The sequence below is a fragment of the Xyrauchen texanus genome, chromosome 15 (genome assembly GCF_025860055.1).
Source record: "Xyrauchen texanus isolate HMW12.3.18 chromosome 15, RBS_HiC_50CHRs, whole genome shotgun sequence".
NCBI lineage: Eukaryota > Metazoa > Chordata > Actinopteri > Cypriniformes > Catostomidae > Xyrauchen > Xyrauchen texanus.
The window spans coordinates 10,738,822-11,027,179 of record NC_068290.1 but is presented as its reverse complement, the minus strand read 5'-3'; the positions used below and the strand labels follow the sequence as shown (position 1 = coordinate 11,027,179).

The 288,358-nt window shown below is 38.1% G+C and overlaps 9 protein-coding genes and 1 long non-coding RNA gene across 14 annotated transcripts; 4 read left to right on the top strand and 6 right to left on the bottom strand.

Moving 5' to 3' along the window:
- Positions 1-47,201: 47,201 nt before the first annotated feature.
- LOC127655476 (growth/differentiation factor 6-A-like) lies at positions 47,202-52,684 on the bottom strand. The gene is made up of 2 exons (XM_052143316.1): positions 52,216-52,684; positions 47,202-48,434 (listed from the first exon to the last, which is right to left on the bottom strand). Exons 1-2 carry the CDS (start codon positions 52,553-52,555, stop codon positions 47,542-47,544), a joined length of 1,233 nt encoding a protein of 410 aa, XP_051999276.1. The 5' UTR covers positions 52,556-52,684; the 3' UTR covers positions 47,202-47,541.
- A 4,956-nt stretch (positions 52,685-57,640) lies between these two features.
- Positions 57,641-73,890, top strand: LOC127655475 (syntabulin-like). 3 transcript variants are annotated; one of them, XM_052143313.1, is made up of 9 exons: positions 57,641-57,849; positions 58,161-58,234; positions 65,971-66,025; positions 66,285-66,468; positions 67,480-67,683; positions 69,561-69,660; positions 70,404-70,553; positions 71,841-71,996; positions 72,075-73,890. In XM_052143313.1, exons 3-9 carry the CDS (start codon positions 66,002-66,004, stop codon positions 73,234-73,236), a joined length of 1,980 nt encoding a protein of 659 aa, XP_051999273.1. In that variant the 5' UTR covers positions 57,641-57,849; positions 58,161-58,234; positions 65,971-66,001; the 3' UTR covers positions 73,237-73,890. The 3 variants fall into 3 exon arrangements, with proteins under 3 accessions (XP_051999273.1, XP_051999274.1, XP_051999275.1); XM_052143314.1 differs by lacking the exon at positions 65,971-66,025; XM_052143315.1 differs by lacking the exons at positions 57,641-57,849; positions 65,971-66,025; positions 66,285-66,468 and having other exon boundaries at positions 58,184-58,234.
- A 2,879-nt stretch (positions 73,891-76,769) lies between these two features.
- Positions 76,770-89,510, bottom strand: ebag9 (estrogen receptor binding site associated antigen 9). The gene is made up of 7 exons (XM_052144057.1): positions 89,274-89,510; positions 88,737-88,833; positions 87,531-87,609; positions 85,467-85,625; positions 81,861-81,968; positions 80,135-80,226; positions 76,770-79,269 (listed from the first exon to the last, which is right to left on the bottom strand). The coding sequence occupies exons 2-7, from the start codon at positions 88,817-88,819 to the stop codon at positions 79,152-79,154; spliced, it is 639 nt and encodes a 212-aa protein (XP_052000017.1). The 5' UTR covers positions 88,820-88,833; positions 89,274-89,510; the 3' UTR covers positions 76,770-79,151.
- A 1,779-nt stretch (positions 89,511-91,289) lies between these two features.
- On the top strand, positions 91,290-102,902 carry zdhhc3a (zinc finger DHHC-type palmitoyltransferase 3a). Of its 2 annotated transcripts, none has more exons than XM_052144590.1 (7): positions 91,290-91,513; positions 93,413-93,732; positions 94,010-94,134; positions 94,375-94,471; positions 94,825-94,906; positions 95,791-95,921; positions 98,870-101,824. In XM_052144590.1, the coding sequence occupies exons 2-7, from the start codon at positions 93,433-93,435 to the stop codon at positions 99,026-99,028; spliced, it is 894 nt and encodes a 297-aa protein (XP_052000550.1). In that variant the 5' UTR covers positions 91,290-91,513; positions 93,413-93,432; the 3' UTR covers positions 99,029-101,824. The 2 variants fall into 2 exon arrangements, with proteins under 2 accessions (XP_052000550.1, XP_052000549.1); XM_052144589.1 differs by having other exon boundaries at positions 91,293-91,513; positions 101,682-102,902.
- A 1,140-nt stretch (positions 102,903-104,042) lies between these two features.
- Positions 104,043-110,139, bottom strand: tmem42a (transmembrane protein 42a). The gene is made up of 3 exons (XM_052144711.1): positions 109,809-110,139; positions 106,272-106,418; positions 104,043-106,170 (listed from the first exon to the last, which is right to left on the bottom strand). Exons 1-3 carry the CDS (start codon positions 109,989-109,991, stop codon positions 106,030-106,032), a joined length of 471 nt encoding a protein of 156 aa, XP_052000671.1. The 5' UTR covers positions 109,992-110,139; the 3' UTR covers positions 104,043-106,029.
- A 384-nt stretch (positions 110,140-110,523) lies between these two features.
- On the top strand, positions 110,524-113,437 carry kiaa1143 (KIAA1143 ortholog). The gene is made up of 3 exons (XM_052144712.1): positions 110,524-111,751; positions 111,961-112,105; positions 112,682-113,437. The coding sequence occupies exons 1-3, from the start codon at positions 111,644-111,646 to the stop codon at positions 112,879-112,881; spliced, it is 453 nt and encodes a 150-aa protein (XP_052000672.1). The 5' UTR covers positions 110,524-111,643; the 3' UTR covers positions 112,882-113,437.
- Positions 113,438-116,951: 3,514 nt separating this feature from the next.
- Positions 116,952-124,022, bottom strand: gpd1l (glycerol-3-phosphate dehydrogenase 1 like). The gene is given in 10 exon segments (XM_052144324.1): positions 116,952-117,048; positions 117,271-117,374; positions 117,539-117,591; positions 117,594-117,699; positions 117,702-117,773; positions 120,990-121,102; positions 121,794-121,932; positions 123,023-123,163; positions 123,566-123,743; positions 124,015-124,022. Coding segments are annotated over 10 exon segments (1,011 nt in total).
- An 8,019-nt stretch (positions 124,023-132,041) lies between these two features.
- Positions 132,042-216,040, top strand: osbpl10b (oxysterol binding protein-like 10b). 2 transcript variants are annotated; one of them, XM_052144705.1, is made up of 12 exons: positions 132,042-132,398; positions 141,677-141,852; positions 146,292-146,371; positions 153,757-153,993; positions 167,136-167,358; positions 168,552-168,694; positions 191,931-192,077; positions 196,569-197,058; positions 203,186-203,372; positions 207,288-207,470; positions 210,644-210,797; positions 213,815-216,040. In XM_052144705.1, exons 1-12 carry the CDS (start codon positions 132,196-132,198, stop codon positions 213,857-213,859), a joined length of 2,268 nt encoding a protein of 755 aa, XP_052000665.1. In that variant the 5' UTR covers positions 132,042-132,195; the 3' UTR covers positions 213,860-216,040. The 2 variants fall into 2 exon arrangements, with proteins under 2 accessions (XP_052000665.1, XP_052000666.1); XM_052144706.1 differs by lacking the exon at positions 153,757-153,993.
- On the bottom strand, positions 202,289-207,360 carry LOC127656396 (uncharacterized). Its single transcript, XR_007972157.1, has 3 exons — positions 207,229-207,360; positions 203,528-203,813; positions 202,289-203,351 (listed from the first exon to the last, which is right to left on the bottom strand). It is a non-coding gene; the product is annotated as an uncharacterized LOC127656396 (long non-coding RNA).
- Positions 216,041-216,222: 182 nt separating the features above from the next.
- On the bottom strand, positions 216,223-288,069 carry stt3b (STT3 oligosaccharyltransferase complex catalytic subunit B). The gene is made up of 16 exons (XM_052144704.1): positions 287,583-288,069; positions 253,060-253,168; positions 247,424-247,711; positions 245,981-246,046; positions 241,837-241,936; positions 234,977-235,075; positions 233,644-233,790; positions 232,082-232,130; positions 224,734-224,888; positions 224,345-224,556; positions 223,392-223,579; positions 222,205-222,376; positions 221,817-221,990; positions 221,572-221,685; positions 221,266-221,472; positions 216,223-217,906 (listed from the first exon to the last, which is right to left on the bottom strand). Exons 1-16 carry the CDS (start codon positions 287,834-287,836, stop codon positions 217,826-217,828), a joined length of 2,415 nt encoding a protein of 804 aa, XP_052000664.1. The 5' UTR covers positions 287,837-288,069; the 3' UTR covers positions 216,223-217,825.
- Between the last annotated feature and the right edge of the window lie 289 nt (positions 288,070-288,358).

Genomic DNA, 288,358 nt, shown 5'->3' with positions numbered 1-288,358 from the left:
TTATAACATTGCTTTGTTGTTTGAGCATCCCAACGAGTTCAACTAATTATATAAATCTGGGGGTGGACTTATCTGAGTGTTTGACCAATGGCAGATGTGGAAAGTGTTCAGGAAACCTATTTGAAATCAGTCATTATATTTCCATTTCTTTTTGGTGATGCTAGTGGAACAATAATGGTACAGAAATGACACACTCCAACTTCAATTTTATTTATTTATACATAATGGTTTTTGTAACTTAATTGTTTAAAGGGTACATTTAGGAAATTTAGGAAATCGTGTTCAGCTGATTTTGTATTTTTTTTTCCAATTAGGCTTGGATGACAATTTTGTTTATATATTCACACTCACTGAGTGCTGAGTGACTTCAGCTAGGATTCCAAAGCAACCAATTGGAACTTTGCTAGGATGGGTAGAGTCACGTGAGATACCTTTCTCATGGTAGCTATAAGGTAGTTCTCGCTCTCGGTGGGTGCATGGTGAGTTGAGCGAATATCATTAAATATTTAAAAAGAATAACGTTAATATTTAAATATGGTTGGGTTTTTCTGTTACAGATGAATGGTGTGCGTCAATGAATGAAGAGAAAATATAGACATTGTTTTGAAATAATTGAAATGAAATGCAAAAATAGTTTTTTTTAAGTAACTTAAAGGTGCAATATGTAACATGTATATTCATGTAATATTCTCCTTTTTTTGCCAATGTGTGAACAGCTTGTTACGCAACTTAAATAATTAGCCCTTCCCCGACTTCCAAGGTTGCCTATTAAAGCCTGTAGACTGATTTTCATGTGAAGGGAGCGGGTCACTTTTGCCTGGAAAATCCAAGGATGTGACGTTTAAGCACGCTCCCGAGAGCCTTGCCTAACTAATAGCTTCTCTTCCGCTATTCAACAGCGGCAACAAACTGCAACACTAGGTAACGTTATCCTAGAGATGGAATCCAGCAAACGTCCAGCAACCTGAAGAAACTCAGAGTAAACCAATAAAACTAAACAAAAACTTGTATCTACTGAATCCTGTCTGGCTAAGCGGGAACGTGATCCTGCTCGAGCAAAAACTAGAGTGAACATCGGCAGGGCATTTGATTTGATTTGATTGAGTCTCTTTGTACATTACATCATTGTTTTGTCCCTATGGATTGTGTGCACGAGCACTTGCAACAGGCAGCTGGTTGCAGTTCACTTAACGGCCACAGGTGTCATTAATAACAAGGGTTTCTGAATCTTAAATACTGCACTTTTAAACTTAATTAGTTATGTTATTACATTTTTGATAAAGTAATCAGTAAAGTCAGTAGTCTAATTACAATTTTACAGTAGTCAAGTCAAAGGAGGCATATTGCATCAACTACCCATCTACATAAACACATACATTAGTCAAGAAATACAACTAGACAAACATCCAAACAAGCTGAAACACATAGAATGTTATTTATAATATAAAACAAGTAGGTTAGTCGAGGAAGGAAAAAGCTTCTTTTTTTTCATCCTGTGCTCACACAAAAAAACCTTTCCATGAAAAACAGCCACCCTTAAAAAAGCCTTTCAACATCTCAGTAAATTTAACAGGTGTAAAAACACTGAGCTGGCTGATCATGTGGTGAGCTGAGCACTGGGAAATTTAGAATAACTTTCAACATGAAAGTTAGTGAGAGAGAGAGGAGCATAGCATTGCAGCTTAAAGCTCATTAACTTCTTTCGCCGGCACCTTGCTGGGTTTAAAAGGGCCGGCTGCCTGGCGAAGACACGTCCACTGGCCGATAATCAGGTCAACAGCAGCATTAGGAAATCTTTTAGATTTGGTCACTGATGCTTGCAGGTTGTAAAAATACTTGCTTTTGAGTGTCACTGTTGCTTAATGTGATAAAGTAGCCATCTGTCATTTAGAACAATGGAGGATCTTTTAGAGAAGTAGAGGGACATGGCCGGACCAACAAAGAAGATGTAGTGGCTAGACGTGGCTTTATTTAGACAAGTGAGCAAGCATTTGTTATGAATGTAGTGCAAAATACTTTTTTTAAAAGTCAAATGCCAAAGTCTATAGCAAAGCAATATTATTAAAAGTTAGACGGTATAGAAAACAGGCTCAAATGAGGTAACTCGCCGAGAGACAGAAATCTTTCTCTGCACGTTGTTATGTCAACAGAATGTTGGTGACATTTTAGTGAGCAGCCTTTTTGATTAATGCCCGAAATAAAGCCATCTCTCACTGATTCAAGAAACAGTTTCAGCATATAGCAGCGATAAAGCGTTTACTGGAAGCCCACTGCAACTATACACAATGAACATAAAGCAAACTCAGTCCGGGCCAATTTTCAGCAAACAAAAACAAACACATCCAGACAAAATTATTTTAACTAAAATTGGATTTGTCAGGTTAGGGAGGGTATGGAAAGAGGGAAAGTATGAATTTACCACATGTGTCATAATACATCCACACTCACACACACATTTAGAGGGCCAGTGGCAGGTTCTCTTTACAGAGAGGTACATTAATCTGTCACAGTTAACTCAGTGCCAAAGGTCTACCATAAACTGATCAAACACAGAGTGGGATGCCTATGAGTGTGTGTGTGTGTGTGTGTGTGTGTGTGTGTGTGTGTGTGTGTGTGTGTGTGTGTGTGTGTGTGTGTGTGTGTGTGTGTGTGTGTGTGTGTGTGTGTGTGTGTGCTTTTGTGGATGTGAAGGAATTTTTACTGAGCTTTACATCTGGGTGCACCCCCAATGCAAATACACATCCACACATATGGACATAAACATTTCTTTGACTTATAAAACTGTCAGTTCACACCTGCATGCATGAGCTCTTACTTTGGCTGTCGATTGAATCGCTTCCTCTTCCCATCATTCTTTGGAGCTGGACAGGAGGCTGTGAATTTATGACATGCATTATTTAATTTATTTGTAAATTTGTTGATGAATTAATTAGACCATGTATAAATAAAAAAATATGTCTAATAATTAAGACATGATAAACGCACAACATTTGGGTTGTCAGAATGCACAATGATGCGGTGCTTGGTGTAATTTTTAGAGTGTGTTTGCAGTGTGGCGTGATGAAAGGGTAAGTGTGTGTGTGTGTGTGTGTGTGTGTGTGTGTGTGTGTGTGTGTGTGTGTGTGTGTGTGTGTGTGTGTGTGTGTGTACACAGGCACTAACTTCCTAACTGTGTGCCACACACTTGAGCTCCAGTTTCATGGGCTGAATACCAGTGGCCATTTACCAACAGTGATACTGATATACATCATATCCATGACAAGGGGGCTGCTTCAAGTTATAAGAACACACACACACACATATACATACACATACACTCTTATTTCTTCTCTCTTTCTTTCTATCTCAGACATGGGGCCTGTTTTTTCTTCTTGCAGTCATACACTTATTAGAATAGCAGATACTCTGGAAATATGGTTGTGTGTGTGTGTGTGTGTGTGTGTGTGTGTGTGTGTGTGTGTGTGTGTGTGTGTGTGTGTGTGTGTGTGTGTGTGTGTGTGTGTGTGTGTGAGCGTGTATTTATCACTTTGTGGGGACCAAATGTCCCCATAAGGATAGTAAAACCCGAAATGTTTGACCTTGTGGGGACATTTTGTCGGTCCCCATGAGGAAAACAGCTTATAAATCATACTAAATTATGTTTTTTGAAAATGTAAAAATGCAGAAAGTTTTCTGTGAGGGTTAGGTTTAGGGGTAGGGTTAGGTTTAGGGGATAGAATATAAAGTTTGTACAGTTTAAAAACCATTATGTCTATGGAAAGTCCCCATAAAACATGGAAACACAACATGTGTGTGTGTGTGTGTGTGTGTGTGTGTGTGTGTGTGTGTGTGTGTGTGTGTGTGTGTGTGTGTGTGTGTGTGTGTGTGTCTAGGTTTGGCAATTTGTATACTGCAAAACGTTTTCCCTAATATAATGCAACATGATGAAAATCGAATACTGAGCAGTAAGACGCAATCAAGCGCAACCAAATGTGATTGTGAAAGTTTTCACAAATTTCCCAACCTGCGGACTTAACAAGGGTTGACAGACAAAAGAATTGCTATGAACAAATTCAAAATCATACTGGTAAAGATTAGAGTGGTTTTACTTTTCCAGGTATTCAACTTTTGGAGCTATTTGCATTATAAAATAAAGAGTTGCAATGGCAATTGCAGAGCAGCGTATTATGTCACCTGAATTCAAAAATCATGAATAATGTGATGCAACATTATCGTCTAGGTTACGGATGTAACCTCCGTTCCCTGATGGAGGGAACGAGACGTTGTGTCGGAGAAGAGAGACCCCTAGTGTCGCTTCTCCGACACAACGTGGAGAGAGCGACAGACGGGGAAATACATGTATACAACAATGCACGGCATACTTATAGCCAAACAAAGTCCAGGGTTGGGGGGTAACAGAATACATGTAGCAGGAATGCGTATTTAAAATGCTAAATATTAGAAACTGTATTCCACTACAGATACAGATTTGAATAATTGGTAATCAGATTAGTTACATTCAAAAAGTTTTTTGATTAGTGAAAAGATTACTTTGCATTTTATTGTTTATTGTCATTTTGTATTGTTTATTGTCATTTGTTCAATGTAATATTTAGTCCATTCAATGGAGGGGGGCACTTTCTTAAGATGCGTAAAATTTTGTACAAGCAGACAGAGAAGTTTGACGTAAGATTGGAGCAGCAAAAATGGAAAATTAACCTTATGTAAATTGTCATGTTAACCATTTAGCATTTTGCTAAGCTAAAATGCTATTTCTACGCATTTTACAAGCACCTGTAACCAGGTAGGATCATATTTTTTATCAAGAAAATCCACGTTAGATCATGATTTTTTTTCTCTATTAAGACCTTTGATATTAGGGCATAAATCTTATACTTAATGAGATTTTGTTTATTGTTTTTCTGTATAAATATCTTAAAATCCTTAAAACAAGATCGATTTGCTTTATCTTGTTTTAAAAGCAACACTGCATAAGATATTTAGACTTTTTTTTATAGCGAATGTATTTTAAATGTGTATTTTGTCTTTATGACAGATTTTTTTATAGTCAAAACAAGTGAAAAAAAAATCTACTACTGCTGTAGAAGTAATCCTAAGCATTTAGATTATGTAACTGACCTTGCGTAATCTAACGGAATAAGTTACAAATAACATTTAACAGCAAGTTAAATCTGTAGTGGAATACATTTCAAAAGTAACTCCCAAACCTGACGAAGTCTGAATTTCAAACTGTACTGCGTTATCATTATAATTTTCAGGTACCATGGTGTTTACTTGGTGCTCCATACCATAGTACTTCTTGCAACTTTAGTGTTTTCGTGTACTGTTCGCATTTGATTCAAGTATCGTAACCTGCAGCACAGAGTATTTCACAGGCTGCACAATGGCATTGAACTTAATTAAAACCCATCTTCATTGCTGGTAAATGATAGGATGCATAAACAGGTTTAGTTTCAATTGACTGTCCTGTATGTAAATATCCAAGGTTCTGAAGTATCACATTTCTGTTTGACGAAATGAGAACACGGCCCAAACGATTGTTTCAAACTGATGGCATGGATAACCCGTTTGAGTGGTTCTTTGAAAACAACCGACTCAAAAGAGTGATTCATTTAAGGTTCGGACCTCGCTAGTTGTGATTCTAAATAGCAGACAGAAAAAAATAGATAAATTAGGTTACGTTAGGAAAGATTATACTCTTTTCTCACTTTATCAAGAAAACAGATTTGATGTACTGAAAAAGTACATGGTTAAAAAATATAATTTATGTACGATTAATATTATATATATATATATATATATATATATATATATATATATATATAACTGTTCAGACGGTCGCTAGTTCGAGCCCCACGCCTGCCACCATTGTGTCCTTGAGCAAGGCACTTTACTCCAGGTTGCTCCGGGGATTGTCCCTGTAATAAGTGCACTGTAAGTCACTTTGGATAAAAGCATCTGCCAGATGCATAAATGTAAATGTAAATATATATATATATATATATATATATATATATATATATATATATATATATATATATATATATAAAACCTGTATAAATATATATAATATTAATAGTACATAAATTATATTTTTTAACCATATACTTTTTCAGTATATCAAATCTGTTTTCTTGATAATATATATATATATATATATATATATATATATATATATATATATATATATATATATATATATATATATTTTTTTTTTTTTTTTATTTCAACAAAATTTACATAAACAGTACATAACAGAGGATCCATGCACCAAATCCAAAAGGATGGGTTCATAACAGGAGATACATATATTCAATATACAAATCAATAGAATACATTATATCATGTAAATGTATATATACATGCATATTTTTTATAAAATATTTTTAAATCATCTGGCTTAACAATAGCAAATCAATGTAGCTCTTCAGTGTAGCTGGGTGTGCATGGTGCATTGTTATTTGCTAAAGTTATGTTAACCAACATTTCCTGTATATAATTACATCTCTCTCTGGTTCTTAAAACTAAAAATGAATGACACAGAAATGTACATTGCACCACATTTGAATGATCAAACAGTGAGCAAGATTTTGATTATCTGCAGAGAAGACATCAGCATCAGATGATGATTTAGTCTCACCCTATAATGGATGGAGTGTGCAGGGTGTTGAGTGAGCTGGTTTGGGTGAGACAATAACCTACTGCTGCTGTCAGTCACACAGCTGCCAGACAGCACTCATCTACTGGGTCTATTTGCAACCGAAGCCAATAATCACACACAAACCATGCACAGAAAAAAGAGCAATCCAGCATAACAGAAAGGAGAAGGAGGGAGAAACTTGAAAATGGTATTTACATCAAATTTGTATTTTACCCTTTGTGTATGTTTTTATTGCTGCTTTGACAATATTGTATGTTCTGTATATTATATTGTCTTTGAAAAAAGAAAGAAAGAAAACTGTAGAAGGACTGATGATATACTGATAAGGATGGAGGAAAAGAGGAAAGGTATAAAAAGGAAAGACAGAAACAGAATGTACAAGGAAAGCGAGACAGCGGTTCCCCCAAATGAACACACACCTAGTGAGCTCATTCCAGACATTCCAGTTCGAGGCAGGCACAAGTCTCACCACCGGGTCATTTGGCATGATTGACATTATTTGCTACTATTAGCCACCACTATGTGGTTGCCCTCTGACCTCTGGCAAGCGTGTTGTTTGACACAACTTTAAACAGTACGGTTTAATCTCCATGGGAAAAAAGCCCCTGAATCCAGACGCAGCCTCTCAGATCAATCAACAATTAGGGATGAGATAATAGGGCTCTAATCTCCAAGGTCAATTATTCATCTTCCTCTTTTTCTCTCTTTCTATGTCTTTCTGCTCCCACAAGATCTTTCTGCAACACACCCACAGCATTAATTGCTACAAATGATGAGTGTGTATTTCAACTTGTGTGTTTCACAGTCTGTGATGTTGTCTGTCTTTTGACTAAGTCTGACATTCCGGGAAAAACTTTTTCAAAAACAGATTTTTACAGACTGGTGCGAGAATAAATCTAAAGGGGAAATGATAAGATGAAAACTTTGCAGCACAGAGCACAAACAGTTTTTTCAACAGTCATTTCTGCTCTTAGTTTAGAGATATTGAGGAGATATTGAGGAGCTCAAAAACATTTGCTGATTTAAAGGACAGGCTGCTTACATTGGAATGAAATGTAAATATGACAAGATGACTCATTCAATTTATAATCCTTCACTGAAAATATAGACACAGCTGTTTTCTACAAAATAAGAAACTGTTTCAAACAAAAAAGGGAATCCTCTCATAATCCCATGGAGAAATTAAGTCAAGTAATGAGGAAAATAGAGAGCAGGAATATGTCATTTAAAAAACTTTTTTGACATGTTGTGAGCTGAGACTCAAAATCTATAGCTAAATGTCACAAAAGTAGTTGTAAATGATTATGTGAATTATGTCGCAATGTAATATTCTGTCCTAATTTACCCCACTCAGAAATGCATTCATCTTCTAAATCCACATTAGTAAGACAAACACTTGCATTAGGACCATAGCACACCATTTCCCACAATCCCATTGCTCTGTCTGAAGTGTTTTTTTATTTGGCCTTTTTTAAATCTGAGGTGTGAAATTTGTTTGACATTAGCATCACCAAATAGAATTGCAAAAATTCAATTTGTCACACAAATACAACACCTCTGGTTACAATTTTCAAAAATGTATTTATTTTCTTTACATTGAAAAAAGCCCATTTTGAAACCCATCTTAGCACATTTAGCAAGTCCCACTGGACTCCCAACTTGATTGCAAATGTGCACATATTTAGTGCAGACTTCTTGAAAACTAGGCAAGACTCACTTGTGTAGTCAACTACACATCAATCAATTCTTAATCCTGAGCTAAACTTGGGAGGCCTTTTGTTGACGTTTTGCATATGTGGCCAATTTTTGGGAGTACAAACATTTCATAAAGTTACATTTCAAGTTGATTTCACCCCAGTATCAATCTTAATTAGACAGTTTTTGCCTGGTAGCAAGCTCACTTGCAGTAAATGAGTGAAAAAAAGACTAAGACATAATTATTAGTCTCTTCTGTAGCACACTTCTCTTCCCTACTGAAAAGACCAGTTGGTCACAAGAACTAGTGTTATGGATACTGGTCCCCAGGATGGAATGCTGTTGTGCTGGTGTCCCTACCAGGCCTCTTTACTAGCTTAACCAGCAAGACCATGCTGGTCGACCGGCTATGTTTTGGCAGGTATATGCTAGTAAACCAGTTAGACCAGATCTAAATAAAATAAACCAGCCTGGACCAGTTTACATGATGGTCTAAGATTATCTTTTCAACAGCGTTTACTGTAAACTTCAGTTGCCAAGCAGCCAAAAAGTGGCTTTTGACAGCCGCCCAGTGGACCAAACCTAAGATACAATTGCTAATTATTTGTATTATTACCAAATAATTTAAAACTGCTCAATATAAAAGCTTTAATAATGTGTGAGGCATCAGTATTGGAGCCAAGCTGTCCTGGCTGGGACCCAGGGGCAGCAAAGGCATGGTACCGGCCTTGAAACACCTGAAGTAAATGAAATCCAGTACAGCATCAACTTCCCCAACACACACACACACAATGAACAGCAGGTGTGAAACACAGGTTAACAACAGCAACCCCCCGGCTGAAGAATTAGGGGGTAAGAGACTGGGGGCCGGAGGGCCCAAAGAAGTTGCCGTGAGTGGGCCTCGGACTCAGCGATAGGGTGACAATGGCTTTATGGCACGCAGGCAGGCCCCGCACAAGGATATGATTGGAAGTGACTTCTTACAATAAGCAAGTGCTTGGGTTCAGACACAGCCATACATCTTTAAAATAAATACCTTTAATAGAAAGTCTTCCTCTCCCACATGCAATCAATTTGCTCTTGTCCGTCAGTGCAGCCTCTGTCCCCTTTAACCCGCTAACCTCTCCAAACCTCCAAGTACAAACCCTGAGAACGGCCCCCCAAAGAACGCGACTTATAATACATGTCTAGGTGCAACTCATCTGGTAAAATTTCACAATCTTCCTGTTTTGCTCTTGTAGTTGGTGCCAAGAGTTTTCAGCATGAGTTGCCTCGTCTACTTTCATAAACACAGGTGCCGTACTGAATAAAAACATCTTAAACCAACCTAAGAATGTTTGTGATCTCCAAGTTGGGTACTTGTCAGCTTGGCAGGCTGGGAGACCAGCTAGACCAGCTTAAACAAGCCAAAGATGGTTTGCTGGTCTTAGTTGTTCTTCGAGCCTGCTCAGCTGGTTCAGATGGTTGGCCGGCTGGTATTTCTGTCTGACCAGCCGACAAGTCCCAAAAAAGAAGACCAGCCTGACCAGGCTGGAAGACCAGCTAAGACCAGCAAACCATCTAATGCTGGTGTAAGATGGTCTAGATTGTTTCCCAGCCTGCCAAACTGGTGCCCAGCTGGTTTAGCTGGTCAGCCAGCTGATCTCCCAGCCTGACCAGCTGACAAGTCCCAACCCTTTAAACCAGCAAACAGACCAGCCTAACTAGACTGAAAGACCAGCTAAGACCAGCAAACCATCTTATGCTGGTTTAAGATGGTCTAAATTGTCTAGCCAGCCAAACTGATGCTCAGCTGGTTTTGCTGGAAAGCCAGCTGGTCTTCCTGCCTGACTTGCTGACAAGTTCCAAAAACTCTCTAAAACCAGCAAAAAGACCAGGCTGATAAAACAGCTAAGACCAGCAAACCATCTTAGGCTGGTTTAAGCAAATCTAGCTGGTTTCCCAGCCTGGCCAACCTATTGCTTAGCTGGTTTAGATGGTTGGTCTTCCTGTCTGACCAACTGACCAGTCCCAAGAAACTCTCTTGGGACTTTTACTAAAAATGTAACAGAGAAAGAAAGATAAAAGTAGAACAATGCTGTCAGTGCAGGACTGATATCAATGATTTATGCTTAACTTGTTCTTTTTTGAGGTAACACAGCATATCTTTGGACAGTTTAAGGACTGTAATTTAGAACTGTTCTAAAGAAGCACTATTATGCTTTTGGGGATTTTACCTTTCCTTTAGTGTGTAATATAGCTGTTTGTGCATGTAAACGGTCTGCAAAGTTAAAAAGCACAAAGTCCATGCAAAAGGGAGTTATTCTCTCCCACAGACAACACCGCTCAAGAAATACAACAAACAGCTGTATTGTAGACCAGCTATTTTCTTCTGTAACATATCTACATCACTATGTTAAACATTTGCATAATGCCCGCCTAAGGGCTACTTTGGCCTGCCCTCAAACATAGTTAAAGCCAAGGCCAGGATGAGTTGGGTTAGTGTTGTCGCCATGTCAAGAAGATGCTGTTTTCTTCACTGCAAAACCTCTTTGTTTGGACTTCCAAAGGCAGACGAATTGAAGAACCAGTGGTTAACATGTATTTTAATTATTTAGCAGTACAACCACAACCAATGTCAAGACGGTTACTCCTGAAAGATGGTGCAGTTCCCATATTGTTGGAACAATCTGGCACTTCAGAATCACAACCTGCAAGTATGCTTGATTATTGGTGGATTTATCTGATATCGAGAGTTCAAATGAGGAGTTTTGTGTTGTAGCTACGGTGTACACCCAGTGCACAGCTGTAGGCCTCTGCTAACCTGCTAATCTGTTTTCCCCAAGAGAGTTCTATGTGGAGTGGCAAGAGGTTATCAAAAGACCTTTTTCATCCTGCAGGGAACGTTCCCCCAGTCTAGGGAAGTGTTAATAAGGACTCTCTCATGATGGATCAGACATTCCCCATTGCTGAACAGGGCGACTGCCAGGCCTGGTGCAGACCATAAACCCTTTCCACTCGAAAACCCTGTGCAGCCACAGTGGAAACTGAAATGAGAGAGTTGTGCTTGTGGGAGACACAACAACATAGAAGAAGGCAGGTGCAGATCTTTTGGGGATGTTCCATGAAAGTGAAGAGGCCTGTAAAGGCGTTCTAACATGGCTGATCTCCTGCTCTCTCAACCAGATGTCTCTGTGGGCCATGCATATGGAAGCACTCCTCAAAGCAAACACAAGAAGCCCCAGTACTAGCAGGAATCGTCCACTGAGCAATAACAAAGAGACTTTACCCCAAACTGGCCTCCAATCCAACTCTCTCTCTGTCTTAAACACATGCAAGCTCATAGACACACAAACACACACAGATGTGCATGTTCTAAATGAAAAAGTGCCCTCCTCCCCACTTCGGTTTGCACACTTCAACTAACCTGCCATGACGCTACACACTCACTCGCACACATGTTGATTCAAATACACCTCCATACCCCAGATGAAAAATTGATCCCCTTCGAAAGTATGGCCGGATAAACCAGTCTTGTAGCCAGCTGTTCTTTGATCAGCATGTTTTACTTCTAACCAATGTCTGAGGGCAGCTTTTTTTATTTGAACTAAGACCTGAGGACCGGGCTGGCTCTCTCCTGAGGGAGGAAACTGAGAAGGGTCCTATCTGTGCTAACATGCCCCTATATTACACCGCTGATTTATCGGTTCTGAACACAACCGCTAAAGCACCTTAATGAGTAGACAAGCTTATGAAGAAGGACGTGTGATCAAGAGCAGACCCTCACCTGCCCAGGGTCGCCCAGAAGAGAACACAGATGACCTAACTGGGCTGCTGGGCTCCATATGCACTCGGGTCTATAAGGTATGCACATTACTCCCTTTGTAGCAAAGAGGAGAATCCGGAGATTACTTCAGACTGTGTATGTACATGGATCCAAATGATAAATGCTTTATGTCAGTGTTTAATTGTTTTCTTTTGTCATTCCAAACCTGTATGACTTTAATTCTTCTGTAGAAAACGAATGGAGATTTTTGGCAAAATGTTAACCTCTGTAACCTTTCATCTTTTTTCTATACAGTGAAAGTAAATGGTGAATGAGGAATATTTTGCCTGACATCTCTTTAGCATTCCATGGAGGAAAGAAAGTCATATAGGTTTGGCTCAAGATAGGGTGAATAAATAATGACAACATTTAAATTTTTATTAAATTATCCCTTTGAAACTGAAGTATGTAATTTCTGCGATTTCTTCTGAACGGAATTGCAAAAATAAACAATGATTTCAAAACAGATTTCAGAATACGCCCATCATCTGCTGTTTTTCAAACAGTCAGATAGTCCCGCCCCAACTCACGCCATTGATTGAGTAATGATATTGGGGCTGCCCGAAGTGGGTCACTCAAACAAACACAGGAATTTATATAGTGCCACAAAGACACAGTGTTTACTGTTCTCGAGAAAATTTGTCTAATTCACCATGGGTTCCCTCTGGATTTTCCTATGGGTTTTTATAATGGGGTTTTTGAACTTAGGTGTAAAATAAGGTCTGTGGTAAGCATTACTTGACGATATATGGACATTTTGATCTACAGCATAAATTACACACTTTCATACCTCAAACGTGAATTCTGAAGCCGCCGTGTGTTTTTAAAAAAGAAAGTATGTAATTCAATACGGCTTCAAAATTCACGTTTGAGGTATGACTGTGTGTAATTTATGTTGTAGACAAAACCTCCAAGTATCATTGAATAATGTTTATCACAGATCTTAACTCATAAGTTAAAAGAAATCCTTATAAAAACCCCAAGGAAAATCCAGAGGGAGCCCATGGTGAATTCTCTTCCGGGTTTTTGGACTACAAGATGAACAGCTCTATTAAGCTTAGATAGAAGAAAGTATTTTAACACCAAAAAAGTTACATACTTCAGCTTTAAACTAAAAAAGGAATGTACATTCTCAGACAGAATAGATCAATCGGCCGAAAAGAGGTCGTGTGGCAAACAGCCTGGCCAGTTGGATTGTTGTCAGATCCTCAAACGAGGTAAATCACTAGTGGTGTAATTATTTAAACTGAAAGTCTGAGGTCTTTGTCTCCAAGTTTATTAACCAGTCACAACTCAGTGTTCTCTTTCTGAAGTTAAAAGAAGTAGGAGGGTAGACTAGTTTCTCTCGGACAACCCTTTAAGTCATGCCCCATTTCTATTCGCTCATCAGATTCTCTGTTTGTTCATATGCTCAAAATGCACTGAACATCTGTTCGATCTGCCCTCTCTTGCTCTGAAATCATATTACTTTCAGTACAAAAAGTAGTGTGGTGTTTTACATTTCAAAATTTTTGGAATCAGATAACAGGTATTTACTTTCAATTAATTACTTTTAATTACTTACTTGGGTTACACATATTCCTAAAATAATATGAAATAAATGGAATACATTTCAAACATGAATTACGTTAATATGTATTTCTGTTTACGTTTCTGTGACAGCTGAAGGATATGCACCCCCTAACAAGTCAATGAACAAGGAATCAAATAAACATTTGGAATTTGTTGAGCAGAAAAAACTAAAACTTTTCTGTGAAAAGTGTTTTAAAAAGTAATGTAAAAGCAATAAGTAATGTGATTATTTTTTGGATGACATAATCAGTAAATTCAGTAATCTGACTACAATAATAGAGTAGTAATCAGTAATTTGTATTGAATTACTTTTGTTTTGTAACTTACCCAATACTGATAATGACAGAATATTCATTTTTTGTGAACTATCGCTTTAACAAAAGTCATCTCAAGGTTACTTGGGCTGGTGCAGATTGTTCACTTTAAAATGGTGCTCATGTGGGTGAAACAGGTCGAGTCTGGCCTGCAACATTTCCAGATCCCATTCCTTCCCTCTTTCTATAATAATTCTGTCACTGTCTACTATATAGCATGTCTAATAAGGAAAATAAAATAAAAAACATAAATTTTTCCTAAAAGTTGCATGCCCCTAGTTCCCCCAAACATCATAATCAGGACCATCCGCAACACACTGTTCATTCCCAGGAAAATGAAATACTACAATTATATGCAAAATAGTGGAAATCCCTGAATAGATTGCACATCACTGTTTAATTAAACACATTTTTACTTGCAGCCTTAGTTACAGACAACCCTGTCCCAATATGACAGTCAGATGACAAGTATAACAGTCATTTCCATTTACAACCAAAACTGGTTATGCAAGAGAGAGACCCATGTGACCTCACAATGACCCCCAAACCGGTGTCCATTACCCATCAAAATATTTCCCAAAACCCACATTTAAAAAACACGCAATAAAATACAGGGTACCATTCTAATTATTGTGAGTAAATCAATAAATCATTGTACAGCAACTTTAGTGAGAATAAACCAGACTGTATTTGTTTGCGATGATCGCTGAGCCAAAAAAAAGGAATGAATCACAGGTCCCTGTTCGAACAGATAGACAGTGTGTGTATGCCTGTAAGAAATGAGACAATGGGTTTGAAGTCTCATTACGCAAACAGTAGCGTGTAAGAGACTTACTCTCCAAGCATGTTATTTAGCTACGCTGCACACCATACCCATAAATTCACACCAACCCACAATCAGGTTGGAACCGAGATGAAAGGAAAGAAACAGCGACAGCTCTGAAAGAATTGAGAAAGAGAAGAGGAGAAAAAATACGGCCTCTGTGAAATTGTCAAAGCATAATTAAAGGGAGACATCTCTCATGGCAGGCCATTACTGTATTACTGTGATATCCAAGAAATGCTGAGGTGCTCTATAATCTAGGCCTGCTAAAACACGGTGTAAAGTACAAATGGAGTAAAGGGGAAGGGCAAAGTCTGAACATGCAAATAAGTCTTAAGAACAAACAAACAAATAATTTCAGTGAGAGTAAATTCAAACGATTTCAGTGAGAGTGGTTGATGATGAACGAGAGTTTGTCTATCGATCAACAGACTTTTTGATGCAAATCAAGAGTGTTAATGATTGGACGAAATTCATGTGCAACAGTCAGATTCTATCAGCCTCCTACTCATCAAACACATCAGTGGCTTTTAAAGACATGAGTCATATTACCTAAGGCGGCATAAAAGCTAATTACAGGCTGTAAGGCCCAAACGTCCAAAATTACACCTTCAAATAATAATTATCACTTGAGAAACCGCTAGTTACCTTTAGCTTCATCAGAACGAGGAGGATGGAATGAGTAAGAAGTTTGGTAGAAGAGACCATTAGATTGGGGAGTGGAGGTCGGGGGTGGGGGGTGGTGTGGGGGTAAAGGGTCACGCTTTAAACTCGTACATGTCTACCCATCCACACCATTCACTTTCTCAGTTATTTTTTTTTAAAACAAACGTGACACTGAGGCCAAGATATACTCCAGCGTTGCATTCAGGCAAAGGAAATCAGCACCGGATGTAACCAAAGCATTTCTCTTCCTCATTTCTTCTTTCTTTGCTTTTTCTTTCACACATTAATAACATTTCTGACTATCTGAGTGTGTTTGTGGGGGGGACACACATAAACAATGATCAGTGTTGGGGAGTAACGGAATACTTGTAACAGGATTACTTATTTAAAATACAAAATATAAGAAACTGTATTCCACTACAGTTATAATTTAAATAATTGGTCATTGAAATACAGTTACATTCAAAAAGTATTTTGATTACTGAAGAGATTACTTTGCATTTTATTGTCATTTGTTTCAATATTTAGTCCTTTCAGATGGAAACATTTATACATATAAATGATGAGATCCAAAGTGCATTTGAACAGCGGTGAAACATTTTCTTATAATGTGTTATATTTATATGAGCAGACAAAGTACGTTTGAAGTAAGTTTGGAGCAGAAGAAATAGAAATAAACCTTGTGTAAATTATCAGCTTTACGCTAAGCTAAAATGCTATTTCAAGCCATTTTACATGCACATGTTACCAGGCACGATAAAAAAAAAATTATCAAGAAAATTCACGTTGGATCATAATTCCCTTTTGATATTGATATTCAGAGAATGTATTTTTAACATGTGTATTTTGTTTTACTGTACGGGCAGAGTATTTTTAGTCAGAACAAGTGAAAATAATTTAACAGTGGAGAAGAAGTTAGTAAGAAAAGAATTTAGAATACTTTACTGACCTTGAGTAATCCAATTGAATACGTTACAAATTACATTTTACAGCATGTATTCTGTAATGGAATACATTTCAAAAGTAACCCTCCCAACTCAGGCACACAGAAAACTGAAAAACACATACTCAAAGCCATGGGTTTAAACTGCATTTTTTTTTCTTCATAATTTGTATTTTTGTCTTGTTTTCCAGTAGATCATTTTTTTAAAGATAGATAAAAAAATATCTAAAATATACTGTGTTTTATATGGCAAGATAGATTTACTTGATAAGCAAAATTGCAAGTTCTCTCAAAAATCATAGTCATTATTTCATCACCCTTATGTCGATGCTGTAACGTCGGTTAGTGGAGTGGAAGGGAGGAGACACAGGAATAGATAAAAGGCCTTTTAATTGAGGACGTAGGAGTGGAACAAATCTTATACAAGGAATCAGTCTAGGAAACACACTGGAGTGGAATAACTTTTTTAACAAGGAATCACATTAAAAGATACTCTGGAGTGGAAGACTAAGTAACAACTCAAAATAACAAAACATAACTGTGAAAGGGACCACAGCAGAATGAAGGAGGTCAAAGGGAAACAGGCTTCTCCTGGCACAGGTAAGATCTTTAATTGGCAACTTCAACGCTTACAGCTTCACAAAACTAATTAGCTTCACAGGTGAGTGGTTTCACAAACTCATTAGCTTCACAGATACTAACACTCGTAAACTCATCAACTTCACAGACAATATGGACTTCCTTGTGCCAGGCTTTCTCTCCCCTTCTGCTGGTGGCGTGGCTGCTTGTATTCTGCTCTCCCCATGCTCACTGTAATTAGAAACATGTGTTAGACATAATCTAGTTCAGGTGCAAGCGCCCTTGCCGCTTTCTCTCTCTCCGGACGGACGCTTGACCAAGCTGCCACAATTACCAACCTAGCAACACTTTAAGAACTGACAAACGATGGAACAAAACTAGAGGATATATATACATATATGCAGGTGCTAATGACGGAATGGAGGAGAGGTGAGGAAGATAAGGAACAGGTGTTAATGATGATGGCAGTGAATTATGGGAAGTGTAGTCCTGGGTAAACTAAGGAGGGATGACAAAACATATTCAAAATAAGAGTCCATAGAACAAAATGGTGAATAACTGTGAACCCCTGAGGAGAGGAGGGTAGGGTGATGCAGAATGTGAGGAAGGATCCAAGGAAGACAATCAGGAAGCCTGGGGGCCGGCTTCAGGACAGGGACAGGATCAGAAGGCGGCCACAGAGTAGGGACTCGAAGGCTCGATGGTGAAGCCGGAGATGGGTCCGGAGACAGAGCCATAGGAGGATGGAGGATTTGGCTCTCAAGAGGAGGAACCGGAGAAGGAGCTGGCGGAGCCACAGGAAGATCTGGGTTTTGAGACAAAGGTAGTGGAGATCATGGTTGAGTGGGCAGAGCAGTAGGAGATGGAGATCCAGGGATTGAGGGCGGGGCCAAGGAATGCTCGACAAAGGCAGGCGGAGCCTGGAGAGGCTCGACAAAGGCAGGCGGAGCCGTGAGTTGCTGGAGGGGTGGAGTCGTGGAAGGCGTAGCCATGAGGGGCTCGAGGGGTGGAGCCATGGAAGGCGGAGCCATGACGGGCTCGAGGGCCATGGTCGTGAACACGGGCAGAGAATGGGGAACGACCTCCGTGGTTGTGAACAAGGGCAGAGACTGGGGAAGACCTCCGTGGTCGTGAACACAGGCAGAGACTGGAGAGAAGGTGTCCATCTCCTCCTCTTCCAGTCAGTAGGTAGTGTGGTTACGGGGACGGTCAAGGGGCCTTGGAAGGCTTGGAGACAGGGGAGATGGAGAAACTCACGCACGTGATCCTCAACTGGATGGTCTCCTACATTTATGTAGTCAGTTCTTCTGTAATGTTGGTTCAAGGAGTGGAAGAGAGGAGACACAGGAGTATATAATAGGCCTTTTAATTGAGGACGTAGGAGTGGAACAAATCTTATACAAGGAGTCAGTCTAGGAAACACACTAGAGTGGAAAAACATTCCAACAAGGAATCACACTAGAAGATACGCTGGAGTGGAAGACTAAGTAGCAATGCAAAATAACAAAACATAACCAACCTAGCAACACTTTAAGAACTGACAAACGAAGGAACAAAACTAGACTAGGTGCAGGGCATAGGGAAGTATAGCCCGGGGGAAACTAAGGAGGAATGACTAAACCAATTCAAAATAAGATTCCATAGAACAAATAACTGTAACTGTGAATAACTGTGACAGATGCAATCCTATATGGATTTCTTTCTTCCATGAAACACAAAAGAATATGTTAGGCAGAATGTTAGTCTAAGTCATGTTCACTTTCATTGCATCTATTTTCTATGTAATGAAAGTGAATGGTGACTCAGAATAACATTCTACACTGTAAAAAGTGCTATTGTTAAGGTAAGGATCAATTTCTACCTGGATCTACCCCTCAAAATATGTTTCGATGGTGTAATCTACTGTATTCAGGTTGATTAAGTTCTGTTAAATACAGTGTTTGAAAACCTTTTTGATCAATTAATTTATTTCCATGACTTTTACATGACCTCACCAGGCATTTCTGATTATTTAAAATTTTATTTTTAAAATCATTTGAACTACCGAATGTGTATTCACTATAGAAATTTCCTTTTTCTAGACCATTTTAAAATTCCTTGATATTTCAAGGTTTTATATGACTGTGGAAACCCTGTAAATAAACTATTTGACTCTAGTTAAAACTAGTTAATTTATATCTTACAAAATTAAGAACTTGAAGAACACCACCTTTTTTGTTCCACGGAAGAATCTCATAGAGGTTTGTCACAGCATGAGAATTAAAATTCTTCAGCGAATTATCCCATTTAGCCTTAAAACCAGATAAAAAACTTGTCAATGGGATAAGTAAAACATGTAATTAAACATGTATTTTTATTGGCCCATTGGTCTTTTCTTGTTTAAAGCATAAACCTCACAAAGTTTTGAGGAGGTTGCCAGCTGTAAACGATGCTGGCGGGCTGGTAAAGAATGGGCCAGCAACAGGATTCCAGGACCATAGTGCTCCGTTTACACTTTCAACTCCTCCGAACTTATCTCGGAGATTCGTCAGGATAAGAGAATTATGAAACCGGTCCTGGCATCTAAAGCTTCCTGGGGGGTCAATGGCGTGATGAGAGACAGCTATGTGGGGCTGGCTACTCAAGCCTACAGGCCCCGCGCTCTCTCACTCTGGGCTCTCTCCGGACCCTCAAGGGCCTTATCAGACTGTAATCATCACCTTGGATGCTGGGCGGCAGGCTGGCCGGGTGGGAACAGGCAGTGGAGGGGCTCGTGAGCTGATAGCCTCGCTTCCGTGAGCTTCTTCCGGAACATTCTGCCTTCTTATGACCCGAGTTAAAGGACAAAGAGCTGGACTTTCCTCCGAACTGACGAGAAAAGGGCCTCTCTCAAGACAAAGTGGTATTAAAGCCACAAAACTGGTTATGCAACAGTGAGGCATTAATCATACAGCCATGTAAAGTTACATAAATATTGCGTCTGTCAGTGTTGTGTGATGGTTATTCCCATTCCAATTCTATTTCCGATTATTTCTTTGTTTGTCTTTGAAAGAAAGCAAGAGAACATTGCAACACTACAAGCAGGAGAGGGCTTTGGGTTTTGCTGTCATGACTAAAGTTGCACCCCAGATTGCAGACTTCTGTACTATTCTACACCATTTTTAGTGTTCTGTATGGTGTGTGAGTAGTGTTTTCACACTGGAAATGCAACAAAAATACAAGTACTACTGGTACCCGGATGATGTACCTTTCAACCGATAAAATGGAGTATGGAATATTGGGCACTTCATGCATTCAGCGGTCACGCTTGTCCTACATTGAAACGTCACTTCTGTCAGCTAAAACTTGGCGAAAGCTTTCTTTAAGTAAAAACTCTTAGTGTTCGATTGGAGATGATTCTACACACTAATAAATTCGATGGCTATGTGCACAGTGTATAGTGTGCCACTTGGGACACCTCTAAGAGAAGAAATAAAAGCAGACAGAAGCTTGAGATATTTTGATTATATTGTAAATATATTTCATTCTATACTCAAAAGTATTGGTAAAAATAATTAAATCTAATTTAAATAGACAATTTTGAACAATATTTGAGTGTGATGTGTATTTTTTCATGCTCTTTAGAGTGTTCTGTCACTAGCTTAGCGACATGCTAAGGTCAAACACAATTGGAATTAATTGTGAGTCAACACCCATTTTTATGTGACACGCTGCCAATGAAGAGTATTTTCAATCAGTCACTTATGAGGTTCCATTTCAGGAAGGATGCTGATTAGGAAGGTAACTGCCTATGTAGGGAGTAGACAGCAACACAGCTTGCTAGGTTTTGGAACAGAGCTAATATGTTGTGATACATCCATAAAAGATGCACAAAGATGTGTACATATATGCAGGGGCATCGCTTTGTTTTAAAAAGTGGTGGGGACATTTATTTGTTTTTATTTAAAAAAAAATTGTGGGGGTCACAAAGTGGCAAACTTATGAATATTAATTTGGTTATGTGTACGAGAGAAAATTGCCGTCCTCTGTCACTCAACAAGCACTTGTCATTAAAAATAAAAAACTTTAGTGCTGAATCACCACATTATAACACACACAAACTAAATGGAAACTCCTGCTCAAGAACTGGAGATGTTTATTCCCCATTAAATACTTACCTGACAAAAGCTATTTCAGAAAGTGGTGGGGACAAAATTGGCAAAGGAAAAAATTGGTAGGGACATGTCCCACCCGACCCTTAAATTACAACTATGCATATATATAAATTTAACAACAATTTTAACATATGTGGTCTCTAAATAATAAATAATGTTTAGTATTTAAGGTGCGTACACACTGCCAGCGACTTTGTCGCTGCAGGTCGCCAGTGTCTGGCGGTGAAGTCGCTAGTGGGTGTTCCCACTACTGGTTGCCTAGTAACGTTTATAAATGAAATTCACGGATGTCATTCCATTGCTGTTGACAGCGAATCTCTTTTCTTGCCACTAAAAACAAACATTTTGGAGGGAAAAGACTAAATATAAATGGAATCAGTACATAAAATGCTTTATATCAAAGATGAATGAGAAACCAGGCATGCTGTTTGCCAGAACGGCTGTTTATCTGCGGCGAAAATGCAAATGCCGGTCTGTCTGGGTCCATAAAATCCCCGCGATCTCAGATACACCTTTCCACGCAGTATTTTTCTTAAAAATGTCCTTGTACGTGGGAAGAGACATATTATAGAGCACTGGAAAATTTCTAACAGCAAGAATTAGCCTTTCATCCATCTTTCCGTTACTGCAGGAGCTGAGAGAGAGAGAAGGATCACGTGAGCTCTCCCGTCATCTCTCCTATTGGCTGTCGCTTCTGTTAGTCGCTCCAAAGTTGAACTTTTCTCAACTTTGTTGCGTCGCTGGACACGCCCACATCTAGCACCAACGGTCGCGACAGCTCGTGTCGCCGGAAGTCGCTGTGCTCGCATTGAAAATGAATGGTATTGAGTCGCTGTCGCGCGCGATGTCGCTGGCAGTGTGTACGCACCTTTAGTGTTTTATAGCCTAATCTGCAATCTTTAGAACTTGATAGGCCTTTGTTAAATCCATTCCATACCTGCTGTCTAACCTTCAATAACCAACCAAAATACATCTGCCCTGAGACAAGCAAAGAACTATCCAAAGGAAATGGCTGGAACACAGCTGGCGCACAGTTGGTAACTTGGGTGAAGATGATTTTGTAGAATGCTGTCAATAGTGGCACTGGAAAATGGCTCATGGTGTAATGTTTTCTAGAATACAGAACTGAGGTGTCTGGATTTTGGGAACCCAGGGGAATCATCTCCCCCCATGTTCAAGCCAAATCTATGCTCTCAAATCTACCTCATCCTTAAATGGTGACTGAGGCTGACATTCTGTCTATAATCTCCTTTAGAGTTCCATGAAAGAAAGAAAGAAAGAAAAATAGTCACTCGGCACAAAGCCATCTGTGATTCACCCTTGCGCTCTGTCGTCTGAGCTTGATGACACGCCCTGTGCCTGGGGCATAATTTCACTGCAAAGATGAACAGGAACAGGGCAACACCTATGAGTCACCTCTCGCTCACAGAGACTCTCATGGTCAGGGACTCCAAATGTGCATCTGCATCATTAACACCCTAGCCAAAATTCACCAATATTGAACCTTTGCCCCAGCCTCCAAGGTTTCCCAACCCCCACCTTTCCAGCCGGCCGCCAGCACTACATTGGTTTAATCCAACAACACTTCCTATAGCAGCCTGTTAATGTCATGGTGGATTTCCTCAATGTTCTCGCTGACCCATAAAGGAGCACCACTTCGCCAGGACCCTTCCTTGGTTTAGTGTTCCTAACAAATATCAAATACGCTTCAGAACCAATAAACATAGTCCTGATATTTATTGGACTGTTATACAAGTATTCCCTCCTTGCCCAGCAAGATCCTTCTCCGTGTGCAACCTTAACTACACGCTAGTCTTTGCGATGCTAATGAGGATAAAAGATGAAAGGGATGCAGCGTTACAGTTCAGGGCTAGACTTACAGAACGCAGCTGCTAGGTGAGAGGAAAAGGTGGATGGGGAGGAAATGGAGTACATGGCTTGATTAGTGCCCTCTGAAACATCTAACCTTTGACTGCATTAAGAGTTGCTTAAATCTCCAGTGACTGTGTGTCAGTGTGTGTCTGTGTGTGAGGGGCTTATACAGCACACCTAAGAGGGAGGTTTTCCCATGGCCATCTTGCCCGCATAAGTGGTCAAACTCTGCCTGCTTAAACAACAGTGTAAATATTGGGTGTTTCTTGAGAATGTAAATGTGTTTGTTAGATATGGAAGAATGTATAAAATGTCATCATTTGTTGGCACTGCTGTAGTTGTGACAGCACAAATGTTTAGGAAATTCTATGAATTGTCATGGCAATTATTTGTCAAAGACAAATAAAAGATATATAACTGTCAGTTAGAAATTAACTATTTTATTTATTTAAAGTCAAGTGAAGTTGCGCTTTTCACAACAGAAATTTATGCTGTAACGGAAAACGTTGAAATATCTTAAAGTCGTCATTATGCAGTTTAAATGTATAAAGTGATTGAAACTCATGCCTTAAAAAATTATTTTCTTTAGGGCCCCAGTGAGCAAGCCGAAGTTGAAAGTGTTAGTTAATGTAGTAAAATAAGCTTTAGAGAAACCAGGCTTAGCTGGGAAATCCAGTTCCTCTCTGGCTATACAGCATGAATATAATTCCAATATTAGATATCTATGTGTAATACAAGTCTTGTTTTATGTGAGTAACTGAGTAGAAGTTGGTGGGCAATGTTTAAAACTAAAGGATTTTGTATGAATTGTAAGATTAATGATAAAGCATCCATCCTGAGTTGACAGTGGGAGTGTACATAGATGAAGTGTTCTTTTTATTTGGCCGGTGAAGTGTTTAGTTGGTGTAAATTTATTGTTTATTGTTAATTTATTATTATACAATTTTTCTGCTGCATTTAATGACTGATAATGCCCAAACACTGGCATCTTAGACGTCCAGTCGAATTCTTTTTTCCTGTTTTATTTTACTTAAATGTATTTATTTTCATTTCTCTTATTTTCTATTATTTGATTTTTTTATTATTTTTTTTTGTCTGCATTTTATGATTGATGATGCCCAAAATGCACTGGCATCTTAGATATCCACCATCTCATTCTTTTATCCTCTTATATTTTTTCATTTGTTTCCTATTTTTATTTTTTTAATTTATATTTATTTATTCCTTCAGCATTTAATGAGTATTGCCCAAACAATGCCATATTAAAGATTAAATGGTATTTCAGGTACCAGCAGTTTCTGCATTTCATATTAAAGAAACATTACACATTAATAAATGGTTAACATAGAGGTACTGTGCAAGTAGGCTAGTGATAAACCTTAATAAACATTTATCAATTATGACATTTGGCATGGAGAAACCTTTTTATTTGAGGCCCATTTGTAATTAGATTTTCTTTTCTTTTTTTTTTGGAATGGTATGTAAACTGAAAATTTTCAGAATTGTAACACCTTGGGAAAAGCCTTCTTTTTGCAATCTCCTATTAGCACACCCAGCAGAAGTAGCAGAAATGTGAGTATACAATGTTCTTTTTCCAAGGAGTAATTTTATGACTGCACATCTCAATTTCCTCTCTTTGACCACTGCTGCGGCCTAAACTGTTGCTTATCAATAGACTTTCACCTCCATCATCCATCAGTCAGCAAAAAGTTCTTGCCTTTACCCAGCGACAGGCATTTCCATGAATCTATAGTCTGTTGCTAAGGCCTGGCCAAGGGTTCTTCTTTTCCTGCTTGTTTGTCTGAAGCCAGTAACAACCTTCTAGCTACTTAGATAAAGTTCTTCACTGAATAAAGGCTAACAATTTAAAAACGCAAAGAAAACATGTACTCAAATCAATTAATTAGTTTGTAGTCTGGCCATGATGGATTGGCTGCCAGTCTCCTCCGAGGAATAGAGTAGATAAGGGGCAACAGCGGCTGATGCTAGTTCACAACCAGCTTAAAATGTGCACACACACACACACACACACACACACACATTCTTGGGAATGGGATCTGGACTGCGTCACAGGCTGTAAGGCAGAGGAAGGGAAGTGTTTCTTGTTTTAGCAGCATTTAGGCCACCTTCATATATAACCATTGCACCTTTACTCAATCACATATAAAGCATAACAAAACATTCAAGAACTACTGTAAAGCCAGTTGAAATTATGAGGGTATTTCTACATATTTTCCAGAAGAATAATGCAGTGAGTCATTGTGTCACTGTGAGTCACTGTTTTTACCTTAGCTGGAGTGTGTAAGTTTTGCACCTCTGCCGTCATCAAAAAGAATAGCAAACAATAATTGTTTTCAAACTGGTTTCTCGAGCAATTTCGCCATCGTCTTCTGATTTCCGAAACAGATAGTCCTGCCCTAAATTCTTGCCATTGGTCGAGCCAAAGTTGCTTTGCCTGGCTGGTTGAGATTCAATTTTTTTACTTGAATTAACTATAAAAAAAAAAACATTTGACCACATGAAGCACATTTCTAGGTTACCTTACACATTTTCTATGGTATGAGAATATATCTAGTTTGTTTTAAAATAGGTCCATCTGATTACATCACCAATACTTCTAGGAAATTGTATTTTTTATTTTTATGTTTTATTTTATCGTCAAGATTTGGGAAGCTCTTGGTTTTGTTGGTTTGGAGTGTATGATGGGGTTTTGAAATCATGACACACAACTCTAGCATGTGCAGTGCGGCTCTGCTGTGTTTCACACAAACATTTTGTTCACTGGCTTTGTCGTTTTGTCTGGAGGTGGAGCACTTACAGAAATCAGTGAATGTTTCTTTACATGTCAGACTGTGACTGTTTTAGGCCTTGTGTAACTCAATATATGCTCACACGCAAACACATACTATACACATACACACACACACACACCATACAATCGCTCATTTTCTCAAACATACATACATTAAAACAGACATTCAACCCACTTCTTTGTCATCTATAACCATATCATACATAAAACAGCAAGCAAGCACAACCTTGGATGAGCCCTATGCTTGTAATCTTCATTTTTGGGAGTTTTTCGTGCAAAGGGGACTGAACAATTCACGATCATGTTACAGTATAACACTTTAATTTCACCAAGGGTAAACATTACTTTAGAAAAACAAGTAAATAAATACATAAAAGATTAAACGAGAATGGGCATAAATCTTTATAGGGTCACTGAAAAGGAAACTTATAGTCAAGAACAAGAAGCACATGTAGGGCACAAGCTACCAGGAAATTGGTATAGTCTCATATGATTTTATAGGGATCTTGGGCATGCCCTTCAGATTAATTAGGACGTGGAGTAGGGAGGTATTTTTTACAGGAAGCTAAGAATGGAACCCCCGCTGTCTGCCTCGGGGTGCAAATCATGACTCAAGAACACGAAAGACTGTAACCAGGGTTTTGGGGGGTGGATAATGCAGGTCATATGCACACACACACACACACACACAAACAGGCATACACATGCACCCTCACAAATATGTAAGGACATGTTCGGCATCTACTTTTAATGATGTGGTCAGTGCACACACAGGTAGAGTTTCTAATTCGCGAGGTCTTTAAACTTCAAGTTCGAGAACATGAGAGCTTTCCATCCACTAATGCCGTTCTCTGGTTTGGTTTTATAAACCATGGCAATGTTGCTAAGGTGATTGAGGGGAGCTAATGACTCGTGGAAAGCAAATACAACCAAATGTGTTGAGTTAATTAAAGACAAATAACAATAAGAGGAATAGATCACCCAAAACTGACATTTTTTGTAATTTACTCACTCTCATGTTGACATCCTCTCTTCTCTGAAACATCTGTGAGTTTCAATGGAATTCAGTTAAAGTGATTGGTGACTGAGGCAATCAGTCCCTAACATTATGGCTAACATCACCTTTTGTGTTCCACAGAAGAAAGAATGAGAGGGGTTTGAAATGACATGAGGGTGAGTAAACAATGACAGAATTGTTACTTTGGGGTTATCCATCCCCTTAAAAGAGCAAAGAGTGGTTTGTTAAGACTACAGGAAAAGATCATCACCAAACTCCTGAGCCCAGTGTCAGTACTAACAGTGCATGAATGTATGTTTGCACAATCTAATGCAGCGGTGTAGAGGTGAATGGGCCAGGCTTTTAATGTTCCAATGTTTATTTACTTAAGAGTTGTGCTTGGCAGAGAAACACACACCACACTGCAGTACTCCCCCACTGAACGACCACTGATCCTAGGGCAGTTTGTGAGATCGTAGTGTCCCTTGTAAAATATCCCCGCTGAGCAAGGGTGGGAGACCCCATCCCCGGCAACATGACATCACTTAAAACAGATTGCCACCATACTGTTCCATGTATATAGCCAGAGTTGTTTCAGTTAGAAAATGCTGTATACAGCTATGTTGTGTTTAATGCTTTTTATACAGGCCAGTTTGCTTTTTTTCCTGGTAAGAGAAAAAGCATATCACCAGGGTAAGCATAAAGTGGACCAGACGGTACAGAAGTCGCATGTTTGCCTTCCCAGGGGAACATTTTATTGCTTAGAGGTTACTATTTCATAACTCAGGAGACTTAATGGGGTTTTCAGTTAAGTATCAACTTTGTTTTAAAGTCAACTTGAAATCTAAATTTATCATGTTTACTTGCTTAATGCACACGATCTTAGTGTGTATCTTTGGTTCATTTGTGTACTTATTCAAAGGTAAATCTTTAATCAAAATGTAATAACTTGAAACAACTTTCCTGTTCAGCCGATGGATGGATGTTAAAATGATCCAAGATTATAATTTTTCTCAATCGCTTTGGCTCAATTCTCGAATGACATTTTTATGACATTTTTTTTTTTTCAAAACAATAAGTTCAAATCTCTGAACAATTCGTTTCTTTTTCTCACCAGTTTTTCTTTTTCTTGTTCATTTAAGCAAATTACACTTGTTTTGGCACTTGTGTGCAAAAAAGTACAATTATCTACAATTTGCTCAATAACTAAATGAGCATGTCTTGCTGATCAAAACTGATGAGTTGATTCCAAGTGAAATTGTCATACTCTTCACAACTTCTAAACATTCTTTCATCCTGTGAGCCATCACATGCAAAATGATCCTTTCAATTATCAAAATATGTCAGACATTCATGTATATTCCATGAATATCTATGACATGGAATATTTTGTTCATCTCTGGCCAGGCCAACAAGAGCGACAGGATGCCCACCAAGAAGACAGGTTTACAAAATGTGTCAAAACGATTGAGAAAAACTGTAATAAATGTTGTAAATGCTGTAATCATTGTTCATTGTTAGTTCACAATACCTAATGCATTAATTAATGATTACAACCTTAGTGTAAAGTGGTACCAACAATTGAGATATTTAAGAAATCACATTTGTAAAAATGTAAATCCTATGGGATCCAAACATACACATTGTGTCTGTTTAAAATTTGCTAAATTGTTATCCTACAAATAACTTCATCCGGAAAAATGTACTGCCGGTACTGATGTAACCAATAGCAGAGCTATGCCACAGGCTACATAAACACTGAGCAATTTTATGTGACCAGTGCACAGTAAGAGAAGAGTGTTGGTTCTGTGACTGCCAACTCATAAAATTGACATGTCTGTAAATCCAAGCTTTTACTGACACAGTTCTGTGTGCTGAGAGCTTACGTTTATCTGTTTCAGGGGGGTTATGCATTTTAAATGTGAACTCTCTGTTCCGATATTGTCTCTTTGGACACACAATGGACTTTATAAAATAGAAGTTTTAAACCTGGTAACCTGAAAAACACAGATAACAATTGATATTTTGCTAATGGTTGAAATAGTGATTAGAAGTAAATTACTGTATTTGTGGACCAACGTGTGGAGTTTGAGTAAATATCCATGTCTATGTCTACTGTTACTTTTTATCTAATATTTACTTTTGACATTACTTAATGTTTGTCTTTTACGAGCAAGTAAATGTATGGATAAATTAATATGGGCTTCATATTTGACAAAAGATCCACAATCATGAAATTAAGTACCCAACTAAGACATAACACCCTGCCATATGTTCATAAGATGTGTCCCAGCTTGTGGTAAGCAATGTAATTGGCACGAGGGCCGTCATTAAGAAAAGAAGCCTGTTGATGGAGCCAGTGAGCTGCCTTTCAATCACTACTCACTCAGAGATGCTCATATCTGTTTATCTATCAAACCTGTAAAAATGACCTGTAATTAATAACTTGCTAGCACCTCTGCATTCAGTTTGGTTCCCTAAAGTTTGGTCTGTTCCACACTCAAAGCTATCAGAAAAATTGGAACAGGTCATATGGACCACTTGTTTGGTGCTTTGTGGTTCTTTATGGCACTTGACAGCTGTGGTAACTATATGGTTTCCTCACAAAAAATAAAAAACATATATATATATATATATATATATATATATATATATATATATATATATATATATATATTCTGTCATCTTTACTCACTCTCATATTGTTCCAAAAATTCTATGGAACACAATTGATGTTGTGCAGTATGTCTAGTTTCATTCACTTTAATTTAATCTCTTTTTTCATTTAGGATATTCTGCATAACATCTTTTGTAATCCATGGAAGAAAGAAATTCACAGGTTTGGGACAACATGAGGGTAAGTAAATGAATGAACTATCCCTTTAAGACTATAGGGATTGGTTAGGTTCCAGCATGGAACATCGTTTAGGAAATTCAGTATGCAATCTGTTACAACGTGCCTCTTTACATCCTTTAGTGGAATTGTTGTAAAGTGCCTTCCTTGGGACCCCTTGAGTTTCTCTCTCTTTTTCTCGCCACTAACTCCAGCACTTCTCTCCTGTGTGACCCCTCTGTTAATGAGACATGCCAGTCAGGGGGGCATCCTGCTGCTTGGGGCCAGTGCAATGCCTTGGAGCAGAGAGAGGAGGAGTAGCAATCACCGATCAGCCTGGCTGGAACTCTGGAATGCACCCTCCTCATACCAAACCCACCAGGAGCCCCCCAGTCTTTGCCAAAAACCCCGGGATGGGCTACACCACCAGCCTGTGGGAACTTGCTCACCTCTGCCAGCATCCAGACCTACCTCACTCCCCTCAAACTTAAGATATCAGAGGGCTGCTCTCTCTCTGCTCTTCTGAAAAGATCCTATATATGGTTTGGAAAGGCCTTGGAGACTTTGGGAGGGTGTTTTGTAGGTCGTCACCACACCACTAGGCAACATGCTTTACATTTACCTTTAGACAAACAGATGGATGAAGATGCAGACAGACAGACAGACAGACAGACAGATAGACAGATAGACAGATAGATAGAGAGATAGATCTCTCTCGATCTCTCTCTATGCCTGGGCTAATATTCCTTTTACTGGTTCTCTTCCGGAGTTTAGCTGGAAATGCTCTGTTTCCCCACAGACTTTTATTGCCCCCTAACACTGTGTTGGGACACAGCATACTCCACAGACCTCAGAAAGAGGGGGTAGGTTTGAGATGTCAAAGGGATGTGGTTAAACTCACCACATGATTTTCTCTTCATCATATTCACCCTTAAACTTAAGCACAATGCCATGTGAAACATTCCTCATAAGACTCTGTCCTTTAGTAGTTTAATTCCAATCCTTGAAAAACCTCTCCTCAGGATCTAATGGTGCTGCCAATAAATACATACTGTAATATGCAAATGTTTTAGGCACTGAAAAATGTTGCATAGTGAGGATGTCTTAAAAAAATAATGCCATAAATAGTTTTCATTTATCAATTAACATCATACAAAGTCCAGTAAATATAAAAAAGCAAAATCAATATTTGTTGTGACCACCTTTGCCTTTAAAACAGCCCCAATTATCGTAGGTACACCTGGACACCGTTTTTCTTGGTTGTTGGCAGATAGGATGTACCAAGCTTATTGGAGAATTCACCACCGTTCTTCTACCTATTTAAGTTGTCTTAATTGCTTCTGTCTCGTCATGTAATCCCAGACTGACTCAGTCATGTTCAGTGGGGGGGCTCTGTGGGGTCGCCCTGTTCTTCAATTCTAATCTTTTCAATTTGCAAAAGTAATGTTTGGAAGTCTATATATACATATAAAATATGGACTACCAATATATTAATTATCACAGCCTATTTCACATCTCTAGAATACTTTATTCTGTTTGGTCAGTTTTGGAATTCTGCAATCAAATAATTTTGCATAATTATTGTTGTCCCTTACCAATTTCCTACACTACTAGTTTCACATCCCTCGCAGAAATACAATGCCAGTTTCTTCTCGCATAATCAAATAATTTCAACTGAAATCAATATGTCACGTTGTTTTAATTATTATGTAATCATGTGATAAGTGGGATAATGTACGTGAGATAAAACATCTAAATGAACAGTTTTTATTAAGTTAAAAATTTTACAAAATATTATTTATTAATACTAAATCAACCTGACAAGTTAGGTTACACCAACAAAAGTAATTTTTCTGGGTTAGAACAGTCAGAAATAGATCCTTGAGGTAACAATTGAAGATTACCTCTTTGCATTGCACGTTTTTGTAAGGGTCACCTTTTTCAATAACCAGAAACAATACGTTTGTATTTGTCCTGTTCTTGTGATCATACTGGATTTCAAATCCCTGCAGTATTAGCAGCATCTGTGTAGTATTGTTGATTCTGACCACTGTACATTTGAACAGGTGGCTTGGTTGCTTGAAAATCTAAATTAATCTGATTCAGTGCACTATCCTTGCAATCTTAGAAGGCTGAAGGCAAATTCCAGATCTTAATTTGGACTTGGACTTCCAAACCCTTATAAAACAGACAAAGAGCCAATTTGCAAAGGCATCTGGTTCCCCTGACAGCATAGACTCACCCTCCTTCCTGTCGCCCTCTGTCTCTCTGTCTCTCTCTCCACTCCTGCCCCCAGCCCATCCTCGTCTGTTTATCATAGAATCTTGAAAACAGAATCAAACATGAAAGGAAGAGAGCAGGCTCAAGCTCTTTAAGATTGGCTGGAAATGTGACATCTCTGGAAGCGTTTAGCCTGTCATTGCTGCCTGTGCTCTTCAAAGTGGAGCTGGAGGAATGAATTAATGTTGCTCCTGTAACTAACATCCTTCCTCTTCCTCTCATCCCCCACACCCATATTACAGATTGTGTTAGTGTGTGTGTATACAGTAAGCGTGTGGGTCGGAAATAAGGGATTGGTATGGAGGGGCTTAAAGAGGGCACACATGGGGTCAAGTTTACAATTTTAGACTAATTTAAGTGTAATTAGAACCATAATATAAAGTTATGATAATAATCATTAAAATAATAACTTACAGAGAGCTTGAGAAGTCTGAGTCTACATTGAAAATCTAGGATTCAAAATCTAAGTTAAACCTGGAAATAAACTGAATGTTTTAGGATTTTGCAAAATCAACATATATATATATATATTGGGAAAATTTAAGAAAATTGGTGACATGTTCATGTTCACTCCTTTTGACCAAAGATCATATTTTGTTGTTTCTATTGAAGAACACTTAAGTTATTATTATTTCAAATCAACTTAAATTGTTATTCAAATAGTGTAATTTGCAAAGCCGAGTGCACAATAGAAAAACTGTTAAACCACATTGTGTTTATGTACAGTGGTGGCCAAAATGATTGGCACCCTTGGTAAATATGAGCAAAGACTTTGAAAATAAATCTTCTTCTTTATCCTTTTGATCTTTCATTCAAAAAATTCACACAAAATTTAAGTAAAACAAATGAAAGGGGTGAAATATCTCATTATTAAATAAATATCTATCACAGGGGGTTAGACTAAAGAATATAGTTCTGATGTGAGGCAACAGGTTGTTGAGCTTCACAAAATGGGAAGTGGCAAAAATAAAATAGCTGAAGCATTGAAAATACCCATTTCCACCATCGGGGCAATAGTTAAAAATTTCCAATCATCTGGAGATCTTAAATATCAGCCTGTAAAGGAATCTCAAAGTATCACTGCTGGAGAATTGCAGAAATGAGTTGGGTCTTGGGGTCAGAAAGTCTCAAAAAATATATCAGACATCACCTACATCACCACAAGTTGTTTGGGAGGGTTTCAAGATAAAAAGCCTCTGCACTCATCCAACAACAAACTCAAACATCTTCAGTTTGCCAGACACTACTGAAACTTCAAATTCAACCGGGATCTATGGTCAAATGAAACCAGATATGTGTTTGGCGCACACAGAGATGAAGAAGTACCCAATGCCCTCGGTTAAATGTGGTGCTGGATCTTTAATGTTGTGGGGCTGTTTTTTTCTGCCAGAGGTCCTGGACATCTTGTTCGGATACATGGCATCATGGACTCTATCAGATACCAACATATAAAAAATCAAATCCTAGCTGCTTCTTTCAGAAAGCTTACAATGGGCCGTGGTTGGAACTTCCAGCAGGACAATGATCCAAAACAAACATCAAAATCAACACACAAATGGTTCACTGACCACAAAATCAAAGTTCTGTCATGGCTATCCCAGTCCCCTGACCTGAACCCCATAGAAAATTTGTTGGGTGAACTGAAGAGGAGAGTCCACCAACATAGACATCTAAATTTGATGGATCTGTAGAGATTCTGTATGAAGGAATGGTCTCAGATCACTTGCCATGTGTTCTCCACCCACATTAGGCATTATAGTAGAAGACTCGGAGCTGATATCTTGGCAAAGGGAGGTTGCAAAAAGTATTGAATAAAAGGGTGCCAATAATTATGGCCAATGCATTTTGGAGAAAAATATTCCCCGGTTTTAATTGTTTTACTTCAATTAAAGGTTAGATTTTTGTGATTTGTTTTAATGAAAGTTCAAAAGGTAAACAATACAGATTTTTTGCTCATTTTTGCTCATGTTTACCAAGGCTGCAAATATTTTTGGCCACAACTGTATATGTCGAGTATAAAGTAGAACTGCCAGAATTAACACAATAACTCATGCGATTAATTAAAAAAGTTTAACGCATTCATTTTTCTTAATCGCGATTAACACATTTACCATTAATACAGCATAAACACTTGTGTGAAGAGTGGAAACTTTGTAGTGTGTCCACCCAGAGCCATTTCACAAACGCACACTTCACAAACTCAGAGCTCTTCTACCAAGACAAGCCTACAAGCTTAACATAACATGGCAGTCCCATTGACATTCTATGGGCAGTAGTGTCGTAATACGAGACACAGAGGATGTTATTTCGATAAATAAAAGAATCTCTGTCAATGCTTTACTGTGAGTGATAAAATGAAGGAGAAAAGAGCTCTTAACGATGTATGCATAGGCGGAAATTGCGGGGGGTTGTCCCGTGATATACCTGAGGGTTGTCCCCCCCAAAATATCATTAAAATATGTGTATTGTAAATAGTATGATGATATATTCTTAAAATAATTGTTTAAGAAATAAAATAATACAAATGCAAACGGGGCAACAACAAAAAAAACCCTTCAAAAATTGCTCTTGAGAATTGTTATGTTTATTGTCCCCCCCAACATTTTGATGAAATTTTCGCCCCTGGATGTATGATGTACAAAACAAGCCCAGATTGGACTTGTATGGTGCATTTTAATTATCATAGAACCTAGTCTAGTCTTAACTATCACCAAAACTCAGAATGAGACGTTTTTGTCTGGAAGTGCTTTTCATGGCGAGTTTAAAGCAGCACTAATGCCCTGATGCAAATCATGAACACATCTTTGCAATTGCTGTAACAAAGCAGATAGCCACAGTCTACAGGCAGATTAATATTGTGGAGGATGAGAGTTTAAGAGATTTAATGCCCATTGCAATGAATATGTAACCTATGGGGAGACTAGTTCTTTCAATTAGTCAAACTCCCATTTAGATTTTGGGAAATGTTTAATGTTACTTGAACTGGTGCTATTTTAGTGCATTTCTTGTGGAAGGCTTTGTTTGGAAAATGTTAATAAAGCATTATATTGTTACATATTGTTTTGTTTTATATACTAAGATGGAAATAAGTATATATAGTGTCAAATTTCAGCACTTTCTAAATCTGAGATTAATATATATATATTCAGTGCATTCAGAACGTATTCAGACCCTTTGCTATGACACTTGAAATTTTTCAGCGGCAGGAACTGGGGGACTGTACAGGGCTGAAGGAAAGCTGAACGCAGCAAAATACATAGATATCCTTAATGAAAACCTGGCCCAGAGTGCTCAGGACCTCAGACTGTTCTGAAGGTTCACCTTCCAATGGGACAATGACTCTAAGCTCACAGCCAACTCTGTGAATGTCCTCGAGTGGCCCAGCCAGAGCCCGGACTTGAACCCAATCGAACATCTCCGGAGAGACCTGAAAATGGCTCTCCACCGACCGTTTGTCATCCATCCTGACAGAGCTGGAGAGGATCTGCAGAGGAGACTGGCAGAAAATCCCCAAATCCAGGTGTGCAAAGCTTGTTGCATCCTAACTCAAAAGACTTGAGGCTGTAATTGCTGCTAAAGGTGCTTCAACTATGTACTGAGTTAAGGGTCTGAATATTTATGTCAATGTGATTTTTCAGTTTTTTCTTTTTAATAAGTTATCAAAAATCTGTTTTTTGCTTTGTCATTATGGGTTATGGAATGTAGATTGATGTGAAAAAAATTAAGCATTTTAGCATAAGGCTGCAACTTAACAAAATGTTAAATAAATTAAGGGATCTGGATCCTTTCTGAATGCAATTTATGATATGTATAACAGTTAGTTCAGGTCCTCGAATCTGATTGGCCGAGATACGTTCCATGAGCACTGATGGTGTGACAGCATCAGCACTCAGAGGCTTCACTGTGTGTGTATCACTCTGCGTTCATGCTGTTCTAAACTAAAGTGTATCTGTTAAGAGTTATTGGCTTTATTTTTTAAATTACATATGTTAGCCAGCAGATGGTGGCAAAATATATATTTTGTGTGTAATACGAGCCAGTTGGTGACGTAAAGTGAATCAGTTAGTCATTGTTTACATAGAACTGCTCTCAGTGATCACTGTATTACTAATACATTACCAAAGCTGCTTTGGACAACTTCAGGATTAAGGCTCATGCTGAGAGACACATCAGACTGATTTATTACAGAACTCAAGTGCTTACCTTTTATCGGAGTTTCCACATTGGATACATACTGTTTAAAATGGCAGAGGACATAGCTGTTTCTATAGTGAACGACTCTTGCGCACCAGCTACTGCGAAATAGAGAGGAATACCCCAGTTGGGCGTCCATTTTCATCTGAAAAAGCTGACAGCATCTCTGACTGGGTGTGGCAACAGGTGATTGCACTTGCTCCATCTCTCTCTCTCTCTCTCTCTCTCTCTCTCTCTCTCTCTCTCTCTCTCTCTCTCACACACACACACACACACACACACATCCAGCCGGCTATCCTTGTTTATCCAATAACTTGTTAGAAACAGCACAAGCCGTGATACTATTTCTGAAGTGAACTTTTTGAATTACTAATGGATGCAACAGCAGATTCTATTTCCTCGTGTAAGAAAGTAGTTCCAGGCACAAATGCGTTTTTATGACCGTACTCGGTTATTCCTAATTTCTTTAAATGTACTTGTTCATTGAACTGTTGTATATAAGGAATATCACATTCGCAATCATGCTATACTCTATGGCCCTACATCAGCACTGCTGTAATTACCTGCGGCCGCGTGCCTGTGGCTGAATCACAGCAGTGCTGATGTAGGGCCATATCGCACTCTTGCTCGTGTGATATTGCTTATATATATATATATATATATATTATACACACACCGTATTTACTATAAAAATTACCAGATACTACTAATAATTAATAATTACTATTATGATTTCATAATATCTCATCCTCCCATAAATAAATAGAGAATTCCCCAAACCAATACTGCCAGCAATCATAAGCTATTTTCCAAGCAAATCTATGAGGAGTTTGAGCATATAAAGTCCCTTTTGCTGAAGGCTTAATGTGATTTACACAAGAACAACATGTTCCTGTATTGACATCCTTTGCTGGTTCTGGAAAACATTACTATCTACCAACCACTGGCAATAACATCAAATCGTGTATGATGCATTTGAAAATACGCAAGTTTAAAATACAGATTTAAGAACTAAAGCAAAGGGAAAGATAATAAGTGAAGAAAGTGTAACATTTTGGCTGTTTCTCACACAAATAGATCATATGTCTTCAGAAGACTTGGAATATAGTGCACAATTTAAATGGACTCTTTAAATTGTGATTTTGTTGTCTGTTTTGGATATTGATAGCCCCTGGGGAAAGCACCATAGGCCTATGCTTTCATTAAATAGAAAAGAGCTGCTCAATTATTCTTCAGAATTTCTCCTTTTGTGCTCCACAGAAGAATGAAGAATGTTTTCTCTGTTACAGTCAATCAAAAGGGCCGCCCCCCTTGCCAGTGGCCTGAGAGGATGTGCCCAGAGAGGAACAGGATCAAGAATAGGATGAGTCTGTCTCCCAACTCATTGAACCCAGAGGTCAAAAGGAGTTTATTACAACCTGACCAGCAGATTCAAGGTGCCTCATCTGTAGGCAAACGCCCCTCACATGCACTATTAAACACTCTCGCGAACACAGACAGACACCCACACAAACACTCTTATACAAAGTGGTCCACCAAGACAAGAATGCTGTTTGCTCACGCCACTCATCCATGTAAAAGCACCATCTCAACAGCACAGTAGACGGTCTCTCTGTTTTTAGCACGTCCAGCCAACACCAAACACTAACACACACACACAAACACACACACACACATGCGTGTACGAACACACCACTCACCACCACAAAGAGAAGTGGCATGATAATTTCCTTTTCACCACAGCATGCAGACTCTCTAAACTTTTCTCTCTCGCCACCTTTGTATCAGTTAACCAGCATATGGTTACTGTCTGATACATCTGATTCCATAGCTGAAAGTGTCTTTCACTTAACAACAGTTCAAAAAGAGGTCAAAGTTCTGCAAACAGAAATATTAGGCTGGAGAGAACCTCGCTCACTCACTTACATTCATAGATGATGGGAGACTGAAAAAGAAGACAAAAGCAAGAGGAAGATGATGTTACCTCTGCTTAGACATGGATGGGATCGTGGCACAGTAAGAATTTTATTGGGAGATAAACTTTTCAGTAAAAAATATAATTACATTTTTGCATTGGTTACTCACCCTTAACTCGTTTCAAATCCGTACAACATACTTTCTTCTGTGAAACACAAAAAGAGATGTGAGGCACTGTGTTAGTCTCCATCACCATTCATATCTCTGTCACAGAGATGTCACATCTCCTTTAGTGGTCCATGAAGACAAACGTTGTATGGGTTTGGAGAAACATGAAAGTGAGTAAATGATTATAGAACTTTCATTTTTGGGGATCTATCCTTTTTAGTGAGTCATTATACTGTACTATACTACAAGTCAGATGCACCAATTTCTGAATAATACAACAAAGAAACATGATAGTTATTAATCCCTCCTTAATGTGTGAGGAAATGGATTCAGTGTCACTGAATTACTAGTTTCAATAGGAATTATGTTTCTATAACTCATCTCAAATGACTTTAATAATGTTTGACCCAATAAGCACCTGTTGTGATTGATTTGAGCCGAGCTGCTGTGTTGTCAGTCTGTGTTTTATCTAGGACTTGATGACTGTGTGTTTGGCTCACAGAGTTCTGGCAGCACAGGACTATCTAGTCATTCACGTCCCCATTGTGTCATGCTGGTAAATGAGTAATGCCTCCGCTGACCTTGTTGGTTAAAAGACTTGTACCTGACAACACCCCAAACCTGAGCTGGAAGAGAAATCTCACTTTTTGCTCTAAATTCATAGGCGTTCAATTTGCACAAAACTCTAATGTTTATAAGATATCAAATGAAAGTTAACTATCAGTGCATTAAGTAATTATGCAATATTAATATTAAGTTTGTATTATAAATTATATAATTTTATATTAATATCAGATGACAACATAAACGAGTGGTGATATATGGTGTGTTAATCTCACATAACCTTTTAACAATATGTCCAAGTCATATTCCACCCTTCCAAAACCAAAAGAAAAAAGCAAGAAATTGTATTTTAATTAGAATTAAACATAAACCCCCCTCCACTCCATTGATGCTCTGCACAAAAAAATCTACTTCTCATTTCTGTAATAATAATATATTATTTAAAAATATTTATACATCATGGTAGTTTTTATTACTGCTTTTAATTTATGATAATATATGAATAAATATTATTGTTTTAAATATTTAATTTTATGGATAACTATGACCTGGACATATATTTATAAGATTCACCCTGGTAAATTAGTGGTATTCAAAGCGATTTACACTGTGTCCCAATCACCCATTCACACAAACATTCACACACCAATGACAGCAGAGCTGCCATGCAAGGCACTAGCCTACCATTGGGAGCAACTTGGGGTTCAGTGTCTTACCCAAGGACACCTCTGCATGTGGAGTGATGTGGGCTGGGAATCAAACCACCAATCCTGCGATTAGTGGACAACCTGCTCTACCACCTGAGCCACAGCCACCCTGATAGACTTTTTGTTCATTTACTTGATGGCCGTGTCCGTTGCGTTTTGTTTTATTTTGAGTACAATTTATAAAGTCTGGTATGCACAATTGCAGTCTATCTGAAATATTTAATTGCATATCAACATTCCAAGTCTTGAGTCATTCAGCACAACTTCCCATCAAATATATATACAGTATATTTTATGTACATATGAGCAAGCAAAGAAGCAAAGCAAAGAAGCCAGCCACAAGGAGCCAGAGTGAGACCGAATCATCCATTGCTTTTGAAGCCTGAAGGAACTAACTGTTGGAAATCTTTTTTTTTGTTGTTGGTCTAAAGGCAAGAGAAGTCCAGAGCCAATGAAAAACATTCGCACACATACACACAGATAGGTTTCTGATGAAAAACTGCTTTCTGGAATCATTGGTATGTTCTTCCAAGTAAAAATGAAGTACATGTGGCAAACTCACTGTCGAGAGTGTCGGGCCACATCATGAATGCACGCAGGCTGACTGTCTCCCAGACAGGAGCCTACAAAAACGAAACACATCCGGAACAACTCATCTGTTTGTTGTTTGTGTGCATGTGTGTCTGTGTGAGGGGGAGGATGTGTGTGTGCTTTCAGAATTGCACTCTTGAATGGAATCGTCGAGTTACACCATAAATCTGCCCCTCATCAAAATGAATGGGCTCCCCACCATAAAACATCTGTAATAGTTCCATCCGCCACTAACATGTAATGATGTAATTTCCGAGTGGGGGGGGGGAATGCTAAAGCGTCAATGCTAAAGCCTCCATACCCATTCTTCTTTTGTACAGTTCACACTGTAACTCACAGGCATCCCAAAAGCTTACTGAAACCATCAGGACCTCAGAATACAGCCCACCTAGTCCTTCCAATGCCACCCTACAAAGTTGATGACACCCGCTCTCCATCACAAAGGTACATAATTGATGTCTGATCTTTTAGGGGAGGCTGCGGTCCCAGTCGGGTGTTCTCCACACCTCCTAATCAAGCGTAATTGAGGTTAACTGTATTGTGCTGAGCTGAAATGCTAGACAGGTAAGCTGCAAAGCCTCATGACTAATGGATGGTGCAAGCCAGCGGGGGCTGTGAACTTTTGAGACACCCCAGGCACCATCTCTGAGTGAAAGCCACTACAGAGCCTGGAGGTGTCCATCAGTCCGACTTACCAATCAGTGCCTGAGATCATGGACGGTCTTTTCTCGCTAGTTCGCTGCTCATGCCCCGTGTTTATTTTTCTCAGTGGATCACTTTACAGTACAACTCCAAATGCACCATTGTTCCCTGCGTCGCAAGCTTGTTTTTATGAAATCAAGCAGGCTCGCAGGTCTCTGACTCTCCCTGTGAAACTCTACTACATCTCTTCAAACAGTGCACTGGGGTACAACTAGTTTTAAGAGTAGCATTCAAGGCACATGGCCAGCAGTACAACCAAATGGAGGGTGGCAAAGAGGTCGTGTCCCTGCCCTGCCACTAAACACTGCTGTTGTCTGATCTGCTGTGCAAATTTACCCTGCTCTTAGCACACACTCTAACCAAGCCCCGAGACAAGACACATGCACACTTGACGACAGTAACCAATACCAGACCATTGTCTCTAAACACTCAATTGAGCTGGGTTAGACCAAATGTAAAAACGCCTCAAGAGTATCTACAAGAAAATAGTGTTTTGTCAAACAAGTGTGGCAGACGGTCATAATTATCATTGTGGGGCATCCAGCACAAATGTGTGTATTCTCCCTTTTCTCAAACAAAATACAACAAATCCCAAATCTTCTTCCAATTCTATTCGATTTGAAACATTTTGCCAGCACAAACAAGGTAAAAGTGCTTGGATTTCAAATATGTGATTTGCAGGTCAGCTAAAGGAAAATTCTGGGATCAACACAAGTTAAGCACAACTGACAGCATTTGTGGCATAATGTTGATTACCACAAAAAATCCCTAATTTTCCTTAAAAAAAGAATTGAGGTTACAGTGAGGCACTTAAAATTGGTCCAGTTTTTGGAGGGTTTAAAGGCAGAAATGTGAAGTGTATGATTTTAGAAAAGCACTAACATTAATTCTGTTAAAACTTGTGTATTATTGGAGCAATTTAAAGTTTTATAAAATTTCATTTTTACAGTCATTTTAGGGTTTGATGACTACATTGTCATTGCAACAATGTTGTAAAATTGGCTATAACTTTACACAGAAAAGGTTAGTGATTTTATCACACTAAAATCATGTTATCACACATATTGTTTAACTCTTGTGGCAATATTTTTTAAACAGTGAGTATTTTAACATTTACAATTGTCCCCCATTCACTTCCATTGTAAGTGCTTCACTATAACCCAGATTTGTGCTTATTTTTTTTTTTTACGTTGTCGATTGATCTTAACTTGTATTGAGCCTGGAATATTTCTTTATCCATTTATTTTCAATGCATCTTTTGTCTATGCAATAAAAGTGGATGGTGACTGAGGCATCTCATATCTGCTTCATTTTGGGTTCAACAGAAAAAAGAAAGTAATTTTTGAAATGATATAGGGGGGAGATAATGATAACAGAAATTCATTTTTGGGTGAGCCATCCCTTAAAGATACCTTTAAGTAACCGTGATGAGATAGGAAACCCGGCAGATGCCCCATTAGAAGAAACACCACAGTCTTTTGTTATGTCCCTCCTGCTCCATCACAAGGTTTCCTGCAAATGAACAGCTGCGAATTGTTTGGCCACTTTTTTATTAAATAGTTTCAGAGAGAACTAGTTTTAGAGAGAGAAAAATGGATGAAAGATAATCTGACCTTTGACCTTAAGGCACATGCAAGTTTATGTACTGTTTGGGTCAGCCTTTTGTCTTTGTGTTGTGTCCAGTGGATGAATACTTAGCTGCATTGGGGGTCAGTCAAGGCATCTGCCACCCTTCATACATGCTCTCATCCACCCTCCATCCTCCCATCTGAGTGTGCTGATGTCCTTCTGTTTCCTTAAATGCACACTGTCTTTTGATCCGTCTCTCTCTTTGCACATTCAGTTTTATGGACAGTCACCCAACAGGCTCTGGCCACATGTGCCCTGCCACTATATTAAACCTTATTTACTACACAAATAAATTACATTGTCAAGTAAATAAATATAATAATAATGAATGGTGCATTTTATGCATGTCAGAATTATAATTCAAACTATGTATTTTATTTGTCCCACTTAGGCTCAAAGACTTATAAAAATTCACAGTTTAATAAAGTCTATTAATTGATCATTTTTGGTTACCTGAGCACACTTTCTGAGCACGTTCTTTCCAAAATCTCCTTTTTTAAAAGTCAAGACTGTGTATCTTTGCTGTGTGGGGCAGAGAGATTAAGCATTACCAGAGCCCTTGCACAGTCGAAATCCTGTCTGATAGCACCATGCACAGATGTGATGTGTCAAGGCTATTTATGAAGAACATTCCCCAAAACTCAACTGAAATGTATCTGTTCATCTGCCAGGCATTTCAATGTACAATTTTATGAAAGACAAAAACACATTAGACACACATTAGACATAACATTCAAATAAACAGTGATGTCTCAAGAGGCATTCCTGCCAGAAGAAGATAGCTCTCCTATGACCAGGAAAAGCCATTTACTCATTGCAGTGCTGAGCCCAGGAATGCGAGAGGAACCCAGAATTGTAAACTCTGCATTCCATTTAGCTAAACACCCTCTGCATCTTCTGCATTCCGATCTTCATCCACTCTTTCTATGAACCCGGCCACTATTACATAAATCATAATCAAATAGGAGACTGAAAACGTCTTGGGTCTGTTGCAATCGGTCTCTCTTTGTTTCTTTAACAAATTCACTGACATTCTTTTGGTATTTAGAAAAGAATTCCTCAATACAGTCAAGCTGCCATGAACCTGATTGTACAGTCACTTAACACTTTATTAGGAACACCAGTGCACCTACTTATTCATACAAGTATCTAATCAGCCAATTATGTGGCAGCAGTGCAATGCATAAAATCATGCAGATATGGGTCAGGAGCTTCAGTTAAATGTTCACAGCCATCAGAATATGGAAAAATGTGATCTCAGTGATTTTGACCATGGCATGATTGTTGGTGCCAGATGGGCTGGTTTGAGTATTTCTGTAACTGCTGATCTCCTGTGATTTTCGTAGGAACAGTCTTTAGAGTTTACTCAGAATGGTGTCAAAAAGAAAAACATCCAGTGAGAGGCAGTTCGGCGGATGGAAACGCCTTTTTGATGAGAGAGATCAACGGAGAATGTCCAGACTGGTTCAAGCTGACGGAATGGATACGTTAACTCGAATAACTACTCTGTACAATTAAAGTGAGCAGAATAGAATTTCATGTCGAACCTTGAGGCGGATTGGTTACAACAGCAGAAGACCATGTTGGGTACTCTAATTGGACCATAGTGTTCCTAATAAAGTGCCAAGTGATTATATCTAGATAGGCAGCAATGATACTGAAAGAAATTCCTATTGATTAACATAAATGGCATCTTCACTTTATTATCATCTAAAGTAACATTCACAAAAATCTTTCAATAAGTGCCCATCATAAGCTTTTAGTGAGCACAAATCTTACAGGACGATGATTGTAAACCTAGCTGAATTAGTCCTTGGTGTATCTATCTGTTTCAACAATTCTAAAAGGGATAGATTTGCAATGGGTGATGAACTGCATTTTAAGCAGATCCCACCTGACAGAGCGCATGCTGTCTCCATCCCCATTCTGAAAGACATTATCATTGTAACTGTCATTCATTGGGACAGCTAAATGGCACATTAGCATCTTTTTTCTCCTCCTTCAACAAACATGTGTAGAGTGACATGATACTGTAAAAGAGTCTGGACAACATATACCATTTCAAAGCAATTTCCTAATTGCTTCCAGACCAAGGCCAATTCCTATATGGAAACAATCCCTGCTTTCAGCCTTTTCATCTGAAGATTGGGAAACATTACAGTGTTAAGAAAACTTGACCCACGGATGGCTATTTCATTGGAAAACAGCCCGTTGCTCACACTCAGACCAATGTTGGAGATGCATTTCCTTAAATCTCTGTGGTCCACATGTTTCGATACTATTTAAAAAGTAAGAGGTGACTGTGCAAGGGACAATTACCCTGTGACATATTAGCACCATTATGCTGCAGCAGAAATGTATTTGATTATCTACATATATTGCACTGTGAAAAAGTAGATTTTTCAAACAGAAGCCTTGTGGGGTTTTTAAATCATTTGAGAGCTAATAAAATGTGAAAGTGATCAGGTGACAAGCTGGATTAATTCAGAAGAGGATCTGTCAGACTACTGGAAACAAAAGATAGACACATGATAAAAGCTGCTGAGTAAAAGTGAAAAATGTAATTGTTAGATTTAACCCAGGATAAACTGAAATTAGACTATAAGAAAACTTCACTAAACTTAAAGGAATATTCCGGGTTCAATGTAAGTTAAGCTTAATCGACAGTATTTGTGGCATAATATTGAATATCACACAAATTAATTTTGACTTGCCCCTCATTTTCATTAAAAAAAAAAATAAAAAAAAAAAAATCTGGGTTAAAGTGAGGTACTTACAATGGAAGAAAATGGGGGCCAATTTTTTATGTTAAAATACTCACTTTTTCAAAAGTATAGCCACAAGGCATAAACAATATGTGTGTTAACATGATTTTAGTGTGATAAAATCACTTACTAACCTTTTCTGTGTATAGCTATAGAAAATTTTGCAACTTCATTCAAAAAGATCTTAATAACAACTATTTAAATAACTTCCAAGTTAAAACAGTACATGAGATTTAACAGAATGAATGTGAGTGATTTTATAAAATTATAAGCTTCACATTCATGCCTTTAAACACTCTAAAAATTGGCCCAATTCCTTTCCATTTTATGTGCCTCACTGTGATCTAGATGTTTGCTTTTTTTAAAGAAAAGGAGGGCTGATTCTTGGTGGAAATCAACATTATGCCATAAAATGCTGTCGATTGAGCTTAACTTGTATTGAACCCAGAATATCCCTTTAATGGAAAATGTGTCCTCACACTTAAGGACTTAAAAAAATAAATAAATCAAACATACATTGTCCAGTTGTTTTCCTTGATCTCTGTTCTGAATTTGGAATTTTACAGATTGGATAAAATTAATTTTGAAGCTAGTTAAAGGAAACCTGATTTTCTGCATTTCATTAGCATAACATTTAATTTACAGGCAACCAAGATTTTAATTTAATTGAAAATGGCTTAAAAATACATTTTATTCACTTGATGTTGTATATTCTTTTTATACATTTGCAGCTGTATGGGCTTGTCAGTTGTAAAGGGGTCAGATGAGTCACTTGCACAACACAAATACTGTATTTATTCATTTTATTAGTACAGTAATAGTGTGGATTATTATCCATTGATATACTGTATATATATATATATAACTGAGGAAAAACCTTAAACTCTAATTGAATGCACCTCAGAACAGATTCTATGCAATTATGAGGTAGACATCGATAATGGTATTTACACCCTCAGCAATAACGAATACATTTTAAATTAATTTTGTTTCATCAGCGTAAGAAATACACGATTATCATGGAACTCTGTACATCACAAATAATAAAATAATTATAGAATAGAAATTATAGCGATTTGAGTGCATTTTAATGTACATTAACAAAGAAATGTGTTCGTTTCATTTCTTCATACGTTGCACTTTAGGTTTTACTTACAAAATATTTACAGATCAAATAATGAACAACAGTGCATTCAAAGCTAATGTGCATTTAAATATAGTAATCTCGCATGTGAGTCTCTCTCTCTCTCTCCCTCTCTCTTTCCTAGTCAGTCAATAGGTCGGGGGGGAAAACGCTCCTTAAGACAGTTAGCTGTTGTGGAAGTGCATTTTGTAAAGATGCAAACGTTGATGGATTTCCATTTTTGTCATCTCAGGTGAGTGGCTTTGCTCGTCGATTCCAACCTGAAAGTACAAAATGACATTTTTTGTGGATTTATGCAGGCTTCGTGACCAATGCTCAAATGTCCAGGCAGTTCCCTCAAGAACACTGTCCGATGCTTCTCATTTACCTTTAAAGCGACCATCAAATCTTTTTCTCTCCCTAGTAAGCGCGCGCGCCACAAGATTCACTCACGTGCAGTCAAACAGAAGAAGCAGAAATTGCTTTTCATTGTGTTTGGTACCTTCACCTTTGCCCAAAAAGCAGAATATGATTTGATAACGCATGCGATGGTCGTAAGGGCATTGCCAAAGGTGTAGTCGAGCGACACGGCGTCTTACCCATGTACGATTATCCATTAAACATTCAGTATAACGAGACCTTATAACAGAGTGACTGAGAACCTTCCCGTTTGAACAGGTGCCCGTCTCCCCATTCTTCTGAGTCCACGCTGATAATGGTGTAACATTATCCTCCTTGAATCCTATCCGTGCGGTTGCGCACTAAATCTGGCCTTTTTATTTTTTAAATAAGACAGGCTACCTGTCTAACAGACGATATTTATTTTATTATAATATATATATATATATATATATATATATATATATATATATATATATATATATATATATATACATACACACACACACACACACACATTTATATTTATATGTGTAACGAAATATTATTTTTCCCCCAATGATTAAAGAAACTATGCATGCCCGGTTGCAACAAATATGAATGGTGGCCTATTTGTAACTGATAATTTGGAGATAATTTAAATAGTCAGAAATGTCTGGAAGAATGGACAATCCCCTTTGCATAGGTAAGAATGTGGCAAAACGCGTCTTTTTGTTTTGATTCTTCCTGGTCAGTTTCATTAAGCCTCACTTCAAGTTTTTCTTGCCTTTGTGCCAAAGTCTTGTTTGTGTGATTCGCTACCTACATCCACACTGTTCGACCACCATGTCCTCGTACTGTTTGTACACGACATTGTTACCAGAGTCTATATACAGTATACTGATGGGGCTGAGTTTTGTGGGAACGCAACAGCTCGGCGGTGTGCTGTTCGGGTCCATGGAGTTCATGAGCGTTTGTATGATGGCATGGTTGGTCGGCTCCAGGTGCGACCTCAACGGGAAATCGCACACGCCCTCGCAGTGGTAGGCTTCGTAATCCAGGGGCGCGATGATCCAGTCGTCCCAGCCCAGCTCTTTGAAATTGACATGCAAAGCCTTTTTGCTGCATCTCGATTTGGACTTTTTGCCATGTCTTTTCCCGTGACGATTCGCATTGAGCGCAGTTCTCCGTCTGCGCCGCGCTTTAAACTGCAGGCCGCTCTCCTCCTCCTGTTGCTCTCCCCGAGACTTGATCTGCTCTTTCATCTCATTGAACAAGTTCTCCCTCTTCCTAGACCGCGTGTAAACCACCAATATCGCCTTTTCCTGCATCGTTCGGCCGTGTCTGTGGAAACCCAGTTGCTTAAGGTCGATTTCCGTGTCGGATTTTCCATGCGTCACCTTGAGCTGGAGACAAAGCTGATTCCCCTGGGCTGCGTGAAGATGCCTGTTTTTAAAAATCCCCCATACGTCCAGAACCTCCCATTCTTGTTTTCGGGAATCCTGGAGATCAAGGGACCTGGAGCCCAGTGGCCTCTCTGATCGACATGAGAGCAAATGAAGGTGGTAGACGCCTGATGGCAACGGTAGGAAATCCCCAGGCGCTTTTCGGAAAATCCTTAACTCAGCACCGACCAGCTCCTCTTTGTCGGAGAGAGTTGAGACATCAAACAGAAACGTTTGTCTTCGCAAAGGAGAAAGCATGAGATCGTCTGCAAGATAATAAAAGAAATAATTGCAGTCAGATTCACTTAGGGCGCACTGTGTTCAAGGAGAGGTGTGGTGGCTCACATTCTCACTAAAGGCCTTATTTGAGACTGTGTCAAACATAAAAGAGTAGCTAACAGTAATAACAACAAGGAGATGATGATTACTGATGAGGATGCACCAGCAGCTTACAGTTTTATGTTAACAATATGTGATAATAAATATTTTTGGAGTTATTACTTTTTGCTTTTGAAATAGGCCCTATTCAAATTAGGAGCAAGCACTGTAAACCCTAATGCTCAAAATAATGAACTGTTGTAGGGAAAATTAAATCATACAAATTAGTTCAAATAAATGAACCTTGATGAGTATTTAGAACACTCTCTTTTTAGTTCACTAGAAGGGGGAGAGTAAATGTTGAAATGAAGTGTTGTTGTTTTTAGGGGTTATCATTATTGGAGCTTGAGTTTAGGCTGAGGACAGGTTAGGTCAGAATGTTCTATATTGCTTTTCTCTTCCAATCAGCATGCATTCAGCATTCACTTCCAGCATGTACTAGGTTTCCTCTACTTTAAGTATTTAAATTGATATTACTTGTTCATTCTAAGTTCAGCCAAAGAGTTCAATTTAAAGTGCCAACAAAATGTATACCTTTACTCAACATTTGTAGTTGTGTAGTAAAAAATGAAAATGTGAAAGTTCTATTAACTTAAACTTGTGAGTTTATTCAAATTGATGTAACTGATTGCCTCAATTTTTTGAGTTCTGCTAACATATTAGGGTTTACAGTGGGGCCTTTCCTGAGAAATCACAATAAACGGGTATTTAGCTATATATATTTTTCATGATGTGGTTACTAATTCCTGAAATAAACACAAACCTAGTAGAGTAAAATAAGTTGCCATAAATATGTTCAGGTGATAACACAAAGTAGAGAGATTTGGTAGCCAGAGAGAGAGAGAGAGTGAGAGAGAGAGAGAGAGAGAGGCGAAATAGAGTGCGCCAGACACAAAGCGTCATACTGTACGTGTTGAACAATGCACAATTAATGCATTCTTTCCCCTTCAGGAATCCAGAGGCCTAGTCGCACTTTATCACCGCCTTTTATCTCTCTGACGGACCAAACGAGAAGCATTTATCTGAATTCAAGCGGGCTTGTGTGTAAGAAATTGAGTTGGACTGTTAGACTACTTTTAGTTCCAACTATACGCCATGGGCACAGCTATCATTTAGCCTGAAAACGTGCCAGATAACTGCACGCATAAGTCTGTTCAATGGAGTCTAATGTTTTCGAAACAAAGATCATTTCAGAAATGAGTAGATTTTTTTTGTCAAGCCTAAAAGCACAAAATCCAATTCGTTGCTTAACTACACTAATATTTAAGACAAATAATTATAAAATTAAATAACCATAAAATGACCCCAAAACGCCAGCGGTAGGCTATAGTCCCTTTTTTGTTTTCCTCTCATATTGTTTTTCTTGACGCGCGAACTTAATTGTCAAGTAGATTGAAACCGTGTGTTAGTTTTAGTTGATATGCACGTATGGTCCACATTAGCTTTTTTTATAAGACCTCAAACAAATCGAATACTAGGTCACCAAATAATTAACGGTTCGAAATTCGCTCCCCCCGCCCCCCATTAAAATACACCCCGCTTATATTTCATTCCTTCTGCCAATAACTACATCCCCTATTCAAAAGTGATGATTCCGCATAAGTTATTTCAAATACAACTAGGCCTACATGCAGCAAGAGGCCTAAACAGATAACAATGACAACTAATTACCGCTTAAATAAATGTATATATAATTCCAGCCACACAATTGTTCCACTGTTGCTCCCTTTTAATCAATACACATTATTGTCCAATAAGTCGATCTTGTCGTTGAGTAGTAGCTAGGCCTGCAACGAGAGAGAGAGAGAGCGAGAGAGCGAGAGAGAGACTTCTTTTGGTGTGGCTACCGGGGCCAGCGAGCACCATCTGCGTTTTAATGAGTTACTTCAAGTGCCAAAAGTAATTTTCATACATTCCGTTTGATCTTGTCTGATCTTGCAACCATAACGATCTGAAAATTTGGGGAAATGTCTTATCTGTTTGGAGGAAATTCTTTCCCGTTACACAAAAAAAGATTACTGCCTTATCATAATTGAACGGCGCTTGAGTGGAAATGATTATTGTTGACATTTAACAGCAAATGACGCGCATGGCACATATAGCCAAGACACTTTAGCGCAGCCAGACAACTGGAGTAGTTTCAGAATGTCGCCGGTTTTTCATTAATTTTGCATGAAGTATTGATGGTAATGTTTTAAGCTACTTGAGAATGTTAGATCTGGAGGATAAACTGGAGGAAGAATAAACTATTTTGACCTGCATCACTGATTAATGTAGTACAAATGCACTTTCGGGGGCCTATCAGCCACAAAAATGTTCCTAAAGCATGAATACTCCCGGTTTAAACAGGCGACCACGCACAGAGGTATAAGCACGAAAGTCCTCTACGGTTTTTCCCTCCTCTCTTTTGGTGATGTGCCACTGGCTGAACTAGTTCATTACGGGAGAATAGACAGTGTTTGATATGTTATGACATGAACACTCAATTAGATCACCGAGTTCAAATACTCCAATCAGCGGTTTGATGCAAAGCAACCCTCAGAGGGTCCAGTGAAGGGTCATATCTAATGACACATCAAATCAAAATCAGTGAGGAAAGTGAAGCTTTTTTCATCAATTCAGTGTGATCTTCTCTTCTTCTACTAACGCGTTTAAATGCAAAAAGGAAATGTGCCATTTATACTAGTCGAAATTTTGTTTGCCCCTTCCTCTTTTTGTTGCGCGTTTGATTGATTTATTTTTTTTCCTGCAGGTTAGTCAAAAACTATATTTCTAGTAAATCCAATTTCATTACAACACATAAGCGTAAAGTTATTTCACAGAAAAAAACAACTGCAAACAAAACAAAAAATAAATACATGAAATTCAGTGTAAACGTGCAAATGATATGGTTATCAAAATAAATAAATAGTGTATAGGCCTAAAATGTTTTTTTTTTTTTCATCACGAAAAAAAGCTATTTTAATTATTGCTATTTTATTTGTGTGGGTGTGTGTGTGTGTGTGTAATTATAAACGTCCAGTGCGTTTTTACTGTAAGTTTATCCTCGAATGACGTTTGTGAGAACAGCTCAGACTGCTTGCACGCGTAAATGTTAAGGGGATGATTTATTGCCTCATTTAGAAAACGCACCAATTAGTGTTTTATTGTCGTGTTACCTTGAGGTCAATGTACAACTAATGTAACCTTACACTACCCGAAATCTGAGGTCGAGATGACCATTACATTTTGGCCCAAAACAGGACAAGTGATGACCCTCAGTATAGGCTACACTAAATAAATTTACATTAAGTCATTATTGGGTTAACTCCAAATATATTCATCCCATTTCAGCAGAAGACATCCTATTTTCCCTCGAACAACAATAATCCAGGTCTATCCATCATCTTTCAAAGCAAAACTTATTTTTCCCCAAACTACCACAAATTGAACGCATGCCATCAATTCACAAGCATTGCGTGTTTAAAGCATATAACACATATGGAGATGATATTTCCTCGTATTAGAATGCATCTTGGCACGCAATTAAAAGCAACTGGGTTGATTAATAAATAATTCCCACACTTATCAAGACGAGTCATTATAAAGATTGCATGGCAAAATATTATCTAGCATGATCTTGCATAATTCAAACAGATGATGAATTTTAGCAAATAAAACAAAACAAACCTTTTCCCCTGTCTACAAAACTCGTTATGGTGTTTGCAGACTTTGAAGAGCGGAAAAAACTTGCATTGAGCCCAAGTTTTTCAGCGGCGGAATAAGTCCTGTATATAGATATCATGTAATCGTGGGGCACAACCGGGTCCTTTAAATAATCATCCCGCCGACTCGCAACCGGGGAGGATGCGAAAATCTCTTTAAGAATTTTGGGTGACCTTTGTCCATCATATGGGCTCCGTGCACCCTTGCTCCTTCTGGACGATTTAAGCGCAGCTGACTGGCAACACGGTAAACTCCACAGGAAAATGAAGAGCGTGGAAAAGGCGACTGCTCGCAAGGCATCCATGGTGGTACTGTCCTCAAAAAGTGAAGCAGAGCCGTGTCCCCCACTAAGGCCGTTGTTTTCTTTTTTTTTTTTTTTTTTTTTTTTTGGTTTGTTTGTTTCACGAGCGCGATCAGCGCAAGATCTGTGTTGCGTCTCTCTAGTGAAGTGCGCTCTACGCTGCCGAACGCGCGGAGGCTGCAGACACACACTCAGAGACACGCCCACTCAAGAAACGCTTCTGTGGAAAACTTCTCAAGACTACTTGTAAACCTCATGAGTCCAAGCAAAAAGGCTTTGGCATTTAGATGTTTTCACATTATGGCGTTTGCAGTATGATTATTAAACAAAGAAATAAAACAAATTATATACTGTGTGTGTGTGTGTGTGTGTGTGTGTGTGTGTGTGTGTGTGTGTGTGTGTGTAATATATATATGTGTGTGTGTGTGTGTGTGTGTGTGTGTGTGTGTGTGTGTGTGTGTGTGTACCCTCGGTCTCTGCACCAGGCAACGCAACAGGATGCCAAGCCTTACAAATCTAACATGTTGACAGAGGTTAAAAGGTCGACAAAAATATTCACTGATCTATTGCACTCGCTACAAGTTAGCCTGGTGCGAAAAGCACCTCACTGCAGGGCAGATTGTCTCGCAGAGAATCCATCAGACAAAGTAAAACAAAGTAAAACTATTTGCTCACTCAGTTAAGATTATTATGAAGAAAAGTCGAACAAGTATACTACTTATTTTTCTTTCTTTTGCAAGAGAAAGAGTCTATATATATATAGATCAACCTCTCCTATATATATATATATATATTATTTTGTATTCCATTACCTGCGACATCTCCAGAAATCAGAATATATAAGCCTATAAACCCACTATAGCCTAAATAAAAACTTCAATAAAATGGAAAAGCTGTAATCTTCAACAGAACAAAAAATATGCTGCAAGTCAAACTGAATGGTCAAATGTATTTCCAGACAGTTTTGCGTCAGAAGACGCAATATCTATTCTTTCAAATCTATAGTCAGTAAATTGCCGCAAACTCTCAGTTCTCATTTCTGTGCGTCAACTGTCCCCGTTGTCTTGGGCTGCACTGCCCCCTTGCGGTTAACAATTTACAAGGTTATCAAGACATATCTATTCATATCAAATTTCCAAGTCAATCGGTGGCATATACAAATTATCTCAGTGATAAACCTCTAAAGAGCTTTATCAAATAGTGCTAGAGGCCTTGATCTATGTAGATCAACCTCTCCTTTCCTTCTGTGAACATAAATTATTGAAAAATAGGTCACCTCAACCAGAGACAGTAAAACTTTTAACTGATTCTAGAAATTCTATTTAAATTGCATATATTAATTTTATACTTTCCAACATGCCACAACAAACTTCAATGTGAACAACTATTAAATAGCTAGATTTGGTCAAACACACAATATATACCAATCAAAATCTCCAGTTCAGCCTAACAGAGCTAGATGAAGGTTTCATTACATCACCACAATACAATACAAAACCCTTTTAAAATTATGAAAGAAACTACAAAGTTTTCTTTTTCCTGTAATCTTTAATATAAAAGGAAAAAAGCAGTAAAACAAGCCCCATGCATTCCTCTATATTCTGACCCATCTCACACCCCTTTTTTAATTTTAGTATAATAATATTTTAGCATTTGTGGTTTAGTTTAATTTATTTTGGACTATATTCATTCATTAAGCATTTGAAATATTTGCCGGCAAAGAGGAGCAAATTATGTTTATTAAAAAAATATATATATATATATATATATATATATATATATATATATTGCCACATAAAAGCTACCATAATGGAAATTGCCAAACCATATTTTTTTTTTCTTAAAAAGTATCAATTTTTCCTCAATTCAAATATACATTAAACTCAGATAAAGAGAATTATCCTTTGATATTGTTATTTTTATTATAGTCCTCAATGTTAGAGCAAACTGGGCTCTTTTTTCTTGTCTGTTCTATAGAAACTTTATTGTGCTCACTTCTTTAGAAAACATGAAACATAAATCATAATTTTATTATGCATTAATACAATAATATTATTATAAACACTTCCAAATAAATAACTTTAATAACATAACTGATAAAACCATCTATAAAAAACTATATTAAAAAATGATTTATCAAACAACTATGCTACACAAAGTTGATCTGTAAACATCTATTGAACTAATCAATGATGCTTCAGAAATCCAGATGTAGAATAAATTAACAGAAATGTGTATAAAAGCCCAATTTAAGAACTTCGGCATGTGTTCAGCACCTGAATCAAATGTCATGAGGCAAAATACTAGTATATTACTAGTGACAGAAAATGTGTTGCCACTTTCCAAATAGTTTAATTAATGCCAAGCATACAAACATACTACTGACTACTGTTTGTCTTACTAGATATGGCAGAAATATCAAAAGAACACAAATGAAGATATTTAATGAACATATGTCTGTTTGTCCATGCAATGCAAGTGAATGGTGACCAAACTATTTTTGGTTTTGGGTGGCAACGGTACAAATTATAACTCCTTTTTCACTGTACATCTTGCAATTGCAGTCTCTAAGCAAGATCATGATTTCAAGCTCATTACACTTCCTAGCAGTGCACTAGATGGCACCAGGAAGTGTAATTTTTAGATTTTTAGAGAACAATGTGTTATATTTTGGTCAGTTCTCACCCAAAACTGATTAGATCACTTCAGAAAGTATGGATTAATTCACTGGAGTCTATGGATTAGCCTACCATAATACTGCCTCTATGTCATTTTTGGAGCTTGAAAGTTTGGTCACCATTCACTATGCATTGTATGGACAAACAGACATCATATCTCTATTAAAATATCTTTGTGTTCCGCAGAAGAAATAATGTAATGGGAGTTTGACACGACATGCGGGTAAATTATGTGAGAATGATAATTTTTGGGTGGAACTATTCCTTTAATAGTATGCTAACACCATGTAACAATTATAAAGTATATATATATTTATTTATTTTTTATTTTTTGGGGTTCTTGGGTAGTAAGTGTTGTTTCCTAATTGCTTGTGCCTCAAAAAGTATAGAAAATGTATATTATTCCCCACAAACGTTGCTTTTGTGATCAGGACAGTAATATTTTGAAATTTACCCATTTTCCAGAACATTCCAGATAGATTCATTGCAGAGTAAACTTCTAGAACTTTCCAGTCATATAAATAGTAGTATAAACAGGGGCCTTATAAGCCCACCAATTCAGTTTAGTTCCAGCTGCCTAAATGGCATCAAGAGGCTGCAAGCATCCAGCAGAGGCATTTGCTGTCTGCGGCCAATTTATTATGACAAGAGCGAAAAAGTACTCCATGGAAGCATCTGATAAGATGTGTGAGGCCTACAAGGCATATTTCGGCATGCCTGTCGGGGATCAAGACAAACACTGGGCACCTCATTTCACCTGCGAGCACTGCAAAAAAAAAGATGGACAATTGTTGCTTGGAATTTTATGTTATAAAACTTGTTAATTTTTAAACTGGTAAAAGTTCAATTTAATTTTAAAATGTTTTTCTTTGGGACAGCAGGGACACCAAGGCACACTACCACAGATGGGACTGCCCACAGCGGACCGAGTTCTCTATGGGGAGGAACATGTCAAGTGGGTGCCACTGGTTGACCCCCGGAAGGTGTTGATGCCACCACTGCACATCGAATTGGGTCTTATAAAACTATTTGTCAGAGCTCTAGATAAGGAGTCGGCAGCCTTCAAGTACCTCCAAGACTAATTCCCTAAGCTGTCAGAGGCAAAGGTCAAAGCCGCTGTCTTCGTCGGACCACAGATGAAGATCATCCTGCAGTGCAGTGAATGCCCCAAGAAGCTTACTAGTAAGGAAGAAGTAGCTTGGAACAGATTTGGTCGCAGTGGTTCGGGGCTTCCTGGGCAATCACAAAACTATGTGGAGCTGGTTGAGAATCTGGTGAAGAACTACAGCACAATGGGCTGTAGGATGTCCCTCAAAGTCCATATCCTTGATGCTCATCTTGATAGATTCAAGGAGAACATGGGAGCGTACTCGGGGGAGCAAGGCAAGCAGTTCCATCAGGATATACTGGACTTTGAATGCTGCTACCAAGGACAGTATAACGAGAACATGATGGGAGACTACATTTGGGGGCTGATTCGTGAAAATGATTTAAAATATAAATCGTAAAGCTCGTAAAACTACTCACTTCTAAATATTTTGTAGTCATTTTTTTATTACTTTAGTATAAATACATGATAATTTGGATTCATATGTTGTTTATGTTTGTGGGTAATAATAGCTTTTTTCTATACTTTTAAGGCATAAGCAATTAGGAACACTTACAACCCAGGAACACAAATTGTGTTACATGACCATTCCAACTGTTAACGCATTTTGTCGTTCTGTTTTCTACCAGCAGAGGGCAGAGCAACCCATATACTGCGCGAGAACCATATGACAAAAAGCGAAAGAGAATGCAGGCTGTCCATGAAGTCACGTGCCAATCAGCCACACGTGTTTGTTAGAAATTGTTTGCTAAATAAACGATGCGAAAGAAAGTAAACTAAATGGGCCTGGCTAAAATCATCCCCATCGTTAAACTACTCATGACAAATCTTCTAAAATATTATAATTCAGTTAACCCGCCGAAATTTATCTTGAGAATCACTTTCAATTGCCCACATTCCATGCTTGTTTCGTGTGTTGACTTCAGCACCATGGAGAGCTGACGCCACCACTCCATTGAAATCAGTCTAACCATCGTCAGCGGTGGTGCTCAAATAAGAATCTTGATGCTGTAGCCTAGCGGTAAAAGATCTTTGCTGGTAACTAAAAGGTTTAGGTAGGTTAAACCGCTTCCATTAATCATCCCCACTTTGCAAGACACTAAGTCCTAGGGTGATCCAGAGGTATTATCCCTCCCTATGGATATGGTTGCCTGGTAAAGGATCAGTCGGTGACATTATTAAATAGTATGGCCGTGCACGTCAATAGAAATTAATTGTTCAAACTTTATCGGCCATGTAAGGGTTAATCCTTGCTGCATTACATAACACACTTAGACAATTTGTCAGATTGACTCGCGAAGTCAGATATCCCAGCCTCTTCTCCTTGAGCAGATACGCTGAAACAGATGCAGCACGAGATGTATTGAGTGGAATAATCTGGCTTCTCTCGCAGACAGGGGGTGAGAGTCAATCATATCAGACCAAAACAAGGGCTGTGGATTGAGCGCGCACATTGTGTTGTTTTGATACAGAGCATCCTTCCACTCTCAGGAATCCACCCGCATCACAAGGCAAGTGCATTTACTTGCTGCGTCACACTGTTGTTTTAGATTGTTGTTTTTATTAACGGAAATTATAGTTGGATATCATGCCAAAAAATGATAAGATATAATTAAATTAAAATAGCCTAAATGACAACATTATCTTTTTATTATTCAACGTGTTTGCTCGAAACTTGATGCAATTACGCAGTGTTTGCTACGGTTTTGTTCTCGCTTCCATAGCCTAATGTTAGCTATTTTATTTGAAAACACAAATTTGAAAATTTGGAGATGTCCCATTTTAATTTACTATTTTAATGCGTTCATGCTTTTTGTTAAAGCTTCTTTTTAGGTGGAGCAGACTCAAGAGGCGTCCTTAGAGAGAACAGGTTTCTGGGACACTTGTCAGCTAAAGGTTTGTCACTCAATTAGCCTAATTGTGAATTATGTCATGTTTTTAAAAATGAGGTTGAAATATCTATTTTTACATTCGACTATTGGACACTATATCATCAAAACATCTGTTCTTTCCTCTGAATGTTTTTTGTTTGTTTGGTTTTATGAGTTGTCACATTTTTTTTTTTATTTATTTTTTTTTTTTGGACAGAATATTCAGTTCATATAACATTATTAAAGAGTGTTACAAAAGTGCACCTTGCCAACAAATATGTTTTAGTTGCTTTCGCTCAAAACGACTGAGGGGAAAACTTTCCAGAACATGTCCGGGTCATAATTTACCCAAAAATCAAAAGAAAAACAAAACATGAAGAAAATGAAAATGAAGCCTTTTTTTTGTACCACTAAGATCTTTTGCATTATGACATTATCTTGACAAGGTGTTATTAAAGTTAAAGGTTTAAAGTCCAGGCACTTTACTGTAATTAGAATTGGAGGTACTTGAAGGAATATTATATTTATTTATTTTTATTTTTTGCAAATATATATAGTATAAGCCTCAACCCTAATACAGTAAATTGACTCTACTCATTTGATTGAGTAAACTCATTCCCTCACTTGAATTGAGTAGTGGCATATCCAAAAGTTATGTAATTAAGTGTTAATTAACTTGGTGTTGCTATAAAAGTAACATAACTATTTTGGTTAACTAGATGAATGTTTAGTTAACTCAAACTCTAGATTTAAATATTGTTGTTTCTACTGTTGTTAATTGAATTGATTACATTTTAGATCAAACAACAGCACAGCTCAAATAAAGATCATAATTGATTCTAGTTCAGTCATTAAATAAACTTAATTTATTTAAAAGACATGCATATGCTGTATACATTCCCTTTAACGGCACATGCACAGTTAAGTGAATTAGTCAACAGGGTCCAACTTGACCAAATGGGACACAGATCACCCCAGTGGTGACATCACATGAAACAACCATTCACAACAAATTAACATAAATAATATTTCAAAAGAGCTAAAACCTCTATCAATTTAAATAACGTCCTCTAACCCATAACTTCCCTTTGACTAAGGAAACATAATGAAACATTTCAAGTGCAAAGCATTGTGTATTCCCCATAAGGTATAGTCCAGCCTAAAATGAAATTTCCCATCATTTACACACCCTCATGCCACCTGGGGTGTGTATGACTTTCTTTCTTCAGCAGAACACACATGAACATTATTTTAAATAATTTTTGTCCAGACAATGCAAGTGAATGTGTGCCAAAAGTTTGACGCTGTAAAAATCACAAAGGTCAGCATAAAAGTAATCCATATGACTACAGGTTAAAACAATGTCTTCAGAAGCAATTTGATAGGTGTGGGTGAGAAACAGATTAATATTTTAGTCCATTTATACTTTCAATTGTCCTCCTGCTCAGTCAAAATCCACTTTAACTTTCACTTTCTTCTTCTTGTGTTTTTGGTGATTCACACTCTTTATGCATATGCCCCCTACTGGGCAGGAAGGAGTATTGCTCAAATATTTGAGTTATGAGCCCAAAACATGACATTTTTGAAGTAATACTTAAGACAACTTGATATGTCCCGTAATGACAACTTTAGGGTTTACAGTGCTGATTTAATCATCACCTGCTGTACTCTTGCACAAATATTGACTTACTGTACAGTAAGTGTTCCAAATGTGTTGCCAACACATAAACAAGCAAGCAGAGACAGTACTTAAAGCCAGTAGCAAATGGATTTGTGCAAATTACTCTGTCTTCACTAACATTGTGAGTCATCATTGCTTTAGTGGAGTAATGACAGAATGAGGAGTCACTGGTGCTGAGGCAACTGATATGGATGCTGATGAGATCAATTCAATGAAATGATTTGTGTTGGTTAAATATCTAGTTAGTAAAAGAAGACACAACCAAGGCAGTCTGTCTAGTTTCATGACTATAGGTGCAATGAAACACAAGACTAGAATTCAAATGGCAAAGGGCCTTATGAAACACAAACAGAACTAATTTCTGTGTAAATTATTTATGAATCCATTCATACAGTTGAGTTCATAAGTTTGCACCCCTTATTTTTCATTTAAAAAAAAAATAAAAAATTAAGAGCAATCATAAAAATAGCATTTTGTATTTTATTAAGTACTGCCCCTTTAAAGATATAAAGGATAATAAAAAAAATAGCCTGTTCAAAAGTTTTCTTCAACTTGATTTTTAATATGGTGTGTTGCGTCATCAACGTTCATTGACTGTTCGTATATTTTGTAATTGATGTGCATGAGTCCCTGGAACAAGGGTATGATGAAGATGATTTTTACTGTCATATGTTTTATGCATGAAAGAGTTCCACTTGATTAATATGGGCTGGATGTTACATAAGCTGTTGTGAATAATAGAATATATCACCTCTGACTCTGTGACTGCACTTCTTTTTTATCACCTCAAGCCAGTTTTGCCATTTCCATAAAGGATGGAAGGTGTTAATTAAGAGAGACTGTGTATGTTTTAACTCTGTCAGGCTGAAACTAGCCACAGATTTTCTACTGTGTGTAAAACCGCACAGCCATTAGCTGTTTTTTTTTTTTTTAAAGGCTCTGTTCCTTTTTGTTGCCAGGCCTTTGTTGACATTTTGTTAAGGCTCTGAGATCTGGGTTTTGAGATAGAATAGTCAGGTTTTCATAAGTGGGCAATTTGACAATCAAACAGTCAAGAATTTTAAAGCTCATTGACTAAGGGAGAAAATAAAATCTACATATTCTTTTTCAGCATGGTTCATTTCGCCTGCTCACCTCTCTCTGCGTCAGTGTCACTGAACAGAGTAGACGCAGAGAGAGGTGGGCAGGAAAGCAAGACCACACACTCACGAGGAAGTATTGGCCACTTTTTTCTACGGAAGTAGCTAAGGTTTGTCGCTAGTCCCTTTCTTTAATAAAAGTCGCTAAAACGGTATGAAAAGTTGCTAAATCTAGCGACAAAGTCGCTAAGTTGGCAACACTGGACACACCGCCCCAGTCCATGACGGACCCTCCTTCACGAGTCCGAACATCATCCCTGGCAAGACAAAACCACGACTGTACAGCGAAGGTGGGTTTGTGCCCACAGGCTACGTAGTTGCTGGTGATGTCTGTTAAGGACCTGCCTTACAACAGGCCTACAAGCCCTCAGTCCAGCCTCTCTCAGACTATTGAGGACAGTCTGAGCACTGATGGAGGGATTATGCATTACTGGTGTAACTCGGGCAGTTGTTGCCATTCTGTACCTGTCACGAAGGTGTGATATTCGGATGTACCGAACCTGTACAGGTGTTGTTAAATGTGGTCTGCCACTGCGAGGATTATCAGCTGTCCTTCCTGTCTCTCTGTAGCACTGTCTTAGGTGTCTCACAGTACGGACATTGCAATTTATTGCCCTGGCCACATCTGCAGTCCTCATGCCTCCATGCAGCATGCCTAAGGCACATTCACACAGATGAGCAGGGACCCCATCTTTGGTGTTTTTCAGAGTCTGTAGAAAGGTCTCTTTAGTGTCCTTAAGTTTTTATAACTGTGACCTTACTTGTTTTGTTTGTTTTGTTTTGACTTTATTGTCTGTTCAGATTTCCTGGACAGAAATTCATTTTTGACACTGGCATAAAAAATACATCTTATCAGACTATACTGTCCACATAATAAAACACATGGAACACACATTTGTCCCCATTAAAAACACACATAAAACTAGTGAATAGTAGTTATGTATATATATATATATATATATATATATATATATATATATATATATATATATATATATACACACATACACTCACCTAAAGGATTATTAGGAACACCATACTAATACTGTGTTTGACCTCCTTTCGCCTTCAGAACTGCCTTAATTCTACGTGGCATTGATTCAACAAGGTGCTGAAAGCATTCTTTAGAAATGTTGGCCCATATTGATAGGATAGCATCTTGCAGTTGATGGAGATTTGTGGGATGCACATCCATGGCACGAAGCTCCCGTTCCACCACATCCCAAAGATGCTCTATTGGGTTGAGATCTGGTGACTGTGGGGGCCATTTTAGTACAGTGAACTCATTGTCATGTTCAAGAAACCAATTTGAAATGATTCGAGCTTTGTGACATGATGCATTATCCTGCTGGAAGTAGCCATCAGAGGATGGGTACATGGTGGCCATAAAGGGATGGACATGGTCAGAAACAATGCTCAGGTAGGCCGTGGCATTTAAACGATGCCCAATTGGCACTAAGGGGCCTAAAGTGTGCCAAGAAAACATCCCCCACACCATTACACCACACAACTACACCAGCCTGCACAGTGGTAACAAGGCATGATGGATCCATGTTCTCATTCTGTTTAAGCCAAATTCTGACTCTACCATCTGAATGTCTCAACAGAAATCGAGACTCATCAGACCAGGCAACATTTTTCCAGTCTTCAACTGTCCAATTTTGGTGAGCTCTTGCAAATTGTAGCCTCTTTTTCCTATTTGTAGTGGAGATGAGTGGTGCTCGGTGGGGTCTTCTGCTGTTGTAGCCCATTCGCCTCAAGGTTGTGCGTGTTGTGGCTACACAAATGCTTTGCTGCATACCTCGGTTGTAACAAGTGGTTATTTCAGGCAAAGTTGCTCTTCTATCAGCTTGAATCAGTCGGCCCATTCTCCTCTGACCTCTAGCATCAACAAGGCATTTTCGCCCACGGGACTGCCGCATACTGGATGTTTTACCCTTTTCACACCATTCTTTGTAAACCCTAGAAATGGTTGTGCGTGAAAATCCCAGTAACTGAGCAGATTGTGAAATACTCAGACCGGCCCGTCTGGCACCAACAACCATGCCATGCTCAAAATTGCTTAAATCACCTTTCTTTCCCCATTCTGACATTCAGTTTGGAGTTCAGGAGATTGTCTTGACCAGGACCACACCCCTAAATGCATTGAAGCAACTGCCATGTGATTGGTTGATTAGATAATTGTATTAATGAGAAATTGAACAGGTGTTCCTAATAATCCTTTAGGTGAGTGTATATTAATATATATATATACACACAAATATGCACACCTTCCCATATAAATATATAGTACCTCAATTAATAATATGGTTTAAAACATTTACCGCCAATGGAACAAATTATCTTTTATATATGTTCTTTTTAGCCAGCTGTATACGCAGACTAAGCCCTGACGGGAGGGTCTCAAAGCAGGAATGGAGGGGATGGGTCTGATCTGAATATACTGCAATTGCCTTTTTTTCCATAAAATGTTAATGTAGCTTTTGTAATGTGCTCCGTTTCTGGCCGGTGATCTTATTTTCTTCGTTAATTAATCATATTAATTTATATATCAAAGTCTCATTGTCAAATTACCTATCGTTTAGGACCCTCCTATCAATACTAAAATGTCTTAATTTCATAAGTAGGCTTAAACGCTTTCTTGTTTTCTTATGTATATGATCCACATTTTCCTGGAATGAGAATTTGTCACCAATGATTGTACCTAAATATTTAAAATTTGAAACTTGCTCTACCTTTACGCCTTTTATAATAACTTGTTCAAATTAAATGTCAGCTGTACCGGTCCCATTTCGATTCCAACAGCACAATTCCTTTGTTTTCTCAGTGTTTAATTGTAGATTACTGTTATCAAACCACTGTACAAGACTTTTAACATACTCAAAATCAGTTGAACTATTCGTATCCGTTTGGCAAGAAATTAAAACCAAGTCATCAGGGTATTTGATTAAAGTGAGATCGTCCCTGTTACACTGAAGTTCATTAATATAAACAGAAAAAAGCAGAGGTGATAATACACAACCCTGTGGTAAGCCTGAATTTAAGACTATACAATCAGATGAGATTCCGTTAGCAAGGACGCGTTGGGGCCTATTTCTTAAAAAGGTCTCAATCCATAAAATTAACCAACTACATACACCTAAATCTTGCAATCATTCTTTAAAAATGTTTTGCCTACTGTCTGTAAGCTGTTAGTTCCACAGGTGCATGTTCATTAATTGTTTATGGTTCACTGAACAAGCAAGGAAAACATGGTTTAATCCCTTTACATTAAAGATCTGTAAAGTTATTTGGATTTTTACAAAATTATCTTTACAATACAGAGTCCTGAAAAAGGGACGTTTCTTTTTTTTTTTGTAGAGTTTAGAATCAAGCAACGCGTTTTCACCATATCTGAAAGCAATGGGGGATTTACACATGGATTGTTTTCAGTGCCTTCTGTAATGAAACATGGCATCTGGACCCAACCGGAAAGAGACAAGTACTCAGTGATGCAATGAGTGTGAACCTGAAGGGGTCAATTACGTCATTCACGTTGAAAGCTACCCTGATGCTTATATAACCAACTAAAAAGTGATGCTAAATAACAACAGCAATTGCATATACTACTAAACAACAGTAAAATGGAACAATGACATCATAGTCAATCAAGCGTTATACATTATGTTTATTATTAATTATTTAACGGTTGAGCTTTTGGTGGTTTCCTTCCTTTGGTTGGGTGGACAGTACACACGCAGCAGTTAAAAACGTCATACTATGTGAAAAATGCTGTGGGTGTCTTAGTTGCAGACCAGATGGTAAGGGTTTCATCATCTCACAGCCTACACATGGATTAACTTGGCTGTTTTCATTCTCAAAGTGCAAAGCTTTTTACATAATACTTGGTCAATTCTGGCCATCAATGGAATCATGTTAAATACCATTTTTAATTAAGAGCAAAAACTCTGCCTGTTTAATAGTATTAGTGGATTAAAATTGCATTTAGTGGCTACAAATAAAGTATGATAAGGCAAAAAATTATTTGTACATAAAAGACAAATGACCCTGGGCACTAAACAGAATATACTGTATATTTTTCCCTCTTCTTTGCTTGTACCTTCCACCATTGGTTTTGGTGCAAACAAACAAAATGGTTTGGAACTATTTAAACAAACAGCCCTGTTCATTTCACCTCACAAACATCTTATTTTAGTCTGGCTGTATTTACATGTCATGGCGTGACATGATTTAATTAATGGAATGGTTTACCCAAAAATGTAATTCTCTCATCATTTATTCAACATCATGCCATCACAGATGCTTTCTTACTTCTGTAGAAGACAAACAAAGATTTATAGAAGAATATCTCGGCTCTGTAGGGCCATATAATGCAAGTGAATGGTGACCAAAATGTTGACGCTCCAAAAACACATAAAGGCAGCATAAAAGTAAGCCATAAGTAGTTTAATCCATGTCTTCAAAAGTGATCTATTCGGTTTTGGGTGGGAACCGACCAAAAAAATACCTAATTTTCACTGTGCATCTTACAATTGCAGTCTCTATGCACGATCATTATTCAAGCTTGTTTACACTTCCTAAGTGCTAGATGGTGCTAGGAGGTGTAATCAAGCTTGAAATCATGACTGCCAAGGAGTCAAGATTTAGAGGGAAAATTTGTTATATTTTGGTCTGTTCTCACCCAAAAGCAATTAGATTTCTTCTGAAGACATGGATTATACCACTGGAGTCTTATTGACTACTTTTATGCTGCGTTTATGTGCTTTTTGGAGCTTCAAAGTTTTGTACACCATTCACTTGCGTTGTGTGAACCTACAAAGAATTTTCATTTTTGGGTGAACTATTCCTTTTATTATTTGTATACCATTGTCCTTGTTCATACAGGTTTGTTTGTTTTGTGTTAAAATGTCATGCTTAGGTAACCTGTTTTTCCTTTCACAGTTTTACTTGAGGCATTCCCCATTTAAGAAGAATGGGACCTTTTCAGGCACTCAAGGTGCTTGTCTTTAACCTTAATTATTACAAATCAATATTCTTAACAGTGAGACTTTTATTAGATGTTGAATGTACATTTTTTTAGTGATTTTTTCTTCTAAATAAGGATCTAAATATAATTCAGGACATTATTCAGGACTTAAAAAAAGGGTAAAATAACTAACCTCAGGGTTTGAGGGTGCATCAGGTGACATTCCTCATCTGTGGGTAGTCGCAGAACTATTGCATGTTCCCAGTTATCGATTTAGCGTTTCCTGCAGGTGAAGTCAGCAGAGAAGGGAAGCATGCGCAGCCGTATCCCCCGTCTTATCCTCAACCCCTTGCGTCCTAAAGGCAAGGAATCCTCTGTGTCCAACATGCCATTGTCAGAGGAGGAGAGCAAGGATTTCGACATTAGTTCCCAGCACTCAAAAAGAACCATCAGTCCCAACAGCTTGTCCTCAGGTAGGACATATTAGGTTGTCATGACATGTAACAGCATATTGATAAGATAGTGGTTTATACCTTTCAATTATAACACTGCTGGAAAATCCAGCTAAAGCTGGTACAGTAGCTGTGTTTTGTTTTAGCTGGTCCAAGTTGGTAAACCTTCTTGGACTAGCAACAAACCCACTACAAGCTGGTCATAACAGAATAAAAGGTTTTTGGAACATGGTTGTTAAAGTATTAGTTCACCCCAAAATTAAAATTAGGTCATAAATGAATCCCCCTCCTGTCATTTCCTAACCATATGTATGTCTTTCTCAAAAGGAAAGTAACCGCAAAATGAAAATTCTCTTGTCATTTACTCACTGCCATGCCATCCCAGATGTGTATGACTTACTTTCTTCTGCTGAATGCAAACGAAGATCTTAAGAATATTTCAGCACCGTAGGTCCTAACAATGCAAGTGAATGGTCACCAGACCTTTCAAGCTCCAAAAATCACATGAAGGCAGCATAAAAGTAATCCATATGATTCCAGAGGTTTTATAAAATTCTTCTGAAGCGATCAATATTTCAATCATTTTTACTATAAATCTCAACTTTCACTTCCACATTCTGAAAGTGAAAGTGGAGATTTATAGTTAAAAAGGATTGAAATATTGATTGCTTCAGAAGAATTTTATAAAACCTCTGTAGGCATATGGATGTTTCATTAATTCCCACGGCCTGCAAAGGCAGAACAAAAAAAAAATTACAATATTGCAGTAGTGTTTTTGCTTGATGAATATTTAAAGCTGAACGAGTACTCTATTACTTGTACACATCTTTAATAATTCTGCACTGAAATGGCAGGCTTTTTGATTGGAGTCAATATTTACTCTGTGAGAAGTAACTAAAAAAGCTTTTTTGTTGATTCCTTGTCAATTTGACACATGTGACCCCTAAAATAAGGAAAAGCACTCTACTATAATCTTTAAACATGTGTTACATCGTTTGTTGACAAGTGTTTCATTGGGTTCTATCTTCCCAGATGACACTGGATGCCCAAGCAGTCAGTGTGCATCTCCAGCCAAGACCCCCTCAGGTTCCAACTACATCCCACTGGGTACACCTTCTCTGGGAGAGCGCAAGGTCAAGGTGAAGAGAGTGAGAATGAATGTAGTGGCCGAGTGGAGCACACCCACACCAAAGCACAAGCAGGGGAAGCAACAGCATACAACCATAATGCATAAAAGTGAGTGTGTTCTGCATTGATTTTCATTCAACACTCTCTCGAGACTGTTTACTTCAAGAGTTAATCATTAAAGGTACACGCAGTATTTTTTTCCTCATTAAAGATGTTGAACTCCTAAATATAATAATAGTAATTTTGCAATACATGTAGGAAATCATGATCACTCACATTAAAATGAAGACTCTCATATTAGAAACCTCATGAAAGCTGTTTTATTCTACATGGAGAGGGTCCACACATGGAGGCTGCCATGTTATTCGGCTGGTCACCTGACCAGCCGAATACTACTAGCTTAATCTCAGTAACCATCCTGTTATTTGACACGTATACTCATTGATTAAGGTCTTCATGGCTGACTGTGAATACTAAGTTTCAACAATGGCATCTGAAACTGAAAACTATTGATTATAAATTATGCTGCATCCAAGCCACTAGGTGTCAGTGTAAGTTCAAGATGACACAAAGACAAACATTACTGAGTGCACCTTTAATCTTATGTGATCACTGGTCAAATAGTCATGCTTTGACTATTTGACATTTAGAGAACTTTACATATTTTATGCATATACATAAAAATATGTTTAAAGACAGATTAATTCAAATGACAGATGACAGAATTTTCATTTTTCAGTGAACTCATTATTGATTCATTTCTAAATCTGACTGGGTTTAGGAATCTAAATTTGGTTAGCTATATAATCATCCAAGGCTAATTTGCATGCAAAGGAAATTATCTTTAATCAACATGTGTGATTTAAGTGCAAACATGATTATAGAGAAGGCAACAATACATGGCTTAACACAAATCTTTGTTCTGGAACAAGATCATAAGTAATTTGTTTAATGTGAAGCAGACCCTATTCATACCTGTTTAGTCCATTTAAAGTCTCTCAGGATTCTGCTTCATTGGCTTTCTCTAAAGTTCTCTGTTTTCTTTAGACTTGAGAAAAACTGGAGTCAAACCAACCAGGAAGTAACAGATGCCATGTGCCTGAGTAATCTTCAGCAGAAAGGCCACTGATTGGCTGGCTTGATCAGCCACAGATGACCAATCAGTGCAATTAAAAGTAGCTAACTCCTACCATTGGCAGTGAGAATTCACAGCATTTTGAACTTGACTTCTATTGAGCAACTGCACAGTAGTTGTTTGTAGTGATTGAGTTAGTTATATATTTTGTTGGATAGTTACATAGGTAGTTGCACGTTTGAAGAAGTCCACATTGTAACATGGTTTTGTCAAAAGGAAAGAGTTGCTTCTCAGGTTTGTTTGGTTTGGAAGAAGTTGAAATATGCTACTCTTGTTCTTCAGTCTGTAAGCTTTGTCTTTATATATATATATATATATATATATATATATATATATATATATATATGGTCTGATCTGCTTTGTCTTAGCCAAGTCAGTGTCTTATTAAGTTTTTATTTTGCTGTAGTGCACAGTATCAAGTTTTACCAGCCTCTGTGTTTTGTCAGAGTTAATGATATCAGGTAAGATGATACACTTAGAGAAGCTTACAGCTAAGTTCCAACAGGTAAGTTTCAAGAGAAACATAATGTGAAATTCCTCTGTCATTGAGGGATTAAGTCCCAGCCTTCCTCAGCCTTAGCTTTCCAAAATGGAAGCACACAAGTGTTCATCACAGAGTGACTGTAACTCTATATCCTCTGACAAGCCTCTTTGATCTGGCTACTGAAAATATGCTAATTGAATATGTGCTTGGATTATGCAGTTGGAGGATTTGCAGTTTCTCCTTAAACACTGTTCCCATGTGTTTGGGTGTGTCTTTATGGATGACCTTGCATGGAGAATTTTGCTGACATTTTAGTTTTTTCAAGAGGAAACTTTAGACTTTTTATCTCCATTTTATGCATTGTAGGCAGTGAGACTGATTTCAGCTCATCTAGCAGCACTGAAAGCTGTAAGACACATGAAGCTCGGCCTAGCATCTCCGCCGGAAAGGGCTCATCTTCTCGTAGGTATGAAGCCATTTGCAGTGGTATCTGTTTAGAGTTATTTTCTGTATGCATTCTGGGTTAATACTGTATGGTTGTGTTGCAAATGTCATTCGGATGTGATTTAGTGTAGAATGAGTGCGTTAGATTGTTTAATATATTGAGTTTTCAAGCTAAATGTATACAAAAATAACCTACGTGCCACTAAAGTTTTACTAGGCCTGTGTTCAGAATGGAATACTTGCATTCTGCTTACTACATAGTGCACAGTATTCACTGAATACAGCTGACCAGCCTTGGAAATTGTGAATCATTATACGTTATGAAATGATAAACATTTATAGTGTGTGTGTGTGTGTGTGTATATGTGTATATGTGTATATATATATATATATATATATATATATATATATATATAATTACACTACTATGTTGTTGTCACATGACCTCATTATTAAGTGCATGTTTAATTTAGTTAGTGACTGGCATCCAGTTATCCTCTTGGAAATAATAACATGTTTTTGCATTTGCAGTTATTTTTCTGCTTTTTTAAAAAATCCAGTTTTATGTAAAATTATCCTCTCTGTCTGACAGGTAATACAGAAAATGTGTACACTGCAGATATATTGCATTTGTATACTGCAGAGTAGTGTGCTATTTCAAACATGACCTACTGTATCCGAAGCTAAATGGTTGTTTGGGTGATTGTTGAGGCTGTCTTTTTATTAAACTGTCTTTGTTCTTTGAATTATTCCTATCTGCCACAGCCATGCGCCCCACATCAGAAGCCTGCCTGTGTTCAAGCCTGCAGGAAGCCCCACTGCCCAGCGCAATGCAGAGCTTTATGCTCCTTACAGGACACCACCTAAACCTCACTCCATCAGCAACAGCAGTAGCAACTCCAGTTCCACAAGGAGGTATGGACCAGACACAAGCTGACAGGCAGTTGAGGACATGGTAGCAGCTATTCTGTGCAGGGCATAGGCAACATGCAGATGTAGGGTTTTATCAAGTCATCCACCACTTCACAGAAAAAGGGATTACATTGGTCATGGTTTGGCTCTGCCAGTCGTTCAGTGGATTTTGGTGGTGGTGGTGGGGGGGTGGGGTGTCTGCTCTCATTTTGCCCACAGAGACAGATTTTGTTTTTGGAGACAGTAACATTTTTGTATGAAGGGGCATTAATATTTTATGCGCTCCCATTCATTTTGTAGCAAAGCAGTTTTTTTTCTTTTTTGTGGTGTGATGTTTTGGTTCTGAGTTTTATGAAAAGCCAGCTTCTTGATTTGGTCAAGAGGTGTGATTCTGGTTCATGTGATATATATATATATATATATATATATATATATATTTGCATTTGACTTGTTCTTTCCATTTTACTCTGACTATTTGTTTTATCCAACCACAGAATGTGTACTCCGTATGTCTGCCTGAGCTTCACCAGTGCCTATATTTGTTCTGCTTTTGTGCTATATCTGGCACAGATGCGAAACTGACTTCAAAGCAAAATGGCAGGTTGCTAGGATATTATGCCGCAAGTCTTACTGCGTGCTAACGGGGTCGTTGCTCTGACTCTAATTTGGCCCTTTTTTCTTCTTTTCAACAAACACTATGTTAAAGCTCAATTTCCACTGATTTTGCACAGTTTTCTAAGGCTTGGTGCACTGATGAATACTTAGATGAATGTACCTGGAATAATACAAGTTAAGCTCAACTGACAGCATTTGTAGCATAATGTTGATAAGCACAGAAAATGATTTCCACTCATTCATCAATTATTTAAAAATAATAATTAGCAGTTACAGTAAGGCACTTATTGGAAGTGAATGGGGCCAGTCAAGATGTAACAAGATGTAAACATTATACATGTTAACATGATTTTAATTTGATAAAATCGATTACAGGGTTTGCCTGCATTAGGTTGTCATAGAAACAAAGTTGAAATATTGGATATACTGTAATTGTACACTGATTTGTTGGCAGTTTATCACACTAAAATCACGTTAATGTTAACGCCATATGGCTAAACTTTTGAAACGATGTGTTTTTTAATATTGTACATTAAATTATTAGAAATCTAATTTTATTCATATTAGAAAAGATTAAGGATTTTGGCTTCTGTAGACAAATTCGGCCATTACTTAAATTGCCATTTATGCTTTTATATTGGCATAGTAAATAATCAACATGCTCTTTATTTACAGAAGGACCAATCTTGTGCAATACCATTCATGCAGAGACAATCATGGCATTAGGCCGCCAAACCCAGAGCAGTACCTGACCCCTCTACAGCAGAAAGAGGTCACCATACGCCACATCAATTCCAAGCTCAGAGAATCAGAGAACACAGTTTGTGACCGGTAAGAACCTTGATCTGCTTGTTGAGATGTATAACTTTCAGAGTGTATAGAGTTAATTTTTAATATTAACTCTAACAGGGAGGCTGAGATTGAGGAGCTGAAAGCTCAATTGGGTCGTATGCGAGAAGATTGGATTGAGGAGGAATGTCACCGTGTGGAAGCCCAGCTAGCTCTCAAAGAAGCCCGCAAGGAGATCAAGCAGCTGCGCCAAGTGGTGGAAACCATGAAAGACAGCCTGATTGAGAAGGACAAGGGTATCCAGAAGTACTTCATTGACATAAATATCCAAAACAGGAAGCTGGAGTCCTTGCTCCACAGCATGGAGTTGGCCCAAAGTGGCTGCAACTTGCAAGATGAGCCCACGCTAGACTTTATCAGCGAGACTCCAGAGAGGTCCACCACAGGCAAGCTGGAAATAGGGCAGCAGGTTGAGGAACAAGGGATGGAGCAGATGGCTGATTGCGAGCTGCTGACAAATGATGAAATGGCAAACAGAGCAGATCTTCTGGAGCAAGTTCTCATGTCCACAGCTGTGGATTCCAGCCAGGACTGTGGCACAAAGATCATTCACCAGCCTGGACTGTCGACCTTGGAGAGTGTCTCGGAGGTGAAGAGCACAGAAGAACACGTTTTAAGTGGCCTCTTTGGTGCAGAGGAGAAAGGTGTCCAGACTGATGAGATGGTCTACACTGCTGATCTCCATGCCCTTCTTCTCCAGCTTCTGAAGCTCCATGGGGGTGGGCTTGCTGGCCTGCTTATTCCTTCTCCCAAACAATCCCAGGAATTATCTTCAGCACAGGTTCCAAAGAAGGTAGAGGACTTGTCTGGAGCCCAAGACCCCAAAAAGGAGAAGGTACCTAAAGAACAAGCCGAAGACCAAGAAATGAAAGAGGTTGGCCAAATTAGCACAGTCTTAACATCTCAAAATCCCAGTGATTCCGGTCTGTGCTTTTCTGAGCCTGAATTGAACCCCCAGTTCAGGGAGGAGTTGGATTTTGACCCGGAGTGTTCCAGGAACACCAATAGCATGGCAGTGATTGGGAAAAGACAATGGAGCAACAACTTTCTGGTTGATCTGGTTGCCGTGGCAGCACCTGTGCTTCCCACTGTGGCGTGGCTCTACTCTCAGCATGGTTTGGTTGGAGGGGCTCCTGTGTACAACATCGCAGCTTTGATTCGTGGCTGTTGCATTATGGGATTGCACTCACTCCGCCATGTCTCACACGGGCCAGACACTTAGTGGTCCTCACCCACACGAAAAGTTTCAACGAGCACTTTTACTTCATCTAAATGTAGAGATTGTGTTGTCGTACACCTGTGATTAATAGGTACTCACGTCTTTTGACTTTCAGTTGCTACATTCCTACTTTGCTCTGCGTATACTTGCCAAGGGTTGATTTACTGAGGATTAATTTAATTATAAAAGGGTTAAAAGTGACCCGTGTTTTGTCATTTTTGTTATTTATTGCTCTTATGTTTGTGTATAAATGTAATATTATTTTTTTTATTTATTTTTTTGGCATAACATTGGTTATCTGGGTTGGTGGTTTATGCTGCTCAAGTCTTGTTCTTTGCTGACTGCCCTAATCTCTGCTTTTTATAGAGTAATTTGGAGAAAAGAATAGGGGTTGACTGTCATTTGGCTGTTTTGTTGTAGTTAAAACATCACACTGTGTTCCAAAAGAACTAAAATCTTCTGCCAAAGCTTAAATGTGTTTTGTGTTTAAGTGAAAATTTATTTTTCTCCTTTGAGTTAGAGCCTTTACATGTCGATCTGTTAACTGACATTTTCCTCAAAGGCAGCAGTTACTACAGCGAACAATTGTTATGTGCCTGAGCTATGTGCAATATTGCAATTAGGATGTATCAATATATTTATTATTAAAGCATGGAAAACCCCTTCAGGTTTTGACTTTTATTGTTTGGTAAGGAATGGGAAAATGTATTGCCTACTCCTAAAATCGAATTCTTTCAGCTACAAATTAGTGTGTAGAAATCACAGCTCTGTTTAACATATTTGACCATGTTTAACCTCAACTGGGGCATTTTTTGGCAGCTGTCTGCAATTTTTCACACTGAAAATAAGTCATTTTGTATATGTTTACAATCTTATGAATGGAATATATATGTATGCATACTGTTGTGTATGCATATATATTATATATATTCCATAAGATTGTAAACATATAATAGTTAGTTCCGGTTCTATGAGTACTGCTGGTCTGACACTTCACTGTGTGTGTGTATCACTCCGCTTGTGTTCATTCTGTTCTACATTAAAGTGTAGGAGTAGTGCATATGTGTTAAGAGTTACTGTATAAGTATATTTTTTTTACATTCCATATGTTAGCCAGCAGATGGTGGCAAAAGATCATTTTTGTGTGTAATATGAGCAGTTGAAGTGAATCTGTCAGTCATTGTTACATACAACAGTGCTCCGTGATCGCTTTTATTACTGCTACACAACTACAGCTAGAAAATAGCTATAAACTAACAACTTCAGCATCACTGCTCATCACAGCTGAGAGACACAACAGACAGATTAATTACACAACTCATGGTGCTTACCTCTTACTGGAGTTTACACATTGGAGGAAAAGTACTGTTCAAAATTGCAGAGTACATTGCGGTTTCTATAGTGAAAGACTCTTGCACACGTGCAATAGGGAAAATTACCCCCGCTTGGATGACTATTTTTCCACTGAGAAGGCTGATCTCCATAAAGCTGACTGCATCTCTTCTTGGGTGTGGCAACAGGTGATCACACACTCTCTCTCTCTCTCTCTCTCTCTCTCTCTCACACACACACACACACACACACACAAGAGAAAAGAGGATGCAAGAGAATGGCGGATAGAAATCTGAAGGTTCAAAAAGCAGATAAAAGCAGCATAAAAGTTTAAGAGTCCAGTGGTTAAATGTATATCTTTTGAAGTGATAAGATAGGGTGAGAAACAGATCAATATTTAAATACTTTTTTTTATTATAAATCTCAACTGTCACATCTGAAAGTCACAAGTGTTTAGTTTCACTTTCACATCTGAAAAATTGGAAAAAAGTGGAGATTTAAAGTAAAAAGGACTTAAATATTGACCTGTTTCTCACCCACACTTATCATACCGCTTCACTGGAGTCTTATGGATTACGTTGATGCTGCTTTTATCTGTTTGTTTTATTGTACTTCAGATTTCTGGCCACCATTCACTTTCATTGTATGCACCTACAGAGCTGAGATATTCTGCAGAATGTTTACACATATGGGATGGCATGAGGGTGAGTGAATTATAGGAACATTTTTCATTTTTGGGCGAACTATCCCTTTAAATCCAGTCTGCAGTTCTGTGTAGTATCATACAGAACTAAAAATCTCAAAGCATATAATAAAAGCTCCATGAAACAAGATGGAAATTGGGGGGTTTACTCTAGAGGATAATAGGTTGATGCTTTGACGTACCCAGCAAGTTCGCTTTGTTCAAGAGAAAGTTGAGGATGAGCCTTAATATAGATTACCTTTAATCCTAAATTAAAATGTAATTTAATGCTTTTATCTTTCCTGAACTGTTCAAAAGAGGAATTCTTTATTTACAGGGCAATATTTTATAAAACCAGTAAATGGTTTTGATACCATATAGTCCGTAACACTTATGTTTGTCAAAGCATGTTTTCTTTTTACACCCATGTTTAAGAATCTTGCATAAAGAGCATTAAACTTTAAACGTGTTAAGATGTTGTCCTGTAAGGCAATTTATAGCAGAAGTGCATTATTGCTTCCTTAATGGTCCCACTATGGCCCCAAAACACACAAAAACCTTTTTGGGTTTGGGTAAGAAAACAAAAACAATTTATGTAATCAAATATATATGGAGTATATGGATCTATGCAGCACTTTGCTACTTGAAGGAGCTGAGACTCAAATAACTTACAAGTGTGGACCCCCAAATAGCTTTGAACACACTCTACATTTGTTAACAAATGGGACTTTGGGTCTATTGCATAACATGCATGGCCCTGCACGCATTGCACATTAGCAAGACTGAGCAAATGCATGCTGTTTCATCTACTGTTAGCCCAGCTAGACAGAACATGAATATGAGATATGGCTTTGAACTAAGGGTTTGGGTGATGAGGAAAAGTCTATGTTGTATTGTAAAAGATGTGTTGTAATGGTTATATGTCTCATTTAGAGATAACAGGTAATTTGATCCATTTGTATGATGCTTTACTGATTAATATGATTCCTACATTAGCTGCGTTGATATTCATTTTATTTAACATACAAGTTCCAGAAATCTTGAATACAGAGCCAAGCTCAAAGAGCAACTCATAAGAAAGCCAATCAAATGCACTGTCAGGAGTAATAAAAGAAGCAGGGCTGCAGAAGACAGCTTGTAATGTATAATTCAGTCAGTTTATTTTCCTCTCCATCATTTCTGCATTTAAGTGGGTCAGGCTGTGAGATGATCGGTGGACCGGGGGCGTTACTGAGGCAGATGGGGATTATGACATCACATATCTCAGAGCTGGAACGTTCTATCATTCTGGACAATGAGTCTGATCTTGAAAATCAAAGCTTTTACGATGCACACATTTCAAATAAGTCAGTAACATAACATAACATAATTCAAAGCAAGGTTTATGATTTTGTGTTTGAGCATCTAAACAGACCAAGTACAGATATTCAACATATATCAGCAGATCAAAGTTTCTTGTATTGCAGATTGCTTATGTGTTTCAAGCGACCCAAAGACATAATTGAGTATACTTTGGCACTAAAGTTATCGTACACTTCAGCTAGTATAGTTCACCCAAAAAATTAATTTCTAGCATGATTTACTTTCTTTTGTGGATCACAAAAGGAGATGTTAGGCAGAATGTTAGTCTCAGTCACCATTCACTTCCATTATATGTAAAAAAAAATATGCAATGAAATTGAATGGTGACAGAGTCTAACATGCTGACAAACAACTTCTTTTGTGATCCACGGAAGAAAGAGAGTAAATCATGATAGAAATGAGGAAAGAACGTCATGTGGTTTTTGGAATAATAAGAGGGTGGCTAAATGATGGCAGAATTTTCATTATTGGGTGAACTAGCCCTTTTCATTCTCCACGTGATAAAACGAAGAACAGAAATGTAAATGTTTATTACAGCTAAGGCTGGACTGTGCAATTAAAATAACAATTTGGAGAAAAAGCATGAGCATGCATGAGTGGAAAACATAAATGAGAAACAAAGATAACAAAAGGTATGATTTTATTATTTTTCATAGTTATCGCACCTCTGTCTCTCATGGCTTCATTTTCCATATTTATCATAGCATGCAGAGGTTAATATCAGCACTATCATCATCATCATCATCATCATCATCAACATTTTAATAGTATAGGCCCTTATTATAGTACTCATAAATGTAATACTTATAGATTTGTTAAAGGAGGGACATTTTTCTATAATTTAAGGAATAGTTCACAAAAAAAGGAGAAAAAAACAAATCATAATTTACTCACCCCCATTTTGTTTAAACCCGTATGACTTTCTTCCATGGAATATAAAAGGAGATATTAGACCATGTTAGCCTCATTCATCATTCACTTTGATTGCATCTTTTTTTCCATACAATGAAAGTGAATGGTGACTAAGGTTGTCATTCTGCCCAACATATTTTCTTCCATGAAACAAAAAACATAAAGTGATACAAGTTTGTGTTAATGATGCCAGAATTGTAATTTTGGGGAAATTCCCTTAAAAACAGTAAGACTGTGTAAATGCATCTAAACAATCAAAATAAACCAAATTCTTAATTGCTCATCATATTGGCAATACAGTGAACAGTTTCTATCTAAAATTGTCTATGCCCCCAATTGTGATCAAAGTGAATGTATTACACTTAATGAATGCACCAGGTAACAGAAAGTGAGTCTAACCAAAGATAAAAGATGCTTTGGTTGCCAATCTGGATTTAAATATATCCCAGCATTTCCATAACAACCAACCCACTTCTCATCCAAACGTTCTCTGCAAGCCTTACATCCCACACCCACTGGCATTTACCAGAGCGAGATCTCTGTGCATTGTTCAGGTTCAAACCAAATCATGTTTGTCTTCAGAGAAATCAAGACCAGAATATAAGGCCTTTAACAGTTATTCACAATTAAAGGAACAGTTCACCCAAAAATACAAATTCGTTCATTATTTACTCACCCTCATGCCATCCCAGATATGTATGACTTTCGTTCTTCTACAGTACACAAAGTTTTTTAGAAGAATATCTCAGCTCTGTTAATACAAGTGAATGGGGTCCAAAACTTTGAAGCTCCAAAAAGCATATAAAGGCAGCATATAAAAGCCTGTTCTCACGAAAATCGTTTGGATCGCTTCAGAAGACATGGAATAAACCACTGGAATCATATGAATTAGTTTTATGCTGCATTTGTGCATTATGGAGATTCAAAGTTTTGGTCACCATTCACTTGCATTAACAGAACGGAGATATTCTTCTAAAAACTGTTTGTGTACTGTAGAAGAACGAAAGTCATACATATCTGGGATGGCATGAGGGTGAGTAAATAATGAAAGAATTTTAATTTGAGTGAACTATTCCTTTAAGTCCTTGATTATCAGGAAATTGAGATAAACTGAATGGCAAGGGAACTAGGAACAATCTATCGCTAATTTGTGTGTTAGAAGCCAGAGCACATAAATTGCATAAATCTGTTGATTATTTTAAGTCCAGTGTTTAATGCAAAGTTATACTAGACTTGGATAATGAAAAATAAAAACAGACAGGAAAAGACGCATAAATGCAAAAAAAAGAAAAGAAACAGAATTCCTGATCTAAAATTATTTTCGACACAATGGTATCCAAAAAGTTTATAAATACTGACACAAAAAACCACCTAGTTAATTTCTTTCATTGATCGCACTTACAGAACAGAACATTCACAACAACTTACAGATGAAAGGAAAAGTTCTTTGAGCTGTGCTCTCTAATCATTATTACAAAAATCATAATAATTCCCCAAGAAGACTGATGGCCTCAAAAAATATTCCAAAGACATGAAGACAGCACTGTGGTGGTCAGGACGAAACAAGGTAAAAATGAATATGAACAGTTGTTTGGCTGTTGTTTTGAGTGTCCGGTGCTTTGTATAAATGTTATGAAAGTTTGACAGCGATCTTCTGCTCTTTTTTCATCATTCGCTGTACCTCTTTCTCCATTTTCTTCCTCTGTTGTTCAATGGCACGTTTCTCTCTCTCGGCCAGCTTCTGCTGTCTGTGTTCAGGAGAGACAGAGAGAATGTTCTATTCCACTGTATATATACTAAGTTGAGAGAGATGCTTGTATGACAAATCATTCATCTGCCTTAACTTTGATTTTAGGGGGAAAGAAGATATCAACACAATTTTGAATGTTAAAATAAGGACACTAAATTAAGCAGACGTGTTAATCTGAATATATAAAAAACACTCAACATTAATGAGCTCTTAAATGCAGTGCAGGTTGTGCTTGTACACTGCCATCAAGTGGACACAGACAGCAACCCACCAGATTCTTACAGAGTGAATATCTGTATAATAACCTTTAACAAATGACTATGGCTTGTGTCACTTAATTCTCCCTTGAGATAAAAAAAGGACTCCAAGCAAGATACAAGATGACTTCCCAACTTGTGATAAACTATCCATATCAGAAATATTCTAAAGCAAGTGAATGCTGTTGATTTTGACTTTGCCCTCAATATGTTGATGGAAAAGATGACGGAAATAGAGAGCATAACATATAGAGTAAAATCTGTACAAAAAAAAAAATAATAATAAATAAGTAATAAATGAGTGTGTGTGTGTAATAGATAGATAGATAGATAGATAGATAGATAGATAGATAGATAGATAGATAGATAGATAGATAGATAGATAGATAGATAGATAGATAGATAGATAGATAGATAGATAGATAGATAGATAGATAGATAGACATACAAACACACACTGTATATGATGACTGCCCTTCATTATCATTTGTTTTAATGAAAGTAAGAGCCTGAGGGCAAGTTATCAAAAAGTACTTGTTAACTTTTTGGGAAAACAGACTTTGAACTGTACAGATCACCCCACAATCTGTTAGTAAGGCAGCCTACCTCAGCACTTCCTCTGCCTCCCAGGATGCATCTCCCTCATCCTCCCAGGCATTGGTGTTCTCCTGCCATGTCTCCATGTCCCCCAGCTCCGCCTACAGATCACACAGAGAGAGAGAGAGAGAGAGAGAGAGAGAGAAACAAATAATTTGCTCCAACAGTTTAACAGTGACATACTTTGGTGGAGCTGGATCATTTAGAAAACAATCATCATAATTGGTCAAAAATCTTCCTCCGCAAACTACTACATAAAACAACTGTTAATCTGTTAGAGTGGTAACATGGTGTTACAATAGCTGTGTGATTAATATTGAATTTAGGGCTGGGTATTGATATAGATTTTCCAATTTGCTTCAATTCACAAGCTCTCTTATTTGATTCAATTCTGATTTGTTTGGGAATATTTCAATTACAATTTCCATTTTGCTTACATATGCACTCTCGTGTAATGCTGTTAATTATTCAGGGGACATTCTAACATGGTAAATAACAAAATCTTTCGTTTTTCATAATTGTGGTCACATTTTAACTTTTTAAAAATGTACACATTCCAAATGTATTTTTCCATAAACATTTATATTTTGTTACATGCACAATTTCTACTATTTACAAGCATTTACACTGAGAAGTGCTTTGGTTGACCGCAAATAATAAGAGTGGAGTTGCATGGCTTCTTTACCTTCTCAATATCTGGATCATTCAATAAAGTTTGTGATTAATCAGAAAATAATAAAAGTGTTTTGTTTTTTGTTTAGTTTTTTTATCAGAGGAACCATCATTTCATCTAATCAGCCATTGCTGCCATGTAGAATTCATATTTCAAAGGCAATAAATAAATAAAAAAGTTTTTTAATAAATTAACACAAGGGAGAGTAAAGTGTACAAGTGCACAGATCAGTGCATCGCCGGTTCATTCTGAAGCGCACGGACCATTTTTAACGGTATTTAATTGGATCCTTTGGCAGTTAAATAATCAAATGTGATCATTTCTCAATTTTTTATGTTATTTTGATAAATTATACAGCCTTGAAGGATCACAAAATTAATCTACTGATGCACTCTATTAAACTTAATGGCCAAATAAAAGGCTCATTAAAATCACACGATATTCACGATATTGTTGAATTTTACAATTAATTTTTACATTTTAAATCATCGCAATTATATCTTGGGTATTCTATGTATCACCCAGCCCTAAGCCCATTGCAGCCCAAGTAAGACATGGATGAGAGTCACAGCATACTAGTCTCAGTCTCAGAAGACACGCCCACAGTCCAGACAAATATTTTAAAGATATTTTGAGTTTCGTTTGAGGCACGTAGCAGAAAGTAAAGCGAATATCCATGAGCAGAGCTGCATATTCTGTTTTGTTTACTTAGTTATGTCTGTGAAATTCTCTATAATGTTTTTTTATTTTTTGCTGTTCTTAGATTCTCTACACATGTCTATACGTCTCTCGTGTGTGTTGTCTGTGCAATTGCTTGCGGAGACTCGCATGTCATTATATGAATAGTTTTTCCCCCATGTCGGTCTTTTAGTATGGTATGATACATCTCCGTTAACCCTGTCCCTAAACACCCCATAATGAATAATATGACTGTGATTGGCCCCTTTATATGTCAGTTAGATGGCTTTTCCTGTCTAAATAGGTGGATCTTGGCCAACTGAAGTGGCTATAGACCCCAGACCTATTCAGCAGTCATTGGTCTGTCTACGCAAGACTACTCACAGAGGGTTGGATAAAGGACATGTCCTGAGTGACGGCTAGTCTGCTAGAGAAACCTAAGGAACTGTCTGGCATAGAGAAGTTCAAAGGTTCCCTTTTCTTCAAAACAATCTGGGAAAAGAGAACAAAATTGAAATGAAAATATTATTTTGGCAAACCTTTGTCTTCTACATTATTATTAATCATACAACATACAGTGCTGATAGAAAATCATTCTATCCCTTTGGAATAGTAAAAAAAAAAAATCTTTATCTTTAAATTTTGCCTAACAACATTTAATGAACAAATCGTTTTACAAAAAGATGAAAAACTAGAATAACGATTTGAAAAGTGATCATACTCTTGGGATTTAATACTTAATAGAGCTACCTTTTTGCTTTAAATGACAGCCATCAGTCTGTTTGTATATGTCTCTACTAGCTTTGTGCACCTAGATGGGGGAATATTTGCCCATGAAGAATTGTTCGAGTTCAGTCAATTTGTGGGGCAAGTGGTGATGGACTGTTTCCTTTAAGTCCTTTCATGGGTTTTCTATTGCATTTAGGTCAGGGCTCTGACTTGGTCACTCAAGGCCTTTGAGCTTCCGATCCTTAAGCCAATGCGTTGTTTTTTTGGCAGTGTGTTTAGGGTCATTGTCATGCTGAAAGATGTTCCATGGATTCTCAAGGTTCAGTCTCAAAAGTGACATTTTTGTCTCATCTGACCATGGAGTACTCTGATGCCATGTGGCAAAAAAAAATTATGGTCAGATGAGACAAAATTTTACTCCATGTGCAATATTTGGAGAAAACCAAACACAGTGCACCACCCAGAATATACAATACCAACATTATGTTGTTGGGGTGTTTCTCTTCAATTGGTCAGTAGAGTGGAAAATGGATGCTGCCATGTACACCCAAATTCTTGAGGAAAATCTGTGGCCCTCTGCTCGACAACTGAAAATGGGCTGATGGTTCACCTTTTAGCACAATGACCCTAAAGACACTGCCAAAAAACAATGCAGTGGCTTAAGGATTGGAAGGTCAAAGTGCTTGAGCGGCCAAGTCAGAGCCCTGAACTAAATACAACAGAAAACCTGTGGGTGGACTTGAAGAGGCCAGTCCATTGCAACACACTCCACAATTGATCAGAATCAGAATGAGCTTTATTGCCAAGTGTTCTCACATACAAAAGGATTTTTTGTGGTGATAGGAGAAACAAGTGCACACAGAACATTACAGTGAGACAGAATATAAAACAAGATAAGAGTATAAACAGACATACAAATAATAGGACATATAACATAGAATGGCTAAGTGTAAGTGTACATGTGCAAGTGGTATTATATGTGCCAGGCAGGGGTATGTACAATTATTGAATTAAATATGAGTGAATTTACATGTGTACATGACATATTTATACATTATTGCACTATGGGGAGTCCTGAAGGCAGTTTAATTGTTCATGTGGTAACTGGCCTGAGAGTAAAAACTGTTCTTGAGCCTGGATGTTCTGGCGCTCAGTGCTCTGTAGCACCAGCCAGAGGGCAACAATTCAAAGAGGGAGTGGGCAGGGTGTGTGGGGTCCAGAGTAATTCTGCCTGCACATTTCCTCACTCTGGAGACGTACAGGTCTTGGAGTGTGGACAGGGGGTGCACCAATAATCCTCTCAGCAGTCCTGACTGTCCGTTGTAGTTTCCTTCTGTCTGATTTGGTGGCTGAACCAAACAGTTATAGATTTACACAGGACAGACTCAATGATGGCCGAGTAGAACTGTGTCAGCAGCTCCAGTGGCAGGTTGGACTTCCTCAGTTGGCGAAGGATGTACAACCTCTCCTGAGCCTTCTTCAGTCTATGTGTGTGTGTGAGGGGTGGTAATTGTACCCTGTCCACTATCTCATTTAGTCCACTATCATCTCCAATGTTTTGAGCCTGTTCAACTCAAGGTTGCTGTGAACGCACCAGACAGCCATCTGTTCAACCTCCCGTCAGCAGGCAGATTCGCCACCTTCACGGATGAGGCAGATGACCGTGGTGTCATCTGCAAACTTCAGGAGCATGACAGAGGGGTCCTTTGCAGTGCAGTCATTATCCGGATTTGAGTTTCACCAGTCTCACTAGCTGCTGCCCGTCAGAAAGCTGATGATCCAATCACAGATTGGGGATGGGCACGGACAGCTTGGTCAGTTTGGTTGAGAGGAGATCAGGCATGATGGTCAAAGTCAATTAGACAAAACTCTAACAATTCTGCAAGGAAGAATGGGCAAACATTCCTAGGTGCATGAAGCTAATAAAGACATTAGAAGTCTTTAGTCATTAGAGCAAAAGGTAGCTCAATAGTGTATTAAATCCAGGGGTGTGATCACTTTCAAACCCTGTTATTTTAGTTTTTCATACTCTTTTAGACCTTTTTGGAACTGTTGCCTTTTTTTGAAGTTACTTGAATGTCTTAAGGCAAAATTAGTAAATAATTTTTTTTTACATTTCAGGCTGGAAAACAAAACAAATTTTATATATATATATATATATATATTCACTGATCAGCCACAACATTAAAACCACCTGCCTAATATTGTGTAGGTCCCCTTTATGCTGCCAAAACAGCACGAACCCACATCTCAGAACAGCATTCAGAGATGCTATTCTTCTTACCATAATTGTACAGAGTGGTTATCTGAGTTACCGTAGACTTTGTCAGTTCGAACCATTCTGGCCATTCTCTGCTGATCTCTATAATCAACAAGGTATTTCCATCCACAGAACTGCCGCTCACTGGATGTTTTTTTTTTCCCCTATTCGGAGTAAATTCTAGAGATTGTGTGCGTGAAAATCCCAGGAGATCAGCAGTTACGGAAATACTCAAACCAGCCAATCTGGCACCAACAATCATGCCACGCTCCAAATCACTGAGATAAAATGTTCCCCACTCTGATGGTTGATGTGAATATTAACTGAAGCTCCTGACCCATATCTGTATTATTTTATGCACTGCATTGCTGCCACACGATTGGCTGATTAGATAATCGCATGGATGACTGTTGGTGCCAGATGGGCTGGTTTGAGTATTTCTGTAACTGCTGATCTCCTGGGACATGCAACACTCTCTAGAATTTACTAAGAATGGTGCCAAAAACATCCAATGAGGGGCAGTTCTGCAGATGGAAAAGGCTTGTTGATGAGAGAGTTCAACAGAGAATGGCCAGACTGGTTGAACAGACAAAGTCTACAGTAACTCTGATAAACGCTCTGTACAATTGTGGTGAGAAGAATAGCATTCGCACTGTTTTGGCGGCACGAGGGGGACCTACACAATATTAGGCAGGTGGTTTTAATGTTATGGCTGATGAGTGTATATATAGACCATTGAATTAATGGATAAAAAACCCTATTTGCCATTCTTTCTTCACAAAGCGCAAAGAAAATAATTTTGTTAAATTTTTTCATTAGACTATAATAGTCTTGTTTCATATCCATTTCATTTCCACTTTCCCCAACCAAAAAATACTGCTGTCTATTAATCTTTGTCTTTATTTGTAATACAAAATGAGAGTGAACAATAGAGAGAGTAAATAAATAAAAAATGACAATGAAAGGGCAACGGATGCTGAAGCCCCTAATAGTGAACCTACTTTTTGTGTTTTCCTGATGGTGGGAGCCATGTCTTTGAAGTAGTCTGGCTCCTCCTCCTCAGCTTCAGTCTGTGGTGGCAGAACTGCCCCATTACCACCTTCAATTTTGATACTTGTAGGACCTTCTTCATCCCATGAGCTCCAGTCCTCAATTTCTGGCTGCAATGAATTATACAACAAACATTCACTCATAACTGCAGTCTAAAAACATCAAAAGGTCAGTACTAATAATAGTCTCTCCATTAGCTTCTTTTCCATCATCGGCCAAATGGTACCATACTGAACCGTACTCAAGGGGAAATACACACTGTGCTCAGAAGATTGAATTCATATGTTGTTGTTTTATTTGTAGCTGGCTGATAGTTGTGATTTGTGTGAAGTAGGGCAGGGCGATTTTTTTCAAATGTATGTTTTGACATGATTTGTATTTTTATTTTTTTAAATCAATGAATCGAGGTTTCACATAAAAATATTAGCTATAGTTATATGTAGTGTCAATAAAACAAAGGCTGAATAATGAAGAAAAAAAAATCATAGCTCCTGGATTGATGCTGCCTCCAATCGGATCATCTGCACATATGTGCATGCTCCAAATGAATGTAACAGGTTACCAACATTAAGACTGATACAAAAGCTGAGTGATCAGGGACTTCATCCATTATGCATGTGTACAACGGCTTAATCAGACCATATCTGGCCTGGTTCTGTACATGTTGATGAACTTTAAATACCCATAATAAAGCGTAAGTTATGGGCGCTTCATATCAAATCATATGGAAAAGCTATAAATGGGAGAATCAAACATCTACCGGTCCTCCTTTTACCATGTTGATTTGGATAGATCGCTAATTATTGCTTTGTTCTGTGTCGTGTTTCAAGTGTACTGCATCTTTTCATATTGCAGCGCTGCTAAATATTAATAGCTACATTGGATTATATTTTGCACTTTTCTTATTTTATACTATTTCTCAACATCTGGGTTTATTAGAATTTAATTTATTGTACATTTACCCTGTTGAAATTTCCTGTGGTGCAGTTTTTTGTGATTTTATTCTTTCACGCCTATGTCTCATATAATGAAAAAAACTTTAAAGGTGCTGTAAGTGATTTGTTCATGGAAAGCTATGCAAACAAATGCCTTTCTCACTGAAAGATATTAATGGGATAAGTGTGTTGAGATATCTCAACGGTTTCTGTGATAGCTCTAGACTCTGTAAACAGCAAACAAAAATGTGTCGACGAACAATGACGCTTTATGCCTGTCAATAATTTTGCGTGCTCTCATAGTATTGTAGTTGCAGTGAATTCTTGAAGCATAATTCGTTTTTATGCCATGTTGTTCAAAACAGTTGTCAGTTGAGGGTGTTATTTTGCTGCTGATGTTTTTAACAAACGTTTCTTATCTCAATAAAGCTTGTTTGGTATCTTTGGAGTTCGGGGTTTTGGAAAGGGGGCGTGGCTAATCCAATGGCTCAGTCTCCTGGAAGTAGCTGAAACAGCTGAAATCTCTTACAGCACCTTTAATTTCCCTGTATTCTAATAAAGAATGTGTTATAATTACTTTTTAGTTGAGTACATTTAAAAGTTGAAAAATAGATTCCTGAATTGTCCTTAAATTTGCCAAAAATTTTCATTCATTCATTCATTCATTCATTTTTTCCCCATGTTGTCCCGCCCTAGTGTGAAGTCCCATTAGAGTGATTAGTGTTACCTCTGGTGTACTTGGGAGCCTGTTAATTTTAGGTCATTCCTCTCTACTCAATTGTACTTTACAAAATAGCAGATTTATGCTTACTAAGAAGTATTGAGGAGAATCCAATATGCCAAATGAGTAACATAGAGTCCAGTCATAATTTGCCTTATAAAGGGTGCTTTAAATAATTAAATAAAAACAATGATACTTTAATCACAGATGAGTGATTGTAACTAGTTAACTGTACTTAAATAATTAAGTTCACATTACTTGAGCTGAATGAGTATACTTGCTTAGAAAAAGCATGCAAACCAACTGCTTTAAATCTAAGTGATGCATGATGCCAGCTAGGAGATGATGCACTCTCTAACCTGTTTTGTTGCAGAAGAAAAATCAACAGTGGTAGGAAGGGTGATCTGATCCCCACTCAGCTTGCGTGACCTTCCAGTCCTACATTAACAAACAAACAAACAAACAAAGGAATCTGTTTTCATATACCATCAGTGTTCCCAAAGCCTTCAGAGTGTCAAAGCAGGGCTCAACATTAACTCTTGTCCAGGACAAGTGGATTTTTGAAGGGGCAAGTGAAAGAGAACTTTACTTGCCCAACCAGACAAGCCAACTGATTTATAAAAGAAAATAACCAGATATATTTGTTATAGCCTAGGCCTCGGTCACTTATTAGAAAGTTCATATTCTTATTCTGCTTTTGAAAATAATCCAGAGTGAGTCATTTTAGAATTCACAAGCGATCTAGTAACAGCTGAACCCTGGCTGTTTGATTGACTGGCGGCATATGTGCGTGTGCTAGTCTCTTCAAAAACCTGAAACCATTCACTAACATATTAGTTAGTGTTATTATTTGTTGTGGTATTGAAGTTGCTATTGAGAATCATCAAATTTCACAACCGACTACTGAAATGTTGGTATTGTGATAACGTATAGCCTTTATTGTACAAGGTAGATCTTGCTGCGATAACATGATGAAAAAGTAGATCTCATTCCATAGAAGAGTGAGCACCCCTGCTGTAAATGATGGCAATGGAGGCTTTCCTTTATTTGACTACCACATGTAACATAAAATAATGATCATATGACAATAGCCTCCTCCCCTACCCAGTGCAGTTTACATTTCTGTCACAGAGAATTGAGATGATTGCATAAGTACACTATTAAGTTGGGCATCGGTCATAATTTTAGAAAAATATACAACATAAACTTTGACATGTAACTTGAGCATGTAAATGTGCTTTTTCCTCTCCGGACAAGTGCATGACAAATGTACTTGTCCAGAAAACAAGCACATGACAATGCTTAATGTCGTGCCCTTGATAAAGGGATAGTTCGCTCAAAAATGATGTGTAATACAAAAGGAGAAGTTAAGCTGAATATAAGCCTCAGTCAGCATACACTTTTCATTACATCTTTTTTTCCATTCATAGGTTAGTGAATGGTGACTGTGGCAAATATTCTGCCTAACATCTTTTGTACATTTTTTGATGAACTATACCTTTAGATAACAAAATGTAATGTGCCAGTCAAGATTTTTAGAAGCTAAACTGATCTTCCATACTCACCTGCAAATCAGTCTTTTCAAGAATGAAAGGATAGATGCTAAGCAGGTGCATATTTTAAAGAGGCGAAACTGGGTGATTGCCATGTTAGGAGTAATATCTATAAAAGAGTAACAAGAGGAAAATGGGTGCTTTAATTATAAATACAAAGTAGGAACACAACAAAACCTTTATCAGAAGGTAACAGCAACATCAGCTATCCAGACATGGATTAATCTAAGGCAAGATGCAAAGTCCTTGATCACTAATAGTATGTGCAGGACAATGATCTGTTTGGGGGTTTAAATATTTAGAGAATATGATTGATGCATTTACATAATGCAGTATACAGTATTTCCACCCAAAATTGGCATTCTGACCTTAAACAGAAACAATCAAGGAAGCAAGTTAACTGCATATAGCAATTGCTAATGTTAGCTACAGAGTTAGCAAGCTAACTTAACATCTCTGCTTCTTAATCAGGATATTTTGCTTTAGTTTTCATTCACAGAGTTTGTATGGATGGATTATGAAATTGTGCAGATACATGCAGTTACTCACCGGTCAGATCAATTCAAGAACGTTTATGTGGGTAAAGACATAGCACGGGGCTAACAGAACGACATATACAACACTAGATACTACAGATAGGTCGAAACAAGGGGACTAAAGTGTTTAAGTAAAGAAAGAGTTCAGAAGAGAAGAACTATCATCAATACAGGCTGTCAAGGTGGTCAATCTCATCCAAATTACTCTGATGCAGGCTGTCATCGTGTCCCTTCATTGTACCACCTCACACCATCAGAGAACTGGAATCACTGGGTTGCCAGGTTGACAGCTAAAATCAGCCCCTTGGTTTGCAGTGTGCACATAATCTTTGCTTTTCAAAGTAGACTCAAATATACCAGCTGTACAGGAAACAATATTTTCTTTACGAAACAGAAATACACAGCAGTTAATAGAACTGTTCAGGTTGTAGACAATAAGCATTTTCGAATCATATGAGTTACCTCAGTAATTTCCTATAGGTTTTTATAATAATCATTTTAGACATAAGTAAAATAAGGCCTGTGGTTAAAATTACATAAATTACACAGTCATACCTCAAACGTTAATTCTGAAACTAGTAGTTGCGTCCCAAACCGCACCATTCTACGCTATTCTACGTCATTTTGAAGTATGTTTACACTGAAAATGCAACAGAAAGGAGTGTACTATAAGTACTCAGATGATGCACTTCTTCAACCATCAATATGGGATGTGGAATGGCAGACGCTTCATGCATTCAGCATATACGGCTTGCCAAACTTGGCAGAAGGGTCGGGCAACTAGCGAAACTTAGGTGAACTCAACACCTTACAAATGTGAGTTGAATGTTTTACAATAACCCACGCTTGATGAATATGTTAATTATTTTAAATATGTGTTAAATTAAGTGGCAACACATCACGTGTGTTTGAAAGGTAATTTCCAAAAGCTGTTAAATGGCAAATGCTTAAGTAAAAAAATGGTTACGCCATGGGGGCGGAGCTTCCAAAGAAGCACTAAAAGCATTTTGAAAATGTATACACTATATGGCTGAGTGCACAGTGTATTCTGTAAGTGCATAGTGTATAGTGCGTCATTTGGGACACAGTGTTCTTTAATGTATGTTGCTATCATGATACTAATTAAAGACTACAACTACCATGAGCATGGGAGCTGCATGCTTTATGTTGTTAGCTTTGTATTTAGCGACAGGTTGGCAACATGCATTTTTAAAAGACACACTTGTGGTATGGCTGTGTGGTATTTATGCGTCTTATAAATATCTTGTAATTTTTAATATCCCTATTCTAAAAACCCATAGGAAATACCTGAGGGAACCCAAGACGAAATAGCCTTTGGGGTTTGCCTAAAAATGTACATCACGGCTGAACAGCTCTATACTGGTGATGTATTTGTGTACCATGGGCCAGTGATATGACTTGGCAAATGTTAAGTGGCAAGAATCACTACCCAAGGCTGTTTTCTTTGACATTTTACCTTGTGTGTACTATATTCACGTTGTATATTTCTATAATAAAATTGTTTTCATTATTATAATTATCTGAAATTGTCTTACAATGTAATTTTGTCAAAAAGGATGGCTTAGTTTAAATGAATGTGGGTCTTGCTGCAACTTGGCAACCCATTTTAGGAGCTTTTGCGCACATTTTAAGGGACGCTTTTGCCATTTGTAGCCATACGACAAAATAAAAGTGTATGCTTCAAAATTACATTTTTAAACATTATTTGACACAAAACGGTAGAGTGGGTTTCCATTTTTATATTAGATACATATTCACATAATTATTATATATTTAAATGATAATACGTTTTAAAGCGAACTAATACCTCCAATAAGAGGAAAACATCCTGAAATTGTAATGCGACTGAATTGGAGATTCTGCTTTCTAAGGCGGCTGAGCGCTCCCCTTGGTAAAATCCATATGTACCATTAAATACAATAATTAGCTGGTAAAATAAGCCGCCCAATAATTGATAAATTTTTTAACTGGTTTCCATTTCGGATCGTGATCCAGTTGCGCCTCCAGCGTAAAGGAGGTGTGGCTATCAGTTTCTCCAGTGTCACTCAGTGAAGGGAGGAGCGGACAACGTACAAAAATGCTGAATTTTCAACAGCCTTAAAACATGTATCGGGTAAATCGTGATCTATATTAAAATACCAACCTCCCCTGTAAGTGTTATCAATGTATTATACGATCATATCGGCCTTGTTTGTGCGAACAAACGTGAGGAGCACCAATGCCGCCAAATATGTGAGTATATCGCCATGGCCAGGTAGTGCAGCTTCCTATACACAGACTTATCTAATTCGGTGGTCTTTTATAAATAAGCATTATTATCGCATCTAAATTAAGTTTCTGATATTATAAATAGCGCATTAGACTGTTGGATGGGTTATTGGCGATGTCTTGACACGGACACTGCGTAATTTGCGCTATTGTGTGTGTTGCTTCAGTGCTGCTTTGACCTGTTAAACCAGATCCTGAGCTGTTTGGTGAGGTGGATCATTTTGAAACACAAAAGGAGACCATGGTTATTTGCTAAATAATGCTTACCACTCTTGCCTGTCTGTGTGGAAACAGTTCATTATGGACCAGATTGCAGAGGAAATTCATCAGTAGGCATCAAAGTTGGAATTAGTATTGACTTTGTGGGCCAGAAAGAGAAAAGGGACTATAACTAAAGTGGGTGTCCTCTACTGACATCGTTGGTTCTGATTTAAAGGGATAGTTCACCCAAAAATGTAAATTCTCTGATCAGTTACTCAGCTTCATGTCATCCCAGATGTGTATGACTTTCTGTCTTCTGCAGAACACAAATGAAGATTTTTTTGAAGAATATTTTAGCTCTTTAAAGGTGCACACACTGATTCTAATCCAATACACTTTTGGTCAAATTCTTCTAGTATCTCCTCACAGTCTGCTTGCTGTCCGTTCTGTGGGTGGGCTGAAGAAGAATCTAGTATTTGTACACAGCCCTGGCTCTGTAAATGGGACAAAAACAAAGTGGAAAAGACTGATCCATACAACACTACTCCAGCCAATCAGCAACAGAGGGGTGGTTCTTGTGCACAGGATGGGGGTGGGGGCAGAGCAAGAGCGAAATTCATTAGAAGAGCGATGGCAAATTTGGCTGATGCGAACTTTCTAAACTTCAAGGAGGACAAATGACTGAGAAACAGACCAAGAGAAAAAGGTCAGAGGAATGTAAACTAAAAACTAAGGATTATGATAATTCGGGGCTAGGAGCCCCGTCAACATCGGCAAGGCTTTTTAAGCGGTGGAGAGAAGGAATGAATTTGCGTCCATGAATTTGGGGGCAGGGCTTCCAAAGGAGCACTGAAGGGAGGGGTGTTTGTTTTGGAAGTTGTGTTCGAATATCAACAGTGTTTCTCAGGAATCAATGAGTGCACCTTTAAGGCCTCACAATGCTAGTGAATGGGTACGAAAAATTTGAAGCTTCAAAAAGCACATAAAGGCAGCATATATGTAATCCACAAGACTCCAGTGGTTAAATCTATATCTTCTGAAGCAAAATGATAGGTGTGGGTGAGAAACAGATAATTATCTAAGTCCTTTTTTTACTATAAATGATCCTCCCTGCCCAGTAGGTGGCTACCTGCACAAAGAATGTGAATCACCAAAAACCAAAGAATGTAAAAAGGTGTTAGTGGAGATTGATGGTAAAAAGGACTTAAGTATTGATCCGATTCTCACCCACACTTCTCATACCACTTCAGAAGACATGGATATAACCACTGGATTGCTTTTATTGATTATTTGTATGCTGCCTTTATGTGCTTTTGGAGCTTCAAAGTTTTGGCACCCATTCACTTGCATTGTAAGGGACTACAGAGCTGGGAAATTCTTCTAAAAATCTTTGTGTTCAGCAGAAGAAAGAAAGTCATACATATTAGGGATGGCATGAGAGTAAGTAAATGATGAGAGAATTTTCATTTTTTGTTGAACTATTACTTTAAGTGACTGTATCAGTAGGCTGCTGCCCACATAGTGCTGTGTCCACTAAATATGACCTTTTGTGTCTCCTAAACACACATATTGCTGATCACCATCTGGTTTGTTTGTTTTTTTGCTTCTGAAAATGTGCAGTTTTATACATTTATATCTCTTTTTTTATTTTTACTCTGACAGAATGGGATCTTTGTGTTAGAATGAGAAGTCCAGTGCCACGCTTCAGGGACGTCGAAAGGCAGGCCAGTGGCTTGCAGTCCACGCAGTGTCTTCCTCCCTGTCATGAGCGACCGAAAAACATGTGGTTCATCCGAGATGCCTGTGGTATCATTTGTGCGATCATCACCTGGCTTCTCGTCTTCTTTGCAGAGTTTGTTGTACTGTTTGTCATGCTGATCCCATCAAAGAACTTGACCTACAGCCTGGTGAATGGAACCCTATTTAATAGCCTGGCCTTCCTCGCCTTGGCATCTCATTTCAGGGCCATGTGCACCGACCCAGTAGGTTTTACCCACACTGGTTAATCTTATGCACATTTAAAGGGATAGTTCACCCCAAAAATGATAACTGTCATCAGTCACTTTCATTGTGTGGCGAAAAGGTGCAATGAAAGTGAATGGTGACTGAGGATAACATTCTGCCTAACATTTCACTTTGTGTTCCAAAGAAAGTCAGGATTTGGAATGACTTTTGGAACAACAGTCTCTTTTTTTATAGTTAGTAATTAATGTCTTCCATAGCACTACTTAAAGGTTGCTGAGTTTGGTTCTTTCTTAGGGAGCTGTGCCAAAGGGAAACGCCACTAAGGAGTACATCGAGAGCTTGCAGCTGAAGCCAGGCCAGGTGGTTTACAAATGTCCCAAGTGCTGCAGTATTAAGCCAGATAGAGCTCACCACTGCAGGTAAGATGGGAGCATATGGACACTAAACACATAACGGCAGAAGTTCTGTTCATCTTGGTCACCTTTTAGCTGCATCGAGTGAGTTGAGATAATTTTAGATGTTTCAGACTGCACATTTTAGACAGAATACTCTTGCATCTGAGCTCAGCTATTGTTCTGTATATTAGTGTTATTTGGCAATGTTTATGTGACTTATCTCATCATCTCTTTCCTTTCCCCACCCTTCTATTCAAACTACAGTGTCTGTAAGCGCTGTATACGGAAGATGGACCATCATTGCCCTTGGGTAAACAACTGTGTAGGGGAAAATAACCAGAAGTACTTTGTGCTTTTCACAGTAAGTACTACGAGGGTCACTTTACACATGCTGTTAAAATACCATAAACATACGTGTTAACCACAAGTTGTAGACCCAAGTGTTTTACAGCATTGCAAATATTGCATTTTAGTCCAACTTATCCTTGACTGTGCAAGATGTGCTAATAAGAGATAAGACATTTAATACTTGTTTTATTTTATTATGTATAATTATTTATTACATTTTCAATACAATATCAATAAATTATTCATAATTAATTAAATATGAATTAATGTAATTAATTATTATATATAATGCATGCATTCTGGTTATTTTAAACCTAAACTAGCTAATAAACATCTAATGCGGGTTCTGATTTAATTGATTTTCAGATGTACATTTGTCTGATCTCTCTGCATTCCTTGGTCATGGTGGTCTTTCATTTTCTAAACTGCTTTGAAGATGACTGGGCAAGTAAGTGAGATAGCATTTGTTATTGTTTGTACGATAGGTAACTTAACCCCTGTGATCTCTAGATGATGAGGTCAGATGGCAAGCATGCAATTTAGAAAGTTGTCTCCTGGGGCAACAAGTGCGATCTTAATACCTATCGGGCAAGGGAGTGACTTTACTTTTTTCATGATTAAATAGAAAAATGTAAAACATTTTACATATTGACTTCCATGAGCAGTTTTTATTTTCTACCACAAGTGTAAATCGGCTGATAAATATGCTTATACTGCTGGGAGGTGATTTTATTTTTATATATATATATACACACATATACACAGAATATGTTTTGTATAGTAAGGATGTTTTCAAAAATAATGGCATGAATCATCATCTGTTGCAGCACTCCTTGTTCTACTTCTATTTGCAAAAGGATTGACAAATGACAAATTTGTGAAACATCTAATGTGCCAAAGACTTTTGAAAATGTGGAAGCCCTATCTTCTACGTATATACATTATGACATTCAAATAAGCCAGTCAAATTTGCATGTGTGCCGTGTGTTTTCAAACAGGTCACTGGCGTATCACTAACCAAGCTTAGTTAAAAGATCAAACCTCTTGCAGTTCATGTGCTGATGTGCAGAACGTAGATGCTTTCCAAATATGTAGTGTGCCTATTTGCATGTACAAACACAAATAAAGCATTGCCAGATATTCATCCCTCCAGTCAAAAGTAATCAAACATTGACAAAATGAACCTGCTTCCAGTGAATTCATACCTGTGTCAGTAGATTATAGGAACCATGTTGTGTTCTGCAGGACCCTGTGCATATTTTTATGGCTGTGTGTGTGTGTGTGTGTGTGTGTGTGTGTGTGTGTGTGCTCCCTCTCCCTTCCTGACCCCAGAGTGCAGTTCCTTTTCCCCTCCAGCCACTGTCATCCTCCTCATCCTCCTGTGCTTTGAGGCCCTCCTCTTCCTCATCTTCACCTCTGTGATGTTTGGAACCCAAGTCCACTCTATATGCACAGATGAAACGGTAAGACCACTTCCTTTCTGCAGTGAATGGACATGGCGGTGGTAGCTGTTGCAGCCGGCATCTGATCTGCATTGTTTTTTATGTTAGTGTGGTTTTAGAATAGTTTTACCCAAAAAAGCCACAATCATGCTGAAACTGTGATGCAAAAAGTAAACTAGGTTGCTGCATATCTAATAACAATGCACTAGCATACATCCACACTGGTTATTGGGCACTTACCTTGGTATCTAGTTATCATTAAGCCATGTCCTAACCAGATGCATCGCAATAAAGCGGCACGCAGTAAATTATTTTCCATGAGAGAGATTTTGTCCTAACCTAGCATTGCAACGATACAAAGTCCCGCTCCTTAAACATCAAATATATTGTTATTGACTGTAATTGCACTGCTTCACGCAACGCTGTTAGGGATGTCCCAGTACCGGTATTGGAATCGTGTCCAATACTGCGCTCATGTGCTTGTACTCATACACCTCCTGTCTGTCGTGAATTAAACAGACAGATAGGCCCCGCCCAAACTCACACCATTGGTTGAGTAACACTGTTTGGCCATTTCTAAGCAGGTCGCTCAAAATAAACAGAGCAATTTTCATAGCGCATCATGAACGCAGTGTTTACAGTTTTCAAGAAAATTAACCTATGAATGGCTTACTAATAGTTGTCTCTGCATATTAAGCTGGGATATAAGAAAGTATTTTAACACAGAAAGTTACATACTTCAGCTATAAAGGAATAGTTCGCCCAAAAATTCAACTAATCTCATCATTTACTCACCCTTATGCCATCCCAGATGTGTATGACTTTTCTTTCTTCTGCTGAAAACACATGAAGATTTTTAGAAGAATATCTCAGCTTTGTTGGTCCTTTTAAATGCAAGTGAATGTTAGCCAAAATTTTGAAGATCCAAATATCAATGACTCCAGTGGTTAAATCTATATTTTCAGAAGTGATATGATAGGTGTGAGTGAAAAACAGATCAATATTTAAGTCCTTTTTTAGTATAAATTATCCTACCTGCCCAGTAGTTGACGATGTGCACAAAGAATGTATATCGCCAAAAACAAAAGAAGAATGTGAAAGTGAACGTGGTGATTTATAGTTAAAAAACAAAGTATTGATCTGTTTCTCACACTCACCTATCATATCACTTCTTAAGATATAGATTTATCCACTGGAGTCTTATGCATTACTTTTATGCTGACTTTATGTGCTTTTGGAGCTTCAAAGTTTTGGTACCCATTCAGTTGCATTGTATGGACCAAAAGAGTCGAAAAATTCTTCTAAAATCTTCGTTTGTGTTGAGCGAAGTTCACCAAAAAATTTAAATATCTCTTTAAGACACCGTTTTGATTAAACAATTGAAGTAAACTGTTGATATGGAATTCAGGGAACAAAAAAAATAAGTAACGTATCAGTGAATACTGAAAAGGAAGTATCGGTACTCCTTCTCAAAAATAAAACAAAATGGTATCAGAACATCCCTAATTATTGTGGTCAGTGTGGATGGGCAAATGTTTTGTCGCTGGTATCGTATTGCATGTTGTCTGGATAGGACATGGTGCCTGCACAGAATCTGCACACTTTTTTCATACTTTCAGCATTTATTATGTCTTATTCATGAAACACAAGGATGAAAATTTTTAATGTAAACTGCTCATAAATCCATTATTATGTAAATTGGCGCATAATGTATGTCAATGGGAAGTAATAATGGATTTATGATCGGTTTACGCAAGTTTCTTCTGCTCATGTTTCGTAAATAATTATGCGCAATAGATTTAATTTGGGTAAAGTTTGTTAAATTAAGCTTTTTAAAAACATTTATTGAAAACTCTTTCAAAATGCTATTTTAGTAGGGGAAAATAAATGTATTATCACACAAAAGGTGGGGATGTGTCCTTTTTTTTTAATGACATTTAAATTCTGTATAAATCTACGGATGTAGAGTGTAGTTATTATTTAAATGTACTGTACATAGTGACATCTGATATTGAGTGGAACCTCTTAAATGAGTCAACCCAATCCATTGCTTTGGGCCAAATACTAACACGAGGTCTTAGCTGGAAAACGCGTTCTATAGATCCTTTTAGACTTATCCTGAGTAGTTAGTTATTTGACACTGCCCTTAGGTTCTCTCTGGATCTGTGCAATGTCCACCAGATGGCCTTGAGGATTGCAGTCATTTTCACTATGGAAATGATTATAATAATAAGATAGTGTACGCTACCTGTCAAAAGTTTGGACACACTCATTCTTTTTAATACTATTTTCTATATTTTAGAATTTAGAAAAGTCATCAAAAGAAGAAATTTTGTAGTGACCAAAATGTCAAACCATTCAAAATGACATTATATTTTAGCTTCTTCAAAGTAGCCACCCTTCAACTTGATCACACTCTAGTCATCCTCTCAACCAACTTCATGAGGTCAGGTGCCACCTGGGATCCTTTTTAAACGGTATTGAAGGAGATCCTATGATGTGAACTTGTTTGTTACTTTTCCTTATTCTTCAGTTCAACTCATCATTAAAAAAATAAACTGAAATGAAAATTTGTCAGTTTTGTAAAGAAATGTACACCATTTATAGACCTCTTTGTTTTAAAAAATAATAATAATTTCAAGCATTTAAGCTTTTACATAAAAAAAAGTGTACCCAAACTTTTGACCTGTACTGCATTTATTATATAGGAATCGGGGGGTTTATTGAGTATAATGTTGGAACATATTGCATTAGAATTGCGTACAAAATGGTACTGCCTTACCTTCCAGAAAAAAAAAACATTTTTGAAGGACTCAAAAAGGCTCATAATCAGATATGTAATGCTATTAAACCCTTTTGAGTTGAAATGTGGTTACAATCCATTGTTTTATGGAATGGGTCAGTTGTTCTTATCCTCTTATTTGATAATATTCTCACACTCTGAAGTGTCGGTTATCTCTTGTTTTTAGGGCATAGAGCAGTTGAAAAAGGAAGAGAGAAGATGGGCAAAAAAAACAAAATGGATGAACATGAAGGCGGTATTCGGACACCCCTTCTCAATAGCATGGTTTAGCCCGTTTTCCACACCCGACCATGGGAAAGCTGACCTCTACCAGTATGTGGTCTGAGCTCAGGAAGCTTTAAACTAGAGACTGCACACTTGGACTGCCCTTATAAACTTGCGCATCAGCGTCTTTTAATTTGTGTATTATAAACCTTGAGACTCTTCTCACCAGTGAGGCTAAATCATCTTTATCTTTATCGTTTTTTAGGAGGAACAAATCATTGCTCATTCAATTACCCTTGCCTCCATTTATTTTCATTAAACCGAAAGTAGAAGCTGTACATTTATCATGTCTTAATCAGAAGAATCTCTGCCCAGCTATACTAAAATGAAGATGAATGATGCAGAGATATTAGAAGCCAATGTATGCTAATATAATCACTACTGTAACCTCTTTAGACTGTTGCCAGACTTTTCAGTTATAACCTTCATGCTGAAAGTCATTTTAAACTTTCTTTTCATTCTTCTGATCTATCTATAACATCTTTTCCTGGTTAAAAAGAGCACTGACAACCATTCACTAAAATGGTATATAACGCTTACAGTTACTAGAGATGTTTAACATGAATCTATCTATGCAGAATAGTAAAGAATAAACAATAGATTTTAATTAGGGGTGTAAATATTTGCTCTGACAACAGTTGGAATTAATTACAATTCATTATACTAACTGATGTGATGCATCATGAAATCTGAAATTTGTTGACAATGAAGGTTCAATTTGATTAAATTAAGTTTCTACAATTCATTACTACTATCAAAAATATAATGAAGACATGAATGTAACTGGAGGGATTTACATCGTAGTTGCATATTGAAAAAAACATACAGTTGATACATTCATTTTGACACTAATTGTATTTTGGAATAGAAATAAATAATTTGAAATAAATGCATGTATCCGGTATTATTAAAGTCTGCAGTCGATACATTAACATTATCAGATCAATTTCACACCCCTAAAACTAAACTGTGACAATAATGCCATTGAAACAATAATTGTCTTCGGAATTAAAAAAAATGTGCTTTGAGGAATTATGGGTAACTATACATATAATTTTATGGGTAACACTTTACAGTAAGGTTGCATTTGTTAACATTAGTTAAAAACATTAACTAGCAATGAAAAATACATTTCCAGCATTTAATAATATTGGTTAATGTTAATTTCATCATATACAACTTTTGATATAAAAAATGTAATACTATATGTTAACGTTAGTTAATGCACTATGAACTAACAAGTGCATTTTTATTCACTGACATTAACAAAGATTAATAAATGCTGTAAAAATATGTTGTTCATTGTTAGTTCATGATACTTAATGCATTAACTAATGTTAATCAATGGAACCTTATTGTAAAGTGTTACTATTTTAAGTGAAAATAAATAATAATATTACCAATTAAAAGCTATTACGTAATTTTTATTTACCGATCTAATTGGTAACATCTGTTACCTATTCCAGAAAAAAAGTGGTCATTAAGGTGTTTATGATCTTTTTTTTTTTTTTACAAGTTGGTTTACTTGTTTAATTTACCTATGTTTAGTGCACTTGGTTTGAAGAAATGCTGGAGAAGAAAAAGGTTTAGAATTTTTTTATTTACATTTTGACCTCTATTTACTACATCTATGAACAGTATATGAACATCATTTTAATTGTCGTTTCTGGGTTTGTATATGACAGATGATTCACCAGTGTTGCCATTGTTTTGGTTAAGTGCATAAATTTGTTAATTTGAAAAATCGTGTAAATTAATAATACACGATTTTGTTATGATGAATGAAATATGCTTGAATTTTAATTGTGTATGAAAAAGGCAATCATTTTGTTCTTCTTGGGGAAAAAAAGCGAATTAAAAACCTAAAAAACCTGGGATGTTGAAACAGTCATTAGTCCTTTAGGTTTCACAATATCACGAGTGTTCAACGTTTTTGATGCGAAACCACTTGCGAAACTGTCTTTGCTTTTAAAATGGAATTACAGGAAAAACAAGCTAAAAAATACCATTTACATTGCAAAATAACTGTGTCGTAATCTCTCAAGATGTCTAAATATTGTAAAAATGTGTGTGCTTGGTTTTTATCTTCCTCCTTACTTTACATTCATCTGTCACTAACCAATTTTTTCCTGAATATTTTTTTCTTGTTTTATAAATTGTTCTTTTGCTTTGTCATTTCCAAGGATTCTCTCTATCTACATCATCTATCTATTTGAGACTTAAAATGGATGACAAAAGCCTGATAATTTTTAATTCATATTTAATTCATGAAGCATATTTAGGCCTGATGTCATTGTTTGATTGGTGTGATGTACAGGTAAGCTTTGATCACTGTCAATGTAAAGAAAGTTCCAACACGGCTGATGTGCCAATTGCCTGAACGCATGCTATTTGAAATTGTCTTTTTTTTTTTTTTTTAGGAATGAAAAAGCATGCTGCATGCATTGTTTTTAAAATGCCATAAAGTGACCGTGAGCATTTCCTTCCAGTTGGTTTATCTTTCTCATACATGATTAAACAGTGACCGCACTCAGGTGCATGAGTTAAACTAAATCATTTCCCATTCTCCTCTCTACTGCTGTAACCATTTGCAGTCTTTTTCAGTTCAGAGGAATTTAAGTTGGTAATGTGCCATTGTGGATGTTCCCCATCAATTTATGGATTATATCATTATTTATTTCTTGCGAGAGTTACAAAGGTTTCTTTTTTTGCAGGGCATCGAAAGGTTGAAGCGTGAAGACCCTACTTGGCAGAAGACTACATCCTGTGAGGCTATGAAGTCAGCATTTGGGGGTGGCTTCTCTCTGGCCTGGTTGAGCCCTTTCACAGACTGTACATGCCAGAAAGATGCTTCAACCCATGTTCCTGTGTTCCAGGGGGAAATCATTGAGGAAGACGTGATTGAAATTCCTTTGGAATCGCATTAGAGCAAAATGGTTTTGCTGCTTAAAGGGATAGTGCACGCATAAAATAAAACTTCTTGCCATTATTAACTCACCCTCATGGTGTTCCAAACCCCTATGACTTACCTTCTTCTGTGGAACACATGTAATACGGAAGCACCCATTGGAACACCCTGAGGGTGAATAAACGATGACAGAATTTTCATTTTTGCGTGAACCGTCCCTTTATTATTAAACCAAGACTGAAATGGCACATCTCCTACCTTGAACTTGCAATATGTCTACTGTAGACATTTTAAATTAGACTTGATTTGGATACATTTCTAACTATTGAAACTGGAGCTTTTATATACCGTAAGTGCCTTAAAGCATAATGAACTACCAAAAATACATTTCATTCTTTTTAAAAAGAGCAGCAAATGTCGTATATTTGTTTTAGAGTGTAGAACTTTATCTTCTGGTCTTTGTGCCACAGAGATTGAGCTCCAACACATCTATACTGTTCCTGGAGCAGTGATGTCTTAGTTGTTGTTTGGTTTTTTTAATAACATGTTTTATCTTACCTTAGTATTGAAGAAACATTGACTGGCTGTTAATTGTCTTGTATTAAATAATTATCTGATTCTCTGAAACACGGCACTGATGCACCAAAGGACTTTTTAAAGTTGACTGGCAAGGGGAGATGGGAAAAAGCCAGCTGCCAACTTCAGGTGCAGAATTAGTCATGTAATGTGAACAGATTGTGCTCATTTGTTGACCTGTTTTGTGTTTTCTGTAACTAGAGGAAACTTTGGAATATGATATTTACCATCCAAAGATTTGAAGTGTTACTCTTATTGTTTACGTGTATGTCTTATCTTACCATGGCATGTCATGTATATAATTTTTATATTAATGGACTTCTAAAACATTATCTTTTGTGCATCTTTCCATTTCAGTTTTCACCTTTACGATGTTTTGGAGTTTTTCATTGTTTCCTTGTTATGGCTACACAACTTTAATTACAAGCTTTCTACAAATAAATTAGCTGTTTTCCAACCATGTTTTCAATAGTTATTTGAAAAGAAAAGGAAAATGATGACAGGTAGACTGTTATACGTGCTAATCTGAACCCATAAAGTAATAGGTTTTATGTGGTTTAATAACTTGTCAAACTGTCTCTGTGGTAAAGTTTCCCTTTTCAAGGTAAAATTGTATCGCACATTGAACCTCTTAAAATGTTCAGTCCAGGTCAGTGGTTTACTCAAAATGACATAATAGACCAACATTTAATAAAGAAAAGCACACATCTTCTGCAGCACTAATTAAAATACTGTTTTATATATATATATATATATATATATATATATATATATATAAAAAAAAAAAGGTCTAACATTTGCACATAAGGTGCTACTTCACAAAGGCCTTCAAGATATGTGCAAGACAATTGCTTTCAAACTAATGTAAATGATCCTTTCAAATAAATTAATACTAAGAAAATTATCTTTACAAATCACAGTAATGTTACTGAACTATGAATTAACATTCATGTATAAAATAATTACACACCAGAGTAGTGCTTTAAAAAAAACATGATTAGGCATAAACATTGGTTCAGTGAGAGTGAAAGTAGATTGTACTTTGGAAGACCTGAGATTAAAAAGACGAATAGAGAGAGACTATCTAGAAATTCAATCTAAAGGTGAACAAAAATGTTCACCTCTCATCCAAGATTCATACTGTAGCTGACTGTTAAACATGGACCAGGACTAGAAGATTTATCTATCGGTATACTTCACCATATTTTATAAACCATCCAACTCTTAATGATTACAGCCCTTAAGGGGATAGTTCTCATTATTTAATCTCGTTAGTAATCCATATGATTCCAGTGGTTAAATCCATCTTTAGAAGCAAATGTTGGGTAAGAAAAAAATCTATATTTAAGTCCCTTTTTACTATAAATCTCCACTTTCATTTTCAAAATAGAATAAAAGTGAAAGTGGAGATTTATAGTAAAAAAAAAAGGACTTAAATAATGATCTGTCTCTCACCACCACCTATAATATTTCTTCAGAAGACATGGAATTAACCACTGGACTCGAATGGATTACTTTTATACTGCCTTTGTGAGCGTTTTGGAATTTTAAATGTCTGGTCACTGTTGGGCTAGAGTCCACCTTATTTGAGTCCAAGTCAAAAAGGGATGGAGTCAGACTCAAGACACAGTCCATAACTAACCCTAACCCTCCAAATGAATCTGCTCAAGAATCGGAATTGAAACCATAAACTCAATTTTATTTTAGTTTTTATTTCTACTTCAATTTAGTTTTATCTCAAATTATGGGTGAAATACATTTAAATGTAATTAATTACATACATTTAATTGGTTAAATTCCATCTAATAAATGGTAATATAAAAACATTGAATAATGCCCATAAAATTAAATACAACACAAAATAAAAACAGAAAAGATCAGATCCAATTACAAAAAATATTTATATACTACAGCAGGACACTTCACACTATTCAGTCCTCCTGCAGTGTCCAGGTGTAGCCTACTTCCCTAAAGTAAAGATAACATTTTTGACAAACTCAACAGACGTTTTGTTCTTTTCACATTAGATTTAGTATGGATAATAGGTGAATAGAGTCTTCTCCCCTCACGTGTGAACACTATAGTATTTTCTGACTTTTTTTGCCATTGAAATGCAAGTGCCAGCTTTACAGGCAACACACAGAGGTTGCGTGACAAGTATGTGACGGACTGAGTTGTACAATTTCCCTCATGGTCTATTTCATCTGTCAAATTAGCTTAAATGTCCCTAAAACAAAGTAAATTTGTTATAACTAATATTTTCAGTTAGAAATGACATTGTGTAGTAAGCAGGAGTCTGATAAAAACATGTGCTCCATTTAATAATTTGCAGGAACGTACTTTTTAAAGTGGACTTACATTATTGATGTTTCTGAATGAGAGCAGCAGAGCATGTCTGGCGAATGGCAATCTCTTTTCCGCACACGCATACAGCACGGGCGAGAGAGTTAAAAAAAAAAAAAAAAAAAAAAAGTACATTGAAAGAGTGAGCGCTGCTCTCAGCCAGAATAATCACATGTAAGGACATACATGTGAAAACAGATGCGCAGTATCAAATACACAGATTGTATGATAGTACTAAATGTAGAGAGCACATCAATATAAAGTCAAAGGCAAATCCTTGACATTTAGAGACAATTTTTAAATCCCAGCCAGATGCTTTTTTTCAGGTCTGAGGGGGAGAGAGGGAAAAAAAAAAAAAAAAGGGGGAGGACGACATATGGCCACCCTATGTTACGTTATTTGTTTTCATTGCATCACAAATGCCATGGACTCAGTCGGACTCTGAAAAAAAAATCCCAAGTCTAAAAGGCTCGAGACTGAGTCTAGTCAAGTCCATTAAAATGGGACTTGTGACTCGGACTTGATTCAGAGTACGAACTTGAGTACCCCAACTCTACAGGTCACCATTAATTTGCATTATATGGACCTACAGAGCATTCTTTTAAAAATCTTTTTTTGTGCTTTCTAGGACAAAGTAAATCATGCTCATCTGGGATGGCATGAGGGAGAGTATGAGAGAATTTTCATTTTTGGGTGAACTTACCCTTTAATTGCTGAAGTATAAAGTAACTGAAGTGGAATAAATCTATATGATCAAGGCAGGGTAAAGAGCCAGTACCTTGCATGACTATTGCTCACAAAAAATTAAATAAATACTTGTCTCACCACATATGAAAATTGACATGCGTGGGGAGACAACATTTTTTAAAATATTTTGCAAGCAAAAGAATACTGATGTTTTTGTGATTTTTCATTCTAGTAGAGCACCTGAATTAACTGTATTTTGGCTGTGCATGCTGTAAAGTGAACTTGCAAGACTGTAGGCACAAAGTGAGTCATAATTCTAGGCTTTGCATTAAAATTTGTGTTACATCATTATTTACCTAATCATGACACTATTTAAAAGCAATCCCAGAACGAAAATAAATAAATTAATATTTAGCATAGATCATTTCATCATGGAGTTCTGCATAATTATTTTCAAATGAATAAATCCATTTGAAGTCCTTTTTTCACACTTTTTTGCCTTGATCACAGGCAAGACATTGTTGCATTGTTCAATATTTGTTCTGTTATTAATCTTTCTTAGCCACATTTTCCTTTAGTGCCTGAGGAGTTGATCCATGCAAGACAAGAAGCCCTGTCAGGGTCAAAATGATACCAATCCACCACATTGTGACATGTGTTTCCCCAAAGATCGCATATCCAAGGAATGCCTAGAAAAAGAATTGCACAAAAATACATAATATGATAACTTTTTATAACTAAAATAATTTTAATGGAGTAATCATTTATATGAATTTGATACAAAACTCACAGAGGAGATAAAGTTTGAGGCAGTAGTGGTCACAGTGGCTCGGGCAGAGGAGGGCGAGTGTCGGAGGGCTTTAGCGAAGAACATCCACATCACAGCATTACAGGTAAACAGTAGACCACCACAGAGCAGCCGCAGGGGTATATGTAACTAATGAACAACATATTAGATCATATTTTGAATATCTGTATAAATACTAAATATACAGTATGTAACACATAAGGACACACACACACACACACACACACACACACACGATTATTAGGAACACCATACTAATACTGTGTTTGACCCCCTTTCGCCATCAGAACTGCCTTAATTCTACGTGGCATTGATTCAACAAGGTGCTGAAAGCATTCTTTAGAAATGTTGGCCCATATTGATAGGATAGCATCTTGCAGTTGACGGAGATTTGTGGGATGCACATCCAGGGCACGAAGCTCCCGTTCCACCACATCCCAAAGATGCTCTATTGGGTTGAGATCTGGTGACTGTGGGGGCCATTTTAGTACAGTGAACTCATTGTCATGTTCAAGAAACCAATTTGAAGTGATTCAAGCTTTGTGACATGGTGCATTATCCTGCTGGAAGTAGCAAACAGAGGATGGGTACATGGTGGCCATAAAGGGATGGACATGGTCAGAAACAATGCTCAGGTAGGCCGTGGCATTTAAACGATGCCCAATTGGCACTAAGGGGCCTAAAGTGTGCCAAGAAAACATCCCCCACACCAAACATCCCCCACACAATTACACCACCTGCACAGTGGTAACAAGGCATGATGGATCCATGTTCTCATTCTGTTTACGCCAAATTCTGACTCTACCATCTGAATGTCTCAACAGAAATCGAGACTCATCAGACCAGGCAACATTTTTCCAGTCTTCAACTGTCCAATTTTGGTGAGCTCTTGCAAATTGTAGCCTCTTTTTCCTATTTGTAGTGGAGATGAGTGGTACCCGGTGGGGTCTTCTGCTGTTGTAGCCCATCCGCCTCAAGGTTGTGCATGTTGTGGCTTCACAAATGCTTTGCTGCATACCTCGGTTGTGGTTATTTCAGGCAAAGTTGCTCTTCTATCAGCTTGAATCAGTCGGCCCATTCTCCTCTGACCTCTAGCATCAACAAGGCATTTTCAGCCCACTGGACTGCAGCATACTGGATGTTTTTCCCTTTTCACACCATTCTTTGTAAACCCTAGAAATGGTTGTGCGTGAAAATCCCAGTAACTGAGCAGATTGTGAAATACTCAGACCGGCCCGTCTGGCACCAACAACCATACCACGCTCAAAATTGCTTAAATCACCTTTCTTTCCCATTCTGACATTCAGTTTGGAGTTCAGGAGATTGTCTTGACCAGGACCACACCCCTAAATGCATTGAAGCAACTGCCATGTGATTGGTTGATTAGATAATTGCATTAATGAGAAATTTAACAGGTGTTCCTAATAATCCTTTAGGTGAGTGTATAATATATATATATGGTGCATTCAGAATGCATTCTGTATTTTTTTTTTCCACATTTTGTTATGTTGCAGCCTTATGCTAAAATGCTTTAAATATATATACATTTTCACATCAAGCTACACAACACACACCATAATGACATAGCAAAAACAGATTATTAATAACTTGGTGATTTTTTTACAGTTTTTTTCTTAATAAATTTGCATTGACATAAGAATTCAGACCCTTAACTCAGTACTTAGTTGAAAAACATTTGGCAGCAATTACAGCCTCAAGTCTTTTGGGTTATGGTGCGACAAACTTTGCACACCTGGATTTGGGGATTTTCTGCCATTCTTCGCTGTGGATCCTCAAGCTCGGTCAGGTTGGATGGGGACCGTTGGTGGACAGCCATTTTCAGGTCTCTCCAGAGAGGTTCGATTGGGTTCAAGTCTGGACTCTGGCTGGACCACTTAAGGACATTCACAGAGTTGTCCCTAAGCCACACTTGCATTGCCTTGGGTGTTTAGGTTCATTGTCTTGTTGGAAGGTGAACCTTTGGCCTAGTCTGAGGTTCTGAGTGCTCTGGACCAGGTTTTCATTAAGGATACCTCTGTATTTTGCTGCATTCAGCTTTCCTTCAACTCTGACCAGTCACCCAGTCTGAAAAACACCCCCACAGCATGATGCCACCACCACCATGCTTCACCATTGGGATGGTATTGCGTAGATGTTTGGTGCCTGGTTTATCTTCAGACATGGAGCTTGGATTTGAAGTAAAATCTTTGTTTCATCATACCAGAGAATCTTGTTTCTTAAAGTCTGATAGTCCTTTATGTGCATTTTCATGTGTCTCGCACCGAGGAGAGGCTTCTGTCTAGCCTCTCTGCCATAAAGCCAAGATCGTTGAACTGTTGCAGTGATGGTTGTCCCTCTGCAAGTATCTCCAATCTCCACACATGATCTCTGGAGCCCTGTCAGAGTGACCATAAAGTTCTTGATCACCTCTCACAAAGGCCCTTCTCCCCTGATTGCTCAGTTTGGCCAGGCGGCCAGCTCTAGGAAGAGTCCTGGTTGTTCCAAACTTCCAATTAAGAATTATGGAGGCCACTGTGCTCTTAGGAACCTTCAATGCAGACCAGTTTTTGTAGCCTTCCCCAGGACACAATCCTGTCTCTGAGCTCTGCAGGCAGTTCCTTTGACCTCATGGCTTGGTTTTTGCTACGATATGCATTTTCAGCTGTGAGAACTTAAACAGGTCTGTGCCTTTCCAAACCATGTCCAATCAATTGAATTTGCCACAGGTGGACTCCAATCAATGTGTAGAAACTTCTCAAAGATGATCCAGAAGAATAGGATGCACCGGAGCTAAATTTCAAGTGTCATAGCAAAGGGTCTGAATCCTGATGTCAATGTGATATTTCTTTTTTTTTTTTTTTATAAATTTGCAAAGTAGGTTTTTGCTTTGTCATTATGGGGTATGGAGTATATAGATTGATGTGGGGGAAAATGCATTTTAGCATAAGACTGCAACAATGAAAGGGTCTGAACACTTTCTGAATGCATTCACACACAACAATAGGCATATGTCATATATACGTAATATTATGATCTAAGGCAGCGGTTCCCAACATTTTTGTTAGCGCCCTTTGACCTAAATGATTTATTAGAAGTACCCCCTGAAATTTTAACCTTTCGAAACTTAATGTTACATCTTTGCACTTTATTTTTCATATTATTATTTAATGAACCTTAACACATCTATAACACTTTTCTTACGTATACATTTCATTCACTACTGGCATTTCTATCCCAATCAGATATTGCACTACATTCCCAGTGGACCACACACACACACACCCACCCACACCCACACCCACACACGGTTTAAAGTAAAATTGACGCACTTGGTTTAAGTTGTGTTCATGTTATTTTATTTGTTAAATGACGTTCAGAATAATCCGACATATTTCCGTAGACAATCACGAACCCCAGTTTGGGTAACCCTGATCTAGGAAATCTTCTATGATCTTCATTAGAAATCAATCATTGCTATGACAGAAAATGTTAGGTGAATTTGTTCAGAAGAAGACTTACCCAGTCACAAGTTGTGGTATCCACCCTATGATCCAGAGTGTTCTGCTGTCTCGCCCAGATCTTCAGCGCTGCTGTTTCACACACCTCTTTCAGATAATCAGCACCCAGGGATAACTTTGCAGAAGATGAGGCTAAAGCTCCGAGAAACCCCGCCACCAACGCATAAAACACACCGGGCAACATTATTTAACCTCGGTTCAATTTACTGATCGAGTTTTAAATTAGTTAAGTATCGCTTCTCCCCCATATTTGCAATTAAAGAAATAAACTGTCAGTGACACTTCCTACTGTGAATCACAGAAATAAGACAAGCTGATAGGCCTACAACAGCGAAAACAACCACACATATCTACAAATGGGTGGAGCTTAACATCCCGAAACGGTAGGGGAGGAGCATTATTTATTAATCAGGAAAGCGCTACCTGATTGGTCAACAAAACTATAACCCACCCCTAAACATTTCACCAACCAATCAGGTCGCGCTTTGTTCATAGATATGAACGATTCTTCCCCGTCATTTGACCTTTCAGAAATTAGCTCACAGGTGATTGGCCCTTAATAATATTTCTTTATTTTAATTGTGTATAAATTATTTTACAGACTCGCAGTGTCAATCTTTAAATTTGTGTTCGGAGACCGCTGAAGTAGCACACTGACGCGATGTTACAAGGATGCTGTTACTTTTCCCTGCTAGTGGGGTTGAGTTACAGTTTAATATAGGATGATTTGTAGTTGTTGCGTACAACTATCTACAATTTAAGACAAAATATCCTGAGATTTGAAGGCGGATCAATTAGGAATTAGGCTTTTTGAGCCATCAAGCGCTCCCTGGAGGAACACAATATTTTAAGCTAACAACACCACAGTCCCTCTCCCAGTGAAGGTTAGCAAAACCAAGCGTTACGTGGCGGTACACTGGAAAGGAGACCAGAGGCCGTTCGTTTAGGGTGGCCATCCGTCCTTACAGATATGCGATTTGCCGTATTTAAGCTGGTCAGATGCCGTCACGGTGAAATCGTTCCAGATCGCCAATTTAACATTGATAAACTGGGAACTTTGCCTACGGTGGTAAGGGACTGTCTGAAATGTCCACACAGTGTGCTAAAACTGAGTTTATATATATATATATATATATATATGTATATATATGTATATATGTGTATGTGTGTGTGTATAAACTATCCAAAATACATAACTATACATAAGATAAAGAAGACAAATAATCAAAAAATAAATATGTTTTTAAAATATATGATGTTTTACTTTGAATAAGTCATTGGTCAGGAAAGTTCTCATTTTAGCATATAATAAAGGATATACCATTTTTTATTATTATTATTATTAATAACGCATATTAACTCAACACATTTATTGCTAAAACTGTGGAGGACGTGTTAGGGGCCAGTTTCCTCACAAAAGCAGTTTATTCAGCACACTGAAGCATCTCCTCCATCGACATCTAATATAATAATAATATAATATAATATAATAACAGCTTCTTGTCTCCTCGCCAGTGTACCGCCCATAGAATGTCTATGGGACCACCACGTTATGCATTGCTTTCCTAACCTTGTAGGTTAACCTTGATATAAGGGCACTATTATTGATGTCAGGGCCATTATCTGATTGGCTTCGAATACGTGATACAAGGTTTGGATCTGGAATAAATAATCACTGGTAACGCTTGCTTTCCAACCAAAGGCAGTGAAATCTGTAAACTAACTCTGGTTGGTCGATTATAGTCGCATGGTGATGACGTTACACAAACACGAGCTTTATTATTTTTGCCTCATTTTGGCTTGTACTGTGTTCAGGCTCATTTTAATTTGCACATAATGAGTAAAAAAGGTAATGTATCATGGGTGAAACCAGCCGAGCCATCCTTTTTGAAGAAGTTCAAGAGTGATGTTGGTTTTAAAGAGGGGCCGACAGTGGAGACTAAAGTAAGTACCTTTATTTGTCACATTGGCTGTGACTCAAAACCTAGTGAGCTACCTACCTAGACAGCATTTTAGTGTGCGGTTCAATCGTTTCAAACGCGACTATACTGTTTGCCAAAATGCTATCTCGGTAGGCAGCTCACTATGTTTGAAGACCACCTTTATGCTTAGTCTATTGAATTCAATATTAAATGTAAATGTTGTAATTGCAGAAAGAGCAGATGCCGCAGTGTGATGATGACAGTGGTGACAGTGATCGGGAGGATGAAATGCCCCAAGTTGTGGTCCTGGAAAAGGGAGATTTGAGTGCTGAAGATGTTGTAAATCTAAAAAAAGATACAAAGGGTTCCAAGACAGGTAATGCACACAAGCATTGTTTACATGGACAACAAATAATGTAATGAAACTCTTGTTGTAACTCTGACACCTCAATACATTCCTCTTGAGCCATGTATATGATGGGCCAAAGTACCTCAAATTAAACAATTGATTAATAAATAATTGAGCCCAAATAATTGTTTAGAACAATAATGCAATGCACCAGTTTATTTTGTTGTATATGATGATGTTTAAAGCATATAGTAATATCTCCTTTCAGAAAACTATTACTACATAATAGATTGATCTATTTTCATAATAAGACTTATATGCAAATGTCATTTTTTTTAGGAGTACTTTATTTCTCCAAATTGGATGATGCATGCATAAACATGACTAAATAATACTTTATAACCTTGATATTGCATATGTTTTTGAAAATGAATAGATGTTCTTTGAAGCTGTATTCTAAGGTTATGCAATAAACATCTGTCTTGGCACAGCAAGTAGTTTTAGTCTGATTACTTTTCTGTCGAATCATTAATCTTAAGTGATGTTCTGGTGTTCAACAAGCATGAAGTCATTAAATAAAGTAAGCACTCTCATTTTCACTAGATGATCAACCTCCCCTGGATGGAAAGATCGTCTTTAAAAAGCCTGTCAAACGCTCCTCTGATAAATTCGAAGGCATTACTGCCAGCTCTAGTAAGAAGAAGAAAAATGAGGATGGTGAGAAGAAAGAGTCAAAGACAGGTGTGAAAGTAAAGAACAACAGTCTACTGTCTTTCGGTGGTGATGACGAGGAGGAAGACTAGCAGCATCTCTGGGTCAGACTATTTCTCAGACTGATCCTTGCAATGTTCAATCTGCTCTTTTAAAAACGTATTTCCGTGTATCTGAATAGATGTGTTGTGTGAGGGTGATCAAATCCATGTAAGGTTTAATTTTTACGATATAATTTTGTAGTCATTATGAGCCTCTGCAGGAGCATCTTCAACAGCAAATTACTGGGAAGTAACAATATACAATTCCATTTTGATCTCCATGATAGTCATTGATGACATTTTTGAGAGAATTTGTGACAAACCTGTTCAACCAAGAAAAGCAAAAGCAAGACAAAAGAACATCAGAAATGCTAATTTGATGGAATATCCACTATAGAGGTTGACATGACTATAACATATTGTTTTGATGAAATGAAATGATCCTGCTGTGAGCTCATTAGATGTACATATATGGCTTCTATTAAGGAGCTGTGAATGTTTTCCACTTTTTGCTGTTGTTTTTAGGTTTTTGTATCTTCTAAATCCCAGATTCTGGGAATTGTTTTATTTGTATTGTACTACTCATTGTCACATTATGGGAAAGGACTTTTGGAATAAAAATGTTTTTTCCCCTTTCCATTTGTCAACCTGTGCTGCTACTGAAATTTTGTAATAGGGTTATGAATACTATCAGAAACATTATCAGGTTGAGTAAAATTATGTATCATGGAACAATTTCAAAACAACTTATAAAGTTACCAGTGGGTGGCACATAAATAGACACAAATATTCATTTAGTATATGAGTACACTCACTGAGCTCTTTATTAGGAACACCTGTACACATACAGAGTTACATAATCAGACAATCATATGGCAGCATTGTAATGTATAAAATCATGCAGATATGGGTCAGGAGCGTCATTTCAAGTTCTCAACAACCATCAGAGTGGGGAAAAATGTGATCTCAGTGATTTTGATCGTGGCATTATTGTTGGTGCCAGACGGGTTGGTTTGAATATTTCTGTAACTGCTGATCTCCTGGGATTTACACACGCAACATTCTCTAGAGTTTACTCCGAATGGTGCCCAAAACAGAAAACATTCAATAAGTGGCAGTTCTGTGGATGGAAGCGCCTTTAGGGCGTCACCGGATAATGACCAGACTGTTAAAGCTAAAAGAATGGCTACGGTAACTCAGATAACCACTCTGTATAATTGTAGCAAGCAGGACTTGAAGCAAGCAAGAAGAGCATGTCGAACCTCGAGGCAGATGGGCTGCAACAGCAGAAGACCACATCAGGAACTTTATTAGGACCATAGTTTTCAAAATGAAGTGCTCAGTGATTGCATAAACATTTCTTTGTACTGTATATTCAGTTCTTCTAAATATTTTAAAATCTTATGTTTGAGTTTGAGATCTTTAAGAAAGAATCTGAACTTGTTGCTAGTGATTGATTCTTGAATTCTTGATAAATGGAAAGGTTCTGGAAGTCAAACACAATAAGCACTGAGATCATTTTAATGGTTACCTTTAAAAGCAACACTTGATTAAATGTTCAGTCTTGTCCACAACTGTTAAAACATACAACTTACAAAGATGTTGTCACATTGTTTTCCACTAGAGGGAATATAGATCGAGTTCAAACAATAAAATGCTATGCAACATCTTCTGTTCAATACAATTTAAATCCACTTAAGTTTTATATTGGGTAGATTGAACTTGAAAATATTTTGTCGTTTAATACTTTTAGTATGCTTATTCAGACACTTATAACAGCTCATTACATGAACAATGTATGTAATAAAAGCAGCAAATAATGTGTAACACTTTGACAAATATCTACTAAGGACATATTTTGCATCTGTCTAACAGATATGTTCACAATAAATAAATATAGTGCTATCAGAAAAGGTCATTTTGGAGCCAAACAGGCTGCTCCTGTAACACTCATTTGACAACAGATAAGAAGACATCTACATATCTCACTAAAGCATTTGTCCATTTTTTTTTAACAGTACAGCTACAGATTACTTATTTGAATGTTATTCGTCATAAAAATGTGAGGTGCTAACACAGTAATATTGAAATATCACAATGAACTGGAGATGAATGTGGTAGATTTAACTTTTTCAAGATGCTCAAATTCTGGATAACCACTTCATTTGAATACATTGTTGAAGTTTAGATATGTAACAAAGAATTTTAACAGTAACCTGGTTCAAATTCCTGTAAATATGTTTTTATTTACTGTATGCATGTTATCTAAAAAACCCATATTTTATAATAGGCATGTTCCCAGTGTGTCTAATCAATGCACTTATTCTTAGAAGTGGCTGGGAATTTGAGATGGCAGACTTGAACTCCTTTTATATAATATAGTGTCCTCTAAAAACAGAACTTTAGAAAGCTACTCACAATACAAACCCTGGTTCCCAGAGTGAGTCCATTAAAGTAGTTGAAAGGCATCTTCACATTAAATAAATTATCAAGCTTAGTTCATCTCATGTATCCTATTCACAAATTCTCTCATTTACATTTGGCAGACACTTTTATCCAAAGCAACTTACAGTGCACTTATTACAGGGACAATCCCCCCAGAGCAACCTGGGGTTAAGTGCCTTGCTCAAGGGCCTAACAGTGGCATCTTGGTGGTGCTGGGGCTTGAACCCCCAACATTCTGGTCAGTAACCCTGAGTCTCAACCACTGAGCCACCACTGCTCTCAGCATGTTAATCAAATGTAAATGGCACTGCCAACATTTAAATGACACTGAGAAAATAAAGTAGACTTCATTTTAATCATCTTGCTTGCCCTTGTGCTGAATAACTTGTGTTAAAGTATTGGAGTTTCTTAAAGAATAGTGATATTATGCAGGTTCCACTGGATCTCAAAGCACCAAGGAATATGCCTTTGTAGATATAGTTTGATGGAAAATCCAAACAAGAATGCAACATGATGAAAATAGACTGCTCTTGTTAAAATAATCAAAGCTGCATAAAAACTGCAAGAGCATGGTGTAGGCAGTATTGTAACTATAAACTAAGAGTTATAGTTTTATCGCACTACGTTGCTTGGTCTCAATGTAGACGGGTTATACAAAGAAATCCTCTCTACACTAATAAAAAAAATGGTTCTAAATCCCAATTTTCCCATATGTCAGTGAGGTGATTTTGTGGAGCATCCACAAGAGGGCAGTCAGACAGAAAGAAATAGTTAAAAATTCCATATTTGCTCAATAAGTGTAGATAACCAAGGCTGCACAAAGAAATATTCCATATTCAATACAATTTAAGCTCAATCAACAGCATTTGTGGCATTATGTTGCTTACCACGTTTACAATGAGGCACTTACAATGGAAGTAAATGGGACCAATCTGTAAACTTTAAAATACTCACTATTTCAAAAGTATAGTCACAAGACGAAAACAATATGTGTGTTAACATGATTTTAGTGTTATGTAATCACTTGCTAACCTTTTCTGTGCAAAATCATAGCCAATTTTACAACTTCATTGCCATGACGATGTCAACAACCCCTAAACCATTACGTTTTAAACAACTTTACAGCTCAAATTATACATGAGTTTTAACAGAAGAATTCATGTAAATGCTTTTAAAAAATTATAAGCTTCATATTTCATCCTCTAAAACATAAAAAAATTGGCCCATTCACTTCCATTGAAAGTGTATCACTGCAATCCTGATTTGTACTTTTTTGGACATACTAGGGACATACTAGTCTAAAAAAATTTTTTGTGGTAATCAACATTATAACACACATTCTGTCAATTGAGCTTAACTTTTATTGAAGCCAGAACATTCCTTTAATTCCCAAAAATATCCAAAGTACTTTTGAGTACATTCTGTCATGTACAATGACAAAACCTGAAAGGTTGGAAGCAAAGCCCTGAGTTCAAATCTAACCATTAGTGTAGAAATTGACCTAGGATGAAAGGAAAGTCCTTGAACAAAATAAAACATTGTATATGTTTATATAAAAATAAAAACCAAAGACAAATTGTTAAAGGTAGATCCACCCAAAGGACGAGAAGAAAAAGAGAAGGGGGCTGAGGAGGTGGCTGTTGGGGACACCGTAGGTTCTGGTCCATGTGAGACCTTCATAGGTGCCCTGGATGGCTCTGCAGGCAGGTGATCATGTCCTGAACTGGCTTTCCCTCAAAACAGATCGGATACACAACCGTAAACAGAGGGAATCTGAGAAACAATGTGGATTTAAATGTAAAATCAATGTAATTTAAAACCAATGGAAAGGCTAGTTATGGTAGGCATTGGCCACTTTATTAGAGTGGAGATTAACAAGAAATTACTGGGGAGAGAGAGGAGGAATGAGATTGTGACACGTTGCAGCTCAGACTCGATCCTGTGTCAACCACATTAACACCAAGGCTCAATGTGTAAAAAAGAAAGCAAACATGCTTATCTACTTGGCCCTTCTGTTTGAAGATATGATAGATCTCAGCAGAAGTCAACGGTCCCTGAAGCTTTTGTCCATTTAACACCTTCTCCAGTTCCTGAACACTCTTGGAGGGGGAGGGACAGCAGGGAGGGAGGGAGATTATCAATCTCTTTTCTGCATCAGCACAATGTGCTCCATGTTCAGCAACTTCCTTCAATCCATAAAATGTACATTACATGCCATCTTGTAAGAGGAGACACAGGGAAAGTTTGGATCAGGTTTCTTTACATTGCCTGTCCTGGCAAAAGCTTCTGCCACACGTCGTTTACGCACCCCATATTGATGAGGTAGGCTTCGCCGCAGCTCTCGAGGAACGTGGGGGACGAAAAGGAGTCATCTTTGCAGAACAGTTTAGAAAAGGCGATCATCTCCCATCAAGCCAAGGATCCGCCTTTATTGATGCTTTGGTGTTGTCTACACACTGTAGGCCATCACAGAAGCCTGCACCTACTGCAACAATGTTCTAGTGCAGGGGAAAGAAGGGTATTGGATGCCATAAGAAATATAGTACCTTATGCAAATATATATTCATGCCGCAACACACAAAACACAATTTGCGTTTCAATACACTATATGTACTGTTTACTCCATCTAGACATTTATTCTTCTAATGTACAGTATCTTCTCATATTCAATATTTTATAAACTTAATGTCTATGGACAGCATCTGAGGCATGCAGTTGAATACCACAGAAAATAATTCTGACTCATCCCTCAGTTTGAATGGGAAACAATTAAAATAAAACACTTACAATGGAAAAATGGAAGCCTTGTAGGCAAGTGGGCATCACAGCAAAAAGTTGCTTAAGTCAAGTCAAGTCAAGTCATTTTTATTTGTATAGCGCCTTTCACAACACACATTGTTTCAAAGCAGCTTTACAGAAAATCATGCATTAACAGAAAATTAAACCATAATATCTGTAAAGTCATATGTCATATAAGTCATCATTGTGTAGTTTCATTAAATATGATTATGAAGGGTGTATAAAGTAATTCAATAAGAATTGTATTTAGAACCCCTGTGAGCAAGCCAAAGGCAACTATGGCAAAGAACACAAAACTCAAACTGTTGGTTAATGGAGAAAAATAACCTTGGGAGAAACCAGGCTCACTGTGGGGGCCAGTTCCCCTCTGGCTAACAGCATGTATATAATGCCAATTTTACTTATTTATGTGCAGTGCAAGTCATGGTTTAAAATGATTAAGCTAAGGAAGTGTTAAAGGCCAGTGTTTAAACAAAGATTTTGTAAGATTAATGACAAATGTCTTTGAAGTCCATCCTAGATTAACTGCAGAAATTCATATAGATGCATTGTCCTTTGTTAGTTGGCTGAAGAAGGCATTTGCTGGCAATTTATTGATAGTCTATGTATTCCATTTTAAGAGTGCAGTCAATCATTAGACCAAGGTGATACAGGTCGAGATCAGTGAGGTGCTTTGCAGTTCAATTGGCTGGTAATTTCGGTCTATCCTAAATCCAAGGTTCAGGCAATGGCATATGATGTATCCCATGTCTTATGACTGGAGTTGGCATCAGTTCATCCTCTGAGGTCCATCATAATAGACTGAAGTGATGTCTGGCTGGCACTGGCTGCATTTTGTCATCATCATTCAGAGACATGTAGCAGTGGAGTCCGATACCAAGCAGGAATGGAGCTGGACCCGGTCGGTTCTAGTGACCTCGGATAGGAGACCCGAGGGTGAGATATGTAAACAAATAGAATATTAGCATAGATGCCATTCAATGAATTATAGATCATGATCAAGGTTTCAGGTTCAGGCAGACCTAACTAAAGCAGCCTAATTGTGTGGTGAAGAATAAATTAGGTGTATGCCTGGCTAATTAGATGAATCTTTAGTCTAGACTTAAACTCAGAGAGTGTGTCTGCATCCTGAACATTGTTAGGGAGACTATTCAATAGTCTTTTGGTCCAATAACTAGTACCTCTGTTTTGTCAGAATTGAGTAGAAGGGAATTTCTGGCCATCCAATCTTTGATTTCATTGATACACTCTGATTACACAGAATTGTGAAATTTCGACATGTTTCGAAGAAATATAAAGTTGGGTATCGTCTGCAAAAAAAGCTAGCAGGCTACAAACACAGACTTGTGCTAGGCGTCAGCAGCAACAGGAAGTGACATCCAAAACACTTAACTAACAAACCAATCAACCATCCATCCATCCATCCATCCATCCATCCATCCACTAACCAACTATCCATTAATTTATCCATTTATTGATTCATCCATCCATCAACCAATCCCTCTACCTATCTATCTACTAAATGTATTCTAAAAATGTCTAAAAATGTATTCATCTATCCATTCATCCATCAACAAACTAACATCTATCCATCTTGCCAGTACTACCGCTCCTATAAGAAGACTATGCAGTCTGTGTAGGGGACCAGCAACCTAAGGGGGCACTATCTTACCCTTGGAGGGCACCAGAAAGTCCACCAGCTGCCCTTACTCGCACGTTATACGTTATTCAAGGACCCGAAAGCAGTTGCACGCTCATCTCACCATTCATCCATCCATCAAGTTATCCATTCATCCATTATTCTACCTATCTATCTATCTATCTATCTATCTATCTATCTATCTATCTATCTATCTATCTATCTATCTATCTATCTATCTATCTATCTATCTATCTATCTATCTATCTAACAATACACCATCTATCTTTTATCCATTTACTAATCACCCATCCATTCTTCATTAACCAACCAACCATCTATCCAATTATCCATCCTTCTACCTACCTACTAACCAATTAACCATCTATAATCTATCAATTTAATTACCAGCTAACCATCAATCCATCAAACAACCATCTATACATACATCATTAACCAAACAACCTTCCATCCATCTTATACTAAGCCATTAATTATCTATCATCTATCCACTTACTAAATAACTAACCAGACTAACATCCATCCACTGATCAACTAACATCTATTCATTCATTTATATATATATATACCCATCCATCTATCTATCCATCTACCTATCTATCTATCTACTAACCATCTATCAACTATCTGTTTACCCGTTTACTAACCATCCATCCATCAGCAAGAGAGTGGTGTGATGGAATCACTTTCCAAATCATTCCATGATTAACTAAAAAGTAAAACCTGGTTACTTTTGCTCCAGGAAAGGCCATGGAAGTAATGTGATATTATCCATAAAGCATGGTTTATGTGCCATAAACTCCATATTGGTTGTATGTAGATGAAATCTATGAGAGTTCATCCACCTGGAAAAGTACTCCCAACTCAAAAGGACGATTTAGACAACTTTACAGCTCAAATAATAAAATTGTAGTTGCTGAAGAAGTTTAAAGTGCTTTTAAACCCTCTGCCCACTTTCATTGTAAGCGTACTACTGTAAATGTTTTTTTTCTTCCATTCTTTTCTTTGGTAACCAACTGCATGCCAAATATGTTGTCCTGCACATTAAGTTGTAAATAACCTAAAGTATTCATCTAAGCTTGCCAACATTCTAATGATTTTTACAATGTATTTATGAGGAAGACAAGGGCTTAAAGCAGCTACAAGTAGTGAATCACTCTTCTTTACACAGAGGTCTGAATCGTGCCCAAGAAGCCCCGCACCTGCATCAATATATTTCCCCTCAGAGAAGTAGCTAGACATGACTGATATTTACCTTGAGGGCTCCACAGAGCTCCACTGTGTCAGCATCATCCACCACAGTGTTTCTGAAGTTAGGTGTCTGCAGGAGCTCTTTGAAGAGGATGCCGTTCTCAAAAACCTTGCTGCCTGCAGAACCGTATAAATCGAGATCGAGTATATATTAAAATTTTCAGAAGAAAAAGTGAGTGGCACTTGCAAAACGTACCGCCACATTGCTAGGGTGATATGGGTGGTTGCTAGGGCGATGCTATTCAGTTGCTAAGGTGTTCTGAATGATTTTACCATTTTGCTATTTGGTTCCTAGGGTGCTTTTTGTTATTGAAATGTGGTTGCTCGCATGCACCAGTCAGAAGAACCCACCCCAAATCTCTATGATATTCTGGTCCTTAGATATGGCTCCAATCTCTCTTTTAATACAAGTTTGATTATGTTTGATTAAGACGATTAATTGTCATTTTATGGCTTTAAAAAACTTGAATGACATGAAAACGAAAGTCTTAAATATCAAAATACTTCAAATATGTCTCTTTTTGGTCAACTTTAGTTTGTCAATTTTATATTAACACTGTTGTTTTTGGAACTCATGTAATATATATAATTTTTTTAAATAAAAATAAATATTTTATTTTTAAATATAGTTATTTTATAGTTATTCTATTATGCAATATAAAAATATTTCTGTCCTATTTTCTTCACTTTCACACTTTAATTTAATGCTCTTTGATTAACCCCACAAGCCCTTATTTCTCATGAAGTAAACCCTTTGGTATTTTGTTTCATTACTCAACAGAAATAGAGTACGCATGTGATCACTTACCAATTGTGAGCTTGCAGAATTTCTCAGCTGCCACTTCATTGGCAATGTTGGCCCCCATTAATACACTGACATCAATGCCCATTTTTTCCCTAATGATGTCAGAGATGAGCTTCAATCCTTCTGGTCCTTCATCAATGCCCTACAGAGACAAAAGGAGGAAAAAGAAAGAAGTCCATCAACATTATATTCTCTTTTAATGTAGCATTGCCTCATTTTCTCCTCAGCACATATAACTCTGAAGCACAGCTGTTTGGAGGAACATTTTTGCCTAATGACTCACAAAATGAGGAGAAACACCAAAGCAGAACAAAAATAATCAAGGAGGAAATGGGTACATAAGAAATGGGTAAAAATCTAAGAAAGAGAACGCAGAAACCAATCCAGTCATATCTTTTGAAAATAGCAAACACGGAACATTGTTAGAAATTAAATTACTGTGGAGTTCAGAAGATAAATATACAAACTGGAGAGGTATAACTCCAGAGATGGAGTGCAGCCAGTAACAGAAAAGACAAACTGCCACCAGGAGATAAACGGCATGTGAAGAGTCTGCCAGCGGGCCAGAGGGCTCTTTTTTTTCTACCCATGAGTCATTCCACATATGGTACTCAGTTTTTAAAGAGACATCAACTTTGCGAATTCCACAGCATTCGTCCTGTCCTGCCCGCATGGCAGAGGGCACACAAGGATTGACCAAAATGTAGGGCATTTGGCAGTTCCAAAAAATAAACTATAATCAAGTTTGCCACACTTTTTCACAAATTAATTTCCATGACTTTTCCAGACATTCCTGATTATTGAAATTACATTTTTTTTAGATTGCACTCACAAAGAACAATTTCTAGCCAGTCAAATATTTTACAGCTGAATTCTACAAAAAACTTTTTGAAATATTCTTGACTTTTAGATGAGCTGTTAGTATTCTATGACTTTTCCAACCCCGGAAATCACACATTTGAACATTTGTTTTTTTTAGAAAAATGGTCTGAGTATACAGTAGGGCGGAGGGCAGGGCCGGGTCGTGATTATACACACCCGGTCCCTTATCAGGCTAATTAAGCCTCCGAGAGGGATAAAGGCCGATTGCGGATGGTGGTGCGAGGAGAGAGAGATTGTATACGGACATGTCCGTCATGTATGTGTGTTTGTCTTTTGTTTAAGTTTATCATTAAAATATTATTATCTCGCCTCCTGCTTTCCATTGAACTGCATTACATAAGCACTCTTACTTTAATAAGTGTAATTCCTCGAGCTTTCTCTGAGATGCAGCCCACCATCTCTTCACACAGTTTTCGGATGAACTGGTGCGGGACAACAAATACGAGGAGGTCAGCATCATCTGCAGCATCCCACAACTGTGGCACTGCAACCTGCAAGATTAACCACATAAATATGCTTCTTATTTCCATACTACAGTATAATAGGTTCGAGGAATGAGGAAGCGGGAAATGGCAAATCCAACTTAAAAGTCACACAAACATGTTCGCTTGACTGCGTAATGGTAAAGCTTCATATAAACACTCGAAATGCTCTATTTAGTGGGACTGGCAGCTGCCAACACACTTGAAGCTTCAACTGGACTCTCCCTCTCTCATTCTGAGGTCTGGCCCCTTTTATTTCCCCCGTCTCTCATTGTGAACAAAGAAACAGCAATTACCAGCAATTCATCTCAGATGAAAACCCTTACCTTTCCTCTATCCGTACAATCTCTATACCTGCAACCTTTAGATTAACATCTCTTATTCTTAATTACTATTAAGGTACTGTTTTACCACAATCTCTAGGTGTTTGTAACCTGGAAGTTATTTGACATTCTCATGCTCTGTGTTTATGATCTCTGACAGAGTTCTGCCATTGACCATTTCTTCATACACCCACATCTTAACAGTGGTGGCGAAGCACTGGAGTTTCTGTGCATTGGTGCCAATAATTCTTGCAATAGCAGAGCCCCTTGGCACAGGAGAACAAAATGATCTCTTTAATCAAAATGCTAGTCTGATGTTGGACAGCAGTTCACAGAGACATTCAAGCAAGTTTTACGAGAAGTTGCATTGGCAGTTGTGACCAAATGAGGTTTATGCAGCATGCATTTTTGTCAGATCAATGCCTTAAGTCATAAATAACTTGAATTTGACCAGAGTATCCCTGCTAGCAAATGACTAAAATTTACGTAACTTATTCTTCCTTCGACTTATTAATAACAACATAACTGCACAGTTACAGGCCCATAATTTCATTACCAAGTACTCCTAATGTCCCAATGTTACCCAAAATGGCCCAGTTACTTAATGTATTAAGATTTAAGATTCAACTTTATTTTCATTGTGCCGGTACAGAGCCAATGAAATACAGATGTTTTCGCATATCCCAACTAAGCTGGGGTCAGAGCTTAGGGTCAGCCATGAACCAGCACCCCTGGAGCAGATAGGGTCAAGGGCCTTACTCAAGGGCCAGACAGTGGTATCTTGGCTGTGCTGGGGCTTGAACCCCCAACATTTCAGTCAGTAACCCTGAGCCTTAACCACTGAGCCACTAAAGCAACTTATTGTTAATGTAACTGCAACGTCATAGGCCTGTCATTTCAGTACCATTAAATGACCAATTCACAACATCATCTTTACCTACTAAAGTCACAAGCTTACCTAGAATGCTCCAGTTACGTAACGTATTCATAATATTTGGGTAATTCAGTCACTTATTGGTAACGTAATTGCAACGTCGTAGGACCCTATTTCTTTACCACTTCGCCTTCCTATTCCAATTCATCTTTTTACATTCTCCTAATGTGATAACCAGCAATGTGTTTTGTCCATTTGCTGTCCAGGAAAATTCCATTTCTATCAGAGTTTAATAATGTAAGTCGTGTAGACTAGATCTGTATTTTGAAGACTGAGGGATAGGTATCAAATCTCTCAAAATGTGTCGATATATAAAATCGCACAAAATGTGTCAATATATACAAAAAAAAAATACTTTTTCATACATCATTTGCTTTAGTATACGTTTGCTTTACATGTATCAGCAAGATGATTAAAGGTGCTATATGTAAGATTGACAACAAACGTTTGAAATGGGTACTCCAGTCCAAATTCAAAATATTGCCCCGCCCCAGACTCTAAGCTCATGCGGGTTGCCAACACGTTGACATGCAAATTAGCCAACCCAGGATCCGTTTTAAAGGATTTCTGGGCTTTAAACCATCTCCAACTTCCAAAGGCATCTCCAATATTTATCCTTGTTTTACCATGCATCTGGTCATGGTGGTTTTTAGACGGATGGCGAGGCTTTTTATGTTGGGTGGAATCTGTTATCTCTGATCCTGTTCGTTTGCTGGCTTCCATGGCTGCAGCACGCAGTGTTGTTTGCCAGCAAACTTGTTCAAACTGGCAACCCGGCGGTGTCGAAATACTATTGGTGAGTGGGCAGTGGGCGGAACCACACAGGCCAAAACATAAACAGAAATTCCTGCCCGGAATGGAAACTTCACTACTGGCTGTAAATACGCGTTGTTCTGTGAAGCCAGTATTTCAACTTAGCACGCTTCCCAATTCTCTAATGACATATTATGGTGATTTTTTGGTTTAGTACAGTAAAAATATTACATATAACACCTTTAATTATTTGGACATTACATTTCTGAATCCTATGCACAACTTAAAAACCATACATGCCAAATTCAAGTGAATTTTTTTTTATACCAATGATCTGAATGAAATATGTTGCATTATTCAAGGGCGATTAACACAATAATACAATTGAAACCACAATAACTTTGACACTCTGGATGAAGGAACGTTCTGCTAATGTGTTAGAATGACAATAATTTGCTATTTAAAATGGTTAAAACGTGTCCAGTCGCAACATAGGAAACGTAAATCTCTCTCTCAAGATAGAATGTGTTACTTTTTGCAAAGATAAAATAGTTATAACATGGTACGCATAAACTATGATATCTTATTATAGTGATGGATGGGCAATACACATTAATAAAGCTGCATGCCTCAACCTGAACTATTACTGCATCAGCTGAACTCAGAACAGCATGACGGGAGAGTTTGACTTTCTTAGGTAAGACCACTGATATATATATTGGAACGTTTATGCATAGCAATATGGTGGCACAGTGGCTTCACTGATATGACGTCATGAGCAATCCAGTTATATATAGGCCTATAACTGGATTGCTCATGATATCATACTTTCCAATGTTCCTTTTGACTTAATAGGAAATCATCTAATTTCAGCGAGTAAACATCAGTCATTCAATCACCGATTTTATATCTGAAATCTGCATGTACATCAATACGACGCAGACGTCCTAAATTTATTTATTTAAAGTCTGGAATTTTTCCTGTTTCTTAAAAGCCTGAGTGAGTTATGTGTATCTATATCAAACAGTATCCACCTTTAAGAAACTTCATCAGCGTACAGATCAACTTAATATAAACAATTTCACTGAAACTGAGGTAAGAAACAAACAGACATTTTCAGACTTATTTATTGTGAACATCGAAGTGTTTGTTCCGAGTTACTTGTTTTATGTTTTCATCAAAAAAGTGCCTTGTTCTCGTGGTCACTTGAATAAAGTTGCGTTCACACTGCCAGCTACTTTGTCGCAGCATGTAGCCAGTGACTAGCGGTTAGGTCGCTAATGGTGTGTATGGAGAGTCTAAACAGCACTGTTTCTTTACAATTCATATTATTATTAAAATATTAGGATCACGTGAGCTCTTCCATCTTCTCTCATATTGGCTGTCGCTCCCGAAAGTCACGCTTCATTTCCATAAAGTTAAACATTTCTCAACTTTGTCGCATCGCTGGACACGCCCACATCCGGTCGCCAATGGTCGCTGTCACTCGTGTTGCCGGATGTTGCCAGTTCTCATTGAAAATGAATGAGATGAGGTTGTTTTGTCGCTGCGTGTCGCTGGCAGTGTGAACACAGCTTAAGAGCTTAATCTCTCTCAGCTCCTGAATGAAACACGCAAAGCAAAGCTGGTTAAAATGAAACTGATACGCTAGGTTTAAATGTCAAATGAACACGTAATTTATAACATGTATCCATGTATGACTACAGCGAGCGCTTCAATATAAAGTGAATTAAAAATCCTGGTTTGACTTTTTTAAGGACCCTCCAAGTCAAATGGGCATGTTGTCACCCCAAAACAAGCAAATATTACAACTTTTCATACTTGCATTAATGCATTATAACTTGTGGATAGATTTGCCGCTTCCTTTGGTGACTGTTGTGCTGTGCTGACAGACTGATCACCCGGGCAGGTAAATGCTCTGACATTTTGATCCGCGTATTTATTTTCCCTAGTAAAGAATATTATCAATAACAGCTAATTAAACAATAAACGTCATTGTCACTAGAGGCGAAATGCAACTGTCGTATCCGAAGGTTGGAGATGGTAAAACAGGGTGTTTTCACCTGACAGTCATTGATGCTTGTTGAGAGTTTGGGCATACCACGATGGCCGCTCGAACACTTCCGGTGGCTTCACCTCCTGCTGGTTGTTTACCGTTGTGTCAGTGATCCAGTTATATATACACTCACCTAAAGGATTATTAGGAACACCTGTTCAATTTCTCATTAATGCAATTATCTAATCAACCAATCACATGGCAGTTGCTTCAATGCATTTAGGGGTGTGGTCCTGGTCAAGACAATCTCCTGAACTCCAAACTGAATGTCAGAATGGGAAAGAAAGGTTATTTAAGCAATTTTGAGCGTGGCATGGTTGTTGGTGCCAGGCGGGCGGTCTGAGTATTTCACAATCTGCTCAGTTACTGGGATTTTCACGCACAACCATTTCTAGGGTTTACAAAGAATGGTGTGAAAAGGAAAAACATCCAGTATCGCGGCAGTCCTGTGGGCAAAAATGCCTTGTTGATGCTAGAGGTCAGGGGAGAATCGGCCGACTGATTCAAGCTGATAGAAGAGCAACTTTGACTGAAATAACCACTCGTTACAACTTAGGTATGCAGCAAAGCATTTGTAAAGCCACAACACGCACAACCTTGAGGCGGATGGGCTACAACAGCAGAAGACCCCACGGGTACCACTCATCTCCACTACAAATAGGAAAAAGAGGCTACAATTTGCAAGAGCTCACCAAAATTGGACAGTTGAAGACTGGAAAAATGTTGCCTGGTCTGATGGGTCTCGATTTCTGTTGAGACAGTCAGATGGTAGAGTCAGAATTTGGCGTAAACAGAATGAGAACATGGATCCATCATGCCTTGTTACCACTGTGCAGGCTGGTGGTGGTGGTGTAATGGTGTGGGGATGTTTTCTTGGCACACTTTAGGCCCCTTAGTGCCAATAGGGCATCGTTTAAATGCCACGGCCTACCTGAGCATTGTTTCTGACCATGTCCATCCCTTTATGGCCACCATGTACCCATCCTCTGATGGCTACTTCCAGCAGGATAATGCACCATGTCACAAAGCTCGAATCATTTCAAATTGGTTTCTTGAACATGACAATGAGTTCACTGTACTAAAATGGCCCCCACAGTCACCAGATCTCAACCCAATAGAGCATCTTTGGGATGTGGTGGAGCAGGAGCTTCGTGCCCTGGATGTGCATCCCACAAATCTCCATCAACTGCAAGATGCTATCCTATCAATATGGGCCAACATTTCTAAAGAATGCTTTCAGCACCTTGTTGAATCAATGCCACGTAGAATTAAGGCAGTTATGAAGGCGAAAGGGGGGTCAAACACAGTATTAGTATGGTGTTCCTAATAATCCTTTAGGTGAGTGTATATATACATAACGCCCTGCTCCGAACCGGACTCGAACCGGTGGCTATGAATCATCCGGATGTCACAACGCAACCAGTTACTTTGCCATGCCGAAAGTTTGGTCATCTTATTACATTATAGATATGTAACGGTCATGTAGTTTGGCTAGCAAGGATGTCAGCTTAAAATATAGACCTGAATATCAGCTTACTGTAACTGCTCTCCTACATGGAATTAAACATTAGTGCTGCAGTTTAAGTAGGATGTGTCTGAGCTATAGCAGTTGGTCCACACCATCTGTTATATATTATTAATCGCATTCCCAATAAGTACATATTGATCATATGTAATTAATTAAAAGTGCATACTCACCACTGATCTATATACTGCATATATATAGATATAGATCAGTGATACTCACCAATTTCCTGAACCAAAAATAGTGGCGCAGCCATAACTACGTTGGTGTACAACTAGTGGCAAATGTTTCAAGTAAAGAATATAGGTTATAATACTATAATAAGTCAAGCAGTTTGTCGACGAAGAGCTGGTGGAAGGGAATGTGCTGGAGCCCTCTTGATCCCGTCATCGACAACAGTTCTGGGAGATGTAGTTTTTTAATTTGTTTATTCATTTATTAGGCTACTACGAGTAGTTATCGCGCGTATGTTTTTCGCTGCCTACAACTGTGAACACCTTGATGTGATTTGTGAATAATTCAATTCAGTGTATTTGTATAGGCTATAGCGCAAATTAAAATACACAGTCATAGTTATACAGTGAGGAAAATAAGTATTTGAACACCCTGCTATTTTGCAAGTTCTCCCACTTGGAAATCATGGAGGGGTCTGAAATTGTCATCGTAGGTGCATGTCCACTGTGAGAGACATAATCTAAAAAACAAAATCCAGAAATCACAATGTATGATTTTTTTAACTATTTATTTGTATGATACAGCTGCAAATAAGTATTTGAACACCTGTCTATCAGCTAGAATTCTGACCCTCAAAGACCTGTTAGTCTGCCTTTAAAATGTCCACCTCCACTCCATTTATTATCCTAAATTAGATGCATCTGTTTGAGGTCGTTAGCTGCATAAAGACACCTGTCCACCCCATACAATCAGTAAGAATCCAACTACTGACATGGCCAAGACCAAAGAGCTGTCCAAAGACACTAGAGACAAAATTGTACACCTCCACAAGGCTGGAAAGGGCTACGGGGAAATTGCCAAGCAGCTTGGTGAAAAAAGTCCACTGTTGGAGCAATCATTAGAAAATGGAAGAAGCTAAACATGACTGTCAATCTCCCTCGGACTGGGGCTCCATGCAAGATCTCACCTCGTGTGGTCTCAATGATCCTAAGAAAGGTGAGAAATCAGCCCAGAACTACACGGGAGGAGCTGGTCAATGACCTGAAAAGAGCTGGGACCACCGTTTCCAAGGTTACTGTTGGTAATACACGAAGACGTCATGGTTTGAAATCATGCATGGCACGGAAGGTTCCCCTGCTTAAACCAGCACATGTCAAGGCCCGTCTTAAGTTTGCCAATGACCATTTGGATGATCCAGAGGAGTCATGGGAGAAAGTCATGTGGACAGATGAGACCAAAATAGAACTTTTTGGTCATAATTCCACTAACCGTGTTTGGAGGAAGAAGAATGATGAGTACCATCCCAAGAACACCATCCCTACTGTGAAGCATGGGGGTGGTAGCATCATGCTTTGGGGGTGTTTTTCTGCACATGGGACAGGGCGACTGCACTGTATTAAGGGGAGGATGACCGGGGCCATGTATTGCGAGAGTTTGGGGAACAACCTCCTTCCCTCAGTTAGAGCATTGAAGATGGGTCGAGGCTGGGTCTTCCAACATGACAATGACCTGAAGCACACAGCCAGGATAACCAAGGAGTGGCTCTGTAAGAAGCATATCAAGGTTCTGGCGTGGCCTAGCCAGTCTCCAGACCTAAACCCAATAGAGAATCTTTGGAGGGAGCTCAAACTCCGTGTTTCTCAGCGACAGCCCAGAAACCTGACTGATCTATAGAAGATCTGTGTGGAGGAGTGGGCCAAAATCCCTCCTGCAGTGTGTGCAAACCTGGTGAAAAACTACAGGAAACGTTTGACCTCTGTAATTGCAAACAAAGGCTACTGTACCAAATATTAATATTGATTTTCTCAAGTGTTCAAATACTTATTTGCAGCTGTATCATACAAATAAATAGTTAAAAAAATCATATATTGTGATTTCTGGATTTTTTTTTTTAGATTATGTCTCTCACAGTGGACATGCACCTACGATGACAGTTTCAGACCCCTCCATGATTTAAAAGTGGGAGAACTTGCAAAATAGCAGGGTGTTCAAATACTTATTTTCCTCACTGTATATTTTTTTAAATTACATCATGTAGGCATTGTTAAAAAAATAGGCCTACTCCTAAAATACTCATAATTTTTTTTGTTAGGAGTTAAATGTAAAATAAATCATATTAAAGGCACAGTTTTGTTAGATTTATCAAAGTAGGATTATGTATGATTAGCCTACACCTAAATTAAGCCTACACTTAGATTGAACAATTATACTTTTATTAAAAATACAGTTTTTTAAATGAGTAGCTATGCTATTAATAGATATTAATACTTTTTACAAATAGTTATTCAAATGAAAATGTACACGAGGGCCAAATTACTCAACATTAAACTATTATATGAATAATTAAATACATAATGAAATTTTTAAAAACTATAAAATCGTTAAATTATTAAATATTTAGAGATTAAATCTCTAAATAATCCATAAACTTCCAACACATTTATTTAATTTTAGCACTAGTTTGCGTCCATATTTATTTTAGCATAGTCTTTGTGTCGGTTGTTTATTAGAACCATAGCACAAATAACTGTAACCCTAAAAAAGTGTTTTGCTTAGATTAAAAATCAACCCAAAGATAATGCTAAACTGAAAATTGAATCAATTGAAATGCTAGGGACAGTTATTTATTTATTTAGTGATTCTTTTTATTACTATTCCTTTATGTATTACATTATTTATTTAAATAATTAATTAATGATATAAGTTTTGTTTTTATTAATTTATCCCTCAATAATCTACATACCTCTTTAGGTAAATCTGGCAAAATTAGACCAAATTTACAAGGAGGACAAAATCTAAAGAAATACATTTCTTTAATTTCTTCCGTATTTATTGAGTCTTTCATTATTTTTTTATTATTTTATATTTTATAAAAAATTATTATCATTTATATTATATTATATTATATTATATTATATTATATTATATTATATTATATTATATTATATTATATTATATTATATTTTTCTTCTTCTTTTACGGGTATCATAACGGGTGGGCGTGGCTTTTTATATTCACATTCGCTACTCTGATATATAAGATGCAGTATTCCTGTTGGTGTAGAGCACGAGGGGAGTGACCACACACTGATTCCAATGAAAACACACAGAGAAGCCCATTAAAGACTCCAAGGCAAGCCAGAACGGGGTAAAATGAAACTCATCTCCGAACACCACCTTTCCGTACGATGATCACATTCAACAGTATTTTTGGGTTGTTTTTGAAACTGCTCTTCCGATTTTGAATAGCCTCAGTGTGTAATCCATAGTTATAATTATGGAAAAAGCGCTTAACGTGTCGCATTCAGGGAGCAGTAAAGGAAAGTGGGGGAATCCCGCACAGAGACAAGTAAGAAGCGGCTCGTACAGTCCTGGATCAGGGGCCGTGTCGGACACATCTCATCCCTCACAGACTCAGAAGAGACACTTGGAGGGGATTTTGAACAAATACACCAATTTACTACAAGGCTGGCAGAGCAGGTAAGAGTTCTAGGTGCTTGCTCACACTTGACAACTTCTAAACCTTTACAGAATGCCAAAAGTTTATAGATAGCCTTATATAGAGAGAGCATTATGCATTCTGGACATTTGTGACCGTGACAGCCATTATGATTAATCATCCAGGAATGCATATCATTTTATTACAATAGGACGTAATGCATGAATGTAAATTACATTTTCAATTCTAACTAACATTTGTTTACTTTCTACCCTGTCCATGATGTCCATCATATCATCAAAAATTACGTTTGAAATCAGACCATGTCCAGTTTTAGTCAAATATATTGGCCATGAGATTATACATGGCTAGTATCAGAATGAAGATTTTTTTTTTTTTATCCATTGTCATGTCATGCATGAATATAAATTATATTGTGGTAAATGTATTAGTTAATCATTCTTAATCTAAATATTACATTCCTTGTCCTTAAAAATAATGTCAGATGAAGTCAGTCCTTGTCAAGTTTTGGTCATTTAAGACATAAGTCTAAGAATGCAGTCCATTTTAATCTATTTTGACAAATGAATGAACGTAAACTTTGTTTCATTGTTACATTTATTTATTTGTTAATGTGTTCTGTTGCTAATGAACATTCTTGATTCCGACAGTGAATCTCGATCGGTCCATGTCAAGTTTTGGTCAAATTTGACAATATAATATATGAGATTATACATGAAAAGGATAAGAATTAAGTTTAAGAATGATATCAGTCCATAATGGCGTCATGCATGAATGCATGTATCATTGTATCATTTGTTTGGTGTCTTAAATTATTTGTTAAGGTGTTGATCCTTAACATTCTTGATCTGGACAGCATGCTTGAAAGACAATGTTTAAAATGAGTCAAGTTTTGGTATAAAAAATAAATAAAAAAAAGGGGTTACTTTACTGATTTTTTACATTTCTGAGGAATCATTGAATTAATTTAGATAGAGGATGGTGATCAGATCTCATAGTTTTCCTACCTGATATTATTGTTACATTACATTCACTTATGGTTACATTTGTTCTATTTCATGGGCTCATTAGTCCGTAATTGCAGGTTTGTAATTGTGGTATTTTGCATTATTGTGCCCTATGGCGGGTTGTTTCTTTAATACTCCACACATATGCAATAACACTAATCTAGCCTGAGAAGGTCTCCTGCTTCATGAAACCTGACATCAATGGCCTGAAAGGTCCTGATTTCATGATATTGTCCTGTTTAAGAGGATGCTCTCTCATAATGAAAAGGGGCTATTTGTAGTCAGGGATCTGAATGTGAAACTAGACCTTTACCAGCTGAGCTATGCTAAAGCACTCTAAAGCAAGAGCATCTCATTGAAAAAGGTATGTTTTGTTGTTAGTGGATTTCATGGTTGTGTGTGTGTATGTATGTGTGTGTATGTGTGTTTATGTGCGTGTGTGTGTGTGCTGCAGGGGTAACTGCAGTACAGCCCAGTTAAGGCTCTTTCATCTGGGAGAGACTATGACTCATTCGTGATGGGAAATCCCTCACATCCATAATGTTGTTCTCATTCTGTTGCTTAGCCCAGAGATCAATAGGGGAACAGACCCATGTATAACGAGCCAGAGGATAGGAGAGTTACTCGCCCTCCACAATGGCTCAGAAATAGCCCTCACGTTAACCCCGGCACTTGTTACTGTTTACTGCTTAATGATCTGTGGGTGTAAAATGAAGGCTAAAAAAATGTCTCTCTCTTACTGTGAATTTAAATCACACTCAAACAGACACATTTATATGTGTTACCACAGTGTGCATGGACTGTCAAGTAATCATAGACTGGTATATTGGTCAGGCCGATTAATCTGCAAACATTTGGCCATTTTGAGATTCTCTTATCTGCCAATAACTGTGACCGATAGGCTGATTTACAGAAGAGGTTATTCTGCCAGTTCTGAAATCTACAGACATTCATGGGAATGAATAGTTTAACATTTTCAAATTAAATTGTTTTAGTTAATTTTAATAATATTAAAGAGTAAAGGGTCTGCAATAAGTGCCGATTTAACACAAAAAAATAGCAAATTTGTGTACATCTTATTTGCTATCATTAACTTTAAATTGTATTATATATAAACTGGAACTATATAAAATGACCACCCTGCTCTCAGATATTGGTATCAGCATTGGTCATTTACAATACCATGGTGACAATACCATGTTTTTTTAGACATGTGCCTTGATTAGTACCATTGTATTATTTGAAGTAACTTGGATTAGAGGTAGAACTATATTAATCAGTGCAGATAGTTGCTTTTAGAAACAGAGAGGAGAAGGGAAGGTTGTTATATTGCACACACAGACCTGATACTAGCCGCTGGCCAGATGACTATAATTACACTGAAGATGGTTTGGTCTCACTAAGCATTTGACCACTGGATTTACAAAAATCATTTAACTTAAGGAGACACAGGGCAAAAATATTACTGTGCAATGTAAACTCTGCCTTCCGAGACTTAATATTTGACATTAAATAATTCTATGTGAAATCTATTGAAGCATTTAGAGGTGTGCTTGCATGTTTTCTCAACTTTATATTGTATATTGAACAAATTCCTGACAATCACATTTTTTATTATTATTTGAATTACCACTCTGTGTCACATAACCAAGTGTCACTATAGCTGTGACCCAAATAAGCACAACTAACACAATGCACTTTCCGAATACATGCCATTAGCCATGTAGTGTAGTATCATCCAAAATGGAACTCTTCAAGTTTTTTTTTACTACACAGAATCTTTCACCATTTAACAGCTGAAGGAAGTGACGTTTCAACAGTTTTTATTTATTGGATCTGTTAGCACACATGGTGGTGTTTGTAATGCCGAAACTGCCTGAGTAAAAACAGGTTTATTTAACATGCCCCCAGGCATCTGTCCATAATTCTAGAAACTCTCCATAAGACATGCCTGTTAAACTTATTTAAAGATATTTGAGTCTGTCATTGATTGAGGACCTTGAGCTCAGCATAATCGTATTTTCTCAATACCTTTTCGCTCAATGCTTCTGATTTTCTGGACAAAAGCATCACTCAAATTGTTATTATATATCTATCTATCTATCTATCTATATATATATATATCCTTCATCTGGAGAATTTAAAGACTATAAAAAGTTTAATTTGGTTAACACTTAAATATAGAGCCTTTTAACAGTTCCAAGTCTGAGACATTTCAAAATAAGAGTCCCAGGTTGTTTTGGGCTTCTTTATAGTTAAAAGTCCAACATTATACACCTTTTTTTTTTATTATTATTAGGATTTTAGTTGAATAATAAACTAAATATGTGATTTTATACTCTTGTCAAATTTTTTTTTTTTAACATTCTATAAATCTGTTTTAAAAACGATTGCCCGATTAATTGGTTATCTGCCTTTTTCACCTTAGTGGATTTTGCAGATACCAATAACTATCGCTTGACCTCTACCTTGGAGTTCCATGTAAATACCATGGTATATAAATATGGTAATCTTTCATTTCAATTATATTTATAAAAGTAACATGGTTAGTATTACTTTTAGATGCCATAATTGCACCACCAAAGTACTTTTTACAGAGTTAATTTCAAAATGATCTTAATAATTTTCTTTGGAAAAGTGCAAGGGCCCATAAAACAATATCTTATTTATTTTCTTAATCATACTGAGGGGTGATATTTCTACTTTCATGCATACAAATGTTACAAAAGGTCCACAATGATTGTCTTTTCCACCATCAAATGTAATGTATTCAATGCTGCTTTCATCTTGCCTCTTTTAGCTGCGTTTTACAAATAATGATGTGTCTTAGTCTGGCTTTCAGAGACCCCATCAGAGAGACAGCCAAAGATAGAAATTGACAGCACATCCATTTTTTTCCTAAGAGGCATGGTGGCAGTTGTGTTATCACACCCAAATTGTGTGATTACAATCCTTTCCCTGCAGAGCTATGATCCCATATAAAGCAGTCCTCAGTTGGCTCTGACAGTGGGGAACTAGACATGGCACGTAATGCATCACGAATAATGAGAAAGGAAGGGAGAGATACTGCAATGACTGCTATTTTAAAGCTCTCATGTGCTTTTTGGTTGATGCCAGTTATGCTCATTGTTTGTTGTCAGAAGAGCCTTAATGTATTAGGGGCCAAACATGTCCATAGCCACCTATTGTGTCTTTTAAATTCTGGGTATTGCAATTACAATAATTGGGGAAAGAAAAAAAAAGATTCCTCGCTTCAGCAAATATTACTCATTAAATCAAACAGATTTGTCTAAAAAAGTAATGCTGTCAACTGTCCTTAATTATATGATATATGTGTGACACAAGATATTGAGATTATGCTGTAATAAAGAAACTTTGCTAATTATTTTGAGTGAAGCAACAATAATCTGAAGTTTAGTAAATCCAGCCACATTTTTTAAGATTCCATGGGAAACTGTGACGCAGAATGTGATCGAAATTTAAGCAGTTTTTTTAGGTTGGATGCCATTTTGGACATGGCGAGCTTGTGGTGGACAACACAAAGTTTTTGCCAAAAAGTTCAAAGGTAAATGACTTTAAACGGTGTGAAATCATTAGAGGCTTTTTGTTGCTATCAATTTTCTGTGTTTTCACGTTTATATTCGCTTGAAGTTATGTTACCTTAAGTTTCGTTTGCAAATCTACACTAAATTAAACGTTTGTTTGCATGCTAATTAGATGTGTAAATTCAGCAGTCGAACAAACACAAAGGAGCCCTTCATTTTCAACCGCTGCTCAGGGCCTTCACCTACAACTCGTCACTCACATCGCAGAAACTCCGCAAACAACAGGTATATCCAACAAGTAAATTTATTTTCTACATGTTTCAATGCAAATGTCTCATGAACCCCTTCGTCTTAATGGGAAACCAGCTTACATTAGCTGAGTGTTCGTTTATGTTCTCATTTCAGTTTAATCAAATGGTTTTAGTAGTTCACCAAAAATGCTATTTCTCTTGCCATTTGGCCTTCTCACCCCTTAAGCCTTCTCAAACACCTATGACTTTCTGTCTTCTGTGGAACACAAACCAAAATGTCCAGTCAAGTCATATGGATTACATTGATGCTGCCTTTTATGGATCTGGACATTTTTAACCTCACTGACTTCCATTACATGGATGAACACACATCATATATCCATCAAAAATCTTTGTGTTCCCCTGAAGAAAGTCAAATAGGTTTGACATGGCATAAGACTGCATAAATGATGAGAGAATTATCATTTTTGGTTTGCCTCAAGGAGACACCCTGATATCAACATGTATAAGTTGGTTTGTAACAAAAGAGTAAAAAAGCAAAAAATTGTCTTGTCATGAATCTTAAATGTAAACTTATCTTGTCAATTACATTATACTACTTATTTTTTTTATTATAATTTTTTTGTCTAACAGGATAGGGTCATTTAAATTACAGTCCTGGCTGGTCTACAACTATAACTGAAATAAGAGTCATCAGAAATTTTAAAGGCCAAAAAAAAAAAAGGGATGAAACTCATTTGGATGACATTATTCATATTTATATAGCACCATTTTAACATATCCACTGACATTCATATGCATTTGGCACAGTGGTTGAATGACTGTGCTTCAAATGAAAATTCTCTCATCGTTTACGCACCCTCATGCCATCCCAGTTGTGTATGACTTTCTTTCCTCTGCTGAACACAAACTAAGATTTTTAGAAGAATATTTCAGCTCTGAAGGTCCTCACAATGCAAGTGAATGGTGACCAGAACTTTGCGCTTTTTGTACTTTCAAAGTTAGCAGTAAAGATATGAATATGACCCCAGTGATTTAATCCATGTGTTCAGAAGTGAAATTATAGGTGTGGGTGAGAAACCGATCAATATTTAAGTAATTTTTAATATGATTTTTCCTCCCTGCCCAGAAGGTGTTGAAATGCACAAAGAATGTGAATCCCCTAAAACAAGAGAAGACAAATATGAAAGTGAATGTGGACATTGATTAGTAAAAAACAAAGTACTTAAATATCGATCTGTTTCTCAACCACACTTATCGTATCACTTCTGAAGACATGGATTCAACCACTGGAGTCCTATGGATTACTTTATACCACCTTAATGTCCTTTTTGACCACCATTCACTTGCATTGAATCTACCAGCAAAGCTGAGATATTCTTAAAATCTTTGTTTGTGTTCAGAAGACAATCTTACACATCTGGGATGGCATGGTGGTGAGTAAATTAGAGAATTTTCTTATTTTTGGGTGAACTGTCCCGTTAAGCATCACTTTTCTTTTTACTCTGTAATTATTGATTTTGAGGATATTTAATTGTGCCAATAAACACAATGGAAACTGTTCATACACATTTTGACAAAGATTATTTCTTTGCATTTAGGAAGCGGAGCTTGACCAAGAAAGGAAAGGAACAGCATCAGTGCTTTGGAGCAGGAAGGGTGAAAGTTGCCTTTCAACCCACTGGATGTATTGATTGTCCTTAAATGAGTTGGGGACATTTGTCAACTTGGGTCAGTGCACTAACTTTTTGGGCTACTTTATGCCCTTCTCCTCAGCTATCCAAAGAAGCTGACACTTTTTCTTTCTTTTTTGAGGTCATGCAGTAAATGGTGTTGCATCTTGATGATCTGGCCAAGTTGAAAAGATCTTTTGAATGAATAGTTTCATTTATAAATACAAACTGTTTCTGGTGTTTTTGTTACAATATTAGTTCAGAGAGTTTTATCCTACCTGCATATATTTCTGCAGTGTGCAGTCTGTTAAAATGCATTTTGAATTGTTTATTAAGATTTAATTCTTTGTCATTTCATAGCCCACTTGTTTTTATGTTTTTTGTTTATTGTCATGATTTTGTTACTATTTTTGTATTTCAGAATGTATTTTGGTTCTATGAGAGCATGAATATCTATGTTAGATTGTAAATTAGTAAAGAACAATAAAAAACCTTTGACATTTACCAGTTGTCTGTTATTCTTTCAGGTCATTGTATTTTAAAGTTAGTTGAAAGTAAATTAACAACCTAGAATTTGAAGCCTCTAATAGCACTTACAATTGAGCTAAATTGGCTTAAAATGCATAGTTGAGTAAACAGAAACTCTTAGGGTTAAAATACCTTAAATGTAGTAGCTGGCTTGGCACAGTATTTTAAGTAAACATTTTTGAATGGAAGCTCATTAATTTGACTATAGCCAGCATAATCTTTTTTAGGTGACATTGCTTAAAATTCCTAGTGGAATTTTCTTAAAATGTGGGATGCAAAAATGGTGCACTATATTTTTAAGCAATCAAGTACATTATTTTTTCAGTGTTGATGGCACTTACTCTATCAAGTGTTCTTTTTATTATATTTATGTATGGTAGTCAATGGCAGCCCTTAGAACTGGGTGAAACTGGACAATAATTGGGTAAGGCCCATAATATGGAGTGATGGTGGCATAGTGGGCTAAAGTACATAACTGTTAATCAGAAGGTCACTGGTTCGATCCCCACAGCCACCACCATTGTGTCTTTGAGCAAGGCACTTCACTCCAGGTTGCTCCGGGGGGGATTGTCCCTGTAATAAATGCACTGTAAGTCGCTTTGGATAAAAAGCATCTGCCAAATGCATAAAGGTAAATGTAATGTAAGGCCTCAAATTCTCCCACACCAAATTTGCTGACTCTCACTCAAACCCTCTACCGTCACCACCAGTTCTAAATTTTATAAAAAGTTCATAACTTTTGAACTGAACACTTTTGTTTTGATTTCTAGTCGGCTAGATTTACTGCCATTTTAAACATTTTCAAAAACATACTTTTTGAACTCCTGGTACAATTTTCTTTGGATCTTCCCTTCTTTGTTCTTAACTTTTTGGATACCAGACCATTCTTATGTAATCCATCAACAAATTGTATGGGGAGGACACCAAACAGGAGGTGAGGTTCTTGATTGGCAACCCTTTGGTGTATTGAAACAAAACTTGGTAATAGTCATTGCCACAATGCCTTAAAGGTACCTGACCAGTTTGGGGATATGGCTACCTACTGCTCAAAAGTTTATGAGATTCTTTAACCCTTGGTTACAGTTCATAAGAGGCCGACACCTTTACTCTTCAATACAGTTATGTATTGAATTGATTTTTTTTTTATACAGGAAATGGATTTCAACATATTTATGACATAAACCGTTTGCATTTCATATAGAATTTGATAGTATTTAGGCTTAATTTGTTTTTATTTTTATATTAAAAAATTTAAAAAATCTAAAATTCTGTATAAATTTCACATTTTATAAAAAAAAAACTTAATTAATCTGAAAAATATCAGATTGGCTTTTGGAGCATTTGCTGCTATCTGGTTAAAAATTAAAATGCATGATATGAAATTACACTTAAAGCCAGTAGGTGGTTATAGTGATCCATGAAATTAGATGGGCATAGTCTCTTTAACCCAATGTTGAAACAAGCCTATTTTCTAGGTGTATTTCACAAGTTATGAATTTGGATATATACAGTACTTCGTCATCATCAAAAACTCGCTTTTTGGTAATGCACTTGTTTTAAGGTGCCATTTCTTGCTATAGTGCTACAATATGCTTACAGTCAAATCTGAGGTATTATGAAGAGAAGACAAAGCATTTTGTTACCTATTATTCATTTTAGACATCAAAAATAAAAATGCAATACCTCAAGACTAAATGTATAAAAAAGTCAATAAAGCAAAGAACAGTGATAATATTGTTTGTGTACAAACAAGACTTCGCAATGGCAAACTTGCAATTTTTTGCAAACATCAAAATTCAGATCATACTGAGTTTGATCTGTATGATCTGAGTTTGATCTGTGTGTGTGCTGCATCGTGGCTGATTGATTTTTATATGTACATTGTAGATGTGCTAGAGTCTCAACCCACCCTTTCTGAGTGGGTGTGTTCTGCATTGTTACAGATTGCTTGATTTATTTAAAAAAAAAAAAAAACAAAAGCTCTGTGTTATTGTCTCGCCCATTCATTTTCTTATGGCATGTCAAATATGACCCGGAACAGTAAGAGTGTCAAAAAATTTTTTGCAACCACTTACACTCCTCAAATCAAGTCACCAAGACTTTTACTACTCTGATGAATGAAACCATTTTTATTTTTTATTTTAAAATGAACTGAACAGTAATGGAGGGTTAAATCATGCTAAATTCAATGTACATGGTGACACTGCCATGTTTGGGCCTCATAATTGCTGCTTAAATATACTGTATATTGTAGTTCTAATATGATCCTGTCTGCTCTGTCTTTCATCATGCAGGTACTTTGTGCTGGACCCTGAGCTTGGCCAGCTGCAGTATTTCATCAATGAGCATAGTAAGAACCAGAAGCCGAGAGGCTCCCTGCCCCTCATCGGCTCCTCAGTGGCCCCAAGTGACGAGTTTCCTTTCATGTTCTCAGTCTTTGCTGCAAATGGAGATCTCTTCAAACTGCGAGGTCAGAGTCTCTCTTGCTTTTAAAGAACATCCCAAAAATTATAATTTGGTAATCATTTACACTGCCTGAGACCTTTCACACTGCATCTATTACGGAAGCATCTCTTTGATATCTCTTGTCCCCTCAGGCATACCCTCGCCTCCCTTTCATCCACACATACCCTTATCTGTGCTTTAGTTGTAGGCATTCACCCCATCTCTATACGCCAGCTTCTACCACAACAGTTTAGACCTCTTTTCTTCCCTCTTACTCTTTATCCCTCCTCTCTTTCTCTATGTTATGTAAAATATGCCAAGATTCCTTTCATGTTTAGCATTCACTGTATGCCACAATCTTTTATGATGGTTTTACATCAAAATTCCTTCTCTCTTTGGTCTGTGGTGACTCTGAGAACTCATTTAGACTGTGTCAGGAGTTTACGATCAAAATGCCACCAGCCAAATCGGCCACTTCTAGCAAAGGCAATTTCAGAGTGATTTTGAGAGGCTGAATTTCACTGGGAAAAAGTCGTCACCTCCAGCATAATGCCCAGCAGTTTGACAGGCTCACCACAGGGCACTTTTCCCAGTGTTCTGAAATTATAATCTGCAGGTGCTACTTTTCTCATTTCACACCTTCTCAGTCTTACCCCCGGGTTACAGACAAACCACAAATTGAGTTTTTCATCATACCTAATAGACTTAATGGCTGATTAAGAAACTGTGTTTTCATAGGAAATATACAATTTGTGTCAGTTTACGCAAGATAAGCTTAAAGGGATAGTTTACCCAAAAATGAAAATTCTCTAATCATTTAGTCATCTTCATACCATCCCAGATGACATTCTCCTGCTGAACACAAACTATGATTTTTAGAAGAATATCTCAGCTCTGAAGGTCCTTACAATACAAGTGAATGGTGAGCAATCTTTTGAAGCTTCAAAATACATATAAAGGGAGCATAGAAGTAATCCACTCCAGTGTTAAATCCATGTCTTCTAAAGTGATAAGATGGTGTGGGTGAAAAACCGATCAATATTTAAGTCCTTTCTTACCATGAATTCTCGTCCGTGCCCAGTAGGTTGGGATACACACAAAGAATGTGAATCGCCAAAAAAGAAGAAGAAAGTAAAGTGGATATAGATAGTAAAGGAATTAAATATTGATCTATTTCTCAGACACGCTTCTGAAGACATGGAATAAACCACTGGAGTCTTATGAATTACTTTTATGCTGCTGTGACAAGGTTCGTAGTGTGATGGATAAGGAGGAAGTCTGGTTTCCACAGTTTTATTTAACAAAATAACAGTAATTGCTTTTATGCTTCACTCTCAAAAACCAAAAGTCTGCTTTAAAAGGTAAAAGGTAAAAGGTAAGACAAGTCATCTTTTCAGCACAACACTCTATAATATGGAAAACACACTCTCTGGTGTGCAACTATCTCTCTCTCTCTCTGTGGACTGTGTCATCTTTAATCTCCCTGTCTCTCACTGCGAACACAGACACGGTAATAAGTAGCAGTTCATCTCAGGTGGAACTCCTTACCGCTTTCTCTCTCTCCAGACGGGCGCCCAATCACGCCCTCACCTCTACATACCCCCACTGCCCGACTCAGGCCAAGGGAACCATCCGGACAGAGGTTGAATGCTCGTCCCAACAAATAGTAGCGGAGAGTGAGGACCTCCCAAAGACTGGCCAAAGACTTCTTCTCTATGGTGCTGTACATCATCTCTCTCTCATAGAGAGCTTTCAACTAATGTACAGCACCGGCACTCCTCCTCCTCCACCATCTGGGACAGAACAGCACTCAGCCCTCTGTCCGATGTGTCCATTTGTAAAACAAAAGGAAGACAGAAATCAGGGGAATGTAGGAGCAGCCCACCACAAAGTGCAGCTTTTACCTGTGTGAAAGCTTGTTGGCAGGACTCTGTCCACTGGACCGGGTCTGGGGCTCCCTTTTTATTGAGGTCAGTCAGCATGCTGTTTATGTCAGAAAAATTAGGCACAAACCTTTGATAGTAGACAGCCAGCCCCAGAAACTGTCTCGGCAGGTCGCGATCGCTGCAGTTTTATCAATTTGGGGTCGCACCTGCCCGTGACCCAAGTGGAACCCCAGATACTGTACCTCCACCCAACCAATTGCACACTTCTTGGGGTTTGCCGTGAGTCCCACCCACCGCAGTGACCTCAGAAACACATTACACTGCACATGCCGCTGCCAATCATTACTGTAAATAATGATATAATGATATAGCAGCAGCATACACAACGTGCGGTCTGAGGACTCGGTCCATAAGATGCTGAAATGTAGCTGGGGACCCAAACAAACTGATTGGAAGGGTCACAAATTGGTGTAAGCCAAACGATGTGGAGAAGGCCTTTTTCTCACGGGAAAATGGCATCAAGGGGATCTGCCGATATCCCTTTGTCAAATCCAGTGTTGAATAAAAGCAAGCTGAGCCCAACCGATCGAGCAGTTTGTCGATACAGAGCATTGGTTAAGCATCATATTTCTACACCACATTGACCTTTCTATTATCCACACAGAACTGGACTGAGCCATTGATCTTAGACAATAGAACCACTGGGCTAGCCCAGTCACTGTGGGATTCTTCTGTTAACCCCATATTGAGCATGGCCTTTAATTCATCCCAAACAACTTGTGTTTTGCGTTTAGGTAACCGGTAGGGCCGACTACTTACAACCACGTCAGAGGAACTTTTTTGCAATCTAGAAACTTCTGTACGTTGTGATGGTAAGAGGTGGTCTCCACAAGGGACCAGGGTGAACTGATTGGCTTTTAGACTCACCTCCGGATCAAGCTCCTCCCTCGATGGAAATACCGTTGCCAAGGATATGGGGACTGCCTCTCTCCATGGTTTTATTAGGTTATAAAGTAGGTGGTACATTTTACGAGCCCTGCCCCTTTCCATATTTTCCTCATAATTGACATCCCCAACCCACCATGTGACCTCAAAGGGCCCTTGCCACTTCACAAGTAATTTTGAGCTTGATGTGGGCAGCAGAACAAGTACAGTACAAGACAAGAACAAGTAGCAGAACAAGCTTCCAGGTGTCGCGTTGCATATTCCACCAGAAATAATACAAAAAGAAGCCTGCATGCTGACCGTTCTAATGGCCGACGAGGTCCATGCCAACTCTGTCAAAGGGAACCTTAATCAACGGAAGAGGGCCAATGGCACTTTTGGTGTGTCCAGCGGATTCACCAGCTGACATTCGCGGCATGTCGCACACCACCGGGTAAAATCCCAGTGAATGCCCTAATAGAAATTGGCCATGAGACAGCTTAGTATTTTCCACTGTCCCAAATGCCCCGCCATCGGACTATGAGGAGTCACCTGGAACAATATTTACAGATGGCTCTTTGGTACTAACAACCTGGTTATATCTTCTTTTGTCTGAGCATCCTGCACAACTCAATACAACGGATCTTTTATAACTGAAAAATACAGATGTGTGAGTTGACCATCAATTACTTTCATTTGGTCAAACGCGTGCTTAAGATTCTCATCTCGTAAAGGATGAGAGAATTTCCATTTTGGGGTGAACTATCCCTTTAAATGGGTCAAATATCTTACTTTTTTTTATCATAAATGGTTTTGCCAGTGCTCCATAATTTTAATCAAGTTTTTTGCACCAAAATAGTATTTTATTTTTAAATGACCTTTTTCAACTTTCTCTATGACCCCTAGAAATAAAAGGCCTGTGTTTGCTGCTGTGCCTTTAAGACCTTTGTGTTAATGCACCTTTTGCATGAGAAATGAGTAACAGTGCTCACAAACGGATTTCAGGTTTGCTATCAGGGTTTAATACACACACACACACACACACACACACACACACACACACATGTTGTGTTTCCATGTTTTATGGGGACTTTCCATAGACATAATGGTTTTTATACTGTACAAACTTTATATTCTATCCCCTAAACCTAACCCTACCCCTAAACCTAAACCTCACAGAAAAATTTTCTGCATTTTTACATTCTCAAAAAACATAATTTAGTATGATTTATAAGCTGTTTTCCTCATGGGGACCAACAAAATGTCCCCACAAGGTCAAAAACTTCAGGTTTTACTATCCTTATGGGGACATTTGGTCCCCACAAAGTGATAAATACAAGCTCACACACACACACACACACACACACACACACACACACACACATATATATATATATATACAGTATATATGTATGCAGTTGGCACTGCCCTATAATTCAATTACATCCTTTTTACAAATTGTATTTTTGGACTTGGAGGGGAGTTTTAACTTCTGAAAGTTACAGTATAAGCATTCATCAAACTCTTTTCTTTCAAAAACTTAAGGAAAATTGGATTTCTCATAATCAAACTGAGTGGATATTGTGTTTATTGAATTATATCAGTAATATAGAGCATGAATGATTTACAGTATAGTTTGTGTATCTACTTTCAGCTAATAATGCCAGCGAACAGCAGATGTGGATGACCCAACTTCAGCTGTGTGCCCGCCGCCACTCAGACAGCAGTGCCAAGGTAACCAAGTTACATTTAACTCGTCACACCGTGCCCTCATTTCCGTCCTTCACATCTCTTTTTCTCTCTCGTGTGCTCTTGAGAGCAGTATGCTTGTCTTGAGACCCTTTCTGTAAGATCCTCCTTTATCCTTCCTGTCTCTGCCTGCATGTGTCTCACGTTCTCTGTCTGGCAGACTCGCTCTCCATTTCATTTGACCTATCCAGGGCACTTTGTTGGCAAATTGCCCCTGTAGTCTTGTGGTTTGTGATGCCGTTTACTCTTTTTCTCTATTCACTGACTGGTGACTTCAACAGAGAATGAAGTTCATCATGTTGAGTATAAAACCCATTGTTATAATTGGTTGCATTTTCAATATTCATTTTCGTATGTATGTGTGTGTGTAACTTGTTATTTTTTGAACAAAACCCTAACCCTACATATTAAAGTTTGGAGTGTAACTCATCCCACATCGATTGTGCTACAGACATTAATGATACCTCAAATCATCCAGCTTATTGAAACGAGGTGTGTTATTACTTTTAGACTTACTTTTTTACCATGCGGTAGATTAACCAGGTCAAATCCCTTAGACTTACAAGGAGTGACCCTAGAGACAGAATATTGTAGAGACTTAAATGTGGGCTCTTTTGACTTGGGCCAGTAAGCAATCATTCAGAATGCCCCTAAATTCACCTATCAACACCCTAGCAACCACCCAGAACACCCTAGCAACCGCATTGCAACTGAAACACTCTTGCATTGTGTCGGCAAATTTTCTAAGCACTGCTCACATATTCTTCAGAAAATGCAAAGATCTAATTTGATAATATAGTATAGTATAGTATAATATAATATAATAAGATAATGTATAATATTATATATTGATGTTATAATTATAATAACTCTAAGTAACTTTGTAGTTCACAGAATTAGTTATAGCTGTTATAATGCAGTTAGCAATAAAACAAGCTTGTGATATACTGTACAATGTGGTGTCTGTTCACCTGACACGATCTTCTATTTTGTCCACATAGCACTATTTATCTTTATCTTTCATGTTTAAAACATAAACAATAGGTTGATTAAGTAGACTTCTCTAAAAACAGACTTATCCATTTTGTCAGTTTGCGTACCATGTGACAAAAACATGTTGAGTGTCGGTTTCCAACTATTGTCTGACTGTGAACGAACAGTAATTTGTCTTCTTAACCTTTGCTGAGATAAACTTTAACTGTTCACCTCCAGTGACTCATGTAACCATACCTTAAGGTAAATATGTAAAGAAGCATTTACATTTTGATGCAGAAATATACATATTTGGTCCAGTGCATTCAACAGGCTGGTGTAAATGTGGCTCTGTTTTAGACAGAGGCTGTTTTGTCAAAATATTTTCATTTTTAGTGGTCTTAAGTGGCAAATTAATGATATCTTGAGACAGATCGGAACATTTTACGGTTGGGAGAGACACCAATTGGTCACCAATTTAGAGGCTAAAATGTTTAATTTAGCATTGAGGCAGAAATCATTAACATTATTTGACTTCTATTAGTATTAATTTGCAGTGAATGACAAACAAAATAACAGTCTAATACCAAATCCAGTGTTAGCTGCTTTAATAAAAGAAGGAAAGCCAGCAGTCTCTTTGATTAATCAAGTTATATTTACACAACATTGGCAAACATGTTAAAATATTTGTAATGTTGAAAAACAGGTTGTACATGTTAATAAAATGTGAGTTTTCTTGGGTTTTAGTCCTTGTCTAATAGCAAACATTTTTAATGCTGACAAAGATATTTTAATGCTGACAAACATGTTGTACTTGTTGACAAGATTTGAGCTTTTGCATTTTAGGCCTTGTCTATTAGCAAGCATCTTTATTGTTGACAGGTGTTTTAATGTTGGCAGACATATTGACAAACATTTTGCATGTTGATAAAGATATTTTATTGCTGTCAAACATGTTGGCAAACATTTTTAAGGTTGAGAAGCATATTTGTATGTTGACAACCATGTCGACAAAGAATTTTAAGGTTGACAAACATGTTGGCAGTATGTGAGTTTTTTTAACTTTCAGTCCTTGTCTATTAGATGTGTGTCTATTAGATGTGTGTCTATTAGCAAAAAAAATTAAGTTTGGAAAACAGATTGTAATGTTGGCAAACATATTGACAAACATTTTAACGTTGACAAACATATTCAAATGCTGTCAAACATGTTGACAAATATTTTTAAAGTTGACAAACATATTTGAATGTTGTCAAGCACGTTGACCAACATTTTTATGGTTGACAAACTTGTTGTACATGTCAAAATGTGAGTGTTTATGGGGGGCTTTTAGTCCTTGTCTATTAGCCGTATGTCTATTAACAAACATTTTTAATGTTGAAAAACAAATTAAATGCTACAAACATTTTTAAGGTTGACAAAACTGTTGTACATGTTGACAAATTTGGAGTTTTCTGGCTTTTAGTCCTTGTCTATTATGAATGAATGAACATTACATTTATATAGTTATTTTCTGTCACTACACTCAAAAGTGCTTTACTCAGAACATGGGACTCTCCTCCACCACCAGTGTGCAGCATCCACCTGCGACAGCAGCCATAGTGCACCAGTACACTCCCCACACACCAGCTATTGGTAGAGAGTAGAGCTAATTAATTGATGGGGATTATTAGGAGGACATGATTGAGAAGGGCCAATGGGGGGAATTTGGCCTGGACACCAGAATTAAAACCCTACACTTTACAAGTGCCCTGGGATTTTTAATGACAACAGAGAGTCAAGACCTCGGTTTAACGTCTCATCTGAAGGACAGTGCCTTTTTTACAGTATAGTGTCTTATCACTGTAAGAGGGTGACACAAGGGACCGGGGTGAATGGATTGGCTTTGAACTCCACCTCTGGCCCAAGCTCCGCCCTCTCCAGAACTACCATTGCCATGGATATGGGGACCTCCTCTCCATAATTTTAGGAGGTTGATGTGGTAAATTTGACATGCTCCGCCTCCATCCGTTCTTTTAACCTCATACTCGAGAACCTGACTCGCCGTGTAACCTCAAAGGGCCCTTGCCAGTAATTTTTAGCTCGATGTGGGGAGTAATACAAGTACATACCAATTCTTTCGAAGGGGGCCTCGATCAGAGGTAAAGGGCACAATGGTGCTCTTGGGGTGGCCGGTGGATTCACCAACTGACATTCATGGCATGCCGCACACCATCTGCGTACATCTCCGTGAATGCCCGGCCAATAAAAGCGGTCCATTAAATGCGTTTTCTCTTGTCCTAAGTGACCCACCATCGGATTATGGTGAGCCGCCTCGAAAGTGTTTCCTGACGGCTCCCCAGGACTAATAACTGGGTTGTATTTTCATGGTTTTGAGTGTCCTGCGTCACTCAATACAACTGGTCCTTAATAAATGAAAAATACAGATACGTGAGGGCGACATCAGGCTGGAACTGCTGGCCATCGATTACTCTCACTTGGTCAATTGCATGCCTAAGGGTTTCGTCACGTTACTGCTCCAGAGGGAAATTCTCCTCCGGGAACACCCTCAGGATGGGAGTGCTGGAGGATTCCCCTCCTGCGTCATCCTGAGGGAGGGACAAGAGGGGGAAAGAGAGAGAGTGCCGGAGGATTCCCCTCCTGCGTCATACTGACGCTGAGCAGACTCCCCAGCCATCGCGTTACACATCACACACTGAGATTTCGGTTTTAAGGACCCATCCACACACAACGCTTTTAGTAATCTTTTAAACCCTGGCCAATTGTTCCCCAGAATCAGTGGATGGGTGAGGCAGGAATTAACCGCAGCCTCCACTCTATACTTTAACCCCTGTAATTGAATGACAGTTGTCACTACCGGATATTTGTGAACATCCCCATGCACACAAATCACCATCACCTTGTGTTTTGTACCTAAAGCCGTTTCCGGGGAGTGTGTATAGGGGGAGTGGGCGGGACAAGAAGAGGAGGAACAAGAGGGGGAGAGAGAGAGAGAGAGAGAGAGAGAGAGAGAGAGAGAGCTGGACTGCTCGCCGGCTTACAGGTAGGCCACCATGTGGGTTTCAGCCAGCTGGATGCCGTCATCCAACGACATGCGGCGATGGCACTGGACCCATTCCATGGTTCTTCAGGGCAGGCAAACAGTCAGCTGCTCCAGCACCATTAGCTCGATGATATCTTCCACACCGTGGCCTTCCTCGGCTAGCACCCATTTCCGGCAGGCATCACAGAGCTGATGGGCAAACGCAAATGAGTAGACGGCGTTGCTCAGGGTGAGGGAGCAGAACCATTGGCGGTGTTGTTCTGGGATGTGGCCTACCCGTTGCAGGATAGCAGTCTTCAGCTTAACATAATCCAGGCGGTCCTCAGCTGGTAATTGCTGCGCCGTGAACTGGGCCTCCCCGGAAAGCAGCGGCAGCAGGTGGAAGGCCCACCGGGTTCGTGGCCATCCAGAGGCGGTGGCTCACAAATGCCTCTGGCTCGTCTTGGGGGCCCATCTTCGTGAGCAAGAGTTTCGGCTTCATCGCTGCCTCCGGAATTGTGGCGGGGGATCCGCCTAGAGCTAGCCAGCTCCGTAAGGCCTGCCAATCCTCTGCCTGTGCTGGGAGGAGCTCCTGGAATCTGAGTTCTTGTTCGAGGAGAGCTTGCTCTCCTAGATGCTAGCCTAGGCATGGATGACTTCGCCCAGCGGTGAGGTGTCCATGGTGACCAGTCTTCTTCCTTATCCCGGGTTTTGGCACCAGTGTAGAGGGGTTCGAGTAGGAAGGACACAAGAGCGCACGCACGCACGCACGCACGCACGCACGCACACACACACACACACACACACTCACACACACACACACACACACAGTGTATCTGGTCTCTCTCTGTCTGTGTATCGCTCTGGCGGCGTTTTAGAGCCTGTCTTCGTTGTCATTGAAATGAGTCACAGGTGTTTAATGTTAATAATCACCAGGTGATGGCCCTTATCGTTTTGTCTCTCCCCAGTGATAGACACACGACCATGTCTCGCTCCACAGTTGAGTTTTTGGCTTTTAGTTCTTGTCTACTAGCTGTGAAGCCATCTATATATAATGTACTCCTAAATATTGATAAAATAACATTTTTGCAGAGTTACACTTTTACAGCCTTCCAGTATTTCTCCTCCCGGTAATTATTGAAAACAAAACAATTACTCAGTGCAGTTTTAAACTATATTTGGATACACAACATTATACTCTCATATATTTTATGGCGTTGTTTTTATGGTCTGAAAATGTGTTCGGTAAAAGATCTGTGCACTGCCCTGCTCTAGGGAGGTCTAAGGGTCTGGATGATGTAAGACTTATGTAACTTGTATTCCAGGCTTATATGTCAGAGGGCTGAACAATGGACTGCCATTAAACTGTGAGAATGCAATTGCATGAGGACGGGGTGCTCCATCAGGCCTGAATAATATACTCATTTCTGTATGTACAGAAAGCCTCATACGGCAGGCTCATTTTGGCCTGTATCAAAGAGTACAATCTTCTTTCAAGCCTAAGAGTCCATATTGTTAGGCACAGGGGAACAATGTTCTCTGTAGTTTCCCAAGAATGCACAGGTAGTATTAACTTATTTCTTTCTTCCCCACATTCTCTGTTTTATATTAAGCTTTTTTTTTATTATTGTATGTAGGACTTTTGAAAATAGTTGGGTGAGACACTGATTTTATGCTGTTTTTGGCAATTCTGAATTTTTTTGTTGTGTTTGCAAGAGCAAAAATCACTATCACATGGGATTTGACAACCCAAACCATAAGAATTAAACTTTTGCTTGTAACTCATTGTGGCATGGGGACGTGGTCATGTGTCGGTCTGCAGGAGAGAGAGAGAGCAGTAAGGCTTGTCACCTGGTTCATAATTAACCCTAACACCTGTCTCTTGTTATAGTGATGTGGAGGGAGACATAAAAGGCATGCCGAGTTTCCAAAGAGAGAGAGAGAGTGAGAGAGATTGACCTGGAAGCCGATAGTGCTTTCCTTTGTGTATTCCTTAGTTTTGATTCTGACGGTGACTGTCAATTGTGATTGTGTGTTAGACTGAAGAAATTAAAGACTGACCTTGAACTTGCTTCGCTGTCCGCTGACTCCTCCATTGCCCCAAACGAAGAGCTTTTTGTACTCATCCTGCACCATTTGTGCTAAAAACATGAATGACACCAAGTCTTGTGCATGTTGAGGAGAGAAGTTCTACTACTTTTCCAAGCATTCTAATTAAATTGTGGATTATAAAATGGGCGAAAAAAGGCCCATAGACTTATTTCGAGCCATATCCATGGGTACAACAAGGAACTGGAGCCATATCTAGGGACCAGAAAATCATTGAAACTTGGGATGGGCTCTCCTTGTCACTGGTTCGAACCCCACAGTCACAACCATTGTGTCCTTGAGCAAGGCACTTAACTCCAGGTTGCTCCGGGGGGATTGTCCCTGTAATAAGGGCTCTGTAAGTCGCTTTGGATAAAAGTGTCTGCCAAATGCATAAATGTAAATGTAAATGTTTTGATATGGGCCAGTCAGCAGCTGCCCAGAATGCCCTTGTAATTGTATAGCAACTTGGTTAAAAAAGCACCTACATATGCACTGATAATGACCCACAACACACTAGCATAATGGCAGCGAGTTTTTATTTTTTTTGAAAATGTGAAAATCTAGTTTCCAAACAATGAAATAAACATTATGTCATCAGATACTCACCCTCATGTTGTTCCAAACCCATTTGACTTTCATGAAACACAATAGGAGATATTAGGCAGAATGTTAGTCTCAGTCACCATTCACTTCCATTCCATCTTTTTTCCATGAAAGTGAATGGTGTCTGAGGTTAAAATTCTGTATTAAATCTCCTTTTTTGTTCCATGCAAGGTAAATAATCACTGAAATGTATTTTTCTGGTGAACTATCACTTTATCTCTAGTGCATTTTAGTGACATAATTCTTAAAAACCCTGAATTAGGGACCTGCGTTTTTTTCACCAGCAATATGCTAAATTCTTTTGTGAATCAAGGAAAAATTATGTCTCTGATTAGCTGTGATGGAATGAGATTACAGTACTCACGTTGAGCTGCAGAGCTTTTTAGAGATTAAGGCACTTCATACAAGAGGCATCCTTTATTTGCGAGAACAATACTCCACAGGAAGCTCTCTCCTCTCTCTCCCTTCTCATATTTCACTCTCATCCCCTGCTTCCCCCTCCCTCCTTGCTTCTGTCTGTATGTGGCTGCTGTCCTGGTCGTGTCAGGCCGACGATGCTCTTTTGCGTGATGGCAGACCGTGCAGGCAGCACTGTGCCGGTGTCTGTCACCGTGGGGAAGCGAAGCCCGGCGTCTCCTCTCCCTCTCATTCCTGCTGCTGCCATTGCTGCTGTCTGTTTCAGGGCTGCACCTCCTCTTCCTCCTGCAACACCTCCTCCACCTCCCCCTTTGCCGGCCGGACCCGCAGCTTCTCCCAGCACCTGCACCCTGTCTTGCAGTCCTCAAACTCCTCAGCCCAGAGACAGACCCCCCAGCATGGGACACCTGCCTCTGTCATCACCATCACCCACCACAGGTCCCCCACTGCCAGTCAAAGGGCCTGCAGTCAGCACCATGCAGGACTGCACCAGGTCAAAGAGGTAGGGACTACAACAGACACAGACAAAAAAGTCCAACTAGCCACTGGCATAAAATAAAAAAAATAAAATTGACGATTTTATCCAAAAAATGAATCGCATTACCAAGTAATTTTGTTACTTTCTTTGTTTTTCCACTCAACAAATTTAAAATTATGTTATTTTCCTCTTTGTTCATTGACTCGATAGGGGCCACACGCCCTTCAGCTATCACAGAAACGCAAACAGATATACATATTAATGTATTTTGTGTGTGACCCTAGTAATTGAAAGTAATTAATTTAATTGAAAGTCAGTAAATGTTATCTGATTACAATAATTTGTAATGTAATGCACTACACCATACCTGCCAACACTCCAGTTTTTCCACCCCTCCTCCCGCTGTACTCCTGATTTACAATTTCTCCCGATAAACTCACAATTTTACGCATCCATCATAAGAACGTATTAGACCTCCAGATATGGTTGGTTGCCACCCGTCCTCTAAAATACGGGATCTTCCTGTATTAAAATAAGAAGTTATGTCCCATATCAAATCAATACGGAATGCAATTTGTCCCGTAAGCTGGTCAGATGGCGTCATGGAAAAATTGTTCCAGATCGTTAATTTACATTCATATAAGTTGGACATTTTTCATAAGCTGAGTAAGGGGTCGTCTGAAAAGTCCACATGTGCTGAAATTGCTAATACTGTGAAGGGTGTGGTAAGGGACTGTCTGAAAATTCCTCATATTGTGCTAAAACGGTGGATATTTTTTTTGAAAAAAGGTTAAATCTTCAATAAGATGTATACAATCACTAAGTCATAAAGACAAGAAGTATAGGTGAAGGAAAATAATAATAATAATAATAAAAAAACATAAAAATACAAAATAAACCAACACATATGTATACAAAAAAGATAGATATATCGAAGAAATAAAAATATAATTTTTTTTATGTCATGGGTCAGGAAAGATTCATATATATTTTCAGATTATATATATATTTTTTATTATTAATAACTCAAAAAGCATTTATTGCTAAAACGGTCAAGGATGTGGTAAGGGACTATCTGAATAAAGTACTTAGTATTATTAATCTTCAATGTGGTATTACTTACCGGTACTTCCTGTCCCTATAAGCATATTACACAGTCTGTGTAGTGCACTTACTCCCTCCGGGGGCACTATCTTATCCAAGGGGGGCACCTGAAACTCTGTTGAGAGACCCATCCAGCCTGACACAGCAACATCGGCTTGACTAATGACGTGAGTTTGAGGCGGGATTATCTGTTTGTTTGATCAATGGCAGATGTGGGAAGTGTTCGAAAAAGCTCTTTGAAAACTGTTTTGCAATGTTTGGTGACACGCTAGTGCCGCAGAAATTACACACTTCAGCTTTAACTGTTGTTGTATGAAAAAGCAGTGAGATTATATTCCAGTGAAAAAATTATAACAAAGATTTGGAACGGCATAAGGGTGATTCAATAATGACAGAATCTTCACTTTTAGGATCCTTTAAGCTTTAAAAAGTGATGGAAACTACTCACCTTTTAACTAAAGTCACCTGTTTTGAAGCTACTTTGCCTAAATTGTTTGGTCAAATTGTCTACATCTTATTAAAATGACTTGAAAGTGTTACTTTAAGCTTAAAGACTTAAATAAAAGTAAAAAAATGTAAATACAACAAACGAGTCAATTGAAAATATACATTTGGAACACCTGCATTGACTTTCTCACTGTTTTCACCTGTCATGAGTTTGCATCCCTGTTTAAAGGATCGACCGAGGTTTAGTTTGCTGTCAGCATCATTGGCTGTGTTGCTGACTCCCTGTGGAACGTCTCAACCTTAGTTGGCCTTTGAGTGCTGCGTCAGCTTCACAAAGTGTCTGTTCAGTAGGAAGTCAGTGTCATCACGTTGTTTTAACATTGTTGTAGTGAATGATTCCTCTCTGATGACTGATTTGAAACAGGAATATGTTCGTTTTTTACAGAAAATGTCCATTAATGTGCCGCCTTGAATAAAAATGACCCAATTGAAAGTGTCTCAATGACAGAAATCAATTTCCTCTTTGAAAAATAGCGATAGATAGGTACATCTTCACATAAATATCAAATATTTATGGTTTCATAGATTTGCTTTAGGGTGTATTTTGAATTGGTAGTTCACATTTGAAAACCTTTTGGTTTTAAATGCCTCTGGTGTGGCTTTTGTCTTACAATCAGCTGATATGTTGTTGTTTTTTTTGGCTCTTCTGGCATATTTTTGTCCTCAAATTACTGTAGGTAGCTCTGTCACTTTCCCTGGTGATCCAAAGAAACACGCAGCAAGTCAGAACCAGCTGAGCTTTCAAATCACACGTGCATCTCTGCCATGAGGTGGAAATGATTCAGCAGTCTCTCAATATCCCTTCTTAGGGTTAGGGATTTGAACAAACCCCTAACCTCCCATATTAAAATTAGGCCACGTGTAAATTCTCCTGCATGGCATTTTGTGGTGGATTCAATCCTAGTCTCATTCATCTAAACTCGTCGAGCCCTGCTACATTACCTTTCCCAGCCTTGGAGCCAAGCCACTCCCATGCACCTATTTAAACTCATCCAGCCTCATTTACACTTACTGATAAGGGGCTCAAAGAGGGTAATCTTCGGGCTGTCAATCAAAGATGTGTTGAGCAGTTCTGCTTTTGAAAAGACTTCCGTAAGGAGTGACCTCTCTCCGCTGCCGGCTGGAGATAGCCTAAACGTGTCGCCTTTTCCCTCCAAAGGCTTTATATTCACACCAGTTGCTTTCATCTCTAATACCTCTTTTCAACAGGAGGAATTTGTTTGGAGTTTATTTTGAGGATTTGCTAGAAGTTTTTTCCTCCATCAGCACTTAATATTCTGTAGGTGTACTAACTTTGAGTCCCTGATGCTAAATATTGTTTTGAACGGAACGCTGATTTGAAGAGACTGCTGTTGAAGTTGCGTGAATCTGTTGGCATTTTAATTATTCCATAGCATTTATTATTATCCATGGCTTGATGTCCTATTAGTTCTGAACTGTTTTCCCTCATGAAGTGTCACTGGCGAATGCACTTGCACATAGAAATCATAAGCTAGTATTAGAGATGCATTCATGTAAAAGTTTGTTTGTATGTATAAATAACATAAAATTGAACATTTTTGTTTGTTGGGTAAACGTCTAATCCAAGCAGGGAGGCATCTGTGGCTTGAAATTACATTTATGTGACACTCATTTTCTTACGAAAGCTGCTTCCATATTCCATAACATATCATACAACTCAAATACCAAATGAAGTCTTGGGGCACAAAAGAGAATATAAAGGGCTAATTTACCCCAAAATGGAAATGCCATCGTCATTTTATCAATGTTGTTCCAAACTTGTATTATTTTTTATTCTTGTATTCATTTTTGGGTGAAATATACTTTTAATGGTAGCAAAACCATGTCTACAAAATACAGATGGTTGTGGTTGGTTTAAAAAGGATACATTGTAGCCAAGGTAGATTCTAGATAATAGGAGCCAGTGACATTGTTGCATGTCCCATAGGAGAAAGAGAAAGAAATTGTGTATTTTTGTGACAGAGAGACGGTGATGATGAAAGTGACTGAGAAGAGGAAAGAAAATTGTAACTTTTCTTGTTATGAACATTTTGGTGGTGAAAACATAGTTGAGATGATGAAAGCACAATGAAAACAAGGGAAAGCGACATAAGATGAAAAACAGAGGGGTGGTAAAAGGATTAGCTGGAGTAAGAGAAATTGATTTTCTGTTCTATCTACAATGTTCTTTTATGAGCAACACATCCTTTTAGGGTAGAGAGATGTGCTAAAACCATCTTTACTAAGGGTTGTGCTGTTATTCCTGTCAACAGAAGACAGACCTTTTACATGTATGCATTTAGTGAACGCGTTTATCCCATAGACTGTAAAAAAAAGATGGACGACGCCCCTTCGCTCTTTTCCATTGGTGAGAACTGAAGCCGCCAGTGTCCAGATATGGCGCTGACATCTTGGGACTTGAGTCTGCGCAGCAGGGGCGTGTGTAGGGGGAGGCAGTGCCTCCCCTAGGATAAGCTCTGCCTCCCCTGAGAATTTGAGAAGTAATCTGTCCACCTGTTGTTTTGAGTGTAGCCCCGAATGTATTTTGAATAGTTGACTGACAAATATGAAACCGGACAAAAGCCTATGTAAACCCCCGAAATCACAAGTTGCCTTATTTCATTGTGTTTTGGCTTTGCACATACTGCATACAGCCTGTAAAAATAGACATAGGCATAATCTAGCCTATAGAATAAGTTCCTTTGCTGTTGGTAGCCTATAGGCGACTCCGTTTCTTCCTCTCTGTTGAATATGCAGCAGGTAGAGGAGGAGCTTGCACAGTCGTTGACATCAACTAACGTTACTTAGTGGCGAGTTAATGGCAATTTGCAGGAAAGACAGCAAAATTTAAGCAAATGAGGCTTTGGGGATTTTTCCGAAAGAAGTCAGTGGGTAAGAATTCACATTTGTTTTTGTCCTTAAAGTCTAAAGATCATCATCTAGCTGGCTTTCACCCACAGTAGGCTAAACCTCAAGAGTTGTAGCCTCTAACCTCCTTGATTAGATTGACACAGCCTGGTAGCTCTGAGTTAACGCAGTTGCCTTTCACGCCGGAGACCGCGGTTCGAGCCCTGTTCGGAACGTACTTTTCTTGTTTATCAGATGTGTTGTTTTTCGCTAAGGATAACCAATAAGCATTAACATAAAATGTATGTGTGACTTGTTTTGTGATATTAGTTTGTAGTAAATATACACTTTGATTTGATTAAATGGTTTTGTAGAGTGTAGCAAAGATGAGCTACAGACTGAGGAGCCAGCAGCAGCAGCTGTGCCAGAATCAGGCATGGAAACTGGTAACAATTAATAAGTCACTTTACTTTAGAGAAAGTTAAAAGTGAAACATTGTTTATCTCAATGATCCTAATGATCCTAATGAAAGGATTTTGACAGATGAATTATTCTCATAGAGATGATGAGAATTATATACAGTTCGATGCCATAGTGTGTCAATGAACTTAGACTTAAGTCATTCATGTATTGCTTTAACTTATGATCTTATACATCATTTTGACTATTTATGTCAAAAAATATAAATTATTTATATTCAATATTTTTTTTACCTCACTTTACTCACTATAATATAACTCTTTTGTGATGACTTTATGTTAATGTACATGAAAATTCAAGAATCATGATAGATCTTAGGGCAATCCCACTGATCTTCTCTTCCCAATACATTTTCTTCAATGGTATTGGTCTACAATTTGACATATGTAGCACTTGATGAATTAGTTGTTTGAAGCTGATTTGCAATAAGTTATGTGCTGTATCTGTTCTTTTGCATCACAGATGATTCAGGGAGGAGAGAGGATGAGTTAGTAAGATTAGGAACTGTAGAAACAGGCCCAGCCAGAGCAAAACTCAAAGAATACCCTCTCACTAGCTTTGGACTACAGAGAAGTGGTTGCTAGTGTGAAAATAAAATTGTCTGGGCTAAGCCCCGGATGTCCTTCAATGCTGGAAATGCCTCTGCATCTGATGATAAATTACAATTTAAGAGTGGATTGTTTTGTGCATATTTTTCCATCGCTAGCAGATGAGTGAGGTCTGACACAACAAAAATCCAGTTTAAGCCCTATAGTCTAATAGGGGCCCTGTGCCTATCTCTGGGTTCCTGGCTTAGAAAAAGATATGCACTAAAACAGATTGTGTGTAGTATAGCTTAAATTTTGCCGATTTTTTCAATTGTTTATGTTGCCCCCCCAAACAAGCCAAATGCCCCCCAAACATGATATCCTGGTAACTCCTCTGCTGCGCAGTTGCAATTTCGGGACCAGACCTGCGCAGTAGTGAGCAGGAAGTAAAGCCGCGAAATCAAGGCCCCGCCCTCACTCTCGCTGAATCAAGCACACGCCCCTGCACTTTTGACTTTTGAATTATGACGGTGTAAAATAATTAATTATAGAAATTTAGATATTACATTTAAAGCTCCAATCTCCTCAGTCCTCCGAAGATCCCAAAAAAAAGTCAGTTGGTGCTTCAGTGACTACTTCGCTCAGAGAACCTGTCAGTCACAGCTGTCAATCATGATGTCACAGCACCGTTTTTATAGCATCAAATAACTAACTAAAAACAAACTTATTTTGAAAACAAACACTTGAAATTACTTCAATGTGATAGAAACTACAGTAAATGACAGAAACTATCTTTGGAAAAAAGATATGTGAAGTGTAATTTAATTGTTTAGTTGGTCTCACATCCTGTTGAATAACATGGGGAGGCGGGGTTTATGACCTATACTAGGACCAGTCACCGGGGGGCGATCGAGACGTTTTGGCTTCACTTTTGAGGGCTTGTGCGGCACACTTGGTTTATCCAAAGCACATGCAGTGCTTTCAAGATATCCATAGATGAGCCAAAACATTATGACCACCTGCCTGGTCCTCCGCATGCCGCCAAAACAATGCTGACTCGCCGAGGCATGGACACTGCAACACCACTGAGGGTGTCCTTTTGTATCTGGCACCAAGACATTAGCAGCAGATCTTTTAAGTCCTGTAAGTTGCAAGGTGGAGCCACTGCGGTTAGAACCTGTTGGTACGGCACATCCCAAAAATACTAAATTGGGTTGATATCTGGGGAATGTAGAGGCCATGGTAACACCTTGAACTCTTTATCATTTTCCTCAAACCATTCATGAACAATATGTGCAGTGTGGTAGGGCGCATTATGCTTCCGAAAGAGGCCACTGCCATCATATAATACCATTGCCATGAAGGGGTGTACCTGGTCTGCAACGATGTTTAGGTAGGTGGCACGTGTCAAATTGACATCCACATGAATGGCCAGACCCAGGGTTTCCCAGCAGAACATTGCCAAGAGCATCACATTCCCTCCACCGGCTTGTAGTCTTCCCACAGTGCATCCTGGTACCATCACTTTCCCAGGTAAACAGCACACATGTACAGGGCCGTCCACGTGATGTAAAAGAAAATGAGACTCATTAGACCAGACGACCTCCTTCCACTGCTCCATGGTCCAGTTCCGATGCTTGCGTGCCCATTGTAGGCACTTTCGACTGTGGACAAGGGTCATCGTGGGCACTCTGACTGGTCTGCGGCTATGCAGCCCCAGATGCAGTAATGCGCAATGCAATGTATGTTGACACCATAACCATAATTACAATTTTCTGTGCCACAGTAGACCTTCTATCAGTTCGAACCAGACAGAATAGCCTTTGTTGCCCTCGCACATCGATGAGCCTTGGTTGTCCAACACCCTGTCGCCGGTTTGAGGTTTGTCCCTCCTTAGATCACTGTTGCAGGTACTGACCAGGAGCACCCCAGAAGCCTTGCCATTTTAGAGATGCTCTGACCCAGTCGTCTTGCCATAACAATTTGGCCCATGTCAAAATCGCTCAAGTCTTTACTCCTGCCCATTTCTCCTGCATTCCACACATTGACTATGAATACTGATTGTTCACGTACCATCTACTCTACCCAGTCCTTGACATGTGGCCTTGTTAGGAGATGATCAACATTATTCACTTCACCTGTGATAATGTTTTGGCTTGTCAGTGTACAGTTTTTTTAGTCTGCTCAATGAGAATTGAACTCATAACCATGGCATTGCAAGTGCCATGCTCCACCAGTTAAGCTACAGGAAGAGTAAAAAGGCAACAGCACTTACGGGTTCTTTTGAGCGGCAGATTTGAATGGTGGATATAGACAGAGTTGCAGTTTTAATGATCTTTTAAGCATTATATAATGTCATAACGTTTGTTCATATTATAATAAGTTATTATAAATGTATATCTATGGAATCTGTGTAGGTTCTTTCTGAACTATCGGCAAAACCAGATTTAACTTGGTTCAATATGCCTAAATGATTGTCGGACCTGTGACAGGTTGATGAATACAAATCCTCACATGTTTAACACACGTTAAAATCCTGAGTAATATGGCATATAAAAAAAGAAAACAACCATCAGACATACAGTATGTGTGTTTACTAAAATTATTGGTCTACATACAATAAGTAATAATATTTGGAAGACCAAATTTCCTGCTGTGCCACTAAATATTTCTGTTATTAGCCACTGGATAGCAAATGTTCAGATTTCACTAGCCAGTGATTGAGTTGTGTATTGGCAAGAAGAACTTTAGCACTGAGCTCTTTTGCATTGTGTGTCTCATGAGCGTGCTCTTTGGCTGTAGTGGGTCTTGAGTTGTCATGGATTGGGTGTCACCATCGCATTAAGCCGTGTTCTCAATACACAACTGTCAGACTACCTGAATCACTATACTGTTCGCATTACAATACAAGGTTTCTTATCATCTGTTGTCTTGTCATAGCAGCACACTTATTACACAAAATATTCCAGACAAGGTGCACAAATTACAAGTTCTTTGGCTAAGAGACATCCCTGGCCAACAGCAAAAAAAAAACTTTCTCACATAAATTCACTATATAGACAGTATACAGTATATATTAAGACTTCCCCCGGTTTGCCTAATATCTTTTTCATTTCCATTACATGTCCTCAAAAGTCTGTCAAGTAAAAACAAAAGTTTACTAGCCAATGGCGATTCTTTCTCCAACGTATCCATAGAGGGTTTGGTTACAACCATGCTACGCTGCAGTAAAATAAAGGCAAAGACATAATTTTAGATGTATTACATTATTTTATTCACATATCCTTTCACAAACAGTAGCCCCATGCACTGTGGTGGTGGAGATGTCCCGTTAGATCTTACATGGCTGTCTTGTTCATATAAGATTTCATATAAGTTTACGTGATTCCTTTGTGAAAAGTTTAAATCTACCAACAGCAGCTGTGGGGCTGAGTTTATCCTGATCCACCGACCTTGTTGGAAATTTAAAGAAGCCCAAATCTCCAATAATCTTTCAGAAGCAGGGTGTTTCAACCCTACAAACAGCACTTTTTTGGGCATTTTCAGCTCAATTTGAGCGATGCCAAAAGAACCCGTAAGTAAACCAGCGTTTGTTTGTAAACAGTAATTTCTTCTGTTTTAAGGAAGAGAGCAGCTCAGACATTCTGTTACACATCTCCTTTGATGTTCCACAGATTAAATACTTTAATATGGGTTTGGAATGACATGAGGGTGAGTAAATAACAACAGCATTTTCATGCTGTGAACTATTCCTTAAATGCTATTTTTGAACACCTTTTTTATTCAGCTTTATAAAACACTGAAGTTGTAAATGCTTGATCTCCCAGCTGCTCTGGCATGATCAGTACAGAACCTGTGCACCAGAATCATGGGAATTCTGCTTCAATAGCAGGTGACAGCTGTGATGCCCGTCTCTTTCCTTTAATACTCACTCAAAAAGAATCAGATCAAGGCGAGAGAATAAAGAGCCAGATACATTTTTCATGAGAGCTGGGTTATGAGCAAGCCAGTAGCATCATGCACAGCAAAATCTCTTCTCTGCTCAAAGTTTGTTGTAGCAGACAGATGGTAATTATAAAATCCCAGCGGTCCTTTACATGTGGAGGAGAGAGCTAGTGTGATATCCCTGTTTCAGGGAATTATTTAGGAATGACATCGGTGTGTCTGTGGCAAGAGAAGCAGGCTAGCCTCACTAACTTGAAGCACTACCATGGATTTTTGGACATTTACCATGGCAATACCATGTTGCTGATCGAAACACACAGTATATGTGGAGCAAATTTTGTCATCTGCTCAGTCGGAGCAGACTGTCTGTGTGCGGCCCAGATTTTCTCGACATGTGGACAGTCCTCTTCTGTGTGCAGCATACTCACATTGTATCACAAAGCTGTCCCACTGCACATGTGTCTAATGCTTGCGTATTTTCGCTCGTGGTCAAAAGAGTACTTTGAAAGGCAACGTGTCTACTGGGCACGATCATCACTTATGATGGAAGTAAATGGGTCACATTTTTGGGGCTTATTATTATTTTATAAAAGCACTTAAATTAATTAACCCATTAACTTTTCTGTATTATTTGATCTTTACAGTTGTTTAAATCATTATTGTGTTTCTTTTAGTGTTTTATAGTATACAGCCTTACGTTGTCACGGCAACAAAGTTGTAAAATTCAATATAACTACACTGAAAGGTTAGTACGTGATTTCAGCACATTATAATCATTTTAACATGCATATTCTTCACGTCTTGTGGCTTTACTTTTGAAACGGTGTGTATTTAAACATTTACGGATTGGCCCTACTCACTTCATTGTAAGTGCCTCACTGTAACCCAGGTTTTTGCTTTTTCACTTTTTGGGCAAAATGCATTTTGTTTTTGGTAATCAACATTGTGCCACAAATGCTATCAATTGATTTGAACTTGTATTGAACCCGGAATATTTATTTTACAGAGTTAATTTTCCCCTCAGGTACAGGATTTTTTTTAATATTGTTTAATATTATTCCTTTCTGAGAGGTTGGTCTAGATTTAGAGAAGACCTGATGGGTTTTGGAGAGGCAGGCAGATATCTTGGCTAATGTTTCTTTGTGCGTGAGCGTTAAGTTTCCTATTAAATTTAAAGCTTGCTGTAATAGTGTTGCAATCACTGAAGTGTAGGAATAGGGTAGAGAGAGAAAGAGAGAGATTTGCGTATTGAGCGACCTACAGTAATGAGTCATATCCTGCAGTTCTCTGCTCCTATTTTTCAGCTATCTGCCCTTGTTTCATTAGAGCTGTTCAATATCCACAAGCCCACGGTCACTACCCTCAACATGACATGAAAAGAGGTGACAACAGCCAACACAAACCCTACATCACGACTTGCATCACGATCATTTGTGCTCTATAATGAAACATCCAGTTCCACACACAATATTGTGTTAATAAACACAGAATAAGGACAAAGCTTTAGCAACATACAACCAGTCAACAGTTTGGACACACTTGACTGAATGTAAGTTTCACCCAAAAATAAAAATTATTTCATTTACTTACCTGAATGGCTTTCAAAACCCCTCTTCTTGTGTGGAGTAGATAGGAATTATTTATTGCAGAATGTCTAAGCTGCTCTTTTCCATACTATTAAGTTAATGGTGACCATTGATGTGAGTATGGTTATGACTTAAATGTCAGTCTGTTCCACACATAAAGCGCGGAACAACCTGGAGTGGTGGTGGCGTAGTGGCTAAAACACAGGGCTGTTAATCAGAAGGTTGCTGGTTCGAACCCCACAGCCACCACCATTGTGCCCTTGAGCAAGGCTGTAATAATTGCACTGTAAGTTGCTTTGGATAAAAGCATCTGCCAAATGCATAAATGTAAATGTAAATGTGTAAATGTATCATATGGTTTCGGAAGACTTGGAATATAGCGCATGACTCGTATGGACTACTTCAAAACTTGGCCGGCAGGCTATTCCCACCTCTCTAGTGGTGGGGAGGGGGAAGAGGAGAGGGCGGATGAATGTCCCTCCGTGTTTTAGCGGCCAACATTAACTCCTCTGTCCCCCAGCGGATGGCCCCGGCTGCTCCTTTGGATGGATGGCAGTGGCGAGGACTCCACGACAGCCCATCCCTCCTCCTTCCCGGGCTTCGGCACCAATGCAACAAGGTTAAGGTTGGGAAAGGAGGATTTGGGAACCGGACGAACCATCAAAATAATGTTTAATGAAAACTTAAAAAGACACAAACATAAACACACATGGCAGCTGCATGTGGCTCTCTCCCGAACTGCCACGTTCCGCTGCACTTATCACTCTCCTCGGCTGATTAGCCCATTTGGGGGCCAAGCGTGCATAGTCACGGCCCAGGCCCACCCTCCTCATCACAGACGTACTTACCATTATTGGATAAAACGTTCTGGTGGTGGACTGTCCCTGTTCAGAAACAATAAAGCCCTTCTTCAAAAGACTACAAACATGTTGCTGGGCTGTTATACAAAGGAAACATGGCAAAGAAAGAACATTTGAACATGGATCATAATGTTCTTTGCAAACATGTTACATCAACCATGGAGAATCTGTTGAAATATCTTTATATTCTCAGAACATTTGGACAAAATCTCTTGATTGATATTATGTTATGAACCTCTTGTGATACAAAGCAAGCCCGATGATTGCATGATTGTACATATGTGCATCGCGATTTCATAATAAATGTCCTTGTTTCCATTATGACATTTATTTATTTTTTGCGCACTTTTGGCACTAATTAATGCATTACTGTAATTACATCATTCAAATTGCAAAACAGTGGGCATATATTTGGAAACTAGAGACTTAGAGCTTTCAAACAATATAAGGTTTATCAAGATTAAAGTATTGATGGTAATACAGTTCAATAAACAAACAAAAACAAAAAACACTGAAAAAGAAAAGGGACGATGCCAGTTAAGGCTTCAGTTTTTAAAAATGTGTCTCAGAACACATACAGTGTTTTCTATTAGTTTTGTTGTGTCTAGCTTTTTATGGCAAAAGAAAGCATTCATCTAAACAGCACCTTAGTGTGTAATTAAACCATTTGCAACTGTAAGCAAGCCATTTGTAGCTTGATTCCCTACTAAATATAACCCGGGTGGCACTGTGGTGCTATCAAAACATTAAGCATCCTGACCAGCCTGACACAGCAACATCGGCTCAACCAGTTTCGGGTGGGAGTCGGGACTATCTGATTGGCCCAACTAATGGCAGATTAGTGTTTGGGAAACCATTATTTTTGTAATTCTGTTTGGTAAAACCATTTAGAAATTATACAGATTACGTTACATGTACACTTTTAGTGTATTTCAATACAATTGACAGCAGTTATACTATGCAAAGTAACTGTTTGTGTATACACAATGCATGCTGTAGTGTGTAATTTTTTGTTTTTTTATAATTCTTTTTTTACTCTTCGATGAACTAAGATATTGCATTTTCAAAGAGGCCAGTTTTCAAATTCACTGGATTACCACATTTTAGTTTGGACAGTTTTTAAGTGCATTCTCATCAAGGATTGATTTACTCTAGAGCTATTTTGTGGATATTGGAGAGCCCAACTTAAGTACTATAGCTTTAAGTACAAATATTTGCTGTTTAAATTGATTTAATGAAAATGTTTTGAAGTCCAAATTGAATCAATGATAATGTTCCTGAGAGGCCTGTCTGTTGCTCTGTCTCTGTAGGTCATGTCCCAGGCAGAGGGCCAACAGAAGAACCTGGTAAATTCCATCGAGTCCCTGCCGACCCATGGGCCATTGTCCTCCCTGGATCAGGATCTGCTCCTGCTCAAGGCTACGTCTGCAGCCACACTCAGCTGTCTGGGAGAGTGCCTGAGTATCCTTCAGCACAACGTGTGCCAGGCAGCCCAACACATCACCCATAGCCACACTCAGGGACCCAATTCAGGTGAGAATATGACATTGTCTGTCTCATTGGAAATGTGTGATTTGTGTTAGAATGTGCCAAAATCTGATGGCTTGTCCTGTTATATAGCTTGTTATATTATATATAATATTGGATTTTGTGTCAAAGAATTGTGCACCATATCTGTATTATATGTAATATTGTAAGCCTGTAATATATAGCTTTTGTTAATAAGTAAAATATTTATTAATAATAATAATAACAATAATCAGTAAATAATAATAAATCATATTTAATAAATCATCAATGTATTTATTTATATTATTCATTAATTTATAATATTAATATTATTTATATGAGCATGTATTGTGCTGTTTACTGTTATTAACTTCTATAAAAGACTAAATTATTTACTAGTTATTTATTAATAGTGAATTGTGGATGAATAAATGGCAATATTGCATTTGAAAACTGAAGTGTATTTAATTTTCTATTTTAAATACATTCACATGTTACATAGCTAGTTATGTCATATAATATTGCATTTTTGTGTAATCAAAGATTCAAGCATCATAACAGTTCTTATACAGTATGAAGTTTCATAAGCCTGATTTTATGACTAATATATTTTTTATTAATAACATATTAATTATTGTTATTAATATTGAATAAATAATATGATATTTATTTATATTATACATTTATAATATTTATATGATATGTTTTATTAGTTACTATTATACACATTTACTAACTACTAGATCATGTACTATTTATTTCTTAATTGTAAATTGTGTGTGAACAAATGGCAATATGTTTAAAAGTGAAATGTGTATATTTTTCCATTTTAAATACTTTCTGCTATATCCTAAGTCAGCTATAATAAGCCATTCGTAGGTTGACTTTTCAAAGAGTGTAAACATTGTACCACTGTAACAATTAAAAAAAAACCTGTTTGTTTCAATGACCCAAACTCTGGCTCAATCAAATGATTGAGTGTAGGGTGGGGCCGCCTGTTTACCCCCAAAATTGGCAGATGTGCTGGAAACCTGCTTAGAAAAATCATTATTGTTTAATTTTTTTGCTGCTAGTGGCATAGTAATGACACTCCTCACCTTTAATTCCACTGTAAAACGTTTTTATTGCTGTTGTTGATTTGATTTTGCTGTGTTTTTGCTCCTTTGTGAATTTTCATGAGAGCGTTTGCAATAAACATGGGATGTATGTTCACGCAGATAATATCTCTGGCTGGTCAATGCCCAAGACTCCCTCAGAAGACCAAGTGAAGAATGGAGAATTGACAGGCCACAACACCTCTGTTAGACATCAACCCAATTCGCCAGCACACAGGAACGAAGAACGTCTTAAAGACTCTGAGGTACACATACACTAACCAAGTGCTTTATAAGGAACACCTGTAAACCTACTTACTCATGCAGTTTCAATCTTATCAACCAATCATCTTGGAGCAGTGCAATACATAAAATCATGCAGATACGGGCCAGGAGCTTAATTTAATGTTCACGTCATCCATCAGAATGGGGAAAAAAATTGGAGCTCAGTGATTTTGACAATTTTTTGATCATTGGTGCCAGACCTGCTGGTTTGAGTATTTCTATAACTGCTGATCTCCTGGGATTTTCATGAACAACAGTCTCTAGAATGTACTCATAATGTTGCCAAAAACATCCAATGAGCGGCAGTTCTGTTGACTAAAATGCTTTGTTGATTAGAGGTCAACGGAGAATGGCCAGATTGGTTCGAGCTGACAGAAAGGTTACCCTTGATCCTGAAGGGAAACTATCCACCAATCAGAGAATTGCTGTGAACAAAGCTCACCAAAAGAGCTCTGCAGCGACTGTTCACTCCCAAGACAAACTACGTGTAATACTGAACAATCAAGTCAGTCTCCCCACATTCTCAAACTACTTATATATTTGCATAAATACAATTATTTTGGAATGAAATTACAAATGTTTCAATACATTTAATTAATTTGTGTGTCAACATTCTGGCAACCCACATGAGCTTAGAGTCTGGGGCGGGGCCAGACAACTCCCCAATATTTTGAATTTGTACTGCAATACCCATTTCAAACGCTCGTTGTCAATCTTACATATAGCACCTTTAATACTTTTTTGCTTCAGATCAAAGTTTGTAACATTGTGATTCACCTTGGAGCAGGTTTATTGGGTTCATGGCTTAGAACTCTTTTATGAACGATTTTATGAAATCCATATGGAAAAAATGAATGAGAAAAATACCAAGATGGGCACTGTTGCATATTTTTAGTGTAAAACCTTCTTTGCGACCCACCATTTACCACTTTAAATTGGGTGATGTGTAAAGCGATATGATGTTCAAGGGGTAAAATCTGTCATCAAGATCTGTTCAGCACCCCAAAAAAATCAGAATAGTCTCTGACTCATTTAAAAGTCTCCCGTTGAGAAGGCATGTCTTTGAAAAGTTTGAAAACGAAGCTTCGCCATTGTGTGTGCGCCTGCCAGGCTTCTAGTGCGAAGGAGTGGAAGAGGAGTGCTAATTGGACATGTTCTAGTTTTAGCGTCTGTGGCGGGTGACTGAGGATACCCAGAATCCCTCTGGTGCGGGAATGAGTCAGCCTGTCCCTCTTGGAAACCGTCTCTCCCCCGGTCTCCGTTTTATCTGCCTGCATTTCTCTGGTGAGAGTCCAGGGTTGATGTATGCATGCGCAACTGTTTGTTTGTGTTTGTGTGCTTGTGTGTGTATAATGCGTGTTAATTTGTGTGTGTGTGTGTGTGTGTGCCTGAAGGGAGCTAATTCATTTTGTGGTTGCTTTTGTGTGTGTCTGTCATTAAATCGGCTCCCTGTGAGAGTGAACAAGCTCTGTTTTACCCAGAATGCATTAGATGAAATCTCTGTTATGTTTCCTCTCTGATACACCCGGTGTAATATATCTAATTAATTTAACATTGTGAGTCATATCATTAAAGCTTCAAATGACTCTGTTTGCTTTGTTGAATATTAAAAAGATGCTACTATGATAGCACGATGCTGAAGTGCATTAATGCGCACAAGCAAATGCGTTGTGTGTGTTTGTTTACACTGATTATATTAAGTGAATAGTTCACCCAAAAATGAACATTGTGTCATCATTTGCTCACCCTTATGTCATTCCAAGCTCATGTGACTTTCTTTCTTCTGTGGAACACAAAAGCGACAAATATTGAAAACTGCACTGGTCACTATTTTCCATGCAATTTCTCGAGATTCAAGCTTTAAAATCAATGCAAAAGACCCATGAAAGGATAATTAAAAAAAAAAAAAAAAAAAATAGGCCTTACGACCTGTGCGTTATATTCCTTCATTCCTTAAGCCATAGGACAGGAGCAGACCAAAATTTAAATCTACTGAAAATCTTGACACAACCTGCTCTCCTTGGTGCATTTATGAGAGTTCATGAGACATATCCTTTTAGAATGACAAATAGCAATGTATAATTCATTAAAAAAATAAATAAAAATGTAATCTGTTTCTCACCCAAAGCTATTGTAAGGCAAATAGGCAAAGTGCAAGTTATATGAACCACATTATGATATTCTTATGGTGCTTTTGCATCCTTTTTGAAGCTCTAGAGCTCCAATACCCATTAATTGTAATTGCATGTAAAAGTGTGACATCTGAAAATGTATCCTTGGAAGAAAGTCACACAGGTTTGAAACAACATGAGTATGTATAAATAATGACAGATGTTTTTTTTTTTTTTTTGAGTGAACTATTACTTCAAGGCCCTTAAATGCATCGAATCCACTTTTATACATGCATCATCAGCATAGTCGTGAATGGCTCATAGAGTCTGTGTGCATACAACTGTGCTAGAGCAGACAGTGAAATATGCTGATGTATCAGAGCACTCACTCATGATCCAGCCTCTCTAAAATGAGTGCATATGAGCCACATCAATCAAACCCATCACACACGAGACTCGTGCTGGCTCCAGGCGCTCTGCTGCCTACTTTTTTTGGAAGTGCATTGTGTTTTTCTTTTATCCATTTTCAATTTATGCTGTTATATAGGTGCTAAGGATACAATATACTGTGCTGGTGTCATGCAAGAGTGCTCTGGGGATCTTTTATCAAGCTTTGTGTATTGTAGCACTGGAGGTATGCAATTATCCAAAGTCTTTATGATGTGTAATGTGATTGCTAACAGAACTGCAAAAGTAACAACTGATTCCAAACATGTCTCCTCAACCTCCATTGGTTGACATTTTGAACTGCTCAAATAAACAGCAAATATATAAAAAAAAAACAACAACAGAGAAATGTGGAACAAAGCAGAATGTTCATGCTGCTCTTTTCCATACAACGAAAGCATACAGTGACCAAAGGCTGTCAAGCTCGAAAAAGAAAAGCACCATGAAAGTTCATATATTCATATGATATGCTGCATAAATATTAGTAAGTGAGGTCACATCCATGCTAATATTTTTTTGGTTGAAAACTTTTTATTTTACTAGAGTTTTCTAAAGTTTCCATTGGAGGTAAACACTGTTCCAATGTGGAAGCGTGGGATAAACTTAGCTAAATCTACACGTTTCAACCGAGAACATATTAGCAGCCATCCAGACAAATTGCGTTCTTATGCTAAAATAAGCTAAATGCAGAGCAACTAATTGAACAGAACGCAGGTGTCTCAAGACGTGTTTTCAAAAGTTTAAAGTTCCTTTTAGCTTGACAGCTTTTAAAAAATATGGCACTCCTGTGCAAGATGGTGCAAAAATAGCGTGGCGGGGCGCAACGGCCAAAGACGTCAGCCTAGCACGTTAACGTGACCTGACATTTCTGACACAACATGTCAAAAGATATTTTGGAAAAGAAGCCATGCCATCCCAGATGTGTATGAATTTCTTTCTTCTGCTGAACACAAATGAAGATTTTTTAAGAATAGCTCAGCTCTGTAGGTCCATACAATTCAAGTCAACAGGGACAAAAACTTAAAGTTTAAAAAGCATATAAAGGCAGCATTAAAGTAATCCATACAACTCCAGTAGTTAAATCTTCATATCTTCAGAAGCGATATGATATGATGTTGGTTAGAAACAGATCAAAATGTAAGTCCTTTTTTTACCATAAATCTTTCCAAACAAGTCCACAACAGACGTGAGCTACACAATGCGACAAAATCAAATCGCTCCTGTTATGATCAGTGATGCTGTCTACACTGAATGTGTCTGTCGCGTTGCACCTTGTTGAGCCAACAGTAAATGAATGCCCCGGTCTAGTTTGCACTGCATTCGCTACTCCAGCCAACAAGACAAATAAACGGTTTCGAACATTCGCTTTGATGCATCCAGAGTAGACATCCTTAAGGCATTGCGATGCGGCATTGCTCGCATCCGGTGTAGACTGTGTGTGATGGTGGGTGCATGGTTGAGCGCTGGCTTGTGAATGGAGAGCGAGATCAGGAGATAAGAATGGTAAGGATCATCACCTGGTAATGATTGTCTCTAAAAGCAGTTTGTCATTGAAGTGAGAGTTGAAGACGGATTTAAGAGCGAGCCAGACGCCAGTGATGGAGAAAGATCTACCACAAAATAAATGCTGTTTAAGTTTAATTCACCGTCTCCCGCTTCCGCCTTGCACCTCATCATTAACTTTGCTTCACTGGGGCCGAAACCCTGGAATTAAGGGAGGAAGAATGCCACCATGGATGCCTCACCACTGGAGGATGTTTTCAAGGCCCTCGCCATCATCCACCAGACACAACATCAGGCCGTCCTCGAGCTGCGCACTGAACAGGAGCAGCGGTTTATTGCGCTCCTCCAGGCCCAAGCAGAGGACCAGTAGGTGCTCTGGAGCTTGCTGCACTAGGAGGGTTCTGCCACCACGACCCCGGACCCCATGACCGGCCTGCCCTATTTTCTCCTGGTCAACATGGGTACCCAAGACGATCCGCAGGCCTTCCTGGAGCTCTTTGAGTGGACGGTGGGGGCCTGCGGATGGTTGAGCACACAGTTGGTGGTCTGGTTAATACCACTGTTGTCTGGGGAAGCCCAACTCGCGGCGCAGCAGTTACCAATGAAGAGCCTCCTGGTTTACACCAATTTGAGGAAAGTCATCCTGCAATGGGTCGGCTAGACACCCAAGTAGCAGCGCTAACGCTTTCGCTCGCTGACCATTGGCAAGCATGGCCGCCTGTTTGCCTTCGCCAAGCAGATCTGGGACGCCTGCCGGAGGTGACTTCAGCCAGACATTGCACTCGCCTATCTGTAGTTTTCTATTATTAATGACAGTTGTATCGAGCGACGCAGGATGCTCAGACAAAAGAAGATACAACTCAACTGTTGATCCCGAAGAGGCGTCGGGAAATGTTATTCCAGACGGCACATTATAATCCGATGGTGGGTCACTTAGGGCAGGAAAAGACGCTGAACTGTCTAATGGCCCGTTTTGCAGATGGTGTGCGGCATACCGTGAATGTCTTATTCCCTCTTATTTGCAGTTCGAGGGAACCTGCAAGCCTCCATGGGGTTCTCGTCATCTGAATTATTGTATGAGCTTAAGCCTCGTGGTGTCTTAGACTTTGTGAGGAAAAATTGGGAGTAGGGAACTTGCAAACAGCAAAATTGAAATTCAATACATCCTTGACCTGAGAGCAAAACTCCATGCATTGGGGCAACTATCACAGGATAATTTATTACAGGCTCAAGAACGTCAGTCCTGGCTGTATAACGGGAGCTTGGCTATGGGAATTTACACAGGGAGATAAAGTCTTTGTATTACTACACACATCAAGCTCTTAATTACTTCCAAAGTGTTAAGGGCCCTTTGATGTCACACAGCGAGTCAGGGAAGTCGATTATGGGGGTTAAACGAATGCATAGTTTACTTGGAATTTACCACCTCAACCTCTTAAAACCATGGAGGTAGGTGGTCCCCGTGGCTTTGGCGATGGTGGTATCGGAGAGGGCGGAGCTCTGGCTGGAGGGGAACTTAAAAGCCAGTCACGGCACCCAGGTCAGTTGCGGAGACCACCTCTCACCATCACAAATCACAGACGTGGCCCAGTTGCAAATAGGATTCTCAGTTGTGTTCTCGCCCCTTCCCGGTCATATGAACCTCGTAAAACAAATGATCCGCTTAACACCAATGTCCTGTGAGAAAATGTTTTTCTCCACACCATTTGGCTTATACCAATTCACGACCCTTCCGTTCGGTCTGTTTGGGGCCCGTGGTCCAAGTCCACGGACCGCACTCTGTGTACGCCGCTGCCTACCTGGATGACATCATTATATACAGTAATGATTGGCAGCAACATATGCTGCATCTGAGGGCTATTCTGTGGTTGCGACAGGCGGGACTCAAGGCAAACCCCAAGAAGCTCGCAATTATACTGGTGGAGGTACGATGTCTGGGGTTCTACTTGGGTCACAGGCAGGTGCGTCGCCAAATTGATAAGACTGCAGCGGTTGTGGCCTGCCCAAAACCCAAGACCAAAAAGGAGGTGACAGTTCCTGGTGCTGGCTATTATGGAAGGTTTGTGCCTAATTTTTTGGACGTCACCAGCTTGCTGACTGATCTCACTAAAAAGGGAGCCCCAGACCCTGTCCTTTGGTTGAAGCCATGCCAATATGTTTTTATGCAGGTGAAAGCTGTGCCTTGTGGGGGCCATTGTTACATTCTCCTGATTTTTCTCTCCCTTTTGTTGTACAGACCGACACATTGGACAGGGCGTTGGGAGCCATGTTGTCTCAGGTGGTCGAAGGGGAGGGGTGCTGTACATCAGCCGGAGGCTTTCGGCAAGAGAGGCGAGGTACATCACCGTTGAGGTGTGTCTGGCCATCAAGTAGGCAGTCCTCACCCTTTGGTACTACCTCCTGGGCCAGGCTTTCATCCTCTGTTCGAACCATGCATCTCTCCAGTGGCTCCATCGCATGAAGATACCAACGTGCAGATCATCCGTTGGTGTCTGGCTTATCAGCCTTTTAAGGTCGAGGTGGTCCACAGGCCGGGGACGCAGATGTTCGGACTTCCTCTCCAGAAATGGGAGGGGGTAGTACTGGGCAGGCCGGATGGCTCCCTGCCCTTAGTCGGGCGGTGGGAGTATGTGGTGGTGGGGGCGTGGTTCAGTGAGATCTGGAGATGAGAACAGTAATGATCATCACCTGGCAATGATTGTCTCTAACAGCTGTTTGTCATTGCAGTGAAAGTTGGAGACAGATTTAAGAGCCAGCCAGACACCAGTGAGGGAGAAAGAGCTACCACAACCACCCAGAGACTGTGTTGAGCTGTGTGCACTGAAAAGCATGATTATTGAGTAAAGTGCTGAAAAGAAAAATTTGTGTTATAAAATAAATACTGTTTGAATTGAATTCGCTATCTCCTGCTTCCTCCTTGCACCCCATCACAAACTTTGTTACACTGTATAAGAGTTCTTCTTCTTTTGTTTTTGCCATTTCCATTCTTTAATTCTGTCTGATCAAATTAGTGGACCAGAACCAGCTTTTGGTCTATACATTGACCTTGACCTTTGCATTGGCATGCTTATCTAAAGTTTGAATGTGGATTGCTCCTACCTTGTTTATAAATTAAAGTATACTCCACATAAAGGATAGGCTATTTACTTATTCTTCTTGAGTTTGAGATGTAGTAATTAATTTTGATGGACAGGCCCGTTGGGTTAAAATCAAAATTGCAAAATTTGGGCCAGTAGTAAAGCACTGTCAACCGTAACGGGTTTAAAATTCACAGTGAGTGCTCAAGGATGGAGGGAACAAAACAAATGATTAACCAAGTGATTTATTTAGCACCTGCCAAGTTATTCTTCTCGTTGGAATGCAGAAACAGTAAGTACATAGTGTAAAACAGGACAGCCCTGCTCGTAAGGGCTTATAAATCTCTGCTGTTTTGGGGGGCTGGAGCACAAGGCTTCTCTATTATTGCTGCTGGAAAACCACCAAGTAATGTGTATAATCTTTGTCTGAATGCAGGATTGAGACCTTTCATTTACAGATGTTTACCTGTGTGTTTAAATGCTTAAAGGAAAATTCCGGGTTCAATACAAGTTCAGCTCAAAACGTCCATTGTTATTGCCTCACTGTATCTCATATTTTTGTTTTTGTTTTATGTGAGGGACGAGTCGAAATACGTTTTCTCTATTAGAATGAATTGTGTGCCGGTCACCCTATTGACCAGCAGAGGGGGGTAGAGAACAGGACAGATCAAAGTGATTTAAGATTGGAAGTGAACTACAGATAAAGGCAGTCATGTCTGGGAATGAAATACAATACGTTTGTGTAATGTGCACAAGTCATTTACCTGGTTCTTTTTTATTATTGGATTTTTTTGACAATTGGGATTGTAATGAGGCTATCAACCATCCCAACTCACAAGTGAGGCAGAGAGATACACTTTCCGGCATAATGTACAAAAAACACAGACATTCAGGAAAGGTTTTATCACAAATGTAAACAAACAAAACACTTGCGATTTGATTAGATCTATTATCATCACTAAACTTATGCTCATTTTAAGTCATACAGCCTTTTTCTTCCTTCTTAATTTCTTGATCAATTATTATACCTTCTTTATTTTATTCCTTTTGTTTTTATTTGTTGCTTCCTTTTGTTAATTTCTACTTTCTTAGTTTAGTTTACTGTTACTTTATTTCATTTTTATTTCATTGTGCACTACTGATATTTGCACTAATGTTATTTAACTTTATTTTACATTGAACAATCTTGCATTATACGCAGCTATTCCAAAAAGCTTTGCCTTTACAGAAGTACAGTTTTTGTCATGAAAATGTTAATTGATAATTTAGAGAGAGAAACTTCAGTGGACCGATATGCCCTCCTTCCTGTGTATGTATGGTCTGATAGCTCGCTCTTCTGTCCTGTCAGGCTTTTCTATAGTAAGGAACAGCAAAACATAACAGAGCTATAATATATGGCCCATCAAGCATGCATATCCCAGATGTTTGACAGCAGGGGCAGTGATGTAGAACCTTGTCTTGATTCAGACCCTGTCCCTGTGTGTATGGGTGTTTTGTGTCTCTGGGGTGAGGTGTATGTGTGTGAGGAAGAAAAACATCTGTCCTTGTCAGTGTCGGGTCCTTAAGGTAATACTTCCCAGAAGCAAAACAGAATTTGTTTACTTGGAAATGGAGAGGAGAAGGAATACATTTTGGACATTTTAGATCACACCTAATGCAGGTGTTAGGTGTCAGACAGGTGTGCTGTTGTGTAGGTGAGCATTAAAACAGAGTAATATCTGAATGAATACAAGTTAAGCTCAATCGACAGAATTTGCTGCATAATTACCAATAAAATGTATCTTGACTCGTCTCTCCTTTTCTTTAAAAATAGCAGAAAATCAAGGTTACAGTGAGGCACTTAAATGGAAGTGAATGGGGCCAATTTTTTTATAAAATAACTTGTATACATTTTTCTGTTAGAACTTCAGCAGTTACAGAAATACTCAAACCAGCCCTTCAGGCACCAACAATCATCCATTATCTAATCAGCCATCATGTGGCAGCAGAGCAGTGAATAAAATCATGCAGATACAGGACAGGAGCTTCAGTTAATGTTCACATCAACCATCAGAATGGGGATTTGAAGTATTTCTGGTTTGAGTATTTCTGTATCTGCTGATCTCCTGGGATTTTCACACACAACACTCTCTAGAATTCACTCAGAATGGTGCCAAAAACAAAAAATATCCAATGAGCAGCAGTTCTGTGGATGGAAAAGCCTTGTTGATGAGAGAGGTCAACAGAGAATGGCCAGACTGTTTCGAACTGACAAAGTCTACAGTAAATCAGATAACCACCTTGTACAATTGTGGTGAGAACAATAGCATCTGCATCTACAACAGCAATAGCATGCGGGTTGGCACTGTTTTGGTGGCACAAGGAGGACCTACACAATATTAGGCAGCTGGTTTGAATGTTGTGGCTGATATATATGTATTTGGTGGCCAAAAGTTTGGAATAATTCACAGATTTTGCTCTTATGGAGAGTAATTGGAACTTTTATTCACCAATGTGGCATTCAACTGATCATAATGTATAGTCAGGACATTAATAGCATGAAAAATTACTATTACAATATGAAAACACTTTTCAGAACTTCTTAAACTACTTCAAAGCGTTCTCATAAAAAAATCATCCATGTGCAGCAATGACAGCTTTGCAGATGTGTCAGTTGTCAGTTTGTCCAGATTCTCAGGTGACATTTCACCCCACGCTTCCTGTAGTACTTGTCATAGATGTGGCTTGTCGGACACTTCCAGACCTTACAGTCTAGGTGATCCCATAATAGCTCAAAGGGTTAAGATCCATAACACTCTTTTCCAATTATCTGTTGTACAATGTCTGTTTCTTTGCCCACTCTAACATTTTCTTTTAGTTTTTCTGTTTCATAAAGTGGCTTTTTCTTTGCAATTCTTCCCATACGGCCTGAACCCCTATTAGTGGAGCGGCTAAGTGATATAATCGTTCAGTTTATGATACAAGCATGAAAATTGGCATGAGCAGTCTCCATGGGTCATTTGACAAGAAAATTGTCCGAGCCACTTGAAATTTCAAGATGGCGGCCATTTTTCAAGATGGCCGACACCTGGATCCTCAAAAGATACATTTTCCGATAGAAATGTATTGTTTTTTTTCATTAAGGACGATTTGGTGTCATTTTATTTTATATGTTTTAGATTATTCTAAAGAACAACTTTTAACGCATCAAAATACAGTTGTGTTTATTTGTTGATTATAGATAGATTAGACAAGAGTGAATATCTGCACTACCAGGGCACACTGGTGATATATCACTGCTGTTAAACTCAGAGTGGGGTTCAATGTCAGCTAATTGTAAAGTTAGTATCCCAAATGCTGTCTAATCTACCCCAAAACAGTTAGATAGCCGCACCTGAATTGACAGGTTGTGCCAGTGCGGGAGAGCCGAGCCAAGGTTAATGGGGTTTTAGTTAACCGGATGGTGTACAGATCACACAGGATATAAACGGCATTGGATGAACGATCGGACTAAGTGTAGGGTTAAGGCATGAACATAGTTGTATCCCATACATCAAAGTGCTTGGTAAAAGGTGGTAAAAGGATAAACCCTCCGCCTCTGCCTATACATTTGCTGCAGACATGGCATAACAGTTGAGAAAACTATCTGGGACAGATGTTTCATTTGTCAGCAGGACACCAAGGAAAAACTCATTCATCCGAGTTTATTCAACAGAGAGCACGATCGTACTGGTTATGATACCATTGCAAGAAATGTTCCATTATTTCATAAGATCAATGCTCTGCCTATCTTACTTAGTCCAACCCGACTAGATGAAGGTGATGGCATAGAAAACACATTGATAAGAAACAGAGCAAAATATCATTCAAGCTGTAAACTTATGTTCAATAACACAAAGCTGGAAAGGGCCCAAAAGAGAGCATCTACTGCTGTTAAAGACACTGAAGATACCAAAGATATCCATGTCAAGAGGCCAAGAGGATCCCAGCCCTCGAAAGCTTTGTGCTTTATATGTGAAGATGAGAGTGCAATGTCCCCCTTACGAGAAGCAATGACGATGAAACTTAATGAAAGAGTCAATGAATGTGCCCATCAGAGACTGCTCATGCCAATTTTCATGCTTGTATCACCAAATAAACCACTATATCACTTAACTGCTCCACTAAGGTGTCGGCCATCTTGAAAAATGGCCGTCATCTTGAAATTTCAAGTGGCTCGGACAATTTTCTTGTCAAGTGACCCATGGAGACTGCTCATGCCAATTTTCACGCTTGTATCATAAACTGAACGATTCTGCCAAACATAAGCACTTAGCCGCTCCACTATATGTCTTCTCTCTACTGTTTTGCATGAAACTGGTGTTGAGATGGTAGAATTAAATGAAGCTGTCAGCTGAGGACGTGAGGTGTCTATTTCTCAGACTAGAGACTCTGATGTACTTATCCTCTTGTTTAGTTGTACATCTGGGCCTTCCACATCTCTTTCTGTTCTAGTTAGAGCCAGTTGTCATTTGTCTTTGAAGACTGTAGTGTACACCTTTGTATGAAATCTTCAGGTTTGTTTTGTCAATTTCAAGCATTGTATAGCCTTCATTCCTCAAAACAATAATTGACTGACGAGTTTCTAGAGAAAGCATTTCTTTTTTTGCCATTTTTGACCTAATATTGACCTCAAGACATGTCAGTCTATTGCATACTGTGGCAACTCAAAAACAAACACAAACACAACGTTAAGCTTCATTTAATGAACCAAATAGCTTTCAACTGTGTTTGAAATAAGGGCAAGTGATTTTCTAGTACCAAATTAACAATTTAACATGATTACTCAAGGATACATTTTTGGGAGTGATGGCTGCTGGAAATGGGCCTGTGTAGATTTTTTTCAAATGTAATGGTGCTGTTTTTTTTACATCAGTAATGTCCTGAGTATACTTTGTGATCATTTGAATGCCACATTGGTGAAATACTAGTTTCCTTTCCAAATAAAATTGTAAATGCACAGTTTATTTTTATGTACCATTTAAGTACCATGTTCCAATTAAGCATACTGTATGGTTAATTGATAAAATATTTTTTATTAGTTTCATTCTGGACAAAAATAACTAATAAACATAGATAACAAAGCTTAAAAGATAATAGCAAAATAATTAATTAATTTACACGTAAGCAGATGCGACATGACAGCAAATCCATTCTTCATGGAAATGTAACTTTTCTGCTGTAATTAGAAATTAATTTAAGCACTAGCTAGTTTTGTAAATCTGCTTTGAACGTTAAAGATGTTCAAAAGCATTAACACTGACAGCGATTTAATCACTGCAGGTTACAAAGTCGATGTGCATTTGGTCACAATCATTCTTAACTGCAGTGCTCAACTGTATCATGAGGCAGATCATGTGAGCTTCACTTTGCACTCCTGTTGTTGTGGTTGTTGCATCACATCACTGCCCTTTTGTATAAAATTGAACTTGACTCAACTTCATTGCATTACCAACAATATCAAATGTTGTCTCGAATCACAAACTCTTTTTGAAAATAAATAACATCCGGTTGTTTTGCACTGCAAATTGCTGTCAGTGTGAATGGCCGTTTAGAGGGATGTTTTATATCAAATTCAGTTGTTTGAATTGCACGCTTCAAGTCCCTGTGAACGTCCGTGACGAGCGCAGTTTTCTTTGGTGTGTTGACCTATTTGCTACTGAAACATAAATTTGGGGCAGGACATCTCGAACAGCTTATCACTTTAAAAAAAAGTAGCCAATAGGCTTTAAGTTTACATCGCAGCCGGCAAAGCCAAACACATAACCTTTTCCACAGAAATGGGTGCTGCTTCTTGTGGCAGAGTCGTTGTTCAGCCAGGACTACTGTAATCCAATGACAAACAAGCGAGTAAAAGATCACAATATATCAATGTTTTGAATCACAAAACACTAAACAAAGAATAAAGAAAACTTGCTTGTACTGTACATCCCAAGAAAATGCTGAAAAATGCTTGCATTAAAAATATGAATAAACTCCAGCCACTTTCTTCGCATCCAACTCCCACAGACTATTCAGAATTGATTGTCCCTATTCGATATTCTATTCAACAAGGGCTGAAAGGTGATAGCCGTCACTGGGAACTGACTTTTTTAAGTCATTCTTATTGGATATTCTGTTTGCAGCGAGCCTACGCCATGGATTACTCTCCCTTTGAAGTGCCCTGTGAAGGGATCATCTGTGCCGGCTAGCACAAAGACATGTGTGCTGACCAGATGTTCTAGAAAGCATTTGATTGGACAATTACTCAGCAGCTTCGTGATATCATGAATTTTCCTGGAGAGAGACTGCAAATATTTAAATGCATATATCTGCTAAAAGTGAATCATCATATGGCTGACGTAATCTAATAGGCATGGTCTAAAATTAACAAACCTTTATTTTGAAATGATAATTTTCAGTTTAATGCTACCATTTTTCTCAGATGCATCTCAACTGCAGGCAGAGGATGCTTCAATGAGGATGTTTTTAGTTGTAATTTTTATTCAGTTCCTTTCTAAGAGAGTTGAACTACAATTTTAATTTAAAACGGTAGAGTTCATTAAAGGACTCTTGTCTTGGGAGCATGGTTTCATCCTGATCTCGGTGCGTAAGCGCTCCCTTTAACCACGTCCCCCAAGACCATGTGCTGTTGCCGATTAATTATTCATGAAGGTGCTGCTTTTTAAAACACTTCTCTGCCACCACCCCCATGCCGTTTTCTCAGGAGCTCCTGATCACCTGACCAAGGACTGTCAGCTGATTTTTATGTTCAATCACAGAAAAGAAAACATTTCACAAACACACAATTTTCCAAGCATTACGTAACAACACATTACCACACACTCTTCATCTGGATGTACCGATTTCTTACAACATCTTACCTCAGATATTTCTTCTTATTTACTCATGCATCTATTCCTATTGCATTGCTGGGGGTCATTTGTCAGTATGCACACTAGTGTGCTTCTGTGTGTTGAAAGTTTTAAGAGTATGCTGTGAGAAGCACACGTCTTTTTTTTTCCCTAAACTTTATTTATTTCATGTGTAGAATGCAGTTCATTGCATTCTGTATGATGTAGTTTAGAGCCAGAGCTGCACGTGTAGTTGTGTTTGTGGACCATTCTTTTCTATGCTTTATTCTAAATGCAAGTTGTTGTAGAGAGTAAGTAATCTGAGATCATGCCTATCACCAATATAGACTCTATAAGCACAAACTCTATAGACTCTTTGATTACTGTGTAGCAGTATACACTGTAGAATGCTTACAATTGAAAAAAAAATAAATAAAAATAAAAAAGAGATTATATTCCATTATAAAATCTTCAAACACTGCTATGCAACATTGTTGTCACATGATCACATTGTGTGTGAATTGGCATCCAGCTATGCCTTGGAAATTAAATGGTTATGTTTTATTTTAGTTCATTTTTATGGTAAAATGTGTCATTCCAGTAATATAAATGATTTAAAAAATGTATAAAATCGCAGCTGTAATAAGGCCTACATTCAGAGTGCTCTGTCTTATGACACCAATGTAGCATAATTCTGTTGGTAACGGTTAGCATTCTACAGTGTAATGGATACTGTTTCACATACCATTAAAACACATATTAGTCAGTATTCCATGTACACTATAAAAAATCATTTTCATGTTATCATAACTTAATTGTAGGGTTAGAATAACTGCCCTGGATTGAATTGGCTGAACTCAAACTTAGAAAATCTATTCAGCTGAAATCACAAATATAAGTCAAGAAAAGATGCATGAATAAATTATGCAAATTGCAGTGTTACTGTCTTTTTTACGGTTTTCTTTTATTTATGCTGTTTGTTGTTCTCACTGTCACTTTTGTTTCATGTAGCAATAATTCAAAGCTCATCTTTAATAATTTGTTTGTTGATTGTCACCATCATTGTGATTTGCGTGATTTGTGTTTTTTGAGGCCCTTGTGTGTCTACTTTACAATATGAATATGATGGATAGGTGGAAAATGGCAGTCTATTTCACCTCAGACAATGGGGTAGCCCCAACTACTTCTATGGTTATCAATATGATTAATTAATGATAAAAATTTATTGAATTTCAATATTAATTTGAACTAAATTAGGAGGAAGTTGATTGAATTAAGAAGGTCAAGTTTACTCAAAAAGACATTGCACTCTTTTAGCAATTTATATACATTTAAGAAAAAGACATTGCACTCTTTTAGCAATTTATATACATTTAAGAAAAAGACATTGCACTCTTTTAGCAATTTATATACATTTAAGAAAAAGACATTGCACTCTTTTAACAATTTATATACATTTAAGTCAACTTTTTGCTCTGTTTAAACAACTCTACATCTCAAGCTGATAAAACTTAAAATTTGAAGGCTACATGGACACTTACTTTTTTTAAGTTGAAGCAAGTTGTAAAAAGACATTTGCTTGTATTACATTCCGAACAGACACGCGCACACACACTAGGTTAAAGAGGTTTCTGTGGTGCAGTCATGTGAGGATCAGGCTGTGTCATGGGACTGAACAGAGATTAAACACAGCATCTGAATTCTCTCCAAACACATCACACACTTAACATCATACAATGCAAAAAAATTAACCGACTGGAATTATATATATTTATTTAAACCTACAGCATAGTTCCCTAATAATGTCACCAATATAGAAACGGATCTTTGGCGAATCAACTGAAAGTTAATAAATTGAAGAAGAAAATGCCTTCGTATAAAGTGTTATAGCATTCATATAGTATAATATAATAAAGTACTTAGAGCTCCCCTCAGGAACATGGACGACAATGTTCTGGAATCAGTACAAGCTCTATTGATTGCATCTGTGGCACAATATTAATTACTTCCTGCAATAATTTCCACTCATCCCTTAGTTTGAAAAACTAACAAAAATGTTGTTAAAGTAATGTACTTAAAATTGAAATTCTACTGGGCAAGATAATGTACTGGGCACTTACTACCCCCTGGAGAAAACAGGTGGTACTTCAAGCTTGAATTATAAAGCATTATTTATTAATATAATTAATTGCATTGAATTAACACATTACATCGACAGCCCTATGTAGAATACATGAATTATGACGAGTCATTGTAAAGGAGAAATGTGAGGTGCAGAGTATATTATTTGTTTTTGTCATTATTTTGAATTTGATGAGTGGAAAAGTGTTTTATAAAGTAACTTAAAAGTAAAGTAATTAGTAATGCATTACTATTTTTAAGCAATTTACCTAACACTGTTTATGACAAACAAAAACGATGGGTGATTAAGGAATTGCACGTTTGTGTGTGTCTTGTGATCCTGTGACTGTGTGTGTTTGAAGTGTGAGAGGTGGTTCAGAAGAGGGTTGGAACAGGCCAATAAGAGGAACTCTTGAGAACATGTGAGGTACCTCTCAAACATGAAAGAGAGAGAGAGATGTGAGATCGATGGGAGTTCATTGGGATCTGTCAGCTGTAGTTGATCCACCTCGGTTTTGCTGGCCACACTGTTGTTTGCATCGCATTGTGGGTGGAGCCAAGGCAAAATGGGTGTAAATACACAATGAGTAGATGTGGGAGTGGCTCTAATGGTGTAAACGTCATATAGAGGATTTAGATTTTAATCTCCTAACTGATGTTTTTTCCTTGCCACAGTCACATTTTACTTGCTCACTGAGGGCATTAAGGTGCTATTTTATGTAAAGCTGCTTTGAAATTATATGTATTGTGAAAAGTGATATACAAATAACATTGACTTGAACTTTCTCCCTTTTTTCTCTTGTATGTCTCTCTTACACTTGCTGTCAATCACTCTGTCCTCTGTGGACCCCAGTGAATTGTCAACAAACCTCATGATGTCCTTATGGAATTTTAGAAAGCAGTCTGAGGCGAGTCCAAGCAGCAGTGTGAGTGTGTGTGTGTGTGAGAGAGAGAGAGAGAGAGAGAGAGAGAGAGAGAGAGAGAGAGAGAGAGAGAGAGAGAGAGAGAGAGAGAGAGAGAGAGAGTATGGGCTGGCAGAGTAGGAGGTGGCACTGCTGTCTCGGCACAGGGACAGCTGGGCAGCAAGATAAGAGTATCCGAGTTAGTGAGAGATCGAGAAAGAGAGTTTTGTGGATAATACTACAATTAAACTATGAGATGAACACCCAGGAGGCTACTTTTGAACCAACCCTGAAATGAATGTAAGTTTGAGTTCATTCTACTCATTACAATTGTTTATTTGGCAGACAGTTTTATCTAAATCAACATACAGTGCATTCAAGGCTTACATTTATCCATATTTGTGTTCCCTGGGAATCAAACCCATGACCTTGGTAAAGTTAGCACCATGCTGTACTACTTTAAATACAGGAACCGTTACAGTATGTTTATCCTGATGTTGGTGTAGGATGTTTTGGGAGGAGGCGTGACTCATTGGAATGCTTGGAGTGAGGAAAGTTGGAAACTTCATTAACTGTTGTGATGTGTTTTTTCCTCTAAGGCTCATGTTGGCTGTCTTTTTGTGGCAATTTTTTTCAACAGCTCAAGCATTAATTTACTTTAACAGCTCAGACATAATGGAGTTCTTAGTTGTTTTTTTAAAGAATCATCTTTGTCAGATTTTTTTGTAGTTCACAAGTTAATGTAATCCTGCAGAAGGATAGCGTAAACATATGTGGCTTGCTGCCATTGGCGGATGGCTCGAGACTTGACCTGAGCTCGAATGCCCCCCCAGACTGGATTAGTACTGATTGAATAGATAGGAGATGGGGAGGTGGTGGTATGCCAGAAACTCTCAATGCAACTTAGAGGTAAACAGGTAAACAGGTAAACTTGCTCCTCCCGAACTTTGTTAATATAAAACCATTTCAGTTGTTCACAAGTTAATGTAATCCTGCAGTGAGGATAGCTTAAACATATGTTGCTTGCTGTCCCTGGTGGAGGGATTGAGGCTCGAGACTTGAGCTGAGTTCGAATGCACCCCAAAACAATCAAGAAATGGAACAGTAAGTCGCTGGCGCAGAAGTGATGTATTGAAAGAATAAGAGGAACCATTTTATTTTACCGACAAACAGAAGCAAACAGGCTAACCTCACATGCGTGGGGCTCAGCTGCCGCTCGAGTGGACGAGCCCACCCTGCAATCGAACAGGGGACCTCACTACATTTGAAACGGGAAGGACCTCACACCGGGATGAACAGGAGAGCCCACTATACAAATAAACGTAAGCTCACACAGCATTCACATGGGAGGACCCCCACTGCGATTCGAAAAGGAGAGCCCTTGATGTATGTGTGTGAGAGGGCCTTCGAAGTGGTACGGATGGGAAGGCTTCCTGGCTTGCTTGGTTGGACCCTCGCAGCATCCAAACAGGAGGACCCTCACTGTTATTTGAACGGGACAGGGCTTGAATATATGTAAGTGTTCTCATCGGTTCAAATAGGAGGGTTTTCGGGTCGGCTGGGGTAAACCCTCGCAGCATCCAAATGGGAAGGCCCCCTAAATATGGACAAGGTAAAGCAAGTGGCCCCTTGCCCCTTTTTAATTTGTTTTATTTTAGAATTTGTATTTTATTAGGGCAAGGTGCGCTTTCTTGATTTGGAGATGGTTTGATGTACGTATGTAACTACTGAATGCGTCAGATATCCACCAGCCTAGAGAGCGGATTTGGCGCTCGGGGAGGCCTTTGGGCTGCTGCTGTTGTGGTGCCAAAATGGAAGGAACGATTGGGATCCTCTGTATTGGAGGTAGTGTGCTAGCGTAGGTAAAACTAACATGATAATCTAGCATTGCTAGATTAAATGTCAGGAACATATGTGAAATGATGTCAGGAAACTTGCTATCAGCTGACTTCCTTTTCTTTGGCTTTCTATCTTGTTTCTGAACAACAATCTAAATCAAGAAAATCTGTGATTTGGCTACTAAAAACAGCAATTTTTCTCCTTAATAATTCAGTGTAGGAGCCAATGGCTCCCAAATAATTTTCCCGATTTGCCCATTTGAACATTATCATTCCCAGACACATTGGCCGGCACCAAAATTTCTTAGCAGAAACTCTGCTTTGCACATCAAACAAGGAAACTACTTTTCACTGTATGTGAATGAGGCAGATTAAGGTGGTCAGGGGCCCCTAGGCTGCTCTTTGTGTGAGGCCCCGCCTTAATCATTATGTTTTACTGGAAAAATGTATTTAGTGCCATACATGGTCCATAGTAAGGTGAACTGGCATACACACACACATTGAGACAGCAAAAACTAGTGTTTCCTCTACATTCCTTAAAGTGGTGGACCACCACAGTAAGAAAATTACCACCACAACACTTAAGTAAAATGAGAAATTGAACATTACAACAAAACACAAATACAAACAAACACAAGGCCCCGTGCTTAGAAGCAGCCCTTTAATTATGATCAAGAAACACCGGCACTACAACCAAAACTAACATCAACAGAGATGTAAATGGAAAGAATACCAGCTATTACCCTCTGCCACCACAACCACAAAACAATTACAAAGGAAATATGTAACTATAAACAGCAAAGCAACAGATTTCCCTGCATTCACAGTTCAACTGCAAGCTGATAACCGCTTTTAGCTTTATAAACCAATGGGTAGGCTACAGCATCTGCATTAGTGCTTTTCTGCATATCGAGGCGCAGTTTTGTTGTTCGTTCTGCATAACGTGGTGGCTCATTTTAGCTTATTGCGGCCCATTCGGCACATTTTGCGGCCGACCCACCTGCCTGCTCGGTTCTCCCGATGGCCAGTCCGCCCTTGATCGGCCCCAAAGTGCGTCGGCCCACCAGGAAAATGCCCAGTATTCCAGATTACTAGTCCAGCCCTGCCCATCGTGGATCTCAGCCTTTTTTTTTCAGTATATCTTGGTCACGTTGTTCATTTAATCTTTGTATTTTCCGTTTTTGTGCTCCACTATCGTACTTTCTTTCGGACATTTTGTCGCTATGCCGTCTAGCAATAACAGTGACGTAAATGAAAATGAATCACATGATTTGACCAGCAGCTGATTGGACAGATGTGACCCAAGTCACATCTATCCAATCACCTGCTTATTTTTCTTATGGGCCAATGAAAGTGTTTTTTTGTTCGCGCTGAAGTACATTTTAAATAAAAAAAAATAATCTGGCCAACCCGGGGCCCCTGCACATCAATGCATCTTAACACATAGCTTGCTGAGCGCTTTACCACGGAGACATAGCATGTGTGAAGGCTTCATGCTATTCTCCGCAGCATCAACCCATAACTCACCACGTGCCCCATCGAGAGCGAACCACATTATGGTACCATGAGGAGGCTGCCCCATGTGATTCTACCCTCCCTAGCATCCGGGCCAATTTGGTTGCTTAGGAGACATGGCTGGAGTCACTCAGCACGCCCTGGATGTGTAAAGTGTCCTTGGCACTATATAAATAAAAATTATAATAATAATAATAATTGTTATTATTATTATTATTTTTAGGGAGCATAAAGATTGGTGTGTGGAGCAATGGAAAAAGGTCATGTGGTCTGATGAGTCAAGATTTACTCTTTCCCAGAATGATGGGAGCTTCAGGGCAAGAAGATACGCACATGAAGTTATGCATCCATCATTAATAGTGTTCACAGTACAAGCCTCTGGAGGCACTGTTATGATCTGGGGTTGCTTCAATTGGTCAGGTCTAGGCTTATGCAGCAATAAAATGAAGTCAGCTTACTTATCTGAAAGTTCTGAATGACCAGGTTATCCCATCAATGGATTTTTGTCTTCCCTGACCCCACAGGCATATTCCAGAATGACAATGCCAAGATTCATCAGGCTCAAATTGTGAAAGAGTGCTTCAGGGAGCATGAGGAATCATTTTCACACATGAACTGGCCACCACAGAGTCCTGACCTGAACCCCATTGAAAGTCTTTGGGATAGGCTGGAGAAGACTTTACGGAGTGGTTCGACTTTCCCGTCATCAGTACATGATCTCGGCCAAAAATTAACGCAACTCTTGATGGAAATAAACGTTGTGACGTTGCATAAGTTTGTCTAAACAATGCCATGACGAATGTGTGATGTAATCAAAGCTAAAGGCGGTCCAGGCAGTGCATCTGTGATGTCGGATAGGGAGGGAGAGAGTGCTGTGCTCTTGTTCTATAAAATATTCAGGTCGATCAGTGCAGTTTGGAAAGAGGACGTCCTATTCGGCTCGCTGAACACCAATACTTTTTCCCGGGAAAACATTATTCCCTTTTCACCACTCGGAAAGCAGAAGGAGGGAATAGGAGAGGAGGGAAAATTATGATAAATGGTTTGCTAGAGAATCTAATAAAAATTAATATAACGCTTAAAGCATGGCTCAATTATAAGTGCTACCTCTGGGATTACAGCTAGTCCAAAAAAACATACTGTTTTACTTTACAGTCTAATCATATCCTAGCCTATTTAGCTCCCATCTGCTGCCCCTCAGTTACTCACATATGTGTGCCTTGGAAAGGAAAAAGAAGCAATCCACTGAGAGGGGATCACATGATTTCTTAGACTCTTTTGTCAACAATATTTACGTAGGGCGGAGGGAGAAAACCCTTAGAGGAAGGAAGGCTTTTTATTCACTTCCCGTGATGCTTTGGGGCAAGCGCTTCTGGGCCACTTCTTTACATTATGCAGTAGGAACAATGTAACACTTTTGCATGAGCGTTTGCAGGAGGAACCAACTGCATTAGTCACCCAAGACTAGATATAAATGCACAGTTGCCTTGCATCTGAAGAGCATCTGCCATATTGAGGGAGAAAACAGTGTTTGATGTAATTTTTTCTACAATAATAAAATGTCCTTTTTGAGCAATGTAAAAGGAATGTTGCGGGTTCAGTACAAGTTAAGCTCTATCAAAATCATTTGTGGCATGATGTTGATTACCACAAAAAATTATTTCACTCGTTGCTTTTCAAAAAGAAATAAAAATGCTGTTAGAGGCACTGACAACAGAAGTGAATGTGACCAGCCTATAAACATGAACGTTTTCAACTCTGGGGCATTTTTGGGCAGCCGTCTGCAATTTTTCACACTCAGATTTAAAAGCTCACCATTTACACATACTGTGGACCAATTGCCAAAAAGTGGTCTAATTTTTCAGAAGCTCACAGACAAGTCAAAAAATGGCAAGGTAAAAGCAGGTATAAAGTTTTTAGCTATTTGGGGCTTACAGCAGCAGTGATCGGCGCATAAATGAGACGTTTGTATTTGATATCTTACTGAAATCATATTTCACTTTGTGATTCTTTTGAAAATATTTCGAACTGTTGTATTAGGGCAACAAAAGTAACGGTACAGTTACCATCCTGAATATGAGAACTTTCGTTTGATATAAGATTTGTCTATTTATGTGCTATTCGAAAGACTTTTATATTCATATTAATATTTCTACCACTTGACTTATATGTTTATGCCACAAATGCTGTCGATTGAGCTTAACTTTGTGTTGAATTGAAACTGGATCCCTTTTAAATGTAATGCATGGCCAAGCTAAATATGAGGGTGATGACAATCTGTGACATGCTGTTGATTTCAGACATTCATTTTGATGCAGTGTATAAACAAATGGCAAACAGATCTACAGCAAATACACTTGAATATCAGGAAGGGACATGACATAACTATCCGTAAAGCACTGTTTACACGTTTACAGAAATTGCATTTGTTGCGCATAACATGACGTTACGCCACGAGAAAAGTAGTCCCACCTCTAATGGTCAATTTAGACATCTTTATAGCTTAATTAACTAAAAAAACAAGCTTCACATTCTGCTTTTAAATCCTCTGGGCCTCTTGCTTGCTATTAGAATATTCCTTTAATAGCAATTCACAAGTGATTTTTATGCTTTACAAATGTAAAGGTGTTTATTAAGGGGCCATTCACACAATACCAAACGTGTTGTGTCTATCCGAGCTGTTTTTTAATTGATTTCCTTATTAAAAGCGCTAGATGGACAGCTTTGACCGAACAGTTTTTCATTGTCTTGCACATGAACACCTTTAAAGACACCTTGTCAATTTAAATGCAAGAATGTGTTTGTTCTGAATGGACCGTAAAAAGTGAGATATGTTCTGTGTGTGATTGCAGAACTCCAGCCCAGAATCAGTAGATCACAGCGAGGAGATCACAGACACAGAAGACAATGAAGAGGAAGACTTGGGAGTTTTGGATGACCAGAGGAGCGTCATTCTTCATCTGCTTTCTCAGCTCAAACTGGGGATGGACCTTACACGGGTACACGCACTCATACACACACTCAAACTGGGCATGAACCTCACACGGGTATATGCCCATAATATTTATACTTTTGCCGTCTCTACCTAACCAGCAAATTAACTTGATTGATTGAACTTGAATGTTGGTGAAAGAATGCGCCCAATTCTTACCATGTACAGTATTCACTCTCTTGTATATATTCACTTTCCTTTCCCGTACTGTACTGTGCAAACTGGCACCACTCAGTCAATTTGAATCCAGTGTATAAACTACATAGACAAACTCCATTCTAATTTACTACTTTCACTGACACCATGTGCCAGCTGAGATGCTGAGCAAGCCAAGCTTAAAAAACAACCATACAGTAAAGACCAGCTAGGGCCAGAATACATTTCCAAGATGGTCCAGGCTGGATTATTCTGGTTTAGACAGCCTGGTCTCATGAACATTACGTGGCCATGGTAAAGTTTTTTGCAAAGCAAAATTACGTGCCTTATTACATGCTTCGCGGCAGTTTTCCAGTAAAATGCCCAGGGGGGCCAAAAGCGAGTGAAATGTTGTCGAAATCAGACAAGGCTTTTAAGGTGAATATTAGATTAAATGAGTACAACTTACCACCCTAACCTAAAACTTTAACCTAAATCTAACCGAAAGTGATTTAAAATCAAATTAGAGATAGACACAAAACAGACATCCTTAACCTAAACCAACGCCTAAACTTAACCAATAGATTTAAAAAACAAAATGCGAAATTAAAAGCAAATTTTTTGAAGTAACCACATCATCTCGTGCCGCTTCTATAACACTCTTGTCTCACGTGTCAGCTTGCGTGCTTGGCTGGTCTCAGATCAGTGGTCTCGAACAGCGGACCTCCAAGTCCAAAGACCAACACTCTATCAGGTAAGCTACTGTGGAAGCTAATCACATTTTAAAAACTGTGTAATTGTAGGTGGGTCTGTTATTCAAGCATTAAAATGAATAATTTTAATGATGCATTAAATGCATTATAGTAAAAATTATGCATTACAGTAAAACTGCTTTGATATAATAACATAGCAGGGAGTGAGTAAAAGACCAAAAAATAAGTTTATAAAGTCATAATCATCCATTGTAATCATGATTTGTATGAGAGTGAATATAACGTGCATTTGTTGTAGCGTCTCTAGTGTTAATTTGACCAGGAAACTGTGAAAAAACAAATTCTGCACGTAAAAGTTGGTTTGCAAAAATGTAGTTATATTAACGTTCATTCTTTGAGACTATGTTTGCTTTTAGATAGTGAACCAGCAAAACTTAGCTGGAGAGACTGGTCGACTAACATGGTCTTATTTGTGAAGCTGGTTGACCAAGGTAGTCTTGCTGGTTAAGCTAGTTAAAGAAATAGTTCAACCAAAAATGATCATGTCGTTCCAAACACCCATGTCTTCTGCAGAACACAAATTTCAAATGATGTCCCATTTGCTGATTTCAATACAATGGCAGAAGATAGCGACTCAAATAACCCAGATGTGTCATAAAAGTAGTTTGTGCACCTTGTGCATCACATTTCAAGTTTTTTTACTATGAACATTTTGACTTTTGACTTAATAGCTCCCCTTTGCATGTTCACAGTGCCTTTTTCTTTCACTCAGGATTTTAACAGTAAAATAAGATTTTGGCTTGTTTCTCACCATATGGTAGGATACTTGTGGATAACAGGAGTGAAGGCAAATATAAACTTAATATCCTGACCTTTTTCATTTCCACGACATCATACTTTCTATGTATTAACACCTAATTTGAGTCTGCCGTGGTCATACATTTTCCAGTCTGGGACACAGATTGAGGATATTTAATGCTACAACAAGAGGGACACCATTAACATTAACGTTAGCTCTGGGAAATGTCAGTTTCATAATTACATTTTACTTAATCATGTTATCTGATTCAGTGTTCCTATTTGTCTTTTTGATTAGTATTGTAATTGACCAATTTAAACGTGACGAGATGTCATGATATTACACTGCCTGGCCAAAAAAATAAATAAACCCTAACGGATGCAGTGTGTAGCTCCTCATTTCTTAAACAACAATGTCAGAAAACGTATCCTGTGGTCATGGAAAAGATGTTTGTAACGGGGTTCAGGATGGGCAAGGAGGAGGTGGGAACCAGCAGAACAGTCAACATAACTTTAATGACATAAATCAACGTAAACATAAACCCACAGACACACACACACTGCGGCCGCGTGTATCTCTCTATCGAATTTGCGCCTCTTGGTTGTCTTTATCCCACTCCCGGCTGATTAGGACAATACAGCATCGGGTGTGTGTCCTCACGGTCCGGCCATGCCCTCCTCCTCGTCACACTCCTCCACCGCCCGATTCAGGCCGGGGAAACCTCCGGCTTGACGTACTCCCCTCTTCCCCCAGAAGTGTTGCCCTTCTGGCTGTCTTTTTGCTGGCAGGTCTTCCATGCCACTCTGGAGCCCTGGGAGAGATGAGGGGAGGGAAAGGGAAAGAGCGAGGGTGAGAGACAGAGAGAGGAGAGAGAGTGAAACTCACTCTGGTCCTCAGCCACTCCTCTGGCAGATGACCGCTGCTCCTCCCCTGGTGGATCGCTGTGAGTCCTCCGATCCCTGGCAGACGGCCGCATCTCCTCTGCTTCCCGGTGGACGGCAGCAGCGAAGACTCCACATCAGCACCTTCTTCCTGGGATTCGGCACCAATGTAACTTAAACAAACATAAAGACAGACACACACACAGCGGCTGCAGGTGTCTCTCTCTCCCAGAAAGAAATCAAATAAGGAGATTGCTGAAATCACTGGAATTGGGTTAAGAACTGTCCAATGCATTATTAAAACCTGGAAAAAAAATCTTGAATGATGTTGATTGGAGATCACTAAAATGCTTGGTTAAGTCGCATCGAAAATAATTGACAGTAGAACTCACGGCTATGTTTAATAGTGAAGGTAAGAACATTTTCACACATACAATGTGACAAGAATGTACAGGATTGGGACTAAACAGCTGTGTGGCCACACGAAAGCCACTTCTTAGTGTGGCTAATTGGGAAAAAAATGACTTCAGTTTGCTATGGAGCTTAAAGATTGGGCCGCGTCATGCATAGTGTCCACGGTCCAATCCTCTGGATGCAGTGTTATGATCTGGGGTTGCTTCAATTGGTCAGGTCTAGGCTCAGTAACATTATGCGGTCAGCTGAATACCTGAATGCACTGAATGACCATGTTATCCCATCAATGGATTTGTTCTTCTCTGACAGCACAGGCATATTCCAGGACGACAATGCCAAGATTCATCTTGCTCAAATTGTGAAAGAGTGGTTCAAGGAGCATGAGGAATCATTTTCACACATGAATTGGCCACCACAGATTCCTGACCTTAACCCCATTGAAAGTCTTTGGGATGTGCTGGAGAAGACTTTACAGAGTGGTTCGACTCTGCTTTCATCAATACAAGAACTCGGACAAAAATGTATGCAAATCTGGATGGAAATAAATGTTGTGACATTGCATAAAGTTGTTGAAACAATGCCATGAAGAATGCATGCCGTAATCAAAGCTAAAGGCGATTCAACGAAATATTAGTATGCAACTTTTTTTTTTGGGCTAGGCAGTATATTATCCTAATGTAATTACAGTTCATCGGCTTGAGGAATGAACTGACCAATGTCCTGCTGAGACGTTACAGTAACTGATTTTGAAATTAGGTTTCTCTTCTAAGCAGAGGTGTCTTTGTTAAATCTCTCTTATTGAAATTTCCTTCTGGGCTTGTGTTTAGTTAAAAGTGTTTAGCAGGATTTGTGTGGTAGCGAGCCGGATAACTCAGATGACAAATTGCATTGATGTGTGATGTGTGTTTGTGAGAGCCATAGGCCTCCGGGGAAATGGACATAGCATTGAACCATGGAGTCAGAGCCTGTGTTACAGAGAAAAGCAGTATGTTTTTATATTAATACATCCTGGAACAATATGTGCCAGTGTTAGGGGCCATTCAAACTGATATTTTGTCACAATTTACTCCCCCTCATGTCATCCTAACTTTGTAAGCATGCAATTCTGGTTTTGTTCACTCTATCTCCCGGCAAAAGTCTTATTTCATTCACCTAGATGACTGCAATGCTAGAATTTTCCTCTAACACTGTACATCTCAATATGCAGCTCTGAAATATAGGTGGCGCTTTAACGCATCTCAGTCCATACAAATGTGCTCATCCATAGACATTCAGTCTAATTTTCAGTTCATGCAACACCCCCATTGTTTAATTGAATACCTCGGCCTCTGAGTGGACTAGAAGCTCAATCTTTAGAAAGCTCAGATCCTCCCATTGCAATGATACATAACATTTTATTACCAATAGTCGATAACATATTTTGCATATGATTTGTTTAGCATGCTTTTCCTGCTGGACTGCATATTTTGTGTAGCTGCCTTGACAGGTACACCAGCAACATACTACCTCCTTATAGACTGATCTTATAATGTATACATTTCATATTTAATTCTCAGGTGGTGCTGCCTACATTTATCTTAGAGAAGCGTTCCCTTTTGGAAATGTATGCCAATTTTATGGCCCACCCGGATGTGTTCTTGGCCATCACATCTGGATCCACGCCTGAGGAACGTATCATCCGGTTTGTGGAATACTACCTGACTGCTTTTCACGAGGGCCGTAAGGGTGCTGTGGCCAAAAAGCCTTACAACCCCATTATAGGGGAGAACTTCCACTGCACATGGGACATAGCCCGAGATAAAGTGCGACCTCTCAGGACTACAAGCTCAAGCCCAGCTCCTTCGGCCGCCCCGTCTGTCCAAACTGCTTCCAATGATGGGGTAGGAGCTTACCGGTTACGTTTTGTGGCTGAACAAGTGTCCCACCACCCTCCAGTCTCTGGATTCTACTGTGAGTGCAAGGAGCGTAGGACATGCGTCAACGCCCATGTCTGGACTAAAAGCAAGTTCATGGGCATGTCCATAGGAGTGTCAATGGTTGGAGAAGGTGAGTTTGTTAAGTTCCACTTAAAGCAGTGGTTCTTGCTTCAGGACCCAGAATTGTCATTGGACATCAAGTGGTGACCTAACACAGTAAAACACGTAACATGTATTTAATGTAGCTTTTGTCACATTTTATTTTTCTTGCATAGTTTAGGTAATGTTTTTTAAAATAAAAGGTCATGAACAGGATCAAGTGACATTTTGTTGCTGACATAAACTAATTATAAAAAAAACAAAAACAGGATGTTTTTTCTCCCTTTTAAAAGTTGATAAAGTTGCATGGCAAAATGGTCGCAGTTACTCAGTTACATCGGCAACCATCACTGAAAATGAATGACTTTGCTGTGTTACTTGCAATCACTGCGTGAACGCCCCTTAACATTGTATACAGCTTGTGGAGCAGGATTTTGGACCAGTGAGATTTCACATTGGTTACCTAGTGTGACAAAAACAGAAACTGAACAGTCAACAAAATGTTGTCACACGTCACTTGTTCGGACAAAAATTTGGTGATTTGCATTGACAAAGCAACCACAAGTCACTTATTTACAATGAGAACATAAGCCATAAATACAGTTGTTGCAAAGTTGAGCAGTTCCATTAAATTTATGCTAAAGAGCAGTGATGCAATGCAGTGACTACAGATGGGAGTGCAGACAGTAATCCGCCACCTGATACAGTTGGATACTGCATTTTAGTAGGAACGCCTTCTAGCAACCAACAGATTTGCAACTTGGCGACCTCAACCGATTAAATCGCAGCCATTGTGAGCGCACCTAAACTCTGAAGTATTCATCGCTGCTAGGTGTCCAAAATATACAAAACATTAATGGAAATTTTTTTAATACTCTTTCTTAAAAGTATTCATTTATTCATAAAGTTGTGTTTTGTTTATTGTCAGTCATTTGTCTATTGGGATCACTGAGTTCATTCAGTACTGTTTTATTAAAGCCTGAGGGTGTTCTCATTCAGGTAGAACTGTTTATCCTCCGTCCTCTCAGAGGTCTGTCCAAAGAACTTGCTGTTTCCAGATCAGCTGATTGTAGTTAGATGGGCGTCCCCCTCGGGGCTAATGATTTTTACCGGTACTCGTATCATAACTGCTTCTCAGAATAACAATGAGAAATAATTGTTTTTTTTTCTCTTTTTATTCTCTCTCACTGACTCCCTTACATGTCCACTTGCACTTTTACACATGAGAAAAACAAGATATTTTTCCAACCTCTTGTTTTTAAATCTCTTGAACTAAGTACGTTCTCAGTACAAACACTCCAAAATTCTGAGGTGTTCAGTCAAGTGGATGATCATGCAGAGTGAAGGTAACGTTTGCATTGCAAGCTTAACCAATTAAGACTCTTCTGTAAACAGGACAACATTAATTACTTATAAGACGGCTTGCACTAATCTCCTAGAGTAATGAACACGGTGTTAACTAGAGCAGGAGGAACTTTATAGGAATTTAAGGGAAATGTGTGATTCTCCACCTACTTGACTTCTCAATTCTGTCAGTCTCTCATGCAAACTTGTTAGATAAATGTAATTCCTATTTTAAAAAATATAATTACAGTGTAGGCAAGGCAGCAGGGGCGTAGCACCAAATTTTAGGGCCCCCTGACCAATTTGGGGTTGTGATGGTGATAATATCCAGTATAAACATTTTAGATGGATATTTAACAGTGCTAATTCACAACTTTTTATTTTCAAATACAAATATTATTTGAATCGAGCAAAATATTAGAAATAAAATTTAATAAAGCCTACTAACAAAATAAATTATACATGAATGAGTTTTCTTGTTGGCAAAGTCAACGTAACATTTCTGAAACGAGAAGAGTTCCAGGTTGTTCGGTCTATTTCTGCTCTCAGGTAGTTTTAGAATGTCTTAACTTACTAACTGATATTTACACAAGGACCAAAATTTACTTAAAATCATAGCTGGCCTGGGTATTGTTACAGGTTTCCAGATTCTAGGTATATTTTGGTTACAATATCCATTTAACTTAAATATAAAATAAATGATTTCTCAGCTTGTGCTGTTAATTATGAAAGGACCTTCTAAACTTCTAGGTAACCCTTCTAGGTACAATTTGAAAATATAAATTTTACAAATTATATTTTGTCAGTTTTTCATCATATTGGTCACATTTTTAGCTTTTGAAAATGTTTCAAATTCATTATATTCCATCAATAAATGCCTTGAAACTGCATTTATTATTTTGTGTTTATGTTTGTTACATGTTTATTGTTTACATGCATAAATTGTTCCATTCACAATTATTTACATTGCTAGAACACATGCTAAATCGGTACTGTCTCTTTAAATAGACAGTGTCAACTGAGTGGAACGACAGGTGATTTTCCTCATATTCTTTAGGTTGCTTAATGTGAGGAAAATATCACATATATCTCATGGAGTTCTGGAAACAAATAACAGTTAGGTATCATTGATAAACATTTGATGGTAAAATATGTTTATATAGATGCGTGAGTATCGGCAAATGTTGACAGTTTGATTTGAATTGTGCACATCAGTTTATTAAGCAAACATCTGATTGTTGTTCACTGTTTAATGAAAAGCATGTTTCAGTTGCTTATAATGTTGCCAACCATCTGGGGAATATTTCAGTTTTATTTTCTTGCCAAAAGCATTTTTTATGCATACCAGGTGTTCATTTTGGACCAGGTTTAGATGAATATCAAACAACTATTCAAGTAGCTACATTGACATGTATGGCTCACTTTTCTACTGTACATTTCTTTTCCAATTTTGGATTAATTTCTGTAGATACATTAGCAGAGTAAGCAAATTACATCATGATGTAATTTAGGTACATGTACCACACCTTAGGTGTGGTATCATATTTTGTTTTTATAAACATTATACTTTAAAAAATAATAATAATAATATAAAAATTTGAAAAACTCCCATTGTCTCAAACTGTTTAAAAGGTTCAGCAGTCACAAATTAACATGAAGAACGCACTAATCTATTCACAATCTAATTAATCCTATGTATTATCTGCACACTGAATTGTAATTAGTGTATTTCCTTGCGCCTATATGCATACTGAATTTTTTTAAGCCATCTTTAGACTGCAAATGCGGCACACTGGACACATCTCCCTTATACATCGCCATCCATCCATTCATCCATCCCTCCCTCCATCCATCCATCCCATTCCATCCATCTTATCCTTTTCCATCCATTCCATTTCATCCCTCCATCCATCCATCCATTCCATTCCATCCATCAATCCATCCTATTCCATTCTATCTCATCCCTCCCTCCCTCCATCCATCCTGTTTCATTCCATTCCATCCAGTCATCCCATCCTATTTCATTCCATTCCATCCATCCTGTTTCATTCCATCCCTCCCTTCCATACATCCTATTCCACCCATCCATCCATCAATGCTATTTCATTCCATTCCATCCATCAATCCATCCTATTCCATTCTATCCCATCCCTCCCTCCCTTCATCCATCCTGTTTCATTCCATTCCATCCAGTCATCCCATCCTATTTCATTCCATCCCATCCATCCTGTTTCATTCCATCCCTCCCTTCCATACATCCTATTCCACCCTTCCCATCAATCCTATTTCATTCCATTACATCCTATTCCATTCCATCCATCCTATTCCTTTCCATTCCATACATTTTATTTAATTCCATCTTTAATCCATCCATCCCATTCATCCTTGTCCATTCCATCCATTCATCCATTTATCAATCCATCCTATTCCATCCCATCATCCATTCATCCATCTTATTCAATTCCATCCCATCATATCCCATCATCCATCCATCCTATTCCATCCATCCCTCCATCCATCCATCCATCCATCCATCCCATCCTATCCCAGCCTTCCAACCATACATAATCCCATACTATTGTATCCATCCATCCATCATTCATCCATACATCCTATTTTATTCCATTCAATCATCCATCCATCAATCCTGTTTCATTCCATCCCATCATCCATCCACCCACCCATCCTATTTCATTCCATCCCATCCCTCCATCCAATTCCATCCATCCTTCCATCCCACCATCATTAATAGAAAAAAAGAAGACAATAGTAGAGATCATTAGTTGTGAAGATTATAGTTCTGTTACACACAGAAATGTATCTTGCTCAAAGGGGAAGTTCACGAAGCAGAGCTTGTGAGTTATAAAGCACCAGCTGTGAATTCAGCTTTTACTTTCAGTGCTGCTAAAATTCACAGGTGAGGAGGGTGATGGCTCAACTCCCACATGTCTTCCCATTAAAAGTCATTAAAAGGTAGAAATGTAATTAAAGAGAGAGATTTTTGGATCTTATTTCCCTCAAATGTCACACTGAGCATTTTAAATGTCAGCTAAGGCCCTAATCAGTAAATTTTCCCGCTCCTAATCGGCCATGTCGGCTCCATCATATACAGTTTCCTCACACGTCCGCACAGTGACGACTCAATGAATTTGTCTCTTCTCTACTGGGATCAGCAGAGGCGTGCTGATCTCAAGTATTCTCACTGGGAAATGCTCAAGCAGCACTGCTATTGGTCACAGCATGCTTAACCTGTGTAGAGCCAAGAGCCTGGAAACTGAGCAGCCCCCCCACCCCCTGTTAGCTCTCTTGTCTCTGGGAAACAGATGTGCTGTTGTCAGACCTAGCTGAATGCCAGATTTTGCCGCTAGACAGCTGTCCATTATGTAAAAGGTAAAGGGGCCAGGCCCACTGAGAGGGCTGACGTGAATGTACACAGCTATGTGCAGACCAGTACTCTTAGTCATCTCACATCCACAGCTATATAGCTCAATATAATTTACAATACAAGAAATGCATGACTGTAAGTACAGTTGTGTAGTTTGATTTATATATATAGTGCTCTATATGTATATTAGAAATGCATTATATGTCCTAAATTATATATTTAATCAATATATTTTTCACATTTTACAATACAAATGTATATTTTTATTTTTTTTTTATTTCAAATAAATGTGTTTTTTATTTTATTATATTAAAATAAAAGTTAACAGTTAAAATTCACAGTTTAAATTACATTTTTAATTTTAACCACTTATGTTACAATAAGTTTCATATCAATATGAGATGTTCTAAAGGGGTTATAAATACAATTATTATTTATTTATTTAATTTGTATACACAATTTACAATCATATTTAATCAAACTACACAATGATCACTCTAAAACTTTATAGATATTACAGTTTTCAGTAATGCATGATTTTCTGTAAAGCTGCTTTGAAACGTATGTGTTGTGAAAAGTGCTATACAAATAAAAATGACGACTTTACGTTTCACTAAAATAAGCATATTTAAATGTAGAAAAGATAATGAAAATGTTAATCACCCAAGCAGCTGTTAAGCAACCTGTATACCAGCCTGTATGCTTACTCTGATATTGCAATTTAGACAAAATTGGGGTGGATATTGAAATGTTTATGTTAGATAAAGTCAAAACATCTTAAAAGAATGCTAATGAATTGTTAATGTAATTTGGAAAACAAATCCTGCAGGGATCAAACAAAGATCCTACTAGATAAACTGAACATCTGGAAATATAGACTTACAATGGGAATTTCAGTTTGTCCTGCAGGATTTTATAAAATTTTTAGTGAGTTCTTAAGGATTTGATCCTTTTAGGATTGGTTCCAAATTATGATGTTAAGATATTTATTTTTTTTCCTTTTGAAATTGAAGCATATTTTGGACACAATGTAATAAATAGACACAACTGTTAAACTTACTTTTGAGAACTTAAACAGCTGTTATGTAAATCCAGCAATCACTGTTTTCTGCTTATTTATTTATTATTATCCTATTATATTATCACTCTTATTTTTATCATATCTTTACCATACTGCTTAATACTTGCTTTTCTTGTAGAATTTCTCACCTGAATCACATTCAAGAGCTTTATGAAAGCTTTTTTTGCATTATTTGCATTATAGATATATAAAAGTTATGATGTAGCACTGGCATCAAAGTGCATCAGAATTTGAATTTGATTGGTTTATAATGACTTGAAATTTGCAGTGAAAGCTTAGTAGGTGGTACTTAGTAGACATCCACATTGTTGCGCAGCATCTAATTTGTGCCCTTTGTATGCGTGTTAGGAGTGTTACACCTCTTGGAGCATGATGAGAAGTATGTGTTCACGCTGCCTTCTGCCTACGCCCGCTCCATCCTCACAGTACCCTGGGTGGAGTTGGGTGGAAAAGTTTCCATCTGCTGCGCCAAAAGTGGATACTCTGCTGCTGTCACATTCCATACCAAACCCTTCTATGGAGGTAAAGTTCACAGGTGAGAGTGTCTCTGAAACATTTTTGGATCTAAAATTAGGAAAAGCATGCATTGTTCCTATAATTTTAAGAATTGTTACTTAACTGTTCTAGGAAGACAATATGTAAAATAATTTTCAAAATCCTTGGGCTTTGGAGACATTAAAATACACTTACGTGTGCAAGCTGAAGCCCCCGAGCAGCAAGCCACAAGCCCGGGATTCAATTTGGCCGGTGAGGTGAAGGACATTCGGCGACAATTGATGAACATGTTGGCAATGCTGTCGAAGGTCGTTGCTGACTTGGTGGAGCTTGCTGTAATATGTCTATCGATCACTGCCATGTAGACGAAATTCACTGAGATGTTACAAGAGTGGCGGATGTTGAGAAACGGATCGATTATCTAGAATCATCGGAAAGGGACTGCTAATCTGTTAGCGATCTAGGCAGAACTGGAGCATGTCTGGGAAAAGTTGGAAGATATGGAGAATCATTATCAGTTATATATAACATCCGAATTGTTGGAATTCCTGAGGGAGCAGAGGGTCAGAATATGGTGGAATTCCTGGACATGGTCTTCCAGAGTATGCTCGACATAACAGGCCATATAAATTTATAATTATTATATATAGATAATAATAATATATAATAACATTTTATATTATTATATAATTTAATCGTATATATAATATAATCATTATATTCCTTATATTTTATTTTTACCACACAATCTATATTTCTAAAATGTCAAAATGTAAAATGTTAATATGAGTGGATTGTCTCTCTCCACGTTGAATGTGAATGGTTTGGGGCACCCCATAAAAAGTAGGAAGGTTATATATTTTTTTAAATGTAAGAAATATGATATAGTGTTTCTTCAAGAAACACATCTTTCCCCGCAGAAAGCTGAAAAATTTTGGAAGATATGGGGTAGACATGTTTTCATTAGTGCTGGCTCAAGTAAGAGCAGGGGAGTCATTAGTAAGTATCTACAATTCAAACCGACTAAAGATAAATTAGTAAGAGTCATTATTGTTTTAGCGGAACTTCAGGGGCAAAGGTTGAATTTGGCTAACATTTACGGACCTAACACTGATGATCAGGGCTTTTTTATAGATCTTGAAGGGATGTTGCAAGCCAGTCCAGTCCAGCCCTGGGGACAAAGCAGGGAAGCTTTTGGCTAGATATATAAAGCAGTGAGAGTCTTTTCCATCAGTGAAATCTGCTGGTGGTAAAATTTTTAACTCAGCCATTGATATTAATAATGCTTTTAAAGAATTCTATCTTGATCCTTATAGTTCCACAACTTCATCTACTGATGAAGATATTAGAAACTTTGTGGAACTCCCTAAACTGATTAACCTTGGAGGAGCTTGGCGAGGTAATTAAGGCCTTGCCTACAGGCAAGGGTCCGGGGCCAGATGGCTTTGCCGCTGAATTTGAGATCTTATGCTACTGAATTGGCTACAGTTTTGTTCGAAGTTTATACGGAATCATTAAAGAATGGAAAGCTTCCGCCAGCCATGATACAAGCCCGGATCAGATTCTTAAAAAGGACAAAGTGAGTGTATGAGATACCGTCCAAATTTCCTGATCCAGCTAGATGTTAAAATATTGCAAAAAATTCTGGCTAACCGATTATTATGTTATGACATCTCTTATGTATATAGATCAGGTGGAGATTATTCAAGGCTGTAGCTCTTCTGATAACATTAGGCATTTCATCAACATCATGTGGTCAGTAGTGAATGATCAGACTTGTCGCTGCCTTCTCACCTGATGCCGAAAAGGCATTTGATATGGTATAATGGGATTATCTTTTGAAGATTTTGGAAATATACACTTTGGGAATACTTTTATTGGATGGATTAAGTTACTTTATAGACACCCAGTAGAGGCGGTACAAACAAATGGATTCATTTCAGATTATTATACTCTGGAAATTATTATTTTACTTTCCCCAATATTGTTCTGTCTTGCCCTGGAACCATTAGCAGCCACGATAAGAAGGGAAGATGATTTTCCAGGGTGATATTTTAATATTTGTCTCCAACTCCACTAGATTTATGCCTTGCCTCCACAGAATTATTATTTCATTTTCTAAGTTCTTAGGATACAGGGTCAGTTGGTCTAAATCCGAAGCTTTGGCTCTGACAGCATACTGCCCAGCGACGGCTTTTCAGCCACATATCTTCCAGTGGACCAAAAAGGTAGTACTGAGTAACCTTTTTGGGCCACTGGAAGATACGCGGCTGAAAAGCCGTCACTGGGCAGTATGCTGTCAGAGCCAAAGCTTCGGATTTAGACCAACTGACTCTGTAGGAATTTTATTACCAACAAATTTGTGGGATTTAATAAAAAAATGTGAGTTCATAAAAAGGTTTTCTAGCAATGTGGGTAGGTGGGCTTCATTACATTTGTCTGTGATTGGGAAGGTCAATGTTATTAAAATTAATTGTACTCCAAATTTCAACTACCTGCTACACTCTCTCCCTGTAGATGTCCCACTCTCTTATTTAAAGCAATTTGATAGCATAGCAAAGTCCTTCATTTGGAATGGTAAACATCCCAGATTACATTTCAGTAAACTGCATAGGCCTGCCCAAGTTTTTGTTTTATTATTATGCATTCGGTCTCAGACATTTGGCTCATTGGTTGCTTCCACCTAAGAGAGCCTCTCCCTGGTTTTTTATTGAACAGGAAGTTCTTGCCCCTATTTCGCCATTGCAAAGCCTATCAAACTAATCGGAGAAGTTAAATTACACCCCGTTATCTCCCCTTTGCACTTGGTATGGACAAAAGTGTCCAGAGTGTTTAATTCTGACATTTATTTAAATGTTGACTCAAGCATATAGCTGAACCCAAAATGATACCTTTCTGCTGGTTAGAGTGGATTGTGAGGGGGGTTACTATACTTGGTGACCTATATGTGAGTGGAGCATTGAGATCCTTTGAATTTGGTTCAACATTTTGGGATTCCCAGATCTCAGTTTTTTTTAGGTACCTGTGCTACCAGCTCTGTACTGTTTTCGGGAGTAGTATACACCCCTTAAAGGAGCAGACACTCTGGGAGTGGTGATTACTGCTTTTGGAAAAGGTTGTGAGGAATTAGTGTATTACTCCCTGCTAATTCAGAGTCTGGGGGACGGACCTTTAATTTCTATCAAGAGATTATGTGAGAAAGATTTAAACTTGGCATTGGAGGAGGGAGTGTGGGCTAGGATTCTAAAAAACATCAAGTCTGCATCTAGGGATGCAAGGGTGTGCCTTAAGCAATTCAAGATTTTACATTGACTCTATTGGACCCCCTCTAGATTGTATAGGCTTGGTCTTAAAGACACACCCACCTGCTGGCGATGCCAATCAGAAGATGTAGACACAACCCATGTTTTTTGGTTGAATTTTGGTTGAAGGTTCAGAGTTTTATGTGTGACGTATTAGGCACTCAAATTTCATTTTGCCCCAGACTCTGTATTTTAGGTGATGGGGCGTCATCAACATAGAGATTAAACAGTTAAAAAATTGGGTCCTAACCAGTGTCATGGTCACCATTCAAATAGTTTTAAGTGGATTGAAGTCGGCTGGAGTGCCCCCATTTCAGGAGTGGTGTTCGGAGATGAGGAGGGTGGCGGCTTTTGAAAAATGGTCATCTAGAAGACTGCGGAATTTGGACTCATTTGTGGGGAAATGGGGGTTAAATATTGTTTCTTTGTATATATGTTTTGCTTTTATTTATTTAATGTATGAATAAATAAATCAATAAATGTTAATCACAAAACAAAACAAAAAGTTTAAAATTATTCATTTGAATCACCTCATATAAAAAACCAAAACGAGAACCAGTCTAGTGCATTGTAGTAAATATACCAACATCTTACTATGGTATGGTGTGTGATCAGTTAATTCGTTAACTTGTATTCCACTTGATCTTTGACAGAGTCACAGCTGAGGTAAAACACAATCCCACCGGTACCATTGTGTGTAAGGCTCAGGGGGAGTGGAATGGGTCCCTGGAGTTCACCTACAGCAGCGGAGAAACCAAAGTGATTGACACATCCAAACTGCCTGTCATTAGGAAAAAGATCCGCCCACTCGGGAAGCAGAGCCAGTTTGAGTCAAGGTGAGAATAGGAGCTTGATTTACTCAATAAATTACAAAATGCATGTGACTGAATACTCGGTGTCATTGTACAGTATATTTATATAAAGACATTTTTATGCCAGTGTTCATATAGTTAATTTGTACTGTCTTGCACCAGTCTATTAGTCCTCATGGAACCATCTATTCGGTCTAGTTAATTTAGAGGTCGATCAGTTGCTTTTTGGAACTATCAGATATCGGAAAAAATCAATGCAGATAATAACAGATCTTCTTTTTTTTGTATTACTATTGCTTTTTATAAGATTATAAAAATGAGCGCTTCAAAGAGGTTCTGTTGTTAAGTAGATAATAGCTACCGGTAATCATAAGTTCATGTTGATTTTGACTGATGGTGTCCCTAGAGAAAAGAGAAAAAGTCTGTTTTTATTACCGGATTGCTGATGATCTATGATTATAATCTGTTGATGAACTGCTCATACAGTATTTAAAAGCCTACATGACAATTTTTACTTTGTAGTGTTTATATTGTAATACATTGTAGATGATTGTAAGAGTGCAACTTTTGTTCTCCTTACAGTTGTAGTCAGAAGATTGCATACACTTAGGTTGAAGTCATGAAACCTCACATTTTTTAACTACTCCACAGATTTCATTTCTGTAGTTTTGGCAAGTCGTTTAGGACATCTTTGTGCATGACATGAGTAATTGTTCCAACAATTGTTTACAGACAGATTGTTTTACTTTTAATTGACTATAGAACAATTCCAATGGGTCAGAAGTTAGCCAATTAGCTAAAGGCTAATTGGAGGTGTACCTGTGGATTCATTTTAATGCCTACCTTCAAACTCAGCACCTCTTTGCTTGACATCATGGGAAAATCAAAAGAAATCCTTAAAAAAGAAAGACCTTAGAAAAAAAAAGTCTGGTTAATCCTTGGGAGCAATTTCCAAACGCTTAAAGATACCATGTTCATCTGTTTAAACACCATGGAACCACGCAGCTATCATACTGCTCAGGAAGGAGGCGCATTCTGTCTCCTAGAGATGAACGTAGTTTGGTGCAAAATGTGCAAATCAAACAACAGCCAAAGGCCCTTGTGAAGATGCTGGAGGAAACAGGTAGACAAGTATCTATATCCTATTGCGCATAACCTGAAAGACTGCTCAGCAAGGAAGCCACTGCTCATAAACCGCAATAAAAAAGCCAGACTACAGTTTGCAAGTTCACATGGGGTCAAAGATATTAGTTTTTGGAGAAATGTCCTCTGGTCTGATGAAATAAAATGTAAACTGTTTGGCCACAATGACCATTGTTATGTTTGGAGGAATAGGGGTGAGGCATGCAAGCCAAAGAACAGCATCCCAACCGTGAAGCATGGGGGTGGCAGCATCATGTTGCGGGGGTGCTTTGCTGCAGGAGGGACTGGTGCACTTCACAAAATAGATGGCATCATGAGGAAGGAAAATTATGTGGATATATTGAAGCAGCATCTTAAGATAGCTTGGTCGCAATGGGTCTTCCAAATGGACAATGACCCCAAGCATATCTCCAAATTTGTGGCAAAATGGCTTAAGGAGAACAAAGTCAAAGTATTGGAGTGGCCATCACAAAGCCCTGTCCTCAATCCGATAAAACAATTGTGGGCAGAACAGAAAAAGCATGTGCGAGCAAGGAGGCCAACAAACCTGACTCAGTTACACCAGTTCTGTCTGGAGGAATGGGACAAAATTCCAGCAACTTATTGTGAGAAGCTTGTGGAAGGCTACCACATATGTTTGACCCAAGTTAAACAATTTAAAGCCAATGACACCATATTCTAACAAAGTGTGTGTAAACTTCTGGCCCACTGGGAATGTGATGAAAGAAATAAAAGCTGAAATAAATCATTCTCTCTACTATTCTGACATTTCACATTCTTAATATAAAGTAGTGATCCTAACTGACCTAAAACAGGGAATGCTTTCTACTATTAAATGTCAGGAATTGTGAATGTATTTGGCATGTAAACTTCTGACTTCACCTGTATGTGTTTGTATGAGATGGAAGCACAGACTTTTCAAAATCCCCAATGTATTATGGGCTTGTTTACAGTTAAAAGTCCTGCATTATGGACCAAATCTTATTTTTTGTTTTATGGTTATTTTTGGGATTAAAATTGCAACAAAAAAAAATCATTTTCATTTTCGAATCTTGTAGCCTCTGTGTCTGTGCCTGTAAAAGTAAGGAAAGACTAAGATATATTTTTTTTTTACATTCAAAATCTATCTGCATTTTCCACTAGCTTAGTTATCGGTAACTGCAAAATTCACTATCGGTCGACCTCTAAATAACATAGATTTTGTTTCCTACTCATGCTTCAGATGAAAGCTTCATGAAGGCAATTCAAATAAAATAGTGTGTGAGAAAGATCAGAGAGCTCAGCAATCTTTATAATGCCTCAGTAGATAAGCACCTCACATTTTAGCAAAACTTTTTCCTACCCTTCTAAAGTCTTTAAGCAATAAACCCTTTACTCTGTTCTGGCTGGCCCTGAGCGAGCTACATGGTTTACTTAATAATCTCTTGTTCTGCTTATTGGAGAGGAGAGAGAGAGAAATCCTAAACCGGTCAGCCAGATATCAGAGTAGTCTAATGCTATCAGCCTGGCTATACCACGGCTGCATAATGCAATCAAAAACAGATACAGAGTCAGAGAGATGGTTCTGATACTCTGGTGCACATGCAAAAAGTGTGGATTTATTGATCCTTGAGAGGATTTGAAATAGCCTTTGCTGATTTCATAGTCTGATCAATACAGATATACTTGGGACAACTGATCTTGAATTGAGATGCACTTACACTTATTTTCAGAGAGTGCATAGAGCTATTATCCCTGGTTTCTGTCATTAGGTGGCTTAATGAACTGGCCTGTTATGTGTAATCATCAGACATAGTCCATGATACCTCTACAAAGGCCTTGTTACAAACCATATTTACTGTGGGGAATTTGTTTTAATCAATTTTTTTAAATTACGACTGTCCAAAAGTTGCCGACTTTACACCACACCAAACAATTCTGTATGGTCACATTCGTTTCTGATTATCTCCTAATGTGATTTCAGTGAGAGGGATGTTAACACCAGCTGTAAACAGGGTCTTATGGTATTGATCATTATGTTCCGTCCTAACCCTTTTTGCATCAATGATTGACAGGCGGCTGTGGCAGCATGTGACAACGGCTCTGAAGACAGGGGACATTGATACGGCCACAGAACACAAACGCCAGCTGGAGGAGAGACAGAGGAGGGAAGGGAAGCAGAGAGCAGCCAGTGGCACCCCCTGGAAACCCAAATACTTCATCAAAGAGGTGAGGTTTTCTAATCCCACTCCAAGGCCCTTTCCCATATGGCACACTCAATACACACTTTTACGGAGCCTGCACTGGTGCTTCACATCAATATATTACCCAACAGTCCATATGGCATTATTTGACCAAAGTGAAGTAAAGTGGTGGGGACCATGACACTAGAGCAAGTTTTAAATTGGGCATGAGTGGGCTATACATGGCAAAGGCTTAGATCATAAATATTATTTAGGCTATGGTCACTTTACCCGTAAGCTGGGAGCAAAATTCTGTAAAATGTTTACAGTTCTTTGCAATTGTTTGATGTCAAACTATACAATATGTTCCCTGTTAGATTTTTATTTCAGACTTTACACTGCACATCATAGCCAAAACTTTGGTCCAATCATTCTGATTGACAGCCTTGACTGGCTGTTTCATCTCATATGGCTGTCATAGGAGCAGTCACACTGCTGCATGACTGTGACACAAAATTTATGACACTGCCAGAATTTGTCTGAGGCTAAGATTTTCTGTGGCCCAGAGGTGCATAACCCAACATATTTTACAAAAGTAAACAAAAGTTCAAAACACAAAGAAATTAGAAGGCATCAATATACAAATCAAACAAAAAATGTTCACGACATAAAGAAATTACAAGACATCAACATACAAATCAAACAAAAGTTCACAACACAAATAAATTAAGACACAACACAACTAAAGTAAGCCATGACACAAGAACATTTTCCACAACACAAAGATATTAAGCCACAACACGTATAAATTAAACCACAACACACGACATTAAGCCACAATCCAAATAAATGTAGCCAACACATAACGAAATTTGCCAAAACACAAAGATATTAAGCCACAACCCAAAACAATTAAGCCCAAATATATTAAGCCACAACACAATTTAATTTGCCAAAACACAAAGATATTAAGCCACAACACAAATAAATTAAGCCACAACACAACGAAATTAAGCCACAACCCAATGAAATGAAGCCACAACCCAAATAAATTAACCTAAAACACAAATAAATTAAGTTAAACACAAAGATAAGAAGGGACTTCTGGTATTTCATTTTGACACAGCAAGCCACATTTTGTTATGTTGCCTGGAGGCAACACCATACCACAGAGAATTCATTACAATACTTAGCTTCAAAATGCACAAATGTTTGTGCCAAAAATGTACTTTGTCAAACTAAAATTATAAATCTACTTACTGAGAATGTCTTATCGTGTCCTATCCTCATGTAAGCATGCTATAGTGATAAAATCTTTTGAAATCGAAATATTATTCACCAGCTCAACATTGCCCTCTAGTGGCTGGGAGCATTTCCGTTGTGTTGTAAATTGTACATTTCTTTGTGTTGTGCCCCTCTGGTCCACTGTAAAGATTCCTTGCAAAGGCAATTTATTGGCCTTTGGGGAACATGTCACACTAACTGATCTGGGATTTTTTTCCTACTAGAAGAGAAACATTTACAATCCCCGAAAATGAGTCTCAGACAGAATCATATTGGCCAAAATCGTACTGTGTGAACCTGGCTTTTGAAATAAAGTATACAAAACATTTTAAACAATTGTAATAGCACAATGAGTAGATATTTTTTTGACATGCAGCAAATTTGTACTTGTGATATTATTTGACAACTTCATCCTTACAGCTGCCTCACTGTCTCCTGCCTACATACTGTAGGCATACTGACTGAAATGAAGCCTAATAGGAGACCGATTCGAAAGCTCTACATTGACGGCAACTCTGTGCATCATTGGAATAGTCCTCCACAGGAGACTCAACTCGCAACTTATTTTTAAATACAAGTGACGCGAGAGGAATAACGGTATATTCTAATGAGAATACATTTACCGGTACATAGTAAATCCATGTAATAGGGTAAAGTAGTCCGTTTTCTATGATTTTAAACCATTTTATCGATACTTTTTGGTATTGATTATTAGTATATTTATTATCCAAATTTCTCTCGCTTCATCCGCAATCTTGGATTGATTTTTCCTCCAAGCCCATCACGGTGCATTATGGGATCACTTGCATACGATGCTACCATAGAATCTGGCCAAAACGAGTTGTCTTAGGAGGCAGCATAATTAAGATACCTACCTTTTGGAACAGCCTTCGTGTCAGAAGCGTGCCTATAATGGCTTAAAATTCTGCCTCCATAAGTAGCTCACAAACTCAGAAACATTTACTTTTTTATACCAGAGGATTTGGGTTTGAATCTACTTTTTAATTAACTTTTTATTAACCAGAATTGCATCTGCACTTCAGCAGCATGATTTGATGTTTGTGATTGCACTAGAATGGCTCCAGTGAATTACTTACAATGGAAGTGAATGGGGCCAATCCGTAAACGTTAAAATACTATCTACAGTATTTCGATAGTATAGACACAAGACCTAAACATTATATGTGATTTTAACATGGTTTTAATGTGATGAAATAGTATACTAAGCACTTCATGAAAGTTTTAGCAATTGTACAACTTCGTTGCCATGACGATGTAATGTCAAGAAACCATAAAACCCTAAAATATCTGTAAAAATTATTTGTGCTTTTTTTTTTAAAGGAGGAACAAATCAAAATATTTTAGTGGGAATCAACATAATGCCACAAATACTGTTGATTAAGCTTAACTTGAATTGAACCCAGAATATTCCTTTAAGGCTGTGCAGGGACTGAGTTGAATTAATGAATCATTTATGTGAACTAGTTAGCATTAGGTTCCCAATGCTCCAATACAAGTGAATCGAACTGGTTAATTTGCATGATTTCCTGTGCTACATGAGTGTGAGAGGACGTTTTAAAGGACTGATGTACTGTTTTGTGATGCTACATCACTTCCCATTGGAAAGTGTGGTTTGTTAATGGCTACATCATTGTGAAAATGCGTTTGATTCCCATCCATAAACCACATTCAGGGATTAGCTATCCAGACACATGCAAGATATTGGTTCCTACATCAGGGTATTTCTAACTTTTGTTTTTGTCATTGAATTGCCTCCAGGGGGAAGGATGGGTGTACCACAATCCTCTATGGAAGACAAAGTGACAAGGACACCTGGAGCCACATGATATCACTCCATCACAGACCCCAAAGGTGTCTTCTTACAGAAAGTGAATGGTGCCAAAAACCAAGTCAAACAAATGGACACAAGGGTGTGGAGACCTGATATTACATTGTGTGACCTTGTGCAATATCTTTATATTTGTATATTACTTCTAGTAATCAGTACTAAGTAGTGATTATACATACAAGAGAGATTTAGTATCTATATCACTGATAGCTGTTATATTTGATAATGTTAAATAGAGGCAGATGCAGAGGCAGATGTTGATGCTGGTGGTATATGTATGTTGTACAGTATATTTATGTAAAAGTGACCTCGCCCCTCATTTGGTAACGATTTGACTTGAATGGCTGAATACATTTCAGTTGACTAAGTTATCTGCATTACTGTATTGTACTTTCACTCTGGTGATTTCTGAAGGCTTTGAAGTAAACTGTGCTTTATATAAAAAAAGTGTAAATGGATATTTCAAAAAATTGTTCACGCAAAAATTACAATTCTCTAAACATTTACTCGCCCTCATGCCATCCCAGATGCGTATGACTTCTGTTGAACACAAAGATTTTTAGAAGAATATTTCAGCTCTGTAAGTCCTTACAATGCAAGTAAATTGGTACCAAAATTTCAAACCTCTGAAAAGCACGTGAAGGCAGCATAAAAGTAATCCATAAGACTCCAGTGGTTAAATCCATCTGAACTCAACCCATATCTTCAGAAACTATATAAGTGTGTGAGAAACAAATCAATATTTCAGGTCCCTTTTTACAATCAATCATCACTTTTGCTTTTATATTCTTCACTTGTTTTTGATGATTTGCATTCTTTGTGCATATCACCACCTATGGAGCAGCAAAGAGAATTTATGATAAAAAAAAAAAGGACTTAAATACTGATCTGTTTCTCACCCACACCTATCATATCGCTTCAGAAGGCATGGATTTAACCATTTATGTTGCCTTTCTGCTTTTTAGAGCTTAAAATAGGTACCCATTTACTTGCATAGTGAGGACCTACAGAGCTCAAATATACTTCTGCAAATGTGTGTTCAGCAGAAGGATGGCATGAGGGTGAGTAAATGTGAGAAATTGAATTTTTGGGTGAACTATACTTTTAAAAGAACAGATTTTAAAATCATGCACAGATTCATCTTTACCCATTAATTAGGAAGATTAAGCATGCATTACATTTGCTTATTTAAATTTTCATTAAACCTAGGTCGATTTCTAAACATGTTCACAGATATGAAGATATGGCCTTTTCACAGGTTTATTATTATAAATTTTTTTTTTACAGGGCCTAATTAACTTTTGAAAATGAATTACTTAAATTGACATGGATTAAACCTTTTTTATTTCTTGGTAGATTGTATGCCCCAGCAACATTTGTTATGCTATATTTATTTCTGCAGTTACAGTATTACTCCGATCATATTGGGCAACAAATAATTTTTGAAAGAAAAACTCCTTTACATGACTTGCTCTGCAAGAGTTTGAATGTATGCAAGATGCACAGACAGTTTCCATTAGCAAAGGTCTTATAAAAGTGATGTAAAACCACAGAGATGGTGTTACCAAACACACGATGTACATGTTAAAATAAAGACACCTCTGCAAAAGACAAGTGATCACATATTGTATCTGTAAATAAGCTAAAGTTAAAAGCTTCTTATGCTGTAATAAGCATTGACTTGCATTCACCTGTTGTCTATGATTACTACATGGGTGGTTGAAAATCATTTAATATATCTAGATTGCTGGAGCGGAATTCGAAATGAGGTACCATTAATATATTAGTACAATCACTTAAGTACATACTCAATGGATACTCACATTTTTTTATTACCATTTTCACTATAGATTTGAACTCATCTCATTGAAAAATTTAGCTTTCCAGATCCCAATACAAAGCAAATCTACAATAATTTATAGTCACTTTCAAAAACTAAAATATTTAACTTCCATGTGTTTTCCAGGCCTGGAAATCAGAGTTACTCACTGATATTTTTAGCTTTTCCATGACCATAGAAACCCTGTGCCTTTAGGTGGGGAGAATTAAAATGTAAAAAATAGAAAAACTGGGAACTGATTCAGGTGTGAATTGGCTTTTATACACATTCTTTTCTAAGAATTAACAAAGTTAATGTTACTTATGCTACATAAAAGTGCTTAAGTTTGAGCCATATTCCTCTACATTTGAGGGTGTTTTGCAAAATGGAATTTGTTGTTATTCCTTTTATGAACTAGAGCTGTCATCTACAGGACACCTAAAGAATTACACCAACACCATACCACTGGCCTAATACATATAAACAAGATTATCCCAAATGAAAGGGTGATCAATAAGTCTGAATGGATAAGGCTGATTGTTTCATTAAGTCTTTTAATCACAATGGCATCACTCATTCTCACAACAGCATCTTTTTCTCACGCTCTTTTTTTTTTTTTACAATTTATGGAGTACATTTTAACTCTGAAAAAGAAAATAACCGTTTTTGCATTTAAAGATGAAAGGTCTCCTCAACTTCAATTTTTATTCTATTTAATAAATACCTTCCTAAGATTCAGAGCCCTCTGAGAACAATATATGTTATGGAAAGAGGGGAGAATCAGAATTGTTTTTCCCTTCCAATTATTTTACAAAAAAACAAAGCAAAAGCAATTGGCAAGTTGAAAATCTAGAAAAGGCAGGAAACAAAGAGGAAGGTGTAAAAGACAGCCCAGAAGAACAGAGGAAAGGAAAACCCCATTTGATGTGGCAGAAAGCGCCCTTTTCAAAGTAAAAAAAGCAGGTGGAGAGTGCGTATTTCTAAGTGTGAAATACGCACTCTCCACCTGCATGCTTCTCAGTAGTGGCTCCACATTAAGGTGAACTAAGACAAAGTGCATTCAGGCTTGTAATGCAGCATTTTATAAACCTACAACTAATTCGGTTCACTCTTTGTCCTGGCAGACAGTCGTTTAGGAATTAACAAAAAACTGATTTCTAATTGGCCTGAAACTTGCAATAAAATAAAAAAAAAGGGGGGGGACATCTGTAAGCATCTGCAAATTTTGCGCAGTAGTTTAGAGGCACAGCGCCGTCTTCTGGACAAGGCATTAGCAATAAAGACATAAAAGCAGATTCTTCAAACAACCCATTTTGATTTTCAAATTATTGCATAAACTTTTAAAATCTTACAACCAATAGAAAAAGAACAACATTCAAAATCATGTTACAAACAAAATTATTTAGAATCAAAAGTCACCACAATAGTTAAACATTACTAATAACTGAGTCCTTTTCAAAGTCTGTCTTGGAAAGCAACTCACGAATTCAGAGCCACAAAGACACCAGCTGCATTCTTCCACATAAAAAAAAATGGTTTGTACGATGTCAGCTAAAGCCAAGAGAGCTTTTAAGGGGCTTTTCCCAGTCAGACTGTAGACTGCTCCACATTCCTCGGATTCTGTAGCTTTTATTTATTTTATTTTTTTATCAAAGTTTAACTCACACAAGCTCTAACAAAAACGGAAAAAAATAAAATAAAATCTTTGGTGCTCCAAGTTTCATTCACTGAATGAATTCCTATTGTTGGTCGTTTTAGAATTCGGTTGGATTAAGATAAACTGCACCACAAAAAAAAGTGACCGCCGTTTTAGAAACAGGCAGCTCTCTTGCGTAACCAGCACTTTCAATTACGAAGAAAGAAAAAAAAAAAAAGAAAAAAAGTCCAGAGTTCTCTGATTGGAACCGATGTAGATCCCCATCGTTGAACCGATCATGGAACCGTCCGTGGTCGTTATGACAATCACAGGATCAAAGCCTCCAATCAAATGTTCTCAGGTGGGCGGTGCCAGATGACATATATTTGTTGTTCTTCTAGATTGGTAGATTACTTACTAGTTGCAGTTGTCCTTGTCTTTTGTTTGTTTTCAGGTTTTCCATTCTCAATCTTTATCATTCAATATCTAAACAGACTTCTTGGTCAGTTTCTTGCCTTTTTTCAGAGCCATCTTGTTTTTGATATGTCCCCTCTTCCTCTTGGCTGTCTGTAAACCACAAAATGAAATAATTGTTATTTTCACATGAAATAGTGTATTATGAATGTTTACTATTGTAGTTTTACTTTTCAGATTTTATTTAGTATTCTCATTGTTTGATGATTTCTACATTATTGTAACGGTCTTTATCTGCATTACAGTAAAGTACATGCAGTTTTACAAAAAACAATTTTAATTTAAATATATACACTCACCTAAAGGATTATTAGGAACACATACTAATACTGTGTTTGACCCCCTTTCGCCTTCAGAACTGCCTTAATTCTACGTTGCATTGATTCAACAAGGTGCTGAAAGCATTCTTTAGAAATGTTGGCCCATATTGATAGGATAGCATCTTGCAGTTGATGGAGATTTGTGGGATGCACATCCAGTGCACGAAGCTCCCGTTCCACCACATCCCAAAGATGCTCTATTGGGTTGAGATATGGTGACTGTGGAGGCCATTTTAGTACGGTGAACTCATTGTCATGTTCAAGAAACCAAATTTAAATGATTCGAGCTTTGTGACATGGTGCATTATCCTGCTGGAAGTAGCCATCAGAGGATGGGTACATGGTGGCCATAAAGGGATGGACATGGTCAGAAACAATGCTCAGGTAGGCCGTGGCATTTAAACGATGCCCAATTGGCACTAAGGGGCCTAAAGTGTGCCAAGAAAACATCCCCCACACCATTACACCACCACCACCAGCCTGCACAGTGGTAACAAGGCATGATGGATCCATGTTCTCATTCTGTTTACGCCAAATTCTGACTCTACCATCTGAATGTCTCAACATAAATCGAGACTCATCAGACCAGGCAACATTTTTACAGTCTTCAACTGTCCAATTTTGGTGAGCTCTTGCAAATTGTAGCCTCTTTTTCCTAGTTGTAGTGGAGATGAGTGGTACCTGGTGGGGTCTTCTGCTGTTGTTGCCCATCCACCTCAAGGTTGTGCATGTTGTGGCTTCACAAATGCTTTGCTACATACCTCGGTTGTAACGAGTGGTTATTTCAGGCAAAGTTGCTCTTCTATCAGCTTGAATCAGTCGGCCCATTCTCCTCTGACCTCTAGCATCAACAAGGCATTTTCGCCCACAGGACTGCCGCATACTGGATGTTTTTCCCTTTTCACACCATTCTTTGTAAACCCTAGAAATGGCTGTGCGTGAAAATCCCAGTAACTGAGCAGATTGTGAAATACTCAGACCGGCCCGTCTGGCACCAACAACCATGCCACGCTCAAAATTGCTTAAATCACCTTTCTTTCCCATTCTGACATTCAGTTTGGAGTTCAGGAGATTGTCTTGACCAGGACCACACCCCTAAATGCATTGAAGCAACTGCCATGTGATTGGTTGATTAGATAATTCCATTAATGAGAAATTGAACAGGTGTTCCTAATAATCCTTTAGGTGAGTGTGTATATATATATATATATATATATATATATATATATTTTTTTTTTGCATTGAGAAGTCGAGGGTAAATGTGTGTAACTCATTGAAATTGTGAAACGGCACTGGAGGTGCATTTTACCATAATTTGAACGTGTGAATTTAATGTGAACTTGTCTACAAACAGACATACAGGACCTGGAGAGTTTGGATGGAATGTCAAAATAAAAGCGTGAGGGTTTAAAAAGTGCATGACTTAAATATTTTACTGTTGTATTTAAGTGTAAAAGTCAATAATAATATGAATTATTGCATGATAGAGGGGGATAAAAATAAAAATAAAACACTAGCTTCTTTTCTACTGAAGACTTGAATTACTGTTAATTTGGCTGCTATTTATCCAGTATACTAGTTAATAATAAAGTGTTTCTTAATAAGCTATATATTTATATTGAAATAATGTGTAGTTAGAGGTTTGTGTTTCTTTACATATTAAAGAGTACTTCCAATTAGTTCCACACAATAATGTAAAGATATTCTAAACTGATTATGCAAAAATACAACTTTGGTATCGGATCGGTATAGGCTGATACTGAGATTTCTGGTATCGGAATGGAAGAGAAGTGGTATCGGTGCATCCCTAATTTAAATGTTGTTTTTTCATTCAGTATCAATTTTAAAAACAATCTGTCGATTTAACCAGTGATCAGCTTGTCTTCCCAATTTAGTTATCGGTATCGGCAAAATCCTATATCGGTGGACCTCTAGTAAATATGTTTGTATAATCTAACTTGTTCGGCAAGACTCTCCTCAAATTGCTGCTCCGCCATGATAGTTGTTGACAGAAAACAGAAAATCTGCGCTGGCGCCCCTCGTGGCAATGCAGAGAATGCAGTGCATAACTTGCATTGAGTTATGAATTGAATGCGGACACATTATACTAAGCAACGATGCATGGAATCGAGCTTGCATAGCAAGGTGCATCTGCATTCGCAAAATATGTTTTGGCTTATAGGAGTGCGCATGTTACAGGTTTTTGAACAGTGCGCATGTGCGTGAACAGAACGGATAGCTAATGTCACAAGTTGGAGCCCAACAACAAGTCAAATCAGTGGAAAGAATTAAACATTTCTGGGACTACAGTGGAGAAAGGAAAAAAAAAAAAAAATCCAATAAACTATACCCATTTTTACACACTATTGTAAAATATCGAATGTGCATACATCGGGGGAATCTCAGAGTTTACATAAGACAGAAACCCCACTATTGCACTGCAATTCTGCAGCAGGTCGCGACAGAAAATAAGGACACAAACAGCAAGGACTCTGGAATATCTAAATAAAGCAAAGGAACAATAATAGCAAAGTCTTTCTTGGATGCCATGCTTGTTATTTACAAGCATCACGGGGGAATTACATTGCTGTGGAGAGCCGCATGTATGCAGGAGTAAAGGGAATACAGTAAAACTTGTCAACCGTAACATATTTTCAAGTGTTGTTTATGCCAAACTTTTGCAAAACATCACCACACTGTAAAGAATGCGCGTTCCAGTCCGAGGAAATACACTTTATCCGACACACAAATGATCCGCAATGTAAAATTTGTGTCACTGATGTTTTTAGCGATCATTCAGTACTTTTCCATCAAGCATGTTCATGGTTTTTATAAGCATATTGTTTGGTTCATTGGTCTGTTGGGTCAGATTACATTTTCACCACAAGCAAACCGCTCCAGGGTTAATTTGCAATCGTACTTATTGTTTTGGTGAAGATCCAAGTGCGATTGCCGTGTTCAGATGCCTAAAGGAACCAAACTAAGGGAGAAAATAAACCAGGTTCCGAAACAAATGCTCCAATCGAGCCTGGTGTGAAAATGCCCTAATAGTCACAAGTATTGAAAACAGAACATTTGATTTTTTTATGTTATAAAACATATATTACACTAATGGAATCTAGATGGGAAAACCTTTTTTGAGGTGTACTTCTGCTTGGCTGCAATGTTGCGGAGCTTGTGGTCCAGAGCCTGTCGGTTCTCTGGCTTCTTCACCCTGTAGATGCGCACTAGCCAGTGTTCGGAGGTAAATGCCTCCTCCAGGTGCTTTAGACTGATGTCCTTGTTGCCAATCTCAGCGTTCCGCGTCCGGTCAAATCCAGGGGGTGTGCGGAAATCCAGCTGTGGAGTGGATGTTTGGAATTAAGAGATTGTCCAATAGGGATGGTCAAAATGACTGTTAGTTAAATGGTTTCATTACTACAGGGAAGACACACTTACTTGCATTTCTCCAAAGCGGTAGTAAGACATTTTGTACATCAGGCAGTTGAGGAGGGTGGGAGAGCCGGCCTTATCAACTCGAAACTCCCCCTGTGGTGTGAAATAATCACTCTCCTACATAAGAAAAACACAAAAAATAGACGATTACATTTCCTGAAGAAAATGCAAGTGGTGATTACCTGTGGAAAACCCACCATACCGCTAGACCGTTGCTACAAACGGCCACGATTCATTTGCACACTGACCCGGATATCTTTAGGGTGCTCGCCCTCTGCAATGCGCACCATCCACAGGAACTTGTTAATGTCGTCGCCGGAGTATCCAATCACTCCCCCAAAGATGATCAGAACATAATCCACATCCAGCGACTTCATAATCTCATAGGCTGCACTCTCATTTGAGGACATGGCTTTACCAACCTGAAGAGGAAACAGAATATTTATCGTAAACTGTCAGTGGCCTTTAAGCTAGCACCACAAAGACCAAGTACTGACACTCTGCAAAGCATTTTATATCACACTAATCAATATTTAATTTCCAGTTGTTTTGGACAAAGTTGCCATACATTCTTGTAATACAGCAAATCAGATCCTGTAGTTCTCGTCATAGTGAGTATGGTATTGTCTGACTCACCAGTGCTATGTGACTGTTATTCCATGTATTGTTGTCCACCAGTGTCGTGCGATTGGCCATGCCTGCAATCTGATAGCCGTAGTCCCACCAGGACATGACACGAGCATGCTCATCCGTATTCTGTCGGAGCCAGTAATAGGCTTCACGGAAATCATCAAGAATGTTCCTTGATCTGGTGGCGATTACAAATAAATAAAAATAAAAAAACATAACTTCCAGGCAGGGTGAGAAATTAAAGGGCGCTCGGAGCAAAATGTGCCATGAGTTACTCTTTATATTTCTAAACATGATTAAAATTGGATATAGTTCTAAATGTTCTATTCTAGGCTTGGTTATACATACTGCATTATTGCATGAGTTGACGTTGATTTAGTTTTATGTGTAAGAGGAAATACATTTGTAATGAATTCCTCTTTTCTTTTTTTTTTATTTATAACCTCTGATATAGTTCTGAATTTTCGAATCTAGGCAAAGTTATACCACATAAAACATCAGTTGATGTTGATCTAATTTTATGGGAGGAAGTAATACATTTGTAAATTAACATTTAAAAAAAACTGTTGAAAATTGAAGTATTCGACAATAGAAATATACACATAGTATTCTTAATATAATAGTTCTTATGGCTATGATATGCTTCAAGAGAAGTTCTTCTTCGTTCTGTTCAGGGGTAAAAAGTTCTAAACAGCCGAGCAATGGTATACTGTTTGCGAACATTCAGACACCCGCCAAACCGCTGTGTGAGGCATTTACAAGTACATGTGGATGCTCTGTAAACCCTTAACTAATGTGACATTAAAATGTGATTATCAATGACTTAATGCCTCAGTCTATGAGTAGAATGAGGCATATATATACTCAAACGATCATAATGTAGGTACATTTGCACCAGTTTGCTAATAACTGCACGCCAGTGTGTTTATGTTGACTGATCTTAACTAAGGTGGTGGAGCTACAGGTGGTGTTTAGCAGCAGATAAGAAGTTTTCCTAAATGTTCGCCCAGGTGAGCTGTTACGAACCACCGAAACATTGCACACAATGTGAGTTCATGTTGATTTAATTTTATGGGTAAGAGGTAATAAATGTGCAAATTAAAGTATCTGACATAATAGAAGTATACACCCAGTACTCTTCATAATATAAGCAGGCTTTAACTATGCTTGGGTCCATATGAATGTGTCCTTACCCATCTTGGTTGTATGATGCCAGCACTACGCTGGGACTGGAGTAGGCATTACTGGTCACCCAGGTGCAGTGCACAGCAAACATCATCAAGAGCATCAGCATTAGCATGGTAACGATGCTCTTAATGTTGGGGCCCAAACCCTCCTCTGGACGGTCCTGTTCTGACACATGCTTTCGGACTTTGCCTGCCTGCAAGCACATGTGACACACTTGGATTCAAACAAACCGAAAAACTGTCAAATATGTTTAATGGTGGGATTCAGGAGGCCTCACTGAGAATCCTATAGCATTATAGTAACAAGTCTAAAACTTCAGCATAGTAACTGTTTTTGTTTTCTAAAGACCAAATGAAATGGTTGATGAGCAGTTTTCTTTCCTGTGTTGATGTATTTGCTACTTAAACTGTAAGTTAGGCAGGAAATGTTTGCTCATCCTTTAATCAAAAAATCCAATAGCCAAAAAACATTTGACAAATCCATGAACCATGACCACATCCTATCTGCCAACAACCAAGTCCATGTGTCCCTAGGAGAATTGGTGCTGTTTTAAAAGCAAAGGTGGCCACACCAAATATTGATTTAGCTTTTTATGTTTACTGGACTTTGTATGATAAATGAAAACTATTAAATGTCATTATTTTTTAAGACATCCTCACTATGCAACATTTTTCACAAGTGCCTAAAACTTTTGCAAAATACTGTATCTGCTAAAATTTTGTCAACTAGTATAAAAGCATATAGATGGTCTCAAAATGAACAAACATGGACTGAAAGTAGGGCTGGGCGATACATTGAAAATCCATTTTATAATCGCGATGATTTAATTCACACCACTTCCAAATATATTTGACACAGAAAACTACTACTTTGGCCTACCCCACAATTTCCCTAACAGAAAAACAATAAGAGAGAAGAACTCCATATAAGCTGACTAAACCTTTGACCTTTCCCTGACCTTATCATAGAGGTTCCCTTGATTCCTCTTGTCGTCCTCATCACTGCTGTCTTCAGCGGGTGGGTTTTCACGCTTCATGTCATCACCCAAGTAGTGCTCGAATACACTGGAGAAGGCGATGGCCGAGAGCATGCACACCACCGGAGTAAGAGTCAGCATCAGACGTACCATCACGCCAGCAAAGTACACTGCGCTGATGGCATATAGGGCCACTAGGGGGAGACAGAGAACATAATGCTCAGTTAGGACAGCAATAGCAAATGTGGCACTCCAGTGTAGAATGAACATTATTTAACTTGTAATGTAAGAGCTTGTAGTCTGTACTGCGTAATGACTCTCACGAGATAGTCAAACAAAGGTAGCTGTGGAGATGTTAGACACATGCTTACCAAAGACTCGCTCATCGTTGATGTTCTTGATGCAGAACCAGAGGCCAGCTGGGAAGGTGCAGACCAGGATGTGCAGGTCGAAGAAGAAGGAGACCCATGTGGTGGGCTGGTGCTCTGAGACCGAGGCGATGATAGGGATGTGGATCTTAGCGTATCTGAGAAGAACAAGCAGTTAATTTACAGTGTAAATATGATGCTAAAAAGTAGTGAGTCACTATCCCCTGCCATTGCAGTATATTGAAGATATTCATTAAAAGGTTTCCTTTTGTGTTCCAGACAAAGACAGAAAGACAGCACAAGACAGAAATAGACAAAATTACGTAAATTGTATGTGTAAATTACAACAGAATTTTCTTCTTTTTTTTTTGGGTGTACTATCACTTTAAGGGTTAGGTGTTTTGAAAAATCTTGTAAATCCCCCAAGTATGACCAAGTGATACTTCCTTACCAAGTACCACTAACAATATATGCTTATATAAATGAGCTCAGAGTTAAGTTGGATTTTCAAGGTTTTGAGGGCAAAAATTCCACAAAATCCATATCAAACCAATTCTTTAAAGAGTAAAGCACACTTAAGAGCAGCAGGGAGCATCTCAAAAGATTGAACAAAGTTTCTCCCCCTGAGGACTAAAGATTTCCTAAAAAATAAAGCAGCAAACTCAGTGAGGTTTTGCTTGTATTGAGTTTTGACATTTGTTTCACTTTATCTACAAAATAAGGGTAAAGCACAGGGGGTCTATTACTGTAGAGTTACAGTGCTATTTTTCCCCTCACAGTTTTGCTGCATAACTGAGCTCAATTTTGGCTACTACCAGTGTTCTGATCATTATCTCATGACCTGACCTTCTGTACCTTTAGTGCAGACTGCAGCACACGGCTGACTTCGCACAACAAGAGCTTGACTGGATCGCGGATCTCCCTGCAGAGCTTTGCTGCATAGAGGGAGTTACACATTTATGAATTTATGATGGGTGGCGTTTCACTAAGAGAGAAATGTGGGTTCATGGCTGCAGGGTAGAGAGGTAGAAACCTTGCCGCGCTTGTGCTGACCCACGAACCACTAATTTTCTTTGGAGGTGGGAATGAATATCAAGTGAAGGGAGCAATTCAGACATAAACTAATCTAATATAAGAACCTGGGACCTCATTTATAACATATTTACAATCAGATTTGATCCTATATTCCACCAATTTGATCCTATACATCAAAAGAAAAATAAATAAATAAATAAATAAATAAATATCGGGATTTATAAAGTCAGAAACTGACGTGAAAATGTTCTTATCCATACATCAACAGACACACATAAATTAAAAAACAATTTTGTGCTCATGTTCTGGTGAGCCAGTGTGCGATGACTTTTTTTCTTTTAGCGTTGCAAATATGTAATTAAGTAATAATAAAAAATACGTAAATAAGTCAGTGACTGACTGAATTTATTCATAAATTAATGTCAAGACAATCCCGATATGAGTCAGGATGTGGTCAAATTTAGATTATGCATGCATAAATGTAAATGCTTTTGGATATCCGCTTAATATCTATTTAATAATATCTATTATCTGCATATTCGTATAATAAATTATGTTTGAGACCTCCAAGATAACAGGCCAGTGTAATATAAATGGGGGCTGGGCGATAAACAATATCAATATTTATCGCGATAAAAAAAACTCAAGCGATATCGATAAGCTTTTGAGTAATTTTCGATATTTAGCCTGTGTTCTACATCGAAACATGCGTGTTGCTAAAAACACTAGCAGTTTGGCTTTTTTGTCCTATGTTTCCACTGGCGCGTGCTGAGCGAATGTGAGCGATTCAGGAAGCCGAGCGTCAAGCTCGCGATGTGGACTGTAAAATTGACAGCAGTGCAGGGCAAGCGGTTCCCTAGCGTGTTCCCTATTGGCTTTGTGCGGATTTCTTCCGCTTCAGTGGAAACGCAGCCTCAGACTGTATGCCCCCGCTACGCAGGCCCCGCTACGCAGGCCACCGCGTTCTGGATCTGGACCCCAGATTGATTTGATTGATTAACATTAAAGACATCATGACGATGGTAACGCCCTCTCATCGTCTCTAGTGAGCAGCACGACGACAAAACAGCGCCGGTTACATCATATCTGATCTTTCTGCGCTGTATTCTTGAATATTTTTCTCTAGCACTGAAACACGCTTCACTGATGCCCTGTCCCGGTCCATACCCGCATCATCTTTTCCCCACATGTGCGTAAACATGAGGTGCGTGTTTCCAGAGCGCCTTTAGACCATAACATTTTTTTCTTTCTAAATAAAGTTTTATTAATCAGCATGTTCCAAGCCTTTAATAATAAACCAATAGATTTCAGTTCTAATTTTGTGAAATTATTCAGATGTCATCATTTCTGACAAGGATGAAAGACAAAACAATTACTAGCTTGTAGCCTAGTCTTTCTTACTTTAATGAAATAGAAAAATGGTCCATTCAGACCTTTACATTTTCAAAAGTTTCTCTGTGGAGATACCCTTGAACACCCATACAGTATCATTCCTCAGTGATAAGGGCTTCTATGCCCCCATACTTGGATATCTGTATGTAAAGAAATATGAAAATAATTTTAATGTCAAATATATATATATATATATATATATATATATATATATATATATATATATATATATATATATATATAAAAGTTTATAAAGTCAAAAAGAGTGAGGATATTCAAAGATATTATAGAATATTATAGGTTTAGAATGACAACATTTTCATTTGAGTGAACCATTTCATTAACATTGTCAAATTTGTGGAGTCGCAGGGCACCATGTGAGGAGCGGACATGTGAACGACGAGCTCTGTGCACTTTGCTAGTTTTATTACTATTTTTGTCATAAATCGGTGATATTCGAAACACCCTGATTCTTAACTGTTCTAGGAAGACAATATGCCAAAGAATTCAAATTCCTTGGGCTCTGGAGATATTAAAAGACACTTATGGGCTCAAGCTGAAGCCCCTGAACAACAGGCCGAAAGCCTGAGACTCAATTCGGCCAGTGAGGTGAAAGAGATCCAGCATCAACTGTCGAGCATGACGGCAATGCTGACGAAGGTCATTGCAGACTTGGAGGATCTTGCTGTAATACGTTGATCGATCACTGCCATGGATGGTTACAAGAGTTTAGGAAGTATCTGGACTAATCGGAGGGGGAATTAGCTGCTAATCCGCTAGTGACCAAGGTGGATTTGTCATATAGTTGCAGATTTAATGTATCCCTATTGCAAAATCCTGAATTTCAACAAATGTTAAAGGCTGAAATTAATGTTTATATGGGGACCAACTGGTCCTCATTATCCTTCTGTGGGCATAGCTTGGGAGGCAATTAAGGCAGTTCTTAGGGGCTGGATCATACAGTATACCTCAATAAAAAAAATCCACAGCACGTGAACTCGTGGAGTTGAATATTAAAAGTGCAGAGGCAGAGCAGAAGCGCCGAATGTCGTCTGATAACCTCAGACAATTGACCCGATTGAACTACAGATATAATACTATTTTGTCGCGGAAGGAGGAGTTTTGGCTATTCAGGGTAAGACAGTCATACTTTAAGTTGGGAGACAAAGCAGGGAAGCTTTTGGCTAGACAGATAAAGCAGAGAGAGTCTTTTTCTACCATTCCCTCAGTGAAATCTGCTGGTGGTGAAATATTTACTCGGCCATTGATATTAATAATGATATTAAAGAATTTTATCTTGATCTTTATAATTCCATGTCTTTGTCGACTGATGAAGATATTAGGAACTTTGTGGAACCATTAGAACTCCATAAACTGATGATTGAGCAAAAATAATTCTGAGATAATCTTGGAGGAGCTTGGCTAGGTAATTAAGGCTTTGCCGCAGAATTTTTTTGATCTTATGCTACAGAACTGGCTCCACTTTTGTTAGAAGTTTATACAGAATCATTAAAGAATGGAAAGATTCCGCCAACCACGACAAAAGCCCGGAACAGTCTGATTATTAAAAGAGAGAAAGATTTACGGTCCAATTTCCCTGATCCAGCTAGACATAAAAGTATTGTCAAAGATTCTGGATAACTGATTAAGTTATGACATCTCTTATACAGATCAGGTGGAGTTTATTCTGGGCCGCAGCTCTTCTGATAACATTAGGCATTTAATCAATATCATGTGGTCAGTGGCGAATGATCAGACTCCGCATAAGTTGCTGCCATCTCACTTGACGCTGAAAAGGCATTTGATATGGTAGAATGGGATTATCTTTTTAAGATTTTGGAAATATACAGGTTGGGAAAACTTTTATTGGATGGATTAAGTTACTTTATAGACACACTGTAGCAGTGGTACAAACAAATGGACCAATTTAAGATTATTTTACTCTGGATAGGGGCACCTGACAGGGTTGCTCTCTTTCCCACTTATCATTCTGTCTTGCCCTGGAACCAATAGCAGCTGCGATAAGAAAGGAGGATGATTTTCCAGGGGAGGTGGTGGGAGGTATGGGGCATAAGCTTTTGTTTTCGCACAGATTATATTTTATTGTTTGTCTCCGACCCTACTAGATCTATGCCTTGCCTCTACAGAATTATTAATTCCTTTTCTAAGTTCTCAGGATACAGAGTCAATTGGTCTAAATCCAAAGCTTTGGCTCTGACAGCATACTGCTCAGTAATGGCTTTCCAACCGGGCACCTACCAGTGGCCCAAACAGGGCATTAAGTATTTGGGCATTTTATTCACAGCAAATGTCTCTTGAGTTAATTTTGACCCCTTAATAAAAAGGTTTTCAAGAGATGTGGGCAGGCGGGCTTCATTACATTTATCTATGATTAGGAAGTTTAAAGTTATTAAATGAATTGTATGCCAAAATTTAACTACCAGCTGCAGTCTCTCCCTGTAGATGTCCCCCTCTCTTATTTCAAGCAATTTGATAACATAGCAAAGTCCTTTATTTGGAATGGTAAATGCCCTAGATTACATTTTAATAAGTTACATAGGCCGATTGACAAAGGTGGGCTTGGCCTACCCAAGATTTAGTTTTATTATTATGCATTCGGTATCAAGAATTTGGCTCATTGGTCGCTTCCACCTAAGAGAGCCCCTCCCTGGTTTTGTATTGAACAGGAAGTTCTTACCCCTATTTTGCCATTGCAAAACCTTTCTATCAAACTAACCGGAGTAGTTAAGTTACACCCTGTTATCTCGCCTTTGCACACAAGTGTCCCCGTGTTTAATTTTGACATTTATTTAAAATGTTATCTCGAGCACATGGCTGAACCCAAAATGATGAATTTATAAGTCCCCTTTCTGCTGGTCAGAGTGGATTGTGAGGGGGTAACAACACTCTGTGACCTATATGAGAGTGGAGTGTTGAGGTCCTTTGGGAATTTGGTTCAACATTTTGGGATTCAATAGATGGGGTCAAGTATTGATTCTATTTGTATATGTTAGGGCTTTATTGAGTTTAATATATGAATCAATAATACAAAAAAAAAGTTAAAATCACAATGTATAAAAATCACCGCTATAGACTCCCTCACTATCACTGACATTATAAATAAGTCCAACTCCTCATCGTGTCAGCTCGACCCTGCCCCCACCCTTCTACTTAAAGCTTGCATCACATCCTTATCTGAACCCATTGCATTGATTGTAAACACCTGCCTCAACTCTGGTGTTGTGCCTGCTGCCCTCAAGACTGCTGCAGTCACTCCCATTCTCAAAAAACCGGACTGCGACCCAACATCACTATTAAACTACCGCCCTATCTCCAACCTCCCCTTCCTGGCCAAGGTACTGGAAAGAGTGGTGGCCTCACAACTACACACCTTTCTTAATCACCATGACCTGTATGAGCCTTTTCAATCTGGCTTCAGTTCATGTCACAGTACAGAGACTGCCCTTCTACGCATAGTTAACGATCTTCTCTTGTCCGCTGACTCTGGTTCACTTAACATTCTCATCCTCCTTGACCTTAGTGCTGCTTTCGATACCATCAACCACAATGTTCCAATCGCCCGTCTGTCTGCTATTGGTGTTTCTGGCACAGCCCTGAATTGGTTCCAGTCATACCTCTCCAACAGAAGGCAGTTTGTAACACTTGGTTCACATTAGTCTTCCAAGGCCCGATTATACGCAGCCACGGTCTAAACTTCCACTGTTATGCAGATGACATCCAACTCTACTTTACCATTCCCTCTCCCTCTGATCCACCACCATGCTTCCTCACTGACTGCCTCTCTGACTTAAAATTATGGATGCAAAACAACTCTCAAATTCAATATAGATAAAACCGAAATTCTGCTGATTGGCCCTAAAAGCATCCTCTCCAAATCTCAGTCTCACTCTCAACATTGATGGTTCACCTATCCAACCTACTCCTGTTGTTAAAAACCTTGGCATTTTGCTTGACTCCACCCTTAGCTTTGATCCTCATATCAAATCACTCACTAAGACTGCCTTCTTTCACCTCCGTAACATTGCTCGCCTCCAAACCTTTCTCTCTGCTAGTGATGCACAGATTTTGGTAAACTCCTTCATTATGTCCCGTCTTGACTACTGCAACGCACTTTTCCTTGGTCTCCCTGTTAAATCACTTCAAAGACTACAATATATTCAAAACTCGGCAGCCAGGCTGCTCACCCATACCAGACATCACACCCATTCTCCACCAACTCCACTGGTTACCAGTTCTGTCCCGGATCAAATACAAAGTACTACTACTCACCTTCAAAGCCCTTCACAACCTTGCTCCCCCCTACATCCGCGACCCCCTGACCCCGTACACTCCTTCCCGCTCACTAAGATCCTCTGATCAAAATCTCTTGGCTATCCCCCCGCTCCAGACTTTCCACCCTGGGTGGCAGGTCCTTCAGTGCCTTGGCCCCCAAACTCTGGAACCGCCTCCCACAACCTCTTCGTGACTGTGCTTCTCTTCCCTTCTTTAAAGCACATCTCAAAACCTTTTTGTTTAAATGATAATTTCTCCACAACAAACTCGTAGCTTTATTGTTTTGGTTTGTTCGCAGCTGTGTTTCAATGCCTTTCCACTATGTAAAGCGACCTTGGGTTTGTGAAAGGCGCTATATAAATATTTGGGGATCTCATTAGTGACCTAAAAGGTGAAGAGTCTTAAATGTCTTATTTCATGTCATAAGAAAATAATTTTCCAGGTTTAAATTTTCTATCCCAGATTGTCAATGTGGACTCACTTTTCAACCCCATGCTATAAAATTAAACCCCTGAAAAAAATCAGGTCTTAAAAATTGTTAAGCCATTTAACAGGGTGTGCTAATCAGCTATACCACTTACATGACCAAGCACCAAGAAAGAGGTGTAGGTAAACTGTGCAGAATGCTTACCCTGTGTCCCATAGAGAGTAAAAACGCCCACTCCAAGGAGCAATGTAGCCTGAAAGCACATTAACACAACAGAATGATTACAAGCAAACATATACACACAATCCACCCAACCATTACTGACTCAAAAGCACTTTCAAGCTAATTTTGAGGAGCTGACAAGTTTGGACCTTGTCCAGTGAGCCCTAATACCACACATACAGCCAGCATAATTTTCAATTAATCTACACCGCGAGGCTGCATTTAGTTTGAAAAGCAGTGTGGCGAGCAAAGGAAAGTGCTCAATGAGACCTCAGAGGCCTTACGGTAGATAGGACCCTGCGGCAGAAAGATTAATAGAAGCCCTGGATGTGAGGGGAATACAAGTAAAATCACTGACTCCATATATATATACCATCAGAGGTTCAGTGTTAAGAGACTTGGGTCAAAGAGTCGCACTGTATTCAGGTGAGAAAGGAAATCTTTTGATGCAAAAAGTGTGGATTTTTTTTCACTTTTATTTGGCATTCAAATGTCTAGTCAAGGGCAATATATAAAGAGGGGTTTGTCATCAAAGTGTCATTTAAAGGGTGACATGTTACCTCACAAAAAGTATTTTATACTTCATCATTGGTGTGTCCTCTACTTATGTAAACAGAAGCAAAGCTTTTTAATATTAGGCCAATTTTAGTCACTCTATTTGGCAATTTATCAAGGTGTAATCTATTTACCGACAATCTCGCAAAATAGAAATGCATAAAAGCCACAAACAAATCACTCTGACACTTTTGACTATTCAATTTCTGGTACTTTAAGTTCATACAATGTCAAACTAATGAAAACGTAACTTTACTAACTGCTTTACACAGTTCATCCACCGTAATCCATCGCTTTTGTATTTAGATATTGATTTTTTTCTTCAGAGGCAAGTTTGATTTAGTAACTTGTTCAAATACTGAAAAACTCACTAACCATTCAAAAAGTTAAGCTAACCATGCCACGTTGAATTTGAAAATATGGCAATGGACTTGGTTTGAAAAATTGGGGTGTTGCAAAAATTGCAATAATTGCATAACAATTTAGCAAACAGGCCTTAAAGCATTACATACATATAGTATGTAATTTATGCAACACCGAATGGAATTGCCCCTCATCTGCCGTTGAGCAAACAAATAGCCCCACCTCCAACAAATGCCATTGGCTGAGTAATGTTATTGGGATTGGTCTAAATGGTTTGCTAAAATCAAACATGTATTTTTATACCTCTACAGAGGCACAGTTATCGAGAAAAAAAAAAAAAACTACGAATGGCTTACTTATGGCTGTCTCTGCATATTGAGCTGTAATAGGAGAAAGTATTTTAACACATAAAAGTTACATACTTCAGCTTTATGTGGTGCTTCAAAAAGTATCAATTAAGACTAGAGTGCTAAGATTGTAGAGAGCAGAGGACAATCTTACTACATTTTTAATATTAGGATGATGGCTTGGGTAATTTGCTAATGTTGAAGTAGTACAGGGCTCACTGACCGTGTGTGCAAGTTAATTGGAGTGGTTTGTTTTTGCTCTATAGTAAATTCACTTACCAGTGTAAGTCAGGTAAATGACAGTAAGGAAAACGACTCCCGCAGCCAGAGAAACACCCAGAAAGAACAGAGTCTGGAACTCCTGCCTGGTCAGTCTGTCCTTCAGATACTGCAGAAAGGCATATGCCTGCAGCAAAGCAAAGACACCTGCAAAGAAACACACGCAAACTTGCTCACCACTGACTAATGTACTCAACTCACTGACACTTTTCCAACATTTATGAATTCCTAATGGTGAACTGGCCTCCATGCTGATCTGAGGTCAGTTGAGTGATCATTCAAACTTCTTTGTAGAGCTTGGAGATATAGCTAAAAACATATATCTTTATATTTTTACATGCTTTAGAGGATATTTAATATATATCGAGGCATTTATGTATTTAATCTGAAATGAAAAGGCATCAACCAAACAACCAATGCAGCTAATTAGATTAAAACATTTTATATTAGCAAGAAAATTTAGTAATTTTTCCATGTTTTTTCTACATGATCAGAAGAAGAATGTCATTTAATTATTTAAATTTATATGCAAATATAAATGGAATTAAACAGCAATATTTGTCTACATACATTTATTTTCATTATAAAACATTTCAATATATGAAAAATACCACGTGGATAATTTATAAGTGAAGATGCACACAAATCATTGAATCTGAGGAATGAACTGATTAACTGAAATGGACAGTTTGAACTCATTCACCAAATTACCAACTCCAGCACTACTTTTTGCCATTGACGTTTGTAGCAGCCAATAATTTAATAACTACCATTAATGTAATAAATGGCAATGACATAATACATTTTTTATTATTCTTTTATTAACCCAGCCAATAATGTAATAGCCAGCCAATAATGTAAGAACTAATTACATTATGGGCAAAAAGTTATTACGTTATTGGTTCAGAAATGGTATTACATTATTGGTAAATTATTACATTATTGACTTTTACTACATTAAGAATGGAAAATGTATTATGTTATTGGTAGTTATTACATTGACATATTGGCTGCTACAACGTTTAAATTGGAGACGCTAACAAAACATACAACTAGGAAAAGGTAGAGAAGCTAGTCTAATTGCGCACTCTTTAAAAAACTTAATGGTTAAAAAACAACAACAAACACATTTATATTATTGCAATATTAACACTGTTGCTTAATGTTATACAGCCAGCAAAATCATTGAAAAATATATCATGAATTTGATATACAGCCCTACCCTACTGCTTTGGTTTATGGATTCGAGTTGCGAAAGCTTGTCTTAGATCAGCCTTATTGTACACAGTAACAGTTCAGAGCTTAATGAGGAATGGAAGAAAACCAGTCTTACCTGCAGCGGCCATGTGCTCGCTTGTCCTGATAGGCTGGAAGCCTACAAAAGGGATCTGCATGGACAGCACCAACCCAACTATATAAAACGTGCTGTAGGCTGAGAGAAAGAAAGAGATGGTGAGAATAGCCATCATGAGGTACAAAGCCATTCATCAGAACATTCAAAATGTCCCTCACTGGTTAAATATGGTTCTAACCACCAAACAAATCCATCATTATTATAAAAATAAATAAACAAAAACAGCTGACAAAGCTTGGTCGTAATCACGTAATTAATGCATGACCATGAGCAGTGGTCTGAAAAAGTATTTAGAAACTTAAGATAAATAAATGTGTGAATTTCATTGCATTAAACACAAAAATATCAAACCAAGAGGCATCTGCACAAAAATGATGCTAGAACTTCAATTTCCTTGACATTTTTGCAATTACTTTTCTCAGAGTGGTTCCAAGGTTATTGTTAGTGTTTGTAAGCCTATTAAGTCCACTCCCCTCAGAGCAGGGAAACCGCAGGTGTTGTTTCTCACATTAACTATGAACATGTTCCACTAACATCTGACAACCACAAAATATCCATACAACATTTGTTTAAACAGTTTGGCTATAGTTTAATATTGTACACTTCAAAACCTAATTTTTTTTTAAAAATATAAGCAATTTTTTGCTTGTTTTCTTTCTTAAAATTAAATGACAGTTGGTTTATAATTTTTGTTATCCAATACAATGTCTACGCTTACATGGACACCAGAAAGTGGCTTATAATGTCCCCTTTGCTTAGTAACAGGGAGTTGCTGCTGTGCTTGTTTTCTTAACTTCCCATCTTGACATGCAGCAGAATTGTTCTGAAATATTGGCGTTTCCCTTTTCCTTAACTCTGGGAGTCCCCCAATGTTCGAGCACCTATGCGCGATATTAGGCCGTCGATATTTTAACTTGGTGTGTGTAAATGGGTATAGTTTATAGTGCGTGTGCTTTTCCCACTGTACTTCCAGAAATGTTGAATTTTTTCAGCTTTGACTTGTTTTTGGGCTCCATCCTTTGACGTTTGTTATCCAGTCTGTACACGCACACTCATTTATTAAAGGAATAGTTTACCCAAAAATGAAAATTTGCTGATAATTTACTCAGAAAATGGAGACCATCAAAAAATGGAGTACATTCACTTGCATTGTTTAAAGGAGGAGGCCTGAAATGAAATCCTAAAAATTTTAAATTCTGTTTTGATGAAGAAAGAACTTCAGATAAATCTTGGATGGCCTGAGGGCGAGTAATTTATCAGCAAATTTTCATTTTTGGGTGAACTATTCCTTTAAGTGTGGCTAAGTGTCCATATATTTTTTGGTGGCCACTCTTTATAAAGACTCTACTTTTTCTGCACTCTCCAGCTGCAAACTTTAAAAATTTTGCACTGAGGCACTTCTAATATTGTTAGCTCCTTATGATTAATTGCTTGTGTTTGCATTTTTCCTTAGTTATACATTGCTTTGGATAGAAGTGTCTGCTAAATGAATAAATGTAATAAGCCTCTTGAAAGAACCACCACAATTTCCAGAGTACAGCTGCTAACTGATGTGATGTTCCTTCATTCATTCATTCATGTTTTTTGCGTGATTTATATTTGATTAAATGGCAGCAGCAGTAAGTCGGTCTGAGTGGAAACAGAGACAGTCAGGGGCTTTTTGAAGAGAGACTGAGACCTCAGCTCTCCCTGAATGACCTATAACCTGGGCTGGACTACAGGCCAGCAGTTTATGCACAATTACGTCACCAGTGTGTACACTTGTAGGAGGTGGACTGCAACAGGTAATATTTGGAACAGGGCCTCATAAAAGAAAAAAGAAAAACAAATTTACTGGATTTTGCTAAACCAACTAAGTCTGGCTACCTAAATAATCATTCGAATAAGCACGTTAATATTGTAGCAGATCCAGAAATAGATTTTTTCCTCTTAAATTTACTTAATAAAAATGAGCTAATGCAACAATTCTTGAAATTTTGTCACACCATTTCATTGAATATAATTTAAATTTAGTAATATCATTTAGTAAATCGATACTTCGGCAACAAATAAATAGTCTCAGATTACTGAAGAAATCACAGAAAATTATTAAAAGAACATCATAAAGTATTTTCCATTACAATTTTTTGATATTCCATGTTTTATGTTTTAATTACATGTTATGATCAAAAAACAGTTAAATCAAATGAATGTATAGTACAGTTGTCCCATAGACATTATATGGGCGGTACACTGGCGAGGAGACACGAGGATGTTCTTTTTGAATGAATGTCTATGGAGGAGATGCTTCCCGATGCTGAATAAACAGCTTTTGTTTAATTAATCACTTAAAGGGCATCTATTATACCCCTTTTCACAAGATGTAATTTAAATCTTTGGTGTCCCCAGAATGTGTCTGAAGTCTCAGCTCAATATACCCTACAGATAATTTATTATGCCATGTTGAAAATGCCAATTTTTGGATGGGAATAAAAACAAGCTGTTTTTGTGTGTGTTTTTAAATGTAAATGAGCTGGTGCTCCCCACCCTGTATCCAGAATAGGGCATCTCTGCTTCAGATAACTAGACAACATAAGCAATATGACTGACATGAAAATAGCAGTGTTCAGTCCTATATGTTTGAACAGGAGTCAGACACTGATGAGGGAGAGACTCCGTCAGACGAAACAACTTTGAGAATGAACCAGGAGGTTTCCGAATGGTTATTTGATAAATGTATTTATTAGTTATTCAGCAGTTTTGCAACGATGGATGCGCAACACATACACACAAAAATACTGTTACACGTTTGCCATGCGCTATAACGAAACAACACACACAAACAAACATGTTGCGTAATGTTCACTTATTCATTGGTGTACAGGTGCGGCAGTGTCCATCAACAGTCGTGGGCAGGGCCTGTACAAAGTGATGTCACTTTGTACATAACTGCCTCAACCAAAACTAGGAACAAGCACTTTTTTTTTTAAAAAAAGCACTCATTCTTGCAGTCAGGTAACCAGCACAAAAAACATTTTCTGTGATAAAAACTGATAAAAATCAGGAGCACAGAGACTCCAGGAAACCATGTACCTGCCAGCTAAATCAATCTAAGAGACTGTTCCTCTGCACTGTTTTTCAATTGTTTTCCAAATGTAAACATGCACTACACAGACATCTGACATTTGTGGTGTGTCTGTCCGTTTCTTCAACGTTTCACTGTGCAAAAAGAACACATTTGGTCCGAATGGCCCCCAAAAGTGGAGAACTTTATCAGCTCTTTCCATTTCAGTGTACAAATACACTGTGACAGGGCGGAGCCGGGTCGTGATATACACACCCGGTTCCTTATAAGGCTAATTAAGCCTCCGAGAGGGATAAAGGCCGACTGCGGAAGGTGGTGCGAAGAGAGAGAGATAATTTATGGTCAGCTGACAGTCATGTGTGTTTGTGTCTTTTGGTTTATTTCTTCATTAAACCATTTATTTGTTCAAGCCGGATCTCGCCTTCTCCTTTCCCTTATATCCCCTTTACACTGGTGCCGAAGACTCGGTAAGCAGGAGGGATACGGCTGAAATGCGGCGGGGTCTGAGAACGCAGACCACGAGCGGGGAGGTGCTCGCTGCTGACCGCTTGGAGCGGGAGAACATGGCTGTCGTCCAATAGAGGGTGGAAAAGTGGCTGAGGACCAAGCTACGGTGTATCTGTGAACTGGCGAGATCGTTTACAGTCAGCTGACAGTCATGTGCGTTTGTGTCTTTTGGTTTATTTCTTCATTAAACTATTATTTATATTGTCAAGCCGGTTCTCACCGCCTCCTTTCCCTTATATCCCTTTACATACACAATATACAATCATTAATGATCTGTTCGAAGCAGAGACATATTCCATTACTTTCTCACTTCATAAAATAGATAAGACCTAATTATCTGTCCTTTCTTATTAGCTGAAGTGACAAATATTGCACAATAAGAAGCAGCTAAATAGAGAGAAGGCACTGATGCACAAGTGACCAAGAGCAATTGTTCATAGAATAGTGAGAAGACGTAACAGTCCGTCACCAGTGCAACACTTGACTGACAGCTCAATCAAGTGGACCCTTGCTTGCTTGAAGCTCTCAGCCTGTCAGAAGAGAAGTCCAAAATGCACAACACTTTGAGTGTGTGTGTGTGTGTGTGTGTTTGTGCACATGAGAGACAGTGCTACAGCTGTGCAGTTAAGGAAGCAACTGAAGGAAAACCAAGGCTGCTTGTGACAGAGTGGAGCACCAACAGTTAGAGCTGTCAAAATTTGAGAAGCATCAATTAAGGCCAAAAATGACCATCTTCATCCCCAAACAGATGCTCTTATGAGACAATGCTTACCTGCCTCTCTAGACAACAACTGCGCAAATAACATTTCCTCATCAGCTGACAGGCTGCTTTTTCAAAGCAAATTCTCAAAAGGAGAGTGAAGGAAGAAGCAATTAAAAGGGTTCAAATGGTTTTGACTGAACAAATGCCCTCAAACACACTTTATTCCACCCAGAGTTATTTATGAAGGATTGGAGTAAAAAGTCTGGCAGAGCCAAATTTTTCACATTTGGCATAAAGTCTGGTCCACTTTGCAGCTGATTCTGTCCAAGAACAATCCATTTAGAGAGGAAGATATTGTCGGACTGACATTAAAAACAAAGTTTAGTATTCTAGTCTTTATTTTTGTTTAGTCTTCAAAAGATAATTATGGACTGGAAAATCTTAAATTAATGATACCACTACAATAGAGCAGTGTGCAACTGTGATGGTGTATTAAATAGTACAGCAGCAATCTCCGTGAATGGCTGTACAGTCAACACTTGAGAATTTGGCGGAAAATGTGTTGGGTCCCATTTTGAGGTGTTTCAAAAGATTTTAATCAGAATTTCTGCCCAAAACAATATGTTCCTCAGAAAAGTGGTATATATAGTTCTGCTCGTGGATATATGGTCTTCTAAACGGAGTTACAAACCTGCCAGATTTGATGTCTCAAAAGGCTAAATTACACTAAATGACACTGACAGAAATTTTCAGTTGGGCCGAGTCGGATCTAGTCTACTTCAGTCTACAGAATTTGTGCCAGTCTAAGATGACAGATTTCACATAAAAAGGTATAGCTTTTGACTGATTCAGATACTGATTTACTTACAAATTTAGCAGACGCTTTTGACTTAAAAAGTCTTACCCACATACAATGATTTCCATCGATTCGGAGTATATCAATCAAGTTTGATATTTTTGCACTGACTATCCATGACTACAGAGGAGATTTCATAGTGCATGATGCTGCATGACTCAAATCTGAAGTCATATGGTGACTAATTGGATTAACTTGACAGTCATTTAAATGTTTTTATCAACTCGTTACATTGTAAATACAATTTTGTTTCCTGACGGACTGGGGGAAAAAAAACCCTATGTACCCTGTTGGATATAAACCCACCAAACAGATAGAACTGCTAATTTTTAGCCAGTTCTTTCCATTTTTGTGTTAAAAAAAATCCTTGCAACTAGGAGTCATAAACCAAACATCATATTGTTTGGTTTATGGTTTATGAACAAGGTGGAGCAGCGATGCAAGAATGCAGATCCCAGTGGTCTTCTCCATCTATCTCTAGATACTCATCGTGACTGCTGTCCTTTGTCTAAGTCCAGTCCCAGACAACGCATACAGTGCTACTTAATCTAATCAGTATGATCTATTAGGAGAGGTGCCACTGATACTCGGAGTGGAGTCAGGCCATGGCAACTGTATATTGGGACCTGAGGCAAGAGTAAGAACTTTCCGGAACAGAGCCAGACAGAGTTAATATCTAGCATCCATCAGTGTATGCAATTCGTGCGGCAGCTGTGGCAGAGTGGGAGGAGCTAATAAAGATTTTAAAAGAATTAGCACTGTGGCATGAGGCCCCATTCTTTTATAAGAGCACTCGCTTAAGGGCCTCACAAAAACACTGCACCTTCAATTATTCATTTACCTAAAAATGGCTCAATCCGTCAGACACACAATGGTTACAAAAAAAAACTTTGCTCTTGAGGGATAAGAATTTGTATCTTGTGCTTTGAGTGGTTTGCTGTAGATTTATTATCGTTAACGAAAACAAAATGAAAAAAAAAATTACATTTCATGAAATAAAAACTTAAACTAACAGTCTGAAGAAAAACTGAAACTTCATAAGTCCAAAACTAACTAAACTAAAAGTAAAAATGTACACAGTATAAAATCTGAAACATTCATTAAGCGTGAAAATGGCACTAGATAATGTTAAGACCAGAGAAACTTATTGCAGTTAAACATTTAAATGATATCAGTTAACACATTAGCATTGGTAGCCCTAAAACACTAAAACTAAAATAAAAACTAAAACAATGGAAAACCCTGCTTGGCAGAAGTGGAGTGCTGCGCTTTATTATTCATGCTTGCAAAAGTCCTGATTGACGTAGTTATCATGTTTAAGAGATTGGATGTGCATTAAAGGCTTTTACTTGCTATATGAAGGTCGACGTTTCCTCAGATCAGTGGTGCTTATATAACTGGCTGTGAGAGGCAAGAGTAGAGTGGGTGGAATAAATGTGTCAATAAATATCAACGTCGTCTTTTAATGCTGCTGTCAAATCGAGAGACACACGCAGCCTAGTGCTCAACTGTCAGGACTGAGTGTGTGTGTGTGTGTGAGCATGTGCGTGTATGTATGTATGTGTAAATGAAAGTGTCCGAATAAAACAGCAAGTGGGAAAGTGCAGGAACACACTTTGTTGTAGAGGAGAAAAAGGACTATGCTGTGTGTTTGTGTGGGCGGTAATGTATTTCATACAAGAAACAGACACAAAATACATGTGACTCACCAATGTATAACCTCCTGCTGTAACGCTGCATAAGGAGAAGCGCGAATACATGGAGTGGAATCAGGTTGATGATGAACACGTATCCACCCCACGCAGACACCTGCAACACAAACACACAAGCCATATTTCACACCATTCCGTTGGTGGTCCAGTAGTCATAAAACATTTCAGGTCAAGTACCATCTTTGCATTGAATCAGACCAAGAACAACCTGATCCATCTAACTTTCTCAGCATTGAGAAAACTGACGTCTTGGAGTGCAATCATAACGTATTTGGCCAAAAGTGCGTGGACAACAAAACCCACATGTGCTTGATAAATATTTAATTTAAAAACCATGGCTATTAATAGGGTACTATGGAAGTACATTTTTTGTTCAATGGAAAAAAGCAAGTCATATGGGTTTGGAACATGGAACATTTCACTTTTGGGTAAACTTACCCTTCAAGGAAGGAGTTTGGGGGAAATTTAGCCTACCCAAAACGTCTCCCCGTCTGTTTAACTCTCCAATGGTTTTTGGTAATTTTTGACTGCAATACATTTTTAAAATGTTATAAAAATGGTTTCCTTTATCTGAGCAGTACAAGATATTTATTTTATCTCGATCAATAAATCAGCCACAATGCAGAAGAAAAACCAGACTGAAATTACAGGGTGAAACTCTAAAACATCCTCAGTGCAAAACATACTTTCCTTATTAATATTAGAATATTTATGGTAAAGACTTGTACTATAAATGTCTGCAGGTGTGTGCGCATAGGTTACAAACAAAAAAATCTTCAGTTAAGTGGTAAGAGGTAGAATGTTTTGCAGGATCACACACACACACATTCCCTCATCTAAACTGGTTTCATTAGCCTAATGTCTTTATTCTATAAATATAAGGGACTCTGTGTTACAATCCCATTACAGTTAGTGTTCAAATAGAATTACATTTCTTGTCATTATATGTAAGATTGTTACAGCCCTCACTCACTCTTACACCTCCACAAAAAAGGAGGTAGAAGACTTGCTTTTTTTTTCCCCATTTGGAAAGTAACCAGATTTAAGTATCTGCAACCACATCATACGTTGTCAACTATGGCGCAATATCTTCTGAATTGATATTATTATATGTAGGATTTCAATAAATTATGGTTACATTTCAATATAAATTTAATGTAAAACAAACATTTTATCAAACTGTATATTTTAAACAAAATGATTGGCAACTTGGGACAACTTGAGTTTTTCATGCAAACACATTTCTCCCTATTGTAATTGGTCACTGACGGAGTTCCTCTGTGCATGGCGTGCACATCCAACTAATCGGTAATTACATTTTTAGTGTCCTTTTTCTTTTGGTGTCGATTATATTTGACATTTCTTGCTTAAGTGCTTTATACTTTATGTTTTGACAGCAAACAATCTAAAATCTCACCATTTTGTCAATTGCCCAAAATGTTTCTGCCCTTATTTTGATGAGTGGTCTAAAATTGTGATAAAGTTGAATGTGAGCTATGCATTACTGTTTTGGACAAGCAAAGCTATATTGTCAAAAAAAATTAGAAATGAAACATTACCAAAAATCCATGTAAATATATATATTGAAATGAATATTGGATTGTGTCGAAATGCGTTACGTAACACCTGAGGTCACACCGCATACCGCTGCTGGTGCACGTACCACAATTTGCGCAGCACAGCATTAGCACATCCAGCTATTTGGGAAACTCTGAACTTTTCTAGGTCACTTATTTTGACCCCTATAAAGAGATTTTCTCTCAACTCATGCCTCCTCCTAGCACGCCTGTGGGCTGTACCAAACTGTTCTGGACCCCAAGGCCCCAACGGAGCAGATGACTCAAATTGCACTGGTGCCATTTGCGTTTATAAACACATTTGGAAAGACAGAGACTACTGGGGGCTGGGCAGGGCTGGATATTTCTATTATTAACGAGCTCAGCTGTACTCCAGGGGTTGAATCTCAGGTTTTAGAAATGGCCGATATTCATAACCAACTGGCACATGGCCCCAACCAGGACTGTGTGATGGATTGTGCCGTTTGCTTCATTTATTTTACATATTGCGTTAATGGGTTGAGAGAGAGAGAAGGGGAGAGAAGGGTTTATTTGAAAGAGAATCACACAAACACTTTTTGTCTCATTATTTTAGTCATTTCGTTCCACGTTAATTGGCGACCCACCCAGTACCAAATTGTTTTGCGTATTAAGACGACAAAAAATGTCCTTACCATTAAACATGGAAATGTATTAATAGTACAATGAACTGCATTTACATTTACATTTATGCATTTGGCAGATGCTTTTATCCAAAGTGACTTACAGAGCCCTTATTACAGGGACAATCCCCCTGGAGTAGGGCTGGGATAAACGATTATTTTTTAAACGATTAATCTAGCGATTATTTTTGCGATGCATCGATTAATCTAACGATTCATTTTTTCAGTCCGATTCGACTCCGATTCAATTAATCGACTTGTGACAACACCGGTAATACCGGTTTCATCGGGGGTGGGGGTGTATAAAATGTAAAAAAAAAAAAAAAACACTTGCCGGGAGTTTGATTGACAGGCGATCTAATCAATCAATCATAATACGCCATTTTTGTCCGACAAAGTAGTCAGGAGAGAGAAGATTAGCGTCGGTGGATTTGAATTTGAATAATGGATTGTAGGCTACTGTACTGGCATCTTTCCGCGGTTAAAACAACAGTCCTTCTGATGTAGGCTACATTCATGTTTAGCCTATTTGATGCTATAAATTAACCAAGGAAAAGATGATCGGTTCACGAGCAGCTTTAACTGAGGCAATCTGTCACGACACATTAAAGAGCCACAAAATAGTAGGCCTATTTATGGTTTAATTTTCTTTGAATGACCAAATTTGAAAGTTGAGACTTTATTAAATGTTACCTGCTTGGTCCTGTCTGTCAGCGCGTTGTCAGTGTCCTCCATGTATTTTTCACGACATTCATAGCTATAAGCGCATTATTAATAGCTATAAGCGAAAACTTTAGGTGTCGACAACGTATTATAGCCTACTCCAACATCGAGTGCAAAGTGGGGAGTTGAAAAAAAACTTATGGTGCTCTGTCATCTGCAGCTGCAACCGGGTGGCGCTAGAATGGAAGGCCATCTCCATTTTGCAAAGATGACATATCACGGAATTTTTTTCTTTTAAATTAAATAATTGCCATAATTTAGAGGAACGAGTGCATGCCGCCTTGCACTTCTGATAGTCTGAGGAGCCACTCTTGTTGGCGCCGGCGCCGCCATCTTTGTTTTGGGTCTGACAATTCGATGCGCATATTTTGTGTCGACGTATTTTTTGCGTCGACGTCTTCTCAGCCCTAGTGCTGGTGCATTGCCGTGGTGCTAGAATGGAAAGCCATCTCCATTTTGCAAAGACGACATATCACATAATTTTTTCCTTTTAAATTAAAGAATTCCCACACTTTAGATGAACGAGTGCGTGCCGCCTTGCACTTCTGGTAGTCTGAGGAGCCACTCGTTTTGCTTCTACTCTTCGGCGCCGCCATCTTTGTTTTGGTCTGACGAATCGACGCGCATATTTTGCGTCGACGTCATCGATTACGTCGACGCGTCGTCCCAGCCCTACCCTGGAGCAACCTGGAGTTATGTGCCTTGCTCAAGGACACAATGGTGGTGGCTGTGGGGATCAAACCAGCATCCTTCTGATTACCAGTTATGTGCTTTAGACCACTACACCACCACCACCACTCCAACTCCAAAACGTTGTCTTTATAGTTTGAGCTTTTTGTTCTTGGTCTTGAATTCAATGATTTCATGCTCTTGGCAGGAAATAATTGACAGCACAAAACACATTTGTGGTCGGTGCAAAACATTTATCCTTGTTGCAAGTAAAAGAAGTTGTCTGGATTATATTTACTTTCATCTTGCCTAGTTTTTGTCCATATTGGTATCTACCCATTTAACACTGGACAAAGGATTTTCTCCTGCCTTTAATATGCCTATTACTGCTGTTAAATATACATGATTACAGGGTTAATTGCATTTTTTCTGTTTGCATGTCTACGATCATACCAGAACAGACCTGAGACCCACAAGTTAAGATCCACTGACATACGCCACCTGAAGTTCAATAATCCAATGAAACCTTACCATGTAAAAGTACGAGAGGCAGCAGCCGATGGTCCAGAACACTGAGCCCGTTTTCACTGACTTCACCTGTGTGGAGAGGACACATTTAAGTTAATTCTGCTAATCCCAAACAAAGAGTTGCATCCGCTATCACCTCAGACAAAGCCAAGACAAGGAACACTTTGGGATAAGAAAGAGTCGAAGGAAATTCAATGTTTGAGTCAAATTTGTGTAAAGTCTTTGCCGTTTGAGATGACAGAAAACTCCAGAAAGAAAGGGACATGCAAAATCCCAGAGCTAAGACAAAGAATGCGATCGCTGCATCTGTTCCCACCGTCTCATCTTGAGACAAAGATTTGACTGATGTCTGTGAAAGTTTAATAAATAGTTCACCCAAAAATAATGTCACTATTTACTCACCCTCGTTTCATTATCAAAACCATCTGACTTTTTCCCTCTATAGAACAAGTTTTTTTTAAAACTTCTTGCTCTCGTCCATACAATCAGTAGATGGTGACGAGAGTCTGTCAAGCTCCAAAAAGGATAATAAAGCACCATAAAGTCTTCAAGTCTTCTGAAGGCATATGATGACTTTGTGGAAGGAACATACTTAAAAGCAATCATTCATTCACAGAAAATCTTGCCTCCATTGCCACAATTCACTGTCATTGTATGGAAAAGAACAGCTTGGATATTATTTTAGATAACTTTTGTGTTCTGTGGAAGAAAGTGGCCATTCACACGGAAATCGTTTTTGCATCTGAACGACTTCAAGTTAAAGAGAATTTCAAACACGTCTTAAAACAACTGCATTGTGTTAAGACGTATTTGGACAGACACAAGGGTGGGTAAATGACAGAATTTTCTTTTTTGCTTGAACTACTCCTAATTTCAACTAACTCATTTCAACTGAGTGGGGATGTGTTCGAAAGCTTCTAAATGATTTTCAGTTATTACTCTGCTTTTAAATCAGTCCTCAATGGGCATCTTAAGGTCAAACAGTAAGGAAGAAAAGATTCAAAAAAATAAGTAGGAATGAAGGACTTTCAGAGTGTGTAAAAGGTTCCATATCATTAACATCTGAGTTTTGATAAATGAAGAAGAGGAAAATTAGAAAGATTAAAAAAAAAAAAAAAACACACACACAGTGTGTGTCATGGGGGATTTTAATAACTTAGCCCAACAAATCACCAACTCTGAAATCACTTGCTGAGCGTGGTTTTCTTTCCTTTATTGAAATAATTACTATGAAAGTCTGGGCAGAACATACCATAGGACTTGTCTGCATTTGTAAAGAGCCAATAGGCTTAGTTACATTGCAGCCATGAACCATGATTTGCTACTTGCTAGTCGGTGACAGGTGCTTCTAGGGGGAGGGTCATTCTCACTCTAAAGAGCATCTGATTGGACCAAAAAAAAAAAAAAAAAAAGGTGTAGTGCAACATGTGTATTATTCTAACTTACCCAGAGGTAGTAGGTGAACTGCAAAGCAAAAATGGCAATGCCCTCATTGTCAAACGAGCCGGCCACGGAGCGGGAGATGTAGCCGGGCACGATGGCAATGAAACATGCCGCCAGTAGACCGGCACCCTGGTTCCACAGCTCCCGCGTCAACAGAAAGGTGGATATGGCGGTCAGGCCACTGAAGATGGGGGCCAAGAACACACAAACATCACGGATGTGAACGGTCACATGGAGTAGGTTCAGTACGTAGTGGATAAGGCCTGCCGTCACCATCAGACCAGGATACACCTGTAAAGGATGAGAAAGATGTGACAAAAGGGGAGGGGTTGTTAGCTAGATATTAGCATTCCTAGATACATTTCTAGACATCTGCAGATTTTTTTGCATTTCATATGGTATGGAATGGTTTTGAACATGGTAAAATGAATTTAACATAACTTACTGGAAGCTGTGAAAGTTCACATTTATGCATCTGGCAGACATTTTTTTATAAGCGTCTTATGCTGATAACATGTATACCTTGCATACACTATGTACATTTCCTGGGAATCAACCATCTGAACTATAGGAAGTCTCATTGCTCTACAGGAACAGAAATAGGGTTGAGAATCAGATCCTATTCTGAAACAGTTCCAGTACACCACTAAAATTCATGACTTTTGGTTCTTCTTGAGCATACATTTTTAGGCTGGTGCAGAAGTTCCAGTTGCCAGCTCATTTGAAACTACAGCATGAAACACACAACATTACCAGTGTAGAACGATTCTCTAATGAGTAAATCTGAGCAGGTTTATTGAATCAAAAAACACTAAACAGATGTTACCGAATAATTGTGGAATATGACTTCCATTATGTCCAACTCGTTATATAATATTATACTTAAATCAGGCAGTAAAGTTACTGACTGGTTGTTCATATGTAAATGTGTAGTTAAAGTTAGGTTGTAAACAATGGAATTTTATATAAAAATTAGGGCTGTCAATCAATTTTTAATAGGGCTGAAACGATTAGTCTACATTATCGACAATGTCAACAATAAAAAATTGTCTACAAAAATGTTCATTGTCGAATAGTCATTTGATCTCATTTAACGTAATATGCGATCACATTAAACTGTAATGATGAGCGAGAGCAGCACTGCAGTTCACGCCTGACTGAGGAGAGGAAGAATTACACAGCTCACAGTCCAGATGCACTCTAAGCTTTCCAAACAGCTTCAGCTTTTGTAGATCGCAAAGTATGAGGGAATTAAACAAAAATGCCAATTAACAGAAGCACTATCGCTGTGGAATAAGTGGAGTCGGAGCTCTTTAAAGGAAATACCCTGGTGTTACATCTTAAATGCAGTTTTAATGCATTATAGCTTTATTGAAGTTCAAATAATATGGAAACAAGTCATGTAATTAATTACAAACTTAAAAACTGGCATTTCTCAGCACCTCTTCTATCAGTTGCGTGAATGTCCTGATCTAAGGGGGAAAGATTTAAACTGCATGCAGCTGATGATATTCTTCCCACAACAATTGTACAGAGTGGTTATCTGACTTACTGTAGACTTTGTCAGTTCGAACAAGTCCAGCCATTCTCTGTTGAACTCTCTCATCAACAAGGTATTTCCATCCACAGAACTGCCGCTCAAATGAATGTTTTTTGTTTTTGGCACCATTCTGAGTAAATTCTAAAGATTGTTTTGCATGAAAATACCAGGAGATCAGCAGCTACAAAAACACTCAAACCAGCCCGTCAGGCACCAACAATCATCCATGCCATTATATAATCAGCCAATCGTGAGGCAGCAGTGCAGTGCATAAAATCATGCAGTTACAGGTCAGGAGCTTCAGTTCATGTTCACATAAACCATCAGAATGGAGAAAAAAAATGATCTCAGTGATTTGGACAATGGCATGATTGTTGGTGCCAGACAAGGGAAGTTTGAAATTTAGAACAAATCTCTTGAGATCTCTGCTTTTTGGATTTGCACTCCATTAAGCGGTGTTTGAACACAAGAACATGTTCTAATCTTGTGTTGTCTACTCTCAGTAAGTGCATTTTGTTCGCTGTCTGTATGAGTTGCGCATTGCCTTTACAGTGAGTTTCGCATACTGCCCCCTGGATAAAACAGGTGGTACTCCATGCATTTTTTTTTTATGTAATTAAATCACACTGAATTACTGTATTAAATTGACAGCCCTACTAAAAATGTATTAAATATGCTTATCACTTTGTTTGTTTAGAACATTTAATACACTGCCTGGAAGGGCTGTCAAATAAAAATTCTAAATTCGAATATTCGTCAAATGTAATATAAAAATGCATTTTACGAAAATACGAAAATTAGCATTTGAATACTGGATGTGTGCCAATCACTGACAATGACTTACATTCTTGGACTAAAACAGATGCAGTTCAACGAATAAACAGAACACAAGTGTCTCATAAATGCTGAATTTCCTTTTCCCCATTTCTTCATGAGACGCTGAATATTGAAAATATTTCAGTGAATTTTTTTTTCCGTTTCTCAGCCCGGTTTACAGCACTACAGCCTGGCCAAAAAAAAAAGTTGCATAGGCCTACTCTAAAATTTCATTGGAATGTCTTTTGCTACGATTACGACACACAATCGTCATGACATTTTTCCGACAACTTTATGCAACGTCACAAACATTCATTTTTGGCTGAGATCATGTATTGATGACAGGAGAGTCGAAATCTTCTCCAACACATCCCAAAGACTTTCAATGGGGTTAAGGTCAGGACTCTGTGGTGGCCAATTCATGTGTGAAAATTATTCCTCATGCACCCTGAACCACTCTTTCACAATTTGAGCCTGATGAATCTTGGCATTGTCATCCTGGAATATGACCTTGCCATCAGGGAAGTACAAATACATTGAGGGCATAACCTGGTCATTCAGTACATTCAGGTAGTCAGATGACTTCATTTTATTGCCGCATAACGTTGCTGAGCCTAGACCTGACCAATTGAAGCAACCCCATTAAACATAGCCGTGAGTTCTACTGTTGATTTTTTTTTATGATGTGACCAAGCATTTTAGTGATCTCCGACCACAAACATTCAAGATTTTTTTCTGACTACATTTCTTCCATGAAGCTGATGGTTCACCACTATCCTTCCAGGTTTTAATAATGCGTTGGACAGTTCTTTACCCAATTCCAGTGATTTCAGCAATCTCCTTAGTTGTTTTCTTTGCTTGATAGCCAATAGGCCAATAATTTGCCCAACATATTTTCCACTACCACGGGATATGTCTTCCGACATGGTTGTTTAAGAAATGAGAAGCTGCATCGGTTAGGGTTAAAAGAATTGTTGCCAGCTGAAATATTAATCACTGCAATAATGATCTAATTGTAGGCTTTTAAGTATCTGCTTATTTAAATCGAAACGGCAACTTTAAATTTTTTTTTGGCCAGGCAGTGTATATAAATAGCACTTACTATTGGGCTGCATTTATGGCTTTTAAAGGTCTTTGAAAAGTAATTAAAAAGTGAACATTCCTTTTGCAAGAACTATTTTATTAATCTCTGATATGTTATATTTGCTCTGTTGAAATCCGAAATGATCTCATTGTTTGGCAACAAATTGCTGAGGGCAAACAATGAAATTAAAATTCCATCTCTCATTTTTTTTTTTTTTATATTTCTTCCTCAGGAGGTAAAATAATTAATGGAACCGTTAAGGAACTGCAATCGCTGCATTCTTTATGATTTTCATTCCAAATCACAACTAATCAAATTAGCCAAAATATTTAATAAACACGCAACAGGCTGGGTGTGAACAGATTATGCTTATTGGGAGATGTGAACAAATATTAAATTGATCAGCAACCACAAATATGTATTCAGCAATTTGAAGAAAGAAAGAAAAAAAACTACAGGAATAAACACAGGATCTCTAAGAATTCCAGCAAAGACTCCTACATTTGATTCATTTATGTGCCCCAAGATGTACATTATGGATGAAATAATAACTTTAGCCTAAGCAGACCTCAGTAGCTGCATAATCATTCTGCTTCAGCTGAATTCAGCAGCCAGATAGTGGAAAAAGAGAGCAAGAAAAGAAAGAAATACCCTGTACATAACCTCAACATTTCCATTCTCTCTTTATTCATCTCTCACACAGAGCGGCGGTCTGTAAACTGTGCTGGGAACAGACTGGTCTGCTCCAAAGTCAAGGCCGTATAACGACTGCTTTAACCATACACAACAACAGATGCTGTTCTCTGCATCCCGCAGCCCCCCCACAGCTTCAGCACCAGAGCTGTCAGAGTGAGAAAACTCACTGCTAAATGCTAGCCAAACTTTCTCCAGCCAGTAAAGGCAGCTCATTAGCTTAGCTGCACTGTTTGCCTCTCTGAGACAGAGTGATAAAGATGGTCCCTTGTTTAGGGACGAGAAAAATGCTGTTTTGGGGAAGCCAGGCGGAGGCTGCACAATCACAGACATGGCCTTTGCAGTAAATGTAACTATTTAGAGGTTGTGGGTTGTCAATTCTGGCAAATCTGCAGAAACTTATTGTATTGATGCCATGTGTGAAAGCCATAACAACAGGTCATTATGTAAGATGCTCTGATCTAAGAAGTTTGCAAGTGTTTGTGTCAAATAACTAGGTTCTAAAGGAGCTGGGTCATAGGCAACTGTATAAAAGTAAATATTTGAACAAAAAGCAGTGGCCTTAACATAGGATTGATGACACTGCATTAAGCTCCAAATACATTTCACAAAGGCTGCATCTTAGTGACAATAATATTTGGAGTCAAAAGTCCAAGTGTTTTCTCTAGGAGTTGATACCAACACTTTGCATGTTGGTATCAACACCTAGATCAAAACCCTCTTAAATTTAAATAATTTTGTGAATTCCACCCCAAGAAAATGTTCATAATATTTTGTCATAGCTCTTGGGAAAAGCCACACTGGCATACATATAGTCAATTATATTTTTGTCCATTACCTTTACCATTTCTGTTGTTTCAGGAATCATTGTGTGCTTCATAATGGTTTTACTTTATACATTTACCTGAAATTGTAATTGAGGAGACCCGTTTTTCACATCACCCTCCAATGTTTACATGAACCCACAACTTCTATGATGACAACTTGCCTTATAGTGTTAAAATGTTCCCTGATATTTGGGGCATGTTGTCACAAAAGGTCAAGCTTTTTCAAATGAACTGTATACTTTTTCCTGGGCAACATCTGTGACAATGTTCAATAGCTTTTTTTTTGGGTTTGTTGCCAAGACATTAAGGTTTGTGGCTATGCAGAAATTTACTTATAAACCTACCCTGTGAAATATTCACTGGAGTAAAGAATTGTGACAACTAGCCCCATCCTACCATATATTTGGCAAATGACGTACAAAAGTTTTAAGACATATTGGTGCCTGAATGTTAGCAAGATGCATCAAACATAAAAAATGTGGTACCTTTTTTGGCAAACCACAATTTTTTAGCCAATCAATACAACAGCCAATCAGAAAGACACTCTGCCTCTCGGGTTGAATGACATGTTTTGAAAGCGGCGTTTTGGAGAAGGGATGGGGTGGTCTAATACAGTGGTTCATTTCAGCAAACTGCATCAGACAAGTGAGAGAGAGGGAGAGCGAGTGGAGACACTCACCGTTCCTCCCACTATTCTGCCCAGTGGGTACCAGGCTCTCTCGTCAAACCAGTTCAGGAACTCGTAAAAGCCATTAGTGGTGAGATGATGAGTTGATCTATAGTTGAACCTGTAGAGACCGAGAAACAGAAAAAAGGGACAATGTGTCATTTCTAATGGAAAAAGCAGCGTTTTATCAAAACTGTCATGTCAGGATGTGTTTCATGGGAAGAGGTGATCTTGTTCGTCAGCGCTCAGAGCAGAGGGTTAAGAAACTGTCTGAATGAGTGATGCAGTATTTCCATTTTCATGAACAGCCATTATCATCAATGACAAAACTCAAGACTATAAGAAGAGCATCCAGTGGGAAGCGGTCAACAAGTAACCATTATGTGTAGCAAGGATATTATCAGAAACTAAAATGAAAACTATATGTACAAATAATTTTTTTAAATTTCATAATCTAAAATAAAAACACATTGAAAAACTGAAAATAAAATAATAATATACATGCATATCAAATCTTTGCAAATTTATTAAAAATAAAAAAAGTCTCACATGTACATAAGTATTCACAGCCTTTGCAATTACAGCCTCAAGCCTTTTTGTGTATGATGTTACAAGCTTGGCACACCTATTTTTGGGCAGTTTCTCACATTCTTCTTTGCAGGACCGGTCAAGCTCCATCAGGTTGGATGGGGAGCGTCGGTGCACAGCCATTTTCAGATCTCTCCAGAGATGATCAATCAGGTTCAAGTCTGGGATCTGGCTGGGCCACTCAAAGACATTCACAGAGTTGTCCCGTAGTCACTCCTTTGTTATCTTGGCTGTGTGCTTAGGGTCTTTGTCCTGTTGGAAGATGAACCTTCACCCCAGTTTGAGGTCCAGAGCGCTCTGGAGCAGGTTTTCATCAAGGATGTCTCTGTACATTGCTGGATTCATCTTTCCCTCGATCCTGAATTGTCTCCCAGTTCCTGCCGCTGAAAAACATCCCAACAACATGATGCTGTTGGGATGGTATTGGCCAGGTGATGAGTGGTGCCTGGTTTCCTCCAGACATGACGCTTGCCATTCAGGCCAAAGAGTTCAATCTTTGTTTCATCAGATTTTGTTTCTAATGGTCTGAGAGACCTCCAGGTGCATTTTGGCAAACCCCAGGCAGGCTGTCATGTGCCTTTTACTGAGGAGTGGCTTCCGTCAGGCCACTCTACCATACAGGGCTGATTGGTGGAGTGATGCAGAGATGGTTGTTCTTCTGGAAGGTTCTCCTCTCTCTACAGAGAAATGCTGGAGCTCTATCAGAGTGACCATCGGATTCTTGGTCACCTCCCTGACTAAGGCCCTTCTCCCCTGCTCACTCAGTTTGGTGGGCAGCCAGCTCTAGGAAGAGTCCTGGTGGTTCCAAACTTGTTCCATTTACAGATGATTGAGGTCACTGTGCTCGTTGGGACCTTCCCCAGATCTGTGCCTTGATACAATTCTCTTGAAACAATTCTCTTGAAACAATTCTCTTGAAACAATTCTCTTGAAACAATTCTCTTGAAACAATTCTCTTGAAACAATTCTCTTGAAACAATTCTCTTGAAACAATTCCTTGGACTTCATGGCTTAGTTTGTGCCCTTGACATGCACTGTTAACTGTGGGACCTTATATAGACAGGTGTGTGCCTTTCCAAATCATATCCAATCAACTGAATTTACCACAGGTGGACTTCAATCAAGTTGTAGAAACATCTGAAGGATGATCAGTGGAAACAGGATACACCTGAGCTAAATTAAGTGGCATGGCAAAGACTGTGAATACTTATGTACATGTGATTTTTTTTTTGTTTTTAATAAAGTTGCAAAGATTTCAAACAAACTTCTTTCACATTGTCATTATGGGGTATTAATTTAATACATTTTAGAATAAGGCTGTGAAATGTGGATATGGAAAAAGTGAAGCGCTGTGAATACTTTCCGGATGCACTGCACTGCACGCACGTGATTATGGCTGCCATGATTATATAATCTTGAATACGGAGTAAATTCGGAGAATGTTGAGCCTGAAAATCCCTGGAGATCAGCAGTTACAGAAATACTTAAACAGAGTTGCGACAAGTCTTACTTTATCATGTCAAATGCACTAAAGAGGACTTTATGGTTAAAGTTCGGAAAAAAATAAGCATTCTTAAATCGGAATTGTGTTTTCTTCTACTGTAATATCCGTAATGATATCCAGTTGTTCTTAATAAAAATGATTAAATTAATTTACAAACTGTACATTTGGGTGTCCAGCTATACAATGTTGCACAAATGCCATTTTTCCCCATTCTATATGCATCACTTGATATAAAAACATGTATTGAAAAACTAAAAATATTTAAAAACTAAAACTAACAAAGTAGTAACAAACAAAACCTAAATTGGAGCAAAGAAATAAAAACTACATTAAAAATGTAAAACGCTTATAACCTTCATGTGTAGCATTTCCTGTATTTAAACAACGTTTGGTTAAATCGTTCAAATTGTCTAGGTCACATACCACAGCTTTGAAGGATTTTCAAGGACAAGAATTAATTTGAATCACTGTGATTCAGTGCACACAGACAGTAAAACACCTGTTCAATCAGTCATGCATTGTTTATTGAGGACTTCTGCATGTTTGTCCTTTAATTGTCCAGAATTGAATATTAGACAACTGCCCACAGTGAACAAATGATTGTTTATTAAGGATTAAATAATTTCAGCGGCACTTGCGCAGTGTAAGAAATACAATTTTATATTAAGGGCCAATATCTGCCCCCTGGATTTGACTTTCAGAGGCATTCAGAGGGCATTTTTTTCTAACCATATAAAACAAACCGTAATCTTTTGCATCACTAAAAAGAACTGAAAAATTAATGACTGTGGTCAAACATGGTTCCAGAATACTGCCCTATCTTCCATTGGATGAACAAATAGTCCTGTCCCAAACTCATGCTATTAGTCGAACCAATATTACCATGTTGGGATGCTCAAACAAACCAAGCAATGTTAGCCAGGTCCAAGAGCCACAGACTTCAACCCTTGAGACGAAAAACAATCTGCATTCCCACCATCATGCCAATAGCCCTGCAGCATTGCCATAAAATCCACCCTTAATACAACACCCTGGTGCAAAAGTCACACTCCTCCCCCATGGAGGGTAACTCAAGCTGAGGTATCAGACTCTGGAGACAAGCTGACCCTTGAAATGAACACAAATTTGTGCCATTTCCGCATTTAAGATTTTTTTCCTGAACCTGTACCATTGTGTGCTGGATACACAACTTGGCAAGCTCGGCAGCAATATACCCCACAGTGAGCCTGGTTTATCCCAAGGATATTTTTCTCCATTAAGCAACATCTTGTGAAGTTTTGAGTTCCTTGCCACAGTCACCTTCATCTTGCTCACTGGGGTTCTAAATACAATTATTTATTTTATTTACAATTTACAATAATTTAATCAAATTACACAATGATGCCTCTAAGACTTATATTATATTATAGATTTTACAGTTTCATTGTCTGTTAAAGCTGCTTTGAAACGATGTGTGTTGTATAAAGTGCTATACAAATAAAAATTAATTGACTTGACTTAAATCATGTTTTTGTTTCGGCAAATGCCATTGATCTGACGTTGGACATTTTCATCAGCCTAAATATTCAGAAGAGCCCTGATTTCATCTACGGACCAGTTCTGACGTACTGAATCCTCAATTCTCTGTTGAGGTAATCTTGTAGCTAGACATTAAATATTTATAAATGAGTATCTTGGTGCTGAAACCTCTGACCTGACATTGACCCCGCCTCAATCCCCAGTTGAATTTCATTGACTCAAAGATAATTGGCGGGCCAGGGTGCTTGGCCGTTGGACCAGAGGAAGCCCCGGAAGTGACAGTGGGAACACAACTGGCCCTGGTACACACTAACACGGCCTTATTTGGCCTGATAAACACGGCTAGTGTTTACACTTCCTGGTGGGACTCAACCTAGAAATGGTTTACTTAGTTGTTTATGCATATTAAGATGAGATAAGAGAAAGGATTTGAACATGAACAAAATTAGACACTACAACAACTTAAATGCACTTTTAAACTATTCCTTATGCTCTATCAATTTAGAACCATTAATTTGATGCACAACAGATTAAAATTAAAACCACAAACAAAATCCACCATGATCGCAACTGTAATTAAACACCGTAATCCTCTCAAATGCCTTTATCAGCCTAAGTACTGCAAACTGTTTGGCCTGCTGTGAGTCTCACTCCCCTCCAGAAGTCAGATGCTTTGTATGATATTGCATGTTTGTTCATTATATTACTCATGCAAAACTGTGTGTTGGTAAACAGATTTAATAAAAATTTTGAAAACCAAGAAAACCAACCATGAATTGAATTTTATTGAATTGCTCATCTTCTCCAGAACAGTCTGTTTTCTCAGAATGTATTGTTCGGTGCTAATAGGCAATGTTTTCAGTTCCAAATGCATGTTTGAAACCAAATACAGTCAGTGTACAGCCAAACGAATACACAGAAACAGATTATACTTTGCAGTTCCTTTTCTTCTGCTAATGCTAATCCAATTTTGAACTTGAAGAGTCTACAAAAGCAAAATACCCTCTGTCAAAACACAATACAACTTGTTGTAAATATTATTCATGTAATAATAATAAATTACTTATTTATGCATGGTGTCTTTAATAATAAAATTGTTGCAGTCATGCCTGACAACAGTAAAATCATTGTAATGCATGGCCATCCTCTTCGATTTAGTTAGCAATAAGGCAAGTAAAAGTCCCATTTAGTTTCTCAATAACTAATAAACCTTTAAAGACAGACAATGTTAATCAATCGCATATGCTTTGTTGAACTACACTGTCCACTGTTCAATGTAATCAAGCAAAGAAATATGCACCAATCAGAGACGCATAGCCAACAAAGCATGCCAGCAGTGACCACCCACTCACATAATGCACTCTTAAGATGCAACCATGTCACCCAACACTCTCTATTAATAATTCTCTACAAAATAATTTAAGGCTATATTTTTACATTCAATTACATCATTTAATGTTTCATGAGATTGCAGTTTATTCCCTAAAGAAAGATGGGAAGTACACAGTCTTGTCCCTTGTCTTTTATGCTTCAAACCAAATAAGAATTAAAAATAGTTTATGTAATCTTGTTATTCACCTCAGAGCTGGTTGGTTTGGTTCATGACTTAGGGTGTATTCACACTTGTATTCACACTTGTAGTTTGGTTCTCTTGGTCCAGACCAAAAATGAAACATTTACTCCTGGTTCGTTTAACATTCACAATGGCATTTTTAACACTGAACACATCTATACAAAACCAAAGGCATCAGGGAAAAATCACGACCTGATTGGACAGCTTTTATGACAAATTTTTTGACGGAACTTATCGAACATCCAAAACAATGCTGGAGAAATGCGCTCGTTGGATGTATACATGTATGTATGATGGTATTTTTACCAGCTGAGAACAAAGGAAGAGTTAATAAAATGTGTAAAGGAGTCAAAACAAAGCCAGGAATTCCTCCGTTACACAAACGAAGATATGCTGCAAGGACAGCTGATGGGCGGTTCCGAAGCAAATACCGAACTGTATATCAATATACTGTATATCAACCGTACGAGAGTTTGTTTGGAAACGGACCGAGACCCACTTTTCAGGTAGTCTCGGTTAGCATTTTAGTGCGTACCAAGGTTCGGGTGACAGCGTTAACAATTGTTCAAATGAACACACTAACAGAGCAATTGCACCAGAGTTCGTTTTAATCGACCCAAACCTGCCAAGTGTGAACACACCCTTAAAACTTGTTTAGGAAGGATTTATTGAAATCCCTATGGAAAAAATGCTTCCGGTACAAAGCCAGCATGGACATACACTGGTACCGTCTATAGAGGTTGGGAGAAGAGGGCAGAGTTCAGGATCCTTCTCATCTCAAAATAGAAAGAACAAACCAGTTTTAGCATCTCTAATTTTGAGAAGAAAAAAACAGCACTAAGCAAAGCGCAGTTGACTAATATACAGTTTATTAATTTATGGTTGATGGGGTTGCGGGAACATTCACATGCCCACCTGAAAAGGTCTGCAGAACACGCAATATTTTAACGACTATGACAAATAACGCACGTAAGGCACAAACACTGGCTGATGTGACATACCAATTATTTACTACAAAGGCTAATAAATTCAGCAATAGACTTTCAGTAAGAGACCAGTATTCTATGCTCAGTGGATTTATGATGGATACTATTGTTAAAACCATGTTGCTTTCAACTTTCCATTGGAACAGAAATATATTAAGGCTTTATTTTATCATATTCTGCATATATGGCAAGTGTCCTCACATCTGCAGCTATCAGATTAATGTCCTCACTATTTCATAATTCAGAAAATTTAACTGGTAAGAGATGCTTAATGTTCAGAATAGAATCTGGCAACCCAGCCCTTGATTGGGAGGAACATCAGAACTGTGAATCATGCAAATATAAAAGACCCCTTTAAAGCATGACTGTACACACACAATCTGTCCATCACTGACCCTGGCTGCTAACTGACACTGCAACCTGCTTCCTCCATTTCAACCCTTTCATCTGTCTAGAGAGGCTAAAGCTTCAAGCAGCTTTACTGGCATGATAAAAATCTCGCTTTTCATCACTTCACTATTTGAAACCTGAACCGTGTCCTTGGCATTGATTTACTGCAATGTCCTTCAGCAAGACAGCAAAACTCCAAATAATAGCTACTTGCATACATGTCCACATCAAGGAGTCAGGGTTTGTCTGGTACACACTGCCCAGTTAACCCCTGCTGGTAGATGCCATAACTACACCACCTGGGTTCAAATCTGGAACCATCCATTGACAGTCATTCAAATGTAACAAGCCTGATCTCATGAAAATTATGCAATTGAAGCGACATTTTCCAAAATTATGTTGTGTGGCAGTTATAGAGTGTTAAATGTTCTCTTAAGCCAAATAGTAATGCTTTTATCAAGTTTTAAAATCAACAAAACCTACCACCCTACCCTAAAACTTAAACCTAAGTGTCAGAAAAAGCAAATGTGAGCTAAAATATGCAATTGCTGAAGCAACCATGTCAATTTGTGCTTCTTCAATAACACTTTAGGCTCACTTGACTCTTGCATGCTCTTCAGGACTAGAACCCTGGTCCTTTGCAAAATACATATATAAATAGATATATCCACCTTTTCCTGAACACAGAAGTGTTCCACAAGTTGCCCGTTTTCAATTTCCTGTCTCCAGTGTTTTCACCCGCATCGGTGTATATTCTTAGCGGGTGAAGTATTACATTTGAAGAAATTGTGTAAAAAAATTTTTAAATAAAATATGGCTCTATAGTGCTAATACAAACGTTTTTAACAGGGCTCAACTGAGTAAGTAGAGGACATGAAGCGATGGGCCGAGGTTACTAGTAAAGGATTGGGCTTTCCATTCGCCAATCAGCATTGTCACATGGCATTTATGTATCCCCCCCCAAAAAACAGAGCACCTATGAACATAGATTTCAGACTATTTCTGGAGGGTCCTGCAACACCCAAGCACCTGCTATTTAGATGAATGGGAATGCTAATGGATAGCTTAATCCAGGTATTACAGACCTCCTTGGTCCACAAGGTTTGGATCATATTCAATTGAAATTGTTTAATAACTTTGCCCCATTAATCTTGTTTTTGTAACTGCATACTCTTCAAAACAAGGAGGGCACTGAAAAGGTCCCATTCCATGGTGCGAATAAACCTACCATTTATTAACTGTCACGGTAGAAGGAAAGGCAGAGATTAATGCTTAAAATCCAAATGGAAAACCTAGACAAAGGTTGCATAAACCATGATGCTTCTCGTAGAGAGTGGTTGAAGTCCAATGCTGAGAGGGAGTTGAGGAGAACTGCATGTTCCCCAGGTGGCATTGTTGCTACAAATTGCTGGAAGTGTGAAGACTTAAGAGCTGGTGCCACTCTAAAGGAAAAGAACATCAACAGAGCAAGTGTATTAAATCCAAGATGTCTCATCTTATTCCCAGGATGGTCTTCACATTTCTGAAAACCATTGATCAGCAACAAAGAGTTGCATAATGAGACCAAGTGGCTTGCTTAGTAAAAAAAATAAAAAAATAGATGCATGTGTCATTTTCTGCAAAGCAATATTAATACTCTGCCATGTCACTGCTTGTCCAACTCAAAAAGGCCAAAATCTAGACATTTCAGATTTGTCTGACAAGGCATCAGTAACCAATTCTTTCACGGAAAAATGAATGCAATACTTTTTCGACTGAGGAGTCAGACTGGGCAATTTGTCAACAAATTTGTTGGCTGACATTATCAAAGGCATCCCCTTAATTTGACGTAGGACTGGAAAGTAAGAACAGTACGAGCTGTTGAAAGGGAGTCCACAGTTGCTAAAAGCTAAAGACAGAAAAAAAAAGCTGCAAAGATGGAAGATGGCAAACCCAGGAGAAAGATTATGGAAAAAGGTTGTTAAGAATCGTAAAACCAGCCACATGTGTTGCACATACAATAGGGTTGCAGCGGTATACTGGTTTCACAGTATACCATGGTTTGAAAATTTACTGTTATCATACCATGTACATTTGCTTATCTACAGTATTGACAAAAAAATGCAACCGGACGGAGAATCTCACATACGCATCTCCTTTCCTCCTTGTCTGCCTGTCAAGACTCGTCAACTTGCGTCTCGCACACACAAATGCAGCGGAGAAAATGTCAGAGAGAAGCAAGGCGAGGGGGTCTGACATGAGTGTGTGTGTGTTGTGTGAGTTAAAGCAGTGTTTCTCAGCTGGTCTACTCGGACTGGGTCGCGGAGAGCAGGGAAAGACCAATGCCATGGTTCTCCCATTGAAGATATTTCGGCGGCCGCCCAAGTGATAGCCTGTATAGGACTGCCGAGGCAGATTTAAAGATAATCTTGCATTAGACCTCATTTTATATCAACAGTGGCAGTTGTAGTTAAAGTTTCAATATGTGTTTCAGCTAGTATTTATTATTCATAAATACTATAGTTTGTTGTTATTATTACTTATTTAAGACTAGCTACACTGACCTAACCATGGTTATGAGGAACCTTTCCTTCTGTGTAATATGTATATTCTGTTTGAAATTAGGAAACAAACGGGATAATAATGGGCTCATTTAAGTAAATATGCTCTTATATTTTTTATTAGAGGGGAGAGAAAACTTCCTGTAGATTTTGTTGCAATGTCACTTGATGCATGTCCTTGTACTGGAAAACCATGAACAAAACTATGCAACATAAAAGGAAATGCGACCCAGGATACATTAAATACAGGTTACGTTTGTAATATGGTGGGTCGTCACTTGATTTCCAAAGTAAAATCTGGTCCTGTAGCAAAGCCAGTTGAGAACCACTGAGTTAAAGGTACAGACAGGAGCAGTCTGGCAGCGCTGTCCTGCACCTACAGTATGTGTTAATTATTAATAATCATAGGACATTTTCTGTTATGTTTCATCAGGCAATAATAGAAAATGTGACAAAAAAAAAACAAGTATGTGTGTTACTTGGGGGATCAATTTCGCATATTACTTAATGAAACAAACAGAATGTGGGAAATTGCACATCTTTACTTGCAGCAAAGCACTGCAAATAAAACAAGCCCCAAAAACATCCACGGTTCATTAATCTTGAAGTTTCACAGAGTGACTTGAGATTGCTAAAAACACTAGTTTGTGAGTGAAACGAATGTGTTTGTTGTATTTTACGAGTTGAGACTTTTATAACGTTATGACTCATGACTATTTGATCTCTAGAATGTTAACTATTCCCATTATGATTGTTGTGTTCGCATTTCATAAGTTATACAGTGTTAAGGATGAGCGCTGTAGTAAGCAACACACAAACCACCACTGCACAGAGTCTGGCTGCCATCATAAATATTACACCATGTATACCAAGTTTAGAGTTTGTATTGTGTTTTGATGTTTTAAATGTTCATAACATGCTGTTTCTCACTTCCTTTTGGTTTAATGCATCATTACAACTGTTTGAAGTTCATTATTGTCTCGCTGTCAGATTACCGTAAACTAGGGCTGAACGATTAACCAAAATAAAATCGAAATCACTGTATGACCCAGTGCGATTTTCAAACCATGAGGGCTGCGATTGAATTGAAAAAATAAACAGTCTCAATTAGGGCTGCTCCCTGATAGTCGACCAAAGCGTTAGTCAATGAGAAGCGTTTCGGTCGACAAAGTTTTGATTGGTCAGTTGGTCGTAGAAAAAACTTTGAAAACTGGTATTAGCGCTGGTTGGATGCTAGGTGGTACTGTGGGGTAATTTTCATTAAACAGGGTTAGGGTTGAGCCTACACAATAAAGCAAGACACTGTGATTTTTATTTTAACTAAAAATGCAAATGAAACTGGAAAAAAAATAAGTGCAGTTAAATTGTGTTGTTCCACTTTTTGAAAGATGGTTTTATAACAGTTGTCAACAACTCTCTGGCAAAGAACCTATACTTGATCTGTGTATTCTCTACCGATCGGGTATTTTGTGATCCGGGAAAATTAATTTGTTTTGTTCCCTCCTTCATGATATATATGCATCCCTAGGAGCCATGGTTCCCAAGATGGACTTTTATTTATCAAAGGGTCCAAAAAATCTCCAAGCAAGTTTTATTGAACACTAAAACAGAAAAAAATGAAAATGACAACGGCAAATATAAAAACAATTGATAAAAAAAATACTTAAAATTAAATCAGCTTAGCCCCAAAATAAAAAAATTCAGGGGGACATTCCAAATATGGAATCTAACAATTCCTTTTCTGACGATCTGACACATCAATGACGTAAAGAATCGTGCTTCAGTGATTCGATCTCAGAGAAACCATCGAAATAGACGCATTAGTGATTAGCCACCATAGTTTGTTTTGACACAGACTTCAGGATCTCCTCATCGTATTATGTCAAATGTGGGTTTGTTTTATCCAAAGCCATCTGCAGTAAGTTGTTATATGCCATTTTTTATTTCATGTTTATTTTTCATGAAGTTATAAACCAAAACATGACAATAATACTGTTTTCTCCATTTAGATTACATGTGCATTTTACGTGCAAATACTCACTGTAGTTTGGTCTCTGATTGAAACAAATCTGCTCATTAAATTCTACTAATCAAGACCTTTCAAAAGATATTGAACACATGGTTGTTTTATCTTTTGATAATTTACTCATTCTAAATATGATTGTTGCAATTGCAAATTTGCTAATTATCAAAATGGAACAGTTCTAATTTATCAGCGAATTTAAAAGCAGTATTTGAGAATTGTTCAGATCAGCTATATTCATTGTAAAGATAAGAGTCCAAGCTTTAAAACGACACCTATTATGTGCAGGTCATCCAAGTGGTTGAAAAATTACATAATATATATTATTTTCGGCCCAGTATCATGTTGCTCCAAGAGTAAGAGTTTAAGCAATATCAAACATCTGTGATGCTTTGTTGTGCAGTGCTTTATTTTACAAAAATTACTACAACGTTGTGTTTTGGATTGAGCTGTGAGGATCCGTAGAAGTAAATAACATTTGATGAATTAATTGCATTGGACACCATTTTGATGATACATTTTTATTAAATTGTCAAATACAGAATTCAGTATTTTCTTTTCTTAAAACACTGAATTTAGGAAAACAAGAGATTTCATAGGGCCCTAAACTGAAACAAATTAAACTTAAATTGGTCATTTTCCACAGATACAAATGAAATGGTTATTAATGCCCTTAACAGCAGTCCTCCCAAAAAAACAAAACAAACAACAAAAAAAAAAGTACATACTTAAGCTCAACCAAAAAAAACAAGCCCTATACAGTCAACAGAAGTGTTCACGTCAGCACAGGAGCAGGTGTGCTACCGAAGCACAGCACTTCAGTTAAATCTACAGTCACTTGAAGGATGCTATAGTACACCTTCCCTTCAAAAATCCAGTGTACAACAGCCATCAGTGGCTAGTCACTAAGACCTGATCTTAACAAAGCAGGCACTTTGTGAATCCATGAAGCGTTACTTAGCTGTGAAGAATTGGGTTTAGAGTCAGGTCGGAGGTTTTTACTGCTTTTGAGGAGTGAAGGGGTTCAGCCAAGTTTGCTCTTTTTACCTGCTCCATTAAAAATGGGTCTAAGCAAGACTGCTTTAGGCACAGTGACTCAGCAGAAAGAGGTCTGATAGCTGAAAAATATATGGAAGAGAGTTATGGTTTATAAAATGAAATGTGCCGTCTCTTCGTGCATTATATATACACAGGAATGAAGGCTATACGATGCTTGAAATTGCCAAAAACAACTGAAGATTTCATACAAAAGGTGTACAATACAGTCTTCAAAGACAAAAGGACAACATGCTCTAACAAGGACAGAAAGAGATGTGGAAGACCCAGGTGTATAACTAAACAAGAGGATACGTTTCTAAGACTCTAGTTTGAGAAATAGACACCTCACATGTCCTCAGATGACAGCTTTATTGAATTCTACCTGCTCAACACCAGTTTCATGCAAAACAGTAAAAAGACATAGGGGTTCAGGCCTTATGGGTAGAATTGCAAAGAAAAAGCCACTTTTGAAACAGAAAATCTAAAAGAAAAGGTTAGAGTGGGCAAAGAAACAGACATTGTACAACAGATAATTGGAAAAGAGTATTATGGACCTTAACCTCATTGAACATTTGTGGGATCAGCTAGACTATATGGTGCTTGAAAAGTACCTGACAAGACAGCCACATCTATGGCAAGTGCTACAGGAAGTGTGGGGTGAAATGTCACCTGAGTATCTGGACAAACTGACAGCTAGAATGCCAAGGATCTGCAAAGCTGTCATTGCTGCATGTGGAGGATTTTTTGATGAGAACTCTTTGAAGTAATTGTGATCAGTTGAATGCCACTTTGGTAAATCAATGTACCAATTACTTTCCATTAGAGCAAAATCTGTACAATATTCCAAACTTTTGGCAGGCAGTGTATATAGGAGTAAAATTGAGTACCGGTGCTTCATGGAATACCCAGAAGACAAGAAAGGATTTGAATCCAAGAGCTAACCCAACTTTGTGAGAGTTGGTCAAACAGAAATCTCTCTATTGGTCCAAAAGGTTAGACAGATGGTTTTGCCAAAATTTATAATGTAATTATTTAATCACTTTTGTGTAATCCAAATGGTTGGAACAGCGCCCTGATCCCCATCCACTTTAAGTCTATGGAAAGTAGCTGCTTTGACATTCTGCTAAAAATCTCTTTGTGTTCCATGGAAGAATAGGTCATAAGGATCTGGAATGGTGCTTGAACCAGGAACCAAGGGTGGGATAATGTCTTCCTGGTGTAAAGTTTTCAAAACAACAACTTATTCTGGCTAGACTGATTTAACAAATCTAGATTGCTCCAATTATAATCAATTAATTTGTCTACACTGTAAGCACCAAATGCAGCATGTAGTGAATTGCCAGACACCCTGTTCCAATTCTTAACTAGCTGCACATCTAACTCCAGCCATTTTCTATCCCTGTACAGCGTGATTAACGCATTCACCAATTTGTCATACGTTTTTGAGTTTTAAACACTGGTTGGAAAAGGACAGATCCTTTTGCAATATGTCAAGGGACATTACACTGACATACACACCACAAACACTCCATGTCAGTGATCAAGTCATGGAGAAAGGACCTCTTAACCACAATTTTTGTACTAAGTAAACCCAGAAGGGACTTGTGATAAGCCACATTCAGATGACATGCGTTGTGTGGCAAATTCATCTTTGTGGACAATTCGGATGGGGACTAGTTCTTTCAAGGTATACCTCCCACTTATACTTTGGGAAACGTTAAGCCAAACGTTACTTGAATTGGTGCTATTTTAGTAGATTTGATTCTTTATACTGTGGAATGCTTTGTTTGGAGAAAAAGTTATAAAATATTGTTTCATATTGTATAGTTTTCCTTCCTAAAAATTAAATGCATTTTTACAGCGGGCGGGCGAGTATACCCCTCACAGTTTTGGAAATATTTGATTATATCTTTTCATGTGACAACACTGAAGAAATGACTCTTTGCTACAATGTAAAGTAGTGAGTGTACAGCATGTATAACGGTGTAAATTTGCTGTCCCCTCAAAATAACTCACACAGCCATTAATGTCTAAACCGCTGTCAACAAAAGTGAGTACACCCCTAAGTGAAAATGTCCAAATTGGGCCCAAAGTGTCAATATTTTGTGTGGTCAACATTATTTCCACACTGCTTAAACCCTCTTGGACATGGAGTTCACCAGAGCTTCACAGGTTGCCAATTGATCCTCTTCCACTCCTCCATGACGACATCACAGAGCTGGTGGATGTTAGAAACCTTGTGCTCCTCCACCTTCCATTTGAGGATGCCATACAGATGATCAATAGGGTTTAGGTCTGGAGACATGCTTGGCCAGTCCATCACCTTCACCCTCAGCTTCTTTAGTAAGGCAGTGGTCATCTTGAAGGTGTGTTTGGTGTCGTTATCATGCTGGAATACTGCCCTGTGGCCCTGTCTCCGAAGGGAGGGGATCATGCTCTGCTTCAGTATGTCACAGTACATGTTGGCAATCACGGTTTCCTCAATTAACTATAGCTCCCCAGTGTTGACAGCACTCATGCAGCCCCAGACCATGACACTCCCACCACCATGCTTGACTGTAGGCAAGACACACTTGTCTTTGTACTCCTCACCTGGTTTCCGCCACACACGCTTGACACCATCTGAACTAAATACGTTTATCTTGGTCTCATCAGAAGAGAAGAGGCTTCCTTCTGGGACAGCCATGCAGACCAATTTGATGCAGTGTGCAGCGTATGGTCTGAGCACTGACAGGCTCACCCCCCCCCAAATCCCCAAATCCCCCAACCTCTGCAGCAATGCTGGTGGCACTAGTACGTCTATTTCCCAAAGACAACATCTGGATATGACGCGGAGCACGTGCACTCAACTTCTTTGGTCGACCATGGCGAGGCCTGTTATGAGTGGAACCTGTCCCGTTAAACCGCTGTATGGTCTTGGCCACCATGCTGCAGTTCAGTGTCTTGGCAATCTTCTTATAGCCTAGGCCATGTTTATGTAGAGCAACAATTCTTTATTTCAGATCCTCGGAGAGTTCTTTGCCATGAGGTGCCATGTTGAACTTCCAGTGACCAGTTTGAGGGAGTGTGAGAGCGATGACACCAAATGTAACACACCTGCTCCCCATTCACACCTGAGACCTTGTAACACTAACGAGTCACATGACAACGGGGAAGTTAAATGGCTAATTTGGTCCAATTTGGACATTTTCACTTAGGGGTGTACTCACTTTTGTTGACAGCGGTTTAGACATTAATGGCTGTGTGAGTTATTTTGAGGGGACAGCAAATTTACACTGTTATACAAACTGTACACTCACTACTTTACATTTTAGCAAAGTGTCATTTCTTCAGTGTTGTCACATATAATAAGATATTTACAAAAATGTGAGGGGTGTACTCACTTTTGTGAGATTATGTATAAATATATAAAATTTCAGCACCTTCAAATTTTGTGATTAAATAACTTCTGAATGTTACCTCAAAGTGCCCAAGCAATTTCATGAATCAAAGGGGCGCATGGCAAGTTGTGCGTGGATCGTGGAGAATACCATGAGCCGCCCACACTGTGAATCTCCGCAGTGTCATGCAGGACAAGCCACGTGATAAGATGTGTGGATTTTAATTCTCAGAAGTGGAGGCAACTGAGACTTGTCCTCTGCCACCCGGATTGAAGAGAGTATCTGTGCCACCAGGAGGACCTACCAAGTAGTGGGAATTGGGCATTCCAAATTGGGAGAAAAATTAATTAATAAGGCGTGATTCTTCTCGTTTGGTGTGCGACCGGCTAAAAATATGTTCAATTAAACATGTTCTGAAAGCAGACCAGATCAGAACGCATCCTATGAGAATGTAGAAGAGGTGAAGCAACTATCAAATTGAGCAAACAACTCCAATAAAGTTTTGGCATCCTTCAAAATTTGTATAGCCTTAGTGACCTGAAATGTGTAAAAGAAAAACCAAAAGAAGAATGAAGAAAAAAATAAATCATAACTGAACTGGGTCAGACGATTAGATCAGTCAGCTGTAACTGATTCAGTGACTGTACTTTTTAAGAGAAGAATTGAGGCTTCAGAAACTCAAGAAACGTCTGAGTAGATTTAAGAAACCCAATTCATGTTTAAAGCTTGTTTGTTCAAAGCAATCAGTCTGAACGATGCAAGCATCGATAAAGCTACACACTGAAAAACCTTTAATCTTTTTAAAATCGCTGATGGGAAAAGGAAACCGAGCAGCAAATGCCAAACTCACATCTCACTTCCTTTGTGTTAATTTCCTAGAGATTTAATCCAACATAAAAGAACGGATTGACCTTGAGGAATGATTCAGAAGGTTTTACAGATGAGGACAAGGAGTACATCCCGCTTGACACAGGCACATCAAAGCGACGCTCTCTGAATACCTTTGAGGGCCTGTAATTGGCGAGGGGAAAAGCTTGTGCTGTGAATGCAAAGCAGATCGGCAAAGTGAGCACATCCTAATTAAACCCATTCTAATTTAGCACACCAACAACTCATTGTGTACCACACAAAGAACAAACAACTATCCAAGTGGGGTGAAAACCCATAGCAAAATAATATTTAGCATATCGCTGTTTGAGGACAGATTACAAAACCTCCATCTGCTATAATTAGGCAATCATTGCCACTTTACCAATCATTGTCATACATTTCAATAACTAGACACTGCAACTGATATGTTTGTTCTGAACTAGATTTCTGTGTAACTCTCCTCTAAAACTGCTGATGGGCCAAGCATCTCAAGGCTTAATTATCACTGATTTGGTCTAGATAAACAAGGATTTTCTCAGGTCAAAGACCAAAGAGTTATTTCGAGATGAATGGCATCAACTAAGCTTACAAAGACCCTGTTTACACATGGTCTTAACATCCGCCATCTGGTATGAATGGGTCTCAAATGCACCGCCAGTGACAACCTGTGGTCACTTGTCACAAGGTTAAGTCACAGACTTTGGTCACAAAGAGGGAGGGCTTTATAGTGCAAGCATATCGGAGATGTTCTATGATGTCCTGTGAATGTCTATGAATGAGACTTAAGACACATCTAAAACATGGAATTGGGCAAAGAAAAAGAAGCTTGCTCAAATCTTAGTAAATACTTATGTTCAAGTAAAAAGAGAAAAGACCCATTTTTGTTTTCATTTTGTTTCATTAAAATGCATATGACTGTTCAACAAAAAAAAAATAAAAAAATCTTTAAATGTGTGATGGGCCTAGGTATTTTGGACATTGTCAAATAAAGTGTAAATACATTTTTTTTTTATCATAAAAAATAAATTTCAATAAGCTATGGGCTGATGCAGATACTGATATTCCACTTGTCATCAGATCACTGTTTAACACCAATATCAAGAGGTCTCAAACCTGAATTAAGGAGCAAAGACATCAGGTATGCTAACCAGATGACGACATACAACACCCAATGCCATTTTCAAACACCCTAATTATCATGTGACTTACCACTGTTCTGTAACAATGCTTTGAGAAGGTGACACCAAGCCCGGTAATAAGCTGACCTGTGCTTGACCTCCTCTCATCCTTATTGGGACTAATTAATACAGTGACTTATATTCAAGGCCAGCCAGAGGCTAAAAGGCTCTACGGTTCCAAAAAAAGCAGAATCTCATTCAGAACTACAAGAGAGTGGCTCAACTCCACGGGCAGCTCGGAGATAAGTGGCACTCAAATGCTTCTCTAAATCAGAATGCCCGTCACAGACAATGGAGCCCCGGTCAGGGAGATACAGGATGAAAGCTCAATTAAACACAGGGGTGGATGGATAATGCCAAATGGATAGAGAGAGAGAGAGATGGGCAAGAGGAAAATAAGAGAGGGATTCATATTTGAAATGTGAGATTTGCATTTCTGCTTTAGTTTTTTGTGTGCCAACTAAATATACTGAAGCACTTTTATTTGTCTTGGACAGTAAAATGTACACGAGCCAGAGAAGAAAAAAAAAAAAGAGACAGAATGAATAAACTGGAGGAATTAAGAGGAGAAAAGCAGAACAGGACACACAGCATCCAAAAAAGAGAAAGGACAGAGCAGGCTTGGGGCAGTGTGCTGGTTCTAAATGAAACCTAAAAACAAAGTGTGTTTGCTTTGAAATTATCTGGACATGAAGCAATTTATCATGTGTTATCGAATCAATAAAGCCGCTGGCTGAAAATGCAGGAGTTGCTTGAACAAAGTATACGAAAACAGAAAGGAACTCTCATAGTTATTACAATCTCTAAACACTTAGGACAGTCGGTCAGCCAGCAATTTTCTTGAAATGATATAGGCCTGTCACGATAATCAAGTTATCAACTTATCGAAAGAAACAGGGACATTACCTCTATCATTTTTGCTGACCTCGATATTGCCCATTGTATTCACATGTGTGTATTTACATAGGAATGAATGTCACAACCATTTTAGCCAGTCGCTCTGCTTCTGTCCACTCGTCTGCTCTGTGTCGGAGACGGGACTCAGGCAGCTCCTCCACAAACACAGAGCAGACAGCGACAGGTGAAGATAACATTATCTTCACCTGCCGGTTAAGGTTAATAGGTGTTTTAATAAGTGTTTTTCCCTATGACTGCATAACTCCAGCCAGAAATTTGGAAGAATAAGTTCAAACGGACTTGGTTTCAAAGCTGCATTCCACAGCTCTGGGGTGGGGACATTTTGGCTTTTAAGCAGAAAGTGGGAAGAGAGCCCATTAACCTGAACGAGCCAGTATGTCAACTTTGTTTAAAAACAATGGCAACGAAAAGTGGCAAAACATCTAAAAGCTCATCTAAAACATAACCATCCCATCCTGTTCTACTTGTTACTTATACACGGCTGTGGCACAGGTGGTAAAGCGGGTCGGCTGCTAATCGTAGGGTTGGCGGTTAAATTCCCTACCCGCATGACTTCACATGCCGAAGTGTCCTTGGGCAAGACACTGAACCCCAGGTTGCTCCCAATGGCAGGCTAGCACCTTGCATGGCAGCGCTGTCGCCATTGGTGTATGAGTGTGCGTATAAATGGGTGATTGGGACACAGTGTAAAGCGCTTTGGTAACCTCTAAGATAAAAAATAAAAAGCGCTATATAAGTGCAGACCATTTACCATTTATAGCTAATATGTTGTTACTTTACACTTTTTGTTAACAAATTTCCTAACAATTGAGAAACTGGATTGGCAGATTATTGCCCTTTTAAGGAATTAATGACACTATACCCCTGTGCCAAATGTTTAATATTTAGTGCAATTTTTGATAATGGAGCCTGTGAGTCCATTTTATTATATAAAAAGTGTTTATATATATATATATATATATATATATATATATATATACTATATATATATACATACACACACACACACACACACACACACATTAAATTGTTTTAAAACACTCCCTTAGTCTTTGTTATCGGATGGCCCAGACAGAGACTACAAGAGTGCAAATTGAATGAAATCCCAGTTGCAGTTTATTGTGCTACTCCCGAAATACACATGTGACTCTTATTTTGAAATGTCTGCACTCCTAGTTGCGAGCTCACTGATGGCCGATTCACTGAGAAAGTGAATCAGATTCAAACTGCTAATCAGTTCTTTTCGGGTGATTCATGAAAAAGACCCGGTTCAAAAGAGTAATTTGTTCACAACTAGGGCTGAAACGATTTGTCGATTTTATTGACAACGTTAACAATAAAAAAAAAAAAAAAAAAAGTCGACAAAAAGTTTAGTTGCCAAATAGTCGTTTGATCTCATTTAACGTAAAATGAGATCATATGAAACTGACCGAGTAGAGGAAGTATTACACAGCTCACTGTCCAGATACACTCTAAACTTTCCAAACAGCTTCAGGTGATGTAGATCGCAAAGTATGAGGGAATTATAGAAAAATACCAAATAAGTAAATATAGAAGCACTCTAGTTGTGGAATAAGCAGAGCCAGAGCTCTTTAAAGGAAATACCCTGGCATTATATCTTAAATGTGGTTATATTTAATACGTTATAGCTTTATTAAAGTTTAAATAATACAGAAGCTGATCATGTAAATACCTACAAACTCCGAAACTGGCATTTCTCTGTGCAGACAGTGCCTCTTCTAGGAGTTGCGCAAATGTCCCAATCTCAGGGGGAGCGATTGAAACTGCATCCAGCTGAGGCACACTGTTGCAAGGATACTCATCCCTCGAGCGTGCATGCTTAATGCAGCTAGATTATAACATGATGGCTCGTTACTTATTGAATCATAATGTCACAGTGCATTTCTTATCATGAAGCAAATTGGCAATACGCAGCTTTATTAATATGAGAGAGAGTTTGTTTTTTTGAGAGTTAAAGATGGATTTAAGTGAACAGAAGGGTGAGAGGGGGTAATCTTTGCCCCATTATACACTGCAACAAAATAAGTTTTTGATTTGTATTGGCTTGTTTTCCCTATATAAATATTTAAAACTCCTTTAAAATGACATACAATTTCTTTAGCAGCTATACTGGAAAACAAGACAAAAACACTTGATAACAATAGGATTTTTGTAGTGAATTTCTTTACTGAATTGTTACTTTTAATAAAACATATTCTTTCTTTTAATTCAGTGAATGTCATTTATAAGTATTTAAAAAAAATGATTTTGTTCTCTTTATTTTTAGTAAGCACATTTAATACAGCCTTTAACTCTAAGTCGGGCACAAGCTGAATAATCAGTTAAGAGCTAATGATTAATTGTTGCAATAATCGCCGAATAGTCGAATAGTGATTGATTATCAAAATATTCGTGAGTTGCAGCCCTATTCAAGACTCTCTTTTGCTGGGTTGTTGTTGCATGCAGTGCAGTGAGCTCATCAGAAACAGAATGGGTGAAAAGTGGTGAGAGACACAATGGTTCTAAAAATATATTCAATAACTCACAAGATGATATCTGTCTAAACCGCATATGAATTCACACAACCCGAATGTTGCCAATGGCGACTAGATTTTAAATTATTATCCCAATCAATTATTTTTCGTTGCATTTGAGACCATTTTAGTCGCAGTCTGGAGCCCTGTTACTCCAACACACTTAACGTTTGATGAGTGCATTCTTCTATCCTATATTGAAGTATTAAAACAAGTTAGAGTGAGATTAAAGGACTAGTCAAAAGGAAATGCAAGACATTTCTTACGCAACCAATAGATGGTTGGGAGCGTTAATGCAGTCAAAGTCACACTATGATGTTCTACTTGCCACTGCTAGTTGGAGGGATGTCCCGTTTACTAAAGACCAAAACATATTCTACACAGTATCTGAATGCAGGCACTTTTAGTACGCAAGCTCGATTTCATTAATTGTCGCATTCCAAAATGTATCGACTGTAATTTAACACAAAAGCACAGTACGTTTGGTTGAATGATTTGGACCAAAAAAATCTCATTGCGATTATTTTGAAGAAAATAATGTGATTGGAACTAGTGTCGTCACGGTACCAAAATTTCAGTAATCGGTACCAATACCAGTGAAATTTCACGGTACTCGATACCATTTTCGGTACCAAAGCAAAAACAGGTTACTAAACAACACTCATTTATTAACAAAGTTCTACAAAACATTAGCACCAGAACTAAGAACAGAAATATGCCATTGAGCAACACTTTAATTTAAATATATAATTTTTTAATTAGAACAAAACTGAACAATGTATGCTTAAAGTATTTTTGAACACTTTTATAAGATTTGCTTCAACTTTTGCAACTTTTAATTTAAGTTTTTACCAAGTACTAAAAAAAAGCCTAAATAAACAAGCATACAATAGAATTAATAAAAAACTATTTCCAAACTAATGTGCAAAGTGCTCTCTTATTAATAAAGCTGCATATTGCCAATTTTCTTCATGATAAGAAATGCACAGTGACACATATTTTGATTAAATAAATCGCGACCAATCGCGTTCTAATTTAGCTGCATTTAGCGTGCGCGCTCGAGGGATGATGTCCCCGAGGCAGAGTCTCTATGGCAAGCCGTTTTTAACTTTTATTCATTTCCAGGATATGAATTCTTGATATCAACAATTCAATTTTTCACTAGTTAAAATGATAGTTATTGATATCAGGAATTCGATATCTACTAGTAACAATGGCAATTTTTGATATCAGAAATTACATTTCCACTAGTAACAATGCTAATTCTTGATATCAACAATTACATTTTTACTAGTTAAAATGCTCATTCTAGATATCAAGAAATGCATTTCAACTAGTAAAAACTATAATTATTGATATCTGTAATTGTATTTTCAATAGTGAAATGTCACCATAGGCTGCCATTCAAAATCAATTGTTGATATCAAGAATTGATTTCTTGTTGAAATTCCAATTTCACATATCAGAAATACAATTCGTATTAGAAAAAACCTTTTTGATATCAAGAATTAAATTGTCACTAGATGAAATGTCTATTCTTGATATCATCAATTGAATTGCTACTAGTAACAATGTTCATTTTTGATATCAATAATTCCTTTTTCACTAGTGACAATGTTCATTTCTGATATCATGAATGTGATTGTTACTAGTAAGAAAGCCATTTTAGATATCTGAAATTATGTTGATATCAAATACATTTTTAGATATCAAAAATTAACATTTTTACTAGTAGCAATTCAATTGTTGATATCTAGAATAGACATTTTTACTAGTAACCACGTAATTCTTGATCTCAAGAATAGACATTTTAACTAGCGAAAATTTAATTGTTGATATCAAGAATTCATATCCTGGAAATGAATAAAAGTTAAAACGGCTTGCCATAGAGTCTCTCTCAGCCGGGTGCAGTTTCAATCTCTCCCCATTAGATCGGCATTCGCGCAACTCATTGAAGAGGCACCGACCACACAGAGAAATGCCAGTTTCTGAGTTTATAGTTATTAACATGAGCTGCTTCTGTATTATTTTAACTTTAATAAAGCAATTTAACTGCATTTAATATATTACGCCAGGATGTTTCCTTTAAAGAGCTCCCGCCTCCGCTTTTTACACAACGAGAGTGCTTCGGAATGTACTTTTTTTTTTTTTTAATCATTCCCTAATATTTTGGGATCTACATAAAATAAACTGTGAAAGTTTCGAGTGCATCTGGACTGATCTGTGTAATTCTTCCTCCAGCAGGCGTGAATTGCTGCTCTCGCGCGTCATTGTTACAGTGATTTCATGTTACGTTAAATGAGATCAAACGACTATTCAACAACGAACATTTTTCTCATCAATTTTGTATTTTCCACGATGTCGATAATGTCGACTAAACGTTTCAGCCCTAATGTAAACGATAATATGCTTTTAAACTCACCTGCTTTATTTGCTTGAATAAATCGTGGTGTCTGTCTTTATTAAGTTTGACGTGTTCCTCCTTTCGTCAGAAAATTATGAAAGCAGCGAATACAAATAAGCTGATCTATGATGTTTCCCTTTTCATCAGCCTCAAATGCAAATCATTTCCAAACCTGGCTTTTTCCACTTTTCTTTTCGACAAGATTCAGTTGAGACTCCGTAGCAGCTTTGCTTGCCGCAATCTTTTGCTTGTTGTGAGCGTTCGAAAGTTCCCGCCTCTGCGTGGGACCTTCCGAAATTCTGTTATCGTAAAAATGTTTTGGTTTGAGTACCGACATTTTTGACAACACTAATTGGAACTACTCTTAACATTAACATAGAAATTAGTGAATCTAGTACACTGTAAAACGCCACGCTCGTTTAGCCTCACGTGTTCTTTTGAGTGTAACACTACAGAGAACCGAGCTGTGCACATAAAGACTACTTATTTACTATACAACCAAAAGTTAAAAATATATATATATTTATATGTTTACTAACTGGACTTTTAAAACTTGTGTCTGATAGCTGATGATGCATTTTTCTTGACCAACAAAGAAGGTATTGACTCAACACAAGTAGTTCCACTTGCAAAAAAACATACCACCTCAGTAAAGTCAACATTTTCCTGGTTTGGTTCATGTTTTAGTTCCACGTGGAAGTAGTTAATGTGGTGTAAAAACAATGAGAACCTGAAGTAGTTCCTGGAACTTGGAAAAAGATCCTGAAATGAAAAAAAAATTAATAAAAATGATATCCATTTCACTAAAGCATCTTTACATTGCAAACGTGGCTCAGCAGATGCATCTGAAAGTGGCATTTAGGTGTAGGTATACAAATGTACTCTGCTGCTGTGTGAATGTGGCCATACATAACCATTTAGTTACATTACATTAGCTAAATGCAGTAGAATAAATGGCAAGAACGTGCCTCGGATTTCCAGAAGAGAATTGCACTAAAAGAACGAGGATGATATATGCTAGTTCATGTTATTTGTAACCACTAGGGTTGCAATGGTATGAGATTTTCACGGTATGATAACAGTCTCAGAAAATATCACGTTTTCACGGTATACGGTATTACACAATTACTATTATTAGTGAAAACAGAAGGTTTTTTTTTTTTTTGGAGCAAACACTATTATAATTGAAACCATTTATTTTGTGTAAAAAAGGTCTCCCTTTTGAAAATAAAATAAATAGAAAAAATAAGCTAACAGAATTATAATAATAAATCGAATTATAAACATGATAAAAATTATACAACACATTATATAACTAAAGCATGTTAGTTTACATGTTAAATGAACTACTAAATGAAAAATAACATCAGCTGTGTGAGCTTTTAAAGTAATGTCCTATGATTATTAATAATTAACATATACTGTAGACGGCTCCTGTCTGTACCTTTAACTCGGTGCTTCTCAACTGGTTTTGCTTCAGGACAGATTTTACATTAGAAATCAAGTGGTGACCTGCCATAGTAAAACATAACCTGTGTTTAATGTATCCTGGGATGCAATTCCTTTTATGTTGCGTAGTTGTATTCATGGTTTTGCAGTACAAGGACATGCATCAAGTGACATTATTTTTGTTGTTGATGTCAACGTTTGACTTTCAGCAACTAAATAACACAGACTACATGACTATGATAAATGATTATTGCAAGAGTTAGGTGCGAAGGGACTTCAACATTTCTGAATTGCACAAATAAAAAATACATATACATATTTGTCTCAGGCTTGCTTTTGCTCGCATGTCAATGATGCCAAGATCTACTTTTATATTTAACTTCACTGAGAAGGTTTACCTGCAAAATTAGTCGCCCCAATCATCACAAGCAGCCTCAAGAATGGACACGGAGTAGACGTATAACTATGGAATGATATTCCGGACATTATTCAAAAGGAATTGCAAATTGTATTTGCAATTGCGTTTTCAATTTGTGGACGCATAAATTGTGACAATCCAAACGCAATTGCAAATCGCGCATTACCGTTTGCATTTTCATTTAAGCGAACGCACAGCGACTGCCAGATTTCAAATGGAAAAGCAAAGTCCGTTTACAACTGTGTTTCCCATATCTTACGAGTTTTGGCCCTGTCATATTTAAATAGCAATTTCAATTACCACGTCTGCTTTTTCACTTTCTCAGCGTCGCGTATGTAGCCAGCCAAAACACAAATGGAATACTAATTCCCTTAGTATTTCCATTTCCGATGCCTTACACAGAAACCTGTCAATCAGGGTCAAGGGTGGGATTATGCTATGGGGCGTGTTTGTCTTGGGAAGTGATGTCACTCACAGTCTATCACGATCAATAATAAAAAAAAAAAAAAAAAAAAAAAAAATTAGCACTGCACTTTATTAATCTATAATCTCACACTGGACTGTCAACATATTCTCCTCAATATACTACTTCATATATATATTTCATATACTCCTTATTGTATTGTATAGTGTGTGTAATGTTTACTGTACATTGTATATAATTATTGTGTTGTGTAAGTATGTGTACATTTGATTTGTAAATTGTGTTGTGTAAGTATGTTGTTTACTGTAATGGGTATATGTCTCGTCACTGTCATGACTGCTATGAAGCTCGGAACTGCACACAAGAATTTCACCTACTGTTGCACTTGTGTACATGGTAGTGTGACAATAAAGTGATTTGATTTGATTTGATAAACCGGCGTCTGTTCAGGGCATCACCTCTTGACCGTCGACTGTGAGTGACGTCACTTCCCAAGACAAACACGCCCCATAGCATAATCCCACCCTTGACCCTGATTGACAGGTTTCTGTGTAAGGCATCGGAAATGGAAATACTAAGGGAATTAGTATTCCATTTGAGTATTAGAAAATCAGTTATTTTGAATTCTTATAATAAAGGTGGCTTAAATTTAATTGATTTTGATTCTCTTAACAATACCTTAAAAATTAATTGGCTTAAACGTTTCCTTCACAATCAATCTTCTATTTGGAGTATAATCCCAAGATATATTTTTTCTCAATTAGGAGGTATACATTTTCTTTTAATGTGCAATTATTCAATTAGTAAACTTCCTGTCAAACTTTCCAAATATCATCAGCAGATGCTTATGGCTTGGAAACTTATTTACAAGCATAATTTCTCGCCGCACAATTTTTTAATTTGGAACAACTGTAATATTCTTCATAAGAGGAAATCTTTATTTCTTGAAAACTGGTTCAATAATGGGGTGATATTAGTAAACCAGCTATTTGATAGTGAAGGTAATTTATTTAATTATTCCGATTTTGTTTCAGGATACCAATTCCCAGTATCTAGTAAAGAATTTAATATAGTTTAAGGCCATCTCTTTGGAAATCTGTATGCTGTTCAGAAACAATAATAGTGCTACAGTGACTTCTGTTTCTCCCCCTAGCCCTGAATCTACTGTGGTTGGTTCTATTTGTTTTTCAATACATAAATCCAATTATAAAATTAGGTCATTATTTTTGGACCCTGTTACTTCAATTCCTTCCTCCATTTCTTATTGGAATAACCTTTTTAATGATATTAAATGGTCATATGTTTGGTCACTTCCTCAGAAATTCTTTCTAACTAATAAAGTTAAAGAAATATCCTATAAAATTATTCATAGATTTTATCCAGTTAAATACTTTTTAAAGAAATTTAGAAATGATACTGATATTTCCTGCTCTTTTGTGAAGCCTCCTCTGAAACTGTTGATCATTTGTTTTGGGAATGTCTTTTTACTCGGTCTTTCTGGAACAATATTGATGCTCTGATTGTCCAAAAGGTTTTATGTAACTTTTCTTTATCATATAGACACATTCTTTTTGGATTTTATGTTAAAGACAAAAATCTAATTAATGCATGTTTTTGTATAAACCTTCTTTTATATATTGGAAAGTTTCATATCCATAAATGTAAATATATGAAAAGTAAACCCCACTTTAGCTTTTTCAAAGAAGAGCTGAAGATGTATTTAAATACAATTTCAACTTCTGTTAACAAGAAAGCAATGAAAACATCCAGAATTAGTGCCATGTTTAATATTCTCTCTTAATGTTTTTTTCTTTTGTGCCCTCTTTTTTTTTCTTTCTTCTCTTACACTCTTTTCTTTTTAGACTATTGTTGAATATATTTAAATTTCTTTCACATTTCCTCTCTTAATGTATTCTGAACCATAATTTCTCTTTTGTTTTGAAAGATTGTTTATATTTCTTGTATGTATCGTCTTGTTCTGTTTGTTAATATTGCAATAAAAAAAAAAAAAAAATAGTATTCCATTTGAGTTTTGGCTGGCTACATACGCGACGCTGAGAAAGTGAAAAAGCAGACGTGGTAATTGAAATTGCTATTTAAATATGACAGGGCCAAAACTCATAAGATATGGGAAACACAGTTGCAAACGGACTTTGCTTTTCCATTTGAAATCTGGCAGTCACTGTGCGTTCGCTTAAACGAAAATGCAAACGGTAATTCACGATTTGCAATTGCGTTTGGATTATGTCACATTTTATGCGTCCACAAATTGAAAACGCAATTCCTTTTGAATAATGTCCGGAATATCATTCCATATATAACACTTTTCCTTGAGCAGAATATTGCACTACAGATCACCAAGTTTGTTCAAAGGAGAAAGCGAGACGTGCACGGTTGCCAGATTGCACAAAATAAGTATAACGTTAGGTGCAAATTGGAAATATTCCTCAAGTATAAATCTCAAACTGGGGGTGTTTTATCTCTTATCTGGCAACCTTGAGCATGTTAAATGCTTGTGGAGACGCCGTTAGGTCCCAATGCAAGTTAACTGAAATATCCAATATTTTTTTTTTTTTTTTAAACGCTTTTATGATAAATGAGCCGCAAGCCACATTAAACCATATGGAGGGCCTGATCCGGACCGCGGGCTGTATGTTGCCCATGTCTGCTTTAGCTGTTTGCGAGATTATCATTAAATCTGCCTCAGCAGTCCTAAATCGTCGATCACTTGAGCGGCCGCCGAAATATCTTCAATGGGAGAACCATGGCATTGCGCTTTCCCTGCTGTCCGCGACCCAGTCCGAATAGACCAGTTGAGAAACACTGCTTTAACTCACACAACACACACACACTCATGTCAGACCCCCTCACCTCGCTTCTCTCTGACATTTTCCCCGCTGCATTTGTGTGTGTGTGACGCAAGTTGACGAGTCAGGCAGACGAGAAAAGAAGATGCGCACGCACATGTAAGATTCTCCGTCCGGTTGCATTTTTTCTCAATACTGTAGATAAGCAAATATACATGGTATGATAACAGTCCATTTTCAAACAGTTGTATACCGCTGCAACCCTAGTAACCACACATACAGGAATATTCTAAATATATGTACATTCAATGGAGAATGTTAAACTTCTTTTTTGGAATAAAGTATTAACCAGTATAATTAATTACCTTTATAAGTGATAACAGACAGCAGTCTCAGTTTAAATCATTAATTGATGGAGCTCTGGTTGGTGAATGAATGGTTACATGGGAATTCTTACATGTCAAATCATCTTGTCCTTGTGAATAGTCTTCTCCAATGAAGAATTAGCCAAATTGTAGGCAATTCTTATGATATCTTTCATTGTATCTACAAACAATGGCATGTTCATTGCCATTTATGTTAATAACTTCCTAGGGCTACAACTAGAACAATGCAAAACAGTGCTGACATGCTAACTGACAGCTTAGAGCATCTTGGGGGGTAATTAATTAAACACATTTGGTTGCCTAAAGTAAAATGTAAGCAGGCAGGACAAAAACAATGTGTAGGCTATATGGTCAATAGCTTGGATGCATGCATTAAGACTTGCAGTGTAAAGCCTTTGCTACTAGGGGCTGAGGTGGGACAGAGCAGGATTTAAAAAATAAACAAAAAAACAAAATTGCATGCTGAATCACCGGCGAGTGTCAGCAGCCTTAAATCCTGGTCTAAGCTCAATCTGTGTCCAGAAAACCAACTACCCAGAGGAAACTGCAACACAACTTCTACAAAGGGACTTGAGCACTCACATTCACAGTTAAAAGCTTCTCAACATTTGTATGACTAACAGAGCTGGAAAATCAATCTTGGCCAATGCATGCCCGCCTGAAAAAAAAAAGAAAAACTCCTCTTGCATGTCAAGCTAGATTCCTGAAAGAGCACACAATAGCCTGAGTGGTGTCAATGGCACACTCAAGAGAACACAACAAAGATACAAGAAACACAATGAATCAGTCTGAGAGTGCAAAATAAAGGGAACAAACACTGTTTTAATTAAATAAATCAACCAATAGGTTACACCAGAGACTGTGTTTTGAACAGAGTCCAATCTCCAAAAATTGCAGAAATGCTATGAAAAGGATTATCAGAGATTACGTAATCAGAATGATGACACGGTTTTAAAAAACAGGGCTCTGTTTTTAGGGTTAGCATGCTAATTGGATAAACCATAGACAAACGTTATTCACAACTCTGTGTAAATGTGAGCTGTGACATCATCTTCCTTAAATATGACATCTCAAACTTACATTTGCTTGCCCTAGTGTGTATCAGTATTACAGAAAACTGTCATGGAAACAATGTGCTAAATTCATTACCATGCCATTTCAGGGTATGCTACATGTATTAAGAATGATTTGAATGGAAATTAAGCTAATGACACAAACATTGCTGGCTGTGCCATTATATGTAAATGGTTTAGAAAATCATTCAAACAAAATTCAGAGGGCCATTAGCAAATAGCAATGCCTCGTTTGCCAATTAATGTACTCATCCAAGTGGTGATCCTAATTCTGGATTTCCGACACTATATAGCCAACATACAAAACCATTTGTGGAATAGGATACTATTCCTAAGGTCAAAGCATACATCGATTTTCCACATGCCGGTAAGTCTTGCATGCATATTTTGTCTTCAGACACTCCAACAGACAGCATCGTTGCATGCACCTGGCATTGAAGGTGTTAAGAGCCAAAAACTGTCATAGTGCCCATGCACCAAGTGCTGTTTATGCTTGCACTCAAAGGAGTCTACTCTGAAAGACTGAGCAATGAACTGTGCACAAGATGGAATGACATGCAGAAAAACAAAGTGTACCCTACACTGTAAACCCAAATAAGTTGAAATTTAATAAAGTAAAAATTTGAGGTAATCAGTTACATACATTTTTTTAACGTTATTTTACGCAAACAGAATTGTCAGATTTTGTACTACTCGTGTGTTGATTTTTTTCCTTAACTTGAAATATTGAGTAAGCTAACTCGGTGGTAAAATGGTACTTAACTTGAAATTTAACTCTTTGGCTTAACTTAAAATCCCCATGGAGGCTCAACTTAAATATGTCAAGTAGAGGGAACCTAGCCAGCTAGTACTAGCAAGAACAAATCAGTACAGTGAAAATTAGCATGCTAATTGGATAAACCATGCTTTGATTAACATAGCAATTGCACAACAATTATATCAATATACTGTATTATGATCTAATACTGTACCTGTCCTCAAGCTAATCTCAAAACTCCACTATTCACCATAATGGTAACCCCCCAAAAAACTTTAACATGACATAAACTCTTCTAAACAACACAACAAAACATTAAACACTAACAAGTCTCACCCTTTACATTTATCTTGCACAAAGACACAATATATAACACTTAATTTTAACTCTCGCTGTCGAGTGTCATGTAGAGCATGCTGGAAAATAAAAATCACCTTCCCAGTTTCAGTTAAATTTAAGTTCCTGTAAATATATATAGACAAGTTCATTACACAATACAGAATGCTTAAAAGGTGTAAGATTTGTGAACTCAGAAGAATGAGAAAGTTCTAAATACTCATCAAGGTTTATTTAAATGAAGTAATTTGTATGATTTAATTGTTCCTTACTCAAAACAATAAATTATTTTGAGCTTTAGGGTTTACAGTGTAGACTTTAATATTTAAAGAAAAATTAAAAGGCAGTATATGGTGTGTACAGGACACAGTTTTAAGCTAGTATTCCATTCTAAACATAGCCAAAATGAGAGCCTGGACCTGAAAATCTGTACTACAGTACAGAACTGACCAGTGGCGACTTAAGGCCCAACAAATTTGTGGTGACACCTATGACTATGTTCTGCTTTGAGCACATTTCTAAATGTGAACCAAGTGTGCAGTTTTGTTAAGTGTCTAAACACTCATTTCCTAAAGCTAATGAGTCATGAATGAGTAATGTAAGCAGGGGTTAAAAGACACCGCAATGAGTCAATATGAAAGGGAGAAAAGCAGGGAAATAAAAGAGATGGCCTATAAATTCTTTGCACTCTAACAAACGGGTAAAGTTGTACTGTAGGATTTGCTCTTTAACACAAGCTCATCTATATTTGGCCTTTGAAGAAGAAGAAAAAAAAGTTATCATATGACCAGGATATCCAGATACTCACAGAAAGCTCAATTCATTTCATTGCAACTCTGCCTGCCCTGTAAAACAAAACAGCTGGAAATGTTGCACGATAAAAGGCCTTTGCGCACAAAACATGAATTTGCCACAATTTCTCTCCGCAATTAACATTTTTAATAGAAACAATGGATTCGTATGAGGCTGGTCACACCTTAGAGCAAACATTAGAGCAGACAAAGGGAGGTAGTTCGTAACATGCAGGGTTTTGAGCAAATGTAACAAAAGTAATTATAAATGGCAATGAGGTACAGTATTTTATATCAGTGTTGTTCCAACTGACATTTGTTTAAACTGTCATTATGTGAGTGCATTACACAGAAATAGTATTTGTTATTACATATATATTACACATATTTTTTTTTTTTTAAATAACCCCTCAGACTGTGTATACATAACACTGCCAAGTCAACTTGTCCAGCAGGTAAACTGAAATAGTTTGTGAAGTGTCCCGAATGTTTTCTTTATCATTGTGCAAATCAACAATGAACTCGTCATCGCTGCAGCAGCTTGTACAGAATCCATTTTATTTTTCGTTCTGATCTTTAAAGAAATCGCTTCCTTGTCTTTCGCATTGCAATTTCATGGTTGTTTTGCAAACTTTTCTCAAGTATTATTACTTCTCATCTGTGATGTGTGAAAGGCAGAACGGATGAAAGGTCCCACACAAGGGTAAAAAATGCTTGTCCATAAGTGCCAACTATTGTAAAGGCGTGAATCTGTTAACGCCATTAACATTCATTCGCCTTGCTTTTAATGTGAAAGGCCCATTCGTTTGCAGTTCATTTTGCATGTACACCTTGCATCTGGTGTGCAAAGGCCTTAAAAATTTTAATGCAACAAAGATGTGTTTAGCAAATGAAAACCACAAAAACTAAACAGTTTACCAAGTTCATGACAAGACTCTGCTTTCAAAACAGGCAAACTCATGCAAATACCCTAGGCTAGATGATATACATCTGACCACATTGATCAAAAAATATCCTTCCTGCTACATGACTATCATAAGAAACCACCAAAATCATGTCAACATTGCACATTTTTATCATTTATATTGCATTTTTTTATTTCCTAAAACAAAAAAAATAATTATGTGTAGAGGACAAGGTTTAGCAGCTACAGGAAATCATAAGTAATGCCGGATACTGCACTTTTGCATGTTCACCTTTGCATGAGGATGCTGTTCAGTTGAATATCATTATTTTCACCTATGAGGAAGGTTTAGCACACTGCTAACACTTGTTTGATCTTCAAATCAGCCTAATTAGAAGAATAGAAGCCTTTAATTTGGTAACACATTATTCATACATTTTTGCATATATACAGTGAAATTTCTTTGTTTTCACATATCCCTAGACTATTGTGTGTGAAAATCCCTGGAGATCAGCATTTATAGAAATACTCAAACCAGCCCATCAAACACCAACAATCACCCTTGTGATTACCAAATCAGTCAATTGTGTGGCAGCAGTGCAATGCATAAAATCAGGCAAATACGGGTCAGGTGCATCATGTTCACATCAACCATCAGAATGGGGAAAAAAATTGATCTCAGACCATGGCATGATTGTTGGTGCCAGATGGGCTGGTTTGAGTATTTCTGTAACTGCTGATCTACTGGGCTTTTTATGCATAACAGGCTCTTTAGAATTTACTCAGATGGTGCCAATACAAAAAAACTTCCAGTGAGCAAATAAACAATTGTGACCAACACGGAGCAAAATAGTTTTTCAAAATCAACAGCAGCAAAATAGCTCCCTCAACTGACAAATGTTATGAACAACATGTAAAAATGCTTAAGTCTCAATAATAATAGAGAACACGCAAAATGATTGACAGGCAGAAAGCGTCCAAGACCACGACCTGCAATCACATTTTTGTTTGCCGAGTCTAGAGATGTCACAGAGACCGGTGAGATATCACAAGACACTTACTCATTCATATCTTTCAGAGAGTAGGAAACATTTTTACATATTTTCCAAGAAAAAAAATCGCTTAGAGCACCTTTAAAAGTTTGTGTGTTACAACTTTGTGAAGAAACGTTCAACCGAAATCCAGTCACCAACACTGCGCGCGAGCATTCGAATATTAAGTCACGCGCTATTAACATATTTGGAAATATGACTTTCATTATGAAACATAGTCTTATGGGTAAAACGAAAAACCGTGTACAGTTTTGTACGTTTCTGTAACACTGTATAATATGTCTTTAACAAACACTAAGAGTAGTTGTGTACATTCAATTTCTAACTATTTAAATATATTTGTGGTCAACCATAGTTCTTATCGAGTTGATGGAAATACCTTTTTTGCTGATCATTTCCTTGTGTTTTTTATGAGATCTCCTGCAAAAATGCTTTTGAAAGCAATAGGTAGTACATTTGATAATATGCTGTTGCCACATTACATAAAAAGTAAATTCCGATTATCGTGTATTACTAAAATAGGGCAACAGTCAAGCAGTTCCGTGTCAAAATTGTCATTCATTGACGTGCTGCACAGAGACTGCAACCACTGACACATGGAACCGCGCTCACGCATTCAATTCATTCTTGCGTTGCATCCAAAAACGACAGATTATTATGCGCAAATCAGTTTAATCCCAAACTCTTTACTCACCATGGGTCAAACTCGTGAATGATGCTCTCGAAACGAATAACTGCGAAAAGTCGAGAGCTGAACCCTGCCAACCAGGCCAGAAAGAGAATTGTGAACGACAGCAACGACTGCCATCCCGCCGGATGCGCCAGTCCCCCGGACAGGCCTCCACTACATCCAGCCGGGGAATTGGGACGCCCGTTGCCCGAGACCGAACGCCCTGTATTAGAGCTGGCTTTGTGCTTAAAGTCGGATGTGGTGTGGTGTTCCGCCATGTTCTGAGCGAGCCGTGCTGGTGGAGGATTTGGTCAGGAAAACACTTCCCACCGCCAAGCACTCCTCTTTCACCCCTCGGCTCCAATGTAACTCCACAACCAGGGCTTTGTTCTAGCTGCAGCTATTTGGCTTTTTTATTATGTACTAAATGTATTTATTTGCACTAGATTCCACGTCTGTGTGACATGCTAGCCGGCTTGCACCACTCGGCACGCGAGATCCACCAGTAAGACAGGGTGAACAGGGCGGATCAACTCAGCTAGAAGAATCTTTTAGCCTCTCACAGCGAGACAGGTAGAACAAGGCGTGTCAGGCGTGGGAGCCTTTCAGCCAATCCGCTGCAAGTCGATGACTGACAGTAGCTCATTCAGCCAATCCGCTGCAAGTCGATGACCAACACAAGCCATCGACCAGCCAATGGGAGCTCTCACACTCTGAAACGTTGAGAAACAGGAACGGAATAACGCTCACCGGAAAATGGTCAATCATGTGCCTAGATTACTGTGTAGAAGCTTTTTGTA

Bases quoted from the DNA above. Each gene is read 5' to 3' on its own strand.
- LOC127655476 (XM_052143316.1), bottom strand. From the start codon at position 52,555: ATGGATGCCTTGCGAGCAGTCGCCTTTTCCACGCTCTTCATTTTCCTG. The intron at 48,435-52,215 runs GTTTGTTTTGTT...ATTATCTTGCAG, and splicing joins TTTTGTAGACAGGGGAAAAG to ACGATCTCATGCTTTCTCCT.
- LOC127655475 (XM_052143313.1), top strand. From the start codon at position 66,002: ATGGGACCTTTTCAGGCACTCAAG. The intron at 67,684-69,560 runs GTGAGTGTGTTC...TATGCATTGTAG, and splicing joins TACAACCATAATGCATAAAA to GCAGTGAGACTGATTTCAGC. The intron at 70,554-71,840 runs GTATGGACCAGA...CTTTATTTACAG, and splicing joins AACTCCAGTTCCACAAGGAG to AAGGACCAATCTTGTGCAAT.
- ebag9 (XM_052144057.1), bottom strand. From the start codon at position 88,819: ATGGCAATCACCCAGTTTCGCCTCTTTAAAATATGCACCTGCTTAGCA. The intron at 85,626-87,530 runs GTTAGAGAGTGC...AATTCATTGCAG, and splicing joins TTTCTTCTGCAACAAAACAG to CCAGAAATTGAGGACTGGAG. The intron at 81,969-85,466 runs GTAGGTTCACTA...CTCTTTTCCCAG, and splicing joins CCATCAGGAAAACACAAAAA to ATTGTTTTGAAGAAAAGGGA.
- zdhhc3a (XM_052144589.1), top strand. From the start codon at position 93,433: ATGAGAAGTCCAGTGCCACGCTTCAGGGACGTCGAAAGGCAGGCCAGT. The intron at 93,733-94,009 runs GTAGGTTTTACC...GTTCTTTCTTAG, and splicing joins GGGCCATGTGCACCGACCCA to GGAGCTGTGCCAAAGGGAAA. The intron at 94,472-94,824 runs GTAAGTACTACG...ATTGATTTTCAG, and splicing joins AGTACTTTGTGCTTTTCACA to ATGTACATTTGTCTGATCTC.
- tmem42a (XM_052144711.1), bottom strand. From the start codon at position 109,991: ATGTTGCCCGGTGTGTTTTATGCGTTGGTGGCGGGGTTTCTCGGAGCT. The intron at 106,419-109,808 runs GTAAGTCTTCTT...GTTGTTCATTAG, and splicing joins ATACCACAACTTGTGACTGG to TTACATATACCCCTGCGGCT. The intron at 106,171-106,271 runs GTGAGTTTTGTA...TTCTTTTTCTAG, and splicing joins CCTCAAACTTTATCTCCTCT to GCATTCCTTGGATATGCGAT.
- kiaa1143 (XM_052144712.1), top strand. From the start codon at position 111,644: ATGAGTAAAAAAGGTAATGTATCATGGGTGAAACCAGCCGAGCCATCC. The intron at 111,752-111,960 runs GTAAGTACCTTT...TTGTAATTGCAG, and splicing joins GGCCGACAGTGGAGACTAAA to AAAGAGCAGATGCCGCAGTG. The intron at 112,106-112,681 runs GTAATGCACACA...CATTTTCACTAG, and splicing joins TACAAAGGGTTCCAAGACAG to ATGATCAACCTCCCCTGGAT.
- osbpl10b (XM_052144705.1), top strand. From the start codon at position 132,196: ATGGAAAAAGCGCTTAACGTGTCGCATTCAGGGAGCAGTAAAGGAAAG. The intron at 168,695-191,930 runs GTACACATACAC...GTGTGATTGCAG, and splicing joins AACGTCTTAAAGACTCTGAG to AACTCCAGCCCAGAATCAGT. The intron at 192,078-196,568 runs GTACACGCACTC...TTTAATTCTCAG, and splicing joins TGGGGATGGACCTTACACGG to GTGGTGCTGCCTACATTTAT.
- stt3b (XM_052144704.1), bottom strand. From the start codon at position 287,836: ATGGCGGAACACCACACCACATCCGACTTTAAGCACAAAGCCAGCTCT. The intron at 253,169-287,582 runs GTGAGTAAAGAG...CGGTCTCTACAG, and splicing joins ATTCACGAGTTTGACCCATG to GTTCAACTATAGATCAACTC. The intron at 241,937-245,980 runs GTAAGGTTTCAT...TTTGTGTTGCAG, and splicing joins GCCTCTCGTACTTTTACATG to GTGTCTGCGTGGGGTGGATA.